At 37.8% G+C, this 243,793-nt stretch overlaps 7 protein-coding genes and 1 long non-coding RNA gene across 17 annotated transcripts; 3 read left to right on the forward strand and 5 right to left on the reverse strand.

Annotated features, from left to right (window-relative positions):
- Positions 1–92,185: 92,185 nt before the first annotated feature.
- LOC137043567 (uncharacterized) lies at positions 92,186–102,387 on the reverse strand. The gene is made up of 3 exons (XR_010898522.1): positions 102,249–102,387; positions 92,402–92,465; positions 92,186–92,238 (listed from the first exon to the last, which is right to left on the reverse strand). It is a non-coding gene; the product is annotated as an uncharacterized lncRNA (long non-coding RNA).
- A 2,492-nt stretch (positions 102,388–104,879) lies between these two features.
- On the reverse strand, positions 104,880–107,998 carry LOC137043625 (putative SCAN domain-containing protein SCAND2P). Of its 2 annotated transcripts, XM_067419922.1 has the most exons (3): positions 107,950–107,998; positions 106,642–107,830; positions 104,880–105,043 (listed from the first exon to the last, which is right to left on the reverse strand). In XM_067419922.1, the coding sequence occupies exons 2-3, from the start codon at positions 107,776–107,778 to the stop codon at positions 105,041–105,043; spliced, it is 1,140 nt and encodes a 379-aa protein (XP_067276023.1). In that variant the 5' UTR covers positions 107,779–107,830; positions 107,950–107,998; the 3' UTR covers positions 104,880–105,040. The 2 variants fall into 2 exon arrangements, with proteins under 2 accessions (XP_067276023.1, XP_067276022.1); XM_067419921.1 differs by having other exon boundaries at positions 106,642–107,981.
- A 9,236-nt stretch (positions 107,999–117,234) lies between these two features.
- Positions 117,235–134,612, forward strand: LOC137043303 (potassium/sodium hyperpolarization-activated cyclic nucleotide-gated channel 1-like). 3 transcript variants are annotated; one of them, XM_067419523.1, is made up of 11 exons: positions 117,235–117,352; positions 118,004–118,199; positions 118,303–118,404; positions 118,486–118,623; positions 126,382–126,543; positions 126,633–126,717; positions 127,027–127,151; positions 127,246–127,377; positions 127,547–127,784; positions 133,431–133,580; positions 133,783–134,612. In XM_067419523.1, exons 1-11 carry the CDS (start codon positions 117,270–117,272, stop codon positions 133,827–133,829), a joined length of 1,458 nt encoding a protein of 485 aa, XP_067275624.1. In that variant the 5' UTR covers positions 117,235–117,269; the 3' UTR covers positions 133,830–134,612. The 3 variants fall into 3 exon arrangements, with proteins under 3 accessions (XP_067275624.1, XP_067275626.1, XP_067275625.1); XM_067419525.1 differs by lacking the exon at positions 133,783–134,612 and having other exon boundaries at positions 127,612–127,784; positions 133,431–133,542; XM_067419524.1 differs by lacking the exons at positions 133,431–133,580; positions 133,783–134,612 and having other exon boundaries at positions 127,612–128,818.
- A 4,365-nt stretch (positions 134,613–138,977) lies between these two features.
- Positions 138,978–212,606, reverse strand: lrch3 (leucine-rich repeats and calponin homology (CH) domain containing 3). Of its 7 annotated transcripts, none has more exons than XM_067419933.1 (22): positions 212,175–212,596; positions 185,949–186,093; positions 180,925–181,051; positions 180,722–180,827; positions 180,506–180,642; positions 176,078–176,187; positions 175,172–175,265; positions 174,929–175,049; positions 174,685–174,830; positions 174,525–174,601; positions 173,864–173,903; positions 173,640–173,780; positions 171,532–171,579; positions 171,348–171,401; positions 170,842–170,922; positions 170,170–170,241; positions 166,141–166,174; positions 165,913–166,026; positions 159,746–159,846; positions 159,331–159,468; positions 159,143–159,220; positions 138,978–142,957 (listed from the first exon to the last, which is right to left on the reverse strand). In XM_067419933.1, exons 1-22 carry the CDS (start codon positions 212,428–212,430, stop codon positions 142,799–142,801), a joined length of 2,379 nt encoding a protein of 792 aa, XP_067276034.1. In that variant the 5' UTR covers positions 212,431–212,596; the 3' UTR covers positions 138,978–142,798. The 7 variants fall into 7 exon arrangements, with proteins under 7 accessions (XP_067276034.1, XP_067276038.1, XP_067276033.1 ...); XM_067419937.1 differs by lacking the exon at positions 138,978–142,957 and adding an exon at positions 142,976–143,163 and having other exon boundaries at positions 212,175–212,601; XM_067419932.1 differs by lacking the exon at positions 138,978–142,957 and adding an exon at positions 153,885–158,832 and having other exon boundaries at positions 212,175–212,606.
- A 714-nt stretch (positions 212,607–213,320) lies between these two features.
- On the reverse strand, positions 213,321–214,986 carry serp1 (stress-associated endoplasmic reticulum protein 1). Its single transcript, XM_067419527.1, has 3 exons — positions 214,704–214,986; positions 214,373–214,448; positions 213,321–213,866 (listed from the first exon to the last, which is right to left on the reverse strand). Exons 1-3 carry the CDS (start codon positions 214,785–214,787, stop codon positions 213,826–213,828), a joined length of 201 nt encoding a protein of 66 aa, XP_067275628.1. The 5' UTR covers positions 214,788–214,986; the 3' UTR covers positions 213,321–213,825.
- Positions 214,987–216,914: 1,928 nt separating this feature from the next.
- On the forward strand, positions 216,915–227,287 carry eif2a (eukaryotic translation initiation factor 2A). The gene is made up of 14 exons (XM_067419948.1): positions 216,915–216,986; positions 217,808–217,877; positions 217,965–218,036; positions 218,822–218,940; positions 219,117–219,216; positions 219,343–219,425; positions 220,091–220,164; positions 220,246–220,390; positions 220,496–220,612; positions 222,796–223,370; positions 224,555–224,668; positions 224,743–224,856; positions 226,695–226,760; positions 226,969–227,287. The coding sequence occupies exons 1-14, from the start codon at positions 216,959–216,961 to the stop codon at positions 227,032–227,034; spliced, it is 1,743 nt and encodes a 580-aa protein (XP_067276049.1). The 5' UTR covers positions 216,915–216,958; the 3' UTR covers positions 227,035–227,287.
- A 23-nt stretch (positions 227,288–227,310) lies between these two features.
- Positions 227,311–237,967, forward strand: dcun1d5 (DCN1, defective in cullin neddylation 1, domain containing 5 (S. cerevisiae)). The gene is made up of 10 exons (XM_067419952.1): positions 227,311–227,440; positions 228,326–228,368; positions 228,474–228,576; positions 228,657–228,748; positions 229,348–229,418; positions 229,532–229,623; positions 229,714–229,822; positions 230,932–231,036; positions 236,663–236,765; positions 237,541–237,967. Exons 3-10 carry the CDS (start codon positions 228,506–228,508, stop codon positions 237,594–237,596), a joined length of 699 nt encoding a protein of 232 aa, XP_067276053.1. The 5' UTR covers positions 227,311–227,440; positions 228,326–228,368; positions 228,474–228,505; the 3' UTR covers positions 237,597–237,967.
- A 130-nt stretch (positions 237,968–238,097) lies between these two features.
- Positions 238,098–243,463, reverse strand: LOC137043641 (uncharacterized). The gene is made up of 3 exons (XM_067419951.1): positions 243,441–243,463; positions 243,055–243,271; positions 238,098–240,234 (listed from the first exon to the last, which is right to left on the reverse strand). The coding sequence occupies exons 2-3, from the start codon at positions 243,266–243,268 to the stop codon at positions 239,297–239,299; spliced, it is 1,152 nt and encodes a 383-aa protein (XP_067276052.1). The 5' UTR covers positions 243,269–243,271; positions 243,441–243,463; the 3' UTR covers positions 238,098–239,296.
- Positions 243,464–243,793: the final 330 nt, after the last annotated feature.

Here is a 243,793-nt window from a genome sequence, read left to right on the forward strand (position 1 = left end):
TATATATATATATATATATATATATATATATATATATATATATATATATATATATACTGATCACCATAATGGTGAGAATTTATATATATATATATATATATATATATATATATATATATATATATATATACTGCTCTGCTGTCACACTACTTACTGAATAACAGTGAAAGGACTTAAAAGTACATGTGTTGCATTTTACTGACATTATTTACATGAGGCTTTTGTTCTTTTCTGACATTATTTATACATGAGCCCTGTCGATCAGAAACCTGAAGATGATCTTATGAGCCACCAGTTCATTCCAGAACTGCATGCATCCACGCACGGCACGGTGGGAGTTTTCATGCATTGTTTACTGCCGGAGCCCTGCAGTGCCAGAGATATTATTGTTTCCTGGCGCTTTCATATGTTCAGATAAACGTCAACACACCAGTTATTCCCTCATCCGTGAAACCGAATTTATATGTCAGAATCTCTGCTCAAGGTCAGTAAGCCTGGGTTTCGTCTTCATATGCAAACATTTATATGTGTTCATCTCTCACCTTTAGCTGTCTGGAGATCCTGATTGCGATTTTTGCAGGCATAAATCTGTCTAAACAACAAGTTCTTCAAATGAGTTTCTACCTTGAGGGTGTTGTGATTGCATATGTGTGGTGTTTTTTAAATATATTCTGTATTAAAGCAGCTCTGATATTCGAAGCCGCAGGCAGAGTCTTGCATGTCCACATCTCTCTTAAAACTGTTTTAATAAGTCTTGGGTTATTAAATGCAGTATATTGCATATCATTAAACACAGAGGCCTGAACACTTGCTCACTTTTCACAAATAACTGATTTTGATAACACCACAAGCAAAGAAAAAACAAAATGAAGAGTGACATTTCCATTTCTTAAATAGTGTTTTTGTCTTATTTTCAGGTTAAACTGGTTATTCAGTGAGAAATATTCTCCTCCATTGGATCCTCCATTCATACAGGACGCAGACCTTGATAGTAAAAGGTTTCATACAGGCAGTTGGAGGCAAGAAAAACTATCACATTCTGCTGGAAAAATTAAAAATTTGTATTTCACCAGGAATATGTATTTAGAAAATACACTATATTGCCAAAGGTTTTGGGAAACCTGTCTGTAAATGCACATGAACTTTAATGACATCGCATTCTTAATCCGTAGGGTTTAATATGGAGTTGGCCCGCACCCTTTCTTGGAAAGGCTTTCCACAAGGTTTATGGGATTCTTTGACCATTCTTCTAGAAGTGTATTTGTGAGGTCAGGCACTGATGTTGGACAAGAAAGCCTGGCTTGCATTTATCCCGATAGTGTTCTATCGGTTGAGATCAGGACTCTGTGCAGGCCAGTCATGTTCCTCCACAACAAACTCACTCATCCATTTCTTTATGGACCTTGCTTTGTGCACTGGTGTGCAGTCATGTTGGAACAGGAAGGGACCATCCCCAAAGCATGAAATTGTCCAAAATGTCTTGGTATGCTGAAGCATTAAGAGTTCCTTTCACGGGAACTTAGGGTTCCAAGTAGCCTAGAAATCTAGACGCACCCTAGCGGCAGCAAATCTAATAAGCCAAACTCTTGACGGGCCGATCACACGTGTATAGAGTCGGTAGGCGGGGCCATAATGACAACGGCCGAGTTGCGTTTGCGTGCTTCTATTAAACACAGAAACTGGCGAACGCTGGTCTTTCAAATCAGCTTTGACCGTGACTCTGGAAGACTTGGAGTTAAGCTTTTCTCCAAGAAAAGAACAAAGAAAGGCACTGAAGTCATTCTTAAAAAGGGAAGATGTGTTCAGAGTTTTGCCGACCGGATACGGCGAATTTTAATCTATTAACGAGCTCCGTTTCACCTTTGTTGCTCTGGTTGGTTGTAGCGCTATCCTATCGCGTGCAGAGGGAGTTTGAAAGACAACCGTTTATCCCGCCCCTCGGATTGAGCCCTGTCAATGGTGAGTTTCCAGACCAAACATCTTGATGTGGGTCTGACTCCTCCATTGGATCGTCAGACAGAGGAGAGCGATTCATCACTGCAAAGAACCAACCTGGTCTCACAGAATTCCGTGAAATGAACATGGACCCTTAATAGTTTCACAGAATCGCTGAAAATTCTGTGATGGGTCCACGGAAGTGATGCCTATGTAAGTCAATGGCAAGCAGCATCAATCAATCGATCGATCGATCAATCAACCAACCAACCTACCAACAATCAATCAATCAATGCAGCTTCACAGTGTTAAACAGGACAATATTGCAACAAAATGTGATTTGGATAGTTTGATTTGGATAGTTAGTTAGATAGTTAGTTGGATAGTTTAATTAGAATTAAAAAAGACCTAATTAATTAATTTTATTTGTATATTTAGTTAAATAACTTTGATCATAATTTTAATGTGCCCAACCTGGCAAGCCAAACCAAAGGCTACAGTGGCAAGGAACCAAAACTCCATCAGGGCATGATGGAGAAAAATAAACCAGGCTCAGTCAGGGTACCAGTTCTCCTCTAGCCTATTATTATGTATTATTATTATTATTATTATTATTATTATTATTATTATTATGTGAAATTATACAGTGTATAATTGTTTATACAGTGTAATATTATTATACACTGGTAAGGAAACCTTACAGGTCATGAATCATATTAGATAGGAATATTCAAAATTTTGGGGTATCATGCAAGAGACAGGTTCATTTAGGGTGGCGCGTCGATTACACAAGAATATGAATACTTGAAAGATCGGAATTATTGAGCCGGAGACGGGTTTATTGAGGATGATCATCCGTGGTCCACACACGGATTCCCTGTTCCAACACCGTATTCGCCAGCTTAAGTCAGTCAGCATAATTTTATTTACATTTATTTAAAAAACATAACTCAAGCCCTTCCCTGTCACGTTTGGAACGAAAGAAAAGAAAAACTGGTGCGAGGACTCAAGTGCAGTAAGGAAGGGTATTTATTTATAAAAATAAAACAAACTCAAAACAAAACCCACAAGGGGGAAAAAACCACATAATAAGAAAAACAAAATACAAAACTGAAACAAACCGACAGCGACCACAGGGAATAGGGAGACGTAGACAATACAACAATCCGACCAAGACTGACAGACACAAGGAGCTTATAAAGGGTAGAAATGAGCAACTGCTTTGGCATGGTTTAAATCGTACTTATCTGACCGTTATCAGTTTGTAGCAGTAAATGAAGAGATGTCACACCGATCACAAGTTCAGTATGGGGTACCGCAAGGCTCAGTGTTAGGACCATTGCTTTTCACCCTGTATATGCTACCACTGGGAGATATCATTAGGAAGCATGGCGTTAGTTTTCATTGTTATGCTGACGATACTCAGCTCTATATTTCCTCACGCACTGACAAAACCTACCAATTCACAAGATTAACGGCAACTTAATTCAGATAAAACTGAATTCAGATAAATTCTGCAACTTAATTCAGATACAACTGAATTTTTAATTATTGGACAGAAAAGCTCCACAAGTAGTAACCTAGAATACTGTCTAACACTTGATGACTGCTCTGTCAAGCCCTCGTCGTCAGTGAGGAACCTGGGTGTGCTCTTTGATACCAATCTCTCATTTGAAAGCCACGTTTCTAGCATCTGTAAAACCGCATTCTATCATCTTAAAAATACATCTAAATTACGGCACATGGTTTCGATGCAAAATGCTGAACAGTTAGTACATGCTTTCATGAGCTCGAGGCTGATTATTGTAATGCTCTACTGGGTGGTTGCCCTGCTCGCTTAATAAACAAACTACAGCTAGTCCAAAATGCAGCAGCTAGAGTTCTTACTAGAACCAGGAAGTATGATCATATTAGTCCAGTTCTGTCAACACTGCACTGGCTCCCTATTAAACATCGCATAGATTTTAAAATCTTGCTTATTACTTACAAAGCACTAAATAGTTTAGCTCCCCGGTACTTACATTATACTCCATCACGTCTATTGCGGCATCAAAACTCTGGCCAGTTGATAATACCTAGAATATCTAAATCAACTGCAGGTGGTCGATCCTTTTCCTATATAGCTCCTAAACTCTGGAATAGTCTTCCTAGCATTGTTCGGGAAGCAGACACACTCTGTCAGTTTAAATCTAAACTAAAAACACATCTCTTTACTATGGCATACACATAGAACATTTTTAACTTTCATTATTCAAATCAATTGAATGATTGTTAGGCTGCATTAACTAGGTCAGCCGGAACCGGGAACACTTCCCATAACACCTGATGTACTCGTTACATCATAAAAAGAGTGGCATCTACGCTAATGTTAGTCTCTCTGTTTATCCCGAGGTTTATCCCGGATCTGGGCCCTGTCCGGATCGGATGGTGGACCTGCCTGGACATGACCAACGCATCCTGGTGTCTGCTGAGCCGTGTCAATTGGTGTCCCCTCCGAATTTGCCTCACCGGCACGACATGCTCAAAAACCCGTCTCCGGCGCAATAATTCCGATCTTTCATGTATTAATACTCTTGTGTAATCGACGCCCCATCCTAAATAAATCTGTCTCTTTCGTGTTATTCAACTAATTATACAAATAAAATTTATGAATTAGGTTTTATTTAATTTTATAAACTATAATACTGATATGCCAACATTGTAGCTATATGATAAATTAAAATAAGCTGATAACATCACAGTTTTCTCCAGAACGACTGTACAGCCAAATCTAATTTTGTTGCAATATTATTCTGTTTGACACTGTGAAGCTGCTTTGACACAATCGTGATTGTAAAAGCGCTAAATAAATAAAGTTGATTGATTGATTGATTGATTGATTGATAGAAATCAAGAGGGAACAGGTGGGAGAAATAAAACACTAATCAGATAACAAGGGGGAGGGATCAGACAATAGATGTGTCTCATTTCAGAAGGCTGCGTCCTCTGGAGGTCGCATTCGAAGGGTGCATACATCATAAGGCCGTCTCATTTCAAAAAAGTGAGTAGGACACTTCAAATGCGACCTTCGGATGCGTCCTTCTTTCACAGGAATTCGGAGTGTGCATGAGGTGTGCATGAGAAAACCCACAATTCTTTGCGTCTCCGTTAACAACCGTCATATTTTTTTTAATATTATATGAAAAAATGGCACCACCGCCAGATATACATGCGAGCGTAGGCGTGGTGTTTAAATTAAGTAGTTCAAGCTTTTTTTTCTTTTTTTTTTAAGCTCTATTACCTCAAACAGATAGTTGTGGTAAACAGGATTACAACTGTTTAGTGCTTTTTAAACGTTTAGAACAGTATATTGCTGTCAAGTAAAGAAACATTTCATAGTCATTTTCATTTTCAAATTCACATGTAAATGCGTATAAATAGTACGAGTGTGCAATGTTGTGGAATGTATACGGCAAAACTCATTTTGGCGTGTATATGATACACTGTTTTTCGCATGCATATGATACGCACAATTTACACATGGGGTGTAAATTACACGCTCTTGGGTAGGTTTTGAGTGGTGGGGTGGGGAGTTCGTATGTATAATATGCCATAAAGTGCACACGAAAAACAAAGTGGCATAGACACTCTGGGGCGGCAGTGGCTCAGTGGTTCATGTAGATTGTCTACAAACCGAAAGGTTGGTGGTTCGATCCCGGTTCCACCTGACCAAGTCTCGAGGTGTCCTTGAGCAAGACACCTAACCCCAGCTGCTCCCGAAGAGGCTGGATGGTGCCTTACATGGCTGACATTGCCGTCGGTGTATGAATGGGTGAATGTGATGCAAAAATGTAAAGCGCTTTGGATGGCCGTAGGGTCTACCATTTACCATAGACATGCCAAAATGAGTTTTGGTGTATACATTCCACGACATTGCACACTCGTACAATTTATAAACCTATTTTCGTGAGATCGGCCTGCATGTGCACACAAGACAGGACAGGCATGTAACATTCCCTAAAATTCCCTAAACCTAAACCTACCCATTTGTGTATTATAACAAACAGGATATAACAGGCAGATACGACTGCAGGCACAATTTATTCTGAAAGTACAAATCTTCCAAGTGTTCCGAGGCCAAACGATTGATTTGTGTGAAGTAAACTCCCAAAAGCGTTCAGTAACGTCGAGTCCACCTGAAAAAGATGAATACATTACAAATATTGCCACCGGAAGAAATATCACGTCGGCTTTGACAGCATTGGCTGTCATGTGTCTCGTGACCAATTGCATCATTACGTCAGATATGATTGTAAAATGCCATTGGCTCTCGTGTGTCTCGTGACCGATCCCATCTTGCTAAAGAGTCGGGTTTATCATTTTAATGAGAAATATGAATGAGTGCGTGTTCACAAAGGGGTGCGATCATCATTTCAACGACTAAAACATTAAAATCAACTCTGTTCTGACTTCAGAAGACTTGGAATGCAACATGAGTTAATACTTTTATACTGTTTTGGTCAGTTTTTGCAATAAATATCTGTACATTTATTTGCCTGTTACATGTTTTATATCGTTGAGAGTGGGTAGGTTTAGGGTAGGAGTGGAGATAGTTGCTCTAAAATTAGGCTATAAATATTCATTAATTCCTTTTACAAATGCAAAGAATTAAATGTGTTGGGAATCCCTGTGTGGACCACGGATGCTTTTTACCATTGGCTTACATAGGCATCACTTCCGTGGACCCATCACAGAATTTTCGGTGATTTCGTGAAACTACCACAGATTTTGTGTTAAGGGTCCGTGTTAATTTCACGGAATTTTGTGAGATATGGTTGAAAGAACATGTCACCACTGCTTTAGAGCCCAGTAGTGGCTTGCTTTACACCACTACATCTTGAAGGCCTGCTATTGACTCTGCAGAGAGTTGTTGACACTTTGTGCCTCATCATGTACTGACCCCATCTGTGATTTTTCATGCTGTATCACTTCATTGCTGAATTGCTGTTGTTTCTGTAAAAAAAGCAGGTCTCCAATTGAACATTTTCTAGTGACTGATCACATCTAATCTTTTTAGTTAGCCAAATTGAATTTCTGTGAATTTAATTGTCTCAATTCACAAAAATATAATTTGGCCAACTGAAAAAATTAGATGTGATCAGTCACTAGAAAATGTAACACTTTGTTGTTATACCACTAACAGTTGATCGTGGAATTTTTAGTAGTGAGGAAATTTCATGAATGGATTTATTGCACAGGTGGCAACCTACCACGGTACCACGCTTGAATTCACTGAGCTCCTGAGAGTGACCAATTCTTTCACAGATATTTGTACAAGCGTCTGCATGCCTGCATGTCCGCGTGCTTGATTATTCAGAGGTTTGGACTCAGTAAGATGCTTATTCTTTTTTTAAATACAGTTTTTTTTTAAATATTCAGCAAGGGTTTGTTACAAAAGTTATTTAGATTTCTTTTAAACGTTCTATTCACCAAAGCAAATGGTTTCCTCTAAAATATGAAGCAGCACAACTGTTTTCAACATTGATAATAATCAGAAATATTTCTTGAGCAGCACATCAGCATATTAGAATGATTTCTGAAGGATCATGTGAAATTCAGCTTTGCATAACAGGATTAAATTTAATTGTAAAATAAAATTCTCAATTTTACTATTACAGTATTTTCAATCAAATAAATGCATACTTGATTTTGACATTTTGTGTCAGAAAAGTCTCAAAAAATATATATTAAATATTTATATATTAAATATTTAAATATGCAGTAATATGCAGTGAACAGAACATAAAGTGGGTATATTTTGATTTCATGCCAACTTTAACTATAGAATTTAAGTTAAATGTCAGTATACAAACAATTCCTTTACTTGTTTTAGACGTCACTAATTGTATTTTTTTAAGCCTTATTTTTGTGCTGTAGACTTACAACATCTGCACTTACTTGATAGAATTAAGACACTAAATAAGCTACATGTGAGGATTGCCTGTTAAGCAATATTCTCATCAAAACCTTTGATTCTAAGGCTCGTGCCCAGAACACTCAGTCACTGTAAAGACAATCCTTAATCAGTGTAAAGGCTTTAATCAGCATCAATACATCGACCAGTCGTGCAAAATTCAATTAGATAAGGGCTTTTTATTTATTAGAAGCATGCCTGTGCTGCTCCGCTGTTAATCCTTGAGACCCCTACTGAGTGTTACCACAAATCCCATTATTATTCTTATTTTACTTTTTTTTTAAAAATCTGTTCTGTAAGGAGGATGTTTATAATAATGGCATAATACATCCGATTTGGAGAGATGCCAACTTTATACAACCCAAATATGGGACAGTGCGGGAATATGAATGCAAATAATGCATTTTTACACAATAAGATCTCAAATAGGAAAATTTGTTTTTATGTTGTAAACTTTTATCCTGCGCCACCAAAACATTCTAACATCCTCTCTTGATTTTGCAGGTGAGGAGAGGATGAAAAAAAAGGATGAAAAAAATATATATTATGATGGAAAGCCAAATATGTCAAGTGAAGATCTTCAAACATGCTGACACAAAGTTCACGAATGCAGACAACAAATGCAGACAACAAATAACCGGGTGTGTTTCTTTCCAGACCAATTCCTTTCATCCCCATTTGGTTTGTGTCTGTTTTCATCAATTAATCAGTCTGAGAGCGATCAATGATGCTGTCTAATGGATATGTTTGCCTGCATTACTGCAGTAATCCAGCTCATGACCTGACAACATCATGCTTTTACTACAGTCAAGACCAGTTTTGGGGGAAGCTACTTTTAAAAGAAGCTAGTTAAATTATATTACATTACTCCCTATAAAAGTAACTAATTACGTTGCTAAGTTACTTTTTATAAAAGTAATACTTTACATTATTTTGGCATTACTTTTTCTCATCTGGCTGAGGCTTACTCTCTTCCTTGCAGTTGTTTTTTTTTTCTATTCTTGTTTAAATGCTTGCCTGGCTATCACCAGACCAAGCTCAATCTATTTTCTACTGCAAGAGGTGCTATCAACGGGTATAGTTAAAATGACCCTGTACGCAATTGGATAGTCCTTCAACCAATTAGACCAACGTTCCATCACTTATTTATCCATCATTTTATTAAACCCGCCAATAGCGCACCAGGTGAATAAGCCGGTTTGTGATTGGTCCCCGTTTTATTCATATTAAACTATGTTATTTGTTGATGCTCTCTCGTCTCAGTGCGTGTACTTAATCTCTCTGATGCACGGTGACGATCTGATAGCATTTAGCTTAGCCCAGTTTATTCACTATGGTACCAAACAGAGATCAAGTTAGAAGCGACCAAACACCCCCACGTGTTCCCCATTTATATACAGTTACATGAATAGCTGAACGACCTAGTATGGTAAAATAAATTAAAACGTTGTGCAATTAAAAGGGAGAACTATAAGGTATGGCGGAATAGCACTTGTGAGAGTACTTTGACTCGGCGCAGTAAAAAGTCCCGGCTGAAACATGCTCCCTCACATCTCCCCCTCCGCCCTTTTGACAGAAAAGAGACAAAAAAGATTGATTCTGATTTCTGATTTCATACACAATAGTAATTCAAAGTTGTTTACATACAAAGGGTATTAAAATAAATATAAAATAATCACAACATATGCATAAGAAATAAAAATACAATGCATAAGCAATAAAAATTACAATCGCATTTATTCCTGACTAGCTTAATTACTAAATTAAGGGCTCCCCTTTCTGAGTAGAAGAGTCAGAGATCTCCAGTTCGTGAGACACTAGTAGCAGCCCGGCTTCCTAATGACCTCCTATACTTCAATAGGGAGGAGTTTTTCGGACACCTTCAATTCAGGATGTAACGATTCACTTTACTCACGATGCAATACGATTCACGATTCTAATTGCGCGATACGATTTTCTCTCGATTTTTAGATTTAGAATAGATTTAAGACAAATTAAATAAAAGTATAAGTATATAAAAGTATCCTTTTTAATTTCTCAGTCAGTCTTCAGTCTGTGGACACATCCTCGCGCTGGTTTCTCTGGATGAGGAAGAGCCTTGTATCTTTCGCTGTGAAAACACTGATGCTTATCTCCGTGGCAATCGCCCTCTACTTCACACAGGGCACATTCCAGGACTGATCCTAGGCCCAATGTTACTCACCATCTTGGGATCAATCCTGGGACGCATTTACAGTCACAAAGAAGGCACTCTAGTAATTTTCTGGAAATTGAATCAGCACTTCTTTTCAAGTACATTTCAACTTACATGTACATGTCAACTCCTCCATGCATTATATTGTAGCTAATAGTTAAATAAGACATATGTTTTTTTGTTTTCTGTGAATGTGAACATGCATATGTTATTTATTGTTTAATTTTTATTCTATATAATTGTATCATATATGATCACACATATAGGGTCCATTTCTCACTATTATTTTTTTATTTTTTATTTTTGTGAATTTCTCATCTGTCCGATTTTGGGCAAGAACTCCCTGCGCATCCATGCAGCCTTGCATAATAGCCGCAATCCCCCCTAAGGGTAAACAGAACAGAACCAACATGATGTATTGCAGATATCATTAATGTTAGAATTACAATAACAAATACTGACTGACAAGAGGAGGAGATGGGTATGAAGGTGGGTAAATGAGCTCTGGAGAAACGCGATAGCTGCTGAGAGTATTGAGGAGCTTATACATGTATGCTGAGATAGACATTGTATTCCTATAGGTAAACGTGATCAGCTGACAGCCAGCTGATGCGAGTTTGACTAACGTGACCAGCCAGAACCGACTCTATGCTTGATGTCAGTATTCGGAAATAGATTTAGTACTTCCCAAAACGTAGTATGTTGAAACTAGTATTTCAAACACCACAAAAATTATCTTCTTATTTTATATTTTTTTCTAGTTTCCTGTCCAAATATTAAAAAATTCTTAAATCAAGATGCTTTTAATATATAAGTAAAATGACGTAAGATATTTTTTCTTGTTTTCTAGGGAGGAAAATTCAAGTTAGTTCTTGCTTAAAACAAGCAACGTTATCTGCTAATAGGGTAAGAAAGCTAATATTGTTCCTGTCCCAAGCAGAAACAAGATAATTTTTCTTACCACATTGGAAAACAATTAGCTTGTTTTAAGCAAAAACTCACTTCCTTTTGAATGAAGAGTCTCCGCATGAAAGACCCAAGAATGGCAGATCAACGAGCTACTAAATTTCTTTTCAATATGGTAGAGTTCAATTAAATTGAATGTGGAGAATTTTAACTGTGACAAGATGATTGACAGGGCAGTTTAAATGGTGACAGGATGCATGTAACTAAGCCACAGAGCTGTCTGTTAAAGATGAAGTAGTATATCCCAAAGCTTTTTTTCTGCTACACACTCAAAAGTATGTTCTTTTTCTTCTTCTTCTTCTTCAAAAAAAAAAAGTACATACTTTTAGGCAAATTGGGACGCAATGACTGTTTTTAAAAGGTGCACATAAAGCTTTACTTACTAACTCTAACAGCATACTTTTACTCTAATGAAAGTTAGTTGACATGCCGTTGCAAAGTAACTTATTAAAGAGATAGTTCACCCAAAAAGGAAAATGATCCCATAATTTACTCACCCTCAAGTCATCACTAAAAATGCTCAATAAGTGACAAAATAATGCCAATATTTTCCTATTTCCATGCTGTGATGTGTATAGTTACATTGTGTGCTAAGCTGGAAAATGAAAAGTTGCAATTTTCTAGACCAATATAGATATGAACTATCTCATTTCTGCGTAATAATCAAAGTACTATGGGTGCAGCAACATTCATCCACCAGAACTATTATCTACATTCACTCAATCTTCTTAATCACAAAGTGCAAGTTATCAGCCTTTTGTTTTGCAGGAATAAATTCCATTAACAAAACATCTGAATCTATAGGTCTGTCATATGAAATATGCACTCATATCACTGTATGAAACTACATAATGGCATATAGTCAGAACTATTTGCACAGGCTATTTAGAACTAATGCCTACACCATCAAATCAGCCTTTTGTTTTGCTGAAATAAATGCATTACAACATTTCACCCAGTTCATTTATAATTTCATATAAATATACCAAAAATATAAACACGCATACACCATCTTCTTTGTAAGGTAATGATCTGAATAAATTTTCAGCATAATATTGTGGATCTTGTAGCAAAACGTTTGCCTTTGTATAAAGGAAGTTACGCTTTATATACACTGTAAAAAATAAAAACGGAAAATATACTGGTAATTGTCTGCCAGTACATTATCCTGTAATTTTACAGAAATTTCTGTTAACCCTTACAACACAAACTAATGCAATGTGTAATTCAAAATACAGATAAAAAACCTGTAAAAAACCTAAATGGAAAATTCCTTCTTATTTATACAGTATGCCCTATTTTTACTGACTTTTTTACCGTTAAGGCATGTTGAATATTTATTGTTCTCAGAATTCAAAGTATATTTAAATTTTTGTTTGTGTTTTGCTAGTCTATAATGATGTTCTAGTTGAGGTCATTTGTAACGTATAGGGCCCAAACATAAACTCAAGCCCAGGGCCCACCATTTAGCCTAAAAAAGGAAGACCGGGGAGGACATATCAAGCATCTCCTCCCCTTTTTTTAAAACAGCCAATAGTGTTTTGTTTATATCACAGTTTGACTAAAGCCTTTAAGCCCAGTAAAGCTGCAGTTTCCTCCTAATCTCTAACAGTTTCTCATAATATTCTCCTCCATAACGCTTTGAACACAGCATTCTGTGCATAATTCCAAAGGGTCCGATATATTTTGTCTGCACTGTTATCCACTGTGCTATTGAGTCTCTAGAACGGAACAGACTGTGTGTGCACTGTGGCGGTGTGCGGGACATTAACGTTAAACCAGACTTCTTTTTCCTAAACTGAAAGCATATTTACAGTCTGAATTGTTCCCTATCCTTTATATAATGCACTATGTGTGATGATGTGATGAGAAGCTGAAGTCCGCGGTGATGTCATAATCTATGCCACGCTTTGAATGCTATATCTCCTAAATGCGAATTTTGTCATTGTTTTGGAACACACCAGCTTATTCATAATCTTAAGGCTAACATATTCATACTAAAAGCTAAAAAACATATATTTTGATTTCAGTGGGTCTTTAAAGCAAGCTTTTTGGGGCGTTAAATAGGCCTAATTTTGCAACAAAATAGTAAATTGACAAGCACAAATATTAGTAAATCACCTTGTGAGATTAATTCAAATACTCTACAGTTCTAATTGTTCACTGCGTGTCTTTAGCAAATCCTGGCAATAGTTTTTTTAACATAACAAAGGTCTGCCCTATCACAAGCTGTTAGTAAATCTTGCCCTCAATATCTTATGTAATTTTGCTTCTCAAGTAAATCTACATTAGTTTAAGAATGTTTAGATATTTGCACTGGAAAACAAGAAAAACGGGAATAAAATATGTTTTGCAGTATGGAATCTAGACAAAGAAGAAGCTATAATATTAGAGAGTTTTCAATTTGTCACATGCTGCTATTTCAGAGTTTTCACTTTCCAATTATTCTAACATGCAAACAGTTGCTAATGCTTCTTTACATTTGAATGAAACGAGAGAGAAACAAACAAAAAAAAAACAGAGGTTCTCATGTGTTTGAGAGATAAAATAGAGGCACCTAGGAGCTTCATGCTTTTATCCTGGGAATCCAAAGAGATAAAAACACTAAAAGAGGAGGATGAAAAAGGAATAAGAGAAGTGCGGAGCTGACAGGAGGGATCAACGCTATGCTCCATGCAGGAAATACATGAAACCTGGAGGACTGAAGATTCTCCCATCATCATCAGCACCTCAACAAACACCAGAAAACTGCCAAAATGCTTTACAGGGGTAGGCCTCAGGTGCATATTCATTATGAGCTTCAGGATTAAGAGAAAAACCTGAGCTGATAGAAAGAGGAGGAGGACAAGAGAGAAGACATGAAGCAAATCCCAATTGCGACTAAACAACATTGAAATTAAGTGTGCAGGGTCTAAAGCGAATGATCTCTAATGATGCATCACTCATTGAGATGCTAAGAGAATAACTACGATCTTTAGATCCAGGCATAAATAAATTAGATTAATTAAATGATCATGTCACATAATCACTACTTACAAAACTAAACTTTAAATTAAAGAGTTTGTTGCACCAATAACCTTACATTAAATTAAGGTTTATTCATTAATTCAGTCCAATTCATTACTTTTCAAAACAATGATATAAAAAATATATTATAAAAGTCAATATTATAAAGTATGTATGGATATATGGTATCTCAATGATTAAAGCTCATTCAGTATTATATTGTACTTATTAATTTGCACTTTACATATATTTACAGTTATCTGCAATAGAAGCCGGTCTCTGTTTTTATATCTCACACTTGAACTATTTAAAATGGTGTGTGTGTGTGTGTGTGTGTGTGTGTGTGTGTGTGTGTGTGTGTGTGTGTGTGTGTGTGTGTGTGTGTGTGTGTGTGTGTGTGTGTGTGTGTGTGTGTGTGTGTGTGTGTGTGTGTGTGTGTGTGTGTGTGTGTGTGTGTGTGTTTGTGTGTTTGTGTGTGTAAAATCTATAGAGCTAAATTAAACAGCTAGATTAAAAAACTTAGACTAGCTCTAACCTGTTTAATTTAAACCCACCTAAACAGATTGCACAGAGTGAATGAATACCACTCGTTAATGCCAGAAGAAGGAGAAAGCCATATATATATAATATTTATATATAAGGCAGAATATCTCCCCTGGTATTGGTCCCACGTGTCACTGTTCTCTTATAATCTTCTAAACTTCTCCTCAGCCCCGTCACAGTTCAATTCCACCACCACTCAACCATAATCAAATGTCCAGCCCAGTCTGGCTTCTCTAATCAAATCCATCCTCTCATCTGGTTTGTCCATGTCTTTTTACAAGAAGTGTTTCTCGCCTCATCCAGGTCTAGAACATCTTTGTAATGGTGGAACACACTCTTGGCCAGTATCAGAACAGAACAGATTCACCTTTATATTCAGACAAAACATAAAGACATGCATTAAGATGTACACTAATCTAGCATACCTGTTAGTCTCTGCAAGCAGTTTTACAGATAATTTTAAAGAAATTGGCATTTAATGTGTGTAGACTTTCAAATAATAATAAAAAAGATACTCTTGAGATACTCCCCTGCCTCTCCTTCCTGAGCCAAACCATAACAACCAACAGTTGACCATGGAATATTTAGTAGTGAAGAAAAGTCAGGTGTGTGTGTGTGTGTGTGTGTGTGTGTGTGTGTGTGTGTGTGTGTGTGTGTGTGTGTGTGTGTGTGTGTGTGTGTGTGTGTGTGTGTGTGTGTGTGTGTGTGTGTGTGTGTGTGTGTGTGTGTGTGTGTGTGTGTGTGTGTGTGTGTGTGTGTGTGTGTGTTTGTGTGTGTGTTTGTGTGTGTGTGTAAAACCTATAGAGCTAAATTAAACAACTAGATAAAAAAAACTTAGATTAGCTCTAACCTGTTTAATTTAAACCCACCTAAACAGATTGCACAGAGTGAATACCACTCGTTAATGCCAGAAGAAGGAGAAAGGCAAAAATAAATAAATATATATATATATATATATATATATATATATATATATATATATATATATATATATATATATATATATATATATATATATATATATATAATATTTATATAAGGCAGAATAAAATATCTCCCCTGGTATTGGTCCCACGTGTCACTCTGTTCTCTTATAATCTTCTAAACTTCTCCTCAGCCCCGTCTCAGTTCAATTCCACCACCACTCAACCATAATCAAATGTCCAGCCCAGTCTGGCTTCTCTAATCAAATCCATCCTCTCATCTGGTTTGTTCATGTCTTTTTACAAGAAGTGTTTCTCGCCTCATCCAGGTCTAGAACATCTTTGTAATGGTGGAACACACTCTTGGCCAGTATCAGAACAGAACAGATTCACCTTTATATTCAGACAAAACATAAAGACATGCATTAAGATGTACACTAATCTAGCCTATTCCTGTTAGTCTCTGCAAGCAGTTTTACAGATCATTTTAAAGAAATTAGCATTTAATGTGTGTAGACTTTCAAATAATAATAATAAAAAAGTATTTTTTGTCTTGTTTTCCATTACAAATATTGGCAACATTTTACAATAAGTGTTAATTTATTAACATTAGTTAATGTGTTAACATTAGTTAATGTATTAACTAATATGAACTACATTTGTTACTGTAGCCTATTTATTAATCTTCGTTACTGTTACTTGTAAAATCAAGTTGTTCAAGTAAGTTCACAGTGCATGAACTAACGTTAACAATTACAACATTTGATTTTAATAATGTATAAGTTCATGTTGAAACTAACATTAACTAATATTAATAAATGCTGTAGAAATGTCTCTGTGACTGGTACAAAGGTCTCATCCCCATAGAAGTAAACCAAAAGGTAACAAAGGTTTTAAGAGTTTAGAGATATTTGTCTTGCAGTGGATCATGCAAATCATCCTCTGTCCAGGGTCATCCAGTGATTCATGTAAATTCCCAATGTTTACACGTTTCCATTTTAAAGCTCTTTCCGTTTTGGTATTTAAGGAGATGTTACAGAAGGTTCAGGGTGATTTGAAGCTCAAATCAACCTGTGACACACTGTTTTTTTTTTTGTTGTTTTTTTTTTAGATCAGTGCATATTTGACTCTTTACTTCCGAGCATTTGATGTTCTGTATTGATTATATTTGAATTGTTGTAATTGGCGTTATATTTACCTGACTGTTAATAATTTGTTACATTGGGATTTATTCTGGCTTACACTGAAATTATTGATTTCAGTGCATTTCGATGTATCCTTTGTTACCACAAATCTGTGTCAGGTTAGTAACGGACTAAAGTCCAGTTTTGAGTAGAGCAATAGGGCACATATAGTAAGATTTTAGAGTTTTGGCTAACTCTTGGCATTAGTTTAAGTGTACTTAGACTGTGATTGCTAAAAAGAGAATTTCCATTTAGGACAACAATAATGTTGATAGGCAAACCTAAATAGCTTGAGTCTTACCTCTGTTTAAGGTAAAAATAGTTTAAAGGGGGGGTGAAATGCTGTTTCATGCATACTGATCTTTTTACACTGTTAAAGACTTGGAATCCCATACTAAACATAGACAAAGTTTCAAAAGTTAAGGTGGACGTTTGATGGGAGTATTTCTTTGTCAAAAATACTACTTCCGGTTAGTCATAAGTTTCGGCAAGTTTTTTGAGATCATGCGTCCCCATTGACGTTAGTGGGGGCGGAATTTCCTTGTATGGGCCTTACGGACAATTCTACCGGAAGCGCGTGAGAGAGAGCGAGGGAGAGAGCGAAAGCAACAGCCTGCGCGTGAGAGAGAGCGAGGGAGAGAGCGAAAGCAACAGCCTACGCCCATCAAAGCGGGGCTTGTAGGATGCTGGACAGGTGACAATTACACATAGCACATAACAATGTCACCAAAAAAGTGGGTTTTTGGTTGCCAGACCAAGACAGTCCTGCACAGATTCGCCAAAAACCCCGCGTTAAGGCAACAGTGGATGTAATTTGCTTTTCCGGATCAGCAACTGAGTTGCGCGAATGTTTATATCTGTTCGCTGTTTCATAAACAAGGCCCAGCTCGACGCCGAATTTTCCCAATCGCCTAATGCTGAAGGATGGAGCAGTCCCAACGTTAGAAGGGTGAGTGAGACTGCTTTTAGTCACCTTACTGTCTACACAAACCACGCGTAAACACACAAACACACGTGCACAACTGCACTTCCCACATGTACACCTTCAAAGACAAAAATACGACGATATAATTCAAGTATAAATATGTAAATAACACAAGCCGCTAAGCATATTATATAGTTAGTGTATAACTTGTAACTTACCACATACAGACGTCCTGCTCTAGTCGTTTTTGCTGCTGCTCCTGTTCAACTGCAGCCTCTGGGTCTGATTCCGGATCATAGATGTATGGCTGTATCCGATTAAAAGCCATATTTTTATTTTGAATAAAGTTTTTTTCCGCTGTTAGGGATGCACTCGACTCAACACACAGCGCGCTGCTGCACACGTCATTATTTAGCTCCGCTCACACGACACGCCCCCACCCGCTCGGCTTTTTTCGGAAAGACTCGGAACAGCGCATCTTTCTTATATAATTATTAAAAAAATAAAACCTTTTCGGAGATATGCAGGATGCAATGCTACTCTATAGGTACTCAAGATTGACATGACACTGACTGAAACTGAGTGTTTCACCCCCCCTTTAAGTTTAGGTGTCCCCAACTGAGCAAGTCAAAAGCAAAAGGCAGCGGTGGCAAGGAACCAAAACTCCTTCAGGGCCAGAATGGAGGAAAAAACCTTGGGAGAAACAAGGCTCATTCGGGGTGCCAGTTCTCCTCTGGTCAACAATTCTGATTTTGGTAACATTGCAGGTCTTAAACGGTTAGTATACACCAAAATGAAATTTATGTCATTAAGGACTCACCCTATCGTTCCACACCTGTAAGATCTCTGTTCATCTTCGGAACACAGTTTAAGATATTTTATATTTAATCCGAGAACATATCTAAGTGTATTCACATGACTGAATACAGTCCAGAAAGGGAATAAAAACATCAATGTAGTCCATATGTGACATCAGTCAATTAGATCAGGTTAATTAGAATCTCTTGAAGCACTGAAAATACATTTTGGTCCAAAAATAGCAAAAATTCCGACTTTATTGAGCATTGTCTTCTCTTCCGTGTTTGTTTTCAAACCTCAAATAAAGATTAAAATGGTAATGAATCAGCGGATTGATTCATGATCTGGATCGTGTGCCAAACTACCAAACTGCTGAAATCATGTGACACATGACCGTTTGAATCTTTATTTGAGGTTTGAAAACAAACGTGGAAGAGAAGACAATGCTGAATAAAGTTTTTGCTATTTTTGGACCAAAATGTATTTTCGATGCTTCAAAAGATTTTTTTTTTTCCATTATGACACGTTGGAGTGTGAAGCTCCAAGTATTTACATTTACTTACGCTATTCATACACATTTGAAACAGTAGTCCAACCCCATCCCACCTTAAACCTACCTATATGCGTATTATATGATATAAAACACAGACTGTAACACACAAAATTCAGAACAAATCAGATCACGTGTTCCACATGTTGGCGAGTAGTCATACATATTATGTCCTAATGTTTAAAATAAAATATTTTCTGCTTGTCGTTATCGATTATGTTCAGTTACTGCATTATGTCATCATCTCCACTGAGGCTTTGCATTTCTTTGCTCTCTAAATAAACACACCTTGCTAATAGGATGATTAAACACTGTCACGTGCCATGCCATAGACCTTTAAACAGTTATTCATATTTAATAATAATTACCAGTGAGGTTCCAATGTGGCATTTGTAGAAGAAGCACAGTAAAAAACACTTGCCATGCTTTTACCACAGTATTGGTAGTTTTAATGTGATATTTGTTGTAAATAAACAGTAACCACAACAATTACCATGCTTTAAATGCATTTTAATGTAAAATCCAAATATTATAATGTAAATTAGACATTTAAATAGTTTTTTCTCTCTTCCTCTTTCTCTTTTTTTTTTACCTGAAAAGACCAAAAGGGCCTCCCGGACTCAGTCAGCCCATTATTGTTTGTGGAGAAGTAACGATGAAGATCGTAAGCTGCAACAGCAAATATTTGCAATGGTATGTGTGCTGGTTTGAACCCTTTATCAAACATTTTATTTAGCATTTGTTGTTACTTATTCTTACAAATCCCATGGCTCAATCAGTAAGAACATATTCTCAAAGTCTTAATAATTCACAAGATTTAACAAGTTGTCAAATTCGTATGAATCTCGTACATATAGCTCTAGAAAAAAATTAAGAGACCTCTTTTAAGTGGTCTCTTAATTTTTTCCAGAGCTGTATTTGTATATGAAGAGTTCAGATACAAAAGCCTCAAAAAGCAGTCACATGACATAACATATTTGATTATTTTGTCATCAGGGCTGCGTTTCCCAAAAGCATGGTAAGCCTAAGTTGATCGTAAAAGTGATCTTAATATTAAGCTCTGTTTCCCAAATGCATCGTAACTTAAGTAGCACTTGAAAATGATCGTAGATCTACGAGTGCTCTGGCGTAATCGTAAAGCTCTAAGTGTATCGTAAGAAGAGAGTTATGAGGTCACCCACAGGACAACCGGCAGATTACACCTTTAACTTTATTCAAGTGCATTGTGATAATACTATATATTTTGGTTGTTGTTGTTGTTGTTGTTGTTGTTGTTGTTGTTGTTGTTGTTGTTGTTGTTGTTGTTGTATTATGAGGGCAAGTAACAAACAAAAAAATAAAAATACACATCTGAATTAAATGACAAAAAAAGAAAAAAGAATAAAATAAGTAGTGTAGAAAATATACTTCAAAAACTGGGAAAAATCAAAGGGGTAATCTAGCACTCGGAAAGCGTTCCACCCATAGGGACGGCCATTGTTAACCAAGCCATCACCTGCTGTTAGCATCCCATTGACTCCCATTCATTTTTGAGTCACTTTGACAGTGAATAACTTTACATCTGAGGCGTTTAAAGACTCCATTTGTCCATTGTTTATTTATAAAGAAACACGACAATGCATAAAAGGCTCTGTTACCTTGTATCTTACACTCTCGCCCGTAGAAGCTGTTTTTATAAAAATAGGCTAACGATTGCGTCATAACCAATGCGCGACTGTCGCACAATTGAGAAATTACCGTATAGACCTGAGGAGACGCTCAGAAACAATCTTTTACTGTCTATGAGACAGTCGGGGGGACGTGGAAACATAAAGTCTGATAAAGTCAAGGGAGAAGAATGGGGAGAAGCCCATAGTGAGCCAAAAGCAACGGGAGAAAATATTTAAACAACGTGATTCAGATTTCCCTTTCCACACCTACTAGAAGACCTACAACTGTCAGACAGGTTTCTTACGTCACATCTATGTCATCAAGCTCAGTCTGAGCCTGCGCAGTTCGCTCAGCCATCAGGAAGTGAATGCCTCTGATTGGCCTCATTTTTCCGCCGTTGAAGTCAATTGGATAGCTTTGTCCATTAATTTTACTGTCTATGGGAAAAATAGAAATAAACTTATATGACTTGCTGACGTGCACGAAAACCAGCCATGTATTGGACATTCCTCTGCAGTGTCCTCTTTCTTTTTGTCAGGCTTGCAAAATCCTGCCATTTCTTGCAGACCGCTTTACCCGATCTTTTAACTAATAATTTAACTTAAAACTTTTAATTTGGTAGCAATGTCCTCCCAGATGTTTTGTTTCTCTTTGTTTGTACGATGCCCTTTAAATCTACGATGCCACCTCCTCTAGAGGGATATTGATTTCGTCTTTTTGAAAGGTATCTTTTCTTTTTTTTTCAGCCATTTTGTCATTGCCTCAGCCTGTAGGTAGTTGCTTATTTGCTTATAATATAAAAGTTGCTTATAATTATTATGTGAACCGTTCAGAGGAATCGATTCCATATAACAGGGGTCGCCAACTGGCGGACTCCGGTCCGGATCCGGACCGCGAGATGCATCCATCCGGACCGCGAAGCCTTTTGACACACTGAAATAACTAAATGCCTAATGCGATTTAAAATAAATAAATAAATAATCACATTTATATCAGGCAGCTCAGTAGAACCGTTTTTCCTATGTTGCCACGGTTGCGTTGACAGTTAAAGGGGTCGCACACCGGACTGAAGCTCATGGGCGCGTCTCAGGATCTCACAGCGGACGCACACATTACGCGCAAGCTCAGTTTTGAATCGACTCCTGACAGAAGAACTTTACGATGAGTGTATCTCTTGTAGCACAGGGTGAAATCAGTATGTACATGGAGGATTTGAGGGAAATATAATATAAATGTAATATATCGTGCAGCTCTTCTGTCAGAAGTCGATTCAAAACTGAGCTTGCGCGTATGTGAGCGTCCAGTGTGAGATCCTGAGACGCGCCCATGAGCTTCAGTCCGGTGTGCGGCTACGTTACTATGCTCACTATATGTTTAGGCGCGCAGTGAAGAGACTGAAGAAAGCAGCGCGCAAAACAGAGGCTGAATCAGAAATTGGCCCCTTAACCCTCATCCACTATTCCCTACGTTAGTCCACTATTACAGTTCACTTGAAGGAGTGAATGAAAACGAGTGCGTGAAGTCGGACAGCTGTTGTGTGTACATCGGCTGTACACTCGTTATTGCGGTGCAACATGTGAGTACACTCAAACATGTCCACTGTGGTTTCGGACGCTACTACAAATGGCTGTCCCCTCAAATAATGCCCTATTTAGGGTATAGGGGCGATTTCTGATTCAGCCATACACATTTTAAAGACCCCTTTATCCTCAGCAGTCTGAGGTAAGGGCGCAGAAAATAAATGAGCCAATTTCTCACATGCACTGAAGTTCAGACAATGTAGCTATATTCACTTTTTTATTATTATTATTATTTATTTTTTTTGGAACAAGGAATGTTTATGCTTCCATTCCATCTTTAAGCTCAACTCAGCTCAGCCTTTTGAGAGATTATTTACGTTTTTCTGGATTTAAAGGAACAGTTGAAATAAAGAGATAAAATATTTTGTGGACTTTTTCATTTTTCCAACACTGGTGGCACCTTATTTTTGCCTGTTTGTGTTTCTGGATGATATTGCAAATGATTTTTTACCAGTGCAATTTGAAGCACAGAGAGAGCAGTGCTGAAGATAGTCTCTACCTAACTAAATGTAGGCTATACATGTGAATGAACATAAAATTATGTTATGAGATTTCTGTTTTGTTTTTTAACCAGGAGGGTTTGTGTTCATTGATTGTTACTGTTTATCTCAGTTCAGCAGAAAAAGCACTTTAGTTGCTAGTAATGTTGAAATTAATGTATTTTCAGTGCAGATTTAGAGATGAAGGCATTTTTTCATTCATCATATTTTTGTCAGACATGGCTACTGGTTGAATTAGATATTTTGTACCAATGCAAACAGAATTACCCTTAAAATTAAATACATTTTTTGAAGGATTACCTATGTTTGCTTTAAAAAAATGAAAAGACATACTTTATCTATATGAGAACATATTATATTTTGTTATATTTTCAATAAAGACATTTTAATCTACACTAATTTCTTTAGTCTGGCAAAAAGACATCGATTCATGTTTTTAGGTATATAACTGTCCGGACCTCGGCCGGTGAGAAGGTTTTTTTTCTGGACCCCAAGCTATTTTAGTTGAAGACCCCTGCCATATAAGGTTATATTTCAGCACTTTGCAAATGGACAGCGACTCTTAAGTAGCACTTAGAGAGCGTTCTCGCGTGTTCATGTTAAGTACATTTTTGGAAAACGCACGTGGAATTGCTGCGAGTGATCGCAACTTCACTCGTAGAACGCGCTCTTTATAGCTAAGATACATCGTTAAACCCGGCCCAGATCAGTTGCACTGTTGATAACGTACCATTTGCATGTAATTAATTTACATGATCACAAATTCAAGTGAATTATCTACATTTACAAACAAATTCATATGAAATAGTTTGCTATTATATACTTTTAATAATGCACACATATCTGTGAACTTATTAAATAAATGTATTTGACATTTAATGCAATGGGGTTTTTTTACAGAAAGAAATCCTACAGTTATGACAACATCATCATCATGTCCTGTCCTGGGCTCACTGGGCAACATGTGTCCTCCAACATATTCGATCTATCGCCACGTTCTTCACATCTTCTCATGGAACCGGCATTGATGTCTTCGTAAAACATCTGTCCAATGTCTTCCATGTCTCGTGCGTCTTCTTGGTGGTGTCCACTTAATAAGTGTTTTTTGGTGTTGTTGTTTGGTCATGCATAGGACATGTCCATTGAAGTGCACCCTTTACTCACATTTTCTCAAAGTCTTCACGTGGAGTCCGTGGAGTCTTATGATCTCTTCCATTTATGCAGAACCAATATTCATAAACTGTACTTGATGTTTGCCTATGCCTTTATCATCAGGATTTTAAGTGAAGGACAAATCCCATGCCATCCACTAGTTCTAGTCATGCATTGACTTCATGATGCTATAGTCCAATGTATATTTCTGCATTTGTTGTTTGTTAGAACAAATAAAGATAGTGAGAGTGAATACCTTTTGAAATCAATAATTATTCATTAAACCTTTTATTACAATGGTCACTAAAGTACATGTCGACCATAACTACCTCTATGGTATCATTATATCACTTGTTATTGTAACTGTAACATGAATGTACTTTATAGAAGCATTTTTTTACTGAAAATGGTTTACATTTAAAATAATAATCTACTAATTGACATTTAATTTAGAATAAAAGTGAACAATAATCACAAATATATAGTATTAAAGTTTAGAATGTAAAATGTTCTTCATTTTTTTTTGCTTATTATTTTTTTTATCAATCAACTTTATTTATATAGCGCTTTTACAATCACGATTGTGTCAAAGCCGCTTCACAGTGTCAAACATGATAATATTGCGACAAAATTAGATTTGGCTGTACAGTCGTACTGGAGAAAACAGTGATGTTATCAGCTTATTTTAATTTATCATACAGAGACAATGTTGGCAGATCAGTATTATAGTTTATAGAATTAAATAAGACCTAATTCATATATTTTATTTGTATAATAAGTTGAATAACTTTAATCATATTTTTAGTGTCCCCAACTGAGCAAGCCAAGCCAAAGGCGACAGTGGCAAGGAACCAAAACTCCATCGGGGCATGATGGAGAAAAATAAACCTTGGGAGAAACCAGACTCAGTCGGGGTGCCAGTTCTCCTCTGGCCTATTAACACACCGTGTAAGATTATTATTCTGGCAACCTTACAGGTCGGAAATCATATTAGATCGGATTATTCAAAATTTTCAGGGTATCACGGAAGAGACAGATTTATTTAGGATGGGGCGTCGATTACACAAGAGTATGAATACATGAAAGATCGGAATTATTGCGCCGAAGACGGGTTTTGAGCATGTCGTGCCAGTGAGGCAAATTCGGAGGAGACACCATTTGACACGGCTCAGCAGACACTCCAGGATGCGTTGGTCATGTCCAGGCAGGTCCACCATCCGATCCGGACAGGGCCCAGATCCGGGATAAACCTCGGGATAAACAGAGAGACTAACATTAGCGTAGATGTCACTCTTTTTATGATGTAACGAGTACATCAGGTGTTATGGGAAGTGTTCCCGGTTCCAGCTGACCTAGTTAATGCAGCCTAACAATCAGTCAATTGAATTGAATAATGAAAGTTAATAATGTTCTATGTGTATGCCATAGTAAAGAGATGTGTTTTTAGTCTAGATTTAAACTGACAGAGTGTGTCTGCTTCCCGAACAATGCTAGAAAGACTATTCCACAATTTAGGAGCTAAATAGGAAAATGATCGACCGCCTGCAGTTGATTTAGATATTCTAGTTATTATCAACTGGCCAGAGTTTTGAGACCGCAATCGACGTGATGGGGTATAATGCGTTAAGAGCTCGCTTAAGTACCGGGGAGCTAAACTATTTAGTGCTTTGTAAGTAATAAGCAAGATTTTAAAATGTATGCGATGTTTAATAGGGAGCCAGTGCAGTGTTGACAGAACTGGACTAATATGATCATACTTCCTGGTTCTAGTAAGAACTCTAGCTGCTGCATTTTGGACTAGCTGGAGTTTGTTTATTAAGCGAGCAGGGCAACCACCCAGTAGAGCATTACAATAATCTAGCCTTGAGCTCATGAACGCATGTACTAACTGTTCAGCATTTTGCATTGAAAGCATGTGCCGTAATTTAAATATATTTTTAAGATGATAGAATGCGGTTTTACAGATGCTAGAAACGTGGCTTTCAAATGAAAGATTGGTATCAAAGAGCACACCCAGGTTCCTCACTGACGACGAGGGCTTGACAGAGCAGTCATCAAGTGTTAGACAGTATTCTCGGTTACTACTTGTGGAGCTTTTCTGTCCAATAATTAAAAATTCAGTTTTATCTGAATTAAGTTGCAGAAAATTAATATTCATCCAATTTTTTATATCAGCTATGCATTCTGTTAATCTTGTGAATTGGTAGGTTTCATCAGGGCGTGAGGAAATATAGAGCTGAGTATCGTCAGCATAACAATGAAAACTAACGCCATGCTTCTTAATGATATCTCCCAGTGGTAGCATATACAGGGTGAAAAGCAACGGTCCTAACACTGAGCCTTGCGGTACCCCATACTGAACTTGTGATCGGTGTGACATCTCTTCATTTACTGCTACAAACTGATAACGGTCAGATAAGTACGATTTAAACCATGCCAAAGCAGTTCCACTAACGCCAACATAATTTTCGATTCTATTCAGAAGAATATTGTGATCGATAGTATCAAATGCAGCGCTAAGATCGAGTAACACTAATAGAGAGATACAACCACGATCAGATGATAAGAGTAAATCATTTGTAACTCTAATTAGAGCAGTCTCAGTACTATGATACGGTCTAAATCCTGACTGGAAATCCTCACATATACCATTTCTTTCTAAAAAAGAACATAATTGTGAAGACACGGCCTTTTCTAGTATTTTTGATAGAAACGGTAGATTCGAGATTGGCCTGTAATTGACTAATTCTTTAGGATCAAGTTGCGTTTTTTTAATAAGTGGTTTAATTATAGCCAACTTAAAAGTTTTCGGTACATATCCTAATGTCAAAGATGAATTAATGATATTAAGCAGAGGATCTATGACCTCTGGAAGTATCTCTTTTAATAGCCTAGTCGGTATAGGGTCAAGCATACATGTTGTTGATTTTGATGATTTTACAAGTTTAGCCAGTTCTTCTCCTCCTATAGCAGTGAATGAGTGTAATTTTTCCTCAGTGACCCTGCAGTGCTCTGTCTGAAGTGATACTGTAATAGACGGCTGCATGGTTATAATTTTATTCCTAATATTATCAATCTTACTAGTAAAGAAGTTCATAAAGTCATTACTGCTGTGTTGTTTACAAACATCAGAAGCTGAAGCTTTATTTTTTGATAATTTAGCCACTGTATCGAATAAATACTTAGGGTTGTGTTTGTTTTCTTCTAAAAGAGTTGAGAAATAAGCAGATCTAGCAGTTTTTATGGCCTTTCTGTATGCAATCATGCTCTCTTTCCACAAATTGCGAAAAACCTCCAGTTTTGTTTTCTTCCAGCTGCGCTCCATTTTTCTGGCTGCTGTTTTAAGGGCCCGAGTGTGCTCGTTGTACCACGGCGTTGGATTATTTGCTTTAATCTTCTTTAAGCGCCGGGGAGCAACTATGTCTAAAGTGCTAGTAAGGAGAGAGTCAATAGTTTCTGTTGCAGCATCAAGTTCATCTTGGCTATCTGTAATGCTGAGGAGATGGAACTGATGAGGAAGATTATGTACAAAGCAATCTTTAGTCGCAGCGGTTATCGTCCTGCCATATTTGAAGCGAGGGGATGGCTTTGCAGCCTTAGGTAAATTAAGTATACATGATATTAGGTAATGATCTGAGATGTCATCGCTCTGCTGCAGAATTTTAACAGTATCAACATTTATTCCATGTGACATTATTAGATCTAAAGTATGATTAAGGCGATGAGTGGGTCCCGATACGTGTTGTCTAACTCCAATAGAGTTTAGAATGTCTCTAAATGCCAATCCCAATGCGTCTTTTTCATTGTCTACGTGGATATTAAAATCCCCAACAATTAGTACTTTATCTACAGCTAATACTAACTCCGAAACAAAACCAGCAAATTCTTTGATAAAGTCTGTATTGTGCCCTGGTGGCCTGTATACAGTAGCCAACACAAATGTCAGAAGGGATTTATCATTTACACTACACAGTGTTACATAAAGCACCAAAACTTCAAAGGAATTATATTTGAAACTAGACTTCTGAGTAATACTGAAAATATTATTATAAATTACAGCCACACCTCCCCCTTTACCTTTCAGACGTGGCTCATGTTTGTAACAATAATCTCGGGGGGTGCACTCATTTAAAGTAATGTAATCATCAGGTTTTAGCCAGGTTTCTGTCAAACACAGCACATCTAAGTTATGATCTATAATCATATCATTGACAACAAGCGTTTTTGGCGAAAGGGATCGAATATTCAGCAACCCAAGCTTTATCAATTGTTCATCCGTATTATATCTGTTGTTTATTTGTTGGACATCAATTAAATTTTTACTGTTGAATGGTTTTGATGGTTTTTTGTATTTACTAATTCGGGGAACAGACACAGTCTCTATGTGATAATATCTAGGTGAAAGAGTCTCTATGTGCTGGGATTTAGCTGACTTTGGTGACGTGAGACAGCTAGCAGACGGTTGGTTTAGCCAGTTTGTCTGCTTCCTGACCTGGGCCCCAGTGAGTCAATGTTTAGCTCTAAGACTATGTGCCAAATTACTAGAGAGAAGAGCAGCACCAGCCCAGGAGGGATGAATGCCGTCCATCTTCAACAGGTCAGGTCTGCCCCAAAAACTTTTCCAATTGTCTATGAACCCTATGTTATTTTGCAGACACCACTTAGACAACCAGCCATTGAGTGATGATAATCTGCTAACTATTTCATCACTCCTTTTCGCGGGGAGAGGACCAGAGAAATATACGGCTTTTGACATCGTACTTGCGAGTTTACACACCTCTTTAATGTTAATTTTGGTGATCTCCGACTGGCGAAGTCGAACATCATTAGTGCCAACGTGAATAATAATCTTAGAGAATTTACGATTAGCTTTAGCCAGCACTTTTAAATTTGCTTTGATGTCAGGCGCTCTGGCTCCCGGTAAACATGTGACTATGGTGGCTGGTGTCTCTATTTTCACATTCCGTGTAATAGAATCGCCAATAACTAGGGCACTTTCAACAGGATCCTCAGTGGGTGCGTCACTGAGTGGGGAGAACCTGTTTGATGTTCTAATCGGAACGGAAGAGTGGTTTTTTGATCCGCGACTATGCTTTCTCATCGTCACCCAGCCCAAACAATGAGTGTTCACTAAGCTAGTCGCATCCAAAGCAGTATCTAAAGCTGTTACATTCTCACTACTCTCACATAAAGCTTGGATGCGTGTCTCTAAATCTGAAATCTTCTCCGTCAGCCTGATTAATTCCTTACATTTATCACATGTGAAGCCCTGTTCGCCAACGGAGATAGATATGCTAAACATGTAGCATGCAGTGCAAGTGACAATGACAGGAGAAGAAGATATGGCTTACCGTATTTGTTGATGAATCCAAAACTTACCACAGTTGTCTGATGGAGTCTTTTTAATAATCCAACTCACCACAGTTGTCTATAGAACTCAGAAAACAGGAGACCTGGATGCTGGGATGGAAAGCTACCAGGCTAGCGAAAAGCTAACGTGTGGTAGTGATTTAGATTAAAAGCTAGTAATGTCAAATTTAAATTGATAGGCTATATTAAACACTATATGGTGATGAGTAAGTTATATTTAGCAGTGTAAATTACAAAGAAAATATATCAAATAGAGATTCAAACACAGCTATACAGAGCTACAAACACTGTGGTGGCAGCAGCAGCAGGCAGACAGACAGGAGCAATCGATCAGGAACAATCAATCAGCCAGGAGCAATCAACCCTGAATGGGATCCAATCAACCCTGAATGGGATTTTAAAGGGAAGAAAAATATATTTTCAGATACCAAAGTTGCACCTCATCTCTTGGTGTGTACTTCATAATGGTTATTTGTTATGTTTCACTACTGCATATGTATATTTTATATATATATTTTGGCACTACATTTGTATTTAAACTGTTTGACAATAAATATTGGAATATGCTTACAAAATTGTGTGCATTCATAATGCGTTTGTTATATTTGTTTTAATTCCAAGAGTTCAGATGGTAAATGATGGCTTAAAGAAGTTTATGCTTGTAGGCCATTGCATAGAAAAATGTTTATCTTTCAAATATATTTATTATGCATCAGTTTAACCACACAAATAAGGCTTTTGTTTTAAAGTGAGTTTTATTATTCCATTAGAATACATAAAGGAATTGTCGTGTCTTTTCCTTTTAGCAAAGCAATAATGACCACTGACGACTTGACTCGAAATAAACGAACTGTTTACTTAAGTTTGGGAACAGGATTACACATTGTTACAGCACCCACTTTCATTCTCATTCTTCTTCTTCTGTGTGCACGCGCTCTAGCCCCCCAAGCATTATGGGTTAACTTTTCTTAAAGCTGAACAACCTAATAAACAGCAATTCAAACTTTTTCTATTATCATTGAAGACAATTAATTAAACATCATATTACAACTCAAATTAATTCACAACATCCTCCCCCCATGAACAACTGTTCATCAACTCTAATGCATCAAATCTCTAATGCATAAAGCAACTGAATGGGTCTCTTCAACACAGTCCCTGTGGATGTGCGAACAGCACAGGATCTGACTTTGCCATCTCGGCCTGGAAACAGCTGTTCAATTTTTCCCAATTTCCAGGTTTGTCTCGGTGTATTAGCATCTCCGATGAGAACAATGTCACCCATCTTCAACTCAGTACATTTCTGGGTGTTACAAGAATGTGCGGATTTCAGGTCCAGCAAATAGTCCTTTCTCCATCGATTCCACAGGTTGGTCATGAGTCGGTTCCTGTATCTCCACCTTCTTGTCATATCCTCCTTACTCACAGTGGGATGATCATAGTCTGCAGGAAATGGTTTTGGAGGAAGTGAAGTGAGTCGGTCACCGACCAAGAAGTGTGCAGGCGTTAATGGCTGTGGCTCGTCAAGCTCATTGTGGACAAAGGTAATGGGTCTGGAAATCAATGTGGACTCTACTTCGGCAAGGAGCGTAGACATTTCTTCAAAGGTGAGCGATGCTCTTCCTAGCACCTTCCTCAGGCTCGTTTTCACAGACCTTACAAGCCTCTCCCAAAATCCACCCCACCAGGCTGCCCGTTCTACAATGAAACGCCAAGTGATGCCTTTCCCTGAGAAGTATTCCAGAATTTGTGGCTCTTTGATGGCTTTCCACAGCTCACTAAGGTCTTGGTTCGCTCTCTTAAAAGTTTTTGCATTGTCTGAATAGATGACTTTACAAAGCCCTCTTCTAGAAACAAATCGCTTGAGTGCTAACAGGAAACTTTCAGTTGACTGACTGGAAACCAGCTCCAAATGCACTGCTCTAGTGACGGCACATGTGAACAGAGCAATATAAGCCTTGCATAGCACACAATCTTTCTTCACATACAGCGGACCTGCAAAGTCTATGCCAGTTACTTCAAATGGAGGGGTCTCTATTATTCTGTCTCGTGGTAAAGGAGCAGTGTCCTGTTGTGCGGGCTTTGCCTTAAATCTTTTGCACACAGTACATTTTGACAGAATACCTTTCACGATTTGTCTGCCTCTCAAAATCCAGTATTTGCTTCTGATTTGTACTAGTGTGTCTCTCAGACCGGAATGCATGATAAATTCATGGTTGTGCTGAACCAGCAGCTCACAATATCTGTCTTTGTTGGGCAGAATCCACGGATGTTTTTCTCTGTAACTAAAATCTGACTGTTGCAGTCTGCCTCCAACACAGAGCATTTCATCTTCATCAAGGGAAGGTTTTAGGTCTCTGATTTTTGAATCTGAGTTCAGGGGCTTACCAGCCTTCAGCAAATTAATCTCATGACTAAAACTGATGTCTTGTGTCACTTTTATCCAGTACTTCTCAGCCTCAAACATGTCATCAGCAGTCAACTCACCTCGTCTCTTGAAACGTGAACTTGCATTGTGCACAAACCGTTTGATCCAAGCAGTGACTCGCAACACTGTTTTCAGCTTGCTGTACTTTAGTAAATCCAGCACAGGTTCCATCCCCCCTTGGTCGCTGCTGCTACTGATCTGCATGGTTATCTGCTGACTTTGTTTAAGCTCACTAGTCATATCTTCGACGCTTTGACCTTCATCGCTTTCTTCCAGCAGATTCGGCACGATCAGAAATGAAGGTCCTTTCCACCACAGTTCAGTTTCCTTCAGGTTAGCTACAGTCTGACCTCTGGTGGGGAGGTCTGCAGGATTGAACTTGCCTTTACAGTGATGCCACGTTGCAGGGTCGGTTAAAGACTGGATTTCGGACACTCGGTTTGACACAAACTGTTTCCATTTGTAAGCTGGACTGAGAATCCACTGCAACACAATCATTGAATCTGTCCACATGTGAACTTGATGGAGCTCCATATTCAGCGGCCTTAACAGACTGTTTCCTAGTCTTGCTCCAATCACCGCTCCCATTAGCTCAAGACGGGGCAGTGATATCTTCTTCAGGGGGGCTACCCTGGACTTTGAAGCGACAAGGCATGTAGTTTTTGCTCCATTGTCCGCTACTCGCAGCAGGTAGGCAACAGTGCTATAAGCTTTCTCGCTTGCATCACAAAACACGTGAAGCTGTTGTGCATCGTGTCTGTGCTCAGATTTCATTCCATACCAACGAGGAATGCTTAGGTGGTGGATCTGTGGAAGTTCTGAACACCATCCTTGCCATTCTTGTGCAAGATCTGTGGGCAGCTCCTCGTCCCATCCGAGGCCTCGTATCCACATCTCTTGGAAAAGGCATTTCACACGCACGGTGAATGGGGCAAGAAAGCCTATTGGGTCGAATATGCGAGCAGAGAGCTTTAGGACACTTCTTTTAGTATTCTGTCTTTTAGCTACAGCATCCAGCAATGCAGTCAGATCAAAGACGAAATCATCTGTTTCAGTTCTCCACACTAAGCCTAGTACCTTCAGCACAGATCCATGCATTTTTGTGTCCTCTGCAACTTCACTCATTGTCGTCTTCCATTTCTCCTTCAATCCAGCACAGTTGGTTGTCCACTTGCAAAGGTCCATGCCAGCTGCAGACATAATCTCTCTTGCACCGGATGATATGGTGAAAGCATTTTCAACGTTACTTGCACTTGAGATGAAGTCGTCAACATAAAGCGATTCTTTTATTGTCTTCACTACCTCAGGAAGTTGGGCTTCATATCCCTTTAGATGCTTACTCACTGTAGCTGCCAGGAGGAATGGGCTGGGGGACACTCCAAACACCACTCTCGTCATCCGTAGCACACGCTGCTTCTCGCCTGTCTCTTCGTGGGGTGGTGAAGTGAGCCAGAGGAATCGCACGGCATCTCTGTCCTTCTCAGCAAGAGAAATCTGCAAGAAAGCCTTCTTGATGTCTGCAGTAAATGCAATCTCATTGAGTCTGAATTTGATTAATATGCCAAGCAGATCCGGATTCAGGTTCGGGCCAGTTAGTAAACAGTCATTTAGTGATGGAGAGCCAGTGTCATGTGATGAGGCATCAAACACCACTCTCAGCTTTGTAGTTACCTTGTCTTCGCGGAGAACAGCATGATGAGGCATGTAGTACTTCACAGCGGTTGAAGACGAGCTGTCCTCCTCCACGTCTTCGACGATACCCTGCTCAAGGTAATCATTCATAACTTCGTTGTATCTGTGATACAGCACTACATCTGACTGCAACTTTCTTTTAAGTCCTTCAAATCTTTTCTTTGCAATTTTGTAGTTATCTGGGAGTTCTGGTTTATCAGGTCGCCATGGCAGCTCAACTTCATATCGCCCGTTCTTGTACCGAGTTGTTTTTTCAAACATGTTAAGAGCTTCCTCTTCTTCAGGGCTGTCAGCGTGCTGCATTGTAATGCCAAGGGACTCTATTTCCCAGAAGGTTTTCAGACGTTCTGAGACCAGCGTGTCTTCATTAATCTGTACGTGCATGCATACTGTGTCAGAAACACTAGACATTGTGACTGGGCCCTGCACTGACCATCCAAAAATGCTCTCAATGGCCACAAGAGCATCCGTAATTCTTTCCACTTGGCCTGACACTATATTCCAATAATAATCTGCACCAATCAACATTGACAACTCTGTATCACAAGTGCTAGGGTCTGGGTAGTCTGCCAGCTGCAAGCCTTTTCGTTTTAGCTCTGCTTGGATGTGCTCACCTGGGATCTTCATCACTGCGGTGCATACTTGTGGGGTCTCGAGTGCTTCTACTTCAACCTTCTGCTCCTTGTTCCAGATGTTCTGCAGAATTACCTTCACTGTGTTGCGTCTCGATGTTACTGGTGCTGCAGAGCCAAATGTATGAAGTGTGAACGTTTCTTGCTTTATCACAGGTAACTTTAAAGCTCTTACTGTACTCTCGCTGATGAAGCTTCTCTGACTGCCTCCATCTAGTAGGCAGCGAATGCTTTTACGTCCGCCAGGTCCTTCTGCCCATGCTCTCACAGTCTGAAGCAGCACAGTGTTGTTCTGTTTAGAGGGCTGTATCTTTACCGAATGTGAAGCAAATGAAGACACTACATGGTCACTGTTGTCAGTGTCTGATGTGTGTGTTTCTCCTTTCTCACACATAGCACCATGATGTCTGCCTCCACATTTGTTGCAGCACACTTTGGCCTTACAGAATCTTGCAATGTGCTTTGGGCCAAGACAGACAAAGCATCGTCCCATTTTCATCAGTTTTTCTTTCCGTGCAGCAATTTCAGTTTCCGGACACAGTTCTGTTTTGTGTGCTGCACTGTCACAGAAAAGGCAGTTCTGTATTCTTTGACTGCTGCTTTGCAGTACTGCAGCTGATGGCATGTAATGCCTTTTCTGTTTCATTTCAATTGAGGTGTCTGGTCTTTTAAATGGTTTGTGATAGCTCTGGGTGTCTTTGGAATTACCTGGCTTAATCAGTTGCATGGCTCTTTCTCTGCTCAAAATCTCTTTTTGCAGGAATTCCATAACTTCTGAGACCTTCCATTCATCACTGGTTCCTCTTTGACGACTGTACTGGAGAGCAATGTCATCTGGAATCATCTGTAGCAGAACAGGACATAACAGGCTGCCGTATGCCTCAGACGCAACACCCAGCGATTCTAAACTACGGATCTGAACTTCACACTCATCGTAAAGTTGTCTCAGAGCACTGACATCATGTGATTTCTTTACTGGGCAGAGATTCAATAATTTTGTCATGTGTGCATTGATCAGCAGATCCTTCCTTCCGAACCGGTTTTGCAGCAGATCGATCGCGTGATCGTAATTGCCGTCTGTCATCATCAGTCCCGCTATTGCCTTTGAAGCAGCGCCAGTCAGATATGTCTTCAAGTAATTAAACTTCTCCGTTTTGCTCAGCGCGTCGTTTTTGTGAATAGCGGTTTCGTACTGATTCCAAAAGTCTTGCCACAAGCTAATATCACCATTGAACTTGCTGATAATTAACTTGGGTAACTTAACTGTTTGTCCGCGCGGCGACCGATCTGTGTCACTCGGTCTGCTGCTTTCTCGGTCTCTCTGCATCACGCGCTGCACGCGAGCCTTCGCGCGGATGATTCGCTCTCTATACTCCTCAACATCAATAACTTCATTTTCCAAATCATCCATTTCTGTTTGTTCCTCTATTTCGCAATCTAACTCCAGCAGTGTTCCCTCTTTTGCAGATAACAGGGCTAACAGTTCACATAATCGGTCAATGATCGGATCTTCTTTACCAACCTCTGTTTCTATGTCTTGCAAAAGTGTCGTGGTGGTACCGCGTACAGCTTTCCGTTTTCTGTGTAGTCTTTCAAGTCGCTCCGCCATTTCGGATGTTGCTTGCTAGTTATCCCGGGTTTTCGGCACCAAACTAATGTCGTGTCTTTTCCTTTTAGCAAAGCAATAATGACCACTGACGACTTGACTCGAAATAAACGAACTGTTTACTTAAGTTTGGGAACAGGATTACACATTGTTACAGCACCCACTTTCATTCTCATTCTTCTTCTTCTGTGTGCACGCGCTCTAGCCCCCCAAGCATTATGGGTTAACTTTTCTTAAAGCTGAACAACCTAATAAACAGCAATTCAAACTTTTTCTATTATCATTGAAGACAATTAATTAAACATCATATTACAACTCAAATTAATTCACAACAGGAATCTACCCCTTCAGTTGTGTGTCATTATTTACCATAAATGGACAAGTAAGTGTGAAGCCTCTTTTCAGCTGGGTTGTCATTGCTTGTGACTTTCTCGCAGAACGTGCTGTGATTGGACTATCTGTTAACCCATATAAAATGGCGTTTCATGTTACAAAGTATGTTTTTGTGTTATTATTACGTTAGTAATACGTTAAGTTAACTATAAAGTGTCAATGCGCTGTGGGAAATTACTCCTTTACTAAGAACCCAACCCTAACCCTAAGCATTTCTGCACACTTCTATGAACTACAGCGCCATGTTTCCCATTGCATTGATACAATGACAGATAAATGGGTAATGTAGTTTAAAATGTTTAATAATAAAACAATAAATGTTAAGTAAATTACATCTTTAATGGACAACTGGCATGTTCATTGTGCAAACCTTTATGACATATATGAGGGCTATATTTTAGATATATGAGGGTATATTTTACTGTGAGCACTTTTAGAAAACCTTTATGACAGCTTTCCATATATGTCTGAAAACTGTGGCCAACATTATTTAGTAAACATTGCAAAAACAGTTGTCCTGCCAATTTTCTCTGTGATACGCTAACCAGACTTTGAGTTACAGCCATTTGAAATATTATTATTATATATTTTTTGCTTTTCCAGGGGCCACTACTGGGTCCCTGGAGGTGGAAGGGCAGTACAACATACACATATCTATTCTCCTTATCAGGGGCAACAAACTTTGAGTCACATTTAAATATCAGAGTTTTCCGGTTTTCTATTCTAACGTCATGCTTGTATTAGGTTTTGATGGGTATTGTGAGACCATTTAATTAAATACAGAAATATTTGAAAGAAATGTTGTAAAATAATTATTATTAGGATTTTTTATTATTTTCTTTTATAGATAAACACCAATAAGTATGGATTAACCTGCAATAACTTGCCATTATCCAGATTCCAGAGTAAATAACCTAAGTAAACTTGTTAAATGTGTATTTACTCTACCAAACACCACACATAACATTAAAAATGCTTTATCACTCAACACTTGGAGGATACAGTATACAGATGATAAAGTAGCATAAAGTCAAATGAGATTCAAGATAAATAAATTGTTTTTTTAAAAATACATTAATATCATGTTAATCCATTCACAGCCGCGGAAGCCACACAAATGGATGCCACATAATCCCATCCAGTCAACTATGATACAGAAAACATATTTGATATTGTGTTGAAAAAAATAATGATTAATTTCACAACTAGACTGGTTTCTGACTCTTCCCCCTATTATGTTCATGTTCTTCTTCTTGTACCCTACAGTATAATCAATGTACGGATGTTGTAGCTTTTTCTCAACCAGAGGAAGAAGTCGTAACATCTGGCATTCTCCAGTGCTGGTCTAAAATTAAAACAATAAACACAATTCAAATTAAGTTTAATGTACAGTCAGGTTAACCTATGTTCTTCAGGTTAACTCTCCACCTCAAAATGGGCAGAATTGCCAATTTCTGATTTAAATTTACAAATCAGCAGTCAGTACATACAATAATATACACATTGAAACATTATGTATAATATTGTAGCACATAATATTAGCCAAGTACTGAACAAAAACTAATTTACCCATATCAACAGCAACCTTTTAAACAGCAGACCTTTTAAAAGATCTTTAAGAAAGACATGGTCTCTTCTGAGCTTTTGTCAGGGATGCTAGATTTCTCACTTCTTTCAAGAATATAGCTTGTGATAGCCTTTACAATATAAAATTGTTAAAATAATACAATACAACTTTCATTGTAAAATTGTCAAAATTAAGAAATAGGTACCCAGGCACCAGACTTACCATGTGAAGCACCCATGGACACCCATAGTTCTCAGAGAGCAAAGTTTTTGCCTCTTGGCCTCCATGGCAGCACATTAGTTTTTTTCCTGTAGAAGTTGTGCCTTCTCTTGTTATCCATCTTAAAACAAAAATGCAATGTGTTTAGAAGAGCCCGTACGGCCCATACAAGGACCTTCCGATCTATTAACATTACCCGAGCCATAAAAAACTCTCCGAAACTTGTGAGAAACCGGAAGGAGTATTTTTAACAGAAATACTCCATCAAACGTCCAACATTAGTTTTTGAAACTTTGACTATGTTTAGGATGGGAATCCAAGTCTTGTAAAAAGCTCAGTATGCATGAAACAGCACCCCACCCCCCCCCCCCCCCCAAACTCCTAATATACTGCTTATTAGTTAGTAGTTTTTGAAGCGTTTAAGTTTAGGTATTAGGTAAGACTAAGGGATGTAGAACATGGTCATGCATAATAAGCCAGTAATGTGTTCTTTGTAAGTACTAATAAACATCCAATGTCCTAGTAATATGCATGCTTATAAACAACTAGCTTAAAGTGAGAATTGATCTTCAAACTAAATTGTTATCAATATTTGTACTGATAAACAGGAGAAAAATACTGCACAGAATAGAAAAAGAAACGCACTAATCAACCTTCTAGCAGATATTTGTCTAATTTTAAGCAAAAATAAATTGATACATTTTTCTGAAAGTAAGACTTAATATCATATATCATTCTTGATTTAAGCTGGTTTAGATATTTGTAAGAAAATCATTTTATACGGTATAGTAATTATTTCACAAAAAACTAAAGAGAATGGACAAATCAATCAAAGGCCTTTAAAAAAATACTACTAAATGCCACAATTGAAACTTCTAATATTTCTTAAAAAGATTTGATTCTTCTTCAAAGCCTTTAAACATGAAAGCTCACATCAATTTTGTCTTCAATATAAATCTGACGTTCAATGACAACCCATTCTCATTCCTAAGGTGTCAAAATCTGAAGCATGGATAAGTGCCTTCCATGTCACAATAAAGAAGCTAAAGGTACACCTAGGCATAATTTTTCAACACGCAGGGTACTTATCATCATGAGGAAATGATATGGGGTTATGATTTTACCATTATGACATGTTGGAGTGTGATTCTCAATTTAATCAGACAGCATACTTTTATTTGCATTTATTTAATGTACACATGTAACCCAACCCCATCCAATCACTAAATCTACGCCTTTGTGTATTATTTGATATAAAACACAAAATATAACAGGCAGATACGACTGCATGCACAATTTATTCAAAAAGTACAAATATGCCTAGTGTTCCGAGACCAAACGATTGATTTGTGTGATCAGCATCTCCATCTACACTCTTAGGAGAAAAGGTTAATTTAAAGGTAATTTATAATAATTATGGTTAAAAATATTTATTTTACAGGTCAAAACTGTATAATTTAAAGGTTTATATTTTATTTTATTTAACAGTAAAATACTGTTAAATGTACAGTTTTTGAGGTGAAAAAGAACAGGTCATTGTGTAATTAACAGCGAAAAAACGTAAATTGACATTCCCAGAATTCCCCACGTGACACTTCGCATTTGATGCATTTTCATTGAATTAACTATGATTCTTCTTAGTTTTTTCTAATCACTTATATACATTAAGGATTTATGTTACATTTAATAATGTTAAATTAATGTTTATTGCATTTTTAAAAAGCCATGTGTGTTACCATGATGTTGTTTGAGGTTTAGTGTTTGTGTGTGCAACTTTCTATATATAAATATTGTCCCTCCAAAAGCTGTGTGTGATGAGCTTTGATTCATCATGTGATTCTCATCACCACTGTAATTGGTGATTGTCAAACTATATAAAAGGTACATAACAGATATTAGCATTTCAATAAGTTGGTAATTTAATATTATTTCAGTGACATTTTTTTTACCCCAATTGTTTCACTGAGTACACATAATTTGTACAATATAAACGTTCAAATTATATGGTTTTGAACTGTAAAATAAACAGTTTTTATAAACCTTTATAAACATTATAAACCTTTTATTATAAACCTTTATTACATTATAAACATTATAAACCTTTATTACATTATAAACCTTTAAATTATATGTTGCTGCCCCGTAAAAACTAAAATGTTACTGCTGTATTTTTTACGGTAAAATTCTGGCAACCACAGCTGCCATTTTTTTACCGTAAATTTTACGGGGATTTTTTTACAGTGTAAGCCTACCCAATGATTTATAGTGCATACACACTTTATGAGCACATTCCCTGGGATCGAATTCACGATTGCACATTCACCTGTTGTTATGTTGTAATGTTGTACAACATGTTGTAATATGTTGTTGTGGTGTGCAGATAAAAGAGAAAAATGCTTTAAAGGTGTCATGAACTGGCTTTTAAATTTTTTTACACTGTTGTATAGGTCAACTAATGATGCTTTTGTGGTTTTTACATTCAAAACTTCATAACTAAAACATCATAACTAATAATTAATAGGCTGTTTTCTACACTGGTTTTGAGGCTTTCTCCTGAACGCTGGATTTTGATGGGCGTGCCGCACTAGAGACTTGTAGGTACACGCCCACGGCTAAAATTGGATAAGATTTGCATTTTTGATGCATATATGAGCTTCAGCTCCCCTATCAGTTCAGTTCACATGAGGGAGGGATTGTTTTGAAAGCCTGATTGGTGGATATAAGCGTGAACCACGTGCACACACACACACACACACACACACACACACACACACACACACACACACACACGTGCGCGTCCAGATCAAGAAATAAATATTATTTCACTATTGAAATTCACCAGCCTGTCGACGGGTGTACGCAGTGCCGGTGCTCCCACCATGCGCATCACGCGCTGCGCATAGGTGCTGAGGGGGGCACCACAAGAATTTTCTCTCAGCAAAGAAAAAAAAAATTAATGATGCGTAGAGCATCAAAACGGACAGCGGCAGTACTGGGTGTACGTTTTGGTAGCCCGTATGGAAAACATATTGCCCCGGGACTATTAAAGAAGTTTTACTCACATAAGTGTGTTGCACCATTCCTGTCGGATTCAATATAGAAGGCACATGAGATTATTGTGTTTTAATCTCAATATGTCTGCAAATCCAGCATCGATCTGAGACTTGTTTACAAACTATTCCGCATTGAAATGGAGTGAACACGCATACATGTCTTCCCCACATGAGATGGAACTTCATCAAAAACAAATGAAGAATCACACATTCCTAATATTATTATCCGAAGGAAATTTTTGCAGCGACTTCGTTCTTCCACAACCAAGAAAAGTGCAATATCTTGCTATCTTCTTCTGCAAGTGTATTGCTACTGGCTAGCATGATCTGAACAGCTCCATTAGTCGGTGGGTGGGGCTACTGAACTAGGCGTGCTTATTATTCAGTAGAGGTTCGCCACATGATGATGTCAGGATGAGGCACACGATTGTTTTCTGGGGCTGGTGTCTATAAAAACTTTTCTTTGACTAACAATTAAGTTTTCAGCTCTGAAAAGCACAGGATAATCGTATATTACCATGACCTTTTATATATCAAAAGCTCAAGGAAAGGTTGATTTTGCAATTAAACATCTCTTTAAAATGAAAGTGTCCTGTTGTGAATAGGAGCACGACTTTAGAAAACGCTCCTATGGGTTGCATTTCATGAATTAAAATATTGTAAATAAGGGTGCAACTTTAGTAAACGCTCCTATGAGTCATATTTCAAGGAAGTAACAAACAACCTATATAGGTGTATTGGTTGGAGGACGTGTTGGTCAGATTTCATAGTGAAATTTTATTGGCTCTCGTATGTTTTGTGATCAATTGTGTCATTACGTCAGCTTTGATTAAAATGCCATTGGCTCTCGTGTGTCTCGTGACCGATCGCATTATGCTATGTGATGTGTGCAAAAGAAGTGTCTATCATTTTAATGAGAAATATAAATGAGAGCATGTGTGTTCTGTTCACAAAGGGAAAAATCATTAAAAAATCATTTTAATGTCTAAAACATTAAGATCAACTCTGTTCTTTACATGAAGATATCGTATGACTTCAGAAGACTTGGAATGCAACATGAGTTATTACCTTTATATTGTTTGGTCAGTTTTTGAAATAAATACATGTAAGTGCACTTTATTTGCCTGCTACATGTTGTATGTTGTTTAGAAGTGGGTAGGTTTAGGGTAGGACTTGGGTTAATTGCTCCAAAATATAAAAGTAGTCTATAAATATTCATAAATTCATGTCTGCTTAATGCAAAAATTAAATGCGTATTGATTATATGCATTGGGCAAACAACTGAAATCAACGGAGTACTCTGCACGTTGATATAGTGACGCCTAGGGGTTTTAGCATCTTCATTGTGACGTGGAAAGCACGACAATGCTTCAGATTTTGACGCCTTGGGAGTGAGAATGAACAGTTCAAACTCAGTAAGACAATTCAAAAAGCAGATTCAATAGCTCAGTATGTCAAAGTATGTGAGATGGTCTTACCCCTTTATGATTTTTAGAGAATTATATATTTTTTCTAGTGTTCTTGAGGTCTAGCATTACTTCACATGAGCTTCACACTGATGGTTAATTGATAAGTGATATTTACAGTTAAAGCACTGTATGGAAATGTTGTGTGCAGAAAGAAGTAGTACCATTTTCCCCTAAACTATTGTAATGAAAATGCTTAATGTAGCTTAATGTGTTAAGATAGTGGAGGAACAAATTCAATATATATATATATATATATATATATATATATATATATATATATATATATATATATATATATACAGTCTTGTTCAAAATAATAGCAGTACAATGTGACTAACCAGAATAATCAAGGTTTTTAGTATATTTTTTATTGCTACGTGGCAAACAAGTTACCAGTAGGTTCAGTAGATTGTCAGAAAACAAACAAGACCCAGCATTCATGATATGCACGCTCTTAAGGCTGTGCAATTGGGCAATTAGTTGAAAGGGGTGTGTTCAAAAAAATAGCAGTGTGGCATTCAATCACTGAGGTCATCAATTTTGTGAAGAAACAGGTGTGAATCAGGTGGCCCCTATTTAAGGATGAAGCCAACACTTGTTGAACATGCATTTGAAAGCTGAGGAAAATGGGTCGTTCAAGACATTGTTCAGAAGAACAGCGTACTTTGATTAAAAAGTTGATTAGAGAGGGGAAAACCTATAAAGAGGTGCAAAAAATGATTGGCTGTTCAGCTAAAATGATCTCCAATGCCTTAAAATGGAGAGCAAAACCAGAGAGACGTGGAAGAAAATGGAAGACAACCATCAAAATGGATAGAAGAATAACCAGAATGGCAAAGGCTCAGCCAATGATCACCTCCAGGATGATCAAAGACAGTCTGGAGTTACCTGTAAGTACTGTGACAGTTAGAAGACGTCTGTGTGAAGCTAATCTATTTTCAAGAATCCCCCGCAAAGTCCCTCTGTTAAAAAAAAGGCATGTGCAGAAGAGGTTACAATTTGCCAAAGAACACATCAACTGGCCTAAAGAGAAATGGAGGAACATTTTGTGGACTGATGAGAGTAAAATTGTTCTTTTTGGGTCCAAGGGCCACAGGCAGTTTGTGAGACGACCCCCAAACTCTGAATTCAAGCCACAGTACACAGTGAAGACAGTGAAGCATGGAGGTGCAAGCATCATGATATGGGCATGTTTCTCCTACTATGGTGTTGGGCCTATTTATCGCATACCAGGGATCATGGATCAGTTTGCATATGTTAAAATACTTGAAGAGGTCATGTTGCCCTATGCTGAAGAGGACATGCCCTTGAAACGGTTGTTTCAACAAGACAATGACCCAAAACACACTAGTAAACGGGCAAAGTCTTGGTTCCAAACCAACAAAATTAATGTTATGGAGTGGCCAGCCCAATCTCCAGACCTTAATCCAATTGAGAACTTGTGGGGTAATATCAAAAATGCTGTTTCTGAAGCAAAACCAAGAAATGTGAGTGAATTGTGGAATGTTGGTAAAGAATCATGGAGTGGAATAACAGCTGAGAGGTGCCACAAGTTGGTTGACTCCATGCCACACAGATGTCAAGCAGTTTTAAAAAACTGTGGTCATACAACTAAATATTAGTTTAGTGATTCACAGGATTGCTAAATCCCAGAAAAAAAAAAATGTTTGTACAAAATAATTTTGAGTTTGTACAGTCAAAGGTAGACACTGCTATTTTTTTTAACACACCCCTTTCAACTAATTGCCCAATTGCACAGCCTTAAGAGCGTGCATATCATGAATGCTGGGTCTTGTTTGTTTTCTGACAATCTACTGAACTGGTAACACTGGTAACGTGGTAGTTTGCCACGTAGCAATAAAAAATATACTAAAAACCTTGATTATTCTGGTTAGTCACATTGTACTGCTATTATTTTGAACAAGACTGTATATATATATATATATATATATATATATATATATATATATATATATATATATATATATATATATATATATATATATATATATGCAGGAAGCTGATTAATCCTGGATATGAATGCAACATATCATGTTAAACATTTTCCCTTAGAAAACAATTATAAAGAAGCACTTAAATGTGTAATTTAGTGTCTTGCATTCATATTCTGGTTGTCTGCATTTTTCCGCAAATAAAGTGTATATTTCATCTTTTAATATCACTGTTTAATATCATTAGTATATTAGGGCACAATACGTTTTCTGTCTCATTTTAGCATTCCGAAGCAAGTGAAACAGATGGAAAATTTGATAGAAAATAATACTATTATGTACACTCTAAAGAAAGATGGTTATTTGTCCAAAAGAACAATTTAATGCTGAAATGGTTTTTAGTATTAGAGTTTAGGTTTATTCCTGTCTTTTTACATAAACATGCCCAGTCACCCAAAAAAGAAAACAATATATCATACAATTTTTATCTTTGTAATTTGATTCAATATTTTTGTATCAAAAATCTATCAAATTACCATGGTACTGTGTATGTTTTGGACATGTAGCATTGTAATACCATGAAGTAAGTTGTAAATTGCACATAAGTTTCAATATCATGATACAGTATAGCTCAAAATCCATCCATCCATCCATCCATTATCTTCCGCTTATCCGGGGCTGGGTCACGGGGGCAACAGTCTAAGCAGAGACGCCCAGACTTCCTTCTCCCTAGCCACTTCCTCCAGCTCCTCCGGGGGAACCCCGAGGCGTTCCCAGGCCAGCCGGGAGACATAATCCCTCCAGCGTGTCCTGGGTCTTCCCCGAGGCCTCCTCACGGTGGGACGTGTCCGGAACACCTCCCTGGGAAGGCGTCCAGGAGGCATCCGAAATAGATGCCCGAGCCACCTCAGCTGGCTCCTCTCGATGTGAAGGAGCAACAGCTCTACTCTGAGCTCCTCCCGAGTGACCGAGCTTCTCACCCTATCTCTAAGGGAGCGCCCAGCCACCCTACGGAGAAAGCTCATTTCAGCCGCCTGTATCCGGGGTCTTGTCCTTTCAGTCATGACCCACAGCTCATGACCATAGGTGAGAGTAGGAACGTAGATTGACCGGTAAATCGAGAGCCTCGCCTTACGGCTCAGCTCCTTCTTCACCACGACAGATCTGTACATCGTCCGCATTACTGCAGATGCTGCACCGATCCGTCTGTCAATCTCCCGTTCCATCCTTCCCTCACTCGTGAACAAGACCCCAAGATACTTAAACTCCTCCACTTGAGGCAAGAACTCTCCACCAACCTGAAGTGAGCAAGCTACCCTTTTCCGACTGAGAACCATGGCCTCGGACTTGGAGGTGCTGATTCTCATCCCAGCCACTTCACACTCGGCTGCAAACCGTCCCAGTGCATGCTGAAGGTCCTGGTCTGAGGTTGCCAACACGACAACATCATTCGCAAAGAGCAGTGATGAAATCGCGTGGTCCCCAAACCGGACACTCTCTGGCCCTTGGCTGCGTCTAGAAATTCTGTCCATAAAAATTATGAACAGAACTGGTGACAAAGGGCAGCCCTGCCGGAGACCAACATGCACCGGGAACAACTTTGACTTACTGCCGGCAATGCGAACCAAGCTCCTGCTCTGGTCGTAAAGGGACCGTACAGCCCTAAGCAAGGGGCCCCGGACCCCATACTCCCAGAGCACCCTCCACAGGGTGCCACGAGGAACACAGTCCCCTTTTTGAACTGTCACCTTATCATGGTGGAGGGGTTTGAGTACCTGAATGATCCTAGGAGCTATGTTGTCCGGGGCTTTATGCCCCTGGTAGGGCCTCCCAAGGCAAACAGGTCCTTGGTGACGGGTCAGACTAAGAGCAGTTCACAAGCCCACTATGACCAGTATAAAAACAAGGACAGAGACGTCGCCCGGCATGGCACAGCCGGGGCCCCACCCTGGAGCCAGGCCCGGGGTTGGGGCTCGTATGCGAGCGCCTGGTGGCCGGGCCTTTCCCCATGGGGCCCGGCCGGGCTCAGCCCGAAAGAGCAACGTGGGGCCGCCCTCCTGTGGGCTCACCACCTGCAGGAGGGATCATAAGGGGCCGGTGCATAGTGGATCGGGCGACAGACGAAGGCAAGGCCCCCGACGACCCGATCTCTGGACACGGAAACTGGATCTAGGGACGTGGAATGTCACCTCATTGGTGGGAAAGGAGCCTGAGCTTGTGCGGGAGGTCGAGATATACCGACTAGAAATAGTCGGGCTCACCTTCACGCTAGGGGTGTAAGAAAATATCGATACACGTGAATATCGCGATATTATGTTTGGCGATATTGTATCGATTCTCAAAAACGCTGTATCGATATTTATATATTTATTTATTTACATCCAAGATTCGTGGCTTTGTGTTCGGTTTAAACCACAGACTGTATAACACCCAACCGCTAGAGGGCAGTGTTATCTCAGAACGTATAACGGACGCGGACCCGGAGAAGCGCAAGGTGAAAGTGCTAGCGTTTACATTAGCAAACCCAGCTCTCAAGACGACAGAATTATTCCGCTCTTGCAGTATACAGAGCTGAAGTGTGGACTCGTGTTGGCTTCAGCTAAAAAGAAGCTAAGGAAATCGACAAGAATCATTTTGTTTGCAAAATAGGCCAAGTTATAATCTAATACTCGGGAAACACATTGAAACAGAGAGCTCGCTTAAAATCCTGATGTCACCCGCGCTGATGAGAAGTGTTTCGATAGAATGTCCTGCACGTTTTCCTCTCAGTAACAAAATAAACACACACCAAAACTGACAGCGATGGCAGGAGAACGAAAGATAATAGCGATGTGGATATGGATGCACCAGCTCTGCAGCTCAGTAACGTTACTTGAAATAGCACTTTATACAATAGACTGCTTTATAGAAAACAGCTTTAGGGTCCGATCACACAGAACGCCTTTTTCAGGTTCGAAAACGCGAGGCGCACTGCACTCCCTTTTTTGGTCAGCGTTTTTTCATTCAAAAATGAGCAGTGCGCTTTAATGTTTCTAGGCAACCCCCGAATCACCTGTACTGTCAGTCAAATCAATGTAACGGTCAACACAACGGAAGGTCCGCCGCTTCATTCATTCGATTGGACAACAGAACATAAGCGCGATGATGTTGCACGCTTTTCCGCTCAGAGTGGACTTTTTTTCAACTTCACGCGCTCGCAGCGCTCCTTCAAAAACGTGAGGCGCCCAGGGCGCATAAGCAGCGCGCATAACACTCTCTGCCAACCGAAATCCATTCAAAAAAGGCTTCTCGCTGCAAAACGCGTTCTGTGTGATCGGGGCTGCTGTGTTAAATATAAAACAAACAGTCATTCAGTCATGAAATGGACTGCACTTTCTGTTGTTATAAAGCCACTGCTATACTGTGAACCTTTAAAACATTTACACATAAAGAATCCTGCGGTCACTTTACATTTCTCTTAACTTAGATTGCACATTGCATATGATTAGTGTTATAAATTATACTGTATTAATTAAATAAAATACTTTGTCTCGTGTTTTAGGCTTATGGTTGTGTTCTTTATTCTTTTAAATTATAAAAAACAAAAACAATTTTTTTTTCAAAAAAAAAAGAAAAGAAATATCGCAATATATTGCCTCTCTTACAATATTGCAATATATTGCAATATATCATATCGTAACCCCTGTATCGTGATACGTATTGTATCGCCAGAGTCTTGGCAATACACAGCCCTACTTCACGCACAGCTTGGGCTCTGGAACCACACTTCTCGAGAGAGAGAGGCTGGACTCTCTACCACTCTGGAGTTGCCCATGGTGAGAGGCGGCGGGCTGGAGTGGGTTTGCTTATATCCCCCCAGCTCAACCGCCATGTGTTGGAGTTCACCCCGGTGAATGAGAGGGTCGCTTCCCTGCGCCTTCGAGTCGGGGATAGGTCTCTCACTGTCATGGCCTACGGGCCGAATGGCAGTGCAGAGTACCCGGCCCTCTTGGGGTCTCTGGGAGGGGTGCTAGAAAGTGCTCCGACTGGAGACTCCATCGTTCTACTGGGGGACTTCAATGCCCACGTGGGCAGTGACAGAGACACCTGGAGGGGTGTGACTGGGAGGAACGGCCCCCCTGATCTGAACCCGAGCGGTGTTCTGTTATTGGACTTCTGTGATAACCACGGCTTGTCCATAACAAACACCATGTTCAAGCATAAGGGTGTCAATCAGTGCACATGGCACCAGGACAGACCCTAGGCAGAAGGTCGATGATCGACTTTGTGGTCGTCTCTTCTGACCTCCGGCTGTATGTCTTGGACACTCGGGTGAAGAGAGGGGCGGAGCTGTCAACCGATCACTACCTGATGGTGAGTTGGATCCGATGGCAGGGGAGGAAGCTGGACAGACTTGGCAGACCCAAACGTACTGTGAGGGTCTGTTGGGAACGTTTGGCTGAACCCCCTGTCAGAGAGATCTTCAACTCCCACCTCCGGCAGAGCTTCAACCAGATCCCGAGGGAGGCTGGAGATATTGAGTCTGAATGGACCATGTTCTCCACCTCCATTGTCGATGCGGCTGCTCGGAGCTGTGGCCGTAAGGTCTCCGGTGCCTGTCAAGGCGGCAATCCCCGAACCCGGGGGTGGACACCGGAAGTAAGGAATGCCGTCAAGCTGAAGAAGGAGTCCTATCAGGCCTGGCTGGCTTGTGGGGCTCCTGAGGCAGCTGACAGGTACCGGCAGGCCAAGCGGACGGCAGCCCGGGTAGTTGTGGAGGCAAAAACTCGGGCCTGGGAGGAGTTCGGTGAGGCCATGGAGAAAGACTATCGGTTGACCTCGAAGAGATTCTGGCAAACCGTTCGACGCCTCAGGAGGGGGAAGCAGTGCCCCACCAACACTGTCTACAGTGGAGATGGGCAGCTGCTGACCTCGACTGGGGATATTGTTGGACGGTGGAAGGAATACTTCGAGGACCTCCTCAATCCCACCGACACGTCTTTCTTTGAGGAAGCAGTGGCTGAGGGCTCGGAGGGGGACTCGTCCATCACCCGGGCTGAAGTCATCGAGGTAGTTAATAAGCTCCTCGGTGGCAAGGCGTCGGGGGTGGATGAGATTCGCCCTGAGTACCTTAAGTCTCTGGATGTTGTGGGGCTGTCTTGGCTGACACTCCTCTGCAGCATCGCGTGGCGGTTGGGGACAGTGCCTATGGACTGGCAGACCGGGGTGGTGGTCTCTCTTTTTAAGAAGGGGGACAGGAGAGTGTGTTCCAACTACAGGGGGATCACACTTCTCAGCCTCCCTGGGAAAGTCTATGCCAGGGTACTGGAGAGGAGGATTTGGCCGATAGTGGAACCTCGGATTCAGGAGGAGCAGTGTGGTTTTTGTCCCGGTCGTGGAACACTGGACCAGCTCTATATCCTTCACAGTGTGCTGGAGGGTTCATGGGAGTTTGCCCAACCAGTCCACATGTGCTTTGTGGATTTGGAGAAGGAGAAGGCATAGCTCAAAATACCATCCAAAATAGTAACTATATACTTTCTTCCTCAGTAATTGTATTTTTTTTCCCAGTACATAGCATATACATCAAAAAAGTATGCTTCTCCGAATATACCCTTTAATGCAGTGTGTAATGTAGCTGTTTGTGAATGAAAACAGTCGTTTTCAAACTATTTTCAGACCTTTTTTTTTTTTTACAAAGATACCATGGCAGTAGTCTCAGCCTCAGATGTGACGTCTAGCCCACGGATAGTTGGCTGAAAACTTTTGTGCTCCCGTCATATTACTGATGACCATGCTTCTCAAATCTCAGCGAGGTTAATGCAGATTTTGCAAAATGCTTGTCCATTAAAGATGGGTCAGTTTATTTGGACCATCTAGCCTCTCTGAATAACAACCTGTATTTTGTATCGTGTGTTCAAACATGTAGTTTTGTGTTTTTATATTTTGTACACCGAGTGCAGCTGTTGCCAAGATAGTTTACGCCAAATTCTGACTCTACCATCTGAATGTCTCAACAGAAATAGAGATTCATCAGACCCGGCAACATTTTTCCAGTCGTCAACTGTCCAATTTTGATGAGCTAGTGCCAATTGTAGCCTCTTTTTCCTATTTTTTGTGGATATGATTGGTACCTAGTGGGGTCTTCTGCTGTTGTAGCCCATCCACCTCAAGGTTGTGCGTGTTGTGGCTTCACAAATGCTTTGCTGCATACCTCGGTTGTAATGAGTGGTTATTTCAGTCAAAGTTGCTCTTCTATCAGCTTGAATGTCGGCCCATTCTCCTCTGACCTCTAACATTAACAAGGCATTTTTGCCCACAGGACTGCCACATACTGGATGCTTTTACCTTTTCACACCATTCTTTGTAAACCCTAGAAATGATTGTGCGTGAAAATCCCAGTAACTGAGCAGATTGTGAAATACTCAGACCAACCCATCTGACACCAACAACCATGCCAAGCTTAAATCACCTTTCTTTCCCATTCTGACATTCAGTTTGGAGTTCAGGAGATTGTCTTGACCAGGACCACACCCCTAAATGCATTGAAACAACTGATTGGTTGATTAGATAATTGCATTAATGAGTTATGAGCATTAAAGATTATAATGAATTATAATTTCAGATATATATGAAAACTATATGGTTTGTGATGATAACATAAGGTCAGAATACCCATTCAGTCCCACTATATCAATTAAATTCAGCCCCGGAGATGTGTTGAAAAGGCCCATGTCTTCTATGATAACATGATGATAAAATGATAAAAATGATTAAAAAAAATTATAATTTTCTTTTATTAGAATTACTTTTATTAGAATGTATTAGAAACTGCTGAGCTGTATCCAGTGTATTTTAATGTTGGCTAATGAAATTATATTGAGTTATATTTAATTTAGTTTGCTAAAATTAAGTCAGTCAATTCATCTTTTTCAACAAGTGATTAGTTATTAAATCATATGAGTCGGACTACGCCGGTGGCACCATAGATCTCTGTACGGGTGGCTCTGTGTGATTTGATTCACTTACCTTTCAAAAGATTTATTTGTTTGTGAATCAAACTGCACTGAGCACGCTGTTGTTGTATTACAGCTGCAAAGGCAGTTCAATAGGAATATGTGCATTCTAAAATTAAGAATAAGATTTATTTTCTTGTAACACTGTATATATAATGTGATTAAAAATGTGGTACTTTACTGCAGTGGGGATTACTGATTATGAGCGAACATAAACTGAAGTTTGATCTGAACTGGGTTCAGTTTGAAATCTGACACCAAAACTTTTTACAGATATTTTAAACTGCCGCATGTACACAACATTTATGAAACAAATAAGCACATAAATTGCAAGTCTTAAGATTTAATTGAGATCTTGAATTGAGAGATTGAACCTTACAATATGTATTCCTTTATTTAAAGATGCAGTTCTGAGAAACCCTCACGGCTAATGCTGCTGAAATGGGGGTCAGGGGGATCATAAAGAGCTCCAGCTGGCAGCAGATCAAGAGGGAGGCAGACAGACACAGTTAGTTTAAATCTATAGGCTATTAAAGACCCATCTCCTTAATTTAGCATACACATAACACACTATCATATAATCATTTTATAATACAAATCTCTTAAAGGAATGTTAGGCTGAATAAATTAGGTGAACTGGAACCAGAAAACACTTTCCATAACACCCAATGTAGGCCTACTTGTTAAATTGGGATCTAAGCTAATATTAGTCTGTCTATCTCATTATTTTCCCAAGGTTATAGTAGTCTGATCTGGTTCGTATCCAGATCAGAGATGGTGGAACTGCATCCTAAGACGACCACAACACTTGATATTCAGCAATATTATAGATTTGACTGCACTGACATTATTGGATGAGAACTTGACTTGGGTGATGACATCACTGTTTTCTACAGAGCTGCTTCATACACTTTAAAAAAAAATATTGTTGTTTTTTGTTGGTTTAACTTAAAAAAGTAAGTAACCTGGTTGCCTTAAAATTTTGAGTTCATTGAAATAAAAAATTTGAGTTGATACAATGAAGGAAATTAGTTTAATAAATAGAAACTCAAAATATTTTTGTATCCGAACCACATAAAAAATTTGATAAATCATGGAAATAGCACTATTTGGCATATTTCACTGCATCATCAGAAATAACAGACACATAATTACCCAATATGCTTACAAAATCTTTTAATAATATTTTAATAAAGGTTGTCGAATCTCAAAAAATGTTCATTGTATTAACTCAAAATTTTAATTTCAATGAACTCAAAATTTTAAGGCAACCAGGTAACTTTTTTTCTAAATATTTTTTTACAATGTAGAGCTGAATTGAACTTGTTTTATATTTGATTAACTTTACAGTTATTGGACCAAACTGAATCAACACTGAACTGACTTTTGCCTTTTTAGAGCTGAGGCAAGTTTTTGTGCCATCTAGTGTTTTAGAGGAAAATAATAAGCAAAGAAGCCTTTTACCCTGTGGACCCTTTAGCCCTGTTGTACCCTACTATTAAGCTCTGGGCCCAGTTCACTTACATAACAAACAGAGCAATATCTGTATCATAATAGGATGTGAAGATATGAGTTATGTCCAATGTAGTCCTCACTAACTTCCTCAAATATTCTATTTGTTAACACCCCGATAATGTCAAACTGTGATGCAGTTCACACCAGGGCTGTGCACAGGGGGGTGGCCCGGTGGCTGGAGCCACTGCCCCTTTGCCCTCATTGGCTAAGGTGCCCCTCTTGCCCCCTTCCCTCCCTCACCCTCAGAGGATTCCCATAAAAGCGTAATAAAAATCCACTCATTTCGCTAATCCGTTCCGTGTTTTCCCACTCGCTCCGCAGCACTGCTCAAAGTCTGCAGCGGTGTCCGCTCTCTGTGGAGACGGCAAAGAACGTTGTCCCATTAACAGGTAGGCTATATTACAAACTACAATCCACATGCAGACAGTGGTTGATCCACAGAATTAGTAGTTTGTTTGTTTCAACAGTGCAAACATGGAGCTCTAGCATGTCAGCGGGTAAATCATCACTGTTGGCTATAGCGTATAGCCTACTGAATATTGCTGAAAGTTTGTCACTCTTAAGTCCTGTAAAATAGATTTCCGATTATAATACATTTTACAAGTTAATAGTAGCCTATCTATAACATACGTAATTTATGATATTTTATTTAGACCATATATCGTCGTATACAATAAAAAAGGTAATATAACGGCTATTATAAATGAGTTGAGCAGGGTCCAATGGGGCTAAAGCACACCCTAAGAAAAATGTGCTAATTTTTCACAAAAGTTCATACTTGTGCAAAAAAATCTCTAGCACGTTTGCAGTATTTTCTATTTATTTTGATTTATAAAATAATTAACCATTGTTCATGAGATCCCAAAATCATTTAATAAAGTTGTATCGTTATAACAACTAAATATATTTGTATTATATGATTATTATCATATTTTTATTATAAATATGATGTTGCCTCTAAGATGGACACCCAACTTAAGATATTTACCAGCCGAATCTTAACCATGTCATGTCAACAAATGGAAGTCAGTCAGCTGTTTATCATCATGTTAAATATGCCTTTTACCCCAAATACCATACTTTTACATATTCTGTTATTAAAAAACTGTTGCATATGATTTGCATAAATCATAAACAAGACCTTTGTCTCAAAATATATTCAATAATTTTAGTAATTCTCATTTGCAACTTAAATCTCCAATAAATAAATAAAAAATAGAAAAGAGATCAAATTAACCCAGAATCAATTTTTTGGAAGAATAATTTAATTAGCACTAAAGCCTAACAATTGTATTTACAGTATGATTGCAAAAGGTTTGTTATTTATTCTCTATATTAAGATGATACTCAATCACCTTATGGTGCCTCTTTTTTTGTTTTGGACCACTGACCCTCAAAATATCTGTGCACGGCCCTGGTTCACACACACGCACCTCAATAAATTAGAAATAGAATGACACTGCTATCACATCTCCCAGATAGCAGACAAACAGTGAATCAGCGTTGAATCAATGTTAATGCATCAACTAAAATATCATTGAATCAATGTTGAGATGTCAATGTTGAGAATGTTGATTTTTCATCAGGTTTGCACCCTGAAATAATGTTATTTCAACGATGAAAAATAGATCAAGATGGGCTTAAAATCAATAGTTTTCCAACAAAAATTAAACCACTTATTTAAGTGAATCGATGTTGAATCAATGTTAATGCATCAATCAAAATATCATTGAATCAATATTGAAATATAACATTGATTTTTCATCAGGTTTGCACCGGGAAATAATGTTATTTCAACAATGAAAAATAGATCAATCTTGCTTTATGTACAGCAGGATTTTATGCCAGTTAATTTGTCTCGTTATTTTATTCATTTTAATCAGAGACCATGTGTGGCTGCAGTCAATATGATTTTGCATTAAAAAGTCACTCAAAGTAAACAACATCCTTCAGTTTAGATGCAAATGTCTTTATTTATGCCCCCATAGTTACACAGGAAATCTCACATTGACTTAAAACAATTACATCTGAATTTATGACACAAATGAGAAGAGCCTGAAAAAACATGACAACTTGCATCTGCAAAATGGAAGTAAATACAAATGTAAACTTGCCTATAAATACAGAAATGAGACAGTACTACTGAAAGAAAGAAGGTAGAAGAAAGAATAAGATACTCCAAACTCAGGGGTTTCCACCATGAACAATGTCCCGAAGCCTTTCAGGTTGTAATGGAGCCAGTTCTGCACTGTCCCAGCAAAAATAAACTCTGATGCCTCTTATTATCAGCATTCACGGCATCTAAAACAACAAGAAGTTAGTAAATATTTGTAAATGTGATTAATTATACATTACAAATATAGCCTACTACAAAATGAAGTGAAACTTGAAATTTTATCAAAATCTTGATATCCCAGTTAAAACACGGTAACATTAAATTCAGGACTATTAATGCATTTTAGTACAGACTTTAAAGGACCTGCAGACACACAATGAATGAAAAAGCAAAGTGAATATATCCGGTGTTTTATCTAATAATATTATTGTATTTAATAGTAAATAAATAAAGTGTGAAAATGAAACAAGTAAATGAATGACCAAATAGCTAAATTAAGAAAATAAAAGAGGAGCTGTATAGGCTACATGGTGGTTTGGAAGAGATTTTTTTTCCATTTACAACACGAACTGGAGCACAACAGATTGCTGCATTTCTGCAGTTTGATATAGCTGCCTACAGAACTTAAAGATCTCACTCTTTTCTTTTTTTCTTGCTGCATTAAAGATTAAACTGTAATGATGTCATTGTGATCTGCTCTCGTGATGATATCGTACAGCTGAAGCAGATCTACGAGCTGATTGTATTTCCCCTCACCGCTAACAGGTCAATCAGTTCTAGTTCTGCTTCAGCTGTGAGATACTCTCACGAGTGGCGAACACAATTACTGACAAGCCAGAAATTCATCTAACCATCCGATCGCCTCTCGTTTATACACTGGACAAATATAGGATGATTCAAAATGATTCATCTGTGTGCAACGAGCAAGATACGTTTGTGGATCCGCGCCGCGCATTGATGCATTGATTGACTTGTGAGTCGATCCTATATGGTCTCAAAATCCAAATGAATCAAATAGGATCGACTCACAAGTCAATGAATGCATGCGCAGCACCATTTCAAAAAAAAAAAAAAAAAAAAAGTTTTGCACGAGTCAGAATTTGGACACAATTCATAGTGTATGCCAATCTTAAGAAAAAAAAAAAGATTACAAATATGATATGGTTTGGTGAAAAACAAACTGAAACTCAATGTATTAAGATTATCCTGGCCTTTGGTTGTGTAACTTACGAGGGCGCTCATGTGACTATTATTAACATTGCAGTTCACTCTGACTCGCTCAGGAGAAGCACACAAGTTGTAAAACATAAAGATGAATAAAAACACTAAATTAAAATTGAGATGAATTTTATAATTATATTTTTGTAGGCCACTTACCTCTAAAAAACACGGTCATTGTCCTGTGTCTTTTTCGCGATTGAAGTCTGTTCAGCTGCGCTTGCTTTGGTTGATTGGTGGATGTCTTGAAGGTGCATTACCGCCACCTACTGGATTGGATTGTGGCGCATTCGAAAGGGACACATATTCTAAACTCTTTATTAACTCTGTATTCTTTAGATAAATAATGAAATGCATGTACATTCTACGTGATTTCAATAATAATAATAGGCTACATTTTTATTAATTTCAAACTGATAGACTAAATTTATTGTAGAAGTTCTTTGTTTTTGTTTTTTAAAATGTTTTACATTTTTTATTATAATAACATGAAACACAGAATGACAACATTACATGCCAGTAAGCAGGAAAATAATACCTTTTAAAAAGATTCATAGTTTTTACAGCTTTCTTATTGGAAGAGTCAGAAATCAAACACGCATACAATTTTAACTTTTCCAGAAAAATTTAAAGAAAGGCTTAGAATTACAAAATTTACATTTATGTATTGTTTGTTAATCCACACACTCGTTGGTGTACTCATCGTATCCTTTGAGGATAATAAATGTGCTCACATTCACACAAATGTAGCCAATTGATTTGGACTTTCCTTAACATGTTGAATAATGTGACAGATAGATTGACCGTAAGCCTCACCAGAGGAGAAATAAGATGACCAAACATCAGCATTGATTCAATGTTTGTCTTTTCAACACTGAAAAGCATGGGATTATCAACATTGATCCAATATTATTTAGCAGTGAATTTTCAACATTGGTCCAGTATGGTGTTAGCATTGAATTTTCAACCTCAACCAAAATGATGATTCTGATGGAATTTCAACATTGAATCAATGTCACCATGCTATCTGGGAATGTACTACACTAAGCAGAAACTTGTCATTGAGAAACATCCAGCTCAAGTCGTGCTTGCGATGGAGTTTCTGGTTGATTAACTAGCTCTCATGGGCTTGAATTTGATAAGGTAAAATCGACACAATCTTTTCGGTCGTTACAGGTTGTAATCTCTGAGAATTGAGAAAGCCTCCAGAGCTGAAATTCATTTATGGTAATAGGCGTTTAGTTTCTGGCACGAGCTGTAAGCGGTAGACCAATCACAACAGCCTGGGCACCTGACCAATCAAAGCAGAGTAGGCTAATGGAAAGGAGGGGTTTAGAGACTGAATCTTCAAACTTCTCTGAACTGAATGTTTCAAACTCTTTGAGAAATTAGGTGCTATTAAAGGGGGTTGAAATTCAGTTTTTTTTTAATGCATACTGATCTTTTTACACTGTTAAAGACTTGGATTCCCAATCTAAACATAGACAAAGTTTGAAAGTTTAAGTTGGACTTTTGATGGAGTATTTCCGTGCCAAAAATACACTTTCCCGGTTTCTCACAAGTTTTGGAAAGCTTTTTTTCGAGTTTGAGTCTGCGTGACGTCAACAAGGCCTGGATTTCTTTGTACAGGCACTTCTCCCAGAAGGACATATGCACACATGTCCACCAAAGTGGCTAGGCTGCACTGCACAGGTCACAGGACTTCAAGAAATTCACAATGTCACAAAAGAAGTGTGTTTTTGGTTGCCAGGGCAAGACAACCCTGTACAACTTCCCAAAGAACCCAGCGTTAAGGGAACAGTGTTTATGTTTGGTCCCCTTCATTTCAGGAATGATTGTTTTATAAACAAGGCTCAGTTCAATGCTGGATTTGCTGGTCGTTTATTGCTGAAGGATGGAACAGTCCCTACGATAAAGGTTCACAGTCGTCTGCTGTAACCGCAGACAGTGATTAAAACTGCTTTAAATATCTGTGTTTTGCTATCGCCGTGTAAGAGCACATCAAGTAAACATGATCACGTATAGTTAAAGGGTTAGTTCACCCAAAAATGACATTTCTTTCATTAATGACTCACCCCAATGTCGTTGCACACCCGTAAGACCTCTGTTCATCCTCTGAACACAGTTTAAGATATTTTAGATTTAGTCCGAGGCCTTTCTGTCCTTTGAATGTAAGTGCACTTGCTGTCCATATCCAGAAGGTAATGAAAACATCATCAAAGTATTTGTGACATCAGTTGGTTAGTTAGAATATTTTGAAGCATCGACAATACATTTTGGTCCAAAAATAACAAAAAATAAGACTTTATTCAGCATTGTCTTCTCTTCCATGTTACTCATATAAAGAATCAAACAGTCATGAATCAAGATTCGGATCCCGTGTCAAACTGGCAAACTGCTGAAATCATGTGACATTGGCAATATGAATCATGAATCAATCTGCTGATTCGCGACCGTTTGATTCTTTATTTGAGGTTTGAAAACAAACGTGGAAGAGAAGACACTGCTGAATAAAGTTGTATTGTTTTGATATTTTTGGACCAAAATGTATTGTCGACGCTTCAAAAGAGTCTAACTAACCAACAGATGTCACATATGGACTACTTTGATGATGTTTTCATCAGCTTCTGGACGTGGACAGCAAGTGGGCATACACTTTCATTCAAAGGACAGAAAGGCCTCTGACTAAATATAAAATATCTTAAACTGTGTTCAGAGGATGAACAGAGGTCTTACGGGTGTGGAACGACATTAGGGTGAGTCATTAATGAAAGAAATTTCATTTTTGGGCTAACCCTTTAATTTATCATTGGAGCGTGCAATGAACAATGTGTGTTTAAATACATTTGTTTAGCTGGCCACTATAGGTGGGGACATTAAAGGATGTCACAGCTTTCAGACTGGGTTTCAGGCTGTGTGCGCTCGTCGCTTTTTGGCTCCGCCCACATCGGGAGTCAATTTTCGGAGATATGAAGGATACAATACAACACTATAGGTAAGACTGACATGAGATTGACATAATCTGTGACACCCATAAATGTATATTATGAAAAATTGTGTGTGTAAAAAAAAGTTGTTGGTTTTTTTACCTCTGATGCATGCAAACCTGTTGTAGGAGACCCCTGAAACAAAATTAGGAACCTTAAAAATAGCATAATTGGGGTGCATTAATTGAAGATTTCCTTGAGAAGTAAAAATTATTTTCTGTCTTTCTTCCTGTAAAAAAGCTTTAAGTTTTTGCTTAAAACAAGAAAAAATATCTGTCAGGGAGAAAAGAAAATGAAATACCACATTCAGTAGATGTTCTATAAAACCGAATGGAATGTCCCACTGGAAATCCAGTGCTTTTGTAATTACATTTGTTCTTTATCTTACTGGAAAATATGTTCTTACCAAAAGGACTTTAAGAATAAAAGAACGATGGCAAAAGGGCATAAAGTGTGAGTGTGGAGAGCATTATTAGTATTCCACGGCGAGGCTTCATCCTGCTGAATGTCAGCAGCACCTGGTCACGCCTCAGAGCGCAGGGCCACAGCATGATGGGATTGATACGGGCCTCCCTGGAGGTAGAGGATCCGTGTCAGAGAGGAGTATGCCTAACAAGACTCTGCTCTCCTCCTCTCCCTCTGCCAGCAATACCACCTGGGCTTTTTTTGCACTGAAATCAGCTCCTAGAAAAGAGACGGCCAGGAATGACGGCATGCCGATTTCTCGGACTTAAAAACCCAAACCTGTTTCCCACAGGGAAAAGACCACGTCTCAATGTGCAGAAAACATCCTTTTACCCGTCAAAGACTTCTGACAGATCTGAGCTGCTTCACAACGACAGACTCCTGAGTTAAACTGTGCTTTTCCTCAAAAAGCTCTTTTCGGAAGAAAAGCAATCATAAACATCTGAGAATTGGTTTAAAAAGTTGCAGCAATAGTTTGCCAGGTATACCTGTGGAAACCCTAAGAGGCTGTTCCACATTATTAAGCAAGTCACAGTTCTCATGCAATATGGGGAGGAATAAAAATCTTATGTAAGATGAAAAGCATGACATTTTTCATGCTTTTCATCAATATTATGCGAAAGGCATGAAAACAACTAGCCTGACAAGCCAGACCCACATCAAGATGTTTGGTCTGGAAACTCCCCATTGACAGGGCTCATTTCTAAGGAGCGGGATAAACGGTTGTCTTTCAAACTTCCTCTGCACGCAATAGGATAGCACTACAACCAACCAGAGCAACGTGAAGCATAGCTCGTTGATAGATTAAACATTCGCAGTATCCGATCGGCAAAACTCTGAACACATCTTCCCTTTTTAAGAATGACTTCAGTGCCGTTCTTTATTAGTTTCTCAGAGAAAGGCTTAAATCCAAGTCTTCCAAAGTCTCGGTCAAAGCTGATTCGAAAGACCGCTGTTCGTCTGCTTCTGTGTTTACTAGCAGCACGCAAGCACAACTCGGCCGTCATTATGTTAAGCCCCGCCCACGGACTCTATACACAATGGGATTGGCTTGACCAGAGTTTGGTTTTTACAGATCAGATGTGTACTGAAATTTGCTAGACGTTACTCGTGACAGATTAGATTTGCTGCCGCTAGGGTGCGTCTAGATTTCTAGGCTAGAAAACAACTAATATTGTGTAAAAACTGAATGTGAGTTTGTGAGCTTTGGTTAGAGGTGGCTAAAATAAAATTTCACTTACAACATTAAAGGAGCTCACTAACTTTTTGGGACATTAAAACAAAATTATTCCCCGTATAGAGAGTTAGATATGTCCATACATAACATTCTCATCTCTGTGCGTGCCATAACTCTGTCTGACCACTAGCCTACCCTAGCACAAAGATTAAAAACAGTAAACAGGTAAACAGTTCCATCTAGCCACAATGTATAGTTACATTGTGAAGTAAGAGAGAGACGAAAAAATGAAAAGTTGCAATTTTCTAGACCAATATGGCATGGAACAAATATTACTAAATAGTCGCCCAGCACACTCTCTGTGCAAGCAGATTGTCACGTTGGTTATGCTGATGAAAGTTATATTTTCAGGCGTAAAATCATTGCGCCGCGTCACCATTAGTCTGGCAGCAAAGTTCCCTGATTATTACGCAGGAATGAGTATAGTTCATAGCCATATCGGTCTAGAATTTAGCAACTTTTAATTTTCTGTTGGTCTTAGTACATGATGTAATACACATCACAACATGTTAATAGGAAAATGTTGCCATTATTTTTTCACTTATTGAGCAGTAGATGGAGCAGTTTACCTCCAGTCTTTGTGCTAAGCTAGGCTAGCAGAGGGTGCGTCAGACAGAGTTATGGCACGAACGGAGGTGAGAATGGTATGTAAGGATCTAACTCTGTACGGTGAATAAGCTAAGATAAGTCCCAAAAAGTCAGAGTATTCCTTTAAGAAAGATTAATGAATGCTGTATAGGCTGTAATAACTTTATTAAAACATGTTTTAATAAAGTTATTACAGCCTATACAGCATTAAGAGAAATATTATATAATTACATACATTACATACAGAAATATACTGATAGTTCATCTGTATGTATAATGTATTGATAATAAATAAATGAGACCTTATTGTAAAGTTAGAAATATTGAAAGACTAGGTTGACGTTTAAAGGGATAGTTCACACAGTTTAATCCCCTTCAAGTCATTGAGACAAGGCCTGCAATGCCAAACAATACAGCAACTCGACTCTGCAGCGCTTTGAAGTTATATCAGCAAGAGAAACACACAATAATTACTATTCCAAACACAGAGCTGAAGTTTACTGAGTCTCATGATATCAAAGCACAAGAGATTCACATTGTTCTTCAGTGAAAGTCTCTCACCTGTTATTTGCAGAAGTAGCACTTTCTTAAAAAAAAAAAAAAAAAAAAAAAAAAACTTAACAAAATAAACCTAACATTTAAACTGCTTTTGTAAAGAAAACCTAACATTTAATGAAAAATATCTAAAGATTATAAAAAATGATTTGCTAATTGCAATTGGAAATTGTTGGTACAGCAAGAAAAAGTTGTTGAGCTCAGAATATTGATGTTTGCCCCATATACACCGATCAGGCATAACATTATGACCACGCGGAAAATGAAAGCGGAAGTGAATAACACTGATTATCTCCTCATCAAGGCACCTGTTAGTAGGTGGGATATATTGGGCAGCAAGTGAACATTTTATCCCCAAAGTTGATGTGTTAGAAGCAGGGAAAATGGGCAAGCTTAAAGGTCCCATGGCATGGGTTGTTTTATTGTTTTATAATGTGTCTTGGGGTGTACTTATATTGTTAGTTTGGTTTTCACTTTAAAAAATTTCATAATTTAGAAATAAAAGGCATTTTTTCTATACTGATATTAGCCCTCTGTTTAGAATGCTCTGTTTCAAGAGGCGTGTCTGCTGTGAGTCTTCAGTGAAAACACCCACTGTTGTGATTGGCTGACATCTTTACATTTGAAATGAGATTAAGTGCTGAGGGGGCGTGGTTTAGTCAGGCAGGAGCTTGAGCAGCTGCAGCGCTGCCAGTCGAGAGAGAGAGAGAGAGAGAGAGAGAGAGAGAGAGAGAGAGAGAGAGAGAGAGAGAGAGAGAGAGAGAGAGAGAGAGAGAGAGAGAGAGAGAGAGAGAGAGAGAGAGAGAGAGAGAGAGAGAGAGAGAGAGAGAGAGAGAGAGAGAGAGAGAGAGAGCAGGGGAAAGATTGCTGAGGAAGTGTTATTGTACCGAGTTTTTGAGAGCGCAAGGTTATTTTGTTTGTATCGAGAGCTCTGAATAAACACGAGTGAACTTTGCAATGTTATTTCTCTCACAACTCATATTAATGTTGAAAAACCTCATAAAATAAATATTTCATGCCATGGGACCTTTAAAGGGGGGGTGAAATGCTGTTTCATGCATACTGAGCTTTTTACACCTTTAAAGACTTGTGCTGCGTCCCAATTCGCCTACTTATACTACGTCCTAAAAGTATGTACTCTTTTTGTGAAGAAAAAGTATATACTTTTGAGTGTGTAGCAGAAAAGTATGCAAGCTTCGGGACATACTACTTCGCCATCTTTAACGGAATCTGTCGCTTAGTTACGTGCATCCCGTCACTGTTTATCTGCCCTGTCAATCATCGTCAGATTCGTCACAGTTCAAATCTTCCACATTCAGATTAATCTCCTACCGTATCGGAGAGAAATGTAGCCGCTCGTTGATCTGCCATTTGTGGGTCTTTAATGCAGAGACTCTCCTCATGTGTTTGCAGTTTGAATATAATGATGCATTTAAAAGTTAATGGCCAAAAATGTCATTACAAAAGTTCACAATGCTGCTGCAGGTGAAATATAATGTGGACAACACTGAATAAATATATTTTTGTCAGGTTAAATATTGATAGGGTCACTCAAACCCCTTTATCTAAACTTCTCTACTTAACCGCCGGACTCACACATCCGTCATGTTTGTAGTTTTTTAACGCTTTTTATCCGCGTTTGTAGTTCTAATCGAATCCTCGTCCAACTCGCAATGGGTTGTGGGCAATATCAGCCGTTAGAGTGCCCATCGATCCATGCTGTGAATTCGGACCGGAAATAGTAAACCATCCGGGAATCTTTGGAATACTCTTTTCAACATACTACGATTTGGGACATACTAATTCTATTTTCGTATACTATTTAGGATGGATAGTATGCGAATTGGGACGCAGGGTTGGATTCCCATCCTAAACATAGACAAAGTTTCAAAAACTAATGTTGGACGTTTGATGGAGTATTTCTGTGTTAAAAATACTCCTTCCGGTTTCTCACAAGTTTCGGCGAGTTTTTTTCGAGTATGGGTCTACTTGACGTTAAATAGATCGGAAGGTCCTTGTATGGGCTGTACGGGCTCTTCTCCCGGAAGGGTGCGCGCGCGCGTAACTAGAGGGAGAGAGAGGAAATGCACGCCGTAAACAGTCTCTCAGGTGCAGATCCAGTCGTCCGTGAACACTTATGACGCGCCGCGCTCCACTTTATTCCTATGGGTGACGTCGAGCGACTTCAACGCTTCAGCACAGCATTCCGGGAAGGCAGCGCTGCATTTGAACTGATTTGAAAGCAGAAATGACGGGAAGCTTCAAGGCATCGCTTCAGTCGCGTCGCAAAGTGGATTTCCACGGTCACTGCTGTCACAGGACTTCACCAAATCATACCAAAGAATTGTGTTTTTGACAGAGCGGTCCCAGCGATAAAGATTCGGTCCTGCTTTGGAAGCAGCCGGTGAGTAAATCAACTTCAAATGTCTCTGCTATTGGCTACCGTCGCATGAGTAAACATCAGTAAACGATACGATCGCGTGCTTCGTCATTCAAATGCGCTAACGGTTACTCCATTGTTGTTCTGTATAACACTAGTCTGACTCTGACTTGCAAAACCGTTTTGCTTGCTACCTCTAAGGTCTAGTCACATACAATAGTCCATAAACCGAATCATGTCCTCATAAACTGCGCGTAAAGACACACAAAGGCCCCTAAATACAGTACATACCACAGAGACGGACATCCTGATGTTGCCGTTTCTCCTGTTCAATTTATTTCAGCCTCAGATTTGATTGTGGATCATATCTGTATTAGCTGAGATAGCGATGGGTTTCTCCACGCTTGAGGACATCACCGCTTTGTGCACATTCGTCATTCTTTAGCTCCGCCCACACAATACGCCTCCAGGCGCTCGGTTTTTTCCAGAAAGACTTGGTACAGCCCATATTTCTTTTATATATATGATAAAACTAAAGACTTTTCGGAGATATGAAGGATGCAATACTAGTCTATAGGTACTCAAGATTGACATGAGATTGACTGAAACTGAGTGTTTCACCCCTCCTTTAAGGATTTGAGCAAGTTTGACAAGGGCCAAATTGTAATGGCTAGATGATTGGGTGAGAGTATCTCCAAAACTGCAGCTCTTGTGGGGTGTTGGTCTGCAGTGGCCAGTATCTATCAAAAGTGGTCTAAGGAAGGAAAAGTGGAGAACCGGCAACAGGGTCATGGGAGGCCAAGGCTCGTTGATGCACATGATGCCAATCAAACAGATAAGGTACTGTATCTCAGATTGCTCAAGAAGTTAATGCTGGTTCTGATAGAAAGGTATCAGAATACACAGTGTGTCACAGTTTATTGAGTATGGGGCTGCATAGCCACAGACCAGTCAGGATGCCCATGCTGACCCCTGTCCACTGCGAAAGCAACAACATTGGGCATGTGAGCATCATAACTAGACCACAGAGCAATGGAAGAATGTGGCCTGGTCTGATGAATCACGTTTTTCTTTCACATCACGTGGACGGCTGGGTTCGGGTGTATGTACGTTGCTTACCTTGGGAACACATGGCACCACACTGTAAAAAATGATATGTTCAATAAATTATGACAACATATGTTTTTACATTGTTTTAACTCATCAAAATAAGTTAAGAAATGTTAAACTTGTTTTTATTAGTTATACAAGATGTAACTCAGTTAAAGTCAGTTAAACATCATTTAAGTTGAAATAACTTAAACATCCAAGTCAATTGTACTGCAAAAGTTCAAAATTTGCCTTTTTTTACAGTGCAGGATGCAACATGATAAGAAGGCAAGCCAGGGGGACAGTGTGATGCTTTGGGCATTGTTCTTTGAGACGTTGTTGCAGACCATGTACACCCTTTCATGGAAATGGTATTCCCAAGTGGCTGTGTACTATTTCAGCAGGATAATAAGCCCTGCCACAAAGCGAAAATGTTTCAGGAATGATTTGAGGAGCACAACAACGAGTTTGAAGTGTTGAGAGTTTAAGGTGTTGACTTGGCCTCCAAATTTCCCAGATCTTAATCCAATCGAGCATCTGTGGGATATGCTGAACAAACAAGTCCGCTCCATGGAGGACCCACCTTAAAACTTACAGAACTTAAAGGATCTATCACTAACATCTTGGTGCCAGATACTGCAGAACATCTTCAGAGGTCTGGTGGTGTCCATGGCTTGATGGGTCAGGGCTGTTTTAGCAGGGGGTCCAACACAATATTAGGTCATAATGTTATGTCCGATTGGTGTAGATGACATCTTCCTTAATAACTAATAAAACACTGATATGCATGTCATCTATTAAATGTATAATGATATTTTTTTTTTTAAATACAGATTATTTCTTGTGAATCACATTGGCAGTTTAAAGAAAGGCAAACTGCTATTACCAATGGCATCAATCAACAAATTAATAAACAATTTTTTTCTCTCCTTGTGTTCATTCTTCAAAACAATATCCAAATATACATAATTAATGTCACAGTATGTATACGTCAATCACTGAGGCCCACAGTGAGTCTAATTTCATTAAAAAAAATAGGGAGTTGAAGATCTATGCTAATGCAGCTCTCTCTTAAATCCACTTTTTCCATCAACATCATTTTCCATCTTTCTCTTCCTTTTTGTTTAATTGTGCTTGTTTGATTTTGACCTATCAGTTTGTTTGTGTAACACATGTTTGACAGTGTAAACCTGGAGAAAGAGAGGAAGAGAAAGATGGAGGATGGTGATAAAATAAGAAGAGGAGGATGAAAAGGGGCAACTGAAACACAGGGATGCAGCATGATGAATGAAGAATCCGAGGAGGAAGGTTTTTCCTTCAGGAAAAAAAATAAAAATTTGAAAGCTCCCATACAGACATGCCAGTGTCCCATGCTGGTTGCAGAGACAATGAGAAGAAGATTTAATCACAGCAGTTTAAATTATTAACAAGAACTCAAAGGAAACAAAACCATAGGAACAAATTCTCAGGCAGGAACACAACATCCAAGTTTAGCGCACAAATAACAGACAACCGAACTGAAGCAAATATAGAGCTTAAATGCACCTATATTACACGGCTCTGTGAAATACTTGATTCTGATTGGTCAATCGCGCATTCCAGCGGTATGGTATGTAAGGGATAATGTACACCCAGCCGGTTGTTATCGCAGAATAAACCCCGACAGAGTGATCAGGACCCCGACGCGAAGCGGAGGGGTCTTGCATCACTCTGAAGGGGTTTATTCTGCGATAAAAACCGGCTGGGTGTACATTATCCCGCTTATTACACGGCTACTAGTCTCAAATAAATAATTATTAGACACAAAATATTTTCTCGAGATTAAATATTTTATTAGCTCTTACACAAAGCTTCCGCGAAGGAAAACAGTTCCAACCTGCTTTAAGCCTTTATATATTGCTGAAGATTTGCCATATGCCCTTGCTAAATGTTGAAAATGAATGCTGAAAGGGTTAGTTCACCCAAAAATGAAACCAAGCCTATGATTTACTCGACCTCAAGTTATCGTAGGTGTATATGACATTCTTCTTTCAGACAAATACAATCGGAGTAATATTTAAAAAGTCCAGGCTAACGTTAATCCCAGCAGTTGTTGTAACTTAGTTGTGTTTGAAGTCCATAAAAAATGCAGCTGTCCGTCAAATAACGTGCTCCACACGACTCCGATGGGTTAATAGAGCCTTCTGATTCGAATCGATGCGTTTGTGTAAGAAAAAGATCTATATTAAAAACGTTATAAAGGAAACCTGCCTTGAAGTCTTCCATTGTAACCCACGGCTACTTAAGCCACAAGATGGCGCCAGCGTTAAGCATAGAAGTAGTACCGGTCAAGTAACTCGTAGTACCCGTATGAGCGGGTGTTATCTGGAAATAACGTACTGCTGGAATGCGCTATTGACCAATCAGAATCAAGTATTTCACAGAGCCATGTAATAATTCCAGATAACAACCGCTCATTCGGGTGCTACGAGTTATCTTGACCGGTACTACTTCTATGCTTAACGCTTGTGCCATCTTGTGGCTGTTAAATACTTAAACAGCCATGGCTACAATGGAAGACTTCGAGGCATGTTTCCTTTATAAAGTTTTAAATATGGATATTTTTCTTACACAAACGCATCGATTCAAATCAGAAGGCTCTATTAACCCATCGGAGCCGTGTGGAGCACGTTATTTGAAGGACAGCTGCAGCCTTCAAAAACAGCTACAACTACTGCTTGGATTAACGTTAGCCTGGACTTTTTAAATATAACTCCCGATTGTATTTGTCTGAAAGAAAAATGTCTTATACACCTATAATGACTTGAGGGTGAGTAAATCATAGGCTTGGTTTCATTTTTGGGTGAACTAACCCTTTCAGCATTCATTTTCAACATTTAGCATGGGCATATGGCAAATCTTCAGCAATATATAAAGGCTTAAAGCAGGTTGGAACTGTTTTTCTTCGTAGAAGCTTTGTGTAAGAGCTAATAAAATATTTAATCTCAAGACAATATTTTGTGTCTAATTTATTTGAGACTAGTAGCCGTGTAATAAGTGGGATAATGTACAGAGTGATGCAAGACCCCTCCGCTTTGACCCCTTTCCGTCCTGATCACTCTGTCGGGGTTTATTCTGCGATAACAACCGGCTGGGTGTACATTATTCCTTACAGAGCAAACAAAAGAGCTAATGAAGAAAACTGGGTCAAACATGCAACAATAAGGAAAACTAGATCAAAACAGAACATAACTGTTACAAACAGTGATTACACCATGCGGCAACCTCCCCCAGTTTGTCTTGAAGCTAATACGGAAGTGACTAAAACTGCATTTTTTTCAACTGCCCGCTAGGGACAGGCTCCAGAAGGGATCAGAATCTCATTGAGCACCATGTTAAAATGTTAAAAACTTAAAAGCAGGAAGAAAAAAAAAAATGTTTACAGCCTCGTACAAATCGTGTTTTGTTTTATATAGCTAATTTTGCCCTTCACGACAACTGTGAAGGGGGTAATTTTTTCTTTTTTCTTTAACTAAGGGTGTGGCCACTTGGAGTGACAGCTAGATGGGGGGGGGGGGGAAATCTTTATAGATTCATCTGGGATCTATAAAGATCCATAAGGTTGTGGATTAAACTTTAAAGAACATTATGGCAAAAAGTTGAAGTGTAGTTTAGTACTTATGTGTATGGAGGACCAAACCTGCAGAAATTAGAAATAATGTATAAATTAATAAATCTGGAAATGACACATTAGAAATAATGTATAAATTAATAAATCTATCTATCTATCTATCTATCTATCTATCTATCTATCTATCTATCTATCTATCTATCTATCTATCTATCTATCTATCTATCTATCTATCCATCCATCCATCCATCCATCCATCCATCCATCCATCCATCCATCCATCCATCCATCCATCTATCTATCTATCTATCTATCTATCTATCTATCTATCTATCCATCCTTCATCCATTAATCTTTCATTTCTGCAAGTTTGGGCAAGTCGTTTAATTCATAAAATGTAATTAAAATTAAAACTAAATTTGAGTAATTAAAACTAAATCGATAAGATTATCCCTGGTTGGTATATGAAGCGCCTGACTAAACGCTTTCAGGTTATAGTAGTGTAAGAGTGTAGCGTGAACAATCATCTCCTTTTATGTTTCATAGAAGAAAACAATAAATCAATCAATCAACTTTATTTATATAGCGCTTTTACAATCACAATTGTGTCAAAGCAGCTTCACAGTGTCAAACAGGACAATACTGCAGTAAAATTAGATTTGGCTGTACAGTCGTTCTGGAGAAAACAGTGATGTTATCAGCTTATTTTAATTTATCATATAGCGACAATGTTGGCAGATCGGTACTATAATTTATAGAATTAAATAAAACCTAATTCATTAATTGTATTTGTATATTTAGTATTTAGTATATTTAGTTAATAACTTTGATCATAATTTTAATGTCCCAAAACATCAGCATAAGGGATTGTAAATGATAACCATTTTCATTTCTTGATGAACAAACCCTTAAAACAGACTCAAATTTACACTCGTCCATTGTTTTGCCTTACAGCAGGCAGTTTACCAATGTTCACAAGCCAATAAAGTTTGAATACAGCATATAATGCAATACCCAGGGGCGAGAACCTTTGATTCAGCAGCTGTAAACCACATCAATATGCCAAACCTGTTCTATCGTTTCCCCAAAATGATCAAGTTGGGAGAATTAATCTTCCAGCCAAAGACAGATGGCTAGAAACCCGAAGCCCCAGAACATGTCTAAATGAAAAGCACGCCATATTCTCAGCTCGAGTGAGTCTTAAAGATAAAAGCTTCTGACGGCACACACTGTAGGAACACACTGAAACTGAGGCCTTTAATGGAGCCTTTAGACCAGAGCGTGTTCCACTGGGGATTTTATGCTGTGGTTTTATTGGAACTATGAATATGATTTTGTTATGGTCCAACAACACATCACAACATTGATTGGGTTTGATTTTGGGACCTTCTTTAGGTTTTGCTGGACTGACTTCTACAGCTAGGCCCGAGGATGGAGTTTATTATCTGCTTTAAATGGCTGGAAGACTTTATCGTCTAGAAACACAGCATGCAGATCCAAACTGTCCCAAATGAGCCTCAATTTGCGAGCGCGCACACACACACAGCAATCCAATATACATATAAAGTACAGTACCATTTTACCACACACATACACACTGTGTTTGATATCAGTGGGTAGTCTGGACTTCACATCAGACCATTTGCTCATTACATATCATCATCTTGCTTCTCATGAGAAATTACAGAATGCAAATGTGATAAATATTTACTAACTTTAAAGCGTGTGTATCTTGTTTATATCACTCACAGGTACTGGACACAAACAGAATAATTATTACAGTACAAACAAACTCATTTACTCATAATTACACTCAGAATCAATACTCCCTATACTAAATGGCACAACTTGAACTCACAAGCCATGGTGGTGCAGATGCTGGCAAGGCCGGCTTCGCAGCGTCTGGTGACAGAAGCTAGCTCTGTCCAGGGAAAGACACTGGGTTCACAGAGAGGGAAACTGAACAGTGGAAAAATACATTGTATGGGGTCACCATTAGGGAACTACTACATATGGAGCACTAGCCAGATTACAAGGGCTCACCTGAAAAGGGGCAGACCACGAGTCTACTCAGTGACTTAATTTATCTAATGCAATAGTGCATAAGGGAAACTCTAATGCCCCATTTACACTGCATGGTTCAAGTGACCCACTTCTGATTTTTCCCTCTCATGTGAGACAGATCGGATATGACATAGGAGCAGGAAACTATGCATGAATTACAATATCCTCAGATCGCATTCAAGTCTCACTCAAATGTGGTAATAAATCCGAAATGATTCGGATATGTGCATTTGCGCCAGCCATATAAGCGGACAAATCAGATATTCCCCAGTAAATGCAATAGTTGTACGTCATTGGAAAAGGAACAAAGGCGAATGACGTCAACTCACGAACTGCGATCAAGGGCTCTCCTCTTTTTTCTCCGCCTTATGGGAGCAAGGTTTTGCTGACCTTTAAACATAATTTTATCATTTAATAAGTTTGTCTGGATCCCTTGCATTGATTGCATATTGCGCTATTTTACTTACTTTTCTGGGTCAGAGCGTCTTGGGCTGTTTCGATATTTTGTTGCAATATTATCCTGTTTGACACTGTGAAGCTGCTTTGACACAATCGTGATTGTAAAAGCGCTATATAAATAAAGTTGATTGATTTATTGATTTCGCCAGTGTATAGTGTAAATGCAAATATCGAATACGGCCTCTTTCAAATGTAAACATAAGTTCACAATGGGAATTAGCATTAATCAAATCCTATAGACCTGTACTGACGACAGGAGGTAAAGACCAATTTTCCAAAGACACAGCCATCACAATAAGCGAAAAATATATTTAAACTATTAACCCTGGAGAACCCACGGGGTCAAATTTAACTTCAAAAGCCCAGAGTGCCACTTCTGTCCCCTGCATAGAGACACTTAGTGGATGAATATTGAACTCACAAGCGCCAGAGTGGTAGTAACAAGATGGCTGACCACAGTTTTGTTGAGCTGGAAACCTACCCAAACAAAATCATCATCTCAGCAAACCAGCTGTTGTTAAAATTATGTATTTTTTGTTAATCTATTTACTATTAGCTTGCAGAATGCCTAGAAGTACATTTTATATTATTTTTGGATAAATTAGCTAGTTCAAAAAATAGTGGTTCAAAAATGACCCCTGGGTGTATGGGTTAAAAAATATTGGGTCAAAAATGACCCTTTGGTTCTTTGAGTTACTTTGATGGAGAATTGTGACAGTCCTGTATTTGGCTAAAGCCTTGAAATAAATGAATTTGTATAATATATTTAACTAAGTTACCTCCGTAGTACAAGATCAGAGATTAATAAAGTAGTATATCTTTTAAGGGAGTATGACAAAGCCAAATCGTGCCACAAAAACTTACAGTTGGCAAAAGAAAGGCTTTGAGTTGCCTGGCGTGAACTTTCAATGTGAACAAGTTAAGGCGAACCAGGATGCCACAACAGACATGCCACTGGTTTACTTTCGACACTTTGTTTCCCTTGATATGTTGGAAAATATTGTTGAGCATACCAGTCAAGACAGTTTTCAAAAGCATGGGAAAATGTCTAGGCACGTCAGTAAAGGAGAAACAAGTTCTAGGAATGTATCTCAGGATGGAATTAGTTCAAATGTCTGGAGTACTATTATTTTCCTAAATCTAAATTTAAAATAGTTTGCATTGATAGTGTTTGTTATTGTGATTCTTTGAAATTATAAGCCTAAAGCCCAATGGGTCAAATAATTGAATTCATAGTTCATAATTTTCTAAAAAAGAAAATGCTTCTTGGGTTCTCCAGGGTTAAAGTCCTCATGAAATCAAAATGTACCCCATTTACTTTGTTAGCACACATTAAAGGTTTTAGGGTGAACAATTAATCAGTGCAATTTAATACACAAAACTTCCAGTCTGGAAATGGCGTTCCTTCTCAATGTCAGTTTGATGGCTTAGGTTTTAAAATGCTTAACCACTCCTCTCCAAACGTTAGTCTGCTATGTGTGCGAGGAGCGCTGAAGTCAAACCCTGCCCTCTATTCAATATTCTGTTTCACTTGGAAATACGTCAGAGCACTGAAGAAAACTCACTTGCTACTTCTGGTTCACTGGAACTTTAAAACATTTGTTACTTTTTGCTTTAGACCTACTGCTATGAGAATGAGACCTTTGTACCAGTCGCACCTAGACATTTAAAATGATACCAAACATGTATAATACTCTATTGTGCACATTAACCTATATATTTTGGCTGAATTGTATTGGAGAGATGGGGGAAGAGGCATTGAAGGGTAAGGCAATTCTTGGATGATTAACTCATCCAACTAGTGTGATGTTGTCTTGGATGGGGATGCTAAATGCACAAGAGTGAGCTCAGATGTTAATTTTCTTTTTTTTTTCTCAGAGAGTCGCCATCTCCTACGGTTCTTACAGTTTCTCCAATCTTACAGTAAAATCAAGCTTGCATAGCTAGAAGCGTCTACATTCATATTTTACCAAAGAGGGTGTTTTAGGCCTAATACAGCACTCGAATGCTGTGAATTGACACACACACACACACACACACACACACACACACACGCACACTCACACGCACGCACGCACACGCACGCACACACACACGATATGGTCATACAGTCAGAGCTCTTGAGACTCAGTTCACTCTATAATGAGGCGTCAGGCTCCAGCAGCACTAATGTGAAGCCCCCAGGTAATAACGTCACACTGTTCCACATCTCTTCTCTTCTTTTGCACCTAGAGAGCCAAGCAGAGATGAAAAGCTGTTCTATATAATGAATGTGTGTGTATCCAGCAACTGGACAGTTATGTGTGTTACCGCAGTTTCTCGTGGCTTGTGTTGCGGTGAGTTTCCTGCTGCGGCATCACACCAGCCTGTGTAATTAATCAACACTGGATCTCACACACACACACACACACACGCACACACACACGCGTACACGCGTACACGCGCACACGCGTACACACGCACACACCCACACGCACACACACACAATGAGGACAGTAGAGATGGGCCATCTGCCCTGGAGTGTGTGTGTGGTGGGGGGTGGGGGTTGCATGCATGCCAGTTCAAATTCTCTTATATGTTAATAAAATATATATACGTGTGTTGTAAACATGCAGTTGGCTACTAACTAGAAATTGGTATTGTGAGCAATTGAATGATTCAGGATCTGCACTGAAAAAAAAGGAAAACACATTGTCCAATTTACTTCATCTTATTATTTGTGATTTACGCAACAAAATTGTGTTTCTCTTCTAAACATGATTTCTTTGCTTTCGATTAATGTAATTCTCTAATATGTGCAATCTACTTGATTAAATTATTTGAGGTTAATGTGAACCAATTAAGTACTCCAACATGATTTTTGCTGAAACTGTAGTTGCCATCATGTTTTGCTTGGGATTTGACGACAAGAATAAAATTGTTGAATTGAGGTGTTATTTTATAACAGGTGACACATTTAACAGGTTTATTGAGGTGTTTTTTGGGCAAAATTACATAAGAGGGAGACTTATATTGTTTAATAATGTTTAATGTTTAATTATGTTGCAATAATTAGAAAAATTTAAATTACCAAGGTTACCATAGTGGTGGGGAAAAGCGGGGGGATTGCTTAAGCTGTGGACTGAGAAAGCTCATGTCATTAAAGAGCATTTCATACACTTATCATGTTCATTATGTGCTATTGGTGGCTAATAGAATGAAAGCTAGTTAGTACAGTCTTACAAATCAGTCAAGTGACCACAAAAATATACAAAAACTAAATAATCTTGTGATTTGATTAAAGAGGCAGGGCCTCAAGCCCCACTGTGCACACCACTGTTGTTATTGGAACTATATTAAAATCAATCAATCAATCAATCAATCAACTTTATTTATATAGCGCTTTTACAATCACGATTGTGTCAAAGAAGCTTCACAGTGTCAAACAGGACAAAATTGCAACAAAATTAGATTTGGCTGTACAGTGGTACTGGAGAAAACAGTGATGTTATCAGCTTATTTTCATTTATCATATAGCGACAATGTTGGTATATCAGTATTATAGTTTATATAATTAAATAAAACCTAATTCATAAATTTTATTTGTATAATTAGTTAAATAACTTTAATCATAATTTTAGTGTCCCCAACTGAGCAAGCCAAGCCAAAGGCGACAGTGCCAAGGAACCAAAACTCCATCAGGGCATGATGGAGAAAAATAAACCTTGGGACAAACCAGACTCAGTCGGGGTGCCAGTTGTACTCTGGCCTATTAACACACCGTGTAAGATTATTATTCTGGCAACCTTACAGGTCAGAAATCATATTAAATTGGAATATTCAAAATTTTAGGGTATCACGGAAGAGACGGATATATTTAGGATGGGGCGTCGATTACACAAGAGTATGAATACATAAAAGATCTAAATATTGTAGTATTATAAAATATAATAATTTTGTTTATTTTTTAAAGTGCCTCATTATGCTATTTTGGGGCACTTTAAAAAATAAACAAAATGATTATATTATATAATAAATTGATATTATATATAGAACTAATAGAACAGGGACAGTTTTGATTTCATGCTGACCTTGTCATTAGTTAGGTATCAAAATACTTTTTACATTTTTACGTTAATTTATAAATATTATACTTAATATTAAAAATATTAAAAATAATTATTGTTCATTGTTAATTCATTATAAATTAAATAGATAATATATTAAATATTGTTAATTTAACTTAAATTCACATATACACATCTATATGTAGAAATGAATATGCGTGAAGTATAAGGATAAAACCGCTGCGCTGACTTAGATTCTTAGGCGATTTGGAACAAAAGCTAAATGTCTGAAATAAGTGATGCATCTGTGTGCCGGAGTAGAATTGTGTGACTTTCACCCACTACAGACACAGTGACCTCATTGTCCTCATGTATGATAGCAGCGTATACATCAAATAAAACAAACCACTTCCCTTCAGAATAGTTTCTATAGGGTTTTGTCTGCACTCTAGTTAATCACAGATGACAACAATCTGCTTCAAACATACGCAAGACAAAGAAGTGCAGTTCGGCAAACTGATGAGAGCATGTCAGAAGTATATTTCACAAAACCAAACACTGAATAATAGAAAGAGCAATGGCAAGTCTCTCAAGGGAAATGAGGGCAGACAGAGAAATAGTTTTAAACTGCCTTATGTTTGTGTAAAAGTAATTCAGGTTTCAGCTACAGATAACAATGGAAATAGACAGACAGACAGACAGACAGACAGACATACAGACTCCTGGATAAGGAAGGTGCATCAATAGCAGGACAAATGAGGCCAGGTTTCCGATAGCTCCTCTCAGAGCCTGTGGGGAAAGAGATCAGAGTTTTTCAGCGCTTTTAATCAATGTTTATACTTAGATCCGGATCAATCAGTTGACCTTCAGTGTGTCTGTCTCCCCTGAGCACAGGTGGAAATAACACACTCAACTCTCCACAATCCAGGTGACATCTTATTAAGGGAAATTAACGCTGCATCACTCTATGTGATGTCTTTATCCATGAGCAGTCACAAGAACATTTTATTTCTTCCTCAACAATGGTGCTCTGGTAATAATGCCGATCTTTCAAGTATTCTTATTCTTGTGTAATGGACGCGCCATCCTAAATGAACCAATCTCTTGAGTGATACTGATACTCAAAATTTTGAATATTCCTATCTTATATAATTTATGATAAGGTTGCCAGAATAATAATTATACACTGTTTAATAAAAGGCCAAAGGAGAACTGGCACCCTGACTGAGTCTGTTTTCTCCCAAGGTTTAATTTTCTTCATCATGCCCTGATGGAGTTTTGGTTCCTTGCCACTGGCGCCTTTGGCTTGGCTTGCTCAGGCTTGCTCAAATAAAATTTTGTTGCAATATTGTCCTGTTTAAAGGGTTACTTCACCGCTTTTTCATATTAAACTATGTTATTCCCTTAACTAAAACAAGTTGATACATACCTCTCTCGTCTCAGTGCGTGCACTTAATCTCTTTGACAAGCGGTGATGATCTGATAGCATTTAGCTTAGCCCACTAAGCCCAGTTAATTCACTATGGTACCAAACAGAGATCAAGTTGGAAGTACCAAACACCTCCATCTTTTCCCTATTTAAATACAGTTACACGAATAGTTGAACGATCAAGTATGGTGACAAAATAAAACGTGGTACTTCTCTAATCGGATTAAAAAGGAGAACTATAATGTATGGCGGATTAGCACTTCTGAGAGTACTTCGGCTCGGCGCAGTAAAAAGTCCCGGCCGAAACATCTTTCCTCACACCTCCCCCTCACTCTCTCATTTCTGTCAATAGGGAGATGTGAGGGAAGATGTTTCGGCCCGGGACTTTTTACTGCGCCGAGCCGAAGTACTCTCAAAAGTGCTATTCCGCCATACATTATAGTTCTTTTTTTTTAATCCGATTAGAAACACGCCACGTTTTATTTTGTCACCATACTTGATCGTTCAACTACTCGTGTAACTGTATTTAAATAGGGGAAACGTGGAGGTGTTTGGTACTTCTAACTTGATCTCTGTTTGGTTCCATAGTGAATGAACTGGGCTTAGGGAGCTAAGCTAAATGCTATCAGATCATCACCGCGCGTGTCAGAGAGATTAAGTGCACGCACTGAGACGAGAGAGGTATGTATCAACTCGTTTAAGTTAAGGGAATAACATAGTTTAATATGAAAAGGCAGTGAAGTATCCCTTTAACACTGTGAAGCTGCTTTGAAACAATCGTCATTGTAAAAGCGCTATATAAATAAATTTGATTGACTGATGGTGCTAAACATCACCAACAGTAGTTCTTTGGCATGTAAAGAACCGTTAAATGTTCTTTGTACATCAGTGGTGCTATATAGCGTTTTTACGACCCCAACAAACTACTGAAAAACTGCTGAAGAACTATACATGGGTTTAACGGGTTCTGTATATGGCAACGGTGCTATATAGCACCTCAGTCATCCCAAAGAACTGGTGAAGAACCGCTGAAGAACCACTGAATCACCAAAATGTATTAACCACTTAAAGTGGTTCCTCTATGATTACAAGCCAAAGAGCCACTTTAGAGCCAATTCAAATAAAACAAATTAGTTCAAACTAAATAACTTTTATGAGTATGTAAAACTTTCTTTTCTTTTGAGTTCTCAAAACTGACACATTTTAATTAATCTTTTATTAAATTAAATTTTTTAGTTTTATTAACCTAAATTTAACTGAAACTGGGCTGGCATTTCTAGTTCCAGTATGCTTTGCCATGACACTCAAAAGGGACATTAAAGACTTTCTGTTTTGTTATGGTAGTTTAGAAGAGTTTCTGTTTTTGTGTTTTTTTCTTAGAGATGGAAGGATGGATTGATGGATGGATGGATTGATGGATGGATGGATGGATGGATGGATGGATGGATGGATGGATGGATGGATGGATGGATGGATGGATGGATGGATGGATGGATGGATGGATGGATGGATGGATGGATGGATGGATGGATGGAAGAACTCCATTATTAACATATATGCCATGTGCACTATACTGAATACTACAAACCAAGCATCTGCCTTAAAAATATGAAATCACCAGTTGAGGGAGCAAAGAGAGAGCTAATCTTTTTTCTTTGCGTGTATTTTTTTTTTTTTTTACATGACCCAGTTTATGAAAACAGTAAGAGTGGTAGAGACAGAACTAGGTCTGGACACTAATTATTCAATTTCAATTCTGAGGATGAAAAAAAATAAGAGAATGATTCAGTTCATTCCTGTTATTACCGTCCATTTCCATTTGCCTCACAAAAAAAAGCAGCATTGGGGACTCTAAAAACCAACATGAATTATGCAAATAGCACATTGAATATTCCAAAACATAGGCTTTCTGTTGGGCCGAGCTGGACAAATATTAATTTGGCTCATGAAAAGAGGTCTGTTTAACCAATTGGTCAGTAGAATGGAGTAAATATTGGCAAGAATAAATATAGTTCATCTAGCAAATCTCAAAAATAATCATTAAAACTTTTGGGGAAAAATTGTCATTCACAAAACTTTCTTTCATCTATATTATGTTTACATACACAAATAAAATAAATGAGACAAATGGTTTTTAAATGGCTTATATTTGAATGTTCTCCAACAAGCATGTTCTGCATTTCTACATTTTTATTATTTATGTTTATATTAAGACATTTCCTCATGAGGACTGTTAGCTGCTCAAAACAATGTAGCTCATTTCAGGTTTTACTATCCTTGTGGGAATGCAGTGTAAAATAAATGCAAATATGAATATTTTTTTTCCTATATCTAATGAAGACATTCATAGACTTTTATTGCTTTTGTATAAAGCTTGTAATAATTAATACAGATTAACCCGCACCCTAGAGCTGCCAATGTACCCGAATGTGATATTTAGCTCACTTTTGCACGTACACACACCAAAGAGCGTGTCTCTGATGTATGTACTCATCACAACTGGTATTATGCAACATTCACAACACTTTTTATTTTCCGAGAGGCTACACTCATTGTGTTGATGCTTGTGACTGCTTGCGGTGGACCTGCACATCTCCTCGAATCAATCACATGGAGCTGCAGCGCCGGGGGACAGGCTTTCCTCACCCCCGCACATGGAACCTCAACGTCCACACATCAGCGCTCATTCCCAGCTCTTTTGCTGCTCACGGACAGAGTCACACGCTACACTACACACTATCTAACTGTCACATCATGAAAATGCTGACTTACAACATATCAGACAAGTGTGAATTCATCATGTTGACAGTGATTCAGTAAATCAAGGTATCTGGAAACAAGATGTTAATAATGACATTTTGGCAAACGTCCAGCCAAAGCAGCATCTTCCAACCAATCAGCATTTGAGATACAAGTTTACAGTTTATGTCAATTTTAGGCCTACAAGCCTTCTACACAAGTGTCATGCACCTAATAAGGATTCATCAAATCCTTTTGATTTTAGGAAGAAGTTATGGTAGGTTGGGGTTCAGGGGTAGGCATATGACTAGGGCAACATTTTCAGACATGAATATCCTGACCCAGGAGCATGTCTAACTTGGCAAAATTCCAGTGACCCTGACATTTTGGACACAATGACCCTCATTTGCAAAATTAACGTACAGAGAAGTCCTTACAGAGAAGTTTGCAACTATCACATTATCAATCATGTTAACATTTACTAACCTTTTACTACTCTCAACAGGTTGGGATGACCAAAATCTTATTTCATGATACAAGTCATTTAATATTTTTCAATGGAATTTTATAATTACAATATAAATATTTATTTATTTATTTATTTTTAAATAAGCCAAAATGACAAAAAACAGTGCTCTATTTTCATCTAGAGTAGCTTTAATTAACAGTAGTCCACTCGACCACTGTTGCCCATCCCTATTCCAAATTTGAAGTTGATATCACAAAAATGTAAGTTCCCATGAGATTTTGTTTAGGCGCAGAATTACAAATAGCCACCGGGTGCAATCCACATTCCATTGATTGTTTTTTGATGCATTTTCCCGTAAATTTATGTCCAAATATCACTTCCATCAAAAAACAGTCACCAAATATGGAACCTTGAGACGCTAGAAGAAAGCTGCTAGAAGAAATTTGAACTCTGTTTCCATGGTAACGTAACATCCGATTTGAAAACGGTTTTCGCAGGATGAATTTTGAATTTGTAAGCTTTCAAATGATACCTAATTTTTGATAATTACTCAAGTATAGGATAGGAAAAAAAGGATATGTAATTTATCAATAGGATAGGATATGTAATTAATTAAATAGTATACAAAATGTATCAATCTACATTAGATTGATAAATTACACCTGTTTCACACATACTCCGTCTGCAGTGTGTATGCGGTGCGTTTGCATTTAGTATGCGATGCAGGAGCCGCACGCCCTTTTGTGCTTTCACATATGCTGCGTTTGCAGTGCGAAACTGATCCGCTGTTGCATACCACAAACAAGCATTTATTCATTATTTTTTATTTAAAATCCAAAAGTTCCAATTATCTTTGTTTACTCTTTCATAGAAGTCATGTTAACGTACTACATTTAAACAACATTTTATTAAATTCATTAATTCATATTTATATAGCCTAGTACTTTAGATTTTGCTCACACAAGTGGCAAAACATTTAAACACAGGTTTTAGCCCAAACATTTTAAATTAGAAACTTACAATAGGCTACTCAAAAACAGCCAACTCTAGACTTTTCTTTCGTTTTTAAACCCTTTTAAAAGAAATTCTGCAGGTCATAAAGAACTTTGTTTGCCACCTCTAAGAAAGGACTAGTGCTATCCATTATAGCAATTTTTTTCACCTAATTTTTTTTTAAACCAAAATGGTAAGGTGTCGTTGCTTTACTTGAGAAAAAAAACCATGTGTTGACTTTGAAACAAGAGTATATTTTAAATTATATGCATCTGTGGTGAAATTACTAGATTTTTGCATCAGTATATGTTTATTTTAATGCGAATAATGTTCTGTCACTTTAATGCAGCAGTGCAGCACAGAAAAAATAGACTCAGTACGGAAACGATCACCGCACAGCTGTATACGCACCGCTCCTGGAACAGACTGATGGACCGCATCCGCGTGCAGTGTGAAAGCTGTAATCCGTTTACATGGGCACTGAAAAAATCTGCACCGCATACGCACTGCAGAGGGTGTATATGTGAAACGGGCGTTAGGCTCAATATTATCAGTTTGTGTATTTTTGCTCAGCCTACAAATATATATAGATTTAGGGGTCATTTGACTTGGACCTATAAGAAACACCCTATAAGTAACCACCTAGCAACTACACCTAGAACCATATATAAGATCTTGATGCTGTGGAAATATAAACCGAAAGAACGAGCTGAAAAAGGCAGGGCTACATAAGAATATGTATAATCAGAATATAGAATAAAAAAATATAATCATAAATAGAATGCAATAGATTGCTAATGAAGGTTGAAAGTTCAGTGGTTGCTACAGTGATGTCTATAACAGAAAACATATAGTTCTAAAACTATATGCGAGCCAGCAGCCATATCACCCTGTAGCCCAAGACTGGTTTCCCACTGAAGCTAAGCAGGGTTGAGCCTGGTCAGTACCTGGATGGGAGACCAAATTTGGAAAACCAGGTAGCTGATGGTAGAGGTGTTAGTGAGGCCAGCAGGGGGCGCTCACCCTGTGGTCTGTGTGGGTCCTAACACCCTAGTATAGTGATGGGGACACGATACTGTCAAAGAGCACCGTCCTTCGGTGTAACCCCGGCATCCTGGCCAAATTTGCCCACTGGCCCCTGTCCATCATGGCCTCCTAATAATCCCCATATAATGATTGGCTTAATCACTCAGTCTCCTCTCCACCAACCAGCTGGTGTGTGGTGAGCGTTCTGGCGCAATATGGCTGCCGTCGCATCATCCAGGTGAATGCTGCACATTGGTGGTGGCTGAGGAGATTCCCCCCTTCTATATGTAAAGCGCTTTGGGTGTCTAGAAAAGAACTATATAAATGTAATGAATTATTATTAAAATAATTCTGAACTATTACAAGTGATTACTATAGGGTGGTGCTAGCATGTTACAGATTTATAAGTTGGCACAAAACAATAGTTCCGATAGTCCTTGACTATTTTGTTCATGGGGAATTGATTATATGGTATTATGGTTTTGGTTTGCTATTGGTGAATCTTTGTGAGTGACAGGTCGACCCGGAATAAAAAACATGCCATCAGAGATGAGAAGTCGCTGCAAGAGGGAGGGAAAGTTGTTTTGATTAAAGATTACGAGGCACATTCATTTTAAAAAGAAAAATAAACTCGGATATAATAAATACAGCAAAATTCCATAAAAAATAAACCAAAAAAAGATTTCATGATGACTTCAATACATGGTGAATGTGAGTTAATCTGTTGCGATACTGCATAATCATGTTCACTTACTGACTTGGTGTGTGCGTGCGTGCGTGCGTGCGTGCGTGTTTGGGGGGGTCTTGTTGGGGGGTTGACTTCAATTTGAATACCCACTGACTCATGGGGACCCATGTCACCATTTTCTGAAAATGCAAGTGTAAGAGTATTGAATATACAGTTTGTACAGTAGAAAAACAATTGAGTCTATGTAGAGTCCCCACAAAGATAGCGGTTATCAAACCAGATGTGTGTGTGTGTGTGTGTGTGTGTGTGTGTGTGTGTGTGTGTGTGTGTGTGTGTGTGTGTGTGTGTGTGTGTGTGTGTGTGTGTGTGTGTGTGTGTGTGTGTGTGTGTGTCATGGAGCCTCTAACTGCTCCAGAAAAGTGTCACTTCTGATCAAGCACAGCAGAGGAGGGTAAAGACTGGGAACTAAAGAAGGAAATATAGGAATAAAAGAGCTATGGACAGAGAAACAAATGCTGCTTTCATTCACACAACCCCATATAGTACATTACTGAATAATATCAGAAATCTAAAAATGGTAAGGTCACCTGCATGGAACCGGTGAAAAATCAAGAAATTGTTCTAATCCGATTTTTTTGCTTGCCAGTTGATTTGCAATGGTTAGCACTCTGTGATGCCATGTTAATTTAAGACTGTCTGATGAGATTATCTAAAGAAATGAATCACAAAATGAACATTGGATTGAAACAATGGAACATCAACAACCCTGTGGAAAAAAAAAAATCAATGACAGTGATTAGTTAAAGCTACACTGTGTGATATTTTCCCCCATCTAGCGGTGAAAAGGTATATGACCATCCAGCGAATAATAATTTCTGATCCTCTCAATTCTGATTTTAACGTTTTAACTCCTACCGTGGCTGATTTAGTCCAAGATTAACATGGCAATCCCCATCTTCACATTCGACACGGTGCCATCGAGTGTTAAAATGCGAAAGGCGAAGCTTGAATTTACGGGTATGTCCCTCTTTGGCTAATGTACTTTCAAGATGGAGGGGCAACATGGCGACCAGCATTCAAACCCCTCACCCGTATGTATTTTCAATGGCATATAATAAACTTACGAGAATACTTTATTACTTGAAAGAAGTAAATATACATTAATGAGCACATATATTTTTGAAAGAACTAAGTGTTTTTAGGTAAGAATAAACTAAAAAAGTAACACAATGTAGCTTTAAAAAAGCACCAGTGCATTCTGAAGCTCAAGTCAAGGAAAAAGTTACTGGACATAGTATATAAAAACAGTTTACAGTTTACCAGATTATGTTGGTCCTTCACTATATGGTTGAAGATCTGGGTTATAGATGTTTTCCAGGGTTTTTCAGCAGGAGACATACATGCAGGGTTTGTCCATTAAGGAGACACATGAGTTTATGAAATCAATAGAAGATCTTTTCTGCATTTAAAAACAGGACAGAAATTGTTTTCTTATTTCGTCACATTATATACGTTTGATATTTATGAAAACAATGAAGCCATAAAATAATTCATGAGGCTTGTTTTATATACCACTATATATTTGAAAGCAGAATGTGACAGTGGACACATAGATCCAACAGTGCAGATTAATGCAGCGTCTGATGTGCTCCAATCTAACATGCTTATCTAAACATTTCTGTCCCCTGAGTCTTTAGAAATGAGTCCTGTAGGCTGGATGAAATCTCTTTCGAACATCTGTACAGAGGCACAAAGGCTAATGCCTCAACCAGATGGCTTTACTAACACTGCAAAAGCCTCGTAAGACAGATGTACACGTCGTAATATGTCAATCGGGTGACTCTAAACTACACAAGAGATATTGACACTCAATAAACACGAGGACCCATCAGAAGAGTTGTATATTTCTCTCAGATGCTTTGAAATACGGTTGCCGCTCTGAAACGCTGCTGACGTTCATTCATGCATTCACCGGATCCTCCAGCTCAAAGGTCAACTGACTTCCATTTTTTCATGCAACTTGATCGATGTTGTTATTAAAGGCATTATATATCATACACAGATGACAGACAACAGTAAAATTGCAATATTCAGCCCCTGCTTGATCTATGGCATAGAATACAGTGTATTGGCCTACTGCACAGTAGGACTGGGTGATTCAGCTGAATAAATCTCTATATTATTCAGCTTTTATTTGCATTTTTTTTCTTTGAAATAAGATGTTGTTTTTCATCCAAAGTAGATTATATCTAATGCAAAGGGGAGATTAAAATATGTTTAAATACAGTAAAAAATAAGTTTAAAATCAAATTTATTTTTTTATTTATATTAATAAAATATTTTTTTATATATATATTTATTTATATTTTTAGGAAGTCTCTTACACTCACCAAGGCTAAATGAATACATTTTAAAATCTAATTTATTTCTGTGATGCAAAGCTGAATTTTCAGCATCCTAACTTCAGTCTTCAGTGTCACATGATCCATTAGAAATTATGCTCATTTGCTGCTCAAGAAACATTCCATCTTGTTTTAAATTGAAGTGTTTTGAAACATTTTTCTGCTTCATATTTTGTGGTAAAAATATTTTTTTCTTCTTCTCAGAATTCTTTGTTAAATAGAAAGTTCAAAAGAACAGCTTTTATTTGAGAGAGATCTTTGTAACTTTTTAAATGTCTTTTAATCATTTTTGATCAATTTAAAGTATCCATGCTCAACAAAAGCATATATTTTTCAAACGGTTTTAGAAATGGTTGTGTATATGTGTTTTTTATTACTTGTTATATGTATATAGCATTGTTATATAAGTATAACAGTGATATTCAATGCATATTTGGATGATATGTATTTTGATATTCACAGTGTTGCTTAATTTTACATCTATTGCAATTGCAAAATATACAGTGATGTACAGCCTTACTGCACACAGTATGAACTGAATACTGCTTACTATTTTTTTTTTGTCTCTTCATGAAACAGTATTCATTATGCAACAGCAAACATTTAAAAAAAACAGTATGTTACATTGTTGTCTAATGACTTTGTGAAGTGCGAGTGGACTCCTGTCAGTTATCTTAGAATAATAGGCCTGTCTAATTCAAATTTGTGTCTAATCAAATAGGTCAACAAAAAGATCTTACAATATAATATTTTGGTTCATTTGTTATTGTGGGACACAGTTATCCACGCTGTGTGCTTAAACATACTGATAATTACATATAGTATGGTAAATCATATAGTACATATGACCCTGGACCACGAAACCAGTCATAAGTCACATGTGTATATTTGTGGCAATAGCCAACAATACATTGTATGGGTTAAAGGTCCCATGGCATGGGTTGTTTTATTGTTTTATAATGTTTCCTGGGGTGTATTTATATTGATAATATGGTTTTTACATCAAAAAATGTCATAATTTAGAAATAAAAAGCATTTTTTTCTATACTGATATTAGCCCTCTGTTTAGAATGCTCTGTTTCAAGAGGCGTGTCAACTGTGAGTCTTTAGTGAGAACACCCACTGTTGTGATTGGCTGACATCTTTGCATTTAAAATTAGATAACATGCGGATGGGGGCGTGGTTTAGCTGGAGCAGCTGCAGCTGCCAGACAGAGAGAGACCAAGGGGGTAATCTAGCACTCGGAAAGCGTTCCACCCATAGGGGCGGCCACTGCTAACCAAGCCATCACCTGCTGTTAGCATCCCATTGACTCCCATTCATTTTTGAGTCACTTTGACAGTGAATAACTTTACCTCAGAGGCGTTTAAAGACTCCATTTGTCCATTGTTTATTTCTAAAGAAACACAACAATGCATAAAAGGCTCCGTTACCTTGTATCTTACTCTATCGCCCCGCAAAAGCTGTTTTTGTAAAAAATAGGCTAACGATTGCGTCATAACCAACGCGACTCTGTCGCACAGTTGAGAAATTACCGTATAGACCTGAGGAGACGCTCGCAGGCAATCTTTTACTGTCTATGAGACAGTCGGGGGGACGTGGAGACATAAAGTCTGATAAAGTCAAGGGAGAAGAATGGGGAGAAGCCCATAGTGAGCCAAAAGGAAATATTTAAACAACGGGATTCAGATTTCACTTTCCACAACTACTAGAAGACCTACAGCTGTCAGACAGGTTGCTCACGTCACATCTACGTCGTCAAGCTCAGTCTGAGCCTGCTCAGTTCGCTCAGCCAACAGGAAGTGAGTGCTCCTTTACTGACTTCACTTAACGCCGTAGAAGTCAATGGGATAGCTCCGTCCATTTCTTTTACTGTCTATGAGAGAGACAGACAGAAAAGGAGCTGGGGAAAGATTGCTGAGTAAGTGTTATTGTACCGAGTTTTTTAGAGCGCGAGTTTATTTTGTTTGTATCTGAGACACTGAATAAACACAAGTGAACTTTGCAACGTTATTTCTCTCACAAAATGCTTTCACCACAGCTAACAGCAAACACGACAATCGGCATGAATACAGTAAGAGCTTATGTTGAGCATAATGAGCAGCGTCATTCAAACGGCAGTTTGGGCAAGTGTGCACTGCAGATAAACGCATGACAGACTGATCCGAACATTATAAAGAGTGTTCTTTGATTGCTCTCTGTAGTTTAATCATTAAAATAACAGATTTGTCTCATGCTGCTAACATAAACAGGGTTGCCAACTTTTAAGTTTAGGTTGGAGTGAGATTTTTTGAGGGCCGGGGGGGGGGGGGGGGGGGGGTTGTAATGCTTTTGATCTTGATTCAGTATCAGTTTATATCTAGTATATATACTGTACATAATAATATGTTTGTTTTGGCACTAGTTTAAACATTTTCACTTTTACTTGTGAAATGCTTTACTTCACATTCACTTGTGACTGCTTATATAAGTATCAGTATTCATTAAAAAGATTAGGATGCAAGTTATTTAAGTTTTGAAATTTCACATTTAAAGAAATCTAGTGTTTGATCATCATATCTTAATATTTATTAGAATGCAAAGACTGCAATATATTTTTGAGCAACTAGATTAGCTACATGTATATTTATTAAAGAGCCATAAGGCACCTAATGGCATTACAAATAAACATTAATATTATTTAGCCACAAAATGACTCTAATTTGCCTCTTTGAATTGGAATTCTCTATTTTAATATTAATTACTACACTAATTGTAATATAAATTTTAGAAGAAATACAAATATTAGAAGAAAAATATTTTAAGTGGTCATTTATTGACAATAATTGTTGCACAAATAGTATTTAGTACCAAAAGATCTCCTCAAAATATTCAATAAATATAATTTAATGAGTATGAGTGTGACCTATTAGTAAGGAATACCTGAGGGCTAAATACAAGAATAACATTAATGTTAACAATGTTGAATCTCTATCACTCTCCATAATAAAACGATCCTGTAAATATGGCTGACTTAATAATCAATAAACACTAACACTATGCTGTACTGTTTACCAAAACTTGCAGCAAACATCTATATGGTGAAACTGTTGTGTATCCGCTTAAGCCATTTAAATTCATTGGCACAGCGCTAGAAGTATTGAGCGCTCATGGGCCACGTGACCAGCGCCCACCGCAGGGAGACGAGAGCATGCAACTCCGCTTTTCAACGACTCTGGCTTTAACATTATGCCACATTAGCGCCAAAACGCTATTTATTGTTTGAATTTCATTAAAACACATTTTAAAAAATTAAAGCTTATAGCTTTGTTTAATATCAAAAGCAGGTTTGGCAATTTGGCGTGAGATTGAGTTGGGCGGAGTGAGAGCGTGAGACAGTATCACGCCAGATGCGTGAGAGTTGGCAACCCTGCATAAATGACGTGCAGTTGATGGTTTTATTCACTGGCTTGATTCACTGATGCACCAAGACGGCCAGCTGCAGGACTGACAGTATTAAACGATTTAGAAAGAAAGTCTGTGTGAACTTGAATGATTAGCTACACATCAGAACTCATTGATCCCAGATTAGGCATTAATGAACACTGTTACTCACTGTTTGTGATGGTGCTGTTGAATCCGTATGGTAAAGCCTGTGCTGCTGACATCTACTGATAAACTGACTCCTTTCTCTACTAATTCTCTGGTTGGGCAAAGCAGAGGAAGGGGCGGTAACCTTTCCTGGTATGACGTCATAACAGGAGAATTCAAGATCAGCTCTGAGCTCTCAGTTTCTCAAAGGCAGAGAAAGACAGCCAGAACTCGGTTTACACCGATCAAAATTTCTAGCGACTTGAGGACAACATTCAGGCTAGGGGAACTCATATTAATGTTGAAAACCTCATAAAATAAAAAATTCATGCCATGGGACCTTTAAAATTATCTTTTTTTTCTTTTATGACAAAAATCATTATGACTTTACTTAATACAGTAAAAATTACTTTCCATTAAGATATTTAGTACATTTCCTACTGTAAATATATCAAAAATGTATAATTAGTAGTAATGTGCATTGCTTAGGACTTCATTAGGACAATTTTAAAGGCAATTTTATCAATATTTAGATTTTTTTTGCTCCCTCAGATTACAGATTTTCAAATATTGTCATATCCAAACAAACCATACATCAATGGAAAGCTTATGTGTTCCGGATGAATTCAAATGATGTATAAATCTCAATTTGTCAAATTCTCAACAACAAAAAAAGTGTAGTCCAGGGTCACATATACTGTGCACAGTATGTATATGTTTGCTTGGATGACCTACATGGATTCATGCATGCATACAAAAATGGCCATATAGGCTACTCATATGTTGTATACTTTTAATATGCTGCAGAAATAGCATTATGGTTGATTGCTATTCTGAACATATGATAATCTGCTGTATCTTAATGGCTCCACCCACTGTCATTACGACATCATGAGAGTCAAAACATAAAGACAGTGTAATCCTGCTGTGAATACCTTGAAGGAACCGATGAGACGGGCCAATGCCTTTAAAGCACAGCAGGTGCTGCATGAATAAAATAATGCATATTCATGAGCATTAGCATTCATTTGCATATATTGATAGAGCCTTCATCAAATTAAGGTCAGTTTAAAACAGTCTAGAGGTGAAAAACCTAGAGCAATAATACTAATTTAACATTTAACAGTTATGCTTAAAGGAATATTTTAAGTGTTGGGGGAAACACTTTGAAACTGTCACTTTTCAAACTACTAGCTATGCATAATTAAAAGTAGCTAAAGCAATGTAATAGTTTTTGATGTTAAACTACTTCCACCTGTCCCAGGTTGATATGCAAAGGCATTCAATTAGAGGATTATTCAAGGTCATTAGAGGACATTAGAGGAACATTCAATTCTATTATTTAAAAATTTTAAGAAAAGGTTTTTAGGCCAACTGAATGTGCTAGGAGTGTTTTTGTTGTTGTTGTTGAAGTTTTGCGTTTGGTGAGCTAATAAAAAAAAATCAAAACTCAAATCAATATTTTGTATAGTTATTTAATTATGCCATTCGGTATCGAGGACTATTTCTTTCTTACAAATACTGCTGCCATTTTGAGATGATTGTTTTGTTCACTTTAATTGATAAGATAACAAACGGTTTTAAAACAGTTTACCCTCAAAACAATATCTCTTGTCCCCATGATTATTTATGTGGTGAAATACCATGTAATAAGTGGTAGGTCTATGACTGTACTGTATCCCTTAAATGTCTAGCTTGAACTTGCCGCTTGTGGGCACCTGCTTTCTCCATGTAAACTTTGTGTTTAAAGAGCTAATTAAATATTTAGACTCAAATTTTCATATCTAATTAGTTAGTTTTGTTGTAATAGGCAAGATAATGTACATCCAGTGGTCATTATCCCTTACATAAACATTTTACCATCAAGATTCCCTGTTAGCTGGGCATATTCTTGACCTCAAAAATTATATGGAGTTTGGTGCGTGACTGTTTTCGGGAATCCTGTTTGAAAACAATCATTGTTTGTGCCATTTGTTCGCAAGATTAGTGGTGCAAAAAAAATACACACTTCCTTAAACCACAGCCAGAATACAAAAAAAAAAAAAACTTTTTAGCTATATTATTAAAGGCTTAGTTTAACCAAAAAACTCACCACCATGTCATCCCAAACCTGTAAGAGTTTTGTTTATCTTCGAAATACAAATTAAGATATTTTAAATGAAATGATGAATGAAAAGAATGACCACTTAGTCACTTCAGAAAATTCATAAAGAAAAGATCAAAAGAGACTTGAATGCTTAATATGATGATCAAATTGAATTTTGTCTTTTATTTGCATAATCAATTATCATCAAACATAAACAAAAAGGTCAACCATACTTGATGCGTGAGCTGATGTTTATAAAAATGTGAATAAAATCCTAAATTATATCTGTTCATCATCTGAAGTGATTGTATCATTTGGACTTTGCTCAATTCATGAAGGTTAGTTTTACAATCTTTTTATGAACTTTTTGAAGCGTCAAAGAGGTAGTTGCATCGCTGTCAATGGAGGGACAAAAATCAGATCTCAGATTACATTAAAATATCTTCTGAGATGCTTCGAAGATGAACTAAAGTCTTATGCATTTGGAACGACATGAGGGTAAGTAAATAATGACAGAATTTACATTTTTGGGTAATGTAAAGAAAGAACAAAAAAAAATGTCTGATCACTTTTGATCAATTTAATGCATCCTTGCTGAATAAAAGTATTTTTTTTAATCTCACTGCCCCCAAAGTTTTGAACAGTAGTGTGTATATATGTATATATATATATTGTGTGTTTTATAGAAGTTTATTTTGTGATGATGACCTTCAATACATTATCCTGCTGATTACAAGCTACTTTTATAAATACTACTCATACATGTAATTTTGATGTCCAGCCATCTATTAAAGGTTTTATACTCACCATATGAGCGTTGACGCCCTCTAAGGCCTTTTTTACTGCAGTCAGTAATAATTTAAACCACAATATGCCATTTAGTTATTCTCTTCTCAACAGATATACAGATGAATAAAAACAGAGCAATTCCAAGAGGGTCCTCACACCATTGGCACCCGCGACCCCTAAAAAGAAAGTTTATTGGTCATTATACCAACATATTTGACTCAATGCTGGGACTAACCAATCAGAATCAAGTATTCCAGAGCGCAACGTAATAAATGTAAATATTTCAAACCATGACTGGCCTCGATGGGCGTTTGATTTGCAGAATGAGCTGCGGTGTGGACTGTATTCGTCAGATATAGCTGTAGCACCCGTTTGCCAGACAGACAGAGTGATATACGACCCGCTTGTCTGTCTTCAGCGTATTTGCGGCCCTGAGGGAAGCTTTGATCTGTTTTTCGCTTGCTTTCATCCCCTCTGGTTGAGCTGCCGAGAGGGAAAGAGGGGGAGGTGCAGAGATCAACGGGCAAAGGGAGGGAGTGGAAGACAAGCGGAGGAGGAAAACCAGAGGAGGTCATGGAAAAAAAGGATTAGTATTGTACCTTCTGATGCATTCAGAGTGACAGAAAGTCTATTGAGAATTGAGTACCTGTATTTAAAGCAGCTCATCTCAACTGGTGGGTCACGACCCAAAAATGAGCATCAGGTCTGTTCTGATAATAGATATAAACAATGCTAATGAAAACAATAAGATGCAAATGACTGTATAATCGAGCATAGCTAGAAAAAATAGGCTTACCATATTAAAAATATGTTTTTGTTTTTCGCTGTTAGTGTCTAAAGATGGATGTCCAAACAAACACATTTTGGATCACTTGCTTAAAGCTACTCAAATTAGATTTTAGCATGATGTCTGGAAATGTCTAAATTTCTCAATTTCAGCATGATGTCTAAGGCAATAAGTAAAATAAAATAACACTACTGTACACTGCTGTTCAATTATCTTGTACACTATTAGAGCATTACATTTTTAGCACAAATTCATGTCACTTGATTGAAACCAATTACATTTTATGCCAGCATGAACAGGTTGTGCGACTAATACTCAAACACCATTAACAAAACTAATCATGATAAGATAATTTGATAATATTAGTTATTTTCATGAGTAATGTACTGCACTTTAATTAATTAAATTATAGCCTATACTTGTCTATAAATGGATGCAGAGCAAAGTGAAACAGTCTAATCTAACCTAATCTAAATTAAACACTGACTTCTTGACACATACCTTTTAATAAACATATTAGGCCAAATGTCTTAAATATCAATATGTATCAAATGTGTTGGATCAAAATATACACTAAATGTGTTGGGCAAAATATAAAATCTTAGTTCTAGAGCAAAAGTCTTTTAGGAGCATTTGTACATAGATGCTTTTCTTTATAAAATCTGTGAATATAAAGTTATTTGTGGATGGCATCAACCTATACAACGTTCAGGCTGTTTCTAAGAGTGTTAATTTGAGCGCTCTGTAAATTAAAGTGTAGAAACACTTCAGATGTGCGACTGTGCACTGCAGTTTTACCCAGAAGGGCGATTTATTATTGCAGTGCGTCCACAGAGGGCAGTCGGGCTCGTTAATGCTCTTCACAAATGTCAGAGCATAAATCTTCCTTACTTTAATGATATTCACAGAGTTTTCTATGTTGCAATTGCCACTTTGATGCTGAGACGCAGCATACGTCTAACGTTAGCGAACTTGCTGTTGCTAAGTTACCAGCACATCAGCAGTAACCCATAGTGTGAATGCACTGCACTGCTTTCCCCATGCAGGGCTCTGTATAGCAAACGCAACATATGGATCAGCGTGATAATTAAAGGAGGGACCCGGAAACCCAACCATCTGAGGTTCAAACCCCAGAAAGATCCATGAACGAAGGTTTTGGTGGTTTTAGTAAGTCACTTATAATCAATCAACTTTATTTATATAGCGCTTTTACAATCACAATTGTGTCAAAGCAGCTTCACAGTGTCAAACAGGATAATATTGCAACAAAATTAGATTTGGCTATATAGTCATTCTGGAGAAAACAGTGATCTTATCAGCTATATCATGTTATTATTTTAATTTATCATATAGCTTATCATATAGCAACAATGTTGGCATATCAGTATTATAGGTTATCGAATTAAATAAAACCTAATTCATCAATTTTATTTGTATAATTAGTTGAATAACTTAAATCATAATTTTAATGTCCCCAACTGAGCAAGCCAAACCAAAGGCGACAGTGGCAAGGAACCAAAACTCCATCAGGGCATGATGAAGAAAAATAAACCTTGGGAGAAACCAGACTCAGTCGGGGTGCCAGTTCTCCTCTGGCCTATTAACACACCGTGTATGATTATTATTCTGGCAACCTTACAGGTCAGAAATCATATTAGATCGTAATATTCAAAATTTCAGGGTATCACGCAAGAGACGGGTTTATTTACAATGGTGCGTCGATTACACAAGAGTATGAATATGAGCACATTAACACACATTAGCAAATCAACTTATAAGCACATTAACACCTGCTAACTGAGGCCCTGTCCACACGAACACGGGTATTTTCAAAACCGCAGCTTTTTCTACGCGGTTTGGCTGTTCGGCCACACGCAAACGCTGTATCCGGTTACTAAAACCGGACTTTTTTGAAAACTCCGGCCAGGGTGAAGATTTTTAGAAACTCCGGTTACAGCGTTGTCGTGTAGATGGTGAAACCGGAGATTTCGTTTTTATAAATTGAAGTGCGCGCCGTTCTCTCCTTTGTTTGATATCAGATTTTCCACATCTCCTTTATGAGTCGATTCTATGCGGTGGACTCCACTAACAGCGCTTATCACGTATATCCTACAGATGTTCAGTTATTTCATTGTATTGCAGAACAAAGGCGCCAGAATGCAATAATACAAAATAGTAAAGTAAGTGTGTGAAGCTATACAGTCCACTTCGGCCCTGCACCTGTGTCAGTTACCTGTCACTGAGTCCAAAGCAAAGGAACTTGTAGGAAGTGTTTCTTTGAGCCCATGGCATCCCTCAGTCAGTGCAATGTGCATCGGTGCAGTGAATGGGACCCATGTGGAAATCAGGCAGCCAATCATAGCGTAGTTTTGCGTTCTCATGTGGACAGATATTTTTTAAAACCGTGCTTGTGTGGACGCGATTGTTTTTTAAAACGGAGGAGGAAAAACTCCGGTAATAAAAATACCCGTGTACGTGTGGACTAGGCCTGACTCACTTCATTTTGATATAGTGCCTGCCCACTATGATGACTAGGCCCCCTCAGTTTATTATACAAATATAATAATATTTTTTAAATAACAGTTGTTTAAATTATGTTAACATAATTACAAAATGACTATAACATCAAATACTGAAATAAAATGTGTTTTTTAAAGTCTATGTCTTTTGCATGTTTGATTGACAGCTGTGTTCGGCAATAGGCTCTCATGTATGTGACGCGGCTCGCGCCTGTGACTTCATTAAATGTGTTTACCTATTCACTTAGCCTATAAATTGCAGTTGTGTGATAGAGAAACAGCAGAGATGCAACATTCTATAAAAAGGACTGGGAGAGAACCCATCCATAAGGCCGAAAGTAACGCAAGTAACACATTTTCAATTGCAAACGCAGGTTCATTCTGTAACACCGGGAACCCTCTTTTTCTGTCACATGTGATGGGGTAAGGTGCGTCGCATTAAGTTTTGACGCAAATCGAGCTGCAATTCGAATCCAGCTTTTGCCGACCTCGATGTACTTCATTTTCTCATCACATATCCAATTGGAAAGGTTTTTATTGTCAATAAAGACAAAGAACATATTTGAAAAGTGGAAAGAAAGTGTCTAACGTTTGTTGTAACCGCTGCTCATGTTTTGTTTGGGACAGGTTGCTACAGTATTGGTTTATGTAGACACCCCCCCACCACCCACATGAAAGTGCCGCTCACTTTTGCCCAGGCCCGACCAGAATTAAAATTCTGCCTACGCCACAGCAATGTCAGCAATTATTAAATACAGGCTAATTCCAATAATTCCTCTTTAAACTAAACTGCGGATCTACTGTTATGACAAATGTGTTTCAGTGAGAATGATGATCAGCGATGAACAATTTCAAGTTCGATATTACAGACACTGCAGGATTCGCTGGTCGCACGGCCCATTGTCTGGTTTGAATAGGTCCAATGATAATAGCTTAAACAACCGGAGCTGCACAGACACAGAGTGTAAAGACATTTTCACTAAATTATGAAAAATACTACTGTATTTGAAGGATACAACTTGAAGAAAAAGTTAAGAAAGTTAAGATTCTTGAAGTTAAGAAGGCGTGGAGATACACGCACACAATCTTCAGCTGGCTGTGATTTATAAAGGGATCTTTGCACAGGTTCTGGTGTACACATGGTTTTATAAATCCACATTTTTTGTGCGTAGGTAAAATAGCTTTTGTGCATATTTACACTTTTAGGATGAAATTTATGGAAAGTTTTATAAATGAGGCCCCAGGTCTCATCTCTCCGACAGTGAGTTGACACACAAACCCGCCTCCCCTCACTCACTCATTTATTTTGCTCCGGATGAATATTGTTGTTGTTACATTGCTTGAATTTCAGTGTGGGATTACACATAATTTTACTCATTCCTGCAGACTTTCATTCAAGCCACCTTTCAGTACTAAACAGAGTTATTTTTCACAGCTTATTGCGCTTAAATAGTTATGTTTTAAGTGAACTTAAACAGTTGAGAAAGAAAACATTTGTAACAGTATAATGGATCTGTGAATCCGGTCTTAAAAGAACTGTATGTAAGAAATGTATTTCAATTAATCATAAAATGGCCTTGATATGTCACTAGACATTAAGAAATCATGTTAATTTCACTGACAACAATAGTCCGGCCAGGATATTGTCATTTAAAATTTGTTGTTGCAGCCCTCAACTGATGTTGATGTTGACATTTTTGTGTTTTGGCCTGAAGCCCCTCTCCAACTATCTATCAATCACAAAGTCAGTATTGTTTCGGCATCTGGGTTGCCAGCTCTGCTCTAGTTATCACAACTGCAGCTTCAAACGTTCCTGCTGGATCCTGCAGCCTATCTGGCAACCTTGAGTCAGGGGGGAGGGGGAGAGGGGATACACCGCTCTACAGCCATTTGAAAGTGATTGCAGTACCAGTTTTGGCCACAATCTTACATACACTTCCTTTAAAGTGACAGCAGCCTAATATACCTGCTGCGAAATAGTCAAATTAAAAACAGCTATATGGCAGTTTTTACCCATATCAATGTCGAAATTGTGGCCAGTGAAAATGCTGAATGGCTGGTAACTTTGGAAAACCACTAGCCACAGTGGCTGTTAATGTCAAGCCATGCTTACAAGCAGTGTTTTACTTCTTTTTTTTTTAAACTATTTTGACTATTTAAAATGTAATAAGTAGTGTAACTATTTAAATTAATTTATTACAGTAATTTAACTGATTACATTTGATTACTTTTCTAAATTTCCAGCATTGGAATGTATTTTTATCACTTGCCATGGTGGCAACTCTCAGACAGATTGCAGCCTAAAGCTTTCAGTGGTAACATGGATTTGTGTAATTGACAGATGCGGTGCACTGTAAATTCAAACAAGAGAACCAATCAAAAGTGTCAGAAAAGTATCGCTTTACTAAACAGCCTTTAAATGGCAGGAGGCATCGTGCATCAAAAATAGGCAAAGCTACAAATGAATATTATTAGCTTTAATTACATAGCTTTTAATAGAAAATATTCATATTTAACCCCCTTTGTAATTAATATTTTCATAACTAGCTGTAATTTAAATACACTTTTTTCTCACTGATTACAGTTAAAAAAAAATTGTAATTAGATTACATAATTAGTTAAATGTAACTAGTTACTCACCAACACTGCTTATAAGACACTCATTATACATAATGATTGCCACCAGGTGTACATATAAGCTGTCTTTATTTCAAATAAAATGAAAATGTTAAATCACTGATTCAATATTTATTTTACTGGACTATTTTTACACATTTCAAATAACAATACACTGAACACCTTTTCAATTTCTCATTAATGCAATTATCTAATCAACCAATCACATGGCAGCTGCTTCAATGCATTTAGGGGTGTGGTCCTGGTCAAGACAATCTCCTGAACTCAAAACTGATTGTCAGAATGGGAAAGAAAGGTGATTTAAAGGGGGGGTAAAATGCTGTTTCATGCATACTGATCTTTTTACACTGTTAAAGACATGGAATCCCATACTAAACATGGACAAAGTTTCAAAAGTTAAAGTGGACGTTTGATGGGAGTATTTCTTTGTCAAAAATACTACTTCCGGTTAGTCATAAGTTTCGGCAAGTTTTTTGCGATCATGCGTCCCCATTGACGTTAGTGGGGGCGGAATTTCCTTGTATGGGCCTTACGGACAATTCTACCGGAAGCGTGTGAGAGAGAGAGAGGGAGAGAGAGAGAGGGAGAGAGCGAAAGCAACAGGCTATGCCCATCAAAGCGCTCGTAGGCTGTGCTGCACAGGTAATGTGCACAATTAACAATGACATCAAAAAGTGCGTTTTTGGTTGCCAGACCAAGACAGTCCTGCACAGATTCCCCCAAAACCCCGCGGTAAGGCAACAGTGGATGTAATTTGCTTTTCCGGATCAGCAACTGAGTTGCGCGAATGTTTATATCTGTTCGCTGCATTTCGGTGCCGACTGTTTCATAAACAAGGCCCAGCATGACGCCGGATTTTCCAATAGCCTAATGCTGAAGGATGGAGCAACGATATAGGCTAGGTCCCAACGTTAGAACCGCGGGCGGTGAGTTAGACTGCTTCAAATGTCTGTGTCTATGCTCATCAAGTAGCCCAAACATGATCACGTATAGTTACTATATATATTACTATATATAGAAATTGATCAATGGAGCATGCGATGTGTAGTGCGTGTACATTTGTTTAGCTGGCCACTATATGTGTAACTTTATGTTTGTGTATTGTAAAAGCACTCAACAATACACAAAGAGGGGGGAAATATGTTGAACTAAATAAGCGCGCTTCTTCATTCAAATGCGCTACTATTCCGTGTCTTTCTATGTAAACACTAACTTAACCTGTCTACACAAACCACGCGTAAACACACAAACACACGTGCACAACTGCACTTCCCACATGTACACCTTCAAAGACAAAAATACGACGATATAATTCAAGTATAAATATGTAAATAACACAAGCCGCTAAGCATATTATATAGTTAGTGTATATCGTACCACATAGAGACGTCCTGCTCTAGTCGTTTTTGCTGCTGCTCCTGTTCAACTGCAGCCTCTGGGTCTGATTCCGGATCATAGATGTATGGCTGTATCTGATTAAAAGCCATATTTTTATTTTGAATAAAGTTTTTTCCCCGCTGTTAGGGATGACAGCTTTACGACGCACTCGACGCACTTAACACAATAGCAGCGCGCTGCTGCACACGTCATTCTTTAGCTCCGCTCACACGACACGCCCCCACCCGCTCGGCTTTTTTCGGAAAGACTCGGAACAGCGCATCTTTCTTATATAATTATAAAAAAAATAAAGACTTTTCGGAGATATGCAGGATGCAATGCTACTCTATAGGTACTCAAGATTGACATGACACTGACTGAAACTGAGTGTTTCACCCCCCCTTTAAGCAATTTTGAGCATGGCATGGGTGTTGGTGCCAGACTGGTTGATCTGAGTATTTCACAATCTGCTCAGTTACTGGGATTTTCAAGCACAACCAGTTCTATAATTTACAAAGAATTGTGTGAAAAGGGAAAAACATCCAGTATTCGGCAGTCCTGTGGGCGAAAATGCCTTGTTGGAGGTCAAAGGAGAATGGGCCGACTGATTCAAGCTGATAGACGAGCAACTTTTTACAACCAAGGTATGCAGCAAAGCATTTGTGAAGCCACAACACACAACCTTGAGGCGGATGGGCTACAACAACAGAACACCCCACCGGGTACCACTCATCTACACTACAAATAGAAAGAAGAGGCTACAATTTGCAGAAGCTCACCAAAATTGGACAGTTGAAGACTGGAAAAATGTTGCCTCGTCTGATGAGTCTCGATTTCTGTTGAGACATTCAGATAGTAGAGTCAGAATTTGGCGTAAACAGAATGAGAACATGGATCCATCATGCCTTGTTACCACTGTGCAGGCTGGTGGTGGTGGTATAATGGTGTGAGGGATGTTTTCTTGGCACACTTTACGCCCCTTAGTGCCAATTGGGCATCGTTTAAATGGCACGGCCTACCTGAGCATTGTTTCTGACCATGTCCATGACCACCATGTACCCATTCTCTGATGGCTACTTCCAGCAGGATAATGCACCATGCAACAAAGCTTGAATCATTTCAAATTGGTTTCTTGAAAATGACAATAATTTCACTGTACCAAAATGGCCCCCACAGTCACCAGATCTCAACACAATAGAGCATCTTTGGTATGTGGTGAAACGGGAGCTTCGATCCCTGGATGTGCATCCCACAAATATCTGTCAACTGGAAGATGCTATCCTATCAATTAGGGCTGTGCAATATATAGAAATTATCAAAATATCGCAAATGTACATATCAAAATATATATAATCGCAATGGCACACAATATCTGAATGATTTTAATAGGCTACTTCAACATTGTGAAAAGTGTATGTTTAAGGTTGACACATATAGCAGAGAATAGACTGGCCACATGACTATTATGTGATTGATGTGAAAGGCAATAACTCCTTGCAGTCTTAAGGTCAAAGTGAGAGCCTGCTAATACAGTAAACCTGCCGCCACTGTTTGTCAAACAACAAGAGAAAAACAGATGATCACTCAGTGCTCTTGGCTGAATAACCTTTTTAGCTTTATTATGTATCAGTGTACATTTAATTAATGTGAAGACTACTGTTTTTATTTCTTATTTTTAATAACAAAGATAAAATAAAATAACAAAAATAATCACCCACCCCTAGTTTAGGAGTTTTTGTTTACCTGGATGTTCTTGATGTAAAGTTTAGGTTGATGTAACTACACTGTAAAAGAAATTTGGTTGTTTTTTGTTGGTTTAACTCAAAAAAGTAAGTAACCTGGTTGCCTTCAAATTTTGAGTTTATTGAAATTAAAAATTTGAGTTGATACAATGAAGGAAATTTGTTTAATAAATAGAAACTCTAATATTTTTTTCAAATATTTTTGTATCTGAACCACATAAAAATTGATAAATCATGAAAATAGCACTATTTGGCATGTTTCACTGCATCATCAGAAATAAAACACACAATTACCCAATATGCTTACAAAATCTTTTAATAATATTTTAATAAAGGTTGTCGAATCTCAAAAAATGTTCATTGCATTAACTCAAAATTTTAATTTCAATGAACTCAAAATTAAGGCAACCAGGTAACTTTTTTTCTAAATATTTTTTTTTACAGTGTATATATTACCAAATCAAGCAAAGAAGAGTTTTTAAATATTTTTAAAAATATATAATTAAAATAGATTTTACACACTTATAGCAATATTGTATCACATATCACATTATTTAACAAGGTGTTGCATATCGCATTTTTCTTATATTCATAAGTAGATCCATTGTGATTTCTGGATTTTTTTTTTTAGATTATGTCTCTCACAGTGGACATGCACCTATGTTGTTAATTTCAGACCCCTCCATGATTTCTAAGTGGGAGAACTTGCAAAATAGCAGGGTGTTCAAATACCTATTTTCCTCAAAGTATATTATATTATATTATATGAGAGAGAGCGAGAGAGAGAGAGAGAGAGAGAGAGAGAGAGAGAGAGAGAGAGAGAGAGAGAGAGGGAGAGAGAGAGAGAGAGAGAGAGAGAGAGAGACCTAAATTTAAGTATGTAAAATGTACACAAACTGCCTATAAAACATTTCCATCCACTTTACTCAGTTTTAACAATTTAACTTAGTGTGATTTATATCATACATAAATGTAGCAGGTAGATTTCTGCACTCGAAATTTATTAACTCTGATTTTATTTAAATAATATTTAAAAAATATATATATTGAAAATATATATATTTTCAAAAAAGGCATTCATTCCAATTGATTAGAATTAGCATAAAATCTGGTTAAAATATTGCTAGCCATCGGACAAGTAATATATTTAATATGTAGGCAATTATTTTCTTATAAATATGAGATTGAATCAAATTTATTGGTGATGAATGAATGTGATGTGATGAATATATAAAGTTGGCCATTGTGCATTTAAAACGTTCAGTTCATTAGAATTATTACAGAAATCCTACCCGTTTTATTAATGGATGACTGACTAAATATCAAGCTTCTTTTTGGTCTAAATATTTTTTGAGTGTACGTCGATTCAAAATTCATCATATCTATATATAAAATGTTGGTCATAATGCAAATGATAAATGGCCTACTCACCTTATTAATGTAAAATTAATAAAATTAACCCCAAAGTTGAGCTGTCCTGCTTTGCGGCATCAGTCTTTGCAGTGTCAACAGTCAAAAACATGTGATGGCTGTATTTAAAAACTTTTATTTTTGTTTTCTAGCTTTTTTTCCCCCTCCCCCAAGTCTGATGAAAGAGAGAGAAACAAAGAGAGTCAAGGCAGTTTGATATGTGTGCCGACATCCAGGGCCGGCTCTAGCTGTTTGGTTGCCCTAGGCGAGATGGAGTTTTGCGCCCCCCACCCCACTCCACTCACTTTTATCGTCTCTAATTCAGCACATGTCTGTTTTCCTAGGCCTACCCCTAACCGAGAAGCACTTATTATTAAACACGTTCGACGCTTTATTTCCACTTTTCACACATTTTCTCACTTTTTATTAAAAATATATGCCTTTCCAATTTGATATGTGATGGGAAAAGGGAATAGAGCGAGTGTGGCAAAAGGCAGGATCGATCCACTGATCGATCTGCATCAAATCTTGATGCCGTGCGTCTTACCACTACACTACAGCCACTGAAAAGAATTTGGTGAACACAACATATTTGTGTTTAATGTAAATAATATGGCATCTTTCATTAGGCTCCTCCAGTAAAAAAGGCCGTATTTATTTCCTTCAGACGCCCACGTAGAGAGCGTTTGTACTTTTCATAAATAACATGCATACGTTATCCATATTCATAACGAACTGGACTTTTGATATTTAAATGACATCCATGTAAGTTATTGTAGATTATTGTCAGTGAAGTTATGTTTGCAATACGTATAGTAATTATGTAGAAAACTAGCAAGTGATAGCTTAGTGACAATATTAATAATATTTATAAAATAAATATTAGTTGATAAGATTGATACTAAGTAATTTTATTTTGTTTGACAACTTATTGGCTGAGATAAGAAGACTAACCTCTATACTGGGCTTTCTTTCAATTTTCTTCCTTTCTTTTTTTCTCTTTTTCCGTCCCTGTGCATCCACGGGTTTAGACGCCTCATTTTTGATGAACGCGCAAGATGAGCACTTGCCTGACCTAACGCCTGAACTAATAATCAATAATCACCATCAATTCAATCTAATAATCAGGTTGATAAGTAATAAAACGTGTGGCTGAGGGGGCGCCCTATGATGATCATGTTTCATGAACATTATGTTGTATTTCGCTTGTTCCGATTCTATGCTTAATGGGTAGTAATGCGCGGCACTAGAGCGCGCTCGCGCCCCTAACACAATTGTCGCCCTAGGCAACCGCCTAGCTCGCCTATAGCAAACGCCGGCCCTGCCGACATCTTTGCAAATACTCATTCAGTAAGTGACAGGACTATGACAAACACCTAAAAACATTTCCAGCTTCACTTCATCACTGAGAGTGTTTTCAGACTGTAGACATCATGGCTTTGTTTCAAAACCAAGTGAGCTGCTTATATAGACAGCATTGAGCATAAATATAAATACTCACAAACATTCTGTTATTGTCACAACCATGTTCTGTTTGTGTTGGTTTTCATGGATTATCAGTTGTTGTCACTGGTCACATGTCTTTCTTTGTTCTATTTCCCACCACAATCTGTCACCATGGACAATGATCACATTAATCACAGCTGTTTGTCATTTTAGTTAATCATCTGTGTATTAAAGTTCCTGCTTGTTTTCCATTCAGTTGTCTGGTATTGTCTGTGTTTAAGTAGGCACTGTTGCGCACCCTGCTGTCTTTGATAATAAACTTTGTATTTACAATTACCTTAACCTCGTCATCATCTTCTAAGATAACAAAATCTAAGATAGAGAAATGTTGATTATAAATGTAATTACAATACTTAAAACTCTAAAAAATTATAAATAATAATTAATGATATTGTGTGGTCAATCAATAATAAATTGAATGTCATAAAATACATTTTAAAATATGGCATTGGTGACTAAGTTTTTGAACACGAGTGTATATAAAACAACAGTAATACATTACATTAGTAATATATTACTTGCATATATTTTTTGCATGTGTTGTTAACATAGAAGCATGCTAATGCCGGTTACTGTAGCTCTATTAAAGGGATTGTTCATAGTGGAGTTAGATTCCAGTGGGAAAATGTTTGTGTTTTATGCCTAATAAAAGCTCTGTGAAATCCATTAAGCTACGCCTTTGTTTTGTATAAGCGACCACTAGTGGCAAAAAATTACATATTGGGACTTTAACATGAATAGTTAGTTACTAAAGATGTATAACCAGTTCAGATGAAAAGGATCTCAAGCTGACTAGCGGACATACTGTAGCTATACCCATTATATACTGTGCGTTCAATCGGGGGCCACTATGAGACACTGCATTAAGATATTTGGTGTGGTCCTCAAAGTAAATCAAGAAAACAAGATTTAAATAAGACTATGTTGAGCTATAACAATGATTTGTTTTCTGCATCGAAACAGTTACTCATCTGTCTGATAAAGCACATAATATATTAAAGCGTCTTTGGTGTTTCTATGGTTTCTACAGAATAAACCGGAAATCAAGGGTAACGCAGTGTAGTTCGGTTCTTGGGTAAAGGAAGAAGGCGGGGTCGGCGTTACTGGGACTCGTAGCTTTTATTGCTCTTTCACGTTCAAACAAAAACACGTGCTCGAGGGCACATCAACTCATTAACTTCACACACACAGTTTCAACACTCTGTACTGCTATCTTTCTCCAGGCAGGCTGCACTCCGAGTCCTAGTCCAAACTCTCTCTCCCTCGTCTCTCTCTGCCGTGGCTTTTAAGCCGTCTCTCCACGCCAACTACTGCAATCAGAGACAGGTGTTATTCATTTGCACTTGACCCACTTACGCCCCGCTCGGCTCCGCCTTCTCTCTCCCTCTGCCGATCCCGCAAAACCACGCCTCCCCTGCCACATACCCCCACCGCCCGACTCAGGCCGGGGAGCTGTCCGGCCTGCAGCCTCCCCCGCCCTGGAGCAAATTCTCCATGGATAGCCGCCCCAAAGTGTGGAGTTTTGCTCTTAGGTCCAGGACATACTTCATTCGTTCTTACTCGCTGAAGGCCCGTCCTCCCAAGCCTCCCTAAGGACGTTCAGCACCCCCCGCGGCTGGCGCCCATAGAGCAGCTCAAAGGGGGAAAACCCCGTGGAGGCTTGGGGGACCTCGCGAACAGCGAACAACAGAGGCTCAAGCCATCTATCCCAATTCTTGGCGTCTTCGTGAACGAACTTACGAAACATGGCTTTTAACGTGCGATTAAAACGTTCCACCAGACCATCTGTCTGTGGGTAATAGACGCTGGTACGGATCGCCTTAATGCCCAATAATTCGTACAGTTCGCGGATCGTCCGCGACATAAACGCCGTGCCTTGATCGGTGAGAATCTCTTTCGGGATTCCCACCCGGGAGATTAATGAAAACAGCGCGCTCGCCACACTTTTCGCCGAAATCGTGCGGAGAGGAACTGCTTCGGGATATTGTGTTGCGTAGTCAACGAGCACCAACGCAAAGCGATGTCCCCGTGCTGACCGTTCTAATGGCCCGATGAGGTCCATACCAATTCTTTCGAAGGGGGCCTGCATTAGTGGGAGGGGGCACAACGGTGCTTTTGGGGTGGCCGGTGGGTTCACCAGCTGACATTCCCGACAAGATGCACACCACCGGCGTACAGTCTCGTGAATGCCCGGCCAAAAGAATCGGGCCATGAGGCGGTTTAATGTGGCCGTTTGACCTAAATGTCCCGCCAATAGGATTGGAATGAGCCGTCTGGAAAAGCATTTCCCGGCGGCTTTTTGGTACTAACAATTGCGTTGTATCTTGCTTTGACGGGCGTCTTGGACCACCCGATACAAGCGGTTATTTATCACTGAGAAGTACGGATAGGAGAGTGGTTGCTCAGGGTGGACACGGTGGCCGTCGATGGAACGGACCTGCGCAAACGCGTTTTTGAGCGTCTCGTCCTGGGATTGTTCCAAGGGAAAGTCATCGCGCTCTGAGAAGATGGGCGGACCCATTGCGCTCGGTTCCCCTGGAACTGCCCCCGGCGGTCCCGAATCAACCTCGCCCGCCTGCGCAACCGCTACCCTTCCACTTCCGTTCTTCCCCCAAGAGGCATCCACACATAAGTGCCCTAATAATTTATTAAACGCTGGCCAATTCGTCCCCAGAATTATAGGATGCCGGAGGCGCGGGTTAACTGCAACCTCAACACTATGCGTTTGTCCCCTAAATTGGATATCCACGGGCACCAACGGATAGTTCACCACTTCCCCGTGTACACACCTCACCTTAACCATGCGGCTGTTACCCAATGCCCTAGGTGAAATCAGGCTTTGATGGATGGAGGTTTGGTTACACCCTGAATCCACCTAAGCCTGATAGGTACCCCCCTTGATACTCACGGGTATCTGGTACAGGCCTTCTTGATCGGGGGCGGCTTGTGGCGCGTCGGGGACCCGGACCAGCTTCCCCACATCCATCATAGGACACCGATCAATAAAGTGTCCCGGGTCCCCACAGCGCCAACAAGCCGGCCCAGGCCTCCCCGCCGCCCTAGTGGCTGGAAGTGGGTCCAGCCCTTGGCGTGGAGAGAGGGACGGGGATAATGATCCCGGGAACGGATCTAGGCTTCCTCCTCCCCGGGCCGCCGGCTGGGGAGTCGCCGATGTCTCGGCCGCGGCCCCCGTTCTCCACCTCGGCGCTGGCCGGGGCGGTACTCCAGCTCTGGACCTGGGAGCGGGGACAGGCTTAGAGAGAGACGGGGCGGGGTTAGGAGGAGAGAGAGAGAGAGAAGAGAGAGAGAGAGAAGCCGCTGGCAAGGGCTCGCCGACCCCATGGCACGCCACCATCTGGTCCTCCGCCAACTGGATGGCCTGGTCCAGCGACGCCGGGCGGTGGCACTGGACCCACTGCGCGGTCTTCCTCGGAAGCCGCGCGACGAACTGCTCCAGCACCACGCGATCGATGATCCCCTCGGCGTCGCATTCTCCGGCCATCAGCCACTTGCGGCACGAGTCCCGGAGCTGGTGCGCGAAGATGAAGGGCCGGCCGGACTCTTCGAGCGCCAGGGTCCGGAACCGCTGACGGTGCTGTTCCGGTGTCCGGCCGACCCGCTGCAGGATGGCGCGCTTGAGGTCGTCGTAGACCAGGAGGTTCTTGACTGGCAGTTGGTGGGCGGCCACCTGCGCTTCTCCCGATAGCAGGGGCAGGAGCCGCATTGGCCAGTCATCCCTGGACCAGTCCCGAGCGGAGGCGGACCTCTCGAAGAGGTCGATGGACGACCTGGAGGCATTCATCGGTCCCATCTTCGAGAGCGCGATGGTGGCGGCCGAGTCGCTGGCGGGTTTGGGACTGGCCTGAACCTCCCGGTCCATCCAGCTCCGGAACAGCTCGCGGTCCTCATGCTGGGCCTGGAGGAGCGCCTCAAATCTTTTTTGCTGCTCCTCCCTGACGGCCCGCAGATCTTGATGTGTTTCCCGGTGGAGGCCCGCGAGCGATTGCACCAGGTCCGCAAGTGGGTGGCGGGATGGCGTTTCCATGGCGGCGTGCACACTTCTTCCTCCCGGGTTTCGGCACCAGTGTAGTTCGGTTCTTGGGTAAAGGAAGAAGGCGGGGTCGGCGTTACTGGGACTCGTAGCTTTTATTGCTCTTTCACGTTCAAACAAAAACACGTGCTCGAGGGCACATCAACTCATTAACTTCACACACACAGTTTCAACACTCTGTACTGCTATCTTTCTCCAGGCAGGCTGCACTCCGAGTCCCAGTCCAAACTCTCTCTCCCTCGTCTCTCTCTGCCGTGGCTTTTAAGCCGTCTCTCCACGCCAACTACTGCAATCAGAGACAGGTGTTATTCATTTGCACTTGACCCACTTACGCCCCGCTCGGCTCCGCCTTCTCTCTCCCTCTGCCGATCCCGCAAAACCACGCCTCCCCTGCCACACGCAGGTATTACAATTTTTAATTATTGTAATACTGTAATATTGTATGTGCTTTATAACAGAGCCTCAACAGGATGTGGGATTGTTTTGCACAATTTTAAACGCCCCCCAAAATGTAACCGGTTTCCATTTTAGAAATCTGGTCAACATAATGTAGAAGGTAGGTTCGGAAAAGAGCCTGCAAAATTCAAATCTGTAAGAATCCAGAAGAAACAGTTTTTTCTTCATATAACATATGTTAGTGAGTAAAGAATTTTAAAGGCCTACAAAAATGTAACATCCATATGAATGTGTTGTAATAAAAATAGATCATAAAGAGCACAATACATAGTATCCTAGTGAAAGCATATATTTATATGTAGAAGATTTGCCCAAACCATTGATGTCAGTGTGAATAAATAAATAAATTGCCCTAACAATCTGCAACCACCAATGAGCACCAGGAGATTTTGACGATTGCTTTGTTTATATTCCTGGCACAATTCCAGAGACACAGAAATCTACAAATCTACAAATTTATCTACAAATAAATGCAACGTACTGTATACATTCTGATTCTGCTTTTTAGTTTTCCACGCAGCCTTTTCATGTTGCACCTGTTTTGTCTTTCCTCTCTGCACACACTTCATCCCTAGTTGACCATTAGCTAGGGGTGCATGCATGACGAGGCTTACATGTATGCTACGGATGAACACGCAGGATCTTCAGCTCAAATTCACACACTTACCACGTGAAGCCACATGCTGATCTGCTTTTTGACTATTTACAAACCAAAAGCTTCAATATCAGTACCAATAAGACATAAGACAAGCTTTTGAATGCAAATGTAAACTAAGCCAGGATTAATTAAGTATAAAACTGTATTAAATAGTATTTCCTTATCAAAACATAACTTGGGTTGAATAATGATAATGTTTGTGCACTATGGTACAAGACATAAACTAAAAACTACTGAGTCTTTCATCTTTGATGTGGCCTATACCAACTTTGTGTAAATGACGTCAATACAGAAAATTCAAACCGCATTTTCGAATCATTTTATGAAGGACTATTTGGTCTCTGGATCTCGTGGGACATCTGCTCCATGTGAGACTTTCACTGGCTCTCTGTGTTTCACAGCTGTTCTGTCAAAATAAAGCTGTAGGGAAACTATCGAACCTCACAAACACACACACCTGACACATTTTACATCTCCACCATCTATAATTTGGCATATCATCAGCATAGCTCAAGAAACTAATTCCAGACAGTCTGTTTAGCCCATAAGCAAAGCTGAACAGGCAAACAAACGCAACTTTTGACAACTGTCACAGATGCAATGAGTCAATGATCATATACAAAGAGATTCACAGTATGCATATACCACAGATTTAAGCAACCTAAAATGTTGTATTGCTTACGGACACAGTAGTGCAGTGGTTCTCAAACCTCTCCTGGAGTACAACCAGCCCAGCACATTTTGTATGTCTCCCAATATCTGACACACCCATTTCAGGTCTCGCAGTCTCTACTAATGAGCTCATGAGTTGAATCAGGTGTGTTAGATGAGGGAGATATACAAACTGTGCAGGGCTTGTGGTTTTCCCAGGACAGGTTTGAGAACCACTGCAGTAGTGAAAGTTTCTGAATTCTAAAACTATTGAATCTAAACCTATTGAATTTCATTCAAATCTCTTATTTTAAAAAATGGTGTGCCATTTTTCTGCAGTCCTGTTCTCTATAGAAACAATCTCCTGTGATATAATAAGGCCTCCGGGAGTCTAATTTTCGAAACATTTGTCACTGAGCCTGCCTTCATTTGCATACTTCATAATTAGTGATAAAGCTCTGCATTCCATTTGGGAAAATAAGATGCTGCTGGCATTCTGCATTTGGTCTTAAGGGGAAAGGTTCATTTGATAAGCAAAAACAAAGACGAATGAGGTACAGCCACCCAAATCCAATTTTAATGAGCATATTTATCCTGAAATCATATAATAATGTAGGCTAATAGTTTATCAATCATCACTGAAATAGCCCCGTCAGGTGCAGATAGAGAGAACACGCCCATCTGTAGGGCTCTTATGAAGCGCAGTCGCGACCTCTACTGGAAAAACGTGCTATTACAAATACAACACGTGTTGGGATCATAGACCGTAAAAAAAAATACGGTTGGGATGCTACAGTATTTTACAGCGATTTAGAGGTTCATTGTGCGTTATTAGTTATATTCTAGTTAATTAGTTAATTCTGAGTCATTTTTATGAGGCTACTGATCTGAATGAGTTCATCATACAGATTGAATTATCAGTAAATGAGTGAAAGCATTATCAACGGACAGTCGTTCAATTTCAACCTCACTAAGGGAGCTATAGGCTTAATAATAATAATGTGTCACGAGTTTGGCACAAATTAATATCATTTAGCCCTCACCCTACCTCATGTCGTTCCAAACCTGTGATTTTCTGTCGTCTGTAGGAGACAAAAGGAGATGCAATATTTATCATGAAAGTGAATTGAGGGCAGGCGTGTCGAGTTCATCTCATCTGAAGCCACATAGCCTAACCTTTGTGTAATAAAAGGTTCTATCGGCGCTACGTATTTGGAACCCTTATATAGAAGTATAGTTGAGTATACTCCAAAGACCCTTTGATGCTAAAGGGTTCTATAATGACAAGAAAGAACCATTTTGGCACTTAAAATGGGTCTATATAGAACACTTTAAAAAAATGCATTTCTTATCTTAGCAAAAACTCTTAAGTTTGAGTTATTTTTCCCCAAAATAAGACAATTACTTTTGCTTGTCCAGTAAATACTTCTTGTTTTAAGAATGGTTTAGATGTTTGGACTAGAAACAAGACAAAAATACTAAGTAAGGAAAGCATTTTTTGCAGTGAACCTTTTAGGGGTTCCAACTACATTGCGCCATAGAACCTTTTAAGGTTCTATATAGAACCTTTTTTTCTAAGAGTGTAGTTTAGGAATGAATACGTCTATTAATTGATGAGGATATTCAGTTCAATCCAGTAGCCTACCATATAATAATATTAAAACAAAATACTCTTTAATTGGCACGTTCATAAATGATTTTCAAAACTGATTTGGAAAAAAAAAAACGCACACCAAAGAACTTATTTTCAATATAAAGTGATTGTGGACTGGATTTTTTTTTTTTACCTCTTATCACAGTATTGAGCATGTCAAATATTAGTAACAACTTTAGCTTTGATGCATTGTTAGTTTTTGTACAGGATCACATTTATTCTCTGATTTCTCTCTCCCTCATTTACTGTTCGTGGCTGTTTTTACCCCATTAATTCCATTATAACCACATTTTTTGATTGCAAAGCCATGACACCATATACTCATGTATTATTGATTGTTGGTGGTTTTCCCTGTTGGGAAGAGGTAAAATGTCTTATTTTTACAGTTGATCACCAGGTGGCACCATTAACCCTTTAGATAGGCCTGTGCTAAAAAATAAAAAGTTAGTTTCTGGCTTTTGTATAGCTAGAGTATAATGAATGCATATAAATGAGGGAGAGAAAAAAATGTTAATCTGATGCTGCACAGAACCTAACAATGTATCAAAGTCAGTGTTGTTACTAATCTTTGACATGCCCAAGACTGTGAAAAAACGTTTAAAAAAATCCGGTCCACAATCACACTTTATATTGAAAATAGGTTATTTTGTGTGTTTCCCCAAATCAATTTTTGAAAATCATTTATGAACTTGGCAATTAAAGAGTGATATGAGTGATAAGAGTGACAATTAAACAATGACAATAGCTCAATATAGTCAAGTAGGCCTATAGTTATACAGCTTAATATAGCCTATAGCTAAATGATACATTAATAACATTAATTAGGCTATAATCTATTAATTAACTGGTCTAATGTCCAAAAAAAAGTTTGCCAAGCTTTGATAATGTATGGAATATTATATTAATATATTATCAAAAAACAACAGGCCTACTTTTAGAAGCACAGATTTGTCTGTCATTGCTGCTGCTTTAAAGGGATAGTTCACTTTGAAATAAAATTTTGATATGTTTTAGCTTACCTCATGGTAATCCGAGATGTAGGAGTATTTGTTTCCCCAGTAGTTTTCCCCGTTCTTGTCTGTGCCTCACATAATGCAGGTCTATGGTCACCACCTCAAAGAGCATACACAGAGAAGGGGGATTCTTTAATTTGGACATCTCTGTGTATTCCAAATTGGGAGTTCCAAATTGACACAGGATTTTTTAAGAAGCTTCACATTTAATTTTAAAGGTATTATTTAGAGTAGTGAAGTCTAATACATTAAGTCCACCATATTCATAATCATTCATGACTACAATGTCTTCCTGGTGTAATGTGTTCTGTTCTTCCAGAGAAAGTTAAAAAGCATTCGGTCAATATCCTAACAAGTCTTATTATCCACACAAAGAGAGAGGGCTGCATACGTCAATAGCGATAGGCCCTCCGCTTTTGAGAGCAATACTAGCGTGATGTGAACTGCTGGTTGGCCTAAGAGACGTCATATCTTTTTACTTCAAAATTAAAATGGCTTATAACTTTTACAAATCTAAACATAATAATGTGTCCATGAATCACTAAAATTAACAAGATACACTAAAAAAACCTTTGATATTCAACATAATGCAATGCCATAAATCAATATTTTCCAGAGACACAACATTTGATAACTAGGCCTACCCTCAAAACTGTTTTGGCTGACTAAATCTCTCAAATATTGATATTCAGATTAAATTACAAAATTAGCCATTCATCAAAAGTGCAGAGGAGAGATTTTGTGCTTTCTATGACCAGGAGAAAAAATTAAGGTGTGGGGGTCATCTTGTTCCTGAGGGAATTTTACCCCGTTACCCTACACTTGACTAAACTGTTGAGTACATAGTGTTCAGTGTGTCATTTGGGACATGGTGTAAGTTTGACAGTGATTGCTTTTTGACAGCGGATACAGCTGTTCACATATGACGATAACTGGTTACTGCAGTGCTGTACATGTTGTTTATGATGCTTTCTACTCACCAGCTGCTGAGAAATGCCGCCAGACACAGCACAGTGCTAAGTCCATTTAATGATGCATCAACACACAGACAGATGAGTAAGAGAGAGATAGACTTTCATTTTGTCAAGGTGCTTTGCATGACTCAGTGAGCAAAACCTGAAAAAAGAAACGAGTAAGCAGAGAAAAACATAATTGTAATAGGGCAAATGATGCAGTACACCGGGGCTAGTTGGAATATATTAATAACATTTAATTCCATCTTCCAATAAACTATTCTAAAATAATCATATTTTGTAATAACTGTTGAATAAAGACACAGTGACATAAATCATTTGCACATATAGAAATTCAATTAAACATCATCTTCAGTATTTCACAGGAGGAAACTTTACAAGTAATTAATTTAAGGTTACAGTCAACTATATATATATATATATATATATATATATATATATATATATATATATATATATATATATATATACATATATATATATATATATATATATATATATATATATATATATATATATATATATATATATATATATATATATATATATATATATATATATATATATATTATATGGGGAAAAAATAAACAAACATGGTCTATAAAACCATTGTTTTGGATAACAGAAATGAGAGAGTTGCATAAAATAACAAAAACACACCCACAAAAAAAACTGATATATTGAAGAAGAAAACATTATGATAAATATGATATTTATGACAAATATCCTTGTTTGTATCGTTATTACTTAGGACTACACTGGAAACAAATGCTGTAAAAAAACGGCCACATTTTGACAGTAAAATGCTGTTTTCCATTAAAACAGTAATATACCGTAGAAAACAATGCATTCTGGGTAATATTTGTCATTTCCGAGAAAATAGCCAACAGTAATATACTGTGAATTAACATGCTTAAAGTTGACACTCAGAGGCTGTGTTCAAAATCTCTCCCTATCCCCTTATTCATTATTCCCTAGTTCACTAATATAGACCACTCGACAGAGAGAGAGGAAATAAGAGAGTGAATTCAGACACTGATGAACACCTGCTGTTATCACTGAAGGAAAGAGAAACATCAACAGCAGAAAGTTGATTTTATCAACTGAAGATAAAAGAAGACATTAAATCTGTGAAGATCTCAGTAGAGGATTAAACAACTCCACAAACAGCATTACCAGCTTCACACATTACTAACCAGACTGACTTTATTTCTGTCAGACGACTACAGAAGCTCTTATTGAGAATTAACAGATGATGTTTTATTGTTTCTTCTGACTTTACTGTTATGGTCATAACATTGACACAATTACATTAGTATTTCTCTTGCTGCTGTAATGGTGTGTTTTCAATACATGTGTTATTGCAAGTAAAGCTGAGAAACAACCATGATTAGATTATGTTGACTAATGGTCTAATTCACTAAATATTTACTAGTCGTATCTATAAACACATAGCTAATGCTTAATTTTTTGTAAAATTTGAACCCTATAATTGTATAACATTGTTGTAACAACCAGATAATTTGAAGAGCATGGGAACAGCTTGTGGTCAAAACGTCTGAATCAATCTGACTCACATAGACATCAAGAATCGGCGTATGAATCTCAACCATGGTGACACTCAAAACTCCCAGCATGCATTGTCACGAATAAATTATGCTGCTGAATAGCCTGGTTATTTTCTTTAATTCTTACTATTAGCCTTTATTTTTGCTGCTGTTGTTGTGTTGACTTTAAGTAGTGTTTTATGATGTTCAGAGTTGATCTGTTCGTTTTTTTAATTGATTGTCACCATTGTAGATATCTATATGCTGATTCTTCATGTCTATGCGGGTCTAAATGACAGCAGAGAGCAAACTTTTTTTTTTTTTTAAATCATTCATTACTAATTCCTAATCAGTGGTTGATAATTTCAGAGGTGTCCAAGTTTGGCAACATAAAATAAGGGTCAATTTGTGTTTTTAAAAGAATGGGTTGTTTAGGGAAGAGACACTTGACAAGATAAACTAAGCATCCCATTACGAGTAAAACATAACCAATAACTTCTGCCCACTTTGTTTTTTGTTTGTGTTTTGCTACAACAAATGTGTCTACGAAACAGTTATAGCAGACAAAGAAAACCTATTTTTACAAAGTAAAGGGCCAAGAGCCCCAGTGAAGCAAACACTTATCACGATAAAGGTGACCAAAGATTTTCAATTAAACATCAACACCTAAAGAGCTGTTAATTCTCAATAAGAGTGTCTGTAGACGTCTGACAGAAATAAAGTCAGTCTGGTTAGTAATGTGTGAAGCTGGTAATGCTGTTTGTGGAGTTGTTTAATCCTCTGCTGAGATCTTCAGAGATTTAATGTCTTTTATCTTCAGTTGATTGTTGATGTAAAGCTGTGGCTGAAGTCAGTTGTTGTTCTTGTGTTTCTTTGTCCTTCGGTGATTCTTGTTAACAGTTGTTCTCAGTTATAACTTAATAAATCTCTTAATTATCTCATGAACGTCATCAATGCTTCAATTACTCTAACACTCTGTAGTGTGTACACTCTTCAGTGTTCATTTAAAACTTAAGATTTTGCTGTGGGGTTCAAAGGGTTAAAGGGGTTAGATGAAAAAACTCACAGTGGGAACAGTAAATTAACAGTAAGCAACTGTAAATTCCTTTACGGAAAAGTACTGTAAAAAAACGGCAATTTACTGGAACCAGAGCTGCCAGTAGCTTACCGTTAAATCAAGGAAAAACACACTGTAAAACGTAACACTCATATTTAAATTTTACGAGATGATTTAAGATATTTTCACTAAATTTTAGTGCAAGTTAATAGAAAAAAGTTGTGCAAAGTCAGTAACTGATAAGGAGAGTAAATATTAAAATGACCTGTGTTTATGTGTCGTTGCACAAGATGATATAGAAGAGATCTTTTAGTTGAATTCATTCGTTTTGTGGGTTACCATTGTGCTGAAGAGTTGAGCCTGTGCTTCAGTCCAGGATGAGCAGAGAAACATTGATGATATGCTGCCTGATGCTTTATTTAACGGCAGTGACTGTGTTTGCTGATGCAGTTATGAGCTGTTTGTTGAGTAATTTATCACATATGTGTGTGCTATTGCTCACAATGAACTGTAAAGATTGAAGTTAAAGTCATGTTTCTTCATTCTTTCACTACTACACCTTACAAGTGTGGAATGACTCAAATTAAACAAGTTAACAGTACAAACACCATAATTGGTAAACTAAAGGGATTTCACCCAAAAATATAATTCTGTCATCATTTACTGTCACTTTTTTTATCAGTGTAATGGATCACTAGCCAGGTTAAGATTTAAATGTATTTATTTATTTGCGGCAAAAAACGACACTATATATATATATATATATATATATATATATATATATATATATATATATAGTTGTCGTTTTTTGCCGTTTTTTTGTAAAAAGTTCTGTAATAATAAATTATTATTATTATTATATTGTTATATTTATTCTTAAATAAATGAAAATGTTTTAATAATGAAAATGTTTTTGTAATAGTAATATTTCTTATCTTGTTAAATATTTTTATTTAGTTATTTAGTTTATTTAGTTATTTATTTAGTTATTATTAGTTATATTAATACACAAAGTGTTATACACACTTTTCTTTTGTAAAAAATAGATAGATAGATAGATAGATAGATAGATAGATAGATAGATAGATAGATAGATAGATAGATAGATAGATAGATAGATAGATAGATAGATAGATAGATAGATAGATAGATAGATAGATAGATAGATAGATAGATAGATAGATAGATAGATCAAATCTACGCCTTTGTGGATACATTGTCTAGGCTTAAACCTGTCCTCAGCATGACGTGAGTCACAATGTAAAACTGCCAAACAAAGTGATTAAAAAATGCAACAAATTTAAATATATACATTTAACTTGAAAGGCAGACGTGTGCGTCACTTTAAAATTCAAACATAAATAAGTACGAGAATAACGTATGACAGTAGTGGAAAAGATTTGGCAAATGTCTGCAAATGAGTGAAGATTAACGTTAAGTGATCGCGAAAAAAACGGACATAAAAAGACGTAAACATGACTGTTAGTTTTGAAAATACGAAAAACAAAGCTGGAGGTGAAACCTTCAGCTGGGTCTTGAATCCACGGAGTCACTTCAGGTAGGCCTACGTTAAGTTAACAGGCTCATAACGTATTTCTATTAATATTTCACATTAATCAAACTCATGCAGTTTCTAATTATTTAGCATAATGATAATTAGAAGTGTGATCGTTGTACTTGATCAAAAGAAAAATACGATGACGTCTCATTTTATCTCTTGGACGGGTTATAAACATAGATATGTATACATATCTATGGTTATAAAGAGCATGAATGACAGACGATAGCACTACGTTTAACCTTAAAGGGTTATTTCACGCAAAATGAAAATTATCCCATAATTTACTCACCCTCAAGCCATCCATATGTGTAACGTTAGCTATATTATATTCTTCTTTCAAACAAGTAGCCTACAATCAGAGTCATATTAAAAAATATCATGGCCAATTCAGCCATAATAATGGTAGCAACTGGCAACTCAAAATTTGAAGCACAAAAAAGTGAATATTGAAGGCACATTATCAATAATATGCTGGAAGCGAGATATTTTACTTTATAATATGTAATATTATGTAACACTTGCAATTAAATTGATCACATAATGTGTTTGTATATATATACAAATGTCTCTGTATGTGTCAATGAGCCATTAATGCCATCACAGTGCTGAAAGGAATGCTAACATTTGTTTTGTTTTTCTGTCTTTCAGGCAGTACTACCTTGCATTTATGGTGGTCTTTTCATTTGTGAATCTTATAACAGTTCCTCTAGACATTGCATTTTCTGATGATATTCACGATACTGCCCACAAATACTGGATGGCCTTTAATTTATTATCAGACATCTTGTTTTGTTTTGACATTGGACTTAATTTTCGAATAGGCATTTTAAATGAAGACGGTCAGGTAGGAACATGACTTTGTTGTCTTGTATAGTGTAATATTAATGATGCACCTTTCTAAAAATATTGCTAAAAATTTATACAATGCGTTCCTGTTTTCTGTCTAGGCCATCCTTGATCCAAAACTAATAAAACAGGATTATTTCAGGTCTTGGTTTGTTCCTGATGTGGTGGCTGCATTTCCGGTCGATGCTATCATTGTTATTATGGTAATTTGATTTGTCTGTTAATATCACTCACACTGATCAAATTGTTGAGATACATCTTACAGTAAAAACAATTTACCACAGGAGCATTTTTATCACGCTGACACACTTTCACTGATGGCTTCGAAGATGGTGCGGATACTGATGGTTTGTAGGATTCTCAGTTTGATCCGTTTACTCCGGGTGTCAAAGCTTCTGAGATTCTGCTTTGATCTGGAAAGTGTAAGTTGCTGCACCACTCACCGTCATGTTTATGCAGGAAATTATTTATTGCAATATTATGTTTTCACTGCACAGTCAGCCAGAGGAGAACTTTTCTTGCTACAGTCACATTTGGCTTGCTCACTGGGGTGAAAATGATAAATATATAAAGACATGTTGTAAAGGACTGTTCCCTTTCGGGGAACTCGAGCTGCGTCGAAATGCTGTGAGAACGCCTCTGCGTTAATGCGTCGTGAAGCGCCTGTAGAACCATTCCATCGGAAAAAAGATCGATCGTCGGCGTGATGACGTCATCGACCGGAAGCTATAAAGCGTCCGTGAAAACAAACAGGAACTAGCTTCTGAGTCTTCAGCAAGTGATCTGTGTGAACCTGTCTGTCTATTTGGTGTTTTTGTCTGTCTATTATCAGAGATTTTCCACCCTTTTTGTTAAATATTCCTATATTAACAAAGAAAAGAGAAAATAAATAGATAGAAATGGCGAGTGAAAGCAGCAATTTCAGGAAGTGTGTTCCTCCCTGCCCACGCTACATCACGGGTGGGGATACACACTCTCTCTGTGTTGCATGCTTGGGAGCGCAGCATGCCCAGGCAGCCCTCGAGGGGGCTGCTTGCGAGCATTGCGAGAGACTACCGCTGAGAACGCTGCGCTCCCGCCGGGCACTCTTCGAGGAGGGTGCCTCGGCTCGTGTTCCCCGCGGCTCTGGTCCCGCTGCCGCCGAGGCGGAGCGGAGGCTGCAGTCGTGGGGATCACAATTGGATGTTGCAGAGGGGTTAGAGACGGGCGCTGCCTTATCTCTGCCCTCACCTGCACCATCCAGCGGCTCTTCTCGGGGCATGGAAGCGCGCATGGCGGTTTCTTCCCCCCCGACAGAGTCGCCGGTGCTTCATCTGTCCAGCTCTGAGGAGGTGGACGTTGAAAGCATCGAGACTGAAGACTCGCCACTTCAGTCCCCTGCATGCGAGGAGCTCGTTGAGGTTCTGACGCGAGCGGTGGCCAGGCTTAACATCGACTGGCCAACCGAGAGATATGAGGCAGGAAGAAAGCATGCAAGTAAATTAGACGAGAGATTCCGGGCTTCTCGCGCTTCAGAGCCTCAGCGGCGGGGCTTGCCGTTCTTTCACGACTTGCACACTGAGGTGGAAAGATCGTGGAAGAGACCGGCATCATACCGTGTTTTCAGCCCACAGACTTCGTCTATAGTAACATCGCTGGGCTGAAACAGTATGGGTATGGGGCGATGCCAAAGGTTGAAGAGACGCTCGCGAGCCATCTCTCGCCTTCCTCGGCATCGTCCCTTAAAACCCCGTCTTTGCCCACCAGACCTCTAAAAACAACGTCGGCGTTGGTGGGCAAAGCGTACTCGGCAGCGGGTCAGGCGGCTGCGTGCCTGCACACTATGGCAATAGTGCAGGCATACCAGGCTGACCTGCTGAGGGATCTGGACAGTAGTGATGCAGTGGGGGCCTCTTTCTCCTGGAGGCCTCTTCGGTGACGCAGTCTATACTGTCACCGAGAGGTTCCAGGAGTCCAAAAAGCTAGCTGCGGCGCTCAAGCAGTTTCTCCCTCTCAGGGTTCAGGTCCCTGGGGCTGCTGCTGACATCAAGCAGCCCAAACCGAGTACGAGCGCCTCACACAGGGCAAAACAGAAGCAGAGCGTCGCTACCCGAACTCCCCCTCAGCGCGGGGACGAGGGGCGGCGCTCTCAGACGAGGCCTTCGAGGGGCAGGGCTGATCTGAGGACAGTCCTGATCGCCAAGAAGGCCTCGTCAAAGCGTTCCTGACGCCAGAAGCGTCAGGACACTGAGGGTGGTTCCCCCCGTAGGGAAACGGTGTTTACCCCTGCCAACGGTACCCGTTTCCCTGCGGCACCCTCTGGGGGCCGCGCTGCCAACCCCGCCGCAATGCCGGGGCGCAGTCGGTCTCCGCGGGCCACCCGAGGGTGGTCCGCGCCCCCCTCGGGGGGCCCCCGAGCAGTCAAGTCAGTCGTTCCCTGCCGGTTCGCCGCTTCAGGGCACTGTGCTTGTTGCTCAAAGTACACCAGAGGCCAGCCTCGAGAGGCTGGTTCCCTTAGTAGATTTTCTAGACGAGTGGAAACGTCTATCAAATATATCTCATTGGGTCCTGCAGATAATAGAAAGGGGGTACGCCATTCAATTCAAAAGTCGGCCACCTCCTTTCAGCGGTGTCCTACCTACAGAGGTGGGCCCGGAGCAGGCTCTGGTAATGGCACAAGAAGTACAGACACTCCTGCAAAAAGGGGCTATAGAGAGGGTTCCCCCTCCCAGCAGGGAGTCTGGGTTTTACAGCCGTTACTTCATCGTGCCGAAGAAGGATGGGGGCTTACGCCCGATATTAGATCTGCGTCTACTAAATCGCTCGGTGGCCAAGCTCAAGTTCAAGATGCTCACACTCAGACAGATTGTGTCGCAGATCAAACTAGAGGATTGGTTTGTCACCATAGACCTCAAAGATGCGTCTTTTCATGTCTCCATCCTTCCACATCACAGGAAGTTTCTCAGGTTTGCCTTCGGGGGAGAGGCATACCAATATCGAGTACTTCCTTTCGGTCTAGCACTGTCACCCCGCACATTCACCAAGTGTGTGGATGCAGCTCTGGCGCCGTTGCGTCTGCAGGGCATCCGCATACTGAATTATATCGACGACTGGCTGATTCTAGCGAATACAGAGCAGATGGCGGTTCAGCATCGAGATGCTGTTCTCGCACATATGTCGAAGTTGGGGTTGAGGCTGAACGCCAAGAAGAGTGTGCTTTCTCCGGCTCAGAGAACCACTTTTCTAGGTGTGAGCTGGGACTCGGTAATAATGCGGGCGCAATTATCGCCAACACGCATAGCATCGATCCTGGCAGCAGTCAAAGAACAGAAGCTAGGCCGGGCCGTCACTGTGAAACAGTTCCAGAAACTGTTAGGTCTCATGGCAGCAGCGTCCAATGTTATACCTCTTGGCCTACTGTACATGAGGCCACTGCAGTGGTGGCTCAAGACAAGAGGATTCTCCCCGAGGGGAAATCCGCTCCGCACGATCACAGTCACGCGGCGATGCCTACGTGCTCTGGTCATGTGGAAAAACCCGGGGGTTTTATCTCAGGGTCCCGTGTTAGGGGCTCATGTTCGTCGAGTAAAGCTAACGACAGATGCCTCTCTCACGGGCTGGGGGGCGACCATGAGTGGTCGCTCATCCCAGGGTCTATGGCAGGAACATCAGCGGCACTGGCACATAAATCGGCTAGAGATGCTCGCAGTGTTTCTTGCATTGAAACAGTTCCTGCCCAACCTCAGGGGCCACCATGTGCTAGTCAGGTCAGACAACACATTGGTGGTCGCCTATATAAATCATCAGGGGGGTCTGAGGTCCCGTCCATTGGACAAATTGGCACATCGGATCCTCCTGTGGGCCCAGGGGAAATTACTGTCGATCAGAGCAGTATATATCCCGGGGGTCCTGAATCAGGAAGCGGACAGCCTGTCGAGGCAGGGGCTGAGGCCCGGGGAATGGAGACTCCACCCAGAGGTGGTGGAGCTCCTATGGAAGGTATATGGGAGAGCAGAAATAGACCTATTTGCTTCGGCGGAGAATTCTCACTGCCCGCAGTGGTTTTCTCTGACCCATCCAGCCCCGCTGGGGTTGGATGCCATGGTACAGGAGTGGCCGAGGCTACCTCTGTACGCCTTCCCCCCGATTGTCTTGCTTCCAGGAGTTCTGGAGAGGGTACGCCGGGACGGGGCCCAGGTACTTCTAGTGGCTCCGTACTGGCCGACCCGAGTATGGTTTTCGGACCTGATATCTCTCCTGGAAGGCTCTCCGATGGAGATTCCGACCAGGAGGGATCTACTCTCTCAGGCGGGCGGGAGATTCCTGCACCCACGCCCAGAGATGTGGAAACTGTGGGCCTGTGCCCGGTTGCATAAAACACCTTAAGTGAAAATTTCCCTTAAGATCGCCCTTAGGTTTCCCTTAAACTTAAGGGTGTTGCATAAAATAACCCTTAAGTATCACTTAAGGGTTTATTAAACTGAAACGTCATAAACCCTTAGAATTATCCTCAAATGTCTATTTTTCACTTAAGTAATCCCTTAAAAACCGTTAAGTGTTGCATAACGCCCCTTAACTGTCATTTTCCTAAGTATAGTTTAAGGTTAGGAAAAGTTTACCTTAAGAGTTGACGAACATTAATGAGAAAAAAATAGCTGAGTTTATTGATCCTGTTGAAGATGTAAATGTGCCAAAGCGAATTTTTCGCGATAGAGAGAATCCTCTGGACCATCTTAGCGATGAAAAAATGCTTCGCGAATATAGATTTGATCGCCGCGGGATATATGAGATCGCTAACAAACTGGAAGGCGATCTTGATCATGTTACCCAGCGCAACCGCTCACTACCCTCTGTGTTACAGTTGCTTATAGCACTTCGGTTCTTTGCAACTGGGAGTTTCCAGTCTGTAGTGGGAGATGTTTTCCATGTTCATAAATCGTCAGTTAGTAGAGTTATTCACCGGGTTGCAGGGACTCTCTGCCGTCATTTAAGCCAAACTGTGACATTTTCATCGCGTGTTGAACTGGATGCCATTCAAACCTCTTTTTTTCGGAAAGCGGGGTTTCCTCGAATAAGTGGTGTAATCGATGGCACACATGTCAGAATTCAGGCTCCCCGCACGCATGAAGAACAGAAAAAATTACCATTCTGTTAATGTGCAGCTAGTGTGACCATGTGTGCAGAATTAGAAATGTTGTTGCATCATGGCCAGGGAGTACACATGACTCTAGGATTTTGACAGAGAGCTATAGCCTATTAACTTTAAAAAGTTGAAAATTAAGTAAAAACATATAGGCTTGTCAACTTTTTGAAAATATTTTATCAATGTATTAAAATGTATTTTGACTTGTTGATAATTATGGTCATCGTTTGATCCTATGAAAGATACAACAATGCGTTGACACACACACGGTCTATAATTGAGAGGACGATCGGACAGCTCAAACGCAGATTTCACTGTCTCCACAGCGAGCTGCACGTCTGCAGAATTATTGTCGCCAGCGTTGTTCTTTTTAACATGTCAAAGATGCATTGTGAAGAGGGAGATGATGTCGAAGAAGAGGCTCAAGAAGCAGAAGCAGAAGAGGCTCATGAAGAAAATCAACAAGATTTTCAACGGGCTGGATTTGTTGTCAGAGATGCCATCGTAAATGCATTCTTTAATTAGTTTAGCTAGTAGCCTATGGACAATAGTCATACATATAAATAAATGAAATATAAATAAATAAATCATAAATAAATACAATGCCTGTCAGATCTGTCATAAAAAAAAATATTCGTCAATTGATGTGCATTTTATTTTTCCTTCACTTTGTAGCTGCATTAGTTTGTTATTAAGAATGAAGTTGTAAAGGTCTTTCCTTCTCCTTTTTAAGTTTTTCGATCTCTAATTGCAGTTTTGTCTTTTGAAGCAGTAGGATGTTTATCTGCAGTTCTAGCACTTTTTCTCTTGTCGCGGCTGGAGAGGATATTTGCGTCTTTCTGCAGTTCACAAGTGTTTTGAAGGAATAATGAAAAAAATCTAAAAATTATATCAAGGCTGTTCTAAGTAAAATTAACAATAGACTAAAATAATTGTTAACAAAGAAGCAATAAAACCTCACTTTGCTGCATGGTTTGGCGTGCTGCTGGCGCTCTGCTGGTGTTGAAGCTGATTTTTGCTAAAAAGGTCTAACGTGTGAAACAAATAACGTTACCAAGCATAGTATTTTATTTTGTCGTGATCTTCAAATCGTTTATCCTCAGCAGTGATCATTTTTATTTGATTTAAGACAATAATGTTCTCTCACTCCGTGTAATATTCCTCTTGTTGAATCTCAGCTTCACTCTCTAACCCGCCAGCGTAGCGTGTCTATGGCAACAGTAGAATTTTATAACGGTAAAACCTGGGTCGCAGTCGTGAAACACTTAGCGGCGTCCCTTACCTAAGAGAACCGTTTAAGGGATTATATGCAACACCCTTAAATCATTCCCTTAGATAAGGGGAAATCACGCCTTAAGTATCATACTTAAGGGAAAAACTTAAGGTGTTTTATGCAACCGGGCACTGGCCTCTGAGGGGGCTAGGCTCATAGAGGAAGGTCTCTCGGCCGAGGTCGTAGAGACCATCCTCCACTCCAGAGCTCCGTCCACGAGGAAACTGTACGCTCTGAAATGGAAACTTTTCTCAGCATGGTGCAGAGAACGCCAGTGGGACCCAGTTAACTGCCCGGTTGGTACAGTGCTGGAGTTTCTGCAGGCAAGGTTCTCGGCAGGGTTGACCCCCTCCACAATAAAGGTGTACGTGGCGGCCTTGGGTGCCTTCCATGTCCCTTTGGGTGGAGGGTCTTTGGGAAGACACCCTCTGATTACACGTTTCCTCCATGGCACTTTAAGGTTGAGGCCTGTTATGCACTCGAGGGTCCCAGCATGGGACTTAGCCATTGTTTTGCGGGGCTTGTCCGAGCCTCCGTTTGAACCCTTGGAGGAGGTTTCGGATAAGTTCCTCACCCTCAAGACTATATTCCTTTTGGCTATTTCATCTCTCAAAAGAATAGGAGATATTCAGTCCCTGTCTGTAGGGCCCTCATGTCTAGAGTTTGCGCCGGGGATGGTGAAAGCATTTCTACATCCCAGGCCGGGTTATGTCCCCAAGGTTCCTACGAGCCCACGGGGCCCCATTACTCTTCAAGCGTTCTTTCCTCCTCCTTTCACGATGTCAGACCAGGAAAGATTAAATCTGCTGTGCCCTGTTAGAGCACTAGATACTTATGTCCACAGAGCTGCCCTGTGGAGGAAAACTGATCAGCTGTTTGTCTGTTTCGGGCCCCCTAAGAAAGGGGCCCCAGTATCTAAGCAGAGGATGAGCAAGTGGGTGGTCGAGGCCATTTCACTTGCTTACGAGGCGGCCGGGCAGCCGTCTCCACTGGCTGTCCGGGCGCATTCTACCAGGGGTATGGCTGCTTCGAAAGCACTTTTGTCGGGGGCTTCCCTCCATGATATTTGCAACGCGGCCAGATGGTCGTCTCCATTAACCTTCGTCAGGTTCTACGAACTAGACCTGGCATCTACTGTTGGGGCGCAGGTACTCTCGTAACCGCGTGCGCTTCGGCTTCACACATACGAGACACTTGGTCCTATGGCGTTGTGGGTATAAGCGTTCTCACAGCGTTTCGACACAGCTCGAGTTCCCCGAAAGGGAACGTCTCAGGTTACGTATGTAACCCTAGTTCCCTGAGGGAACGAGACGCTGCGTCGCTTTGCCATACTCCCGGCGTGTCCGTGATCACTTACTTCAGGCTTTATCAGAAGTTAGTTCCTGTTTGTTTTCACGACGCTTTATAGCTTCCGGTCGATGACGTCATCACGCCGACGATCGATCTTTTTTCCCATGAAATGGTTCTACAGGCGCTTCACGACGCATTAACGCAGAGGCGTTCTCACAGCGTTTCGACGCAGCGTCTCGTTCCCTCAGGGAACTAGGGTTACATACGTAACCTGAGACGGTTATTCTCTACTTTTTCAGAAAATGATCTGATGATGTAAAGAATTAAGAAACCAAAACAGTGATTTTTGGAGATTTTTATTTTTACATTTTTGTAGTATTTTCTCACATTGTCCTCACCTGTCATAACGCCTGCAAGCAACAAGACATTTTGGTTGTATTTTGTACACCCTTATTGTTCTATGGAGACTTTATGTTATTTTATCTGTCATTTTAGGTCTCTGATATACAGCTCAAAGTTGTCAAGCAGACATTCAGGGTGTTTTTTGTGTTCCTGATGGTGGTCCTAATTTGGCACTGGAACTCTTGCGTTCAGTACTTCTTATCAGTAATGGAAGAGTTTCCCAAAGACTCATGGGTTGTAGAAGAGAAAATTGTGGTATGTTTCAATTTTTGTTTTTCTTATGCAGTCATTTGTTAACATGATGTGTATAACATGTCTTCTTTTTTCTGTTACATTTTTTTTAGAATACCTCAATCGGGGAAAAATACTCCTATGCTTCCTTCAGAGCTTTCTCTCAAATGGCCTGGGGATCATTTGCGAAACCAAGACGTACGTTGCACAGCATTCTTTCAACATGAATCCATTTTTAGATTAGAATTAGAATAATGTCTCCTGAAAACACTTTAATCATTGGCGTTTTCTATGGCCAGCATTACATTTACTATCAGGATTGAGGACTTTTCAAAAACCTGTGACACAAAGTATTAATCTATGATCAGAAATGTGTCAGAAATAATTTCCATCTGCCAGATAAAAAAGAAAAGGGGAAAAAAGCAACGGCTTGGTAAACACCACTGAAGAACTATAAAATAAGTAGTTTACATTGTGCTAAAGTGATTTCCTGTTTTGTTTTTTTAGGTGTGGATGAACAGTGGCTAGCTGTTGTTAGTATGGTGGTTGGGTTTTTCATGTGTTTTGCACTCATTTCTTGCTTGATGTTAGCAGTTTGGAGCTTGTATATGACTGGCAATGCAAACATGAAGGTGAATTAAAATTTTATTGTTTATATTTGTTTATTCAAGAAATTAATATTAGGTAGCTCTGATAAAAGTATGCCATGATATGTTAATATTTCAGATTAATCAGCTACAATCCTCCACAATGTTCCAAAATCTGCCCAGAATGTTGCGCCAACGTATCACTGCCCAGCACAAGTGGAAGTGGGATAAGGAGAACATCCTTGACATGCTGCCAATACGGCTCAAAAAGGTTTCTAAATAATTAATAAATATGAACTTAGAAATTAGCAAAAATCATACAGATAACACGCATCAAATTTTACTGCTGTCCAAGCAGGTTTATTAAAACTCAGGGTTTGCTCAAATGGAGTATGAATTTTATATATATTTTTAACAGTGACATGTTTTCTGTTTCAAAGGATATTATGGCAAAAATCTCTTCCAACCTGATGATCAAAGACTCTATGTTTATGACGGTTAACAGAGAATTCACAGATGCCATCTTGATCAAGTTGGAAAAGGAGTTCTTCAATACTGGCGACATCATCATTCATCAGGATGCTCAAGCTGGCCATATGTTCTTCATTGGCTATGGACGGGTGCTTGTGAAGAACGAATTTTTCCAAATGGAGCTGTGTGATGGAGATCACTTTGGAGGTGATGTATGAGAACACTTGTTGTGTCAAATGTAGTCTTGTGTAGAGTAACAACATAAAGCCTGGTCCGCATTGCATTGCTTGTTAAGTCAAATTTGGCACTTTTCAAAAACACATTGTTTCAAAGAAGCTTTACAGAAAATTATGTTACTGTTATTATCTTAATTTCTTCATGCCTTATAGTCACTTTAATCAGATAAGAACTGGGTGATCATATAGTTTACATATTACAAGCAATCAAGCAGGTGAGATTTTTTATACTGTATGAAAGCAAATGAATTTGAACATAATTATATGTCACAACGCAAAAGGGAGAGAGGACCCAAAAGTGAAAGCAGATAATAATGTTTTTTAATGTAAATAAGGCAATTGGCCACAGGCTGACAAACAAAAAGTCTCTCTTAACAATCAACTTAAGCGGATGTAGACTCAGGCTGGGTAGATGGGTCTATAGACGGGAACAGACAACAGAGGAGGCAGGCAGCAGCAGCCGTAGACAGGTGAACATGAGGAGCCGGTCACTGCATTCAGGGGCAGGTGAGCTGGGCAGAGTACAGATTTAGCACGTAAACTTGAGACAGTTAGGTAGATATAGACACACGCATAAGCCAGACAAGACTAAACGAGACGCAATCCTGGTGGAGAAGAGATCTGACCAAACAACCCAATTTTATGTGGCCCCTATGTGATCTAATGGCATTATATTAAAATCTGATCTAAAATTAAAATCTAATGGCCCTAATGTGGCCCACATGCAACTTTGAGTATTATGTAAAAGTCTTATTAACTCTATGGTAACACAGTAACTTGCTAAAGATACCAAACAACAACTTCACAAGAAATAAAAAAAAAGTCTCGAATAGGTGTTGGAAGTGTGTTGCTGGGACTTGCGTTGTTTCAACCGACTGCACCTGCAATAAAAAGTTACATTTAAATAATGTTAACAGCAATACAACCTGGAAGCTAGGTCTAAAGTCTGCATGATTATTTATGAATGTATTTATTTATTTGCGGCAAAAAAATGACAACTATATATATATAGTTATGTAACTGTAATTTTTTGTGAAGAATCAATAACAAGTGGGACACAATCATGAAGTGGAACGAAATTTATTGGATATGTCAAACTTTTTTAATAAAAAAAAAAAATCGGGCGTGCAAAATTATTCGGCCCCCTTAAGTTTCATTAGTTCACACTTACATCAAATTAAATAGAGTAAAGATTATGCGTATTTGCCGTGTTGTCCGGGGGAGGGCTCCGGGCTCAGAATTTGGCCCGAACCCAGAGTACCCCCCGTTTTGCATTTAATTAATTATTTACAAGATTCTACCTGCTGATATGAGCAAACATCCAATCATATGCACTATAGTTAAGGGAGTGTTTAGCCACGCTTGAAATTCTGGAGTCAGAGAGTTATACTCACAGAACACTATAGTTATTCACAATCACAAAAGTTATTTCCACATTATTTTCATGCGTGCTTATGCACAGTTTTACATGTGCCTAGTGTGCGCACTAAAACTAAAAGCCTGTCAGACACATGCGATTACTGGACTAAGTCTTACTGCGCTACTTTCGAATACACAAAAGGTTAACATATATAAACACAGTCGTTATGTCTAAAGTATAAGTAAAATCGTGTGTCTGTATATGAGATGCGAGCAGGTCTTAAATTGACAGCAGCACAGCCTAGAGAACACGTTGTCTTTAAAGGACAACTCCAGTGAGAAATGAACCTAGGGGCAATTAACAGATGGTTACAGAGAAGATCGTTCTCTGGGATGCGTTTTCATGGAAATCGAATGTAAAGAGTTTTATCTTTAAAAACAGATTAGCTTATAACACTAGTCTATGGGGCACAGAGTAGTGAAATTAAATTGCTAGTTAATACCACTAACAAGGCTAAAAATAGCCTCACACTAACACAGTAGCATAATGAGGGTCCTTACATGCAAACCGAAGCATTGAGAACTTTGTAAGTGTACAAACAGTTTAATAAGAAGATACTTTATAAACATAGTGCCTTACGCCTTCACGGACAGGCGCCATCTTAGAAAACAGTCTCGACTCATCGAGTCACGAACGCTGTGCTAGTGATGAACTGTGACTTGGAACCTCATATGGTCCGTTTTTTCCGGATGAAAACACTGAACGCGACAGAGAAAATAAATAAATAAAAATAAAAATGTCCCATGTTATTATATTTCACAAACTTAATTCCTATCGACCAGCTCGCTTAGAACAGCGCTCATGGATCGATTCGTCGAGTTTAGTTTTCCAAGATGGCGCCTGTCCGTGAACGCGTAAGGCACTATGTTTATAAAGTATCTTCTTATTAAACTGTTTGTACACTTACAAAGTTCTCAATGCTTCGGTTTGCATGTAGGGACCCTCATTATGCTACTGTGTTAGTGTGAGGCTATTTTGAGCCTTGTTAGTGGTATTAACTAGCGATTTAATTTTACCACCCTGTGTCTACCCTGTGCCCCATAGACAAGCGTTATAAGCTAATCTGTTTTTAAAGATAAAACTCTTTACATTCGATTTTCATGAAAACACATCCCAGAGAACGATCTACTCGGTAACCATCTGTTAATTACCCCTAGGTTCATTTCTCACTGGAGTTGTCCTTTAAAGGGACAGTTCAGCTCTAAAATTATGTTAATAAAACAAAAGACAAATAGAAAATCACTCACTGCTCTTGAATAATAATTTTAAAAAAAAAAACTTTAATACAGTAGCTTTTAATCAATGTAGGCTATATTGGATATTGAAGACAACGTAGTTTTAATTTTAGCCTACATTTAGTCATTCAATTTCATACTTAAATGCTGCTGTACATCTCTGAGCTGCCCCTGTAAATCATTATATATATTTAAATCATTATATAAAAAACTTACTTAAAGTTTTAAATTTAAGTAAGGTTTTTCAAGTCTTTTAAGTAAAATATAGAAAGAGTATTGCAATAAAAACATTTTCTCCTTAACCTCTTTGTGTTCCTGTCGCCTAATAACAGAATAGCTAAAAACTAAACCGAACCGAAAACCGTGGTTAAAAACCAAGGTATGTATTGAACTGTATTGTTGAATGAATCCCTAAAATAAAAACGGTCTCTTCATGGACTCGTGTGCATTTGGACTCGGAATTGACTCGCATTTGAACATATTATGACTGTGACTTGTTTCCGAGTCCCATATAAAATATTCATGATTATTACTCTATGTTAATATTTCTTTAAATTGATGTTTGATCCTTCCAATGATGTGTGGGTTTCTTACCCGCAACTGCACATGACTAAAGCAAAGGTAGCAGGACTGGAAGGTCAGGAAGGATGTCATGTGGAGCGAGCCTCTAGCTCTTAACTATGTGTGGAAATGTCTGCTACATCATCTGTTATTCAGTTTTCATATAAGAGCACAAATAGTTATTATGTAGTTAGACTCTAAAAAAACAAAAACATTCTGCGAACAACGTCCACTTATCCTGTATCCTGGCGCGATCATTTTATTTATACAGTGTGTGTGTGTGTGTGTGTGTGTGTGTGTGTGTGTGTGTGTGTGTGTGTGTGTGTGTGTGTGTGTGTGTGTGTGTGTGTGTGTGTATTTATATATAGATTCCTCAATAGTGCCTGCGTGGATCGGTCGAATGAGGTCTCTATGTAAATATATCTATGATTGCAGCGGCTCTCTCTTGTCTTGGTCTCGACTCGGACTCGACCCTTTTTGAACTCGGACTCGACCCTCTCTGAACTCGGACTCGACCCTCTCTGAACTCGGACTCGAATCAGCTGGTCTCGACTACAACACTGGTTTATAACATCGTTTTTCACTCCAAAAAATCACCTGAAAATCAGCTGAACAAACAAAGCGTGCACATTACGTCTCATTCAGAAACTCTCTATCTCCATTCCATTATCATTAACATACACTGCAAAGACACAAAAACACTCACACAATTAACAATAAACAAACATATACAGACCATGTGCTTTTTCGTAAGTGCAGTTTATAACTGGTAAATCTGTATCTGCAAAACAACTCAGATAAACTGCGTGCAAGCTCTCCCTTTCTCTACCTGAAAACTATGATACCCATCAAAATAGGATTCCCTCAACTTTAGTAAGACAGATAATGTAGACCTTAAACATATTTAAACTCACAAAAATAACAAAAATGTTTACAAAAACAAACTAAACGATAAGACTATGAGGAGAAGCCTCATTACGATAGCAGATGATAACATCCAGGACCTCACGGTTCAGCCTTCACTCCCCACGTGCATCAATGAGCCTTGGTGCCCACTGTCGCCAGTTTACCACTGTTCTTTCCTTGCACCACTTTTGATACATACTTACTGCAGACTGAGAACACCCCACAAGAGCTGCAGTTTTGGATTTGTTCTTAACCCAGTATATAGCTTTCACTTTTTGGACCTTGTCAAATCAGCTCAAATCCTTATGCTTGCCAATTTTCCCTGCTTCTAACACATCAACTTGGAGGACAAAATGTTCACTTTGCTGCCTAATATATCCCACCCGCTATCAGGTGCTGTGATGAAGAGATAATCTGTAATATTCATTTCACCTGTCAGTGATCATAATTTTATGCCCGATCGGTGTTCATAACAACTGAAGCATGTTGTAGTGTAGCAATAGTTTCTAAACGAGTATGTTGCTATTTTTCATTGCAAATTCTATAGATATTAAAAAAAGGAAGAAAAAGGTTAAAATAATTCTGTCTTTTGAATGAGACGTTAAACCGAGGTCCCAACTTTGGTCGTTAAAAATCCCAGGATGTTCTTTGATAAAGACCCCGGCATCCTGGCCAAATTTGCCCATTGGCCTCCGTCCATCATGGCCTCCTAATAATCCCCATATAATGATTGGCTTAATCACTCTGTCTCCTCTCCACCAATCAGCTGGTGTGTGGTGAGTGTTCTGGCGGAATATGGCTGCCGCCGCATCATCCAGGTTGATGCTGCACATTGGTGGTGGTTGAGAAGATTCCTCCTTCTATGTAAAAGTGATGCATGTGAAGAAAAATTTACTATACAGATTTTTATTACATTTAGGTGGGTGATGAAATAGTTTCAATTTTTTTGACAGTATAGTAATCATGCTGTTGAGATTTGCTACACTATACCGGTAGTACAAATCGCTTAATTAATTGAAGTTATGAATTTGTTTCGTGATCATATTGAGAACTATGAAAAAAGAGGTGTGGCAAACAAACAAACAAAAAAAGGCCAAAATCATTTAATGCTATGAACCTGACGATTTATTTGCAAATCTAGACTCTGAGTAGGTGCTTCTTACTTTGTGTAAAATCCATTGGATGCCACTTCAGAATCTCATGGGAAGTGGTAAGACATACGGTCGGGGACCCATTGTCTGTTTTATGAATACTATGAATTTGGACAAACTACTCTTTTTACCTACTATATAGTAGGGAAGTACAGTATATTCACACACATGGCCAATGGTTCCTCAATATGCTCATTATATCAGATTATAAGCATTTGCCAGTTTTGGATGCAGCTATTGATCAGACAGTCAGTCAGATAATATTCGCTCGGAAACTCACGGACGATTTGTGTCAAACAACCAGCTTCATACACACAATTTGAAAAAGTTTTGTGGTTCTGCAGAGATCAGCTTCCTGTTTGGTGAAAGGCAGTTGGCCACAGTTTCTGCTCTGACCGCCTGCAGCCTTTTCTCCCTGTCATTGGAAGAGTTTCAGGAGATTGAGGAAAAGTTCCCAGATGTGGTGAACAAGCTGAGGGCATCAGCTCTCGAAAGTAAGTCTTACATTATGAGTTGCTTTGATATACATGATAAAACCTTGACTTCTGTAACGTTACATGGTAAAAAAAAAAAAGTAGGATTATGAAGACTAATAACATGCACTGATGAATCATTAACTAGAAGACCAGGGATACAGATTAATGAAGAAAATCTAGATAATTTGTCATAATGATAAGATTTATTTGTTTGTTGAAGGTTGTGAGGTGTGTGTCCAAGTTGCATCAGCATCGAGCAGTGTGTGAGAAGACAGACTAGCACACAGTGTTTCTTTCAGTTGTTACATTATATATCTGTAGAATAAATCACTTTTTTAATTAAATATATTAACTTTCACTCAAAAAAAATTCTACGTTGGATTTACTTAATTTTTTTATGTCAACAGGTTCCACGTAATTGGGTTATGTTGAATTAAATTAACATTGTTTATTTTGGTAAACATTATTTTATAACAACGGTCCACTGTAACATCCCGTAGTTACATATATCTGAATAAAAGGAGGGGCCCACCATCTTAACGCTGCCAAAACATAGCTTATTATTTTTCCCAGTATATTGTCACAAATGATTGGAGACCAAATGCAATTCTTATAGCTTTATATAAAGAAAATGTTTAAGGTACACCAAAAAATTATCAACGTAATACATTTACATGAAATGAAAATAAATGGAAATAATACCAATACAGCAAATCAAAGAAATATAAACACCAAGATGGTCTGTGATACAAATCAATATATATAAATAAAAATACATAGGACAATGCAAATATGAAATGTTTCTCAGCTTAGCTCAGGCTTGTAGATGAGTGATTATTAAGGTACATATGGCATCACTACAGTGAAAGTTGAAAACAGTCAAAGTTAAAGATGATGTCCAAATCCTGATGATGTTGGAACAACCTCACTCAAACCAAACGAATATGAAACTCTTCAAGTGTTCTTCAGATCATCCACTGAAACATTAATAGTCCACCGAGTCAGGATTTGACATTCCCTCAGGAAACCCAGGGAGAACCATCCATGTCTGTGGAGCCTTTGTAATTCATGCAGACTCCTCACAACAGTATACAAATATGGTAACCTTTAAAGAGTCCATCTATAAAAAGACGGGAAAATAAATTCTAACATAAACCCATTCATAAATTATATACATCAAGTGAAACCAAATACACTACATAAGGAGAAACAAAACTTACATGATTGAACAGGAAACAAAGTTTCTCAATCAGGACTCCAAATGTGTGATGCTGGAGGTGAAAAGTTAATACCATGCTTTCCTCTTCCAAACAAACTGACTTCTTCTACTCTACTCTCGGGTTTTAGCGCTCAAATTTTTTTTACGTAATGTTAATTCAATGCCATTTAAGTTAAACCAGGTTGTCCAAAACTATTAAGTTTTATTACTCTGAAGTGAAATGCTATTTTTTACAACATTTACAAAACCTTTTACATTACAAGATTGTATTGGCTAGATGGGCTTTGTTACATCCATAGCATGCCCAAAGTCATTGTTTTTTTTATTATTAAAACAACTTTAATTGTCATTAGCAGATCCTTATCCCAAGCTCTACACTTCACCACAATGGTAACCTCCAAAACCACTAACATAACATAAACTTTTAAATACCAACATAAAACATTAAACATTTAAAAGTCTCTCCATTTTCTCATCTCATTAGAAATGCATAAAATAGCACTTTATTTAAACATTTACGCTCCAAATTCAGCCTATTTGCAAAGCATGATGGGAAGTGAAAGTCCTGTTTGATTGGGTTACTTGATTGAAACATGTTATCTCAAAATAAAAACATCAAGTTATGTCAAAGAGTAACGGTTTTAAGTCAGTTTAACATGAATCAATTGAACTAGAAACCTGATATAATGGTGTTAAATCAAGATGAATAACTTAAAGTAAACAGCATCATAAGTTCATTTTTTTGAGCTTTCGATTCGGTAGAACATCCCTTTATTTTACAAACTTTAAATCTTTTTGGTTTTAGACAGAATTTTACCAATCTAATTAGTCTACTTTACAATGATATAAACAGCTGTGTATCTTTGGAGCATGGCACATGCTCACGATTCACAGTCAAGAGGGGCATTAGACAGGGATGCAACAGCTTGTCTTTATTATTTATACTGGTTGCTGAATTGCTGTCTATCAGGATTAAAATGAATAAATCAGATGGCTTTAACATCATGGGAAAACACGTCATCTTAAATCAGTTTGCTGACGACACAACTTTATTTCTAAAAGATGAAAGGCAGATCTCCACAGCATTAGATTCAATCAGTCAATTCTTGAAAGCATCAGGTGTTACTTTGAACATTAATACATGTGAAATTTTAGCGTTACACAATCAACCTGCACGTTCAATTGAGAATATACAGGTTAAAACAGAATTTAAATATTTGGGTATTAAGATCACTAGACATAAGGAAATAAGGGGAAAAGAAAACATTCTTAGAAAAATATTGATAAATGTAAAGTAATATTGAACTCATGGTTACAAAGGGATATAACTATTTTCGGTAAGGTTTTATTATCCAAGATGGAGAGTGTATTGAGAGCTATTTACCCTGCTTTTTCATTCGAAATTTCAGATAATATGATCAAATTGTTTAACAAGATAAATCTCAACTTTATTTGGAAGGATAAATGCCATTACATTAGAAAAGCTGACATGATTTAGAGTATTGAAGAGGGTGGCATGAATGTCATTGATTTTTCTCTCATGAATGGTGTACTGAAACTGAAATTGTTGAAATCCTTTATTTGTCAAAAAGATTCTTTTTGGTTTAGCATCCCAAATGCAATTTTCAAAAAGATGGGTGGAATTGATTTTCTATTACGTTGTGACTATGATTTATACAAATTACCTGTAAAATTATCTGATTTTCACCAACAAGTTCTTCTGTACTGGAACCTTACACCACATAATAGACCTTTGTGGAACAACAGATATATTCTGAGTAATAGGAAATCATTGTTTCTCGGTACTTGGATGGAAAAAGGTATATGGACAGTAAGTTATTTGATGGATAATTTTGGTAATTTGCTGTACTATAATGACTTCTGTGATAAAGTTAGCTTCAAATGCCCAATTAGAGAATACAATAGAGTGATAAAGGCTATCCCAGCACCCGGGAAAACACTGATTCAACAGTTTTGTAATGTACTCCAACTCTCGATCAGAAATTATCACTTTGTATTGAAGGTATTAATTTAAATAGCAAACAATTTACAAATAAGTTTATTAGAAATGTATTATCGAAACAGTATTATCGTAATCAGCTGAAAAGAAAATATGTTTTAAGATTTTAGTGTGGAAGAGGCAAAAAAAATAAGGAAGAGATACTTATCATACCCAATTCTTCCCAAAGCCAAAGAAGTGACATTTATAATTTTGAACGACATTTGTCCATCCAACTCCTTTCTACATGAGCGATTCAATTGGGAAAATAATTCATGTGGATTTTGAGAGAAAAACATTAAAACAATAGGACATTTTCTTTCAGTGTGAATTTGTAAATTAATTTTGGCTTTCATTTCAAAGTCGGATTCAATCTAAAGATATATTAATACACCCTTTGAATATGACCTCAATTAAAGTTGGAGTGTTTATAAAGGATAAAAATTTAGAATTTTTGATAAATAACCTGATTCTGTTAGGCAAACACTTTATCCACAGATGTAAGTATCTAAAGGTCATTTCACTTGTTGGAAGAATGATTTGAAGTTAAATGCAAAATATCTTAAATTGATGATTGACAGAAATGCCTTGAAACTTTCTTCTGCTCTGGAGTTATATATGTTGTTAGATTAAGACCCCATTTTTTTGTGTATTTGGTTTTGTTCTTTTTTTTATTTGAATGCTGTATCAACACGGAAAATGGTTATATGATTGTAAGAAATGCCTTAAATATTGTATTTGAACAATCTGTAATAAAAAATAAATTAAAATCATTTAAATGGAGCTATGGTGAGCAATGTAAGTCTTTTAACTTCTCTAATTAATTTCTATGAAAGTTAAGCTTGCAAAGGCATGAACTGATGTCGCGAATGTGGTCACGATTAGGCTACCTCAGCTCTCATCACGAGCTCATTCAGCTCATTTATCTGACTCCTGCAGTTAGTGCTCAGTGCTGTGATACTCGCGCGATGACTCACTAATTATATTGACACGTTCAGTTTTTAATTGTAGTGTCTTCTCCAACTCAGTCACAGTAATCAAGTTGGTGGCTTTGGGAATGGCCTCACAGGGCAGCGAAGCATTCTGGGAATTGTAGTCTGTAGTCTCACCATGAGACAAAAATAAATTTTCTGTCTTTTCTCAGCCTAGAAGGCACCAAATTCAAAAATAATTTCACATTTCTACTACATTGATGACCCAGACCCAAAAATGAACGATACTTAAAAATGACCCAGCGATCAAAGCTGATTTGAAAGACCGCCGTTCGCCGGTTTCTGTTTTTACTAGAAGCACGCGCAACTCGGCCGTCATTATATTAAGCCCTGCCCACTGACTCTATACATGATGTGATTGGCCCAACCAGAGTTTGGCGTTTACAGCTCAGAAGTGAATTGAGAGTTGCTGGACACTGCCGCTTGGGTGCGTCTAGATTTCTAGGCTATGGACATGCACCTACGATGACAATTTCAGAACCCTCCATGATTTCCAAGAGGGACAACTTGCAAAATAGCAGGGTGTTCAAATACTCATTTCCCTCACTGTATATAAAAACACACACACAAAAAATGTATGCATGTATGTATGTATGTATATATATATATATGTATGTATATATACATGTATGTGTGTGTATATATATATATATGTATGTATATATACATGTATGTGTGCGTATATATATATATATATATATATATATATATATATATGTATGTGTGCGTATATATATATATATATATATATATATATATATATATATGTATGTGTGTGTATATATATATATATATGTATGTGTGTGTATATATATATATATATATATATATATTACACAGTACACATACATATATTATGTAAACACAAACTTTTATTTTGGATCTGCTTAATCGCGAATAATCCTTTGCCCAGCACTAGCTAGGATCAATTCAGGAAAATTTGCTAAAAAAAGTTGGGACATTAATTTGTGTTTGAATGATAGAATAAGAACAAAAAGATCCTGGAGTGATACCAGAGACATAAAACTAACACAAATTTGTATGAAATCCTTTGCCTGTGACAGCGGTCAAGTGTACAGTGTAACGTCATCAAATATACCGGACTACAGTATTTCATAAAATCTATGATAAAAACCTGTACAATGAGAAGCTGTGGCATCCAAACCCTGTCCACACAGCAAAAGTCCAAAGAAACAACCACTACAGAAATGGGAAACTTTTTATTCATGTATTTCACGAATCCAAATGGCAGGCCAGAATATAATTCCATCTTTTTTTTGCAACAAAAAATAATTACAGAAAATGTTTTGCAGGGAAATGTGTTCAAAAACATAACCGCTGTGAAAAACCTAAAAAGGGCAAATGTTTCGTTTGTCTGAAAGCACACAGTAGGTCCTCGTGTTTCGGGTGGACAGTGGTACATACTTATAAACGTATGGAATGTATTTATTTACTGTACAGACACGCAGGGACAAACCCTGCTGAAGAAACAACATGATTTGTGCTGGGGAAACACCCTAGTCAAAGAATTTTGTATAGAGAAAAATAAAACACTAAAAATATCTACACAAATCCTTTTGTAATATATTTTTCAACCACTTTTAACTTGCCTTTTTATAGACGATGAGTTTTTAAAAGGGAAGTTAAAACAGTAACTTAACATTATTTAGTCCTCTACACTCTTCCTCTCTAAATATTTTCTTGTATCAGTCGCATTAAAGATTATGAGGACGTTTTGAAAATGCTGCATTATTACTTTCAAAATCAACGTGAATAGCACAGCATGTTCATGACCCTATGGGTGAATCTCATGAAAACCTGGTCAGTCACATTTCACCGTAAAAAAAATTGAAAGAAAGAAAAAACAGAACTAAAAGTGTGCATAATGAAAATGTAGCTTATTTTAATATTTATTTTGTATCGTGACATTATTTTCATAATAAATAAGCACATTTTTGCTTAAAAATGTCATTACTTAAATAAAAAAACTGCCTATTATTCTCAATGGTGAGTCTCATTACATTATATTTCTGTTATTTTATATTATAAATATAAAACTCAGCAAAAAAAGAAACGTCCTTTTTTAGGACTGCGTATTTCAACAATGTTGTAAAAATTGAAAGAACTTTACAGATCTTTATTGTAAAGGGTTTAAACAATATTTTCCATGCATGTACAATTAACCATAATCTATTATTAACATGCACCTATGGAATGGTCGTTAAGACCTTAACAGCTTACAGTGTAGGCATTTAAGGTCACAGTTCTAAAAACGCAGGACACTAGAGACTTGTCTACCAGCTGTGAAAAACACCTAAAGGAAGATGTCCATGGTCCCTGCTCATTTGCGTGAATGTGCATTAGGTATGCTGCAGGGAGGCATGAGGACTGCTGATGTGGCTAGGGCAATAAATTGCCATGTCCGCACTGTGAGACGCCTAAGACAGCAGTTTATCGTTTATCGATTTATCGTCGTAAGAACGTTACACCAAGGCCTGTACCTGGAGTGGGATCGATTCGGAGGTGGGGGGTCCCTCATGGTTTGGGGCGGTACATCACATCACCATCGGACTGAGCTTGTTGTCATTGCAGGCAATGTCAAGGCCTTGCGGTACAGGGAGGACATTCTCCTCCCTCATGTGGTCCCCTTTATGCATCATCCGGACACAATCCTCCAGCAGGACAATGCCACCAGCCATACTGCTCGTTCTGTGCATGGGTTTCTGCATGACAGCAATGTCAGTATTCTGCCATGGCCAGCGAAGAGCCCTGATCTCAATCCCATTGAGCACGCCTGGGACCTGTTGGATCGCAGGGTGAGGGCTAGGGCCATTCCCCCCAGAAATGTCCAGGAACTTGCAAGTGCCTTGGTGGAAGAGTGGGGTAACATCTCACAGCAAGAACTGACAAATCTGGTTCAGTACATGAGGAGGAGATGCATTGCAGTATTTCAAGCAGCTGTTTGCCACACCAGATACTGACTGGTACTTTTGATTTTGAGCCTCCCTTCATTAAGGGACAGATTATTCTATTTATGTTAGTACCATGTCTGTGAAACCTTTTTGTCTTATGGTGTTGACTCTTTTAGTGTTCATACAATTATTTACACGCATTAAGGTTACGGAAAGTAAAAACAAACAAAAAAAGTTTTTTTTTTTTTTTTTTTTGCTGAGTTTATATATATATTCAATCTTATTTTCATTATAATGAGAATTTGCAGTTAAAAATGTTTGTAAACAAACATATCAAAATCAATTTTTTTCCTTCCAATTTTGGGGTGAAATATGGCATGGCCATGTAATTGACTGTGTTCGTGAGGTACACCCTCGTACACTTGGCCCTGTTTTGAGTGTGGAAACCAGCACTGCTGGGAGTTCAGGACTCACTCCAGTAACTCTGGCACGATGCAGCAGATCCGTGTGGGAAGTAACAGTGTGTGGCGCTGCCTCTTGAAAGACAACAGCCCAAACGAGGGAACATCTGTGGTTTTCAGGCACATACACAAACACACACACACATCCAGCTCGGGGCCACGGATGAAATGTGCATTGTGTTGGCAGACAATCATAAGCAAAGCCATGCAATGGCTATGTAACAATCTGAATAAAAATGCAATGAAAATAAAAAAACAGCTTTTATACTGCCGTTCTATTTCAGGCTAACTCCCAACACCCAGAATCCCACGCATGCAAGACCTGTTACATATAGAAACACAACAGCAATATAAATCAGCCATCGTCGGCCTCTCAGCTCGGTGCGACCAAGGCTATAAAAATATAAGTGTTTCATTCATTTACTGTGTTTCAAACGTCTTTACATATATTTGTTTTAAAAAAAAATTGTGCCCATCATGCTAAACCTTGCTGTAGCACTTTAATATACCTCTGTTTTACAAGGTCAATAAAGTCTGTGAGCTCTTAAAAGTTTTTTCTCTCCTGTGATTGTAGTGCTAAAAAGGATGTAGCACGAAAAATGACATAAAAACAAAACCCTGTGGCTACACACTAAACACTCCTGACAGAAACATTCAGCAGATCTCAGTCCTGTTTCCCTCATTTGTTCATCTAAGACTGTTGCTAATTAGTGTAATTCAGTCATATACATGCTGGTTTGGATCATTTTCAAAGGCTCACGCTTGAATCTCACGCAAACATACCACACTTCACCCGAAAAAACAAGAAATTTTTTTTTTTTGCCGGAATTTATTTGCAGTGACATTATGTTCATAACAATTGAGCTGGTTTCCTAACTAAATTCTCTTTTTTGTTATTATCATTATTCAATAGTTATTCCCATTAGTGTAACAGTAAAAATATGGCTATACAATGATTTAAATTCATATAAGTTAAATGTAGATGTAATTTAATTTAATAAATGTATAAATACTTTACATTTTAAATAATATTTAATCATTATATTTTTGCATTTGCCTGTAATTTGTTTAGTTTGTCATGAAAATAATGTCACAAAAAAATGATAATGGTAATTTCTACTGTATAACCACTAATTTCTTATGTTTAATATCTTGTTTTTATCATTCGAGGGTGAAATGTGACCCAAACATGTTTTGTGAGATTTAACCATCAGCCACTGTAACGTGAGCTTGGGTAGTTTTGGCAAACACTCATTCCCACATCACTTGAGAGTAAATTATAATAATAATAATAATAATAATAATAATAATAATAATAATAATAGTAATAATAGTTATACAAAAAAAAAACACCACCCATAAGATATTAAAGTGTAAAACTAACTGTTAAAACAAAAGAGAAATATTGCTCCAAAGAAGTCTCTGGACCTGTTTCTGTGTCCCGTCAGTCGTCCTTCTCCCCCTCTGAAGGCTGGTTTGGGTTTGAAGAGCGGTGTGTTCACAAAGCAGGTAGTGTGTGTGTGTGTGTGTGTGTGAGAGTGTGTTACTGTTACAGAACCGTTCAAGGGTCTCTCTAGAGCAGAAAGGAGTCTTAAAGTTCTTTGGGGCAGATGGGAGGAGATTTCTTGCGATTCGCCCGTTTACCGCCCGGCCCTACAGGGCGAGAGGAGAAGCAGTGCTGGGACTGGTTGGGGTCGTGCTGGGGGAGGGTGTGTGCTTCGGAGGAGCCAGATCGAGGAGGGCACTAACCGTCCCGGCCACCTGAGCCAAACCTCTCTCTTCCAGGATGTGCAGGGGAAGACACAGCTGGCTCTGCGGCCGTAAACACACACACACACACACACACACACACACACACACACACACACACACACACACACAGAGGAGGGGCGAACAAAAAGGGTGTGTCAATGGAGAAACAAAATTAGAAAATCAGTATAAACTTAAAAGAAATGATTACAATGGAGGAACTCAAAGCAGATAATGCACAACTAAGGAAAGACTTAAATCAAAATGACCTTGAAGAAAGATGAAGGTGATGAAGAGACAGAAAAGCATTCAAAACCAGCTAGACAGAAACCTGTCTTATACAAACAACGAACTAACCAGCGACTAATCTGGCTCTATGAGTGAACTGAAGTATTAGTAGTGGTTGTTATTGAACATGCTTTGGGTTAGTGAACTGAACCAACTCCTAAACCTATCAAATCATGGGATGTAAATCATTCTGCACTGTTTGTGCGAGAGAAAAAATGAACGATACTTAAAAATGAGGTTCCATCTGCACTAGAGGCCAACAGTTTTAAAATAAATTAAATTAAATTAATGTTTTATGCTCTCCAAGACTGCATTTATTTGAAGAAAAAAATGCAATAAAACATTTATATGAAATATTATTACTCACCATTTTCTATTGTATATTTTTTTTCTAATGCTATTTATTTCTGTGACGCAAAGCAGGACTTTTAACTTCATTACACATGATTGCCCCATGATCCTTCAGAAATCATTTTAATTTACTGATTTGATGCTCGGTTATTGTTAGTTGTTTGTTCTCATTTTTTGTTTATCTTTCAGGATTCAAACAAATGTCCAAGTTTCAAATAAATGCTGTTCCTTTGAATAAAAATATTTTGTAACATTATAGATGTCTTTACTGTCACTTTTGATCAATTAAGTGCATCGATTTAAACTTTTTTGTTAAAAAAAGTATTAATATTATTGTAAAGGGTTAGTTCACCTAAAAATTAAAATTCTGTTATCAATTACTCACCTTTATGTCGTTTCAAACCCATAAGACCTTTGTTCATCTTCTGAACACAATTTAAGATTTATTTTTTGTTGTTGTTTATGAAATCAGAGAGCTCTCTGACAGCTCTCTCTCTTAGACAGCAACATGACCATTTGACTTTATTCACATGAAAAGCATCAGCCAATGGGTGCTGGCATAGCTCTGATGTAACTCGTAACCGCTGCACTTTATTTACTATGTCAACTGCGTAGGAGACCGGCACAGACATGAAGAAATTGTTGAATAAATTTGTTATTTTTGTTTGTTTTTTGCTCACAAAATGTACTCATCTCTTCGTAAAATTAAATGCTGAACAACTGGAGTCATATGGACAATTTTAACAATGCTTTTCCTACCTTTCTGGGAATTTAAAGTGTTTATTAAATTTCTGTCTATGGAGGGGTCAGAGAGCTCTCAGATTTCGTCAAAAATATCTTCATTGTTAGAAGATGAACGAAGGTCTTGTGGTTAGAAAGACATGAGGGTGAGAAATTAATGACAGAATGTTCATTTTTTGGGTAACTAACCCTTTAATCTTACTAGCCTTTAAGTGGCAGTGTACCAATGTGTACACAAAAACATTTAGCAGCAATGCTCAAATTGATAATAAATGTCAAGCATATTAGAATGATTTCTGAAGGATCAAGTGACACAGAAAATTGAAGTAATGATGCTGAAAATTCAGCTTTGCATCACAGGGATAAATTACATATAAAATTCCATTCAAATAGAAAAGTGTCATTTAAACTTTTTATTAATTTTAATATTTTACTATTTTAGTCGTTTTGGTTAAAGCTACACTGTGTGATATTTTCCCCCATCTAGCGGTGAAAAGTTATATGACCATCCAGTGAATATTAGTTTCTGTTCCTCTCAATTCTAATTTCGTTTTAACTCCTACGGTGGCCGATTTAGTCCAAGATTAACATCGCAATCCCTCTCTTCACATTTGACACGGTGCCATCGAGTGTTAAAACGTGAAAGGCGAAGCTTGATTTAACGGGTATGTCCCTCTTTGGCTAATGTACTTTCAAGATGGAGGAGCAACATGGCGACCAGCATTCGAACCCCTCACCCGTATGTATTTTCAATGGCATATTATAAATTTACGAGAATACTTTATTACTTAAAAGTAAAGTAAAAATACATTAGTGAGCACATATATTTTTGAAAGAACTAAGTGTTTTAAACTAAGAATAAACAAAAAAAGTTACACAGTGTAGCTTTAAATAAATGCAGCCTTGGTGAGTATAAAAGTCTTCAAAATATAGTAGTATATATGCAATCATACTTAATTTCAACTGATAGATAATCCACAACATGCCAGCCAAGCATTTACCACTGCAGCACCACAACACCCAACATAAAGCTGTGAGACTGTGACTGACACAAACAGACACCTAAACTTCTGATAAAACGCACATCTACAGTGGATACTTTTAGTTTAGACTTTATTGTAGAAAAGCAGAGGAGGACAACAGTCAGCCTGTAGGAAAATCAGGCAATATGGCACACAAATCTGACAGACACAAACACTCACACACTATGTGACCGGTGCTGTATTTCCTATGTGTGTTAGGAATATAATACACTGTATATTAATTAACAACAGGTATACTAGTTAACAAGGACTGTTATTTCAGCGAGTAAACTGTGTTCTGGAGCAAGACTGACATGCTTGACAACTGTAGTGTTAAGAGTGGTTAGAGAGATATTTTATAGCCATTTAAAGGGTTGGTTCCGCCAAAAATTACAATTCTGACATTTTTTTTACACACCCTAAGCCGTTTCAACTGTATTTTTGATTTACTTTCTGCACAAAGGGAGATGTAAAACAGAAAGTTGTGGCTGCTTTTTTCCACATAATGTGAGACCATTCATTGAAACATGAGTGTAATTCACTTTTGTGCAAAATATTTGTAAAGCCCTTCTAACATAACTTTCGGATTCATGAAAGTGTTTTTACTCATATGAACATTACACTTATTTATTTAGTTTTGCAAACTGATAACACTGATTAATAATAATATTACAACAGTACAATATTAAAATTATATTATTACTACAAAAAATACAGTCCACTCCCAACACTGGAAATGCATGAAGTTAACCCAGTATACCTATTTAGAATTTTCTCGTCCAAATGCTGCTCCCACAAATACTTGCCCACTTCATAAATCACCCAGTCTTACGATGAAGACGTTTATTCAGTGTTCCTGAATGTTATGGATTTAGAGTATTACACACACTTAATATTTTAAAATGATCATAAAGCTCGGCTTGTGCTATGAAATGTTTTTTTCTGAATATGCCGTGGCATTTGGTTATGCATTTGTTTGGGCTGCTTTGATGACAAATTAACTGCATTTTGACAAACCCGTCCCATGACAAACTAGACTATATTGGTGTTTTTGTCATTGGAGAATTTTTTCATCTTTAGAATAATACATCATCATGTAATGCATCACTTAAAAATAACTGTTGTTCTAATAACGTATGCCCTTCTTTCTTTTCCAGACCACAAAAGGAGAGAAAGAAAAAAAAACCTGTTCTCACACATCCATATAATGGCAGTGAATAGCATACAGCATTAAGCTTTAAGATAAAAGACACAAAAGTATCAAAAAAGAGCCGTGTGACAAGTGCCCATGGGGCAGGGCTATTAAATTAGCTTCATCACATTTAAAAGTCGAGGTGGGCCAGTGGTTGGTGGAGGTTAGATATAACCGTTTCAATAAATAAGCTAAAGTAAACCTAATAAATGTATTATATAACTTGGAAATGTGGTACCGAATTAAATTAATATATAAGACCAACTTGATAAGTTATAGCTGCACTCTAAAAAATGCTGGGTTAAAAACAACCCTAGTTGGGTTGAAAATGGACAAACCCAGAAATTGGGTTGTTTGAACCCAGCAAATGGACCCCGTATAAAACACCAAGCATGGATGTTTTATATATATATATATATATATATATATATATATATATATATATATATATATATATATATATATATATATATATATATATATATATATATATAAACATTCATGCATGGAAAAAATATAAAACACAAAAAAACTATACACACCTTCACAAAGATGACTTTTTAACAAACATGACTTATATATTCCCCAACTAATAAATCTAATGCAATATAAATGCTATAACATACTATTTAAAATAAATATACAGGTCCTTCTCAAAAAATTTGCATATTGTGATAATGTTCATTATTTTCCATAATGTAATGATAAAAATTAAACTTTCATATATTTTAGATTCATTGCACACCAACTGAAATATTTCAGGTCTTTTATTGTTTTAATACTGATGATTTTGGCATACAGATCATGAAAACCCAAATCTCAAAAAATTAGCATATTTCATCCGACCAATAAAAGAAGTGTTTTTAATACAAAAAAAAAAGTCAACCTTCAAAAAATTAGGTTCAGTTACGCACTTAATACTTGGTCGTGAATCCTTTTGCAGAAATGACTGCTTCAATGCAGCGTGGCATGAAGGCAATCAGCCTGTGGCACTGCTGAGGTGTTATTAAGGCCCAGGACGAGTCGATAGCGGCCTTAAGCTCATTCAGAGTGTTGGGTCTTGCGTCTCTCAACTTTCTCTTCACAATATCCCACAGATTCTCTATGGGGTTGAGGTCAGGAGAGTTGGCAGGCCAATTGAGCACAGTAATACCATGGTCAGTAAACCATTTACCAGTGGTTTTGGCACTGTGAGCAGGTGCCAGGTCGTGCTGAAAAACGAAATCTTCATGCTTCCATCTGCTGAAAAGCTTTATGGAGATGAAGTGCTCCAAAATCTCCTGAGAGCTAGCTGCATTGACCCTGCCCTTGATAAAACACAGTGAACCAACACCAACAGTTGACATGGCACCCCAGACCATCACTGACTGTGGGTACTTGGGGAGAAGGAAATGCCAAAATGCCTGAAGTCCAGTCTTCCTCCAGACTCTGGTACCTTGTTTTCCGAATGACATGCAAAATTTGCTTTCATCCGAAAAAAGTACTTTGGACCACTGAGCAACAGTACAGTGCTGCTTCTCTGTACACGCCTCTGCACGGTGGCTCTGGATGTTCAGTCCACTGCTTCTGCAGGTCCCCCAAGGTCTGGAATCGGTCCTTCTCCACAATCTTCATCAGGGTCCGGTCACCTCTTCTCGTTGTGCAGCGTTTTTTGCCACACTTTTTCCTTCCCACAGACTTCCCACTGAGGTGCCTTGACTCTGGGAACAGCATATTCATTCAGAAATTTCTTTCTGTGTCTTACCCTCTCGCTTGAGGGTGTCAATGATGGCCTTCTGGACAGGGTCGGGTCGGCAGTCTTACCCATGATTGTGGTTTTGAGTAATGACCCAGGCTGGGAGTTTTTAAAAGCCTCAGGAATCTTTTGCAGGGGTTTAGAGTTAATTAGTTAATTCAGATGATTAGGTTAATTCATGATATGAATGATATGATAATTATTGACATGATAATTATTCCTTTTCATGATATGCTAATTTTTTGAGATGGGAATTTTGGGTTTTCATGAGCTGTATGCCAAAATCATCAGTATTAAAACAATAGAAGACCTGAAATATTTCAGCTGGTGTGCAATGATTCTAAAATATATTAGTAGGGAGTTTAAGTGACTTTTGACTTCAAGTCATGATGCAAAGGTCCCCTTTGGTATGGAAGTACCTTAGGGTCATACAAATAAATTTATCCTAAGACACAAGTGAGATCACACTTTTTATCCGAAATAAACAGGTTTTTTCAAAAATGGCCGCCAATGTGCCGAAAATACTCTAGAGCCCATATCTTTGCTTCTGTTATCGCTATAATGACAAATTTGGTGTCAAAGTATACATTTTTGGGGTCAGGGAATCCAATAAAATTGGTTTCAGGTTTAAAAAAACTAAATATTTCCCCATACTATGACAACTGGGGGTAAATATGCACATTTCACATAAAAATGATGTCATCAGAGTGACTTTTTAATTATATTTTCCTTCAAAAACTTTAATTTTGTATTTAAGCAGTGCAGCTACTTCTGTACATTACATTTGTCCTAAGTAGCATGATATTTCGACCAGTCAGCAGTAGCCTATAGCAAATCAGTTCCTACAACACAACAAATCTGCACCAGGAGCTGTGACAGCTGTTAAAGGTCAGAGGTGACAGGTTAACACTTTGAGGTTCGAATGATTTTCTTATTAAATAGAAACATGTTTTTAATGTTAGATCACTAATAACTAGCTAGCTAGTAACTAGTTAGCTTCATCATAACTGTATTAATTTTTATTGAAGCAAGCACATAGCCTACTAGTCCAGGCGTTTAAGGAAAAAAGGGTGAACAAATTGCAACAGAATCAAACTCAACTGATTTTGTATCCTCAAAATGTCCTGAGTAAGAAAAGAAAAAAAGCCCAGAAGAATCCCATCAGGGGAAATTTCTGAAAAAGACCCAAATATATATTATTCATACGCCTATTCATTATTTTTCTCACATGAATAGGGTAAAACGTTTAACCTTTAGATATCACCATGAAAATTACTGAATTGATTACTTATATCAAGACAAACAAAAAAAGTATTAACATTTTTTTTTAATTGTTTGTTAACATGGACAAACGGTGCATAATCTTTTTAGTACATCCTCTAGTTGCTCTGGGGTCAGTCAGATCAGACCACAACATCAGAAAGTTACTATGTCTAATTTCGAAGCAATTGACGGTACAATTTTAGAAGAAATGGTGCAGCACCTTAAAAAATCACCCTGTTCCCTTGACACACTCCCTTTTTCAAATGTGTGTTTAACTGTTTAGAAGCATATCTCCTAGAAATGATAAACTCTTCACTTCTCTATGGGACTTTTCCAAACTCCCTTAAAACTGTAATAGTTAAGCCTCTCCTGAAGAAGAGATATCTGGGTAACTCCATACTGAGCAACTACTGTACAGACCTATCTCAAATCTCCCCTTCATAGGAAAGATCATTGAAAAAATTGTTTTCAATCAACTGAACAAATTCTTAAACTCAAACAGATACTTTGACTTTTTTTAATCTGGATTCCATCCGCATCACAGCACAGAGACAGCGCTCATAAAGATTATAAATGATATTCGCTGAAATACTGATACAGGCAAAACATCAATTCTGGTACAACTGGACCTCAGTGCTGCATTCGATACTGTTGACCACAACATACTTCTAGACAGGCTGGAAAACTGGGTCGGGCTTTCTGGGATGGTCCTCAGATGGTTCAGATCATACTTAGAAGGGAGAGGTTATTATGTGAGTATAGGAGACCATAAGTCTGAGTAGACGTCCATGACATGCGGAGTCCCACAAGGGTCAATTCTTGCACCACTCCTGTTTAACCTTTATATGCTGCCACTGAGCCAAATAATGAAAAAATAACAATATTGCTTACCACAGCTATGCTGACGATACCCAGCTCTACTTAGCACTATCACCTAATGACTACAGCCCCATTGACTCCCTGTGCAAATGCATTGATGAAGTTAACGACTGGATGTGCCAAAACTATCTTCAGTTAAACAAAGACAAAACCGAAATCACTACATTTGGAAACAAAGATGAATCTTGGAGTGATTTTTGGAGTCAGACCTGAGTTTCAGTAGTCATGTCAAAGCAATAACTAAATCAGCAAAATATATAGATATAATCATACAGAACGCTGCTGCCAGAATTGTGAGCAGAACCAGAAAATATGACCATATTACACCAGTCCTCAGGTCTTTACACTAGCTTCCAGTTACATCTAGAATTAATTTTAAACTTAAAGTACTATTACTTGTTTATAAATCTCTCAATGAGCTAGGACCTCAATACATCGCAGATAGGCTGATTAAATACAAACCCAACAGATCACTCAGATCAGCAGGATCAAGTCAGTTAGAAATACCAAGAGTTCACTCAAAGCAAGGAGAGTCTGCCTTTAGCTATTATGCCAGCCGCAGTTGGAACCAGCTTCCTGAACAGATCAGATGTGCTCCAACAGTAGCCACATTCAAATCCAGACTCAAAACACATCTGTTCAGCTGTGCATTTACTGAATGAGCTCTGAGCACTGTACGTCCGACTGATCGCACCTCATCTATGCATCATCTTTTTATTCTTTTATAACTGTTTTAGTTTACCTTTGTACTTATCTTTGGTTATTGTTATTTTATATATACACTGACCTAAAGGATTATTAGGAACACCTGTTCAATTTCTCATTAATGCAATTATCTAATCAACCAATCACATGGCAGTTGCTTCAATGCATTTAAGGGTGTGGTCCTGGTCAAGACAATCTCCTGAACTCCAAACTGAATGTCAGAATGGGAAAGAAAGGTGATTTAAGCCGTTTTGAGAGTGGCATGGTGTTGGTGCAACTTTGACTGAAATAACCACTCGTTACTGTACTAAAATGGCCGCCACAATCGCCAGATCTCAACCCAATAGAGCATCTTTGGGATGTGGTGGAACGGGAGCTTCGTGCCCTGGATGTGCATCCCACAAATCTCCATCAACTGCAAGATGCTATCCTATCAATATGGGCCAACATTTCTAAAGAATGCTTTCAGCAGCTTGTTGAATCAATGTCACGTAGAATTAAGGCAGTTCTGAAGGCGAAAGGGGCTCAAACACAGTATTAGTATGGTGTTCCTAATAATCCTTTAGGTGAGTGTATATATCATCATTTTATTATTTTTAATTCTATTTGCAACTGTATATTTCTATTTCTTATGCCTCTGTTGATTATTATTTTTGGTTAGCTCTGTCTGACTGGAAGAGATTGGAAGAGGAGAGCAGTATACTTCGCTTCTTTCTGCTTATGGTAGCAGAGAGTGTAAAGAAGCAGACTCAAGAAAGCGGAGGCCCTGCGGGGCAAAGGTCACGTCCCCTACAGGAGCCCGTCTTGGACCGACTTGTTAAGTCCAGGAGACATTGTGAACCGGCTCCATCTCTTCCATCTCAGACAGGGGTACCAGAATATAGAATCAGGCAGATAGGGATCTATTTATCACCTTTAGATTTTAATTGTATTATTATTTTTTATTTCTCTTTACAACCATATTAATTGTCCTTGTTTTTATTTTAATTCTTACACATGGTATTCTTTTTTCTTATGCATATGTTACCACTATTTTAATTAATTTCTATGTAAAGCACTTTGATTTGCCATTGTGTATGAAATGTGCTATACAAATAAAACTGCCTTGTCTTGTCTACAGATGTGCTAATTTGCATTAATACCCCAACAGGTCTAAACATTGGGTACAGCGTTTTTAAAACATTCAGGCAGTCATTAATTCAAGGTCCACTCAACTGTCAACTTTCGGATGAGATCCATTTGATTATTCATTAATAAAACATACCTGATGATCAACTAAAATTTATTGGGAACATCTGGGTGTGTGTTGAGCTGCTGTAAAACTATTTTTGGTGAAACGATGTCAAGTTTAGGATTAGAGAATAGTTTCATTAGATAGCTAACACGGCAAGCAGCACCAAATAACTTGTTAGCTGTCTTAAGATATGGATACATGGATTGTTGTAGGAATTACACAGCCATGTAGGCCATTTAATTCAAGTCATTAATGTCAAGTAAGGGATAATGTATAGCGAGGCAGTTGTTATAGCAAATATTAACCCCTTCAGGCTGATTAAAGACCCCTCATGACTGACTGAATCTCTGAATGTTTTAAAAACGCTGTACGCAATGTCTAGATCTGTTGTGTTATTTATTCAAATTAGCACATCTGTAATTAGATTATGCACCGTTTGTCCATGTTAACAAACAATTAAAAAAAACTTGTAATACATTTTTTATTTTGTCTTGATATAAGTAATCAATTCAGTAATTTTCATGGTGATATCTAAAGGTTAAACGTTTTACCCTATTCATGTGAGAAAAATGAATAGGCGTATAAATATATCCCAAATAAGGATATATTTGGGTCTTTTTCAGAAATTTCCCCTGATGGGATTCTTCTGGGCTTTTTTTTTTCTTACTCAGGACATTGAGGATACAAAATCAGTTGAGTTTGATTCTGTTGCAATTTGTTCACCCTTTTTTCCTTAAACGCCTGGACTAGTAGGCTATGTGCTTGCTTCAATAAAAATTAATACAGTTATGATGAAGCTAACTAGTTACTAGCTAGCTAGTTATTAGTGATCTAACATTATAAACATGGGCTCTAGAGTATTTTCGGCACATTGGCGGCCATTTTTGAAAAAACCTGTTTATTTTGGATAAAAAGTGTGATCTCACTTGTGTCTTAGGATAAATTTATTTGTATGACCCTAAGGTACTTCCATACCAAAGGGGACCTTTGCATCATGACTTGAAGTCAAAGGCCTATTTTTTGGGCTTAACCTCCCTACTATATGAAAGTTTAATTTTTATCATCAAATTCAGGAAAATAATGAACTTTTATCACAATATGCAATTTTTTTAGAAGGGCCTGTATATTCTATATATAAATTACTAAAGTGCATTCATGGTAAATGTTTGTAAGGGTGGTGAATTGGGTATTTTAAGTCTTCTAACATCATTCATGGCACAGTGATTCTCCTGTTACCTCATCAGTCTTGTTGGGAATTTTGAGGCTGGTTATTACTTATTAGAACAAATTCTGGAGCACATAAACCAGTGTCTTCCATGTGAGGGTGCAGGCCACACTGGCTGTGAGATACGTGTGTGTGTGCCATAGCCTGAGAGACGGCAGGTGAATGTGTGTGTAATAGGTGTATTGCATCTGACCTCAGTGTGTGTCCCTACTGTCCACCACAGTGACCCCCTGTATGTGTAAGTGTGTATTGTATTATATATATATATATATATATATATATATATATATATATATATATATATATATATATATATATATATATATGTGTGTGTGTGTGTGTGTGTGTGTGTGTGTGTGTGTGTGTGTGTGTGTGTGTGTGTGTGTGTGTGTGTGTGTGTGTGTGTGTGTGTGTGTGTTAAAAACACTCTGGTATCAAATGTTGTAATTTGTTACACCGTTTATTTAAGTTTGTTATATTGTGTTATAATATTTTCGTCTATTTTCTCTATTACCATCAATTATTATTATTTATGTCCATGTGTACTATTATTTATGTTATTCCTCGCTTTGGCAATATTGTGTTTTTACATTCATGCCAATAAAGCAATCTTGAATTGAACTGACATTGAGTTTTAGAGGTCATTAGAGGTAAATGTCATTTGACTTAAAAAACGCACATCATTGGCTAAACTAAGGCCTGCCCTTTTATTTCCCATAGTGCAATATATTGCATATATTTCTCAAAAAGAAGAAAATTAGTAGAAATTAATTCTTGCCATATGGCAGCTCTGTACCTAAAGGATAACGAAAACCCTGACCTTTGCCGTTGGTCTTCTTTGTATGACTGCATCATGTTTGTTTGACTATTAGTGCCACAGTTCACACACTCATTTGACAAGGAAAAGCACACAAATTGTGAGAATTCAAGAATTATAAAAACGCCGCATGAAATGCCTCTAGAAATACTCCATTTACTTATGTAAATACCTTTTGTTGCAAGATGACAGTCATAATGGCAGTTCAAAGATGTGAATGCAATAACTACTACTCATGATGAACACAACAGATATATTCACCACAGAGAGAACAAGTGCATACACCACAAGTACATTAATAATTTTTGTGTCACAGTTTTATTCATTTCTAACTTGTGCTTTTGGGAATTATGTGTCTTTAAAAAAATGTAATCCCTTTTTGCTGTCCGAAAAAGAAAGGGCACATGACATTAAAACACCACGGTGAGCTGATTTAATGACTTAATGAAGTTCTATGGTGCTTTCTGCTTTATCATTTTTGGTTCTTGAAGGCTCCTGTCACCATTCACTATATTTTTATGGAAAAGAGCAGCTCAAAGTATGCAACATTTCTTCTCCTGTGCTTACATGGTAGAAAGCAACTCATACAGGTTTGGAACGACATGAGAGTGAGTACATTAGATTTTTTTGGTGAACTATTTTGTTAACTGTGAGGCGGAAGACATTGACAGACACAGTAAGGCACAAAGGGATAAAACAGGGAGTTTATGGTTTGGCATCCTCCACACAGTCTTATTTCCTTCTTTACAAGAACGTCAGATCTCATTCACGAAAACACTCGCAGAAACGCAAAGCCACACAAAACACTTATCCACTTTAGCAGACTTTGGGAAAATGTGCAGCAGTACTAACACACAAAGGGCTCGTTCACGGAGCAGGCAGCTTGTTTTGTCGTCTTGTTTAAGGCTGAATTGGGGGAATTCACCCATCTTTGTGCTTTATAATGAAGCTTTTTGCTATGGAAATGTGCTCTCTACACACACGCGCATATAAACACTCTCAACTGACTCTTCGCTAAGCCCCGCCTTAGAATGTCACTGACAGAACCATAGCAAGTATTGCTTTTTATTAGTCATGAAATGAGGCATTTGTCTTTTCAGTTATATGTGATGATGATGTACACGACTATGCAGAAATTTTGGTGTCAGTAATTTTTTTTTAATAGGATACATTACATTGATCAAAAGTGACAGTAAAAACACTTATAATCAGTGTTGTGTTTTAACGCATTACAAGTAAAGAAATAAGTAATCAGATGACATTTTTAAGTAACTAGTAAAGCAACATCCAAGTTACTTTTTTAAGTAACTAACTTAAGTTACTTTATTTTCTAATTTATTCACCGACATCTCTCATGTCCCCATGTTAGAAAAATCTTAAGTGCAGAGGTGTTGTGCGTGTTGTGTAAGATAATGGTTATTGTAGTTCTACACTAAATGTGAGCAGGCATTTACTCATCTGCAGAAAAACAGATTCAGTATTCCCCAAAATAAATAAAAACTGTGAAATGCAACTCAGAATATTACAAAAACATGCAGATATTAAAAGTTAAGTAACACAGATATACTTTATGTTTATAATCTCACTTTATCAAGTGTCTTTACTGCTGCCCTTTAATGATCAAGTTCAAGCATACGAAGAAGCAAAACATACTGTAGTTAAACATAACATATGGGTTTCTTTCTCTTTTTTTATTGCTGTAGTGTTGAACTTTCTTCTGTAATTCAGAATGGCAGCACAGCTGCAAGTTTTTTTTGAGTTGTATCCTCTACTGTACAGTAGGGATGGGAAATATTCCCACCAGTTATGCGTGTGACATCAACGGTAATACTGGTATCACTAGTGGGCTTTTAAATCACAGATTCTAAGCCTAAAGTAAAAAAAAAAACTAATTTGGCTCACTGTATTGAGCAGACACATTCAGTTTTGAATCGTAGTATCTGTTCTCTAAATTAACTAAATTATTTTATTACTATAAAAATCTAAACGACAGAAAGAAAAAAAAAAAATCTAAAAAAATTAGCATATTTCATCCGACCAATAAAAGAAAAGTGTTTTTAATACAAAAAAAGTCAACCTTCAAATAATTATGTTCAGTTATGCACTCAATAATTGGTCGTGAATCCTTTTGCAGAAATGACTGCTTCAATGCGGCGTGGCATGAAGGCAATCAGCCTGTGGCACTGCTGAGGTGTTATTAAGGCCCAGGACGAGTCGATAGCGGCCTTAAGCTCATCCAGAGTGTTGGGTCCTGCGTCTCTCAACTTTCTCTTCACAATATCCCACAGATTCTCTATGGGGTTCAGGTCAAGAGAGTTGGCAGGCCAATTGAGCACAGTAATACCATGGTCAGTAAACCATTTACCAGTGGTTTTGGCACTGTGAGCAGGTGCCAGGTCGTGCTGAAAAACGAAATCTTCATCTCCATAAAGCTTTTCAGCAGATGGAAGCATGAAGTGCTCCAAAATCTCCTGATAGCTAGCTGCATTGACCCTGCCCTTGATAAAACACAGTGGACCAACACCAACAGTTGACATGGCACCCCAGACCATCACTGACTGTGGGTACTTGACTTCAGGCATTTTGGCACTTCCTTCTCCCCAGTCTTCCTCCAGACTCTGGCACCTTGATTTCTAAGTGACATGCAAAATTCGCTATTATCCGAAAAAAAAAGTACTTTGGACCACTGAGCAAAGTACTTTTTTGCCACACTTTTTCCTTCCCACAGACTTCCCACTGAGGTGCCTTGATACAGCACTCTGGGAACAGCCTATTCGTTCAGAAATTTCTTTCTGTGTCTTACCCTCTCGCTTGAGGATGTCTATGATGGCCTTCTGGAAAAGGTCGGGTTGGCAGTTTTACTCATGATTGTGGTTTTGAGTAATGACCCAGGCTGGGAGTTTTTAAAAGCCTCAGGAATCTTTTGCAGGTGTTTAGAGTTAATTAGTTGATTCAGATGATTAGGTTAATAGCTCGTTTAGAGACCCTTTTCATGATAATGCACATTTTTTGAGATAAAACAATAAAACTTTTGTCATTTATTAATATGTATTCAACAAAAAATGTCTTTTAATTTCACTTTTGGTGTAAAAGCATAATGATATTTGCCAAAAATGGAACTTTTGGTAAAAGCAAGCCCCGTCCAGGTAAGAACATTTCTAAACACAGTTTATAATGTTACAAATGTTTTTTTTTTTTTTTTTTTTTTTAAATGCTATTCTTTTGAGCTTTCTACTCATCAAAGACTCCTGAAACAATGTAGCATGATTTCCACGAAAAATATTCATACCACAATCGCATTATGCAAATCAACACTGATAATCAGAAATGTTTCTTGAGCAGCAAATCATCATGTTAGAATTATTTCTGAAGGATCGTGTAACACTGAAGACTAGAGTAAAGATGCTGAAGAATCACAGGAATACCATAACAGTTCTTTAAAATTGTAGTATTATTATGGTAACAATTTTACTGTATATTTGATCAAATAAATGCAGCCTTGGTGAGCATAAGATACTTCTTTCAAAAAATCTTATTGACCTCAATATTTCAAATGGAATTTTAATATCTTAAAAGAGAATTGCACAAAAATACAAATTAAAACTCTCTCACCTGGGTGGGGCTTGCTTGTACAAAAGTTATATTTTTGGCAAATATAATGCCTTTTTTATACTGAAAGTGAAATGAAAAATCCTCAGATGGAAGGAAAGGCAAATTCACACCTATACAGAAGAGGACACAGCTAAAAAAAAAAAAAATTCAGCTGTGTTGTCATTCTGGATTGCAGGAGAAGTAAGTTTAACAACAGCGATGTTGTTTCACTACAGTATTTTTTGCTTATTTGTATGCTTGATTTTTAAAGGGCAGCAGCAAAGACACAAAGACACTGGTTAAATTGAGATTTTAAAACAAAATATATCTTATTAAACAATTAATTTCTGCAGATTTGTGTAATATTCTAAGTTACATTTCTTAACTTAGCATAAATCACAATTATTTCCAGTCCACGTAATAATAGCCTACTATTCAATAAATGAATTGTGTACAACACAATAACACAACAACTTTATGAGCATGCTTTACTGCAATTTTCATGAATGTTATTTTATAAAGTTTGCCTGAGCAAGCAACATTACACAAAGAGGTCAGAGCTTAGCGAAGTATCAATCATGTGCACTAGAAAACACTATAAACATGTGCATAAACACTGGCTGTCGCGTAAATCTGCTCATATGCACACAAACAAACAATTGCTGTTTTAGTGCAGTGATCAATATGGAAGTGCGATTTAAAGGCTTGGCACCAGGTGGCAGTAGAGAACACATAGCAGCGACATGATTGACAGGTAGAAAAGGGCGAATCCAGCCAGCTGGGAAGAAGGGGCGGAGTGAATGGGAGGCGGTGCCAAGGAGAGCAAGGCCTCAACCAGCCTGAACACACTAACCACCTCCCCTTTCAACACGTCGCCCGCTGAACACAAACTATCCTGCCCACAGTGCCAAGACAAGTAGAAAGGAAGATGAACATGAGTGTTCAAATAAAACATGATGAGAGGTTGATGGTATGTGAGATGGTTTTAAATTAGAAGGGATTGGAGAAGGGAAAGAAAGAGTTAGGGGTATTAGCTATTAAACGTTTAGAGCCTTAGAGGAAACAGCAAGAGATCTTAAAATCCCAGTTTGTTTTTGAAGCAAACATTAAAGGTCATGCGTTTGAGAAGCTACTAATAAATTTGATGTTAAAGATTAAAAAATCTTTGTCCATGAAAAAGGAAATAGATTGAAGACCAAATCTACCTGAGGAACTCCAATTCTGCGGCACGCCTCTAGAAAGTTCTCCACATTTCGTCGACACTTGGCCATTGTCAGTTTGGGCTGGAAAGAAAGAAAAGATGACACTGTACTTTCTCCTATACGCAAACACTTACATTCACAAAATCATATTAATGTAATTATGAGTAAAATAAACCCAATTAGTCACTCACCACTGCCGGTGAGGGTACATGGATGCTTGGTATGGATCGGGGACGTACGTGGTTGGCCAGATGGCATAACACGACCCCGTCAGTCAAAGCTGCCCCAAGATCAGTCGGTAAAGACACCTTAAGTCTACACTCGATATTCTACATGAGGAATGCAAAATGACTTGCATCAATACAACAGTATTATTTGTTTTTTAATATTTAGATTTTAATTATATATGCTTAAGACAGCGTAATGCATAAAATATGAATTAATTGAATTTTCCCTAACTGGAGTGAGTAAAAAAAAGTATACATACAAGAATACTTTTATTCAGCAAGGATGCATTAAATTAATCAAAAGTGACAGTAATAATATATTATATAAAATGATGGATAACAAGAAGGGGAGGGTACTAAGGAAGATTGATTGACGCACCCTTCTTAGCTGCTCCATCAGTACCGCCTCCTCTCCCGTTGGGGCTGGACTCTGTGTGGGAGTGGCTTCCCCTGGCTCCGCCTTCTGTGTGCCATATTCCCCTGCAAAATGGTCACACTTGCCATTAGAAATACATCACTGTGTAAAATTACATGAGTAGGTTCTTATTCGGAATGACTGACATACTTGTAATAGAGCACAACAGTGACTGCCCACTTTTCAGTGTCATTTCAATATATTTATATATTTTTATAGTATTTATTAATATTTTAAAGTAGCTTATTATATATTTTCAGTTTTCATTTTCGTGTAAATATTAGTCATTTAGTTTTTTAAATATTTCCATTTAGCTTTAATTTATTCCGTCAGTTTTAGTCATTTTAGTACTTCAGCAAACTAATTTTCAGTTAGTTGCCAATGCAGCATTTCAAAAAAAAATTTTTTTTAAGTTTATTGTGTAATATTTACATTTTATTTCCGCTTTCTTAAATTAACGACAAAAGTTTTTAAAAGTTATAGTTAACACGTTTAAGGTGGGGTGGGTTGGTATCGATATATTTCGAATTTGAATCAGTATCAATATTTTATTCAGCACTATTTAATATTGAGCATTATTTATCATATTGATGCAGCACTATTTTAGCACTATTTTAAATGCTTCTTGGGTCAAATTATATGTGCTCACATTCATGAATATTCACTTGTGTGTTCTTATACAAGTGTATAATTTTTCATTAAAAATATTAAGATGCAAGTTATTAACGTTTTAAAATTTCACATTTAAAGAAATCTAGTGTTTCATCATATCTAAATATTTATTAAAAGTATTTCATAAATATTTTATTCATTAAATATTTATAAATGCAAGACTGCAATACTTTTAGGAGCAACTAGATTAGATACATATATATTTATTAAAGAGCCATAAGGCATTGACTGGTTAATGGCATTACAAATTAACATAAAAACATTTTTTTAGCCACAAAATGACTCAAATTTGCATCTTTGAATTGGAATTCTCTATTTTAACCTTAATTACTACACTAATTGTTATATAAATAATAAAAAATATAATATAATCTAATTCAATAAATACTACCGAACTAAAATATAGAACATTTATTTTATTGAAATGGTGTATGGTCACATTTGTCATTAATGAGTATGAGTGTGACTAATTAGTAAGTAATACCTGAGGGCTAAATACAATAATAACATTACTGTTACAATGTTGCATCTCTAAAACTCTCCACAATAAAACTATCCTGTAAATAGGGTTGGGCATCGAGAACCGGTTCCAACTTGGAACCGTTTAAAAAATAACAATTCCATTGGAATAGTTTAGAAAATTTGTTTTCGGTTCCGATCATCGGTTCCAAACGCGCAAGTTTTGGTTTCCATGGCCACCTGATTTCCGGTGCTTGTGCGCCCGCTTGTTCTTTTAGCCATGGAAGCCCGGTAAACGGCGCTCTGAAGTGTGGATTTATTTCACTTTTAAAAAGCCCGTCGGCACAGTGCAACTAGTGTTGTCAAAAATATAGATACTGAAATATCTGAAAAGATACGATAGCCTGCTCAGTTTCTACAATATTGATCCCAGCTGCACCCTCCTCTCCTCTCCTTCTCTGACCGACAGCGAGTTGACGCGCAGCCGCATATTGTCACTCAGCCCGGTTAACCCTCTGAACACGGCGAACGCGCATTCTGCTGGACTTTTCCTTACGACAGCGTGTTAGTGTGTGTGATCGGTCTGAATTTCGCGCACATAGCCTACCGTAATAAAGCCCCCTCTGACATACAAGTGCAAATATTTGCTTCTTTTTCCAGCTTATTATTGGTCAAATACAATCAACCAAATTGTCAGTGCACATTTTGAAGAGTATTAATGTAAACACAGTCGTAAACAATTCAGGAAGAAATGAAGAATGAGTAACAGGAACAGTGTTCAGGATCCATGAGTGCGGCAGTTCTTAAAGGGACAGCAGTCATTTGTTATTCAAAGTCAAACTACAAAAAGACAAACGATCACACTGCTCTTGACTGATCAACGTGTGTAACTTTAATGGTTTTATATGAAACTATTTAATTTTTTGCAAAAAAAACATTATCCAATGTTATTTTAAATTTAATTTGCCACTTTGCATTTTTTAATTCAGTTTCTTACCTGAATGTTAGACCTACCTGAAACAATAAAGCAGTCTTTCATTTATATATTTTATTCTATTATTTACTTTTCTACTATTATCTACTTATTTATTTGTGCTATTTTTTGTAATATGTTTATTTGTTCTTATTTAATTACTGTTTAGTCGTGATTTTTTAATTCAATTTACCATTCGAAATCAAGCTTACTTGTGCTGTGTGTAAGCTATTGCAACACAATTACCCCGTTGTAAAAAATACATTGAGTTAGCAAATATTTGTGAGAGAATTTTAATAGTAATTGATCAATGTTTATATAGGAGACTTTCAAAAGACAGACAAAAAAAATTATATAAAAAATATCTAGTTGACAGTATATGCAGCGTTTTTCCCCCGTGGTATTGAAAATAGCATTGAATATCGATGTGACATGTTTTGACTCCACCCCTCAAAGAATCGGAATCGAGAATCGAAAAGAACCGGAATCGAAAGTAAGAATCGGAATCGGAATCAGAATCGTTCAAATCAAAACGATGCCCAACCCTACCTGTAAATATGGTTCACTAAATAATCAAGGCACACCAAGGCCTGGGACACACTGCAAGCGTGCCGTGAGCGTCTCGGGTGCGTGGCGTGTCCGTTTTTATTTCGGCTCCTATGTTAACCGGTTAGAGCTTGCAAACTGCCTGCGTCACACATGCGGTCCAAGACGCACGGAAAACACGTGCATGCTTCAAATAGAAGAGACGCCATATATTTCATGCGACACGCGAGACACGCAAGCGTTTCCAGGCAAAATAGAATAGAAAAAGATGTTTATATGTCATTTTGAAACTAATACATATTAATAAATGACAGTTTCATTTTTGAAAGTCTTTAGGTTAACATAAATGCAGATATAGGCCTAATTGTAATAATAAAAAACAACATAATTATCGATCTTGAAATATTAAACCTGTCAATACAGAATTAAATATTCTGTAGCCTATTTTGCCGTCAATACCATAGATATGTATGGTTAATAGGCTACTGCCGATGTTGTCTTTGCTGTTTCAATAGAGGCAATATATTTATATTTAACATGAAGTATAGGGCTTTCCTTTACATTAATAGCAGCAGCAGCGCCGCTTCAGACACACTTTTGCCGTGCAAAGACAGAGAAAACGCCACGCAGCCGCCTTGCGGCTGACATGCAACAGAAACGTCAAGCTCACACCGTGCTTTCAGTGTCTCAGGCCTAACACAATGTTGTACTGTTTACCAAAACTTGCTGCAAACATCTGTATAGTGAAACTGTTGTGTATTTACTTAAGCCATTCAAATGCACTGACACAGTGCTAGATGTATTGAGCGCTCCATGAGCCAAGTGACTGTGTGCGCTGGCGGGAGACAAGAGCATGTCGCAACTCCGTTTTTCAAAGCCTCTCTGGCTTTAACATTATGCCACATTAGCGCCAAAACTCAATTTATTGCTTGAATTTTGCATTAAAAATTAAAAAAATTAAAAGCTCAGCTTTGTTTAATACAAGCCTGCAGTCTCCCTCTCAGATACTGAAGCTTTCGCGCCTCGATCGCCCCCCGGTGACCGGTCCCAGTATAGCCGCCCCTCTGTGTTTTCTAATGGACGCGAGTCAAACTAAACAATAAAATTACACTTCAAATATTTATTCCCCTAAGTTAGTTTATGCCATTGAAGGCAGTTATCATCACGATGATTTCATTTCAAGTGTTCATTTTTAAAATAAATTTAGTTTTAGTTAGTTATCTGATGCTTTAAAAACGGGGGGTGTGACGACATGATTGACAGCTGAGACTGACGTCTTCTCTGAGTGAAGTTGTCACTGAGGCACTAACGGACTTTATTTCAGAATTTTTGGGAGCAGATTGGTGCTTTAGCTTTAATTTCTACATTTCCATAACTGTTTATTTCACACCAACATAATTAATTGTTCTGCATCTGCGAGAGTGTGGGCGGGCTTTTGATATCGCGACTGTACTTCCTGCTCTACTTCCTGTGCTCTACTGCGCAACTCCGGTCCCGAAATCGCTACTGTGCAGACTCGGTCCCAAGATGTCAGCGCCGTGCACCCCGCCGGAAAGCTTCAAATATGGCAAGCGGAAACAGATGATGTCGAGTCGTCCATATTTTTTTACGGCCTATGGTTTAATATCAAAAGCAGGTTTGGCAATTTGATGTGAGGTTCAGTTGGGCAGAGTGAGAGCGTGTGACAGACCCTGAATGCAGCCAGGTGTCTCATGCCAAATGCGTGAGAGTTGGCAACCCTGCTGAAGTACTGTATTTCTCATATTGGAAAATCCTTCCATCCTGGTTGGTTTGTCTTGAAAAAAGTTCAAGACAAACCAACCAGCTGTGGGATGAATTACATCACAACAACATGTGCCAAAAGAAAATTTGAATAAATCAGTGTAAGAAAATAAATGTTAAGGCGGCATAGATACAACATTGTTCTTTCACGAGGGTTATGAAACAATGATGCAGAATGATTAAGCATTAAAATACAAAACTATTGAGTATAAGTAATTTAAAAAAAAAACAAAAAAAACGTTTTTGTTCAAAGGTCTATTACAAAATATTCAAATATACATGCTGACAGTGATTTGAGCACTTAATTTGCAATGCTTTATTCTGGGAGTGGGCAGTCAAATTATATAACAGCTTTTTTATTTCTATTGTTGTTTCATTGTTTCAAAAAGTACACTACCGTTCAAAAGTTTAGTGTCCCTAAGAATCCGCGCTGTCTATCACTCGGCAGCTAAATCTATATTTGTCCAAATATGCACGTTTCACTAAGAGCCCGAACACATGCGGTTTAGTGCATGGCTGTGACCACAAATAAAACGGAGAAGACGTGGCTTTTGTTCATTATCCTACAGATTAGTTATTTTGCACTCCTGACAAAAATTAGATTGGGTTAGTCAACGCTTGCAGGTTCGGCGTGCGATTGCTCAAGTTAATTTTACTTTACCGAGCCTTTGTAGCAAAGGCTTCCACAGACGGCGCCGGTTACAGCTCGCTCGGCGCCCTTACGTTACTTCGTATCAGCACAACGCCTAGCTTTTCTCCGTGACTTTTCCGCACGCTGCTTCCAAAACTTCCCCACCATATCTGTACAATAATGATGGAAGACGACGAGCCTGACAGAAGTGACTGTCTCATGCATATTAAATAAATTATCTTGTATGCATACTACAGCGCAGGGATTGGACTGAATGAGCTTTATGTCATGAATATATATCGAGAATCGCTCGGAGCGGTCGACGTCAGCATGTGCCCAGCAGCCCATACTTGGGCTGAAAAGGCCGCGCCGACGTCAGCATTTGTGACGTTGCTCCGACTAAGCTTTTCAAACCGGAAGACAGAAATCGCTCTGAAAAATGCAAAAATAACTATTTTCACATATGAATACCATTAATGAGTACCCTTAGTGTTTTCAATAATGTGCAGCCTATACATATCTGTTTACATCTCAAAAAAAGTGTTTTGGGGTTTCATGACCCTTTAAATGTAACAGTAAAGATATAAAAGTAACAGTAAAGTACTGTTAAAAGTAACAGTAAAGATATTTGTTACAAAATATTCTACTTTAAATAAATTCTTCTGAATTTTCTATTCATCAAATAGAAATAAAAATGTATCATGGTTTCCAAAAACATCAAGCAGAACAACTGCTTTTTTTAAAATATTGATTATAATAAGAAAATGTTTCTTGAGGGTCAAATAAGCATATTAGAATGATTTTCTGCAGGAAAAAATGCTGAAAATTCAGCTTTACCATCATAGAAATAAATCACAATTTTAAAACTTTTAAATTATAAAAAATATTTCACAATATTACTGTTTTTCTGTATTTTTTAATCAAATAAATCCTCAGTGAGCAGAAGAGACTTGCATAACAAATCTTACCAACCCCAGACTTTATAAAGGTACTGTATGTGCATCATGTTTAATCATGACATCACACATTTCCTACAAAGCAGCAATCAGCTGCATAAGGTAAACAAACCTTTTTTTTTATCCTCTCGCTGACTCAGGCGGAACAGGTAACTCTCAGGTCGCTGGTTGAGGCCGCGGGAAGGGGACAGGGCAGCAGGGCTGGGGTAAGTGGGTGATTGGAGGGCTGCAAGACAAGCAAAAAATCGTCAAAAAGGGATGTGGGACAAATAATTAAATAATATAAAAACAGCAGTAAGGAAAGAGAGAATAAGAGTTCATGATTTAAACTAATACATACCAGTGGGTGACAGTGAGGCATAATCTTCACCTTGCTACCGAAGATTAGAGTTGAATTGGAGAGAAAATAAGAAGTGAAAAAGTCAAATGAGTTGAAATATCAGATTATGAACACTGGTAGGGGTGTAACATTATATCATGTCACAATATTGTTGCATTTTTATAACATAACGTTACAAAAATGCAACAATATGTATCATGGATCGTGACGATCTGCACTGTATAGTTCACCCAAAATGATAATATACTGTACGATAATTTTTTGTTTTGTTTACAGCAAACGTTTAAACAAACTCCCCACGTGCATCAATGAGCCTTGGTCGTGGTTTATCACCGTTTCTTCCTTGGATCTATTCAGACTGGAGAAAACCCCTTGCTGCCTAATATATCCCACCCACTATCAGGTGCCATGATGAAGAGATAATCAGTGTTATTCACTTGAACCTGTCATAATGTTATGCCTTATCGGTGTATAATGTTGAATATAAGGGGGCGTTCACACTTGTCATGTTTGGTTGGATTAAAACGAACCCTGGTGCGATTGCTCATTTAGTGCGATTAATTTAAACATATGTGAACGCTGCCATCTGAACCCTGGTGCGCACCAAACAAGCGGACCGAGGCCGCAAAAAACATGGGATCAACTCTGGTGCGGTTGATTGATATATGAACGCAACACGGAACAAAGACATGTAAACGAACCAAAAACCGGATGTAATGTCACAAGATGCCACGCATAGTCATATCACAAGCCATTTTAGCATTTAAACCTTTGTCTGATTATCTATAAATATATTTAAAGATAGTAACAATTGTATTTTGACGAGTGATAATTATAATTCGACTAGTCAGAATAACAATTAGAGATATCTGCAATTATAATTGCACTAAGAAGAAATCTGATTCGAGATATCTCTAAATACATTGTGACTAGTCAAAACTCTTTTTAAGATATCTGTAATGACGTCATAGATATGTTCAATAGACACGTCACACATATGCAAAGGTAATTAGATATATCTCTAATTCAGTTTCGACTAGTCACAATTCTATTTTAAGATATCTAAATTGTACCTGCTCCTAGTCAAATCTGCTGTTGTGTAGGGTTGTGACGTGAGGAAATTTTCCACCAATAATCAACGAGTGACAACATTTGGATGCATATGATTAAATGTCCAGCAGACCCAGTCAAAAAAATTGAAGAATGATTTTAAAAAGATTACAGGTTAATAAATGTTTTAATAACATTGACATTACATTTATTAGTATATTGCGTTGTGTTTACTCGTGTCATAAAGGTAATAATCCACAAGGTGGGAGTGGTGTATTGCATTATAGCAAAAGATCTGCGATGTGATATTCTGCTGTGTTGAGTGATGAGCACCAGTGTGTTGAAAAGTTATTTTAAAATTATAACGTAATGTTGCACCAGAAATAAGGCCAAATGCTTAGCTTTAAATGTGTTCCTTTGGGAATAAAAACTAACACAATTTAATCCACAGCATGCACATCTCAACATTATTTATTACTTAAGACAACAATTATTTATTAAGACAACGACCTTCTTGATCTTCTCAGCATATTATATGTCACTTTTACACATGTCCCAGGTACATTTTTATTTTCATACGTTTGATTTCCTTCTGTATAAAGGAGCTTAAAATGACCAAAGACGCAGGACTTTTTGTATACAATTCTTAAACAAAATAGCAGATGACAACGGTTTCCGTGGTAGGATTGGTTAATAAAATGTTTAAGGTGTGGCTTAGCTAAGGCATATTTGCATGCATGTTTAAGATATCTATAAAGGAGTTTTGACTAGTCAGAATGTTAATTCCAGATATCTACATTTATATTCTTTATATTCTTCCTAGTCAGAAAGCTAATTGCAGATATCTCCAAAGAAAGATCTTTCTAGTCAAAAATCAGACAGAGATATCTATAATTAAATTGCAGATATCTTTAAATGAGTTTTGACTAGGAAGAATTACAATTCAAGATATCTCGTATTAAGTTTTGCCTAGACAAAAATCCAATTCAAGATATCCAATTATTATAATCAATTATAATTTGACTAGTAATAAATTATTTGCAGATACCTACATATGTATTTTAGATATCTTTAAAATTGATGAATTAAAGATATCTCTAATTATAATTTTTACTAGTAATAATTCAGTTAGAGATATCTCTAATTATAATTTTTACTAGTAATAATTCAGTTAGAGATATCTCTAATTTAATTATGACTAGTACAATTGTAATTTGAGATATCTTTATTTAGAATTATGCCTAGTATAAAAACAATTATAGATATATTTAATTACAATTTCTACTAGTCAAAACTCCTTTGAAGATATCTGGAAATATTTTCCAATGGAAGTCAATGGAAGAATATGACTAGTAAAAATAGCATTATAGATATCTTGAATGTATATTATGACTAGTCAAATTAACATTGTAGATATCTTCAATCCATATTATGACTAGTCACAATCACATTGTAGATATCTTAAGTGCAATAACGACTAGTCAAAATTGCAGAGGAGATATCTGGAACTGGAATTATGACTAGTCAAAATTGATTTATGACTAGTATGCGAAGGTGTATTTAATGCTAAAACGGCTTGCCATATAGTCAGCTGATTTGGCGACGCGGAAAGATCGGTGTATCCAAAATAAATAACTTTAAAGTTAGAGGGCAAACGTGGAGCAACGAGGAAGTGCCTCATCAATACTTGGTCCGACGAGCATGTTTCGAAAATGCTAGAAAAAACGCACAAAAAGCATACCTGGTTATTTCTCATCAAAGGACCTGTGTTGCCCATTATTAGCAGGTACAGACGACAGAACGGCCTTCTCTTTTGCATAAGAGCCGTCTCTTTTCTACATAACGGAGGAAATACTGCTGCTGTTTTGAATGTTTTGAACATTTTATCAGCTCTTTAAGAGTTCTCAGCCGGTAAAAATAACGCCATATTGTACACGCATAAAATGATGGCATTTAATCCAGCACACAGCATTGTTTTGAATGTTCGGTAAGCAAGCTCCTACGTCATAAGCTGACCAATCAGGTTGTAAACGTCTCCCTGTGCCTTTGGTTCGGTAACTTTAGATTCGTTGTTAAAAATGCCAGTGTGAATGCTAAGCGGACCAGGACTATATGTTTTGTTTTTGTTTTTTGGTCCAGACCAAACGAACCAAACTAAATGAACTACAAGTGTGAACGCACCCTAAATGTATTACAACGTAATGGGGGAATATTTGTGGGTCCAGATAATGCCAAATGTTATTAGTAATAAGTGGCCTAAATTATATTAAAAATATTTAGTCAGGGATAAAATAGTGTAAAATAATTCTGAATTTTCAAGCATCAGAAATATATTTTTATTCTGGTATCACCATTTTCCTGTGCATTGGCTTACCAGCACCAAGTCCAAACCTATTAATATCCACTATAATATATATTAATATCCAATGTAATAACAAATGTAGCTTTTTAATCAACAGCAATTTTTGTGGTAACCTTCTACCACATGTCATGGAGTATCATAATATTGTATTGTGAGTTCAGTTTCGTGATATGAATGAAATCATGACATGAGGGTATCGTTACACCCCTAATCTGTGGTATGCGCTTTAAGTGAAATCTAGGTGTGAATTCCAAACAGAAATTAATATTCCAGGAATCAATATCTCTTGGCAGTTTTTCTAGATTCACCCCCAGATGACCTCACTTAATATTCTGTTTTTATTTGTGAGAACTTCCAAAGCCTAAACAAATATGTGCACGAATCAGCTGAAATCTTACACCATGTCTTAAACAAGCATGACATGACAGTTTCCCAGAATCATTTCCACAATGAAACTTGGTTAGGACAGGGTGTTAGATCAGATTGCAACCACAGTATCTTTGTGTAGTGAATTTTTGAGAGTAAAATCTTCAGAAAACATCCACAGGCAGCTTATTTGCATCTACAGAAATAAAACGACAGAGGCAGATCATCTCCAGGGTCTTGCAGTTCAGTACCTGCAGCGTACAGGAGGGGGCGACGGATAAAGTGGGAGACACACACCCATCCAGCGGCACAGCAGAGAGAGACTAGCCAACCACAAAGAAATGAGGAGAGGATAGAAATGAAACAAAACGAGGAGGGGAAAAAAAGAAGGAACGTAGGAAATAAATAGAAAGTTTGAGACAGTTTAAGTGTTTTGGAAGAGTTAAAGATTTCATTGTTTATTACTCAAAACAATTACAGCAGTAATGCAGGTTTCATTTCTTCTAAAAATGCTAAATGTTTTCTTCAAGGGTTCATAAATCAGGTGTGTAATAATATAATAAATACATATTAACCAATCAATATTAATGAATAAATTAGTATTAATGTTTAATATACATTTGTGAGTAAAATGATCAAGAAATATCCAAAATAAGCTTATTTGCATCTACAGAAATAAAATGGAGGCAGATCATCTGTAGGCTTCAAATAAACAAATAAATATTTATTTAATACTATGTATTATTTGATATTTACTAATGAAACTGAGATGTGTTACAACATACAAAAGTGTTTTGGTTAATTAATTTTCCTAAGCCTTATAAGCAATACTAATTGTGATGCTTGACTTAGCAAACACCACTAACATTAACAAGTTTATGCTAAATCCCCATTTTTAAAGCAGGTAAACGTGTCTCTTTCACCTGTTTGTGAGGGTCTGGCCTCTTCTTTATAGTGTTGGTATCTGTGTCTATCTCAAATATCAGTAGAGGCTCAAACTCACTCTAACACAGACAGAACCAACATGAGAGAGCGAGAGAGAGAGACAGGTAGAGAGACAGAAAGTAAAGGGGACAGACAGGGAAGCAAAAAGAAGCAGGGCAAGCGTGTTAAAGATGCGCACTGGGAAAAGCCGATCTAAAATTAAAGGTGCATTCAGTAAGTAAACATTGTAATAACTATAAAATAAATAAATAAATGAAACATTATATTGTGTATGTTAAAAAAAAATACTAATTACTGAGTGCACATTTAAAGCATGTTAGCAGTTCAAACGGATCAGAAAAGCAGTTTTGAATGGAAATAACCTTAAATTATGTTAATACATTATGCAAAGTTCTAAAGACGAATACTGACATTTGTTAAGGGAAGTGAACACAGTGAGAAAGGAGATGGAGAATGACGCATGATCCGAGCAGATTGCTCTTACCATGAAGAGGGCGGAGTCATCAGTGTGAGTGGACCGTCTGGAGGGGTACAGACTCTGGGGTGGGACAGTAATGCATATGACTACAGAGTCGCTCGCTCACTCACTCACTCACTCTCACACACACAACAGGATGAACTGATGGATAGGGAGGAAGTGAATGGGCAAATCTGAGGATGAGACTCACCTCACTGTCTGTTGGACTGAGCTTCGTAGGGCTCTGAGTTGATTTATGCTGAAAGTACAAAACCAGAAAATTGTCTTCCCATCATGGTTGGTAGCACTGGACATATTTTGGGAGTTTTGGATGCTAAAGATCAAATTTCACCCTTCAGAGCATCATCTTGTATCTTAATGTAAAAGGTTAAAGGTTAAATCCATAATTTTATATTATTGCTTTAACTTTTACTAACATTATATGTACGCAGCCTAAAACAAGATTTAATCACTATAGAGCGCTGCAGGGACAACATATTTTTGTTTTAGGCTACTGAAATTTTGCCTTACTAGGCCAAAAACTAAAAGCAAGTTACATCAACCTGAAGTCAAAGTGTTTTTGGTTAGTCCCAGGAACTTTTTATCCCCCACACCTTGCATTGCAACAGACTTTTAGGTTGAAATAAAATGCTGCGTGAACTCAACCAATCAGCATATTCAGCGCCCAAGTCCAACCCCCGAAAGTTCCTGGGCTGTTTTGAGGGGGAAATTTTTATCCGGAACTTAATTTATACCCCGGTTCCTGCGATCAAAAAACACCCCTAAGTCCCTAGGTTCTAGTGAAAGTACTTGCGGTGGAAACGCAGCTTTAGTTTTTGTTCCTGTATAAATACACCAGGTTAGGTACATGTGTGCCACCCGCTTTATTTTTGGCTTGGTACTGGTGTTGCTTTTGGCGGCCTGTTTTAATTTTAGTCTAGTCTTTGTGTCAAGCATTTTAGTTTTTATTAGCTTTAGTCACGTTCATACTCTTTTTAGTCTAGTCAAGTTTCAGTCTTCGTTATTTTTAGTAATGGAATTCTATTTAACCCAGTCAATATAGTAGAAGTACCTAGTACTTCCACAACACATTCCATTTTTCTCTCCACTTTTATATGATTAAAGTTTTTCCGAATGTTTCTTCTGTTGCTCCCATAAGCCGTATTCGGACAGTAATTGTTTCTCATGTGGACATCCGCAAAAATAAATGTGCATGCCACCTCAGTGATAAAACTCGTATATAAAAAATGTCATTTTATTCCACATGGAAATAAGTTAATACACTTATTTACATGACGTAAACATAATGCTGCTTGGTTATTTTAACATATTGCTGTCGTAATAACAGCCCATTTCAAATGTTTACATGCTTTTTAAATTTTTAGTGGTGATGGAATATATTGCCCTTGTAAATACTTGCCAGCATTTCAGAAGTCTAGATCTTTAAAATGCATACAAATTACAGTAAAGTGCAGCCATACGGTGCTCTGCAGGGGTCAAAAAGGATATAAACAGTACATTTTGAAGTGATAATATTCTTGAAAACTCATTGTGGGAGAACAAACCTCATTGGTTCTTGCAGAAGCTGAATCGTGCTACGTTACACACAAGAATAAACCGCATTAGTTCTTGCAGAAGCTCAAACGTGCAGCGCAACAGTTAAGTATTAGTATTTACATCCATTTTACATTTTACCAACCTCATTGGTTCTTGCACATCAAGCGAACGTGTTTGAGCTTCCGTTTACCACAACTGATGTGTGCAGTGCTCAATGTTTACACGTGAATAAAGGCCTAAATTAAAATTGTTCATAATATAAAGCGATCATGTCTCTTCAGAAAATTTGGACTTAAACCGCTCAATTCATATGGATTATTTTTACAATCTATTGATGAACTTTTTTTAAATGTCAAAGTGGTAGCTGAAGATGAATGATGAGGGTGAGTAAATTATGACAATTTTATTTTTTAGGTGAACTAACCCATTAAGTGGAGACTTTGAAGTTGTGTGAATATGGTGTAGTTAATTTATAGACTACCTTTAACTTTTTTTTGGCAGATGTATTTAGACTTTAAAACTCGTACATTATTGTGTTCATTTGTGAAGATCATGATGATGAACAAAATGTGTAAGAATCATAAACTTGTTTGTCACAGACCTTATTTACTGCAATAATCCAAAAGCCAATGTCAAAATTGTACTGGGATTTTGTCAAAGGGAACCATGATGATGCTAATTTACAGCCTACAAAAATATGTCTTCACTTCAGCACTCTATTTAGCAAATACATTTATAATAAATTGCGTTGTGTAAGTGTACCTTGACGTAATTCACAACCGTATCTCTTTGCACTGATCTTGTCTTCTGTCTCTCTTCTTCGTACCGCAGTGCTGCCAGCTGAGCTTCTCGCCTCACTCTCTCCACGCCGCCACCAGAACCTGACCCCACACCAGCAGGCCGCTGATAGACAAAACCAGACTAAAGCCACAGGGTTTTGTTTTGATTCACTGCATCATGGGGTGTGTATGCACAGGGACTATTACCTGGTTATGAGCGTATGAAGACCCTGTATCTGACCCACCGCTGGAGAGAAAACAACAACTGTTAGTGACAACATGGATGACTATTCTTTTTATTCTATTAAATAATAAATAATTGTTTGTATTAAATTGTTGTATTGTTGACTATTATTTTGTTTTGCATCATATGATTACAAATACAAAACTTAACAATTTTGATTTATTTTATAATATATATTATATGTACATTTAATAAATGTATACATGTATAAAATGTTTAATGTACAATCAACTTGTAAAAGTGCATGTACCATTATATGACCCCTTAAAGAGATATTAACTAATTTTTATTCTTTAAGCAGAACTGATCGCATTCACTTGCGATCCGCCATTTGAACTATACTACTGTGATACGTCACCTCATATTAAAGAGCTACAAATTTACCGTTTGAATTTTGTGATAAAATGAACTGAATACTTAATATGTTAGCATGGGAACTCGGATTGAAGTTTGTGCTTAAAACAAGCCAACTGTTAACTGTTCAAGATTGCATTCTAAACGGTTCGGCACAAGTGCACCGAACCAAAAGCCCTGTACCGAAACGGTTTGGTACGAATATGTGTACTGTTACACCCCTAATAACAGTATAAAATACAATTTATATGACTGTAATTTGGTCAGTACCGGTTATGTAAGGAGGTTTGGCGTCTTGGGTCATCAGATCTTCTGTCTCTGGAAGGGCTGGTCTTCACAGGTGAACCCTAGAAACAAGGTAAAGCTATTATAAACCCTGTTGTAACAAAATCAGAACTGATGGGATCAGCTATTAAATAGTAATACGCACCTCTCTGGTGATTCTTCTTTCAATGTAGGCCATAAACTGAGAGCTGAGGCTGACTGGCTCTGCCCCTCTACGGCTCCTCCCATCCTCTTCATCATCATCCCCTGTACAGCTGTCAATGAAGTCTATCTGTTCAATCTCTGCATCCACTACAGAAAGAGACAATAAAGTTCTTAAAGCCAACTAAACCATGGGAAAAATCTTTGTAATACATTGATACATTTCATAAGTGCATTTGTCATCTCACATGTGCCATTGGTCACGTGAGACCCCATCCGATGATCCTCACGTTCTCGTTCTCTTCTCTGTCTTTGCTCTTTGGTGATTTCTGCCACTCTCAAAGGCAAGTCTGACAACTCATCTGAAGGCTTTAAGAAGGGATAGATGGGAAAAAGGCAGACTAGATTTAATTAAAATTTTATAAAATTAGCAAAACATAATGGAGTTGGATAAATTGGATTCTTGTTTGAGTGACATAAAAAGCACTTGCCTCATTTCCTGACCATCTCTTGTCTCCGCTGTCCACACTGTTAAACCCAGAGTCCAGAGCTCCATACGGCCGACCAGAATACAAATCCTCTGCACTGAGAGGAGACAGACCAGAGAGAGAAACATCATATCATATTGCTCCATGCTAAATGTTTAAAAATAACTTTTATAAGAAAATTATTTCTAACACTCATATCACCCTACAAGAGATGAAATAAAACAAAACAAGAGATTTTACAATTTCTGTAGAAAATGTGAGTGGTGTTTACCAGGGTGTTGCTATGCAGTTGCTAAAGTGTTTTTTACATTTCTTACTGACCCAAATGAAAGGCAACTCTCTAATCTATCTGTAAACTTTGTTTCTATGCTTGAAATTAAAAGGCAAAAGTACTTATTTCAGTCAAAGTCTGTTGTGTTTTGTTTTATTATTTAATTCCATTTCCACCACGCATAAACATAATCAAGTAATCAAATAATAAGACCGTTGTGGGTGGTTTCTTAATGGGCCAAATCAAAGCAGCCGATTCTCAAGTCTCTGTGATCTTCTGTTCTATATATGGCTTGGATCCCTCCTTTAGTGTAAATCTATGGCATTTTTTATTTCATTTTTATCATCACAGAGCAAAAAAATGTCCACAATATATCATCTATCTTCATCCGGTGTTCCTGCAGTCTCTCCTCTCTTCATACCTTCATTCCAATCAATCCAATCTTTCATTCAGGTTGTGTCTTTTCCTTTCCCTCCCTTCTAATCTGCAGAATCGCCCTGTTCTGCGTATCCGCTGAGAGATACAGCTGATAAACACTGGCTCAAATTCTATGTGGGTGCGATTGAAAGCCAGGGAGCACATCAAAGTTTGATCCACATTACGGCCATAAAATCCAGAGAAATAAACTGTGTTCTCACCAGGATCCGAAGGGGAGTGGTCTTCTGTCATAGTCTGGAAGGTCTGATGCTGCTTTACATGCCTCCATGTTCAAATATTTAAATATATGGATCTTTCCCTTTATACAAATCTGTAAGAAGATGCAGAAACACATCAATAAACATGGTCCTAAGGATGTGGAAGTCTTGATTTTGTTTTTGGTGTTTACTAGAACAGGTTTTTATACTTGAAAGTTCAAAAAACACATTCATTTTGTATTAATGTATTTCACATATTTGACTTTGTTGCACTCTCTCTCTTCCCAGACTGTCAGTAACACTGTTTATTCGGCTGGACCAGTGTGTTGTGACTGGTCAACCGCATCGAGTATGTTTGGGAAATGTCATGCCTCTTACCATAACCGTGGATTTCAACACACTACTAACACAACTCAACCAGCCATGTATGACTTGGGTGTGGATTATTTAAATTAGGAATTTTAAATTGTTAAAACACATTTTAACAGGGTATTTAATCTGGACCCGCCTACATTTTTTATTTCAAGCTGATAACATCACTGTTTTCTCCAGTACGACTGTACAGCAAAATCTAATTTTGTTACAATATTATCCTGTTTGACACTGTGAAGCTACTTTGACACAATCGTGATTGTAAAAGCACTATATAAATAAAGTTGATTGATTGATTGATTGTTTTCAAGAGCACTAATTGTGCAAGGCATTAAAAAATTTGGATTTCCTACTTTGATTAACGCATGTCAAACTTATAACTCATTAGTTTTGTTTTGTCTTTTTGGATGTGGTCTTAAATAAAAGTGAAGGCGAGACATTTAAAGTTTTTCTGTGTGACATTATTGTCCTGACATCCAGTGAGCATATCCAATGGGCCGCGGGGTAATCGCACACTTTCACCTCAGTGAGGGTTTTGATGGTGAGGAGGTGAGGAGGATGCTTCAGTTTCCAGGAAAAGAAAAGTGTTTAATTAGGCGATAATTTCCATTTAGTTTTTCTCGTCTCTCTCGCTGACTGCACGCACGCCTCGTCCGTTTTGGGGAGGTGTCTATACTCGACGCGCAGACCAGTGATGAGACGTCATGCTCGGCCAGATTCGCCTGGAACTTGTGCTTCTTCCGCATGCAAAGTTACAAAATTTGACGTGCACACCGCCAAGCAAAACGGGGTCTCGCACACTCCGCGTTGAAGTCACCCTCATGTTCGTCGAGTATAAACCAGGCTTAAAGCTACACTGAAGTTAGCAGTTGGATAAATGCAAGTTAATTCTTTAGTCCAATCTTTGTGTGCTAAAAAGGCACAAAGTTCCTGTAGATATAGCAATACACAATCTACTTTTTTGCCAAATAAATGAAAAGCATGTCATCAATGTCTTCTCTCTTGCTATATCAAAATCTCACCTACCTTTCCTCAGAGATGGTCAAGTCAAGTTCAATTTGTGCATGATTACATGATTTTTTTTTTTTTAATACTGTATCCTAAATTGTGGATAATTAAGCTATACGTCATATGTATAAGTACATTTCTGTGTTGACAATTAAAAGAATAAAAACAACAAGAACTGCACAGAACCGAAAACCGTGACCCTAAAACTGTGATACGAAACTAAACCATGGGTTTTGTGAACAGTGGCGCCCCTAATATGCACCTAAAACAATCATCTGCTGCAGTTTCCATCCATTGGTGGCGGTTGAAAAGATTCCCTCTTTCCTTGTAAAGCCCTTTGAGGACCCATAAAAGTGCTATATAAATGTAACAAATTAAATATTTTGTATGTATGTATGTATATTTAGTTTGGTATTTATAGTCCATTGCTTTTGGTTGTTTTGTTCATTTATTGTGGATATTTAAAATGTTTTCTGTTTTCAGTGTTAAATGGTCTTTAGAAATAAAAGTTTGACCTTGAAATTGAAATTTGTTTTCCCCTACATTATTAAGCCATTATCATTATTTTAGATGAAAATGGTCTCAGAATGACAATATTATCGTTTATTGCAATAAATTATTAGCCAATTTATCGACCAGCAAAATGTGTTTTTGTGAGTGTGACAGGCCTGAGTGTTGATTTGTAATGCATGTTAATTAAAAACAAGTTTTGTAATAATGAATTGTTCCAGACCTTTGACATTGATGAAAATTTAGATGTGGACCTTTGAATGTAGACTTTGAGAAACCCTGGTGTCAATATTGCCGTGCTACATATATATTTACATATCATTATATACACGATATAGCAAAATCTGTACCAATACACATTTTATAATGTTGCCACATTACAGTGGGGGAAATAATTGTGATCCCCTGCTGATTTTGTAAGAAATAAAGGGTTTATATTTTTTATGGTAGGTTTATTATAATGGCTAGAGACAGAATATCAACATAAACACCACAAACATTCTGCCTCCAACAGATTGATTATGTCCCCATGTAAAACACAGATTAGTCAGGTCACTTTATGTTTATTGTTGTTGAACAGCTAGCACAAGCTCTCCATGAGTCGGTGGGCGAGGCTACTGGATTAGATGCACTAGAGATTCTGTAGAGGCGGTGTTTCGTAGCACAATGACGTAAGTATGAAGCACCGGACCGTTTACTGAGCCTGGTGTCTATAAAAGCTTTTCTTTGACTAAAAAGGAAGTTTTCAGCTCTGAAACTTACAGGATATTCTTATATTACCATGACCTTTTATATATCAAAAACTCAAGGGAAATTTGATTTCTCAATTCATCACCCCTTTAAGAAGAAAATATGTAATATCAGCTTGTTATTTGTAAAAAAAAGTCACCTCTCCACAGAATTTGTACATTTCATTCCAACCTAACCACAACTATGGGCAAGACCAAAGAGCAGTCAGAGGACATCAAGGACAGGATTGTAGACCTGCACAAGGCTGAAATGGACTAACAAGACCATAAGCAAGAAGGTTGGTGGGAAGGAGAACACTGGACTAACACACACTAATGTTAGTGTGATTATTTGGAAAAGGAAGAAATGGAAAATAACCATCAATAGCCCTTGGTCTGGAGCTCCATGCAAGATTTTGCCTCATGGGGTAAGGATGAGCTTGAGAAAGGCGAAGTATCAGCCAAGAACTACATGGGAGGAGCTTGTTAACTCTTTCCCTGCCAAACACAGAAATTTCCGTTATTTGTGAGAAAATGCTTCGAGGACAATAATGGAATTTTCCGGGTTTCCATGTTTTCACCATCGGAACACACACACGAGTAAGACGCAGTGAAACCGACGATTGCATGTAATCATAAGCATAAGTAAATAATGTGATCATCGTCAATAAACAGGATATGAATCAAAACTGCCTAATGTTACTGAATGAAATGTGGACCCAGGACGAGCTACTATGCTGACTATGAGAATGACCAAAAGATCACCATCCCTACATTCAAGCACACAGGTGGAAACATTATGCTTTGGGGACTCTGCTAAGGGTATAGGACGACTTGGCCACATTGAGGGGCTGATAGACAGGGCCTTGCACCACAAAATTTTGGACAAAAACCTCCTTCCCTCAGCCAGAAGACTGAAGATGGGTCGTGCATGGGTATTCCAGCATGACAATGACCCAAAACATACTGCCAAGGCAACAAAGGAGTGCCTCAAGAAGATGCATATTAAAGGGTTAGTTTACCCAAAAATGAAAATTATGTCATTAATGACCCTCATGTTGTTCCACACCTGTAAGACCTTCATTCATCTTCAGAACACAATTCCACAAAATATGTGTCTGGACTACTTTGATGATGTTTTTATTACCTTTCTGGATATGGACAGTATACCATGAACCCATTTTCAATGGAGGGACAGAAAGCTCTCAGACTAAAAATAAATTATCTTAAACTGTGTAGCCAAGATGAACAGAGGTCTTATAACTGTGAAACGACATGAGGGCGAGTCATTAATGACATAATTTTCATTTTTGGGTGGACTAACCTTTTAAGGTCAATGAGTCTCCTAGCCAACCTCCAGACCTTAATCCTATAGAAAATCTGTGGAGGAAGCTGAAAGTTCAAGTTGCCAGGCGACAGCCAAGAAAAATTAAGGACTTAGAGAGGATCTGTAAATAGGAGTGGACTAAAATCCCTCCTGAGATGTGTGCAAGCCTGGTGACCAACTACAAGAAATGTCTTTCCTCTGTGCTTGCCAACAAACACTTTCTCCACCAAATACTTAGTCATAGTTTTGCTTGGGGATTAAATACTTATTTCACTTACTGAAATGCAAATACATTTCATAACCTTTATATAACGTGTTTTTTCTGGATTTTTAGGTTGATATTCTGTCTCTATCCTTTATAATAAACCTACCATAAAAATTATAGACCGTTCATTTATTTGTAAGTGGAAAACTTACAAAATCACCAGGGGATCAAAATTATTTTCCGCAGTGTTTAACATGAATCAAAACAGGAACACGTGTTACCTGTGCAGGTGGGCTTTGCAGAGGATTGTTGTCCAGAATAATGCTCTGAAGGTGTCTGAGATTGCGGTAGCATACAGGGATTGTCGTTACCTTGTTACAGGAAAAATCCAGCCGGACCAACGGCAGCTCAGCCAACTCTGAAAAACAATCAACAGAGAAATGACACAAAACATCTACTAAAAAACGTCACTCATCTGCAGGTGCTGCGTTTCATACCAGGAGGCAGGCGAACGAGGTGGTTTCTGCGGATGTTGAGGTCACGTAGAGTTTCCAGCTGACCGATCTGTGGAGGAAGAGTCTGGATCTCATTACAGCTGACGTCCTTAAAGAGAGACAGAAAAAGTTAATGAGTAATGTGCATGAGTGAGAAAAGATGTGAAGATAAACTGCAGTTCAAGAAAGTGCTGGTCCACACACACCAGTTCAGTGAGCTGTCTGAGTTTGCCCAGATCCTCTGGCAGGGATACCAGCTTATTATTGCAAGCAATCAGAACTTTGAGCGGCAGTCGGCACAAATGAGCGGGGAGCGTAGACAACTGGTTCCGACTGCAGAGAGAAAATGAAAATCATGGAAATAAAACATACAGTGCCCCAAAAAAATAGATTTAGGAACACTTCAGTGATACTTTCCTGTGAAAGAGTTCTAAGTTGCTAAAGAGTTTGAAGTGATTATAAGCATGTTGTTTATTATTAATTAAAACTATAAACATTTAAATAAAGCTTAAATTACATCAATTATAAATATTATGTACAAAAATATATATGGAATGATTCACCCAAAAATGAAAATTCTCTCATCCTTAACTCATGCCATCCCTGCTGTATATTACTTTTTTTTAGATAAACACCAACAGGATGACAGGAGAGTAATTGATAAGATAATTTTCATTTTTGTGTAAACTAACCCTTTTAAACTTGCCTGGCAACCAGTAATCAAAATAACATGAGCAGGAGCCATTTATAGGAGCCATTAGCTCCTATAAGAGGGAAAAATAGCCACCACGTTTTTTTTTTAAAGGATGAGCTTAAAAGTAAAAAAAAAATAGTAAAAAGTAAATAAATAATAAATTCAGGCAGTAAAAAGTCACGCCTGAAAATCCTCCCTCAGATCTCCCCCTCCCCCTCTCATTTCAGTCAATAGGGGTAGACGAAGTTTCAGGCGTGACTTTTTACTGCCCCGAGTTGAAGTACTCTCAAAAGTGCTATCCCGCCAGACATTATAGTTATCCTTTCTAATCCGCTTAGAAAAGCACCATGTTTTATTTTGTGTCACCATACTTGGTTGTTCAGCTATTCGTGTAACTGTATTTATATAGAGAAAACGTGGAGGTGTTCGGTGGCTTCTAACTTGATCTCTGTTTGGTACCTAATGAATGAACTGGGCTTAGTGGGCTAAGCTAAGTGGTATCAAAATAGCGCTTAAGTGCAAGCAATGAGACGAAAGAGGTATGTATCAACTCGTCTTAGTTAAGGGAATAACATAGTTTAATATGAAAAAGAGGTGGAGTATCCCTTTAAGAGCCATAAAGAATAAATGTGTTTTAATTTTGTTGTGTTGTCACAGCTGCCCTACTTTTACAGCATCAGCATTTTCATCCATCTTGTGAACGTCCTGGAAACGAAGATTCACTTAAAGCAGGAACTGTATTGATTTTCCAACTTGAGAACTGCATACGGTTAGGGCTGAACGATATATCATTATCGTATCTATATCTAGATATGAACTTTTAAGATATTACTATCGAAAAAAGCAACGATATAGACAATATAGATTTCCCCTCTCCGCGCTCACCCTGCATACAACTTTGGCAGTCACAACAAATATCAGTTTTAAGAGTAACCTTGAATACACCGCTAAAGCCAGTGCGCACACACTACCAGGACGTGGGAACTATATTGAGAGAGGGGGGCGGCATTTCCATGGTGACGCGTCATTGCAAAAGAGCTGTCTAAGGACACTAGAGACAAAATGGTACACATCCACAAGGCTGGAAAGGGCTACTGGGAAATTGCCAAGCAGCTTGGTGAAAAAAGGTCCACTGTTGGAGCAAACATTAGAAAATGGAAAAAGCTAAACATGATTGTCAATGACCTGACAAGAGCTGGGACCACCGTTTCCAAGGTTACTGTTGCCAATACACCAAGACGTCATGTTTTGAAATCATGCATGGCATGGAAGGTTTCCCCTGCTTAAAACAGCACGTGTCCAGACCCGTCTTAAGTTTGCCAATGACCATTTGGATGATCCAGGAGTCATGGGAGAAAGTTATGTGGTCAGATTAGACCAACATAGAACTTATTGGTCATAATTCCACCAAATGTGTTTGGAGGAAGAAGAATGATGAGTACCATCCCAAGAACACCATACCTACTGTGAAGCATGGGGGTGGTAGCATCATGCTTTGGGGGTGTTTTTCTGCACACATGGGACAGGTCGACTGCACTGTATTAAGGACAGGATGACCGGGGCCATGTATTGCAAGATTTTGGGGAACAACCTCCCTTCCCTCAGTTAGAGCATTGGAGATGGGTAGAGGCTGGGACTTCCAACATGACAATGACCTGAAGCACACAGCTAGGATAACCAAGGAGTGTCTCTGTAAGAAGCATATCAAGGTTCTGCCGTGGCCTAGCCAGTCTCCAGACCTAAACCCAAAAGTGAATCTTTGGCGGAAGCTCAAACTCCGTGTTTCTCAGCGACAGGTCAGAAACCTGACTGATCTAGAGAAGATCTCTGTGGAGGAGTGGGCCAAAATCCCTCCTGCAGTGTGTGCAAACCTGGTGAAAAACTACAGGAAACGTTTGACCTCTGTAATTGTAAACAAAGGCTACTGTACCAAATATTATCATTAAAAAAAATATATTTTTAAAAATTATAAAAATAATGTTTATATTATTTTTGTAATATAATAAAAATTGTCAATTATAAAAATGTCTGTCAATTATAAAAATATATATATAATTGAAATAAATAATTGATTTTCTCAGGTATTCAAATACTTATTTGCAGGTGTATCAAACAAATAAATAGTTTAGAAAAATCATACATTGTGATTTCTGGACTTTTTTATTAGATTATGTCTCGCACAGTGGACATGTACCTACGATGACAATTTCAGAACCCTCCCCCTCCATGATTTCTAAGTGGGAGAACTTGCAAAATGGCAGGGTGTTCAAATACTTATTTTCCTCACTGTATTTACCCAAATGCCCATTTCTATAGTTCATTTTCTAGCTGACTCACAAGTTTATGATCACTGAATGGCTTTTCTGAGGTAAATTTGACTTCAAGTAAAATGACCGTTTTACACAAGCTATTTCAAAGGTTGAAATGCTACTTGAACGTTTTTTTGCTAATTGAAAAGGATTATTTCACTGCAAAATGAAAATGTCCTGATATTTTACTCACCATTTTACTTTCTCTCTTCAGTCAAAGTTTTTTGAGGAAAATATTTCTAGATTTTTCACCACATAATAGTTTTCGATTGCAACCAACTGGCTAAAGGTCCAAATCAATCCAGTTTCGAAGGGCTTCACAGGCTCTGTGTGATCCCAGATGAGGAATAGGGTCTTATATAATGAAACCATTGGTTATTTAAAAAAATAAATAATTTTTTTATATACTTTAACCTAAATTGCTCATCTTGCCCTGCTCTGCGACCTGCTAGTGATTGCGCAATCGTGTTAAATGCCACACTAGGCATAGGCGGAAATACCGGCCCAAGCGAACGTGCGAGAATGAATACAAATGCTCTTTACCAAAAATACTCAATTTTCAACGTCAAAATCTTCCAACATCGTTTTTATTTTTTTGCTTATGGGCGTTTGTGTGTCTTTGCACGTGCGCTTTGTAAACGTCTAGTGCACCCTTTTCGATCACTGGCATGTCGCAGAGCAGCACAAGAGGAGCAATTTAGGTTAAAAAGTATATACATTTTTTTTTATTTCACTAGATAAGACCCTATTCCTCGTCTGAGATCGCGCAGACCCTCTAAAGGCCTTCGAAGGGCTTTGAAACTGCATTGATTTGGACCTTCAACCAGTTGACTCTAATTAAACACCATTATGTGAAAAAAAATCCTGGAATGTTTCCCTCAAAAATTATTTATTTTAGACTGAATAAAGAAAGAAATTAACATATTGGATTAGATGGGGGTACGATAAAAATATCATTAGAAATATCAAAAGTATATTTTTTATTTTGAAGAGAAACTAATCCATTAAAGAGCACTAAAACCACATGTATTGCTTGTATTTCGTGATAAACATGAAAAAATTTGAAAGCTAAAAGTTTCTTAATTGTTTACTAAAATTAACAAACACATTAAAAGTGACATTTTAAAGGTGACAATTAAGTACAAATCTTGCTGCGATTATGGATGGCTGTGCTTCAGGCAGTAACAGAAAACAGCATGGATTAAAAAAATATTGAGAATAAGAATCCATATTTACATCCCTTTTGTTACATTACAGCTAACATGTTTATCTGTTGAAGTTTATGCACAAAATACTGCATTTCTGCACTTTTACAGTACTTGAATGTTGACACGTCTCAGTTCCTTTCTATCACTCTCATGCTGGCATAGCCGTCACAAAAACTAGATTTAAGACTAGTTGATGCTCCAACTAGATTGTTAGATGGTTGGAAGCTCGATAGAGATAAGGGCTTTGAAAAAGTGTGATATTTTTTGTTTTGACATGCATTTTTGACACGGAAAGCTGATCCTCGCTGTTGCAGTCCGTATTTTGCTGCTCGAGCTTGGTATTTTTTTTTTTCTACTGCAACTTTGCAGCAGGTCAAAAAAAAGATGGACTACTCATTACAGAACATGCAGGTAAAAAGACGTTTAATTTTTAATCATACATGTAAATTTATATTGTCACCAGTGGCAATATTTTTGGCCGCAAATGAAAGTTTTTGACTGCTTTAGTCACAGACTGGAGCCTTGATAAGTTATGAATTACTAAAACTAAAAGCTAAACAGAAATATATATATATATATATAAAAAATAAAATAAAAAGCTAATAAAGAAATGACAAAAGAACAGCACAACAAAACTCCTAATATGTTAAAATGACTGGTCAAAATCAAAAGAGCCCACATCTCTGTATCTAGATATGGACTTTAATGCATGTCTGCAGGATTTTTTGTGCCCATCTTCCAGGCCAATTTTTGTGAGTCAGATCGCTTAAAGTAATAACACACCTCACACGCTTCCAAAAAGCCAAACAACATAAAGTGTAATAACATCTGAAACACAAACAGTGCATGACTGGCTCAAATATAAGAGATTGTTTGAGATTGTTCAAATATCTAGCCTTCAATGTAAGCAATAGTAATAATGGATTCAACTTTTTTTATCTGAAAATAATTACATAAACAAAACAAATTCATGACACATTTTACAAAATTGAGTACTGTAATGTTATGAATGTGGTGACCTGATATTTAGGTAGGTGAGGGACTGTAGGTTGATCAGACTCTCTGGTAGTGAACGTAGGCAGTTCTGGTACAGGTTCAAATTCTCCAGCGACACAAACATGCACACATCCATCGGCAGCTCCGTCAACCTGTTTCGTGACAGATCTGATAACAGAGAGAGAAAGAGAGATGGACAAGAAAAAAAGACAATAAGAAACGCATGTCTGGCAGGAGACGAGCTGCACACCTGTGTTTGGTTTCACTCATGTAAAAGCGTGTTTGACGAGTTCTTGGCTCATTTCTGGACCATTTTCCTGGAAACAAATCTTTAAAACCCCTCTAGAATCTCTACTCTCCAGCAGGTAAATGAAACTACACTATTATATCAGTATTAGCCAAAATCCTGGAAAGTTTCTGGAAACTTTGCAACTCTAACCACTATGGATCTAAATTTGCCAATATTGGAAGCAGGATGTATTAAAGGGGTGATGAATTGAAGCTTTTGATATATTAAAGTTCATGGTGATATAAGATAATCTTGTAAGTTTCAGAGCTGAAAACTTCCTTTTTAGTCGAAAAAAAAGCTTTCATAGACAGCAGGCTCATAAAACGCTTGTGGGCTTCATACCTACGTCATCACGCGACAAAACACACCTACAGCACGTCTAATTCAATAGCCTTAGTTTTCCAGACAGGCTACCAAAACGATCTGGGCGCGCACGTGTGTGTGTGTGTGTGTGTGTGTGTTCACGCTTATGTACATGTTACATGTAATACAATCGTGGGTGGATGAGAAATAAATCATTATGTTTGTTTGATAAAGTTTTAGCTGCAGCTTTCAAAATAATCTCTCTGTCATGAGAACTGAACTGACAGGGGCTAGACATGACAGCGGAGCTAAAGCTCAATAAATATGCAAATCTTCTCCAATCCTAGCCGTGGGTGTTTACTTCCAAGTCTCCAGTGTGACACGCCCATCCAAACCCAGCATTTACAATACAGCCTCTAAACCAGTGTAGAAAATAGCCTATTACTTATTAGTTATGATGTTTTGAATGTAAAAACCACACGAAAGGCATTAGTTGACCTCTCAGACAACAGAATAAAAAAAAAAAGCCAGTTCATGACATCTTTAGGGGGGGGGGGGGGGGGGGGCACACAATCAATCTTGAGTACCTATAGAGTAGCATTGTCACAATACCAAAATTATGACTTCGATACGATACCAGACTAAAATATCGATACTAAATCGATACCACAGTAAAAAAAAGATAAGATGCTTAATATGACAACAGAACTTGTTATTATTCATTGTTATTTTTTACTAAAAATTCATGTGGCCAGCATGTTCCTTAGGGTTGGGCATTGTTTTGATTTGAACAATTAGCCTATTGATCAATTACTATTAAAATTCTCTCACAAATTTTTGCTATCTCAATGTATTTTTTACAATGGGCTAATTGTGTTGCAGTAGCTTACACGCAGCACAAGAAAGCTTGATTTCGAATGGTAAATTGAATGTAAAAAGACGAGTAAACAGTAATCAAATAAGAACAAATAAACAGATTACAAACAATAGCACAAATAAATGCAATAGAATAGAAGATACAAATTAAATAGACTGCTTTATTTTTTCAGGTAGGTCTAACATTCAGATAAGAAACTGAATAAAACAAATGCATAGTAATTACATTTAAAACAACATTGGATAATGTTCTTTGTAAAAAAAATTCAATAGCTTACAGATGAAACTATTAAAGTTACACAAGTTGATCAGTCAAGAGCAGTGTGATCGTTTGTCTTTCTGAAGTTTGAATAACAAATGACTGCGGTCCCTTTAAGACTAAGGGGCGCATGGATCCTAAACACTGTTCCTGTTACTCGTTCTTCCTGAACTGTTTGCGACTGTGTTTACATTAATACTCTTCCAGATGTGCACTGATAATTCTTTGAGTGTATCTGACCAATAATAAGCTGGAAAAAGAAGCAAATGTTTGCACTTGTATCATGTCAGAGGCGGCTTTATTACGGTAGGCTATGTGTGTGCGCTTCAGATGTGAGCACGAAATCTGCGGGGATTAGTAGAATTAATTTATGTGCAATCCCGCGCGAAATTCAGACCGATCACACACTAACTCTAACACACTGTCATGAGGAAAAAGTCCAGCAGAACGCGCGTTCGCCGTGCTCAGAGGTTAACCGCGCTGAGTGAGAATATGCCGGTGTGTCAACTCTCTTTCGTTCGGAGAGGAGAGCGCAGCTGGTATCGATACTGTAAAAACTGAGAATCGTATCGTTTCAGATATTCCAGTATCGATACATATCGAAATATCGATATTTTTGACAACACTAATATATATCGATAGATATGTAAAAATTATATTGTGATGTAATTTTTTTTTGGCCCATATCGCCCAGCCTATCTATATGATATGGGCCAAAAAAAATTACATCACAATATAATTTTACATATCCATCGATATCGATAAATATCACGGTAAATGTAAAATCTTGATTTCTTTAAAGGGGGGGTGAAACACTCAGTTTCAGTCAGTGTCATGTCAATCTTGAGTACCTATAGAGTAGCATTGCATCCTGCATATCTCCAAAAAGTCTTTATTTTTTTTATAATTATATAAGAAAGATGCGCTGTTCCGAGTCTTTCCGAAAAAAGCCGAGCGGGTGGGGGCGTGTCGTGTGAGCGGAGCTAAATAATGACGTGTGCAGCAGCGCGCTGCTATTGTGTTGAGTCGAGTGCGTCGTAAAGCTGTGTCATCCCTAACAGCGGGAAAAACTTTATTCAAAATAAAAATATGGCTTTTAATCAGATACAGCCATACATCTATGATCCGGAATCAGACCCAGAGGCTGCAGTTGAACAGGAGCAGCAGCAAAAACGACTAGAGCAGGACGTCTCTATGTGGTACAAGTCATACACTAACTATATAATATGCTTAGCGGCTTGTGTTATTTACATATTTATACTTGAATTATATAGTCGTATTTTTGTCTTTGAAGGTGTACATGTGGGAAGTGCAGTTGTGCACGTGTGTTTGTGTGTTTACGCGTGGTTTGTGTAGACAGTAAGCGGACTGGTTTTGCACGGCAGGCTAAGTTAGTGTTTACATAGAAAGACACGGAATAGTAGCGCATTTGAATGAAGAAGCGCGCTTATTTAGTTCAACATATTTCCCCCCTCTTTGTGTATTGTTGTTTGGAGTGTTTTTACAATACACAAACATAAAGTTACACATATAGTGGCCAGCTAAACAAATGTACACGCACTACACATCGCATGCTCCCTTGATCAATTAACGATACGTGATCATGTTTGCGCTACTTGATGAGCATAGGCAAAAACACAGACATTTGAAGCAGTCTCACTCATCGCCTGCAGGTTGTAACGTTGGGACTGCTCCATCCTTCAGCATTAGGCGATCGGGAAAATCCGGCGTCGAGCTGGGCCTTGTTTATGAAACAGTCGGCACCAAAATGCAGCGAACAGATATAAACATTCGCGCAACTCAGTTGCTGATCCGGAAAAGCAAATTACATCCACTGTTGCCTTAACGCGGGGTTTTTGGGGAATCTGTGCAGGACTGTCTTGGTCTGGCAACCAAAAACGCACTTTTTTGGTGACATTGTTATGTGCACATCACCTGTCCAGCATCCTACAAGCCAGCGCTTTGATGGGCGTAGCCTGTTACTTTCGCTCTCTCCCTCTCTCTCTCTCACGCGCTTCCGGTAGAATTATCCGTAAGGCCCATACAAGGAAATTCCGCCCCCATTAACGTCAAAGGGGACGCATGATCTCAAAAAACTTGCCGAAACTTATGACTAACCGGAAGTAGTATTTTTGACAAAGAAATACTCCCATCAAACGTCCACCTTAACTTTTGAAACTTTGTCTATGTTTAGTATGGGATTCCAAGTCTTTAACAGTGTAAAAAGATCAGTATGCATGAAACAGCATTTCACCCCCCCCTTTAAAGTTTAAAGGCATATTTTTGCTCCTGAGTGAAATATGTAGAAAACAGACAGTTAACTGTGGTTTTAAACTATCTTTTATCGTCAAAACATGACAAACGCTTCCCAAACAGGTGAACAATTTATTAAAACTAAGGTAGATTTATTAAAATCTTAATTGTGGTGAGCATTTTTGTACTCTACACTGTATATCAAAAGTATCATTACTTATTGTGTAAGTAGTAAACCACTAAAAACGCAAACGGGCAAAAAAAAAGGTCCACTGTGCATGCATCTCTCTCTCTCTCTCTCTCTGTCTCTCACACACACACACGTCGTGCATCTCACCAACAAACACACCTCAGCGACAGTGGGCTGGTCGCGAGAGGAGGGAGAGAGCAAAGTTCAGTATTTCTGGATCTCCAGTAAGGGCTGTCTAGTCTATTTTATTCATTTTAAACATCCGATGACATTATTTCTCTTTTGATACAGGAGATGCTGAATTATTAATAAATCATCAAAAACAATTATGATAGCGATCGTGTACAAGTCCGATGTTTTAGTGATTATAGTTTGGTACAGTTAGCGTTAGCTTGTTGTAAGTCACCCACCGCAACTAACAAGGTAATAACCGCTGTGCTGGGCTCAAAGTTATATGGAAGAACTTCGAAGAAGCAGGATAATTTAATAATTAAATTTCGTGTGGTGAACGTGAACCTATGATATTGATAAGCAGTCCATGTACGTCCATGGGATGGCCAAAATATCTCCAAACCACTGAAGTTGAGCGAACTAACTTGTCAGTGATATCTGTGTCCTCCGAGCTGGTCGTAAGCTCTGAGTTTTTCACTATCGTTCATATTTATTAATCCACTTCACTCCGATTCTCCAAGCCTGTCAGTCACTCACTATAAACAGCAGCGCGTGCGGCACCCAGAAGCCCTGTCTGCAATACGCATGCGCAGCATAACGCGCAAGCATTATATCGAGAATTTAACGAACTGTTATCGTTTTATCGCCCAGCCCTAATATATATATACCCCTAATAAATACAGAAAGCATCAGAAATACAAGTAACTCTGTGGCGATATTTGCATGTGCAAACACACACACACACACACACACACACACACACACACACACACACACACACACACACACACACACACACACACACACACACACACACACACACACACACACACACAAAACCCTGAGGGACAAATTCTCACAAGCACTTACAGGCGAGACCCCATGACCACCAAAAATAGCTGCCAGACTTAAAGTGAGATAAGTGTCTATTTTTCTGTTCTGGCTTACATGAAAGAGGCCAGTATCTTTACTGGTGCTCAAACACACATTTCAACATGATCAGATGAGATTCTGGGCCTAATAATAGCAATGCATAGAGAGACACATCAGACAGAACATTAAGGAAATTTCAGACAACGCTGCAGGTGTTTTTGAATTTTAGTTGTGGTTATTGTTAGAGTGTTTAGATCTGATTTGGTTTAATCCTTTTTTTTTAGAAAAACTAAATTAACTAATTTAATAGTTGATGATATTCACAATGGAGTTGAATCAACACTGAATTGACTTCAACTGAACAATGACACTTTTCTTTTACAGCTGCTGTACAGACAAATCTTTTCTGCATCATGAATCATTTTCCTGTTGATCACTGTAAAGCTGTGTTGAAACAATCTGTATTGTATAAAGCGCTGTATAAATAATGGTGACTTAATGCAAATGCAATTTACGATATATTCAGCATTATATAAAATTAACTGCTAACATATCTCTGTGATTTGAAGGAGATTATTGTGACATAAAGACACTATAAATACATATAAATCATTTAATTTGAACTTTTTTTGAGAGGGAGAAAAACAAGTAAAATAAATAATTTCAAAACAAGTGCATACATTTCAACATGTATATTAAAATATTGTCAAAAGGAAAATATTGTGAGAGATTGAGACATGTTTGCAGATCTCGTATTGTGTGCCTGTGAGCTCTGTTCTGACAGGAAGTTACACAAAATCAGTGGAATCAGAGCTTTTTATTCAAACCCTGCGCCCCGTTTCGCACAATATCCATACTAAATAGTATTCGAAATTAGAATTAGTACGTCCAAAATCGTAGTATGCTGAAAAGAGTATTCCAAGGATACCCGGATGGTCTCCGGTCAGAAATCGAAGTACAGATCGACGCACACTCTAACGACTGATATTGCCCACAACCTATTGCGAGTTTGACTTTGACGTGATTTTGACTAGAACTACAGAACTAAAAAAATAAAAAAAAGTTAGAAAACTACAAACATGACTGATGTGTGAGTCCTACGGTTAAGTAGAGAGGTTTAGATAAAGGGGCTTGAGTGATCAATTATCAGTATTTAGCCTGATAAAAATATATTTATTCAGTGTTGTCCACATTATATTTCACCTGCTGCAGCATTGTGAACTTTTGTAATAACACATTTGGCCATTAACTTTTTAAAGCATCATTATATTAAACACATGAGGAGAGTATCTGCATTAAAGACCCACTAATGGCAGATCAACGTACTGCTATATTTCTCTCTGATATGGTAGGAAATTAAACTGAATGTGGAGGATTTGAACTGTGACGATGATTGACGGTAGTTTAAACTGTGATGAGATGCACGTAACTAAGCAACAGAGTCCATGACGAAGTAGTATGTCCCAAAGCTAGCACAGCTAGCTCTTCTGCTACACACTCAAAAGTATATACCGGTAGCCTACTTTTTGTTCACAAAAAGAGTACATACTTTTAGGATGTAGTATAAGTAGGCAAATTGGGACTATGGCCTGTAGATGTTGTTTGTCAGTGTCTTGGAGGTTTGTGGATGTATTGATGGCTTTCCAATCCACACTGGATCTATATTTGTAACTGTGCAGCTGTGCAGAGATCCGGGATGGGGAAGACAGGAAGTGCTGCTGACTGTAACGTCTGCTTCCTACACAGAGTGCTACCTAAAACCAGCATGCTCACTCACCCTCACCCACACCAAAACACTATTTGGATCCATTATGAAGAACTCAAAACATAGAAACACTTGTGAAGAACATGTCCAGGTCAAATTTCACAGCAACCCAAAAAGGCTTATTTTTAGGAGCAAAGAGTTGTGAGAATCACCCTTTGTTTTTAGACGCTCATGTAATCTTTACAAACTCATGCAAGACCCACCAAACAAGCAAAGTCAGATCAGATTATATCAGGCCGAGACAGGATCCAATCCACTCGTCTTTAAGAATGATCACTCTGTTTTACACAAGGCTGATACTCCAAATCTGAAAAGGTTCCGATATTACGCAACAACAGGGCTGAGATGAGCAAAGACTGAGTGATGTGCATCTACTTGTTTTTTTCTCGTTTATATTTCCTTTATGAGTGTCAAGTGTTTCAGACTGACTCATGGCCTCTTGTCAAATATAGGCAGCAATATCCAGTTCACTTCACTTCCTCAATGCTTGCACACAACAAGACAACAGGCAAGACAAAAGCAGAAACACTCAATAATGCACTGCAATAATGTTCAATCCAGAATCTCCCTCTTAGGATTCCTGCGCCATTCCTTCTATATCAAATATCTCTTGAATATGTCTTTCCAATAAAAAACAATGCAAAATAACTCACCAAATACAAGCAGTATACTTCTAGTCCAAAATATAAGAACCCAAATCATATCTAAGCCAAAGAAGAAGAAGAAAACTATTTTCTCAGCTTTTTGACAATATAAAAACATTTGGACTTAACAGCTATAGATACCAAGTTGATTCAAAATGTTCAACACAAGAAGATAAATACATTGTAAATGGATTTAAAAACAATCCAGGTATAATTAAGGGATGTGCAGTTTGTGCACGCATACTCTGATGTGACTGCGACGACCGATCACAAAAACGACGTAACTTTAAAACAATATATTTTTTTCTTTTTCTGATTGTAATCTGACCATTCTTTTGACAGTTAATCAAGCAATCGGATAATTTTTGTGGTAATAAAAATAGACATATGGCGAACAAATGGCTTTAAAATGGCTTAAAATACATATAATAACGAGGCAATTGGTTAAAAAAAGTTTCAAAAAGCAATTAATCACATGGTCTTATTGAACACAGCTAAAATAAATAATATGGTATATATATATATATATATATAATATAAAAAAATGTCAATTATGTACAACAAACGCCTGAAAAGTGTGCCAACTGCCTGCTGATTGGTTTTTAAAATCTCACTTTATGATCAATTCTAGGGATGCTCATTTCAGTTAATTTTCCTGACTGACAACCAATGCTCATTAATCGATTATTAACAGTTAATGGATAAGATTATTATATTGAATTGGCAATAAATAAAAATAAAATTGACGAGTGTCTGCGACCCGTTAAAAATACTTTTTTTCAAGGGGTTTATTTTGCTGTGTAAACAGCAGAACATACAGAACAACTCAACAACAGAAAAGAGAAAAATAGAATAAAATAATATATATAAATAAAATAAATAGGCCTTGCCTACACTAAATATGTCTTCTCATTGTCTTCTCTTCCGCGTTTGTTTTCAAACCTCAAATAAAGATTCAAACCAAGCCTGCAGTCTCCCTCTCATTTACTGAAGCTTTCGCGCCTCGATCGCCCCCCAGTGACCGGTCCCAGTATAGCCGCCCCTCAGTGTTTTCTAATGGACGCGAGGCAAACTAAACAATAAAATTACACTTCAAATATTTTTTCCCCAAAGTTAATTTATGTCACTGAAGGCAGTTATCATCACGATTTCATTTCAAGTGTTCGTTTTTAAAATAAGTTTAGTTTTAGTTAGTTATTTGATGCTATAAAAATGAGGGGTGTGACGTCATGATTGACAGCTGAGACTGACGTCTTCTCTGAATGAAGTTGTCAATGAGGCACTAACGGATTTTTTTCAAAATTTTTGGGAGCAGATTGGAGCTTTAGTTTTAATTTCTAAATTTTCATAACTGTTTGTTTCACACCAACATAATTAATTGTTCTGCATCTGCGAGAGTGTGGGCGGGCTTTTGATATCGCGACTGTACTTCCTGCTCTACTTCCTGCTCTCTACTGCGCAACTCCGGTCCCGAAAACGCTACCGCGCAGACTCGGTCCCAAGATGTCCACGCCGTGCAGGCCGCCTAAAAGCTTCAAATCTGACAAGCGGAAACGGATGATGTCAAGTCGTCCATATTTTTTTACGGTCTATGATTCAAACAGTTGCAAATCAGCAGATTGATTCGTGATTTGTATCGCATATAGTCTGACACGCGATCCGAATCATGATTCATGACCGTTTTAATCTTTATTTGAGGAACACGGAAGAGAAGACAATGCTGAATAAAGTCTTATTTGTTATTTTTGGACCAAAATGTATTGTCAACGCTTCAAAAGCTTCTAACTAACCAACTGATGTCACAAATACTTTGATGATGTTTTCATTACCTTCTGGACATGGACAGCAAGTGCACTTACATTTAAAAGACAGAAAGCTCTCGGACTAAATCTAAAATATCTTAAACTGTGTTCCGAGGATGAACAGAGGTCTTACGGGTGTGGAACAACATTGGGGTGAGTCATTAATGAAAGAAATTTCATTTTTGGGTGAACTAACCCTTTAAGTAATAAAACTTAATTTAGTGGTAAACTATAATACTATATAATGTATTTTAGATTTAATCTTAGCGTGTTGTGTGCTACTTTTGTGTCACAGCCTCTCTCATTAGCTAATGTTATAGGCCAAGGTGGTGATTTTTAAATGAGCAAATTTACTGAAACATGTCAAACGTGTAATGTAGGCCAAATAATGTACGCTATTTAGGGTTATGAGGTTGTGTTGAATGTGATTTTTCGTGTTCCAACTTTTGAAATTGTCCCGTAAAGTTAAGAGAACGACATAACCACGAATACTATGATAAAATGGCACTCGCTTTCTTTCTCTTATGCTGTTTAGAATTTGTCCCACTTGAAAACATGTACATTGCAATATAGGGTAAAAAAAAAAAAAAAGTTTTTTTTTTAGTTTAGTTTAGTCACACATGCAAGTAAATTCTTAATATTGATAAAATGTTTAAAGAGCATAATTAGATTTTTTGAAATTCATTTTTCCCTTTCTTTCTCTAACAGAGTGTGGCCAAGATATCCATTGATGCTTTGTCGTTGTTGCAAAGTTTCTCATCAAAGCCAGTCAGTTCTTCTTAAAGGGATAGTTCACCCAAAAATGAAAATTCTGTCATTTACTCACCCTCACATTGTTCCAAACCTGTCTGAACACAGAATAAGATATTCTAGGAGAAATACTATGGTAGCTCCGTCTGCCTTGTTACAAACATTCTTCCAAATATCTTATTTTGTGTTCAGCAGAACAAAGAAAATCATACAGGTTTGGAACAACATGAGGGTGAGTAAATTTTTGGTGAACTATCCCTTTAATAATTACCAAATTAAGATGACAAAACAAAAATACACTGATTCCATTTGGAGCTTTGAACAACTGAAATAGTTTTTTTCATCAAATAAAAATAGCAGGCCTACCTCAATCCACACCTTGACTGGTTTTTAATTTTTAAAATGTAACATGGGTAATTGATGTGGGTTAGTCTAAAGCACAGCCTGTTGACAGCAGCAGAGAGCCTTGTTTACTGTCGTCTGTCTCCGCAGCACGAGCCTCCGCTGACTGTGCCCACCTCGTCTGTTTGTGGAAGTGTTAATACTCGACTGCTTCAAAACCGTTTTAAAATTGATAATCACAAATGTTTCTTGAGCAGTAAATCATCATATTAGAATGATTTCTGAAGGATCACGTCACACTGAAGACTGGAGTAATTATGCTTTGCATCACAGCTTTGCATCACAGGACAAAATGACATTTTAAAATATAGTCAAATAGAAAGTAGTTATTTTATATTTGAATAATATTTCACAATATTACAGCTTTTTTGTATTTCTAATAGGGCTGAACAATATGGACAAAATTTCATATCTCAATTTTCATGCCAAATATCGATACAATACGATATGACTACGCGTTCGGTGAAAACCAAGCATTTCTCAGAAAAATAAAAAGATCATACATTTAGAGTTTGTACACTGATGTCTATGGAAGAGGTAATAATAATCCTTTCCATTATAATTCGACACGTTTTATTCATATCAGATACACATTGTGTAAGTAATTTCAATGTTTACTCTATTCTATTCCCAGTTCACCAGCCACTTTTAAGTATTTCGGGAGAAATGGATGAATTCACGTGTTGTTAACATAGAGGTTGTAAATCCAACAGATCCGATTCTCTGAACTGCGTCTGCGGCACAAACTAACACAGTAACTTTCACCTTGAAAGTTCATATCTAAATATAGATCCGATAACGATATCATTCAGCCCTAATTTCTAATAATATAGACGGTTACCGGTCTGATAAATAAAACACAAAAACTGGTTTATATGAAACAGTATTACCGTTTCATATTTTAATTATCATTAAACCAGTATTTGATTGTCGCAATTTGACACACTCGCGAACAGTGAACAGTGTTCAGCAAATGTTAGCAACACTCTCACACAGGTGCAGCATGGGTTTCATTTGCGTGAAACATGACAGAATTCAGAATGAGAAATTATTTGAAAGATTTTATGAATTAATTGATTCTATGAATGCAAGGTATCTCTATGAATGCTCTCGAAGTGGGAACCGACTGTATTTCAGAAACCTTTGATGGCATTTGTTTGTTTTTTCCTTCCTCCAGTCCATGTAACACCTAATAAAGTTTCTAAGCACTAGGGCTGTCAATGAATATTCTAAATTCGAATATATATTCGAATAGTTTTTAAAAAACGAATTTCGAAAGTGAAAATTAATATTCTGAAGAAAAAAAAAGGCGGAAAAAAATCCCCCGCCGCGGTAGTGGAGGCGTGGCTGTCTGCTTTGCGAGTGAGCGCGCGCATGGGGGTTCAGGGACAGGTCACAGGAGTCGCACTGTCACTGCTGAAAGTGGACGCGTCTTGCAGGAAAGATAGCAGAAAGTTTAGAGCCCAACTCGACCGCAGCAGAGAAAGATTTTAACTCCATAATCTAAAAAGTAATGTCTGGAAGTACGTTGGATTTTGTTTGGTAGGAGGTAAAATTGTTGAGATAACGTTATATGCAAGCTATGTAAGATACAGTTAGCATACCATGCCTCATTTTATTTAACGTTAAACAGAAACATTACTAAAATGTAGGCTACTGTACTGGCTGAAGAGATATTGCATGAATAAAGGATAAATGCACTGCTTTCACTGGTGTGATTATTTACCATGTCAGTGAAAAGTTCCATGTTTACCACACCACAGCTCGCTCGGAGCGCTCAATATGCTGTAAAACTTCAATTAATATTAATAATATTTGTTTCAATCACTGAATGAAGCCTGCTATATTTGGGACAAGAGTCGCAAGTCTCGCGACCTTAAAGGGGGGGTGAAATGCTGTTTCATACATACTGAGCTTTTTACACTGTTAAACACTTGGATTCCCATCCTAAACATAGTCAAAGTTTCAAAAACTAATGTTGGACGTTTGATAGAGTATTTCTGTGTCAAAAATACTCCTTCCGGTCTCTCACAAGTTTCGGAGAGTTTTTTTCGAGTATGGGTCTACTTGACGTTAAAAGATCGGAAGGTCCTTGTATGGGCTCTTCTCCCGGTAGGGTGCGCGCGTGCGTCACTAGCGCGAGAGAGGAAATGCACGCTGTAAACAGTCTCTCAGCTGCAGATCCAGTCGTCCGTGAACACTAATGTCAGTTATAGTCCGCGCTGCGCTCCACTTCATTCCTCCACTTTGACATTAAGGCGACTTCAACGCTTCAGCACAGCATTCCGGGAAGGCAGCGCTGCATTTGAACCGGTTTGAACGCAGAAATGCTTCAGTCGCATCGCAAAGTGGATCTCCACACTCCAAGAAGTGTGTTTTTGATGGAGCCGTCCCAGCGATAAAGGGTCGGTCCAGCTTTGTAAGCAGCCGGTAAGTAAAACTGCTTCAAATGTCTGTGCTGTTGCTTATCGTCGCGTGAGTAAACATCAGTAAACGACACGATCGCGTGCTTCGTCATTCAAATGCACTAACGGACTTCATTGCTGTTCTATGTAACTTATAACGTTACACTACTCTGACGTGCAAAACCGTTTTGCTTGCTACTAAGGTTTGGTCACATACAATAGTCCATAAACCGAATCATGTCATGTTGACAGGCCTCTAAATACAGTACTTACCACAGAGACGGACGTCCTGCTGTTGCTGTTTCTATTTCAGCCTCCGAATTAAGATTCTGGATCATATCTATTAGCTGAGATAGCTGAGATGGGTTTGTCACCGCTTTGCGCATATGTCATTCTTTAGCTCCGCCCACACGATACGCCTCCAGGCGCTCGGTTTTTTTCCGGAAAGACTCGGTACATCCCATATTTCTTTTACAAATATAATAAAACGAAAGACTTTTCGGAGATATGAAGGATGCAATACTACTCTATAGGTACTCAAGATTGACATGAGATTGACTGAAACTGAGTGTTTCACCCCCCCTTTAAATTGCTTGCACAAAACTCTTGATCAGCACTCAAAGTTTGTTCATTTAAACCGTTATCCGCAGTGAGAGCGAGAGAGGTCTGCGCTCTGCGGTCTTGGCCATTAGTTAATTTATATATAATAATTATATATAATAATAATAATAATAATTATATAATTTATAATAACAATCTACTTGTTTGTGTAAGTAATACGTTGTCAAATATGTATAAACTTACATAGACTACCTATACAAGTAGTTAATGTCTCTTTGTATTAATTTGTCCTGTTATTGACGTAATGCGCGTGCGTCATTGACAAAATGCGCGCCAATGTTCGAATATTCGTGTTTGTTTTAGAGGGAATATTCAAGCGTCATTTTTGAGCAATTTTGACAGCCCTACTAAGAACAGAACTGCTTTGTTTACATGGGTTACCAGGGAAACAGATCTATTTCTGCTGTTTTATAAGCGCCACCTACTGTCAAGAGTGGATTTACAATTTCATTGAGTCTGCCGTTTTTGTTTAGACCAATGCAATAAAATCAGACCAAATTATTGTTGTACATATTAACCAGATGAAAAATAAGCCTGTGTATTCTAAAATCCTCATTACTTTGGATAGTAAAGCAGCCTATGTAGAACTGTTTATGGGGCAGATAAAATACCTAGGCTATAATTTATTATTTTGACTAATCCTTTTCATAAAAATGACAACAGACAGCAAAGCACTTCTTATTTTGTCCATCTCTATGGTGTGTTTGAGAACAGACCACAGGAAACACCACCGTGTGTTTACATGGTCACCAAGTTTCACATGCCTGCTTGTATAAGGCCAAGAGCTTCTGTCCAAAAACAAAGCATGGCGTGGGAAAAGTGTAATTGCAATGTCTCCAACATTTCCAATGCTACAATCGCAAATCTGACATGACCACAGTACACACTTTGTGAGAGGTAGCGTTCCCCTAAACACTCAAAGTTGTGCTCGTGCATAGCTGAAGCTTTTCACACCAAAATTAAACAAAAATCTAAGAAAATCTAAACTACATTCATAGAAAAATAAATAAATCAAGTTCATTTCATTTTATTCACTTTTGGATAATGGCATTATTTAAATGACAGTTAAACACATTTTACTCTAAAATTGTCAGTACTGTGCAAAAGGAAAAACATTGAAGAGTAAACCTCATAATAGTACTGATTATACTGATTTTAAATTAAATGGTTAACTTTTAACCGACTGTAAGAATTTTGAACAGCTACATGGTTTAAAAAGTAATTTTTAAAGTAATTTTTAAAAAATGTTTCAAACAATGCTGCATGGTTAAAAAAAAAACGCTACACACAAAACTATGTTTTTGAGAGAGACAGATAAAAAACAGATACGTCAAGTATAAGTAACATTTTATTTTATTTATTTAGAAATTTTAGGTGTTTTATTTAGAAATTATGTAAAAAATAAATAAATACACACGAGTTAACCAAATAAGTCCTAAATGAGTTGAAACAGTAAAATAATTCATTTTTAATATAATTCAAATTTGCTTTAGATACACTTTGACTCTGGCAAGGGTAATAATGGGAGATTTTCATCAGTTCATTCATGATTCAGATCACGTGTCAAACTGCCAAACTGCTGAAATCACGTGACATTGGCGATCCGAATCATGAATGAACTGATCACTACTGGCCCATCACTACATAAATTGTTATTTAGTTTTTTGCACACAAAATAATACAATTATTGTAGAGCTACTTTAGTGAGATGGGCTTTGTAACGACGTCTTTAGTTTTAGACTTATATGGGTCTCAAGAGAGGATGAAAATATTTATTTACATCCTCTTGAAGGAAACTTTATCAATGTAACAATGAAAGACAACAACAACAACAACAACAACATTTAACACTAATAACCACAACACAGCACAAATGAATGAAAAAGTTAATGAATGAGTCAGCAGGGACAATTGTGCTGTCTACACTGCGGGTGTCGTTGACTTGACAATAGTCCAGAAGGCCTTGTAATCGCACTAAGAGGGAGGACACCTGTTCTGAGCCTTCTGAGCTGCGAGAAGACAACATTCCATAGCAGGAGACCAATACATTTGGCAATTCACAAGACAACACAGACAAAGCAATCAGACAAGAAAATATCTGAGGTTCAATATCAGGTCAAGTCAGCAGAGACTTGCAAACACTCTTAACAATAGCGGTTTCACTAATTATTCAATACAAACAGCCAACAGACAATAATTGTATTAATTCCCGCAAGTTTTGCGCTTGCAGGGCGGGAAATACCAGCAAACATTTATTCAATTAACTTGATGGTTGAATGAGCAACTTAATCCACACAGACCAAATCAATCATTTAACAAGTGTTAAATTAAGTGACAAATTCATATAAAGAAAGAGTAATTCAACGCTACCGCATCTTCTCTCTCTCCCTTTCAAAATGTGCACATTGCTTCACATCACCACATTGTTGCAATACAAGACTTTCGCTCGGGACAGAATTGTCACTTATCCATTTGACCTATCCGTAAGCCCCTCCCCTCGAACGCAGATGAGCCAATAGCAGTTGAGCATCAGTTGCACGGGCACCGGAACTTGGACATCTTCCAGTTTAAGCGCCATAGAGAAGCACTGGAAAATCTGATGCTCTCATCGTTTTGATGGTGTTTATGCTACAAAAATGGTAAAACAATCTTCCTGGGGTACTTTAACACAGATACTATGTATCCTGACTGAGAGGATTTTTTGGGGGGTTTTCATACTACAATACAATTAAGTTACGATTAAAGTTAGCAACTAACTGTTCTCACGTCATGTAACGGTGTAAGTTAAATGAAAAACACATAAACGATTATAGTGTAAAACAGTAGTGTAAACAGTAACGAAAAGTCTACATTTCAGTGCATCTCTCTTTACATGTAAATTACTTTAACCTAATCCTGTGGCACATGAACAAGTGTTGATCCTGGATGTTATCATCTGCGATCGTAATGAGGCTTCTCTTCTCTTTATCGTTTAGTTTTTGTAAACATTTTTGATATTTCTGGAAGTTTAAATATGTTTAAGGTCTACATGGTTGCTAGGCAACGTGGGGGAGAGGACGCTGGCATTGTCTGTTCGCCGCTTCTCCACCCACAACAAATCATGTTAATGTACTATTAGATTTACATTTTATTTCATTTCCTTATGTTTGTGACTAGTCTAACAGTCAGAGCTACAATTGGGACTGTTGCTGATTGCTGGCAGCCACTGAGAGGTCGTTGTTCGTCGTTTCGCCGTTTTCAACCGCTTCTCTAATGTTTACGTTTGAATTGCTGCGGTTGGTTTCTGGTTTGGAGGACATTTGATGTTTCTCGCTGCGGGTGCTCACTGGTGGTCTCCCTTGGGCTTGGGCTGCATGGTGGCTGAAGTTTGCACCGGGCTAGCGTCATCCGGGCTCTCGTCGTCGGCGTCCGGCATGATGTTGGGATGTTCTGGACGCCGCTGTTCCGTCCTGCATTGCGACCGTGGAGCGGCTTGGACATCTGCGCCGGCCCCGGTGTGTCCACAGAAGTGCCCGGAGGAATGTTCTGCCTCCTGCATGGTGCTGCAGCGATCCCCATCGTTTGAATCATCATGAAGAAGACCCATCATCTGGTCTTCAGCTGTCGTGCCTCGGCGATGTCATCGGGACACTGCCGCTGGGAGAAATCTGAAACATGGAGTGGACCACAGTGTGCTGCGGAGCTAACAGAGACTTCCACCATCAGCTGTTTTCTGTCCACCATCAGCTCTGTTTCTGTTCACCATCAGCTCTGTTTCTGTTCACCATCAGCTCTGTTTCTGTTCACCATCAGCTCTGTTTCTGTTCTGTTTTCTGTGTTGGTTGATTGTTTGTAGTATTCTATATTTTTACTTGTTATTCATTTTTTGTTGTTATCCCCCCCTCCCCTTTGTTGCACTTTGAGATTCTTCAGAATGAAAAGTGCATTATAAATAAAATCTATTATTATTATTATTATTATTACATTATCTGTCTTACTATAGTTGAGGGACTCCTATTTTGATAGGTATTCTAGTTCAAGGGAGAGCTCGCACGCAGTTTAACGGAGTTGTTTTGCAGATGCAGATTTAACTTATAAACTGCACCCACGAAAAGGCACATGGTCTGTATGTTTGTTGTATGAATGTTTTTGTTTAATTTGCTGTGTGTATGTTAATGATAATGCAACGGAGAGAGAGGGGGGGGGAGAGAGAGAGAGGGGGAGAGAGAGAGAGAGAGAGAGAGAGAGAGAGAGAGAGAGAGAGAGAGAGAGAGAGAGAGAGAGAGAGAGAGAGAGAGAGAGAGAGAGAGAGACGTTAATGCGCTTTCTATGTTCAGCTCTTACAGTGATTTTTGTTGTTGTGAAAAACGATGTAATAAACTTCATAAACCATCAGTAAAGTTTGGTTATCATTCAGATGGGGTATATGCTACATTTTGTGTCCAAAAACATCTTGGGATGAGGTTTTCACCTATGGTTCTCACACTGACAGCTGTCATTGTAAGACTGCAAATCCGTTTGTTTGTCTGAGTTAGCAACAGTAACTAAGGGGGGCGGGGCTTACCAATAGGTCAATTGGGCCAGTGTACCACCGTTACTAGTTTATAAAATGCATGACGTGTCAATTTAAACATTTAACAATTTTAAAGCATTCAGTGGTACTCACGCACTCTGACAGACAGTTTTCTGTGCGCTCATTAGGGCTGGGTGATATGGCTGAAAACTGTATCACAATACAAGTGTTCTATATTGGTGGTCAATATGGATAATTACAATTTATTTAAAAAAAGGACCAGGAGAAAAATAAACTGCATTTAAACATTTTTATTTTCATCTTAAAATTCCTCTGAATATAATTCCCTCAGTTATGGCAGAAATGTCAACACACAACCATTGAAACCACTCAAATAATGAAAATGTAAACAGAAGTCTAAAAATCACAATGAACACTTAATTATCTGTTAACATTAAGGTGCAGTGCCACCATTATTTCTTTGTGCCATTTAGATGATGCACTGCACTGATGCAGAGTAACGTTACCTCTCAATGTAATTTGCCGTTTCATGCATACTGAGCTTTTTACACTATGTGTTTTTGATGGAGTGGTCCCAACCAAGCCTGCAGTCTCCCTCTCCTTTACTGAAGCTTTCGCGCCTCGATGGCCCCCCCGGCGACCGGTCCCAGTATAGCCGCCCCTCTGTGTTTTCTAATGGACACTAGGCAAACTAAATAATAAAATTACACTTCAAAAATGTTCCCCCAAAGTTAGTATATGTCACTGAAGGCAGTTATCATCACGATGATTTCATTTCAGGTGTTCGTTTTAAAAATAAGTTTAGTCCGAGTTAGTTAGTTGATGCTATAAAAACGGGGGTGTGACGTCATGATTGACAGCTGAGACTGACGGCTTCTCTGAGTGAAGTTGTCACTGAGGCACTGACGGACTTTTTTCGAAATTTTTGGGAGCAGATTAGAGCTTTAGCTTTAATTTCTACATTTCCATAACTGTTTATTTCACACCAACATAATTAATTGTTCTGCATCTGCGAGCGTGTGGGCGGGCTTTTGATATCGCGACTGTACTTCCTGCTCTACTTCCTGCGCTCTACTGCGCAACTCCGGTCCCGAAATCGCTACTGCGCAGACTCGGTCCCAAGATGTCCGCGCCGTGCAAGGGCACCTGAAAGCTTCAAATATGGCAAGCGGAAACGGATGATGTCGAGTCGTCCATATTTTTTTACGGTCTATGGTCCCAACAATAAAGGTTCACGATTGTGCTTTGGAAGCAGGCGGTGAGTAAAACTGCTTCAAATGTCTGTGTGTAACTTGATATCATCGCGTAAGTAAACATCAGGAAACAACATGATCGTGTATAGTTAATTTATCACTGGAGCATGCGATGTATGGGTGTAAGGTTGTAAGGTTTAGCACCCGACCCGTGAAAATATCCTAATTAAATCCGCACCTGCCCAGACACATTAATATGTGGCCCATTACCCGACCAGTGTCCGCGATAAATCACACATGCTAAAATCATTCTAATTAAAATGCTTTATTTTTTTTATCTTGCACCCCTCTCAACATCACAACAGCTTCATGAATGGCCTAAAACAAGCTGTGCCTTTAAAGATTTGTTGTCAACAATTCTATATACTCCACTCACCAACTTTACTTTTACTTCATCCATTGCTACTCCTGCAACGCTCACTCCATCTGGGCTACGAGAGGCACAAAAATTGCACCGTTGCAGTGGTGGTGACATGATGGGTCAAATGGCATGTTGTTGCATGTATGTGTAATGGTAATTTGGACATAGAAATTGTAATACAGAATGTTTGGGGGGAGAAGGAGGCGGGAACCGGCGAACATTTAAAAGACTTTAACCAAACAAAACGAAAGTAACGTGGGCAGCCCCTCACGGACAACTGCCACACACACACACCTCGATGTCAAATTCAGGTCTGGTGATATCTCGTCCTATTGGTGTCGCTCGTCCATATGCCTCCGAACTCCCTCATGAGAGGACTCGAGACCATTTGGCTTGCAGTTGACGCTCATTCGCCATCATGCCTCGGGCTCGCTCGCTCGTCCACCTCGCCACAGAAATATTGCGCACGTTTTCATCCGTGCTACTACCCGCCTGCACAGAGTTAATTATCCGCCCACATCCCCGCCCGTTAATTTTATAAAATGTCACAAGCCACCCGTTTTAGCCACTAAAGCAGGTACCTGCGGCTGACCACTATAGGTGTCTGTTTGTTTATTGTAAAACACAAAGCACACTTCTTCATTAAAAAAGCCGTACTATTCAATTGTTTTCTACATAAACACTAGTCTGACATGCAAAACCATTTTGCTACTGCTACCGTTCAATCGCATACAATAGTCCATAAACCAAATCATGTCCTCATAAACTACGCGTATAAATACGCAAATGTTGACATGGTGCTAAATAGTTACAGTACCACAGAGACAGCAGTACCAGCAGAGTCCTGCTGTTGCTGCTACTTCAGTTTAATTCCATCCTCTGGGTCAGATTCTGGATTATATATGGTTAAATCTGATTGATAGCCATGGTTTATTTAGGGTAACGTTATCTTTTCCAGGCTTGAGGATGTCACAGCTTTCAGACGCTCTCAATGCAAAAGCTCCGCGCACACGATACGCCTCCATCCGCTTTGTTTTTTTTTTCCGAAAAGACTCGGAACAGCCTATCTTTCTTTTATAAATATAACTAAAGACTTTTAGGAGATATAAAGGATGCAATACTACTCTATAGGTACTCAAGACTGACATGAGATTGACTGAAAATGAGCCTTTCACCCCCACTTCAAAAAAAAAAAAAAAAAAATATCAAAGAATAGTACACCGGTGAGCGCGTCGAGTATAAACACCTTCCCAAATGGATGAGGCGTACGCACAGTCAGCGGAGCCTCGCGCTGCGGAGACAGACAAAGTATAAACGACGGTCTTGCATAATTTAATCTAGATTTGTCAACTCTAAACCTACTCTGATCCAGGGGCGGAGCCAGACGATGTAAACATTCGGGGCTTAGCCCAAACCTAGGGGGGTCCGGGGGTATACTCCCCCGGGGAGATTTTTTTCCATTTACATCAGCTAAATGCACTATTTTTCAGGCTGTTTGAGATAATAAAATACCTAAAAATCTATATACTATCTGGGAAGTAGAGCCTACAACCTGTTTGGTATTTAACTGTTCTCCAGCTGTAGTGAATCCAAAACACCAAACATGTTAAGGATGACTCATTTTAACCCCTGGCAAATAAAAAAGGCAACCATTATCTGACTATTTTTAAGTTAGCCTGCATAGGTGAAATTGGAATTTGGTGTAAACATCATTACTAATCTTTAGAGTTCAGTTTGGTTTACTTTGTGCTTAGCTGACAAATTTGCTACATCAGAACCCATGACCAATCAGATGTTGTTTTCGGCTGCAAACTTTCGCGGTTGGTTAGTTCTACAAAGGAAATACCCATATTTGGATTAGACAGCGCTGTGTGTGAGACTGAGAGCTTTATAATGATATCAGGCATGACATGCTTCTGTGAATGGAGACGGCACGGGAGCTCGCATAACCTAACGTTAACTCTACCTAGCTAGCAATACAGTCATGTAACGTTAACTCAAGTGTTACAACAGCGGATTCACAAACCTGTAACACTTTCGTCTGACGCAGAATCTCTCTCTGGCCGGTGAGGTTTAGTGTTCCTTTTAAAAAAAATGTGTAGTGTCCATGTTAACTATAGTTAACTACGACGCTGGTGAAATACAAAAGCCCGCCAATCCCTGATGACAACGACGAAGAAGAAGATGTATATTCTTCTTCGTTAGTTTTTATTGGCAGTTGGCATTGGGGATTTTGCGACAGTCTATGTGTGCGATGCATTGCCGACTGCCACACACACACACGGTAAAGGAGCTTTTGTTTCATTTTTTGCCGCTCCAGTCTGAAAGACTGAAAGGAAATGAAACAAAATGATTTTTATTTTTTTTACTAAAAGATTCGGGGCTTTTGACAAAACATTCGGGGCTTAAGCCCCATTAGCCACCCCCCCGCTCCGCCCCTGCTCTGATCCTCAGAGTTTGTTCAGCTAGCTTCACGCAACAGGCCTATGGATCAAAAACAATAACGTGGCCCATTTAATTTTGTTTATTACTTTTTTGTAGTGGGGCCAGTACAAATTTTGGCAGGGCAAGTACAAATTAACCACTGGCCCGACCAGTAGAAAAAAAATTATTTGCGTTGAGCCCTGGTCTATGGCTCATACCCAGACCAAACACAAAAATTACCTCTCAAATGGTTTGTAAGTATCAAAAAGAACACTTTCACAAATGATTGCACTTGACCAATCAGAAACGAAAAAAATTATGTCAAAATGTATCTCTTATCGACTACTCACCTTAAGTGAAGGTAAACAAATTACAAAGAAAACGCATGTGTATCAGTATATTGGATCCTTGACAGCAAAGTGACAGTACCCTAATATATCTGCTGTCTGTCATCAATGTTAATTAAAGACAAAGATAACAAGAATAAATCTGTATTTCATTTACAATTAAATATACAATCTATTAAATTTCTATAGTATTCCTGTACCTAAATACTTAAATCTACCTGAAATGATTAAAACACTATTTAATTAATTTTTTTATTTTATTGTATTACTATTTATTTGTGCTTATGCTATTAATTTGTTTATTTATTCTTGTTTATTTTGCAATAAATAAACAAGAACCCCACACCTCCCCTATCCATTACCAAAATGAAATGTTGTACTATTAGAGTGGCCACTTTTTTCTAAACATTTTATTATTGACATCATTATTTATTATTGATAAACCTCTCAGTCAGAACCAAGAGCCAATGTTAAACTCCTATTATCGCCGTAAAATGACCTCGAAAAATTATCACCGAAAAAAAGACCCATAAACTATCTGGCAGAAACAAAGCTATGGTTCTCACAATCTGTCATTTGCAAACCATAACAAACTCACAGCAAAGCAATATAACTATTTTTGGGGCTGCAGAAGCAAAAGCTTTCTTTTCTTCATTTTTTTTTTTCTGTTCATTCCTACAGTGACAGTCTACATTTTTGTGGACTGCCTTTGGATGAGAACAAAATCAAAGATATATGCGTGGATCTCCGCATGCACTGCAGAGATGATCAATATTGACACAGACACAAGACTCCATGTGTGCTCAGGATCAGAGCTGTAGTCTTGACCAATTCCTATTTTCAGACTGTTCAACAAAATATGAGGTGGCTAACCAGGATAACATTTAACTAGACAGAGGCTTTGTTAATTATGACCAGTAATTAAACTGATACCTGCATTAAAGGTGCACTATGTAACTTTTCCATCCGTTAGAGGTCATATATTCAACACAAAGATGTAGTTTGATGACGCCAAGTTGGAGCGTCAAAATAAAAAAATCATGATAGGACTCGGGCAGATATAAAGTTCATGGATGTGATTATTAATGTTACTATAGTATGAAGCAGAGCAGGATCGAGTGTTGAGAGAGCTGAGCAAGGACGCTGGAGCAATTGTTAATAAGATGAATGCAACACACGCCTCATAAGCAGCGGTACTTTTTTTGTCAAAGTGGGCTAAACCATTTCCGCTTTTCCGGTCATGAGTATGAGGTAAAGCAGCTTTGTTTATCATATTAGATACATCTGAGTGTGTTGATTTTATTATGTTATGACATTACTCTGTGGGTTCACTTAGCGGCTGCTATGACACGTGTTACACACTGCAATAAGAGTAATGAATTTCTGCCAAATAAAACCAAAAACCGAGGGTAACACAGATATGATGCAATTTACAGGTGACTCCCTCACACGCCCCGGTTCCTTGGTTAAAAAGGCAATATTCTCACGAATTACAAATAGTTTGAAACATTTGGGATATTGTAAATACTCAACTGAACAAAATATATGACACACACCTAGTAGTTTTTGGATATTTTACACCAAAAAAATTGTAAAAAAAATATATTTTTTTTTACATAGTGCACCTTTAAGAGGCATCACTTTATTCCCCGCAGGTAACATTATGGATAAAGATGCTATCGTCGAATTATGTCTACATTTCTACGTAATGCAATAAGCTACTTTACGCAGTCAAACTCTACAATGCAGTTTTACCACATTATTCCATTGGCAATATGAGATTCTATACAGAATATATTACATAAAACAGTTAATAACTATGATAAAAATAAAACTGTAAAATAAATGTAATTCTTAATCTATGATGTCAATGTGGTATTTTTATAACTGTTATAATGAGTAATGAACTTATACATCTGCATGTGACAGGCAGACATTATTAACTATTCATAGAAGCACATATAAGATACAGCGGTTCACAAAAGCCTTCAGACTAATGTTTGTACAGCTTGCTAAGTTTTATTCTATATGCTGAGGAGACAGAACTTGTTTAAAGAGATTCTCTCACATTGATGAGTGTAACACAACTCTAGTACAGGACATGCTACTTTTCTGATTGTGCTTCGGGAAATGAAACAAAATCATGTCTGAACACGTAGAAACTCTATGATACCTGCACCTGTATGTGTCAGATAAGCAAGCTAATTTTTACTGTAGTTTAGTTTGATTACAGCAAGTCTTGTTTTAATATGTAAAGAAGAGGCAGGCATGGGTATAACAATTATTTTGAAAAATTAGCAATAGTGCCAAACCAATATTTTCCTTCTCAGCTATAGTACTCATACTTTAGTAATACATTCTTCCGAATAATCACTAAAGTGACAGATTGCACATTGTCCAGCTATATTAGTCATATGATTTGGCACATATAATCTACTGATCAAACCTCTTAACAGGGTTTTAAATGGACCCCTTTCACATTTCCGGGGTTCTTATAATAGTTAGGTACATTTCTAAAGTGGTGAAAGGAAGATGACAGCAAATATAATTGTTGTATTTGTCGTAACATCAAAAGAAAACACATGATAAGAAAGAGGGGGGGGGGAATAGAGAGCGATTACAGTTAGAAGGAAGAATGATGGCAAATTTACCATCACTCCTTCAGCTGTTGTTTTTTGTGTGTCATTTACTGTCATGGTAACAAAAAGTATAGCATCATTATAAATGTGTATTACATTTGTTTGTTTTTTATAAAATAAAAGCGTAACTAATTCCGCAGTGTTGGTAACAGGAAAAATGTCATCGTAGACGTGAAGAGTCCATTCGACAATACGTTTTTTTTTTTTTTTTTTCTTAAATGGGGCTCCAGGATGCAAAGGTGCTAGGGGGTCCAAGTTAAGAGAAAATCAGTGTACCAAAAATATGTAAATAATAACTATAAAACTAATGAATAAGTCACTACTACATAGACAATAATAAAATTCATTGAAACTAAATTTCTAAACAATGTTTAAGTTATATAGTATAAATTTGGACTTTATACTGAAAATACATATCAGCCTTTTATGTTTTAGAATAGGGGTCACTCGGACGTGGCATCTAAAAGACTGTAAAGGCCCTGATCCACATGATCATCAACATCCTGTCAATATTATTATTAACAAACCCCTTGACTGGATTTAATATGATCAAACACTTAAATTCAAAGCCCTGTCTAAATAAAGATAAATATGGCCAAACCTCTTAATTAAGTTTTATAAATTAAGTCAACAAGATGGTCAAACTTCTGGAGTGGTTCTGAATAAAAACCCTGATGATATTACTTTACCTGATGATCAAACACCTTAACCTGATTACCAGCATGTCCAAGCCTCTTAACCTGTCAAACTCCTATAAACCTGATGAACAAGCTCCATGTTTGGGTCTCATATAACCTAACGTTACATGGAGCTCAATTTGACAGATGTTTCCTAAGTGTCTAGTCTCCCATCGGATAATAATAGTTTTAACACAACCATGAGCTGAAAGTTTGTAAGTTAATTTTGACTTTAGACAATAAAAAATATTTATTGGACACAAATGACTGATCATGAGTTCAGATGGGCTACCAGCCCAGCACACACCCGTGTGTTTACACCAGTCAAACGCAGTGTAAACTAGTGTAAAACTAGACCAACACACATTTAACTAGCTGTTGGGACGGTTAACGGTTAAAGGAAAGCAGAATATACATAAATATGCTCTGTACCGGCCCGGGTGGTGTCGGTCAGGTCGTGTCCGGCGGCGCTCCTCGGGAACTCCTTCAGCTTCCTGCCGCTCAGGTTGAGAGCTCCAGTGGCCGCCGCCTCGTCCAGCGCCCGATCCAGCGAGCGATTCCAGGACGCGGGTCCGGGAGCATTGGATAATCCGTGATGGGTAGTTCCTGCCGCCGAAACTCCGGCGGGATGGCCGACGGTAAAAGAAGGCACGGCGCTTTCCGCGGAGAGCAACACCGAAGCCGCCATTACACAGCTAACACTCCCGCTGGATCCTCACGGGCCCCACACGAGCGCGGACAGTGGTAGTGCGCATGCGCGGACGCATAGAGGGCAGAGATGGGTCTTAAACAGACAGATCCAACGGAGCACGAGCGGGGACACTAGTAGTGCATGCGTGGATTGAAGGCGAAGCAGCCAGTCTGGCCTCTATGGAATTATCTCAAACTTCACCTTTATTTTGATCATATTCAATTTTTTGTCATAGTCTAAATACATAAATGCATGCATTAAAGGGTAGTTGACAAGTATCATGAACAAGACCTTTCTTCAAAATATTTAAGTGTATAATAACCAAACTAATAAATAAATATTCTCTTATTTGTTTGATACATTCCAATAAAGTGTTCCTTATATATGAAAATAGAATGGTAAATGCATTTAATGCATGATTTAAAGGTCGTTTATATCATTTATGAGTTAAGAGAACATGCAGCAAATCTTTTTAGATGTATTTTTCTATACAAACTTTTGGAGCATGACAAATTCAATTGAATCCAATGAGAAAAGTATTGGTCTAATTGGCTTTATAAGATAAAATACGGTTAAAGGGAAGCAGAATATATGCAAACTGCCCCCTACTGGTCAATTATAAACGTCAGAATACGATTGTCTACTCAGAAACCCCTAAATTTAATCCTTCTCATAAATCATTACAAATCTGTATTATAATTTTAATTAAAAGTCATTATCATAAACAACTATTACCAAATTATTCTAGCAACCAACAGATATTTATATTTGTTTAATGATAAGCACTTGTGTTTTATATCATTCCATCACTTGATTGATCCACAAAAAAAGCTTTATCTAGCTTTATTTTTACACATTTAAGACACACAAAAAAGACAGTTAAGACGTAAAGGCATTTCTTTTTTTATTTTTCATGTTCTCTACACATACAACTGAATAAATGGACCTTCATTTCCTTAATCGAATAGTCAAAGAACATAAATTCAGCTCTAAATGTAGAGGAAAATCCAATAAAGGTGCATAGTACCAAATAATGTTTATCAACATGAACTGGTCCAAAAACCTAGAACACAGAAAATGCATTGCAGCATTTCTTTTAAACAAATGTGTTTGTTTGTTTTTCCACAGAAAAAGTTGAAAGTCATTTGTAGTCTTGGGTTTTATTGCCTTGGTTATGGATTCAGCAGCAATACTGATAGAAGTCCAACACTGGAATGTTTCAGAAGATAACGTTCCTCCAGGTTTTGGAGTAAGGCACAAGAGTGCACCAACATCATGGTGTTGTGATGAAAAAACTTCAGATATATAGCGATTAAATAGGAAAAGGGGAATGATCAAAACGATCTTCAGGCAAGCCAAGAGAAAAGATGAACAAATTGAAGACCATTATTTTCACATTCCCATCCTGATGCTCTGAATGATCTGGAATATTGCTGTAGTGAGAAGACAGAACAATAACATTAGAACACATCTAAGAATTCTTATTATCTGCTCAGATTTCATCAGAAGGGGCCATAAAATATAGGGAACAAGTCACATGCTGATTAATTATGAGAGCAAGTAAATTTCATGGAGTATTAAAAATGTCACATTTACATTGAATTAATTGCTCATGCATGTGAAAACTTTAAGTAAAGAAATTTAAATGTTATTCAATATTACAACACTAGCTAAAACAGACTAAAAAGAGTTCTTAATCTTATTGCGTAAGAAGAAATCAATCAATTAAAATTGTGTCTGTGAATAAGGTTTGAAATCTGTCTGCTGTATGTATGCACTTTATGCTTTTATGAAATAAAAGTTCATGTTTAGCATGCTGATGTGTTGCTTTGAGTGTATTTGATGTCAAAAAGTCACCAGTACATTAAAATAATTATCTTATTAATGCATTAGACAACACATTTAGTGAAAGTGGGTGTTTTTCTGATTGTAAACTCACCTGATCCACATACTACAAAGACGAACAAAGCAAGAAGCCAGGGTCCCACCACTGCCTTCTCTTCTTGAGTGCCTCTCTGTTGAGAAAATGTTAGCATTAGTATATTTAGAGACATAAATTTCTTCTAAAGAAAGCCAAAAATAATCAACTGAACATATTACAGCTGCTTGACCTAATCAATGTCCAGACCAGTAAAATACACGAATATACGAAGCAAGCCTTTTACTATAGCCTTATAAAAACAAAACAGTAGCCCAAGTCCTATTTGAGATTGCGAATAAATTACAATAATTACTATAGTGAAATCAGAGTATTAAAAGCTGAAAATTACCGTGGATTTGGCCACATTTCCTCTTAGAGTGATGTTCTTGCTGTGTTTCTCATTCGCCATGCGAATCCTCTGTTTGGCCACCATCTTTTACTACAATTTTTATGTTTTTAAAGAAAGAAAAAAGAAGAAGCGTCGAAACCGACAGAGATCCGAGAGGCTGTATGATCAGTTGACGTGTGATCTTATACTGATGGACTGGTTTAGTCTACGTGTGCATAAGAGAAACTCACTCCACCCACGAGACGTGGACGCTGTGCTTTCGAAAGAGAGAGGCGTAGATGGCCATTCGGATCAAAATGAGGTGATGTAATGGGCGGAGATTAACCAGCTGATAAATTCAAAACTATGTATACTTTTCTATTTAAATTATTTTCAGTATATTTTCTAACCAATGACTATTAAAGCTAACAGCTGTTATTATTCACATTTAAATTGTTTTCCGGAGCGCTTCAAATGCAGATTTGTTGTCACGTGGTAAGTGTTACTTTAATCAGCACTAACGATGTTGGACCAATCACTGCTAGTTAAAATCTTTATTTTCTTCGTAAAGGATGCTTGAGTAAATATAGATTTGTATTGTTTATTTAATTAGGAAAAATAAGTCTCACTAATTAAAAAGAGAAATAGGCTACTCAATTTAAAAGTAAAGCAACAGTAAAACAATTCAATTTAATTAAATAAAAATCACATTAAGTTAAAAAAAAGCAGCGTTTATCCGGCTTTATGCTTGGATGGTAGTGACATTTTAGATCGGAAGTGCAACAACAAAAACAGGCAGGCCTACGCAAAATCTTTCAAATGAAGAGAAAGAGCTACCCCAAAGGGTAAATTCTATTGGGTTTTTATTGTAATATACATTGGAGAAAATCCTTGCTTTTGCCAAGTAGCCTAAATTTTGTGTAAGGAAATTCATTATAAAATCCTTCATAATATATTCCGTTAACTCATTTATTCTGATATTGACGAAACAATGTTCTTTTTGTGGTTTTGTTGAAGAAACAATAGCCCATTTATTCTGTGATTGTAATAGGCCTACAACCAATTTTAAAAAGAAATTAAAGTAAGTTCTTTTAGGCTATTTGTAGCCCTCACACCTTCGAGATTATCTTTTATTACAAAAACCCCAAATTACTGTCCCTTATTGTTAATTTCTTAATCTTGTACGACTCTATTATTATTATGCTAAATTATTTTAGGCTAGCCTACCACAAGCAAAAATGGCTTTAGTCTCCTTTAAGCTTTCTTCTCTTTTTTGCTGAATTTAAGTCTTTTATTTCATCCCTTAAACTTATAAATAAAAAAGTGCAACATTTTTAATGCATTATGAAGATTTATTCTAAGAGATGTCTTAACCGTATTATTATGGTTTTCTTTCTGTGCCTATGATGTGCAAATCCAGGACATTCATGTTTTCTGTTCCTTGTTATTATTCAATGTAAGATTTACAACCTTACTCCATTTCTTCATTTCCCTGATCTTGTAGCCTATTTAGGCTATGTAGCATATAAGTTCTGCTTTCAATAAATAAAATAAAAATACACACATACAGGCCTACATATGTGTGTGTTAAGTGGCAAACCTTGAAAGGAATATCTTATTTGTAACGTAGCCTAAGCCTTAAAAACTGATTTAGCCTACACATTTTTATGCAATTATTGACTGCATGGCCGCCGATCGCCCCCTGAAGGATTGTGTGTTTAACAGAAAATAGTTTAACGTGCCCTGGTGTTCATCTTACAACTCATGCATTTTTATTTTATTTTTGTAAATGTTTATTCAGGATAAGCGTCATTCTTTTGCGCCGCAATTATTCAGTGCATTAGTCAGTCATGGAAACATGACATCAAAATTCATGTGTCCAATTTTTCACAATATTTTGACAAAACGAAATTATTATTATTATTATTATTATTATTATTATTATTATTATTAGCATCATCATCCTCATCCTCATCATTATTATTATTATTATTATTATCGGCCATTTTCGGCTTATTTAAAAATACTTGACAATCAACATCACGCGCCAATATCTCTAGTCTATAAAACTGTAATACAATTTGTTATTGAGATACAAACATCAACAATTCAAAGAAATCCGCTCCTGAAAATCGGAAGAAACCGATATAACATACAACCTTTACTTTATGAATTTGGTTTTGACATTTTACAAGTCAAACTCTGACCGAAACACTCTATAGTGACGTCGGCGGCGAATGCTATGACGTGAGACGTTGTCGTACTTCCGTTTCAAAATGGCGCCCCCCACACCTCATTTAGCAGGTGAGTGGTTGCTCTAAAATGTATATTTCGTGCTCATTTCAGATGCGTAAAGATAAATAATCAACGTGAGATGGCAAGCGTGTTATGAAATAACTCTAATATCATTTAGTCTCGTTTTTTTTGCAGACACATATACACGGATGAACTCATTCTGTCATATGCGCCTGTCATATGCGTAAAAAGTGTATCGTTATTTCAGCGCAATAAGAGAAATAACCTTACACGCATCAGCAAATCACACAAATGAAATATTTTTAAAAAAAACGATATAATATGTATCTGCTGATCAGCGGATAGATGCTTTGTAGTGCAAGTCATCATACGTGTAGAATAAACTGATTTTAAGCGGACATGAGAAAAAGAAAAAAAAAAGCGGGATTGAGAAAGCCAACATACCGTAATAACTACCTAGGTTAGGGTTTATTTGTTTTTGGTTTTTAAATCCATAACCTGAGGACAATTATTTGTACTTGCCTATATTAGTTGAAATAATTTCAAGCTACATCCAATCTGAGTAAAAACCTCTGTCCTGATGTAAAATACTTTATTTTCCCCCATGTATAACCATCAAAATCCAGAAAATTCCAATAGAATTAATATATACTATATTGAAAATTCTATTCATCCTCCAACTCATCTGTCTGGTAACTGTACAGTGCAAACATCTGAATTTCTTTTCAAAGTTAACCAATCTACACAATATTAAATCCACACAAATTTCAACCTTTACATTTCAAGACTGAACTTTGTTTTTCTCAAGCCAGCATTCAATTTTAGTTTTCCTTTTCTGGTTGTAACATAGTCTGTTTAATTTCAAACAGTCAGAGGATCAGATGGAACGTTGCTGTTGTGTGGACCTCCGAGCTGTCAGGAAAGCTCTGCTTTTCAGAGGTCAGTCATTGCATTTGCTTTATGGAGAAAGTTTTTACCCTAAAACTTTGTCAGTTTTATTAACATTAACTGTTTCATTTGATTCAGAGATGACCGACAAGGCAAACACATGACGTTCAGCAGTGATGGGTCCCTGTTTGGATGGTGCAATGGCTCACAGTATGTAAAATCTAACAAATTTCCTAACAAGTTGATTGAAATAAAGCGTTTAACATGTGTTTAATAATAAGATTCTCGGTTAAGGGGTAGTCAATGTAAGCAGACATGTGCTGAATTAGTGACGATAAAAGTGAATGGGTTCAATATCATTGGTCTTAAAAAGTGGGTGGGTCTTGTCCCACCCACACACAATGGTTCCGACGCCCATGCTTGTGAAATGTGATGAGCATTGTGTGAGTCTGTCTCTGGCTCAGCGTCAGCCACACCGTGGAAGCACATTTGAACTTAAGTGGGCGGCACCGAAATGAGGAACCGGAATCTGTGTTCTGATTCGGTCCGGTACATAGCGGTTATATAGGTACCGATGCTATATTGGCACCGGGTTTTGGTACCCAACTCTAATGAGGGCCGAGTTAAAAGTTAATTTTAGCCATTGATCCCCAATTCCCCCCTACCTAGAAAGGCTGAACAAAGTGGACCTGCATTCCGGATGAAAATAAGTCCCTACCGGCCGTTTGCTGTAGTCTTTAGAATTTGATTTCTTTAAAAGCAAATATATCCCTTTGCTTTAATCTTTGAACATTGTAACTTTTGGAGATGTTGTTTATGCTCAAACAACAACATTACACACTAGCTAAAGTTAGAAAAGTGAAATTGTGTTTTACCACCCTTTAAGCTTTATGAACTCAAAATAAGTATTTGCCAATTTTAAGGCAATCAGTTTCAACAAATTTTCCAATGGTAAAGATTGAAATTTGAATAAATGTCCTGTTTGTGTTTGACAGGGTCAGTGTGATCAAAGTTTCCACTGGAGATTTGGTGAAGTCTTTTGATTTACCCAAAACCGCCGTGCTGGAATTCTCACCTTTGAACAAAGTTCTGGCCACCTGGCAGCAATATACCAGTAAGAACTTTTAAAATATGATATAATATTCATTTGAAATGTTTTTTATGACATTCTAACTATAAGAACAGACAAAATGTAATCTAAGCAAGCAGCGCAACTGCATTAACATGCAAAAACAACTAGGAAATGCATAGTAATGCCTTGGAAACCACAAAAACAGGTTTATTTTCCAGAAACGCAGGATAACCCTCAGGGAGAGGCAAACCTGCAACTTTGGGACTTGCAAACAGGTGCCTGCATTAAAGCGTTCTATCAAAAGAAGATTACAGGATGGTGAGTGACTTACTCTTCGTAACAATGTTCATTATTACTGTCCATAACAATGTTGTCAGTTAATTCATGTTCTTTCTGTAACTGTTAAACATGTTCTTTGCATGTTTGTTGTCTGTATTTTCACAGGTGTCCAAGTTGGGCAGATGACGAAAGTATTACCGTTAGAAATGTCAATAATGAACTTCACTTCTATGAGAACAACAACTTTGGTAACACCTTGTCTGTTTAATTAATTAATTGTGTATGTTATATTCCAGTTAGCTGGGGAAATGTTGAGAGATAGCATGGATATGTTTTTAACAACATCTTTAAAGGTTTTATGTATATGAATCTATAATGGAAAGTGTACTTTTAGTTTATATCTGTTATATCTATAACTTTTTCTGTTATATCTGTCATTATTTGCAGTAGTTAGCCATTTCGTGAGTTCTCTTAAAGGGATAGTTTGCTCAAAAATTAAAATTCTGTCATTTACTCACCCTCAAGTTGTTCCAAACCTGTATGAATTTATTTCTTCTGCTGAACACAAAAGAAGATATTTTAAAGGATGTCAGTAACTTGACTTGACTTGGAAAAAAATGACTATGGATGTCACTAGGACCTATCAAAAGTTTGTTTATTCTTCAAAATATCATCTTTTGTGCTCAGCAGAAGAATTACAATTTTGGGGTGAGCTATCCCTTTAATGATTTGTGCATTGACAAATTAAATGTAAATACTCCATGTAGCGTTCATGTGTAATACATATACAAGAATAACTAAAATATAATATATATTTTTAGATTAAGTAAATATAAATGTCATGGGTGTAAATACCCACTGAGTAATCTATATATAATCCATAGAGCAATCTATATTGTGTTTCGTTGTGTAGATACTATTGCCAACAAGCTTCACCTTCAGAAGGTGTCTGAGTTTGCTTTGTCTCCTGGATCACAGCCGAGCAAGGTATCAGAATCCTTTCAGACATTTCTGCATATGCTGTTTTGCTTGTACAAATGCCTATTAATCCCTCACACATTGCTTAAGGTTGCCGTCTATGTTCCCGGAAGCAAAGGAGCTCCGTCTTTTGTACGGCTGTATCAGTATCCCAATTTCGGAGGTCCAACATCTGCTCTGGCAAACAAAAGCTTTTTCAAAGCCGATAGAGTGAGCATGCTGTGGAACAAAAAAGGTAGATAATTTCCATTTTAAAAAATAAGTGCTTTCTCAACATTACAATTAACACTCATAAAAGGTTGTCATCTATATATTAATGTTTTCTGTTTTTTTTCTAAAGCCACTGCGGTTTTAGTAACCGCAAGCACAGAGGTTGATAAAACGGGAGCCTCTTACTATGGAGAACAGACATTACATTATGTCGCCATTAATGGAGAGAGTGCAGTAATTCAGCTACGTAAGTACAACTCCATTTTGAATGATTCATCAGTGATAGAATAACTAATTACAGTGCAGCCTATAGAAATCAATTTCTGTTTTTAACAATTAAAGGGTTAATTCACCCAAAAATGAAAATTCTGTCATTAATTACTGACCTTTATGTCGTTCCAAACCCGTAAGACCTTCTTTCATCTTCGAAACACAAATTAAAATTAACCTTAATGTTATGAAGTGATGAGTCCTATTTGTGCACCAAAAAGTACAACTTAATTCAACAATCTTTTCTCTTTAATGACATTCTCCTATGCTGTTGACTTAGTAATGCAGCGTTTCCAGGTTCTACATCAAAACGTTGCCTCATTATTGTCCAGCTCCTGCGTCAGCATCACACACATGCATCATGGTGCTCATGTGAACTGCGTCAGCCAATGGTGAGCCAGTGTTCTGACGTGGAACCTGGAAGTGTTGTACTGTATTGTTTACTACTTTAACAGCATAGGAGACTGACACAGACGAGAAGAAATTGCTGAAATAAGTAATTATTTTTGTTAGATTTTTGCGCACCTTTACTAACTTTCTGGGCCTTGAAAGTTGCGATGACGTTGCTGCCTATTGAGTTTTCGGATTTCTTTTAAAAATCTTAATTTGTGTTCCAAAGATTAACAAAAAAAAGTGACTAACAGCGTTATTTATCTCTAAATAGATCAGTACAAATTACACAAATATACTTTTTATTTAATCACACTTTATTTACCAATGTCTTTGCTGCTGTCCTTTAATAATCATATTCCTAAAAAAAAAAGCAATATGACTTAAAGGGTTACTTCAGCGATTAGCATATGGCTTTGTATCAGTAGAAACCCTGGAGTATATTCAAATTATTGTGCTTTCCCCCCTCATATCTCCCTGAGACAAGAGATTTATGCATTTTATTTCTAGAAAAATTCCTCCTATGATGCAAATTGACGATTTTTGCATCATAGGAGGAATGGTTGCCCAAAGGCTAAAGACTACAGCCAGCAGAGGGAGCCATTACCGCATGTTTTGAACTCGCGCATGGGGGATGGGAGATAACACTCAGCTTGCAGGGAGAGCTCAGCTGGCAGGCACTCATTTAAACGGAGCTATGGTGTGCAATGTAAGTCTTTTAACTTCTCAAATTAATTTCTATGAAAGTTAAGCTTGTAAAGGCATGAACTGAAACGCGCCAGACTGAACTCACGTTTTGAATGTATGCCGCGAGTGTAGTCGCGATTACCTCAGCTCTCATCACTCCTGCAGTTAGTGCTCAGTGCTGTGATACTCGCGCGGTGACTCACTCCTTATATTGAACAGACACGTTCAGTTTTTAATTGTAGTGTCTTCTCTAACTCAGTCACTGTAATCAAGTTGGTGGTGATGGGGAATGGCACAGGGCAGCGAAGCATTCTGGGAATTGTAGTCTTTCATCCCCATGAGACAAAAATACATTTTCTGTCTTTTCTCAGTCTAGAAGGCACCAAATTCAAAAATAATTTCACATTTCTACTACATTGATGACCCAGTTCAAATACAGATTCATCTTCCCAGCGCTGAAGTACCCCTTTAAGACTTTAACATCAAAGTTGTGTTTAAAATATAAAAAAAACTGAAATTGCTTAAATAAGTGTTGAAATTTTATCTTTTACTCTTTTAAAAAATATAACTTTTTTGTTATTAAAAAACAAACAAGCAAGCCCAGCCCAGGTGGAGAAAAAGTAACACAAAAAGTAATGTAGCATTACTTTTTATAAAAAGTAACTAAGTAACACAATTAGTTACTTTTTTAGGGAGTAACGCAAAGTAACTTTCAGAACTAATTTTTAATATGCTGATTTTGCTCAAGAAACTATTCTTTGATGAACAGAAATTATTATTATTATTATTATTATATTTACTCCCGAGTTCTTTCGACATGGGAATAAGAGAGCTGTCAGTCAATAAATGGGAAACAGTTACTTATTTGAAAAGTAACTAGGATAGCATAAGAGACTTTTACATTTAAAATCTAAACAACCACAAGCTTTTGAACAGTAGTGTATAATAATTTGCAGGAAATTAAATATTTTTTGTGGGTCCTTTGAGATTTTTTTGCATTGTTGTCGCTTTCATAACTGTTGTATTTGTTACACTGATTTGAATAATATAATTAAATTTACTTCTTTTTTTAATCTTACACAGCAAAGAACGGCCCCATATATGATGTATCCTGGAACCCCAACTCTTCTGAGTTTTGCGTGGTTTATGGTTTTATGCCTGCCAAGGCAACTATCTTTAACCAGAAGTGTGAGTCTGTGTTCGACTTTGGCACGGGCCCCCGCAATGCAGCTTTCTACAGCCCCCAGGGTCATATCCTCGTCCTTGCTGGGTTCGGGAACCTGAGAGGGCAAATGGAAGTTTGGGACGTGAAGAAATACAAGCAGGTGTCTAAACCCCAGGCTGAAGATACCACACATTTCTTCTGGTGCCCTGACGGAGAACATGTCGTGACAGCGACCTGCTCCCCCAGGCTCAGGGTTAGCAATGGCTATAAGATCTGGCATTACACCGGGACTGTGTTGTACAAGCATGAAATGCCATCAAATAAAGAGCTCTGGGAAGTGTTATGGCAACCCTTCCCAACTGGAACGTTCCCAGAGAAGGCAGTGAAATACCAGGCATTGCCAAGTGAGCTTGGCACCACTGAAGCCAAACCAGCCCAGGTGTATCGGCCACCCGCTCTCCGCAACAAACCCCAGACAGCCAGCTCCAAACTAGTGAGTTTGCGTCATACACTGCCCTGCATCTTGAGAAAAAAATCTGCTAATTTTATTTTTTTTATTTTATTTTTTATTTTATTTTTTACAAAATAACTGAAGACGTATGCTGCTGTTCAAAAGTTTAGGGTCGGTATGATTTTATAATGTTTTTTAAAAGAAGTCTTCTGCTCACCAAAACTGTTGTATTTATTTAATCAAAAATACAGTAAAAACAGTAACATTTTGAAATATAATTACAATTTAAAATAACTGTTTGTTATTTAAATATATTTTTTAATGTATTTTTTTTATTTCTTTGATGCAATGCTGAATTTTTCAGCATCATTACTCCAGTCTTCAATGTCTAGATGATCCTTCCATGGTTGTAGAAACCATGATACACTAACACTCAACAAAGTTTAGGGTATGTATTTATTTAACTTTAATTCTTTTAATAACTAAGATATAATTAAGTGCCAATAATAATTGATAATTGCATAGCTATTCAGCATATTTAAATAATTTCTGAAGGATCATGTTACACTGAAGACTTGAGTACTGATGCTGAAAATTCAGCTTTGTATCACAGGAATAGATTACATTTGAAAATATATTCAAATAAAAAAGTTATTTTAAATTTTTATAACAGTACTGGTTTTACTGTATTTTTTATTAAATACAGCCTTTCAAAAATCTTTGAACTGTAGTGTATTTATCAGCTTTAATGCACATATCAAAATAACAAAATCTGTCAAATGTTAAAACTTGACAAAAAAAGTATGTAAAATGTACAATTTAACTTTTGCAAAGGTGTGAAAATATGTTTAATAAGTTTTTGGAACACATAAATACACTTTTTTCCCCCTCAAAATCTGATGTAGCACCCACAGATGTAGCGGTACTTTCTTTTGTCACTCACCATAATTCTTAACTTCAAATCAGGATTAGGCGAAAAAATATGTCATACGTGTGAAAACAGCTGAGAACTGAACAAATCTTTGTGGCAGTGTTTCTGGTTATTAAGAGATAAGACTTCAAATTGTTGTCGAAATGCACGTTTTATTTTGTGAGAAAATGGCACTATTTTTTTTTAAATCAGCACCCCAAAACTAGCAAGGAATAAGAATTGGATTTCATTCAGCAATTATGAGCATTATGAGTGTCCCGTGACCAGAATCATGACAATAATATGTCTATCCAAGCATGAAGAGGAGCCGCCGCAGAACTTGAAACCTGGTGCTGCAGGAGAGAAGCAAATGTCTAAAGCTGCTTTGAAAAACCAGAAAAGACGAGAAGCAAAGAAAGCAGCTAAACAGGTACATGTGTTTTGATGTTCAATAAACTATACAGAGGAATATTTACCGTAAAGTGATGCTTTCTAATAATTCAGGAAAACAAGCCTGATGAAGTGCCGCTTCCAGTAGCAGACTCCACCCCTGCCACTCATGTGACTTCTAGCTATGGAGACCCTGAAAATGACAAAAAGATCAAGAATTTAAAAAAGGTATATGTTTGAAATATGTTTACAATCAGATAAGATAAGCATATGCTCACAGTCTGAAGAGAAAGATTCTACCTAAATTCTGTCATTTTTTTCTTGACTTGGAATAGAGCACAAGTTTACCTACTTCTTTTAATTTGAGTCATTTTAATAGGTTTTATTTATTTATTAAGCAGTCAATTACAATTTGAGTAAATTGTCTCTCTTTTTAACAAAGTAACCCTGTAAAAGTCTTATTTCAGGGTGTCCGTGGGGTCTTAAAAAGTATTAAAAGTTGATAAATCTATTTGGGGAAAATTAAGACCCTTACAAGGTATTCCAAAAGTCTTAATCGCGATTTTATGAGGTGTTAAATTTTGTCCAAGCTTTGCCAAAAGAGTTTGACTCCAGTGAACTATATATGGTCGAGAAAGACTATGCAAGCAGCATTAGTTCTTAAAGGGTCAGTAGCCTTTACTGTTGGTTTAATGTCAAACAAAAGATAAGGACATCACTCACTGCTCTTGATTGAATAGCTTTTGTAAGTTTAATAAGGATTAATCTTTCATTTAAACAGTTAAATATGCAGTTATTTTACATTTGATTACTTTATTCAATTTCTGTACCTTTCTGCAGGCCAGTAAGCCTGTACATTATTTAATTGAATTTCTTTAATTTAATTTAATTTAATTTAATGTTCTCATGAGTGAGGTCAAGTTAAACATTTTAGTTTGAATTATATTTTATACTGTGCATTGTTGCTACGCATGTGCTAAATAAATATTTGCATAATTTGTAATTGGTTTATAATTATAAACTTTAATATTCATTTATCCAATTGCAATGCCTTGATTTTTACTTGATTAAACTCACACAGTCATAGCATTAGCCATAAATGCAATGGTACTAATACTTTTTAAAAAGTTTCTGTTTTCTGCCTTGGTTTCCTCTTTTTCGGTTTCGGCCAAGAATTTTGATTTCGGTACATCCCTACTGACAATGTTCTGCTCGGTATGTCGTCAACACGCTTCAGAAGATGCCAAAATTAATAGTTTCATTGTTGGGATAACCTAAAACTAGAGGCCATAAAAAAACACAAATCATCCAAATGCCCTATCCAGGTAAAAAAGAGCGCACAGAGCAGCCCTACTCATTTAATTAAATATGTATCAGTTCATGGTTTGTGTGTGTAAAAGAGAGAAAGAGAAACTGTCAGTACTTCATTGAGACTACATAAACTGCTTAAGTATTGTAGAGCTTGTAGTATTCATTTTCACATGCAGTTACACATTGTCAGTTAAATACAAGAAAGTGGCTGCATGGTAAAAACATTGAGTGGCTCGTACATTTTGAAGTCCACCAGCCATCGTGTTAATTTCCCAAAAAGTTAATTTCCATCCCTGGCGCGCGTATTTTGCGAGACAGAGCATATTTTGCGAAATGCGCGTTTAAGGTGATGTGTCGCCCTCCATACGTTGCGAAACAGACATGCAATATAAACAATGCAAAACTGGCCTACGATAGAGATTTTAATTCTACATTCTACTACAACTGTTTATTAAGTTAAAGGTTTGTTGCTGATTAGAACTTGAAGTGCGATGAGGTCTTAAAATATTTTCAGAATGTCTTCAAAAAGTCTTAACAAGGTAGTGAAATTAACTTCAGGATTCCTGCATATACCCTGTATTTCTAAAAATTAGTTGTTGTTTTTTTCATGTGTAAATGCACCAAAAAAGGACTTGTTTCTGGGTATGGTGCAGATAAAATATACTAATAAATAAAATATGCATAAATATCCATAGTTTTTTACTTGAATATCGGTGTTGGTTTTTAATTTCATAATGTGATTGTTTATCTGTTAGAAACTCAAAGCCATCGATGAACTGAAGGAACAACAGGCGACTGGCAAAATAATGCAAAAAAATCAGGTACTATAGCTTTATAATCCTATCACCTCTTCTTCTTTTTTCTCCATTTGTATATTTTTTCCCGATTTGATTGCATCAGTTCCAATGCTTAATGAGATGAGTAGTTTATTCCCTCTTAAGAGATAAAGTACAGTCGTCTTTATTTGATTTTTTTAAATACTTAATTGCAAGACCCTTAATTATAATACTTCTTTCCATTTTTTCACAGCTTGAGAAGATGCAGAAGGAGTCCCAGCTGTTGAAAGAGCTTGAAGACCTTGAATTAGGATTGTAAACTCACTTTACTAGTTTTTCACATTGGTCATCAGTTTTCAAACATTGCTTTATCATAGTACTATGAATTTGTATAGAACATGATCCTTTTTTTCACAAACTACCCATGAACAACAAATAAGAGACTGTTTTGCTTCTTTGAACATGGCTAAGATAATCAGAACTAAATTCTCAAAAGCAATATTGCTATGCAATGTGACGTAAAGCACGGGAGAACATCCATGAAATGCTAAATAAAATTGTTGAAATTCCAACTGCGTGACTTTTATTATGTCAATTGGGGAGCCGGAAGTGGTCATTCCTAGTTCAGTGTGATACTGAAGCAGTCGTAGATTTCAGCACAAACGCAGAAGAAATTATTAACAAATAAACTCAAGAGGACGACCTAAAACCAGCTGATAATTCAGGTTTGAGGAGTGCGCACTTCATTACACTGAATTTTGTACATGTGGGGTGTTTTATTGGGTGTTAATTTGTGATATTTAAATGAGCCGGTGAGGTGGTGTTCATATATGTTCATATAGCACATGCTTGTGTTTGTTTCTTTTTAGTCGTATAGTAAGTTGTTTAAACGCTCTTCATGTTTTAACCTCTATATAATTATATTTATATTTATTTCATACGTTTCGATGAGTTTCGGGCTTTTGCCATTAAGCAGTTCAGCCATTTCAGTAGCCACAAAGGCTATGCGTCAGTTATTATTGTTTTCTTTGATAGTTTTTCAGTTGTTTGTTTTTGAATTAGACTTCAACTCCATCTGTATAAATCAAAGATTCCGTTGATTGTCAGGGGAATTTTAGAACAGTCTTGGATTCATTTCTAGATCTGGTTGCATTAATGATGTGATTGTAATAGCAGCCATTTTACTTTATTTTTAAATTATAAGAGAGGTATTCCTTTTTGTATTAAGTACGAAGTTTGAACTCAAGTGTTGCTCTAGACATTGTTATTCTACCAAATGGATATTCTATATAAATACAAATCATTAACTTAACGTTATTTGCCTCGGATTTGAAAATGTGTGTGACATCATTCATGTTTATAGTTTTTGATGGAGTCCACATACAAATTATGGTAAACCTCACATTATTTATTCCCCATTGTAAATGTCTGAACAGTAAGACGTTAAGAAAGGCGAAATTTGTGGCAAATATTTATTTTATAACTTGTAAGTTATATAATATCTTGGCAGCACATATTTGAATTTTAGTATGAATTTAAGATTTCAGTCGATTTGTTGTGTAAGTCATGCATTGAGTATGAGTGTCATTTTGTTTTTCCTCCTGGTTTAGAGTCTGGTGCACTTGAATGGACACGGTGCCCAGAGGTACACAGGTAGTAGAGCTGGTTTCTGCTTTTTTGACACTGAAATATTGAATTGGACAGGAAGGAAAGCAACTGTCGGCTTCAATTTGTTCTGTTTGATTTGGATTTGTTTAGTAAGACCGAACCAACTTACCTTAAGTTCCATTATGCCTGTGAAAAAGAAAAGAAAGTCATCCGGCTCTGAAGACCCCAGCATTAGAAAGTGCAAAATCACCAGGTAAAAATATTTCTGTCTTGCACTCCGCATCTTAAGCTCTTTCATACATATTCACTGTACCATCTCTTTTATCCCCTCAGTTACTGTAGGACACAAACTCCAGGACGGATGGTAAACCCAGAGGATCAGTTTTCTAGCAAGAAATGTCTCGCCTGGTTTTACGAATATGCAGGTATGTGAATCATTGCTTTCTTTAAAGTCGCCATGAAATCAAAAGGGGCTATTTTTGATTTTATGGAATATTGCAAAATTGCCTCCCTCTTGCAATGACATCACAGCGGTAGCAAACCGTAACATTTCAACCAACAAATCATGTCCAATTCCATATAGACAAAATCAAGTCCTTCCCTGCATTTTTTTATTGTTTATGAAGCTGTTTAACTCGGATATATGTCACAATAGGGATAAAAAAGACCAGCCCAATTTCAGTGTCATGCCGATTTTAAACACATGCAGCCAGTTAAAATGAAATATTTCACTTCTGTAATGTGACGTATTTAAAAGTGAAAACTGTATTTTTTAAATAAACTAATGGCTAAATATGTAAAATATGTCTAAATGACATTTGGAGGGCAAGGGCTGAAAAATTATTATGAATTATAAAGTTATTAAATATTGTGAATTAAAGATTTTGAAGGCTTTTTTTTTTGTTTGTTTAAAAAATGTGCACTGATGAATCGTTGGCTATTACATGATAAACATGTTTTAAGAAAGTCGAATGGGGTCAATCAAAAAATTTCTGGTAAATGTTGTGGCTTCAAATGTGTGCAGGGTCAGATGACATTGTCGGACCAGAAAGCATGGAGAAGTTCTGTGAGGACATCGGAGTGGAGCCAGAAAATGTTAGCAAAATTTGTTCGTATAGTTCATAGTATATGCTGAAGTTAGGTTTTAGCATTCTACCCTCTTGTAACTGTCCAAAATATGACATTGCTGTGTTTTTGTGGCCCTTCAGATTGTAATGTTAGTTTTAGCCTGGAAACTTGAAGCAACAAATATGGGATTTTTCACAAAAGAAGAGTGGATGAAAGGAATGACATCACTACAGTAAGAACAACCTACATGTCACATGCCTTGGATATCATGAAATATCAAGTTTTATGATTTTAGCATTTAACTTCTCTTATCTCTTTTCAGTTGTGACTGCACAGAGAGATTACAAGGAAGACTGGATTATTTACGCTCTCAACTGAATGACCCAGTTATATTCAAGAGCATTTACAGATATGCCTTCGACTTTGCCAGGGTGAGAGGCTTTTTTTTAGTAGGACGGGCGGAAAAGCACTTTCTTTTCCATTTTAAGATAAGTCAATCATTATAAGATAAATATTGCTTGCATCTTTTTCTATTTTGCAGTGAATTTGTGTCTACTTAAGGCTGGAATACACTGCACTACTTTTGCTCAGATTTTTGCCCTGATTTGCGGTCTTGATGAGTCTACAATAGTTGCTGAAAATCTAATCTAGTCTGCAGATTTTATGCAGTCTGGAGTTGACAGATTTCACAGACAATCGTGTAGTGTATGATGGGCACATCATAGCTTCAGACTGATTTCTTCCTGTCAGAGGATATCAAAACATATTTTATATTTTTAGTCTATTTTAGAACACGTCGTGTAGTGTATTACGCGTCGCTACTGAAACCGAAGCTGTCCTCTATCTACCAACTAATTGTGTTGCAACAAAATACAATAACAATACAAAAGTACAGGGGTCCCCAATCTCGGTCCTGGAGGGCCACTGTCCTGCACAGTTTAGCTCCAACCCATTTATAGGCATTGATTAGCTGTTTCAGGTGTGTTTGATTGGGGTTGGAGCTAAACTCTGCAGGACAGTGGCCCAGGACCGAGATTGGGGACCCCTGCGATAGTATATTAACAGACCACGCATAATAAATGAACCTAAATATTTGACTCATCAGCACATATAGTAAAGTAACTGACTGCACCGCTCACCTACTCAACTCCTGTTGTAATCTGTAAAAAAAAAAAAAAAATAGTAAGAGTCTATATTGACTGTTTCCCCACCCAAGACCGCATCCAAATGCACTCAATTTTTCTTTTGCGACTCAACACACAGAGTCGCTACACCAACTACTGCGGTCATCTCCTGCACATCCATGTTTGTTTCATACAAGCAATGAGGTGTGTGGTTCTGTGAGGTTTGTTGTTTTTGGAAAGATTTGGGAGTCTGGTGTTGGTAGTGTATGATGCACAGTTTTTCTCTCTAACCATTTATAAAGTTGGCAAGTGTACGATTGCCAAGTGTTTTAAAATCTGTTTAGATTTTAAAAGTCATGTAGTGTTCCAGACTTTGCTGATGTTCTCTCAACATATTCTTTTGATTTTGTCTGTAGGATAAAGATCAACGGAGTCTTGATATGGACACTGCAAAATCCATGTTGGCACTGATCCTTGGAAGAACGTGGCCTCTGTTCCCAGTATTCCACCAATTTCTGGAGGTTTGTTGCCTAGAAATCGCGACGCACCCTAGCGGCAGCAGATCTAATCTTCCGCGAGTGTCTAGCAACACTCAATACAGTTCTGAGCTGTAAAAACCAAACTCTGGTCAGGCCAATCACATCGTGTATAGAGTCGGTAGGCGGGGCTTAACATAATGACTGCAGGGTTGCGCTTGCGTGCTACTAGTAAAGAGAAGCTGGTGAACAACGGCCTTTTGAATAAACTTTGGCCATGACTATGGAAGACTTAGAGTTGAGCTTTTCTCTGAGAAAAGAACAAAAACGGCACTGAAATCATTCTTAAGAAGGGAAGATGTGGTCAGAGTTTTGCCGACCGGATACGGTGAAAGTTTAATCTGTTGACTAGCTCTGCTTCACGTTGCTCTGGTTGGTTGTAGCGCTATCCTATTGCGTGCAGAGGGAGTTTGAAAGAACCATTTATCCCGCCCCTTAGATTGAGCCCTGTCAATAATGAGTTTCCAGACCAAACATCTTGATGTGGGTCTGGCTTGTCAGGCTAGGAGGTTTGTCCTCTTTCTCCAAACTGGCTGTCAAATCACCATTTAAAGCCAAACTGAACCATTATGATCTCTTGTTTAGGTGCCAAGCATCGAAGGTGCGTAGGCATCTGTTCTAATCGTTGGCGTTCTTATTATTCTTCCATTTCTTCTTCCACTCTGGAAGTCTATAGCTTATAGAATCACTTGCAGGAAGGATATGAAATTTGGCACACAGATGACAGTCTGAACTGTCACCATAGCAAATTTGGAGTCTATAACTCAATCCCTCTAGTGCTACCAACTGTCCTCTGATTCCTTGGCTCAAGACACATCGATTGCACAGGATGACGTCATGAATTTTTTAATAACTTTTTTCTAAATCCTCCTAGTTGCTCTGATTTTCATGAAAATGTAACCAGATCATCTTCAGACCATGCTTAAAAAAGTTGAAAAGTTGATTACTTAAACTGTTTTTGAATAATCCGCAAATTTTACATAGCATTTGTGAATATAGACGTAAGGCTGTATCTCCTGAATGCTTTATCGTATTCAGACCAAAGTTGGTACGTTATCAAAAACATGACCTAAGGCTACAGGCTGTATTTCAGCACCACCTACTGGGCCCGAGATACAAAAATGGCGGGTTTTGCTTATAACTTCTGCGCGGTTTGGTCAAAAATCTGATCTCAGGGTGGCATGCTAAAACAAATGATATCTAATTTATCTGCCATTTTGAATTTTGTAGGAAAATGCTATATTTTATGAATGCATTAGCGTATTGTTATTAAACTTGGTATAGGTCATCAGCACAATGCCCCGAAGAGCCACCTAAGGGTAAGGCTTTGGCAAAAAAATCACAAAACTAGTCTCCTTAGATTTGGTGCAGCAATGCCAGTCGAACGATACCCAATTTTCGTAAAATGCTATATGATCAACAAACACAATGGGACAATAAATCAATGCTTCATGAATTGAGAAATGATGCGGGATTGCTTCTGAGAATTTTCGAATTCAACACGATTCTCTCTCTAAATCGATTCTGAACAGCAGATGGCACTGCGTGCTTTAGAAACAGCCGTATTGGCTCTTCTTTCCTCCAATTCCATACACCACTTTAACCTTCTATAAAATATAATTAATTCCAAGGTTGAAGTGAATTTCAAGATTGGTGTTTGAAGTGGGCCGTTTATATAATCTTGCATCATAAAAGCTTTCTGATGTGCAGGGGCGATTCTAAGGGTCCATGAACTTTTGGGGCCCCCAGAGATCGGTTTTATTAGTAATTAACAAGCCAGACCCTTATCAAGATGTTTGGTCTGGAAACTCACCATTGACAGGGCTCAATTCCGAGTGGCGGGATAAACTGTTGTCTTTCAATCTCCCTCTGCACGCAATTGGATAGCGCTACAACCAACCAGAGCAACAAAGGTGAAGCGGAGGCTCGGAGCTAGTTGACATATTAAAATTTTGCAGTATCCGGTGGGCAAAACTCAGAACACCTCTTCCCTTTGTTCTTTTATCAGAGAAAAGCTTAACTCCAAGTCTTCCAGAGTCGCACAAAAAGTTGATTCGAAAGACCGCTGTTCACCGATCATTCGAATATACTCCAGGGTTTCTACTGATACAATGCCATATGCTAATCGCTGAAGTAACCCTTTAAATTTACTTTAGGTAATCACTTTCTGACACGAGTTACAGTCCCTCCGAGTAGAAATAAACTAATATCTTGAATTATGTTGTAACTCCAACAGTTCACTGAAATGAGACATGTTTTGCTGAGAGAACTGATGAGAACTCACGAGCCGCTGATACTGAGCATGCGTGTGTAACCGAACGTACAACAGTTCTCGGATCAGCAGTACAGAATCCAAAACCATTTCTTTCATACACGTTCGATTCTGAGAACTGATAAGCCGATGAGCTGAGCATGCGTTTTATTTGTTCAGAGGAATAAAATGCAGGTTTTAAGTGTATAAAATGAATCACGTTTGGAAAAATCATCACATAAAGCTGTCTTATCACTGTATTATTTTAAAGTTTGGAAACACAATGGATTGTAAAACGGTCAAACTATACATTTGTTTTATCAATAATGCATGATATTTTCAGGAACAGCTTTTTTCTTATTTAATTTCTAAGTCGATACACATTTTAAAATGTAATCAAAATGGTAGGCTTGATATCAGACTACATAGTCAGCTTGCAGCAGTTTGCAGCTCAGCACAGATACACTGATACAGCAGTTCTGGAGTCAGGGCCGGGTTGTAGCGGTTCTCGGATCACCAGTTTCTATCGGACATGTTCGATCTTTCGGACATGTTTGATTCTGAGAACCGATGAGCTGAGAGACTGAGCATGCCTGATACCGTCGTCTTGAACCGAATTGTTTCTCTCGGAGTGGGACAGCTGATGCTGTTTCTCTCGGACAACTGATGCTGATAATATGAGCACGGGTGAACCGAGGATTTGTGTAAGTTTATGTCAATGTGTGTTTATTTAATCTGTGTAAACCATCAGTGTTTGCACGACAGTGGCTGTATTGAGTGCTTTTGCAAAACAAATGAAAAAACGTATCCAAAATGATGATGACAATAATAATTATTACTAGACTAAATTTTGATTACAAATACTTTATATGAATGTGTTTGAATGTATTTTCATCTGCCGGGATTACAAAAAACACGTCATTACGTAAGGACGTAAAAAAAACGGTGATCCGGTGAAACTTTTTTTTTTTAACCGGTTCATTGAAACGAACTGTCCGAAAGAACCGGTTCGTGGAAATGAACCGAACTTCCCATCACTACTAGTAGCACGCAAGCGCAACTCTGCTGTCATTTTGTTAAGCCCTGCCCACCGACGCTATACATGATGTGATTGTTCTGACCAGAGTTTGGTTTTTACAGCTGAGAAGGTATTGAGAGTTGCTAGACTACACTCGCGGCAGATTAGATTTACTGCCGCTAGGGTGCATCTAAATTTCTAGAATAAAGAACTATAAGTCCGGTCATCAAAACCGAGGCTAAAGCGACAGTCTATTCCATAGGTTATGTTTTTCACCACTGAAAATCAAAAGAATGTCATTTTGTTTTTTGTAAATGTGACTCATATAATGCATTAAACGTCAAATAATCTAAAAAAAACTAAAACACACAACGTTCCGCAGGCTTTATATTGACAGTTGCTGAGCGCGAATTCCAGAGCAACGCTTCAGTTAACAGTCACAAAGTGCAAGATGAGATGTGTAAAGTTAGCTAACTAAACGGCTGTGTTACAATAGAAGTTAAAACAAGCAGCAGAAACAATCAGCTGGCAAAGACTGTATCAACCAAAGCTCAGCTTTGACAAGGGATGCAGGTCAGGAAGGAAGGAGAAGGTGAAGGAGATGAGAAGCAGAAATTGTGCTATTTAACTACCGGCCAAAAGTTTGAGAACGGTAAGATTTTTAAAATGTTTTTGTAAGAAGTATCTTTTGCTCACCAAGGCTACATTTATTTGATCCAAAATAAAGCAAAAACAGTATTGTTGTGTAAAATTTTTACAATGTATTTTTTTTTCTATTTGAATAGATTTTTTTTTTTTTTTAAGTATTCCTGTGATCAAAGTTGAATTTATCCGCATTACTCCAGTCTCAAGAGTCACATAATCCTTCAGAAATCATTCTAATATGAAGATTTAATGATCAACAAAAATGTATGATTTTTATCAGTGTTGAAAACAGTTTTGTCTGGATAATTTAATGAATAGAAAGTTTAAAAGAACAGCATTTATCTGAAATATAAAGCTTTTGCAACATTATAAATGTCTATACTGTCACTTGAACAATTTAATGCATCCTTGCTGAATAAACTATATATTTAAGTTCTTTCTCGAAAATAATTTAAAAAAAATCTATTCATCAAATAATCCTAAAAAAAATGTTTTACACAACTGCTTTCAACATTGACAATAATCATAAATGCTTCTTGAGCAGTGAATCCTCATATGAGAATGATTAGTGAAGGATCATGTGACACTGAAGACTGGAGTAATGATGATAAATTCAGCTTTGATCACAGGAATAAATTACCCTTTACTATATATTCACATAGTTATTTTACATTTGAATAGAATTTCACAATATTACAGCTTTTTTGAATTTTAATAACATAAATGCAGCCTTGGTGAGCAGAAGAGACTTCTTTAAAAACAATTTAGAAATCATACCATTCTCAAACTTTTGTTTGAGTAGTGTATATTTAATAAATGGCTGACAACGATTTTGGATCGCTATAGGTTGGCCTGTATGTTTGGTACAATAGGGGGCCCAAGCTCATATTTTTTCATAGGGCCCAAAATTGCTAGCTACCCCCCATGCAAGTACATTCTCAGACGAGCGCTCTTCTTCGTGAGCATTTGAGTGTGGGGTTAAAAACTAGATTGCCCTCTGCTATTAAAAACTAAGCTCAGAATCTATTTGAGAGAGAAACGCAATGCATATGGAAAATCTCATAATCGAGCGATGCGTCGATTTATTGTCCCTGCGCTAATATGAACACATTGGCGTATCGTTACGAAACTCTGTATGTGTCTTCGCACCATGCCCTGACTACTCAGAAAGTCTTGGAGCAGCGCCACCTTCAAAAGTTATACATTTCTAAAAATTCTACTATAATAACTTTTAATAAAACAACATAAAGTTATGGATTTCCTGTCTATAGACCTAACCATTTGCTTATTACACATGGACAAAGTTAATGGCATTATGCCAAAAAGACACTGAGGCTGTATTTCTGCAGTGTTTCAGGATATTGACACCAAAATATGCATGTCATTGTCACTTCACATCAATTTGGTCACAGCGCCACCTATTGGTCGAAAGTGATAAACAATTAAATCACTTCTAGAGATTGTGTTTTATTTTATTTTTTCAAGCATGTTGCTAAAAATCATCTTAATATGCCTTTAATTGCTCGTTGTGCCAGTTGCTCTGATGCCCAGCCGTGTTTGGGTGACTTATTGTGCCATACACATTAGTGCTTGGTCCTGAATTGTTTTTGTTTTTTTGGTGAACTATGCATCTAAAAACTGAATTTAAAAATATTTGTTCTTTAATAATGTGACTAACAGAAGTATCTTTCCTCTAGCAATCAAAGTATAAAGTCATGAACAAGGACCAATGGTACAACGTCTTAGAGTTCAGCCGTACAGTTAACACAGACTTGAGCAACTACGATGAAGATGGAGCCTGTAAGTTCATGTTTGTCTTGTAGAGTTGCACGATTAATCATTAATAGATCGCAATCTCGATTCAAACACCCACGTGGTCTTATTTCTAAATGACAGCGATTTGGCTATGTCTATTTAACCTTTGACAAAATCACAGCGGATTCAAAATCTGCCTGTATGTTTGGTACACTGACCCAGAGAACGCTGTTGTCATGTATAGGTATGAAACGGCTTCACAAATAGTGTTTTCAAACACACAGTATCAATATTTCTGTTAGGTTTAGAATTCATATTCTCACAGACGTACTGGAATAAAAGTTTATAGTTCCGACATAAACACTGATGTCCATGGTAGGTATCAAAATAGAGTTAATCACCTTTTGAAAGTAATTTAATACTTCAAATGAGGATCAATTAAATTGTTACACTAGTAGGTGATGACAAGTGACTTAAAAATGTATTTGTCATTCATTCAAAAGATCTGTTCAAAAACACTGATTCATCCAGTAATAAAACAAGTGAGAAGTAGGAGCAGTATTTGAGTCAGTGAATAATTCATTCAAATTCATTATTTTAAAGTCATTTTAAATAGACTGCAGCAATTCAAATTTTGTCAGAACATTTAGTAAATGTTTTCTTTCAGTTGTCTATTCAAAATCGTAGCAGAATCGTGATCTTTATATTATACCAAAACAATTGTGATCGTCAATTTATCGTGTAGCTCTATTGTCTTGTAACCCTTCCATTCGTCTTTCTCATTTGAATTTCTAATGATCTGTCTCTGTGCCAATTTCAGGGCCAGTGATGCTGGATGAGTTTGTGGAGTGGCATAAAGCCAAAATTGCATTATAGCACAACCAGATGCTGAATTAAAGCACATCAGATATTTTTGTCGGTGTGCCCCAGTCTGCCCCAGAAGATGGCAAACCTCTCGAGGATTGCTTCGTGTCCGATGCCCAATACGGATCATCACTACCCAGAGACTTTTACAGTGTTACTTAAAAAGGAAAATGGCACAGAGAAATCACAAGACAAACAAAAGGGGAAATATTTTTCATATGTATTGATTTGTTTCAACCATTCTATTGCCAGTGTTGTATGATTTTTTTTTTCTGAGAGGGAAACAGTCTGTTTGTAATTTGTCCCTTTCATTTTTTTTTCCTTAAAGTTTTACTTTGTTTATAGTGTCTTGAAAAGGAAATAAATAAAGCAGTTGTAAATTATTTTTGTTCTGGACATTAGTGGCATACCTTTTTACAATTACAATTTAAGATTGAACTTGGGTCTGGGGAGTCTACTCTGTATTTTCTACTGCACAAGAGGTGTGATAAATGAGCATTATGCAAATGACTCTCGATGCATTCATCCAATGAAACCACAAGAGGCATGATAAACTGCGGAACAAGAGTGGGCATTTCTACATTTGTGGGGGGTTTCAAACTATTAATTACACAATAAAAATGATCCCCTTCACCCGACCACACCCATAAACCCTACCCACACTGTGATGTGGGCAAATCAGGTAATGTAGTTGAAAACATCCCTCTGTTTATGGCCTTGCCCACTGATGTGATAACTATTATTACTAACCTGCAGAGACCTATACTTGTGGGAACGACCCATCGCTTCTTTAAATGGACTGCATTTATATAGCGCTTTTTCTTTATCCGTCATCATGTTAAACCCGCCAATAGCGTGCTAGGTGGATAAGCCAGTCTGATTGGTTCCCGCAAAAGTGTATCAGAAGGAGTAGAAATTAATGTACAGGTTTGCCGGCTGTCCCAGTCTAGTGGCATACAGTAATGTAAGAGCAATTAAGGATTATTCAACAATCTAAATGTAGCATGAATAAAAATATTTACTTTTACACACACTACTACTCAAAAGTTTGGGTCCGTATGAACCTTTAAAATTTATATCAAAGGTAAGTCTCTTATGCTCATCTAGACTGCATTTATTTGATCCAAAGTACAGTGAAAAAAGTAACACTGTAAAATTTTAGAAATAAAAATTATTTAAAAATGTAATTTATTCATGTAATGCAAAGCTGAATTTTCAGTGGTGTCATGATTCTTCTGATTCGCTGCTCAAGAAAGATTTTGATTATAAATCAAATATTTTGCTGATTTTTTTAATAAGTTCAAAAGAGCAGAATTTATTTTAAATATAAATCTTCTGTAACATGCATGTCTGTACTGTCACTTTAATGCAGCTTTACTGAAAAAAAACATTGTTCAATAAAATAAATCTTACTGACCCCAAACTTCTGAACAAATACTGTATAAATATTTTTGATTACATCTCTAATATATGCATCAACTACTGTTGAAAGAACAGCTGACATTGTCTGTATACAATTTTAACTTACAATTCACAGATATTAAAGACACAAAATTGCTAAATTTTAATGAGCACTTGGATTTTGAAAGAATCCAGAGTTGTCCCAGTTGTCTGCCAATTCTGATTTCAAAATGGGGGGGGGGGGAATCTGCATAATCTAAATTACACCCACAACATTTTCAAAGGTCTTTACAATTATTGCTTCCTCCATTTCATGATGTCTCTTGACTTGTTTGTGAGACAGCGTCTCCTTCTGTAGCTGAAACACTGCTTTCATGGGAAGGAACATCAGGTTGAGTCAACTGGTTCTCGGCTGACTCTCTAACTGGGCTGATGTCTGCCTGTATCATGATGGCATTGAGTCTTGTCAGTGATTTCGTTCTCATTTTTGGCCTGACCTCGTCTTTACCCTCTATTCCAGGGTCTTTGATGTGGCTGTATTGATTCCCGTCTTCATCATAGTTGTACAGTTTAATGATGCGGCTCTTCTTCTTTGGATGTGGACTAACCACTGATCTGAACTCTTGGTTTTGTTCTTCACCTTCACAGCTCTGAGTTTGGTTTGCATCATCCTTGCCGTCATCTGCATTTCCATTTTCTCTAGCGTCTACATTATCAGCGTTCCTAGGTTCCTGATCAGTCATACCAACGTCCACAGTGTCTTCTCCAGTACTGTTGTTTTTATAAAAGAACACTGTCTCAGGTTGTGTTCTGGTGGTCTGTGCGTTGTTTTGTCCATCGATATCATTGTGATTGTTTATTCTATATGGTAGGCAAGACCTTATCGTTTGTAGACACTTTATCACGTAGGATCTACTGAACGCACCAAGTGTGAAGGCCACTAAAAAGCTCACGATTACTGATGATGCCACAGCCGCTGCGAAATGGCTTTCTGACAGCGTTTCCGTGTACACCTCCCTGGTCTTCCTCAGCCGTTTCTTGGTGTTAGGATTTAAGCCCACTACACAAACTCTGTAAGGCACAATTGTTTTGCTCATCTGGTCCAGATGGATACAGAAATAGAGTCCGTCATGGCTGGATGTGGCCTTTGGAATCCTCAAAGTGGCATTGCATGTTTCCACTGGGTCTTTGTTTTGGTGGTTGCAGCCTTCAAACAGTCCAAAGGGTGTCTGCCACCACTGAGCCAGCACTGCAAAGTGAAGAATAAAACAATCAAAACAAATGCTTTTCAAAGCTTGAAACACTTTTTAAAAAATGGTCAGTGGAAGAAAGGCACTTAACAATCACAAAATATTCATCTACAACTTAAACTCATCATATAATATAATAATAAATATGCATCCACTCCAGATAGGAGTGATTCAGGTTATATATTTTTTTATCTGAATATTTTAATTCCTTTACTGTGTAAAACAATTTGAATTACAATGGTGCATGAAATGTGCTGCATAAATAAATCTGCTTTGCCTAAACTATTAATTTTAGTTGACATTTTTCCAATTAAATGTTAATACTGAAATAAAATAAAACATTAAAAAATGCTAGTTATTAAAGCAGCATTTCAGATATTACTTGGTGTAAAAAAAACTAAAACAGAAATAAAAATGAATGAAAACTAGACACATTAAACAAATATAACTATAAATAATAAAACTTAATAATGAAAATGATAAAAGAGATATTTTAAACTAAATGAGCTCATTTAGTATATAGCTCATAACTGAATTTAAAACAACACCAGGATAAGTAATTTTAGTCTATACTCAGCTACTGAATAAGAGCCGTAGGGACACACTGAGGTGCAACACATTACACACACATTCACCTGCTGTCTCTGGAGGTGGAGTTAGTCTGGTCAGTAAGTCTCAGAACCAGCTGACTGAGGGGACTTGTTTCAGGGTTCAGTTCTTGGGTTTGTATTTGTAACGCTTTAAAATGTAGCAATTCTGTGGGATTCTCTGATCACTTAGTGGACACCAAACTTCACTTCCATACAGCACTATGGGCTGAATCACACTATCAAAGATTTTGATCCAGATTGGAATCGGAAAGTCAAAGGTTTGGATTATTTTCTTAATGGCATATAGAGCTTGTTGAGCTTTGTCTTTGAGAGCATTCACTGCCAAACTGAAACTCCCTGAATAGAAGCAGTGATGACCTGGCCAAAGAAAGTGTACTGCATCGTGCTCTCTCTCTCTCTCTCTCTCTCTCTCTCTCTCTCTCTCTCTCTCTCTCTCTCAAAAACTCTCAATTTTTTTTTTATAAAGTATAAAAACCATTACATGTATGGAGAGTCACCACCAAGATAGCTAACCAGATGTGTGTGTGTGTGTGTGCAGCAAATACAGGGAGTGCAGAATTATTAGGCAAGTTGTATTTTTGAGGATTCATTTTATTATTGAACAATAACCATGTTCTCAATTAACACAAAAAACTTTTTTTTGTTTTTTTGTTTTAGCTATTTTAGCGGGATATCTGTGTGTGCAGGTGACTATTACTGTGCATAATTATTAGGCAACTTAACAAAAAAACTAATTTATACCCATTTCAATTATTTATTTTTACCAGTGAAACCAATATAACATCTCAACATTCACAAATATACATTTCTGACATTCAAAAACCAAACAAAAACAAATCAGTGACCAATATAGCCACCTTTCTTTGCAAGGACACTCAAAAGCCTGCCATCCATGGATTCTGTCAGGGTTTTGATCTGTTCACCATCAACATTGCGTGCAGCAGCATCCACAGCCTCCCAGACACCGTTCAGAGAGGTGTATTGTTTTCCCTCCTTGTAAATCGCACATTTGATGATGGACCACAGGTTCTCAATGGGGTTCAGATCAGGTGAACAAAGAGGCCATATCATTAGATTTTCTTCTTTTATACCCTTTCTTGCCAGCCACGCTGTGGAGTACTTGTGTGATGGAGCATTGTCCTGCATGAAAATCATGTTTTTCTTGAAGGATGCAGACTTCTTCCTGTACCACTGCTTGAAGAAGGTGTCTTCCAGAAACTGGCAGTAGGACTGGGAGTTGAGCTTGACTCCATCCTCAACCCGAAAAGGCCCCACAAGCTCATCTTTGATGATACCAGCCCAAACCAGTACTCCACCTCCACCTTGCTGGCGACGGACTAGAGCTCTCTGCCCTTTACCAATCCAGCCACGGGCCCATCCATCTGGCCCATCAAGACTCACTCTCATTTCATCAGTCCATAAAACCTTAGAAAAATCAGTCTTGAGATATTTCTTGGCCCAGTCTTGACGTTTCAGCTTGTGTGTCTTGTTCAGTGGTGGTTGACTTTCTGCCTTTCTTACCTTGGCCATGTCTCTGAGTATTGCATACCTTGTGCTTTTGGGCACTCCAGTGATGTTGCAGCTCTGAAATATGGCCAAACTGGTGGCAAGTGGCATCTTGGCAGCTGCACGCTTGACTTTTCTCAGTTCACGGGCAGTTATTTTGCGCCTTGGTTTTTCTACACTCTTCTTGCGACCCTGTTGACTATTTTGAATGAAACGCTTGATTGTTCGATGATCACGTTTCAGAAGCTTGGCTATTTTAAGACTGCTGCATCCCTCTGCAATATATCTCACTATTTTTGACTTTTTTGAGCCTGTCAATTCCTTCTTTTGACCCATTTTGCCAAAGGAAAGGAAGTTGCCTAATAATTATGCACACCTGATATAGGGTGTTGATGTCATTAGACCACACCCCTTCTCATTACAGAGATGCACATCACCTAATATGCTTAATTGGTAGTAGGCTTTCCAGCCTATACAGCTTGGAGTAAGACAACATGCATAGCGAGGATGATGTGGTCAAAATACTCATTTGCCTAATAATTCTGCACTCCCTGTACATATAATAACTCTGGGGCTAAACTGAGCTTGGTACATGCAATCAACATTACATTTTGTGTAATATTTAAGATAATGGAATAAGATTGTGTATTTATATTCCCCACATGCTTTAAAAAGAAATACATTTGTATGCATGCTGCTCACCTTCATTTCCTTCATGTCTGCACCGAAGTATCAGCGTTTCTCCTGAATGAATGTGAAGTGAGTTTTCAGGTCTGACCAGATAGTTTGTTTGACTCATTGGCGACTGTTGATCATTTCTCTCATACATGTCATTGGGTTCTTTTCTGCTTCTACTTACACATGGAAAGTTCCAAAGGAGAATCAAACTCAACAAAGAATGGATTCTGAACTCCATGGTCTCTAAAAAAAAGAGATGTTCATTAACTTCAATGTAAAATCTTAAATAGTTTGAGAAAATCTGAGAATGTCTTACTGTTAACATTTAAAGAATTAAATACATTTAAAACCATACAGATAAATTACATATATTTATAAAAATCATTCTGATCAGCCAGTCAGAAACTCACCAAACGAGTCTTGTTTGTGCTGTTTTCTCAATAAGAGGAGTAAAGTACAGTCCTCACATGACAGCCCTTATATTTCTTCTCGTGCTCCATGTTTAAAGATTAACATTTTTTCTCTTCAATAATAGACAGGATGTCATGTGGATGAGAATGCCAGTGGATTATCTTAAAGATTTGAGTTGATATAAAGCCAGTATATGGTTGAACAAATGTGAGTTTTGGGTAATTAGTAACATTGTTTGCCACTGTGATACATTCGTGCAGAGTAGCAAATAAGAATTTGACAATTATTCAAGCAGGTATGATTGTATCCATTCAATGCAATACAACAGCAGAAAAATCATATTTGGATATAT

Source organism: Pseudorasbora parva, chromosome 16 (genome assembly GCF_024679245.1).
Source record: "Pseudorasbora parva isolate DD20220531a chromosome 16, ASM2467924v1, whole genome shotgun sequence".
Lineage (NCBI taxonomy): Eukaryota > Metazoa > Chordata > Actinopteri > Cypriniformes > Gobionidae > Pseudorasbora > Pseudorasbora parva.

Bases quoted from the DNA above. Each gene is read 5' to 3' on its own strand.
- LOC137043625 (XM_067419922.1), bottom strand. From the start codon at position 107,778: ATGGAAACGCCATCCCGCCACCCACTTGCGGACCTGGTGCAATCGCTC.
- LOC137043303 (XM_067419523.1), top strand. From the start codon at position 117,270: ATGACTGTTAGTTTTGAAAATACGAAAAACAAAGCTGGAGGTGAAACC. The intron at 117,353-118,003 runs GTAGGCCTACGT...TCTGTCTTTCAG, and splicing joins AATCCACGGAGTCACTTCAG to GCAGTACTACCTTGCATTTA. The intron at 133,581-133,782 runs GTAAGTCTTACA...TGTTTGTTGAAG, and splicing joins GAGGGCATCAGCTCTCGAAA to GTTGTGAGGTGTGTGTCCAA.
- lrch3 (XM_067419932.1), bottom strand. From the start codon at position 212,430: ATGGCGGCTTCGGTGTTGCTCTCCGCGGAAAGCGCCGTGCCTTCTTTT. The intron at 180,828-180,924 runs GTGTGTGTGGAC...TCTCTCTTTAAG, and splicing joins TCAGACAGCTCACTGAACTG to GACGTCAGCTGTAATGAGAT. The intron at 171,580-173,639 runs GTACACTTACAC...TTGTACTTTCAG, and splicing joins CGGTTGTGAATTACGTCAAG to CATAAATCAACTCAGAGCCC.
- serp1 (XM_067419527.1), bottom strand. From the start codon at position 214,787: ATGGTGGCCAAACAGAGGATTCGCATGGCGAATGAGAAACACAGCAAG. The intron at 214,449-214,703 runs GTAATTTTCAGC...TTTTCTCAACAG, and splicing joins GAAATGTGGCCAAATCCACG to AGAGGCACTCAAGAAGAGAA. The intron at 213,867-214,372 runs GTGAGTTTACAA...TTCTCACTACAG, and splicing joins CTTTGTAGTATGTGGATCAG to CAATATTCCAGATCATTCAG.
- eif2a (XM_067419948.1), top strand. From the start codon at position 216,959: ATGGCGCCCCCCACACCTCATTTAGCAG. The intron at 218,941-219,116 runs GTAAGAACTTTT...TTTATTTTCCAG, and splicing joins CACCTGGCAGCAATATACCA to AAACGCAGGATAACCCTCAG. The intron at 220,391-220,495 runs GTAGATAATTTC...TTTTTTCTAAAG, and splicing joins CATGCTGTGGAACAAAAAAG to CCACTGCGGTTTTAGTAACC.
- dcun1d5 (XM_067419952.1), top strand. From the start codon at position 228,506: ATGCCTGTGAAAAAGAAAAGAAAGTCATCCGGCTCTGAAGACCCCAGC. The intron at 228,577-228,656 runs GTAAAAATATTT...TTATCCCCTCAG, and splicing joins AGAAAGTGCAAAATCACCAG to TTACTGTAGGACACAAACTC. The intron at 229,624-229,713 runs GTAAGAACAACC...ATCTCTTTTCAG, and splicing joins AAAGGAATGACATCACTACA to TTGTGACTGCACAGAGAGAT.
- LOC137043641 (XM_067419951.1), bottom strand. From the start codon at position 243,268: ATGGAGTTCAGAATCCATTCTTTGTTGAGTTTGATTCTCCTTTGGAAC. The intron at 240,235-243,054 runs GTGAGCAGCATG...TTCACTTTGCAG, and splicing joins CAGACATGAAGGAAATGAAG to TGCTGGCTCAGTGGTGGCAG.